We start from the raw sequence: 288,358 nt of genomic DNA, 5'->3' as shown, positions 1-288,358 counted from the left end.
TTCACAGAGTGTGAGACACCTTCATTGAAGAACCCAGACACCAAGTTTCCTTACATTGATTCTTGGCAGGATTTTCCCCTTTACCCCCTCTCCCACTTCAAGACTGACTTCATTTCCATGCCCCTCAGGAGTCCACTGCAGTCCTGATCTCTAAGTCTCAACTCAGAAAAGTCACCTACCCTTCAGGTGAAGGATTACAATTTTAAACTTCCACCGTATTCCCCTCCTACCTATGACCACCCTCAAAGTCAAAAACCCTAAACTCCAATGTCTGCTTTGTATCCTGCCTTGCTACCTAGGACTATTCAAGACAATAGGAAACTTCTCCAGCTTTAACCAGGTTTGTTATTCAGGAACTCCATTCTGAACTCCCTTGAGGATGACTTGCCTGTTCTGAGAAGAGCCTAGAGGCCTCCAGATATCTTGAGATTCAATTTGGATGCTCACCCACAGCACTGCCAGTCCTTTATTTAAGCTGCTCCTGTCTCAGAGTACTCTCACCCCACCCCCAATAAACAAGGCATAGCAAGGTTTTTAAAGTCAAGAAGACTACATCAAGTCACACCAGCTGTGGGCTTAAGGGTTTGGTTATCTATCTATCTATCTATCTATCTATCTATCTATCTATCTATCATCTATCTATTTCAAGGAATCCTTTCTCAGGAAGAAGGAGGAACTCTTTGATCTATAAGATATATTACAAGTGTTATTTCCCAGAAGAGAGAAACCATTTGTTTACACATAGGCTGTGGCTCCAAGGGGAGGAGGAGTGGGGTCAGGTTAGCCTGACCTCTCCTAGGCCATTTCATTCCCCACTTGTTTCAGTAACTTCCAAATCTTTGATTCCTATCAAGGGGTAATATTTGGGTCATGGGGCACTCATTCTTCAGTCCTTTTTCCTTGCTTTGTCACATTGGTCCCTGTCTAATGAACTTGCAGATCCTCCTCCTTTTGTGTTTCTGGGTGCCTGGATTTTTCTCAGACCTGTAGTACAAGATCCATACTTTTTCCTCTATTTCTAAATACTTTTTATTCTGTCTCTGCAGCCCCTTATCACCTAGCATGGGAGGGACATACAGGATGGTATTCATGGTTTCACACCTAGATATTCTCCTTGGATCAGAGGTAGCCAATACTTGGGACAAGAAAAAAAGAAACCCTTGGACCAGAGGTAGACCAATGCTTGAAACAAGTGAAAAAGAAATCCTATCTTATCCGGGCAGTGGTGGCGCACGCCTTTAATCCCAGCACTTGGGAGGCAGAGGCATGCGGATTTCTGAGTTCGAGGCCAGCCTGGACAGTCAGGGCTACACAGAAAAACCCTGTCTCGAAAAATCAAAGAAGAAGAAGAAGAAGAAGAAGAAGAAGAAGAAGAAGAAGAAGAAGAAGAAGAAGAAGAAGAAGAAGAAGAAGAAGAAGAAGAATCCTATCTATTCCCAAGATTATTGAGCATGACCCTCATTGATGCTTCTGCCACAGAGTCAACCATGTTTGTGATCTAACAGGTCCAACATAGCCAGATTTCCAACCAAAGTATAGGAGGGCCTCAACATTGTCTAACAGAGTATGGTCTCCCTGCACCATATAGACTCCCTGGTAGCCCAAGTAGAAGGCTAGACCTAATCATAGCTGGATAAGGTGACATACCTATCTTCCTAGGGATAGAAAGTTGTTTCTATACAAAAAAAAAATCATTGAAAGTAGTGAAATTGCTAGACAATTGTTAAAATAAATCAAGGCCTGAGACAAGACCAAGGGATCTTACTGGAGTAAGACCTGGACCTCCTGGAGCCCATGGCTAACTCCCCTCCAGTGGGGCCTTTGTTTATCATTCTCCCAACTCTATTATTTGGTCCATGCTTTATAAGTCTTCTATATCAGTTCATCCGAAACAGGATAGAAACAGTTAGACTCCAGGTCTTCCACAGTATCAAGGGATTATGACCAAAAAGAGAAGGTGTGGAGAGCATAGCCAGTGAGCTGTGGGGCGCTTGGCAATTAGGATGTCCACATGAGATTTGGTTTAGAATATGCTTACCTTATTTACACAAACATCTCTCACAATACCATGCTATAGATTATGGTTATCCCATGTAAACAGCTACCTCATCAAATAGAAGAGATGGATAGGAAGTGCTAGGGAATCCTTTCCCATGAGGACATTTGAGAAGCAGGTTCAACCCGAATCCACTGTGAGGTCCTTTAGCTATTGCAGGCTGGGAGGATGTCACTGTTGTAAATTCCAGAAGGTCCTTGAGAATCAGCAAGTGACAAGCACTGACAGGAGGGAACTTGACGTTGGTGCTGAACACTCAACCATCATCAGAGCCAGAGTCACACAGTAGCTAATGTCAAAGTCTTAGAAATCAGTACAGAGGCTTGAAATGCCCTGCAATCCTGGGGCCTGTCTCATTTCAGTTCTCAAGCTCTTTGGGTGTGTCAGCTCATGCTTATCATATAAATTGTCACATACTTTTCTTCTGTTTTATTCACAGTCAAATCATGTTATGTTCACACTGTCAAGTCTTGCCTTTTATGACAATAACATCCTTTAAGTCAAAACACATTTATATTCATTTTGTCAAAACAAATTCTTGATTCAAAAATGACACGACTTGTCTTCAACATCATTTCCAGATTAAAGAAAAAATGGTTTCACTTAATGTTCCTCACAGGAGGGAATGTGATGGAAAATCCCCAAACTGCCATGTGTTGAAACAAAGGAAATTCCCTGGTGCTGAAACAGTTCGGTTGAACTGCCCTGCTCCAGTTGCAGTATCTCCAGGAACTCAAGGCACTGAGAGGGCAGAGTTATGGAATTTTAACCCTACCTAGCCACAGCTCCTTTTGTACTTGCACTTCCTGTTTGCTCACTTCCGTGTGATAAAAGGCTATGGAATCCAAGAAAGGAGGCCCAGGCAATTACGGAGTGATCTGGGTGTGACCTAGCAACTTAACAAACTTTCCTCTCCCCACTTGAAAAAAACAAAAAACAAACAAACAAACAAAAAACAGCTCAATAACTCAGTTTCCCAGAAATTTCTGCAACACCACCAAAGCAAAATAACAAGTAAACTAAAGGGGTCAAGTAATTTCCCTACAATGTAAATATTTAGTGGGTAGCATGGCAGAAATCAGAGGACTTAAAGAGTGTCAGAGGGAGATACAGCAAAAGCCTCTTTCATACACCAGACTAGACTACAAGTTTACATTTTCTCCTCCATACATTTAAGGCTTGGGGCTTGAACACTACTTCAATCTAGTCTCCCCAGAGAACACTCCTGATGCTCAAGGGAAACATGGTCTTCTTGATTACAGAAGCCTAAGGAGAGCTAGCATGTGTACATACTCAGATGCAGGCTTGATTGCCCTCATCAAAAGTGTCAATCTATAGTTAGCATTATCCTCACAGAGCGAATGAGCATCTATATAGCATCAAAAGTTAAAATGCCAGATTCGTCTCATGGATGTGGAGAAATTCCACCTCTTTTCTCAACTGTGATGAGCTAATCTTGGAGCCACTGCATAGTTCATCTTAAAGCTCAGACACCAGACTGAAGCCAGGAGCAGAACAGTGAGTCCCTTATCTTTCTTCAAGTATTTTTTTCTCATTTCCCATACCCATTCATGACCAACATCTCAAGACTCCGTGCTGTTCTTCATCCAGTGTTTTATATTCATTTCTGTTGCTGTGATAAGACACCAAAACTTATAAAAGAAATAATTTCCTTGGCTTACACTTCCACAGGCAAAAGAGTCCATCACGGCCACGAAGCAGGGCAGCAAACATCAGGCACATGGGCAGGAGCAGCACCTGAGTGCTCACATCTCAAACCACAAACAGGAAGCAGAGAGAACAAACTCAAAATTGCATCAAGTCTTCAAACTCTCAACAACAGATAGACATAGTTTCTTCAGCATTGCCATACCTCCAAAGCATCCCCAAACAGGGCCACCAATTGGCAACCAAACATTCAAATGCCTGAGAATATAGGCAACCTCTCATTTAAACCACCACATAGTGGGAGGAGACAGTATAGACAAAACCAGTATGGCTCCATAGTCAGCCATAGAGATAAAGTCTGACAAATGACTCACCTTATCTCTAGACAAGCATTTTCATTCCTCTAAGCAGGTAGTTGCTCTTTTCATTGTATCCATGGGGCAGTTTATAGATTTAGTTATGTGTATACTAATCCAAAGGCTTCATAGAGCATGACTTCTAAGCAACACTCATGTCTTCCTTACACCCGAGCTTTACCATACCTGGGCACAGGAGAAAATGGTAAAAATGACTACATTTAACACATCTCATATTAAAAACCTGTAAGGAAGATGTGGTATTAAAAGGTATGACCCTGGTGTTGTGATTATAAAAAGATAAAGAGATATTAATATATGTTCTATGGGGGGTGTGCTGAGCTGTAGAGGAAGGGAATGTCTTGGCAGGCCCATGCCACACCATCCCTTCACCCTGTGGGACCAGCTACACAACCATATAGCATAGAATATAGGTTATTTAGGCCATGGGGAGGGGAGTTAAGAGGGTAGTAGAGGCAGAGAAAGGCAGAGAGAAGGCAAGAGTAGAGAAATAGAGGCTGGCCATGACCACATGGAGGGGGGAAGGGAATGAAGAGAAAGGGGGAGCAAGAGGCGGGGAGAGAGAGAGAGAGAGAGAGAGAGAGAGAGATAGATGATGGGGCAAGCAGCCACTTTTATAGTGGACCAGGCTTACTTGGCTGTTACCAGGTAACTGTGCGGAGGAACATATCTGCCCAATGCCAGGTAACTGTGAGGATGGAATCCAGACAGAATACCAGCATTACCTCATTTTGGTTTAATTTTTAAAAAAAGAAAAGAGAAAAAATTAGAAAGAGGTGATGGTAAAGCAGGAATAGGGTCGTCCTGATATCTGGCTGCTTCATGCTGACACTGGGGCGACGTGTATCTAGGGAACCTAGAGAAATGGGTATGCGACTGGAGAAGACTCTCCAGTCTTAGGAGAGTTGGCTGTTTCCTTGCTGTCCAGGGTCTCTGGAGCCATCTGAGGATAGGTCAGAAGGAAGAGGTCCAGAAGCGTCTGTGTCTGTGTGGAGACTGGAGCATCTGGAGGTTGCTTCTCTGGAGCTCTCCTGAGTATAGTAAGTTCCTGGACTTGACAAAATGTTGAAACGCATTATAGGTAGAGAATAAGATTGAGTACATTTTGGAAAAAGAAATTTTTTTCTTAAAATATACATTTAAAACCCTGAAAAATCCCACCCTCTGGAATAGGTTAGGCAGATGGACTTATCTGGATGGAGCCTATTTGGTCCATGAGAGGTAGATCTGAGTGGGTGTCCTATAGTTTATAAGTTTATAAAAGAGATAACGACATGAGTTAGCAACACGAGCAGTCTTTAAGATGAGCCTTTTGTGGAGCAGAAGGAAAAAGATTAAAAAGTTGAATCATATAATGGTATATTTTATTAGAGTTAGGCAAATTGATAGGAACTCAGATAATATTAGGACAGTAGCATAACAAGAAGAGGAAATATGAGGCATTTAATTAATGGAAACAGAGTTTAGGTAAGGAGATAACAGATTACATCTGTGAAAGTTTTTTTTTTTTCTAGCTGCTATCTTAGCTGTCAATGTAGGCAGAAGTCTGAGAAATAATAATTTAGCAGTTATATCATTTAAAAAGTGACAGAGTCCATTAGCCAACAGTTCCTGTGGTTTCTATGGCAACTTGGGCGATCAGTCTGACTTTCAAGAACAGAAGATGCAGGGCTTTTTCTCTGTGGAATGGATATGTGTGGCATGAGAAATGACTTACCCTCCCAAATCACAAGAGAGAACTTTAGTGTATGGCAGGCAGGGGAATATTTAATTCTAGCACTCAAGAGGCAGAGCCAAGCAGATCTCTGTGAGTTCAAGGCCAGCTTGGTTTACATAGCAAGTTCCAAGATTAGCAGGGTTATGTAGAGAGAAACCTTGTCTCAAAAAGATATTTTTTAAAAATGGAGAGTTATAAGGATATAATGGGGCACAGTACTAACACAGTGGGACCCAATGTTGTTACAATAGAGAACTGTAATGTTTTACAGAGAGTTGCATTGACACAGAGAGACTAATGTCACAGGCAAAAATTATGTTGTCATAACAGAGATTTGTGATGTCAAAGTATAGCACTGTCACATAATAAAAGGACATTTTGATGTTAAAATGGAGAATTATAACTTAATAATGGGCATTGCAATATCACAATAGGACAGTGTGTTATCACAATGCTAAAGTCTGATCTTAAGACAAGCATTGTGATAGTACAGTGGGTTTTATGTTCTCACAGTGGAAAGCTATAAATGTAAAGCTGAGCATTGTGGTGTAAAATGAAATATTATGGTGTCATAATATTATGATGTCACAATATGGAGATAACAGGGCTTTGTGATGTCACAATAGGGTATTGTATTGCCTAAATGGGATATGTAATGTTATAAGGAAAAATTATGATATGACAATGAAGCATTGTTATGTCATTATACTTCATTATATTGTCACAATGGCACAATATGAGAATCCTGCTGAAAATCTTAGTACTATGATGTTACAATGCAGCATTATGGCATCATAATGAAGTATTATAGTGCCTAAATGGGGTATTGTGATGTCACAATAGCAAATTGTAACATCACAAAGTAGAATCTCAATGCTACAGTGGGGAATTTTCATGACAATTGGACACTGTTTGGTCACAACAGAACATTTTAAAGGCATAATTGATCACTGTGTTGTTACAATTCAGCATTGTGGTAGAAGAATGGAGGAGAATTGTGATCCCTCAGTGGAGGCATTATGATGTCACAAAAAGAAAGCTATTTCATAATGAAAACATAAGGATGATGTAATGTTTCACTGTGCTGGTACTGTAGTGTCAAATTATTGTGATGTCAGAATGGAAAACTATTATTTACAGAGGACAGGTGTAAGAACTGTGTCACAATGAAGCATTATAGAGTAACATCAAGCAATGTGATCCTATGATTTAGCATTATAATGCTATTTATCATTCAAGAAAGTTCCAGGCCATCACGCTTATCAAGGCAATTAGGTGTGTAAGTAGTCTTTCATTTAAGATGCTCCTGCCACAGAGAACTCTCACCCCACCCCCAATAAGCAAAGCATGGTAAGGTTTTTAAAGTCAGGAAGACTACATCAAGTCACACCAGCTGCAGACTCAAGGTTTGGATTATCTATCTATCTATCTATCTATCTATCATCTATCTACTTCAAGGAATTCTTTCTCAGGAGGAAGGTGGAACCCTTTGATCTATGAGATATATTACAAGTGTCATTTCCCAGAAGAGAGAAACCATTTGTTTACACATAGGCTGTGGCTCCAAAGGGGAGGAGGAGTGGGGTCAGGTTAACCTGACCTCTCCTAGGCCATTTCATTCCCCACTTGTTTCAGTAACTTTCAAATCTTTGATTCTTATCAAGGGGTAAATATTGGGTTCTTTATTTTGCAGATTTTAAGACATTGTTGATTACGCAAGGTCCTGCTGTAAGCCTTGTGAGGAGGAGGGTCAGGTCCGTATTGAGAACTGTGAACCAGGGGTTCTAGTCAAACATTTCATAGCACTGGCAATTATTTGACTCATGCTTCTGCTGTCTTTAATCTAAATTGCCCTTAACTTTTGTAAAGTCTCCTAAATAAGTCCTGACTAATTCACTAAAAGACGTCCAAGGGCCTCCAGAATGATCCTGGAGTTCAGCAAGATACACCACCCTATTCTGTCTTGGAATGTGCCATGTCTTTTTCTTCCTGGACTAAAGTTAGTTGTGGAGGATGTTTTGGGTTAGGAAATGTTACAGCTAGTATGGCAAAGCAGCACCACAGCCTGCTAGGCCAGCTGATCTACCATCCAGTTTCCTTTGCCTCAAAGTGTTAGTCATTTGATTGGCTCTTACAGTTTATAACAGCCTCCATTTTGGAAAGCCAGGTGGCTTTAAGGAGAGCTAGAATATTTTCTGTCTTCTTTCCTTGTGAATCATGACCTGAACATGAAGCGTGATAAAAACATACCCACTGTCTATATAAATGTTCATTTGTTTGCCCCCCACCCACCCTCCCAGAGCTTGGGCAAGTGCAATCAGTTCTGCCTTTTGACATCTCACTAGGTCATCACTCCAATAAGTCAACATCTGCCTTGAGCCAGGAAGCATCTCTGAGATCCTAGCAGCTAGTCGGGGAAATTTTAGCAGATTTTTAGTCATGGAAAAGGGGTTCAGAGCTGTCATCAGGCATCGGTGTCACTGGGTTAAGACTCTGAGTGGCAGTGAAGGTGAGGCAGAGCTGGCACAATATCATTTTAATATTGAGTGACTCAGCCATTTGCCTCCTGCAGGAGAGTCTTGATAGTTGGGGTGGAAGTCAACAGGATTCAATCTTAGTCTAAGTTGGGCTTGTCAGCATCTTTTACCGTCATGGAGGTTGTAGCTATGGCCCCATGACAAGCAGGCCTCCCAAGTCCACTGGATCCATCCACAGGCTTGAATTAGTATGTCATGGGCCTCCACCAGGGTCTCATTGTCTAAGACAGATTACCTTTTGCAATGCCTTAAGTCTCATGGAGGAAAAGAGCAAACAGCTTAGTAACATGGGGTAAAGCTAAGGCAAGGACTCTAGTTAGGGCTTACTTTAAATCTTGTAAAACCTGTTACTGTATCTCTGTCTAACTGAACCGATATTCACCCACAGTTGATGACTAGAGAGGTGGAGTTCTTTTGGCAAACTCTGGAATCCAGAGTCTTGGGTAATCGCCCCCCCGGAGGGGTGGAGAATTACTATAACTATTTCTTGGTCTGGGGCATGGAGACCCAAAAGAGAGGCCTCCTTCTGAGTGGCACTAAGAATCTTCCTCCCTTGTGTGAGCTTGTATCCCAAGTAGGAAACTTCTATTTAGCAGTTAGGCCTTCTTTGTAGAGACTCAGTACTTCAGCATCTGGAACTAGAACAAGTTTTTGGTGTCTTTTAAGCAAGTGGCTGAGTTGGCCACTGCCAATAAAAGATCATCTACATTCTGGAGCTGAGCCGAGTCAAGGTGGAACACCCTGAGCTCTATCCAGTTCTTCTCCAACAGTTCCCAGAAGAGTGGGAGATAAATTTTAAGTCCTTAGAGTTATCATTTCTTGTTACCTGGCTTGTCTCATCAAACATTTAACTAGTCCACTCAAAGGCAAATATGGTCTGACATACCAGACCCAGGGGGGATAGAATTAAACAAGAAATTCTTCTTCCAAGTCCAGGACCAGTAAACCTGATGATCTGATGGAAAAGGCTAAGCAGATTCTGGAAGGAAGGGCCATCCAGAGACTGCCCCACCTGGGGATCCATCCCATATACAATCACCAAACCCAGACACTTTTGTGGATGCCAACAAGTGCTTGCTGACAGAAGCCTGTTATAGTTGTCTCCTGAGACGCTCCACCAGTGACTGACAAATACAGAGGTGGATGCCTGCAGCCTACCTTTTGAGTGAGCACAGGGTCCCGAATGAAGGAGCTAGAGAAAGAACCCAAGGAGCTGAAGGGGTTTGAAGTCCCATAGGAGGAACAACAATATCAACTAGCCAGTACCCCCAGAGCTCCCAGGGACTAAACCACCAATCAAAGAGTACATACGGTGGGACTCATGGCTCCAGCTGCATATGTAACAGAGGATGGCCTAGTCAGTCATCAATGAGAGGAGAAGCCCTTGGTCCTGTGAAGGCTCTACGCCCCAGTGTAGGAGAATGCCAGGGCCAGGAAGCAAGAGTGGGTGGGTTGGTGAGCAGAGGGAGAGGGGAGAGGATAGGGTGTTTTTGGAAGGGAAACCAGGAAAGGGGATAACATTTGAAATGTAAATAAAGAAAATATCTAATTTAAAAAAAAAAAAGATGGCTAAGCAGAGTGTGTGGTTTGGAATAATAGCATAAGTGATCTCTGTTCACTTATTAACCTTCTTGAGATACTGGATAAATGAATAATCTGAAGTTCCTGGTTTGTGGACTGGCTAGAAAGGTGCATTCCAGACAGACTGGCATGGGGTGAAGATCCTTGCTTCCAACAGTCTCTTGATAAGTGTGTGTTGTCAGAAGATGAATGGAGAATCCCTAGTCTAGCCTTTTGGCTCATTGGATATTGCCAGACTCATATTGGCGTGTCTGTAGCCAAGAGACTTATCATGACTCATGGGTAGTATAACAGCAAGCCTGGAGGGTTTGCCCCTATTCATTCCTTAGGAAGCCATCATTGAGCCATCACTGGACCTGGACATGATAATTATAAGGATTTAAAAGTTCCCTCCTACTCTTCTGGGAGAAGAACTTGATATAGCTCAGGGTATCCCACCCTGACTTGACTCTGCTCTAGCATGTAGACAAGTTTCAGAGCAAATCCCAAGATCAGGAGTTGCTTCCTCTGTGGAATCTAGAAGGCTAGGAGGTATTCTTCACACAGAGAGTGATTAGACTGTGTTGGTAAGTGACTGAAAAGGGAATTTTAGTCTCCTGGGGTGTAAAGCTGATAGTAGTTGTGTTAGTGTTCTACCACTATAAAGAGACACAATGACCATAGGAACTCTTTAAAATAAAAACATTTAATTGGGGCTGGCTTACAGTTTCAGAGTTTCAGAGTCCATTATCATCATGGTTCAAAGCATGGCAGTGTACAGTTAGACATGGTGCTAGAGAGATAGCTGAGAGTTCTATATCTGCATTGGCAGGCAGCAGAGAGAGACTGGTCCTTGCTTAAGCATTGAAACCCAATGCCCATCCCCAGTGATACACTTTCTCCAACAAGACCACACCTACTCCAACAAGGCCAAACCTCCTATTCCTTGTCAACCAGTGCCACTCCCTAATAACCAAGTGTTGAAATATATTGAGCCTATGGAGTGTTAGTGCCAGAACTTAACTAACTTACCCAGCCAGGGTGACCTGACGATAGTTGGAAAGAATGTCAATTGAGCTGGGTTAGAAGAGTCTCAGCAAGACTGAGGCTGTGACAAGATTATTTCAAGCAATCAGACTTTTTATACTTTTATCAGAAACAAAATACAATGGTGGTTGCCAGAAAGAATATAATTGTAGTTGGCAAGATATAATGACATTTGCAAGCTATACAAGATATTCGATATTAATGTATAAGATTTAGTGTCCTATCAAGCCTCTATATGTTTCACTGATTTTGAGAGAACACAGGCAGCCTGGATGCTTCACTGCCTGAGGGGGTGCCTCAGTTTCTCAGAAACTAAAAGGAACATGGTGCCCCAGGCACCATAGATTCTCACCTGAAAAACCTATGGCATATGCCTCTCAAGGCAGCTAGACCAAGCCAACTCCATGATTTCCTACAATAGGAGCCATTCCTATTCAAACTACCATAGTGGTACCTAATTTTTAAAAAAGATCTCTGCCCATAACAGGAAAAGAACAGTCTGGGACTACTATGAAGGAGTCATCTCCTTGTGGCTGGAGCTGGCTGTCTTTTCAGTGTGTGAGGCTCTAATAGTTCTTAAATGCACTGGTATCCCCCTGAACCAGCATTTGGTTATTTCTTTGTAACTAACCCAAGAACTTAACAAGGTGGACTCCAAATGATACTGTGATTAATCCTCCTGGGAGCGTAAGTGGTCATAGTCCTGGCCTCTTCATTCTGATTTGCTGTCCATTTCCCTCATAGCAGGGAGGATCAGTGGTTTCTTAGGTTTTGAGGCATTCCATCTGCTAGTGATCCTTTTCTTTACAGTAAGCTCAGTGATCTTTCTCTAATGTGGGCCTCTCCATCCTCCCTGTTTTTCTTTTGTTGTTGTTTGTATGTTTGTTTGGGGAGGGTTTTTTGTTTTGGGTTTTTTTTGTTTGTTTGGTTTTTGGTTTTTGGGTTTTTTTTTTTGTTTTGTTTTGTTTTTGTTTTTTGGTGTGGTCAGCTGAAGCTTCAAGATAAGCTTCATGGAATGTAGCCAGCATAATTTTGACCTGCCAGCACATGGTTCAATCAACAGCCAGAGCAGCCTGTTTATGTCTCTCAGTATCTTGATTACTAAAGACTGTCTAAGGGCTGACCCTAGGAGTTAGAACATATTCACACCTGTAAAACTCTCAACCTTTTCATCTTTTTGAGGACATAAGGAACTGACTGAGAGACAAAGGTCAAATTTGATGCCATAGTATTTTCTTGGACCAGAGGGTGGAAGCAGACATAGGTCCAAAGGTCTTCCCACAGATGCCTGAGGACTTCTGGGGCATCTGCTGAACCTTGCAGAACGCTGGGGATTTTAAATGTTAGTAGATTTTCAGGTTGTACCCCATATCCCATTTTTAATCAATATTTTTAAAGAAGATTTATTTATTTTATGCATGTGAATGCACTGTCACTCTCTTCAGACATCGGCTTCCATTACAGATGGTTGTGAACCACCATGTGGTTGCTGGAACTTGAACTCAGAACCTCTGGAAGAGCAGTTAGTGCTCTTAACCACTGAGCCATCTCTCCAGCCCACACCCCACATCCCATTCTTAAGGTATCAATGATAAGTGACATGCTTGAGAATTGGCAGATATATTGGAGTCCCAATTAGGAATTTGAATGGAAAGAATCCCTCAAAATTAAGTTTATGAGCATCCATCTTGGCTGTTGAGGCCAAGCAAACCTCTTTTGCCTCTCCCCAATACACCCTCATTCCTCTGAAGTAAACCAAGTTAGATCAATGCTAGCAGTCATCAAAAGTGGGGCAGTGGATGTGGAGGACAGATTGAGAAATGTGCTAAGGGTTTAGGGTGTATCAGAAAGGGGACTCGGGGGTTTTCAGGTATAGAGATCAGAAGTAGAAAAGAGAACATACACCAGGAAGGAGGTCTAACTTGGGAGGAGGAGGTACTTCCTATAATGGAAGTACAAATGGTGGTGTCTGACTCGGGTCTGGGACATGATGGGACGTTAAGCAGAAAGCTACTTAGGATTGAAGGGCAGTGGACAAAAGAAAGTGAGATATACCAACATTAGGATGGTTGTGAGGGTGGCAGAGAGGTTGTAGATTATAAGGTGAGAAAAGAGAATCAAGGGATCTTTGGCATCATAAAGGAGCCAAACTGGTAGAGGAGCAGCAAGAGAATACCAAGACAGTAAAGTAATTCCTGAGAGCCTAGAGTTTAAGCCAGGTAGGGAAGTTTAACCATTAATCAATGTAAGGGGTCAGTGTGTCCTGGGGTTCCCATGACCTTAAATCAGACTGCTTGGATGACAGCCAGTCAGAGGTATGCAGTTTTTCTTTTATGAGAGTAACACAGTAAATCATCCCTAAACTCCCAAGGAAAGTTTTCAGCATGAACTTAAGTGGAGAGAGCTTTGAATAAGTGATCCCTGTGTTAAAAAGATTTATATGACTTGGTGTGGGATAGGATTAAAAGGATGGAGGAAGCAACAATAGATAAGAGGTCCCAATATGTGTGGCCAGCATGGCCTATGGTGTTAGGTCAAGCAAATGAGTGAGCCAGAGAGAAAGAACCCTGAGTGAGCTTGTGTTGTTGGAGAATTCTCATTCTAGGAAGAGAAAAAAGAAGGGAGGTGATGGCACCGAAATCTGCAGACAGTGGACAGAGTGGACAACAGACAAATACAGATGGCACCATTCACTGCAACTGTTATTATAATCCCTGAAAGGGATCAACTCCTCTCAGGCAATAGAGGTGATGAGGGTAGTGGATCTCTCCATAAAAGCAACAAGAAGAAACAAAACCAATAACAAAAGGCATTCTCTGGGCAGAATCTGTTCAGAAGGCATCCAGTCATTCACATACCAATCTGGATGGCCATCCATTCAAAACCCAGCTCTTCCAATACTTATCAGAGGAAGAACTGAAACCAAATCTATCTCATATTCATAAAACACAAAGTTGATATGAGGTCTTCTGTACACTGGCAGTTTAATGTACAAATGACGTAGAAGGTCCCTCCCTCATCAGCAGCACCGTTTCCAACCCAGATTCAAATTGAATTTGTTGTATAGGCTTACCTTCTAGGAGAATCAGAAGGACTCCAAGTGTTTTGGTATCTGGGAACACAGGCATTTCAGACATTTCCAGAGCTAGCAAAGAAAATGAAGAAGGCCCTAGAACATCTTCAGGGTCAACTCCCTTGGAACCTCCATCCTCCTGAGGAAGGCGTGGAATAAGGCTGAGTCCTAAGTGGTGTGGAAAATCTCACTGGGGCTTCCAATTTTTTCATGGATCACACAAGAAAGTTACTGACTACCATGCTCATCAAGCCAATTAAATATATAGATGGGTTTTTTATATAACTAAATGATTTTATAATATTAAAAAGAGTAAAAGATGTCTGCTAACTTACAATGGCTTCTATACTATCAGAAAAACTACAATAAATAAAAGTATCAAAGTAGTTCTTTAAAAATTGAAACTCAAATAGTATTCTGCCCAGAGTTTACATAAAATAAAAATGAAGCAATTTAGTCTCTTCTTCAATACATTTTAGCTCTATTGTTTTCATATTGGTGCTGACTAACATATGCACATCCACCTTTATTATTTTTGTATAGACACACATTTAATTCAGTGGAAATGATGTTGTGTTGTACACAACTTTTTAGTGAGAAGCATGTATGTTTACTGACTTTAAAACACACACACACACCACATTACCAGTGAGATTGAGTAAATTATGGGACTATCTTTCTCATTAATGCTTATGCATTTTGGTTCTCATCCTGTATCATTATATGGAGACTACTGACCTTCATTTGAAATATCATCAAGAAAAAAGGTCAATTCTGAGATAATTTGATTTTACACAGGGATATTTTCTCTGTATATCCATTTGGGCACATTCTGCTAAAGACGTGTGTTTTAGGAAAATTGAATACACCAAATCATTAAAGTACCCTGGGTATCTGCATATAGAATGGATTACTTACATGAGCTAAAGCTTGATTAAATATAATAAATCAATTAAATTCCCATGTTCTTCTTTGGTTATGGGCTCATCTTTGATAAGGAAAATGATCATGGAACACGTGTGAGGCTAATCTTCTGATCTGTAACAGCCTAACCTTCCAAACAAGTCAGTATATAGTGAACAATATCAAGAGTTAAAAATGGGCTTTTGGAGGCACTCAGAGCTGAGTTCCTCTTAGCACTGTTTTCATTGTGTCCCATAAGTTTGGGTATGTTGTGCCTTCATTTTCATTAAATTCTAAAAAGTCTTTAATTTCTTTCTTTATCTCTTCCTTGACCAAGTTATCATTGAATTGTTAAGCTTCCATGTGTATGTGGGCTTTCTGTTGTTTTTGTTGCTATTGAAGACCAGCCTTAGTCCATGGTGATCAGATAGGATGCATGAAATTATTTCAATCTTCTTTTACCTGTTGAGGCCTGTTTTGTGACCGATTATATTATCAATTTTGGAGAAGGTACCATGAGGTGCTGAGGAAAAGGTATATTCTTTTGTTTTAGGATGTGAAATGTTCTATAGATATCTGATAAATTCATTTGGTCCATAACTTCTGTTATTTTCAATGTATCTCTGTTTATTTTGTGTTTCTATGGTCTGTCTATTGATGAGAGTGGCATGTTGAACTCTCCCACTTTTATTGTGTGAGGTGCAATGTGTGCTTTGAAACTTTATTAAAGTTTCTTTTATGAATTTGGGTGTCCTTGCATTTGAAGCATAGATATTCAGAATTGAGAGTTTTTCTTGGTAGATTTTTCCTTCGATGAATATAAAATGTTCTTCCTTATCCTTTTTGATAACTTTTGGTTGAAAGTTAATTTATTCAATGTTAGAATGACTACTCCAGCTGGTTTCTTTGGACCATTTGCTTGGAAAACTGTTTTGTAGTGCTTTACTCTGAGGTCGTGTCTGTCATTTCCTATATGCAGTTCTGATTATGTATCCAGTCTGTTAGTCTATGTCTTTTTATTGGGGAATTGATTCCATTGAAGTTAAGAGATATTAAGGAATAGTGATTTTTTGCTTCTTGTTATTTTTGGTGTTATTTTTATGTTTGTGTGAGTGCCTCTTTTGGGTTTATTGAAAGAAGATTACTTTCTTGCTTTTTCTAGGGTGCAGTTTCCCTCCTTGAGTTGGGGTTTTCCATCTATTATCCTTTGTAGGGCTAGATTTGTGGAAAGATATTGTGTAAATTTTTTTTGTCATAGAATATCTTGGTTTCTCCATTTATGGTAATTGAGAATAGACAGTTCTTTATTTAAGTTTTAGATTAAATAAAACAGGCTCTTCCCACAAGAAACCCTCTGAACCAAGGTGGGCAAGGGATTTTAAAATCAAAAGGCTGCAGTTACATCACATGAAGGCTGAGGGGTTTGTTTTGGTTTTAGTTTTTATTTTTCACAGCAGGGAACAAGGAACCCTTTGACCTGCAATACATCTTACAAACATTTCTCAGAATATCATATTGTCATAATGGAGTATTGAGGTATCCTAATGAGAGATTGTGATATCACAACAAGTAATTGTATGTCAAAATGGAGCATTGAATATCACAACAGGCTAGTATGGTTTGCAGTGGAACACTATATTATCAAAAGAGATTAATTTTCACATGGCAACTGGGTATTATGCTGTCACACCAGTGCATTTTGGAATCACACTTGAGCACTATGTTGACACAATTCAGCTTGTGATGCCACAGTGGAAAGTTGTGATGTCTCAGTGTACCATTACAACATCACAAGTGAGAGTTGTGATGTTTCGATGTGGCACCCAAGCCCTGTGGCCTAGAGCAGGTAGGCATCACTAAGATAAATATACAGTGGACAAAACTGGAAGATAGAAAAGCAAAAAGAGTGGGTGTAGTATGCAAAAAAGACAGAACTGGAGACATGATGGCTGTGACAGGTGAGAGAGAGGGCTGGTGGACATGCTATCATTGTCCAGTAGGCTCAGTGAGATGGTGTTCAACAGCCTGAACCTTAGGGAGCCATAGACTCAGCTCCTAAACCTACCATCATGCTGGGAATCCCCCTGTCTCTGGACAATGACTAAGGCCTCTCCTCAGTTAAGGGTTTCTGGTGTGAATACAGGCAGAAAAAGACTCATCCTCAAATGGACTTGCTTTTTCCCTTTTGGGGAGGTATCCTGGAGGAGGGGGCAAACATGGCAAAAGTAGGAAGTAAGCATGACGGGGGTTCATAATGTGAGATTCCCAAATAATTTTTAAAAAAATTATAATCACACACACACAAAGGAATTGTGATGTCTCAATGTAGAATTGTAATATCATGATGGAGCACTACAATGACACAGTGTAGAATTGTTTGGTGTCATAATTGGGCATTGTGAGACCACCATGGGGAATTGTAATGTCATAGCAGAGCATTGTAATAACACAATAAAGAACACGGATTTAATTTATGGTGTCACATTGTGATGTCAAAATGGCAAATTATAACACCTTAATGAGACATTATGATGTCACAATGGGACATTTTCATATCATAATCTGGAATTGTCACAGTAAAAAAAAAGTTGATGACAAAATTGAACATTGTGACATTACAATTGAGCATTACACTGTCACAATGGAGAATTGTAATATCATACTGTGACATCAATTGCATAATGGAGCATTGCAATGTTATAAGGGAGAATTGTAATACCACAATATAGAATTTTTATATCACAATGGGACATTTTAATGTCAAATGGAGAACTGTTATTTCCTAATGGCATTGCAGTGTCAGATTATTGCAAAGAATTGTGATTACAAAACTGAACTTGCATAGTCAAATCAATTATTATAGTGGAATAATGGGATTTAATTTATGGTGTCACAGTAAAGAACTGTGTATCACAGTAGAGCATTATGATGGCACATGGTACATTTTTACACAAAAGTGATTCATTATAATAAATAAAGGGGTATTGTGCCATGATTGGGCAGTAAAATGTCACAATAGAAAGCTGTGATGTCACAATGATCCTTTTTTTTTTAAGCTAGGACTTATTACATAGACCAAACTGATCTCAAACTCACAAGGATCTGCTTGCTTCTGCCTCTCAAGTACTGGGGTTAAAGGCATCAATGCAGCTTTTTGATATCACCTTTTTATGAGCAACATAAACAAAGGAACAACTGTGATAGCATATTGGAAGACAGTGACGTCATAATGGAGAACTGTAATATCACAATGGGTCATTTTTGTCAGGCTAGTCCGCATTCCTGGCCAAGATGGACTCACCTAAGACATCAAGATGGAGGAGGACCCAGTGGGAATCAGCCCCTTCAGGGAAATTGAAACTGAAAATTCTATGCTTCTCAGAGTCATATGACCCTTCCTTCAGCAGAGAAGCTTAACAACAGCATGCTGATATCTTAATGATCAGAAATCCCTTGGAATCATTTTGCTAACAACAGTTCCTTCTCCTACAATGCTCTCTCACTACTCTTCCACCAACTTAAGCTACACCATTAAAAACTCAAACTTACTTTAGGCAGGGCTGCTCCCCCTTCTCTTAGAGACAGCCTGGCAGTTTGTGCCTGAATAAAACTTTGCTCTTTGGCCTCAGTGTAGCTCTGATGATCTCACTCTCTTGATAAGCCTTAAATTTGCATTGTCTCAAAGATGCACTGAGGTATCAAAAGAATTATTTAATGTCACAAAGGAAAATTGTTACATCACAATCTAGTTTTTTTATGCTACAAGCAAGTGTTGTCATGTCACAATGGTGCTTTGTGCTGTCACTGTGGCATTTGCAGAAACTGTTCCATTTGTTATAAGAGGAATGTACGTTCACTGTCTGATGGGAAATTCTGAAGATACTTGTCAAATCCAGTTGGTTTGTGGGCATAATTTAGCTCTGACTTCTATTTTGGAAAGCCTATCTAAAGATAAGAGTGGAGAATTAAAATCTCTCAATATTAATTTGTCAGTACTGAGCTGATCTTTTATGAAGTTGGATGTTCAAACATTTTTGCATATGTATTTATAAATGGTACATCTTCATGATTAATTATTCTCTTAATTAATATAAAGTGGCCGTCTATATCTGTTCAGACTTTCAGTATATAAAAGCTGCTTAACCAGGTAGAAGAATCCTCCTCACACCTCTTCATATCTTCCATTTGACTGATAGGCTGAGTTTCATGCTTTATATATGTGTGTGTGTATATACATATATATGTATATTGTATATGTAGTGTGTTTGTGTGTGTGTGTGTGTGTGTGTGTGTGTGTGTGTGTGTGTGTGTATCAGGGAGGAGTGTTTTATGGAGACAACAGACAACTGGGTATTGTTTGGAGTGTTTGTTTGTTTTAAATACAATCTGTATCTTTTTAATTGAAGCCCTTTTTATATTAAAGGTTAATTATCAATAATTTTTCCGGTTTTGTGACTTCATTTATTAAAGGTCTTGTTTGTTGGGTCATTAGTCATTCTTTTCTCTGCTCATTACTAAAAAATAGGATATCTGGGGGACTGTTGGTTTGTTTTATTGGGCATGATGGAACTCTTGCTGGTCATCCTCTATTCATCTGTCCTTTCATGAAATGTATCTTCTTATGTTCTTGGATAAGTCTATCATCAGTATATAGTGTTCCTTAAATATTTTCTACTGTTCCAACTTGTTTGTCATATTGTCTTAATTTGTTCTTGTCTTCAAATGTTCTCATTTCTCCATCAAATTTTTTGCCATTTATTTATTTATTTGTTTGTTTGTTTATTTATTTATTTATTTATTTATTTATTTATTTATTTATTTGAAAGAGGGTCTCTCTATATAACCCTGGGTGTCCTGAAACTATGTAGAACAGGCTGGTCTTGAACTTAGAGAGAACTGCCTGTCTCTGCCTCCCAAGTGCTGGCATTAAATGTGTGTGCCACAGTCTTCTCCATCAATTTTTCAGAGGCAACTTTTCAAAGTATAATAATCTTGATTGACAGTTATTTCCTTCCAGGCCTTAAATACATTATTCCATGACTTCTTGGTTCTTGTTCTCATGTTTCCTTCAATGGTTTCTTTAATGTTTCATTCATTACTCAATAGCCTGTTGCTCAATATCCATGATTTTGTGTACATTTTATAATTTCTCTTGCTATTATTTTGTAGTTTTATTATATTCTGGTCAAACAGAATGCAAGAAATTATTTCAATTTCTCTATATTTGTTGGTACTTACTTTGTGTCCTTTTATATGCTCTATTACAGATAAAATTCCATAGATTTTGAGAAAATGTGTATTTTGTAATGTTCAGTTGGAAAGGTCTGTAGATTTCTGTTAGATTAATTTGATCACTGATACCACTTAACTCAGATGATGTTTTGCTTAATTTTTATTGAACTGGTATTTCTATGGTAAGAATGGGGTGTGTACGTCACTCACTCAGTATTATTGTATTGGTGTTAATCTATGTGTCTACATTAACAGTATTTGTTTATAAGATTGGGTGCAGCATGTTAGGTTTGTACATGCTTAAAACTGTAATGTCCTCTGATGGGTTGATCCCTTAGTCAGTATGTACGAAGTGACTTTTTCCCTCTTCTGACTGACTCAGAAGTTTATTTTGTCAGGTGTTAGAACACTTATGTCTGCTTATTATTTCCTAGTTCCATTTGTTAGGAATAACTTTTTCATATTGTACCTTTATGTTTGCATTTTTCTTTGATGGTAAGATTCATTGTAGGAAGTAACAAATAGATCCTGTTTTTTAAATCTAATTAATATGACTTTTGCTTAGAGAATTTATACCATTAATATTCAAAATAATTTTCAGAAGGTATATATTAATTCCTGTCATTTTGTTGTTTTGTTCCTTTTGGTGTTTTCCTATTTTTCATATGCTTGGCTACTATTCTAATATGCTTTATTCTTTCCAATATCCTAATAAATGTGCTTATGTTTCTCTTCAATCCAAAAGATACACTCAGCTATCTTCTGTCGAGTTGATATAGTACTTATGCCTTCTTTAGGGCTGATTTCTCATAGAAAAATTTTCTTTCTCCTTCAATTGTGACAGATTTGCTATGTATAGTCATCCAGACTGGCAATTGTTGTCTTTCAAAGCTTGAAATACATCATCCCAGGCCTTCTGAACTTTTAGCTTTTAAAGTTTCTGTACATAGTTAATTAAGGCTACCCAACACAGGGGAGATAAGTCCTCTTGGAAGCCATAAACTGGAAGACAAAATGCTCAGTGCCAGGTAGGGATATCTCTCTTAGAACTGTTAGTCAAGCAGGCCTAAGAGACCCACACATAACCCACTTCCATAATGTTGGAAGATGTTATTCAAGATGCTAGGAAAGAAAAGTTACTAACAGTCCTATGGAGATGTAAATCCTATGAACAACAATAATGACTAGTCTAACAAGATATGCCGAACAGTGCACTATCTTGGGAGTAGCCAAGTCTGATTTGACTTAAGGCCTGCTTGATAAGAGGGAACTCAGGCCTGATACTCTAAATCTCGCCAGGAACCCATGGCTGAGAAGCCATAGACTCAAGAAAAGAACCTACTAAACTACTATTTTGCTAAACTGGTATAGTATCCAATTGCCTTCTAAATGCTTATCTATATGCCTGTTGTTGAGTTCAGCTCTCACCTCCCCATCAAAGAAGCTTTTTGCAGCAGATGGAGGCAATTCCAGAAAACCACAACTGGTCAAAGTGCACAGAATAAGGGATTGTAGAGTTCCCATCACCATGTGGTATATCTGTAATATCTGCAACATAACCTCTTAGAGAAACATCATAGAAGCTTAGAAAACAGCATAGAAGAGGTAGCAAAAAGACTGTAGGGTTATAAGGACTATTGTAAAACACTGTATGGACATGACTGAGATGTTACACAGATGAACTCCCAACAACATGGTTAAATGTACAAGACCACCCCCATCAACTCTTCAGCACAGATGGAGTAAGGGCACATAAGGTCCCACCTCTACTTAAAGAGCTACAGATGACTTCTGAATGAAAGAGTGTCCGTTTTCTTCAGGAAAAAGCTGCCTGATAGGCTGCTATGGAGGCTAGTTTTTACTTGACACAATCTCGAGTCATTTGGGAAGAGGGAACATCACTTAAGAAAATTTCCCCCACATTATTGACCTGTTGGTGAGCCTGAAGGGCATTTTTTTTAATTAATGATTGATGTGTAAGGGCCCACATGCCACCACCAAGACTGTGTTCATAGTTGTATATAGAAGGAGGGCTGAGGAAGCCATGAAGAGCATGCCAGTAAGCAGCAATTGTCCATTGGCTCTGGATCAGTTCCTGTCCTTAAGTTCTTGTCCAGACTTCCCTTCATGGTGCATTATGATTGGGATATGTAAGCTTAAATAAACCCTTTTATCACCAAGTTGGTTTTGGTCATGGTGTTTTATCTCAGCAATAGAAATCCTAAATAAGATAGTTGCCGACACTCAAGTGGTCAACTATACACTCAAGTACATATGAAAAAGCACTAATTGGAATCTCTCTCTCTCTCTCTCTCTCTCTCTCTCTCTCTCTCTCTCTCTCTCTCTCTCTCTCTCTCTCTCTCAAACACACACACACACACACACACACAATTATAAAGGAAAATGATAGAAATTTGAGATAAGAAAGTGGCATGGGAGGAGGAGTAGAGAGGGTTGAGTGTGATGAAATTATGTGGTACTCATGTATGAAATTCTAAAACAAACTTCTACTGAACTTATACTGATATTCTGACACACCTACCTCTATCTGTGACTTTGTATTTTTGTCTGCTTGGGGTTCTAAGTACCTGCTATACCTTGATCTCTCCTATGGATTTTACAAAATTGTTTCCTACGCATTTACCATAAAATTCTCCTTCTCTGTTCATGATTCATGAATTTGGCCTTGTCATAGTGTCCCATGTATCTAGAATATTGATTCATACTTTTTTACTAAACAATTTTTGTTATGGCTAAATGCTCCAGTTCTTCTGCCTTGTGTTTAAGACTGATGCTCTGGCTTCTCCTTGCTATGCATTCTGTTGGTGAAGCTCTCCATGGAAATTTGTACTTGAATTATTGAATTTTTCACTTTCAGCATTTCAATTTGGCTTTTTATTTCTTCAGCACAACTTTTTACTGAATTCTACATTCATATCCTACATTGGCTTCTTAATTACAGTTACCATTACTATGATGAAACACTATAACCAAAATCAAGTTAGGGAGGAAAGGTCTTACACTTGCTTATCCTTCCACAGGCATAGTCCACCACTAAAGGAAGTCAGGAAAAGAATTCAAACAGGACAAAAATCTGGAGGCGGGAGCACCCACCCTCAATGGGCTGGACCCTCCCACATCAATCACTAATTAAGACAATGCCATATAGGTAACTCTAATAGAGACATTTTCTCAATTGGGTTTCTTTTCTCTCTCATGACTCTAGCTTCTATTAAGTTGACATAAAATTAGCCTTGCAACTTCCTTATTTCACTAAATGGTTTGTGTTGTCTTGTAATTCATTCAGCAGTTTATTTTGTGTCCTCTTATTTCTTTGAGCATACATTTTTTTCTTGTGTATTCTTTGGAATTTCATTTAAGTTGTTCTCATCGGAAGCCTTTATTATGGGATTAATAATTTTGTAGGGAGCTATGTTGCCATGTTTCCTTTTTTTTTTAAAGCTTCCTGGGCTTTTTATATTGAAACACATGCATTTGTCATAAGTCATTGACTGGATTTTTTTAAAATCACTCTTCCTTTCCGTGGAAGTTTTTTTAATAGTGTTCAAGGGGATTAGGTTGTTCTTTACAATGCTTAAGGGAAATGGGTTGAGATGTCTTTTGATACACTGATGTTTAGGACACCAGGCTTAATTTCTCGTAGCATACTATCTACAAAACAATTGTGGTGTAGACACCATATGAAAATATAGTAATAGTCAAATAACCACTACCCCTTAAATGTCAGTTACTTTAGAAAGTAAGGGAACATGGAGAGTGCTGGACATATTGATGGATACAGAAGGAAGGAAGCACAGGACAGCTAGGGATAGGAAAAATAAAAGAGGGATAAGTAATATGAGGGATGGGGTGAGAGGAGGGGTGTTTGGATAAAGATACTAAAAGAAAAGAAATAGAGAAATACAATCAGATAAGCTAAAATAGTCCAAGCTCTCAGGAGGCTGCAACTTGGAAAATACCACTAGGCACTCTGTGGAGTCAGTTTCTCCCTGCAGTTCCTCAGAGGTCAAGGTAACAATGGAAGTTCCAGAGAGAGAAAGTCTAGAGCTACTTGTGGTACAAACAGGCACACAGCACCCATACTCAGATGGAGATAGTCAGGTACCAGAGAAAGAGAAAGGAAGGAGGGGACACCGGTTGAGTAAACAGGCATATAAATAGATCACCAGATGGGAGCATTAGAATCCCAGATGGAAGGAAAGGATGACTACCTGTAGGGAAAGCAAGTGACTCGCTGCAAGTCCTCAGACAGTCGACATCGAGGTTTTAGAGAAGAAAAACTTGATTACAATGATAGCCAAATTTATTTCTGCAGTCAGACCTCCACCGTGAATCCCAGACACACACATTTAACTGCAGTCTGAAAGTCTCGACTGAGATGTTTAATTTAAAGTTCACATTTACACTTTCTGAGTCTGATCCTTTGTTTCCTTTCATGCAGGCCTACTCTATCCATACCCTTCCCATACAAAACATGGCAGCTCTGTGGTTTCATCACTGGCTCCTCTTCTCCTCTAACACCTACAACTGCTTTAGTAGCAAATCCTGTCAGTTCCAGGTCTGTGTCCTTTTCATGCCCCTCCCACTACCAACTTTAACCCAGGCGATCCCTCTCTTCTATACTGTGGCAATGTCTCTTAACTGGGTTCCTAACTTTTCTTCCCACCCTGCCTTGAGTGATCATACTACGCACTTTTCCTCAAACCTTCTAAACCCTCCAAACTTCATCTCTTGGCTCTCCCCCATGCTCTGCTTTGGCATAGTTCTTCCCCTAAACTTTTGGAATTCTATTACCTCTTCCTAAAATGTCTCTAGGAATCCTCATAGCTTTCTTGGTTGTTTTTCTTGGGGGGGGGGTCTTTACTAAGATGTAATTTTGCTTTATGTATGTGTACTTGCTAGTCTGTCTGTGCATTATGTATCACATGTGCATTGTGTGCAGAAAAGTTCTTTTTCACAGGGGCCAAAAGAGGAAGTCAGAACCCCTGGATCTGGCATTACAAGCAGTTCTTGAGCATCTTACTGTGGATTCAGGGAACCAAACAGGGGTCCTCTGTAAGGGCACATAAGTGTTCTTAACTGCTGAGCCATCTTTTCAGCACCCCAAATGTCATTTCAATGTGGCATTTTCTAACTCATTTAAAATTGAAACACACACACACTTACACACGTGAGTGCACACGCACACCTTTCCAATTATGCATTTTACTTTTTCCATGCTCTCAGCATTATCTGACATAGTATATATACACACTTCATCTGCACAAATGACCTCCTGTCAACCACTAGAATGAATCTGTATGAGGATACCCTTCACTGCTTCTAACATTACTTGTTACATAATACGCTCTCAATGAATATCTAGGACATGAATTGAGCTGCCCAGTCTTTCAGAATATTAGTGGAAGAAAATAATCCCAGCTGCTATGTGAGATTCATATAAGAAGCAAGGTGATGCTACTGGGAGCTATATAGCGGTAAAGGCTACTGAAGTAGCTCTTTGGCCAATGTCTTGCGTGTATGAGGCCCTGTTGGATCCTACACTGTGCAGGGGGAAAGCTGATGAAGTGTCCTGAGAGTATGTGTGAGGAACTGAGCTGCACCCTACACTGTGAGACCCTGCTTCCATTTGATCACATTTCACCTTTCTATTCAGCAATCTTTCAGATAGGCCTAAAATCTGAAAATTTGTTTTGCCGCCTGCACTACAAGTTAAAGATCAAAACACTTTTTCCTTCCTTCTGTGGTGAAAGCCCATTTTTCTCTCCATCATAATTTCCACAAGAGAAAAAGATGAAAAGCAATATTCCTTGATAAGTACAGTAGCAACATTTCAGAAAGCATTTGAAAGATGCTCAAGTATTTTAGAATTTTGCAAAGAAGAATCATCTGTCAACCTGAAAAAAAAAAATGGAGCCAGGAAGAGCTGTATGCAGAGGGGGTGGGGTGTCTGACTGAACTTTAGCCTGCAGCTAAAGCTCAGGAACTACTATAAATTTTATTTTCTTCCATACAAATAAGAGTAATATTCACACAGTTGTATATTCTGTGCCAAGTTCCAAAAAAAATAAGTGTTTGGTAGTATCCCACTTCAGAGGTTAGGGATTCTATTGTAGACGCCTGACTCGCCAGCAAGAAAGATGCCACAACAGGATCCTTTTGCAACACGTTTATTGGGAGAGCTTTTACTGCAAATGTGAAAGACCCCAAGCCCCAGAACTGGTGCTGCTTATATAGGCCCAGGAGAGGCATGTCTACACCTGATTGGTTATGTTTTTAGTACCTCATTAACATGCCTCGGGCCAGGCAGTGACTCGGCAAAAAACTCTTTTGCACATGCGCACATTGGTTGTTTACCCATATTCATGGGTGTCAGCTTACTGGAGCCTGCGCCAACTTGTAATGGCATTTATTGGCTTCCCACATCTCCCCCTTTTTTATTTAATAGAAAAGGCCTATTTTGATGATCTAGTCTCGTACTTTCTTAGCACAAAATGATCAAGAAAGATTTAGAAGGGCAAATCATGATCATCCTACCAAGTGCGATGAGGAAACCTCAGCAGTGTGTAAGGGCTGATCAATGATCATTGAATCTCTCTCATCTTAGTGCAATGGATCTATAAATTTGTGGAGTGCAAGAACAGAGAACTCAGATGCTGACTAATTTTTGAGCATAGATAACTAAACTTTAGGGGAGGCACTGTTTTCAATGGCTAAAAGTGTCTGAGTTATAATCACCTTGTCACGTTTTTGTTGGGTTTTGAATTTGTAAATAACCAAAGCATGAATACCAGTCCACAGCATATGACAGCACCAAACAAAATCACTTTTACCCATTCCTTAAAGTAAGAAAATGTAGAGGTAAGCCAAGAGGTAAAGTCTCTAAGGGTCACTGGTTCTACTCTGGTTTTATTAAGGTTCAGGATTTGTATCTGTAGCTTTGTCTGCAACCTTTTTAGCTTTTGAGACCAGTTTTCCTTTAGATAATTTGATAAATCTGTACTTTTAATGAAAGAATTGTTAATACACTTAATGGGAGTAATGCACACATGTGGGGTTGATGCCACACAACTCATTTGTATGACATCTATCATTTGTTTCATGTTATGTTGTAAAATATCCACTCTTTGATTCACTAACATTAACCCTGAGGCGATATAAGAATTTATCCTTTGTAGGGTAAGCAATGCCTCAGATGTTTTTGGTTTTTTTGTTTTTTTGTTTTTTGGGGTTTTTTGCTATCTGACTTATGGTGTCAGTAGTACTAACTTGATTGGCCATAACAATTTTTGTGGTAACCGCTGACGTTGTAGACACCACAATGGCAGTAACAATGGCAGCTGTGATTTTAAAATCTCTCATTGGTCGAACAAGACTCATAATTGGGAACTTTTTTGGATCTGCCTCAACAGGCACAGGGACAAAGGTTGGTAGATGTACCACTAAGGCTAAGAAAGTGGTTCCATTTTAGCATTGTGTCAAAAAACAAGTGACATTTGTACAATCTAACTATTTTGTATCATATTGAAATTTAGCCAATATAAAGAAAAATGGAGGATTAGCACAAACTTTTACTGGAGAAGTAGTTATATTTTTGATAACTTTATTAGATGTCACATTATCTAAATGAGCAGAGGTATTGGAAAGTGTGGCAGAAACATTTAATATCTTATGAAAGGTTTTAGTCAGCAATGTGAAGGCTGACAAACTGGTACTAGCACCTGCATCATTACTTAAACTCCATTGGTAATATGGCCAAATATTTTCTTTTCCTGTAGCATCTCCTTTATCATTCATTATGGCAAAATCTAATGGAGGTGAAAAAACAAAACCCTTTGCTATTTCTTTTTGAGGAAAAATTTTTGATTGACAAGGTGAAAAAACTATAGGAAACGTAAGGTTCGGATGACACCAAGGCATGCTGCGTTTAACTGTAGTATTACTAACAGGCCATCGTGATCTTTTGGGAATAGTCACATTTCCCTTTATCATAATAGTGGTGATGTTTATAGGTGAAGTTACATTATTTCTAACATCACTTGAGCCTGATTGTGCTCTTTGAGCAACTTTCGTTAAAGCATTAAGTAACACTTTAGAGCTCACTTTATTTTGGCTAATGGGATCTGCCCAATTAGAGATAATCTTTTTCTTTAAAAACATATAGGGTGTAAAAGGTTTATCTACATTATGCACAAAGCATAGTGTATAATTTAAATGAAAACTCGTACTATTATACACCTGTGGCTCTTGAGGAGTTTGTTGTGCACAAGGCGCATCTAAAAAACATTTAGTTGTAAAAACCAAAGGCAACGTAGAAGAATTGGAATGTAAGGGTAAGGGTACTGGCATGATCTTACTATGGCCCACAAAGGTATACTTATCCCTGTCTCAATCATCAGGAGTAAGAATAACAGGATCATCTTTGGATTCATCTTGATCCTTTATGGTCTTTGTCAGTCGTGTCGGAACCCAAAGTGGATTATCTTTACCCTGTGGGAAAATACAAATAGCTCCCCTGGAGCTGATTAATATGGATCTGGGTCATACTATTTATTATCAAGGACATTCTTCCACTTGACCATTTCATTGGGCGGTTGAGGCCATTGTCTGTGCCTTTTGGCTGGTGATCTTTTAGCATCATCCAATTTTTAAAAATTAAGAGTAAATATTGTTAGGAATAGAGCGATCTTTGGCATCATAGCCTTTATTCCCCCTTTTTGTTTTTGCAAATATTGTTTTAAAGTACAATGGGCTCTTTTAATGATGTTTTGGCCCTGTGGATTATAGGGCAACTCAGTAATATGTTTTACTTGCATTTACTTGCAAAATTGACTAAATTTAGAAGAGGTATATGTAGGACCATTATCTGTCTTTAGTACCAGGGGCTTGCCCCATGTAGCCCAAGCCTTTAAGTAGTGGGATATGACATGAACTGCCTTTTCCCCCGTCAAGGGAGAGGCATATAGGACACCAGAACTGGTATCAATGGACACATGTACATATTGTAATTTACCAAAAGTTGGGATATGTGTGACGTCCATCTGCCAAATATTTAGGGGTCACAATTTGTGAGGATTAACGCACATGGAAGGTGCATTAATAAATTTTACACATTTACCACACTGTAGGACAATGTTTTGAGCTTCTGTTCGTGTGAGTTTAAACTTTTGTAGCAGTGTAGAAGCACGGACATGATAAAGTTGATGAAAATGTTTAGCACCTTCTATAGAACTTTGTGATAGTAATACCATATCTCTGGTGGCTGAATCAGCAATTGCATTTTTCTTAACCATAGGTTTAGGTAATGATGTATGTGCTCAAATATGTTGAATATAAAAGGGATGCTCACACATCAAAATATAATCTTGTATTTTTATCAAAATTTTAGATATTGGACTAGACTGCTTAAAACTTTTAGCAGTCTCTAATGTTAATACAGCATTAACCACATAAACAGAATCAGAGATAATATTTATTATTATAGAGATAATATTATTATTTTGTATTATTTATTTATTTTTATTTTTATTTATTTATTTATCTTTATTATTAACTATTTTTGTTTTTATTTATTAAATATTTTATTATTAAATATTATATTATAAACAATATTAAATATTTATTATTTATTATTAATATTATAGAGATAATATTTATTTTTAAGCCTACTCTTTTTACCCTTTAAACACTGTTTTTGCATATGACCTGTTTTTTTGGGTTTGTTCATGTTGTTTAGAATGACTTTAACCCTGTGGTTTCAATTTTAAGCTAACTTTTTGTTACAAGCAAAAGGCTGCCTGTCCCTTTAAGAGCTTTATTTGCAATCGGCCCTCAGTAGGGCTTTTTTAGTTGTACTTGACTCTCAGCCACAGTGTAGCATTATTTATCAGTTATTGTTGTGCAAATTGAGACTGCTTTTTAAACAAGTTAAACTAAATCAAAGGATGGACAGTCAGCAGATAAAATTTTAACCATTTATATTTTTTAACATGAAACACAGAACAACAATCATTCAAACAACAAAACAAAAACAAACATGAATTGACAGACATATGGACAATTTGGTGCACCAAAAACAGACAATAGACAGACAGGGAATAGAATTTGGTGTCTCAAAGGGACTTAGATATCTTAACTAGAGCTAAGAATATCTCTATAGGAGCCAGAGAGGAAGCAGGACATCTCCCGTTTTTCTTCTGTCTTTAGGAGAGCTTTGAAATAGCTTATTTTCATTTTTTCTCTTTTTTGCTAAAAGATCTCAAACAGGGGATAACTGGTTTTTTGAAACTTATTTTCTCTCTCTCATGTTTAGACTTTAATTCTTTATCTCCTTCTTTTGGGAATTTTGTCAGAGAAGGGAGAGGAAGCACAGTGGCTGTTTTTGATAGTTACTCCTCTTTCCCTGAGAGCTATCTTTAAGCCTTTGATGAAGGCTGCCTCTTTAGTCAAAGTCTTTGAGGAGGGTAAATTGACTTAATTTTTTGATCTTTATTCTTATATTATCTTTCGTATCTTTATATTTGGTTTTTTTTTTTCTTTTCTCTTTTTATATCTCTTACTTTACTTATTTTTTTTTTTTTTTGTGAGCGCCTTCTTTTTCATTTCTCTCTGTTTCTGACATGCTTTTTTGGTGCTCTTGCAAAAGTCGCTGCCCTTCCTTAACAGCTGGCTCACATTTCTTGTCCTGGATATAAGCCTTAATCAGCTTCCAATAACGGCCTTGTTTTTGCTTTCACTTTCCCTTTTGCCTCCTCTCTCACTATATCTTTCCCTAACTTTTCCCAACTAGGTAGCGTCAGCGACCCAGTGGGTACAAACCAAGGAGTGAGTCTGTCTATCTCTTTTAAGAATCCCCTCACTGTACTTTCAGAAATCTTTAAACCTCGTTCTTTGAGCAAGGCTTGTACCGGCCCCACTAACAGTGTAGACTGGCCAGTACCCATACTCGTCCTGGACTGAAGCATCTTTGAGATACTCACTTATCTACATGAGGTTTTTAGCCTCAAGGTCGACTCATGAGTTTATCTACACTTGTTTTATGATCTTTTGTATCTGCCTAGCTATTCCCAGCAGATACATTCGTGTCTAGGGCGATGGCAATTAAGGCAATAGCATAATATTAAGGCAAGAAAGTAAGCAACACAACCCCAGCGACAATTACCGGATCTATTCTGTAGGAAAGCATACCTCTCAGAGACTTACATTAATTTCTTTTTACTTACTGGTACCACTGTTCCCCAGCTGAAGAGTTTTGAATCTATGCAGTTGAATCCTTCTCAACAGTCTGTTTTACAGGAACACTTTATTAACCGCTCAATCCCCGTGATGCAGTTTTGAATCCTCCCTGTAACAGGGGGTCTTCGCTCGTGCCTGAAGATGGTTTTTTCCCCGGGTTTCGGCACCACTTTGTAGACGCCTGACTCACCAGCAAGAAAGACGCCACAACAGGATCCTTTTGCAACACGTTTATTGGGAGAGCTTTTACTGCGAATGTGAAAGACCACGAGCCCCAGAACTGGTGCTGCTTATATAGGCCTAGGAGAGGCATGTCTACACCTGATTGGTTATGTTTTTAGTACCTCATTAACATGCCTCGGGCCAGGCAGTGACTCGGCAAAAAACTCTTTTGCACATGCGCACATTGGTTGTTTGTCAGCTTACTGGAGCCTGCGCCATCTTGTAATGGCGTTTATTGGCTTCCCACATTCTATCTTCATACAGATAACAAGTCCCATGGAAGAGGGAAGGCTACCAGAGTTCGGGGACTTGATGCAGTGTGTCAGGAAACAGCTTCTCCATCTTTTTCCTACTTGTCTTCACAGCTTATCTGGCTAGACAGAAGAACTCTGTCTTGCATTAATGCAGTTTGGAGAAAGGGTTATCAAAGAGGAGCATCTATTACGAGTTTGAGCCTCCAAGGAGATGAGAGGGAGTTGGCTACTTGGTGTGGCTCATGTGCTTCACTTATGAGATCATGCTGGATTGTTGCCTCTGACCAAGGCTGGCAGAGCTGATTCTTAGAGGAGGAAGAGTAGGTAGGGGTAAGGGTCATTGTTAAATAGGATAATAAGACAAACATGTATTACATTATTTCAGGATTTGGGAAAAAACATTAATAGGCACAGGTTATCAAATTACATACCCATAATGACCCCATGGGATTAATACAACGATCAACAGATAAAGATGGAGGCTCAAAAAGTTTGTTTGAGACGTCTGGTGCTTATCAGGTGCTAAAAGTGAGCATTTAGAATTAAGGAGTCTCTCTTGTTATCAAGCACACCAAATCAGATGGCACATGCACAGATGTACATGACCTTTCTTGGCAGAGGCCACAAACAGCCTTGCTCATAAGGCCACATTCACCAGTTCATGTCACTAGACAAATCCAACAATACCTGATGCATTTTTAGTGATTTTTGACTGGACTTAGGTTGTGAGCCCCGAGGAATCCACCCTCAACTATCTGAGGAGTAAAGGGACCACACCTGGGCTTTTGTTGCCATCTGAAGGACATTTGGGCAGGCTTTAAAGAAAAAAAAAAAGTCCATGGTGTGGGGAATAAAAGAGGAAAGGGCTATGAATTTTGTAATCTTGAGCTGTTCTCTTTCAGCCTCAGCTGTTTCAGTCTTAATTGTAGGACTCTAAGTTTTACTGTGCAATTAGGTGAGGCATCAAATCATATGATGGCTATCCATTGTTGGTCATCTGCCATACAAATGACACCTTTCCTTTGTTTTCATGATCTTATTAAAGTCACTTGCATCAGCTAAATGTCCAGGTCCAGACAAGAAACCAGAAGCCAAAACAATAAACCTGTCATATGATCCATCTATACCATTCCTGGGCATGCGCCCAAAGGACTGTCTCCTACTACAGTAATATTTGCACTTCGGTGTTCATTGATGCCTTATTTATAACAGCTAGGAGATGGAACCAGCCTAGATGTCATCAACTGATGGATAATGAAAATGTGGTATATACACAATGGAGTTTTATTTGAAATTTGGTGAAAAAAATGAATGAAACTGGAAAAAATATACTGAGTGAAGCAACTCAAGTTCAGAGAGACAAACACCACATGTTCTCTCTGAAAAGATCAGAATCCACACAAGAGACCCTGCATTAGTCAGGGTTCTCTAGAGTTAAAAACTTATGAAATGTCTATATATATTAAGGGAATTTATTGTAATGATTTACATACAGTCTGTAGTTCAACTAACCCAAGTTGGACTCCTCAGTCCCACAAGGCTAGTTGTCTCAGCTGGTCTTCTGTATAAGCTGGAATCATGAAGGAGTAGGTTCCAACAGATGTGCTGGCAAGTAAGTGCAAGCAGAGTGAATCTTCTTTCTTCCATCATCCTGTGTCCAGCAGAAGGTATGGCCCAGATTAAAGGTATGTACCACCATGCCTGGATTAGGAACTTGCTCTGTCTCAGGCTGGCCTTGAACTCAGAAATCTGCTTGCCTCAGTCTCCTGAGGTTAAAAGCATATATTACATTGCCCATGCCTAAGCTTTTCATGGCCACTATGCCTCAAGATCTGGATCAAAAAGTGTGCCCTCCATTTCTGAATTGTAGTTCATTCCAGATGTAGTCAAGTTGACAACCAGGAATAACCATCACACACACCAAGACCACATTCTCAATACAAAGGAGATTTGCCCCAGAAGGAGAAAGGGCAGGGAACATGAGACAGATACAAGTGTGGCCACTAAGGCTTTGGGGTATAATGTGTTTCTAGGTATTGGGAGTGGATACTTAGCAATGGGAATGGGGTGGAAGGGAGCACCGAGAGGATCTACAGGAGGGAATAAAGCAGGGTGTTCTACCAGGATCTGCTAAATCACCTGGAAACTGGGGCAGAGAGTGAGGAGGAGCCACAGCATGTAGTCTGCTACAGAGCTGGAGATGATGCATGGGAACTGGACTTGGAGCAGTGGAGGGAGAGATGAAGATCTGCTATTGGCCCACCTGCTTACCTGGCTAGAGTGGCCTGCAGATTCCAGCAAATGTCAGTTGGAGCTGGGTCCTCAGATGGGATGCGTAGAGGGAAAGAAGTTCAGAGGAGTAGTCTATGTGATCCCCTGGTGTCTGGGACAAGAGAAGGGAGGAAGGCTGCAGCAGGTGGTCTGATACAGAGCTGGGGATAAGAGTGCAGTGTGGGTTCAGGAGCTGATCTGACCAAGAGGAGCTGATCTGCAGCAAGCCTACTTACTTCCCTGGCCAGACTGCACATCAACTTTTCCAAAATCTTAGAAATAGTATCCAGGTGTGCTAGCTCAGACCTTTAATCCTAGCACTAGGGAGACAGATCTTTGTGAGTTTAAGGCTAGCCAGTTCTACATAGCAAGTCCCAGAACAGCCAGGGATATACAGTGAGACCTTGTTTTTAAAAAGAAACAAATAAATAAAATCTGAAAATGAACTAAAACAATCACAATTCTCTAACACTGTATAATTACAAGCAACTAAGCACTCCTGAATTAAAAGCATGCAGGGCAGTTCCTGAATTCCAAAAATGCACACCTGTTGATGGATTTACTCATCTCTCGTTTAAGACATGTACTCTTTCCTTCCTTAATTAATTAAACTGATGCTGAATTATAGTAATGAATCAGCATCATTGGAAACTGAAGACTGACTTGAGGTCATTATGATATTCCAAGTGAATGCCATGCAAAGTTACCATTCCTCCTGGCTATAGATGCTTCTTTCAGTCATGATAAAGGCTCTCTAGCTGTTTTGAATCCATGTACGAAGGTCCACATCTACTCAGTTCACACTGGTTTTGTTCATTGCTTCCTGCCTCAGTCATTGTCTTTCTCTAACCCTAAATCTTTCTTTTTGCTTGCTGGCTTGCTTGTTTTGAGATGGGGTTTCACTGGCTAGCTTTGAACTTACAAAGGTCTACCTGCTTCTGCCTACCAAATGCTGGGATTAGCAGTGTATGCTACCATGCCCAGCCTAACACAGATTCTTGTGTACCATTACCAAGTCTCTCGTCTTCACAGCTTAAGACAACATAAGACCAACCTTTACCCAGGAAGACTCTTACATCTTATTAATCCTTCAGTTTTACTGAATTTCATATCTCTGTTTCAAGCATTTCTGTGCAAGTGAGGTATAACCAAACGGCCACTGGAATATTTTACTGTGTCAACAGTTCTCCAAGAGAATGTTTCAAGCTGAAAAATGTGGAGAAAGGGAACCACTTATCCATTGCTAGTAGGAGTGCAAACTGGTATAGCCACTATGGAAATCAGTATGGCAGCTCCTCAAGAATCTAGGATCAGATCTATTCAAGATCCAGCTATACCACTCTAGGGCATATACCCAAAGGTCTCTATATCCTACTACAGAAACTCTTGCTCAACCACGTTCATTACAGCTCCACTCATATCAGCTAGAAATTGGAAACACTCTTGATTTCCATCAACTACTGAATAAATAATGAAAGTGTGGGATACGTTTACACAAGGGAGCATTGTTCAACTATAAAGAAAAAAGAAAAGTTCAGGTAAATGTATGAAGCTAGAAAAAAGTTGTCCTGAGTGAGGTTAAGTCAGACACAAAAATACAAATACTGTATTTTCTCTTATTTATTGATGCTCCCCCACAAAGAGAACAAGAATATATTGCAATGGAGAGGCAAATGGGAAAGTAATAGATTAGGACTAAATAGGGAGGAGGATGGGAGATAAGTGATGCCTGATTGCAAAGGAAAAATCAGCTTTTCCCAAAGGAATATTACTGGGCATATCAACTATACTCCAGTACAGGCTCCATGTCCATGATAACTTGCCAACACAAAATGAACTTCTTCTTCTTGTTTTGTTTTGTTTTGTTTTGTCTCTTTGTTCTTTTGTCTGTTTTGATTTTTGTTTTTTGTTTTGTTTTTTATTTATTTATTCTTTCTATAATTTTTGTTTCTTGTTTTTTGTTTTTGCTTTTTTTGAGAAAGAGAGGGAAGATAGGGGAAGGGAACAACATAATGTTTGGTGAGTACGGAGGTAGAGAGGATCTGAGGAAAGTTGGAGGGGGAAAGTATGATCAAAGTACATTGTATGGAAATTTTTTAGTGAAATAAAAAAACAAATACCAATGAGAACTATCCATTCTTAGTTTTTTAAAAACAGTGTTCTGTATTGTCTATATGTCCTTTGCTTTATTTACATGTTTATTTGATGTCTTGGTGAGTGTTCTGTTGCTGTGAAAAGACACCATGGCCATAGCAATTCTTATAAAGGAAAGCATTTAATTGAAGCTTGCTTGCAGTTTCGGAGGTTTCACTGATTATCATGGTGGAAAGCGTAGCAGCACTCAGGCAGAAATGGTGCTAGAGAAGTAGCTGAGGGCTACATCCTGATCTCCTAGCCAACAATGAGACTCTTGGCTTGTCATGGGCATTTACAACCTTAAAGCCATAACCAGTAACATACTTCCTCCAACAAAGTCAAACCTACTTCAGCTCTGCCACACCTCCCAATCCCTCCCAAGCAGTGCCACTCTCTGATGACTAAGCATTCTAATATACTAGCCCATGGGGATGATTCTTTTCTTTTTTGCTTTTATCTTTTTATAATCCAGTCATTACCTTCCTCCTGGCCCTCTTTCCCACAGTTCCTCATCCCATTCCTCCTGGACTCCAACCCTATTTCCAAGAGGATACCCCTCCCTATTCCACCAGGCACCACCCCCAACTCCCTGAGGCCTCAAGTCTCTGAGGGTTAGGTGGGTCTTCTCCCACTGAGGCCAGACCAGGCCTAATAAAGCTTAAACAAAAGTAACCCACAAGGAAAGAAAAAGAGATCTATGTGATACATTTTTGATAAAAGAAAGTTTTAAAAAGGTAAAAGGAGGCTGAAGGGATGGCTCAGTCATTAAGAACAGTGGATGTTCTTCCCAGGAGGCAGATTGATTCCCAGCACTCATATGGTATCTCACAACCATCTATAATTCCTGTCCTAGGAGAGTCAATGCTATCTGCTGGCCTATACAGGCATACATATAATAATTTTAATATCTTTAATGAATAAAAAGGAAGGTAAAGACTTTATATGGCAAGATAAAGATGGTTACAAAACAGAAATAGATGAAAAGAAAGTTAGAAGAGTGAACTATGTTGTAGAAGGAGTGTGAGAAATAGAACATGGTTATAACTAAGTCAGATGTGGCCATGTGAGGGCTAGACAGTGTCCACCCCTTCCTCATAAGCTTCCAGTGAAAACACCGAAGTTTAATTCCACTGAAGTTCAGTGGGTGAGATGTGAAGAACTATAGTTTTTTTTTTCAATTATGTATTTATCTATTGACTTTACATCACTAATGAAGCCCCCTTCCCTCCTCTCCTCTCATTTCCACCCTTACAAACCCCCTCTCACATAATCTTCTCCCCTTCTCCTCCTCTTGGGCATCACCCCACCCTAGGATATCTAGTTTCAGCAGAACTAAGCACATCTCCCACTGAGGCCCAACCAGACAGTCCAGTTAGGGGACTAGGTTTACTTACAGACAAGTGGGTGAGAGATTATAGACAGACATAGGGATGACCTTAAAGCAGCTGCTCTGGAATGCCTATTCCCAAGAATGATGACAATGTCTCATTGCTTTGAAGATAGAGATCCGTTCCCCTGCTACCTGCATACTCTAGCCCTTCCTGAGGCCATGTGTAATTAGGGCAGAAGAGCAAATTGGTCTAGAGAAGTGGCTATATACTGAGGTAAGACTCCTGTGGCTCTCCATATACCCTATTTCTATGAGGAATGTACACTATCAACAAGACCAGCAGTGACTTTTTTGAGAGCAGGCCCAGCCAAAACTCTGAAGATGGTGATAGGCTGACTCTGAAGATACTTCTGAACAAAAGTTACTAAGTTTTTATCAACATCCTGAGATAGAATTGATGCCTAATTCTCTGTCTAGAATAATAAGCTTTTCTTAAGTATCAAATTTTTTAGTACTTTTAAAAACTGATTTAGGAAAACAAGGACTTTGTTTTATCCTTTTACTAAATGAGTGGTCTAAACGTATGATAAGACTTTCTTAATAGGTTTTCTAGATAGGGTCTTTCTGTTTAGTGATGGCTATCCTGAATTCACTCTGTAGATCAGACTGGACTTGAACTCATAGAGATCCACCTATCTCTGCCTCTCAAGTGCTCAGATTTAAAGATGTACGCCACCTCCACCTGGCTAACACTTTATTTTTTATTTTTTTATTTTCTTATGTCTTTGGATTTCTTATTGGATAAAACCCTCCTTTACTGGGCAGCTTTTTCCTCAACAGTAGAGAAAATTCTTACTGAAGGAATTATTCCAACCCTAACTAGACATCTTTGCCACCAAGTGAAACTTCCTGTGCCAGGAATGCTTTACTTGTAATGGAGCCGTTGGCCAAAGGGGCTCATGAAAATACCCAAACAACTCATTCTATCACCAAGGCTATTGGTTTTTATCCACAAATGGATGGCACAGTTCTACTGCTGAAGATAACGCTTTCATATCTTATTGAAAAGAGAATTCGGGATGAAGCCGAACTAGAGCCTTTACCCCTACTGGATAGTGTTCAGGGTACTGAAAGGTACCCTGCACACTACCAGAGGGAAAATGTAATTCTCAACATTATCCAGTTACAAACGCTTTGAACTACAACAGTTAGGCAACGGTAATGACCTACAAGATACATGAGAGCAATAGTGGTACAAAAGTTATGGGAGTAACCAACTACTGTCTGATTGGACCTAAGGCACAATCCAGGAGACGGAACCCATACCTGTGTGACTAAGAACCCAAGACTGGATAAGCCACAGGCCTAGGAGAAAACCAAATAAGGAACACAAACATACAATGACTCCTAATGGCATACTGCTACATCATAGGCTATTGCCTCTCTCAGCTATCATCAGAGAAGCTTCCTCTTGCAGTCAACAAAAACTAACATGGAGACCCACAGCTGACAATGTGTAGAGTGGAAAGCTTTGGAGTACTTAGCCCTGAATGGAATATTTCTATCACACCCTTCTCCTCAGGGCTCAGTGAGATAAGAGGAAAAAGAGACTAAAAGATCATAAGAGCCAAAGGGGACAGATGACACTAAAGACTCTTCCAGACACAACAGGATACACATATGAACTCACAGAGACTCAGCAGAAACAGGACCTGCACAGATTCAAGACAGATGAGGTACCAGTGCTGAGAGAGGAAAGTAGACATGATCTCCCATCCCTAAACAAGAAACTATCTCTAATTGACAACCTCTTGCAAAGGAAAACCAGTTTTATCCCATGGAGTCTCTGTGGGTATATAAATAACAGTTAAGGATAGTCCCCATTCCCAGCAGTAAATGCCAATACAAAACAAACATAGGCTACTGTTGTAGATTTTTCTTTCCTTCTTTCTTTCTCTTTCTTTCTTTCTTTCTTTCTTTCTTTCTTTCTTTCTTTCTTTCTTTCTTTCTTTCTTTCTTTCTTCCTTCCTTCCTTCCTTCCTTCCTTCCTTCCTTTCTTTCTTTCTTTCTTTCTTTCTTTCTTTCTTCCTTTTCTTTACTTCCTTCCTTATTCCCCTCCCCCCTCTCTCCTTTTCTTTCTTTTTTTGCCAGTTTTGGAATTTTTATGGGTTTTGTTTGTTTGTGTCCATCTGTGTGTCTTTCTTGAGCTTTATAATTTTTGTTTGTTTGTTTGTTTTAAAATTCTGGTTTATTTTCTTTTTTATTTTCCTATTTATTTTCTGAAGAGAAAGAAGGCATGGAGTTGGATATGTAGGATATGGGGCGGATCTGAGAGGACACAAGGGAGGGAAAACCATGAATCCAAATATATTGTATAAATTTTCAATTAAAAAAAAAAGCAGAGTTATTCCAGGGGATCAGAGAGATGACCCAGATGTTAAAAGCACTTCTTTTAGAAACCCAGGTTCAGTTCTTAGCGCCCTCATGGTGGCTCATAACTCTCTGAACTCCAGTTCCAAAAGATTATACACAATCTTCCAACCACCTCAGATACCTCAATGTACATAGTACATATATACACATACAGACAAACACTCATATACATAAAATAAAAATAAGCAAATCGTAGCCAGGTGATATTTAATACTATCACCGGGGAACCATTGATGAGTCTCTGAATTTGCGGCCAGCCTAATGTATATATTAAGTTCTGCTCTAGTCAGAGCTACTTAATGAGAATTTGTCTATTTGAGGAATTCTGCTAAATCACACAGTAGTTATGGAACTCATTTTAATAGCCAAATATTTAAATCTATTCATAATCTTGGACTATTAGAGAGACAAATAGAGATAACAGGTTGTCAAAATTAACTGAAGCTTTGCCTTTTTTCTGAGATATGCCCTTTTAGAAAACATCCATTACCCTCTTATAAAGTACTTGGCAGCCTATAAAAATGAAAAAATATATGTGCCATCTCTACTAAAAGAGGAACAAAAAAGGAACTTTTAAATATTATAACTAAAAATTCAGAATTGGTTTCAAAGTCTTCCTCAAAAGATTATGAAAAACATGATTTTAACTGTAAAACCAACAACAACAAACACAAACAAAACAAAGTAGCTATCACATCAAAGACTCCATTCTGCCCGGAGGGAAAAGCCTCTGTCCAGGTTCCTGGAGGGCAAGATTTCATGCCATGAAATTTTATAAGTCTCACATCAAGGGTGTGCTAATGTCTACTTCCAACACATGTGCCTGGACCTCAAACATCTAGATGCCGCTCATCCTTAACGACATTGACAGCTGAGAACCCAAGTAACTGAACAGTTCTTGCATGGTTAGCTTTGTTAAATCATTTACAAGTAGATATTTTTAATTGTTTAAAGTACTTAGTATTTCAAAACACACCGTAGTTGCAAGTAATAGAATAATGCCAATCTTGTTTTAATAGAATTGCATGGGATGAGTTTAAGGTCAGACTGTTCTATATAGCAAGTTCCTGGGGAGCCAAGGCTACATAATGAGACCTGTCTCAAACAAATAGATACTAGATAGACAGATACTTGTTTAAATACTCCAAAGTAAAACTGTTTACAGTTTCATAAATAATTGTGAAATATACAAACATGCCTAAACATACATTTCTAGTTTTATACAAACATGCCTAAACATACAATCTAGTTTTTAGAAATGTATAAATTTTGGTTGTTTAAAATGCTCATTTCTATTATCTGTACCTTTTCCTTGTTAGGACAGCTTTCTTGATTATTTTAATTTTAAGTATATTAATCCTATTATAGATTATGTCAAATTACAAAAGGAAAACAAGAAAAAGGAAAGGAAAAAAAAAGGAAAAGACAGGGGTAGAGGAGATGGCTCAGAGGTAAAGACACTGATAAAATTCAATCCCAAGAACCCACATAGTGAAAGGAAAGAACTGACTTTCAAAAGTTGTTCTCTGGTCCCTATATATGGGCTGGGACACAAGGATATCCACACACATGCATACAAAATAAATAAAACATACATAATAGTTGGATTTGGATCACAATGGCCAGTAGATTTTGACAACGCGTTGCAGGAATGCTTTCTTAACGGATGGACCAGTTCTCTTTTCTCCTAAAGCCTTCTTTTTACCTTCTGCTCAGTCTCAGCTACTTCAGACACTAAGCATGAACTCACCCTATCAATGAGGGAAATTGAGTACCTGGCCCTTGCCAAATACTCAGGCCCTTCCTGACTAACAGGGAAAACTATGAGCAGAGTCTCCTGGAAAGAGCTACAGCTTCCCTTGAGCCTTCTCAAGTCTGAGTGACTTATCATGAAGGCAGTGATGTGGAGAGAATGGAATAATGCAAGTCCTGAGCCAAATTCACTTTGGGCATTCATTAATGGCCATGTTATTGCCTGCCTCTGGATGTGACCAAGAGGCAAATCTTTTGGGATATAAAAACAGGCTCTTCCCCCTGTCCCCAGTTCCCAACAACCAATAAAACTCTAAGGACGTCATGAGACAGCATCTGAAGCCTATGGCTGAGAAACCCCTGCTTTTCTATGACCTGTCCACCTACTTGATTTTCTTTTACATGTATGGGTGTTTTGCTTATATGCATGTGTGTGCAGTACATTAATGTCTATTGTCTGTAAAGTTCAGAAGAGGGTATTGGATGCCCTGGAAGTTGGGCTATAAATGATTGCAAGCTGCTGTATGGATGCTGGAAATCTAACCCCAGTCCTCTGAATGAGCAGCCAATGCTCTTAATTGCTTTCCAGGCCCACACCAGATCTTTCTACCAATGTATTTGAAAAATGTCTTGATTTACGATTTTCTTTGGTCCGTTACTACAAAGTTTCGTGGATATGGCACTTGGGATAATCCAAATCAGCTATCTCTTATTTCCTTTAAGGTGAATACTGTGAGAATTGTAGTTTTGCATTGACAGAATATAGAATCATCCATAAACAAGCTTCAAAATAATATCATGTTTATCATTACTAAATAGAAATGTTAAGAATGGAATCCACTCCCAACACACACACACACACACACACACGAAATGTTACTATGTTGCTATGTCACCCAAAGAAATGCTCCATCCAGCATCCAAGAAGTGTTCCTACCCTCCTTACCTAGGGTTTGGGTCAGTTGCTTCAAGGAGGAAGTCAGTAGGTGCTAATCCGAGTAGCCACTGAGTTCGTGCCTATTTACCACCTATATTGTCTTCTGCTTAATGTGTCTGTGCATCTGTGCACAGGTGGACCATCTTTCACACCTCTTCTCATGGGATCCATGCTCTGGACACAAACTGATTCAAGGTACTTTCTGAACATGCTGGCTCCTACCTGTATGTAATCCCAGCACTCTGGAGCATCAGACAGTAATATTGCTAGTTAGTCTGAGCTATATATGAGCAAACCCCATTCTAGCCTGGGGTATGAGTAAGCTTCAGTTTAAAAAAAAAAAGAATGAATGAGTGAATGAATGAATGAAAGAAAAAAAGAAACCCCCCTGGAAAGGATCATAGTCTTCTCCAGCTGGCTGCTCTGCCCAGCTGAGTACCCTGGCTGTTCTAGATAAAGCCAGTCTCTACTCCAGGAAGAGGGGTTTTCTGCTGGTTTATAGATCTAGTCTTCTAGGCCAGCTAAGGAGATAATCTGGTTCTCTTTATGTTCAACTTTGATCGTTAGACTTACAGCTCCCTGCTGAGGGAGCTTTTGTGGTACAAAGCCCCAAACCTCACTTCCCAAAGCAACCAGCTCTTTTTCTTTGCTAGTTCCTTGTCCAAGTAGTCAACCACAGATCAAACCATCCTTTAAAACCATTACATTTGTACTGAACGCTCACTATAGGAACACTGAGTATAGGGACAAAAAGTAGAGGAACATTTTATAACTTTATTCATTTTCTGTAAGACTTGTATCAAATATTTCACCTATGGAATGAAGATGGCTGAGGTTTCAATTTATGAAATAACATGTATAAAGTTCTTAGAACAATACCCTACTACTGTGTAGTAAGGTCTTACTAAATGTTAGCCAACAATATGCCTAGTATTTCCGTCTAATGGTTTAAACAATTTTAATATATGTTTAAACATATGTAATGAATAGTTTAATTTAAAATTTTATAAATATCAAAAAACATTAAAATTAATAGTAAAAGGAAAGAAAGTTGAGACATAAAGGTGTCTTAGTAATGTTTTTACTGCTGTGAACAGCCACCATGACCAATGCCAGTCTTGTAAAGGATGACATTTAAATGGGGCTGGCTTACCGGTTCAGAGGTTCAGTTTAGTATTATTAAGACAGGAGCATGGCAGCATCCAGGCAGGCATGGTGCAGTCTGAGCTGAGAGTTCCATATCTTCATCTGAAGGCTGCCAGCAGAATACTGGCTTCCAGGCAGCTAGGATGAGGGTCTTAAAGCCCATACCCACAGTGACACACCTACTCCAACACCTTCTAATTGTGCCAACCCCTGTGCTGAGCATATACAAATCATCACAAAAGGATAACAAAAAAAAGAAGAAGAAGAAGAAGAAGAAGAAGAAGAAGAAGAAGAAGAAGAAGAAGAAGAAGAAGAAGAAGAAGAAGAAGAAGAAGAAGAAGGGAAGGAAGGAAGGAAGGAAGGAAGGAAGGAAGGAAGAAAGAAAGAAAGAAAGAAAGAAAGAAAGAAAGAAAGAAAGAAAGAAAGAAAGAAAGAAAGAAAGAAAGAAAGAAAACAAGCTTTAAAGTGTAATGGTTTGAATAGGAGTGGTCTCCATAGGGCATTCCTATATTTGACTTGTTGGTCATTAGGGAGTGGCACTACTTGACAAAGATTAGGAAGTGTGGCCTTGTTGAAGTATGTGTGGATTTGTTGGAAGACATATGTCACTTAGGGTGGGCTTTGGGGCTTCAAGTGCTCAAGGCAAGCTTAGTAACTCTCACTTCCTGAAGCCTGCCAATACAGACATAGAACGCTAAGTGAACTTTCCAGCACCATGTCTGCCTATGTGCTGCCATGCTTCCCACTGTGACAGTAATGGACTAAAACTCTCTGAAACTCTAAGCAGGTTCCAAGTAAATGGTTTCCTTGATAAGAGTCGCTGTGGTCATGGTGTCTCTTCCCAGCAATAGAACACTGACTAAGACAAAGGGGGGGAGGGGAAAAAGAGGAAGAAGGGGAAAGAAGGAAGAAACTGGAGAGAGAAGAGATGTAAGAAAGGAAGGAACCATGACAATGAAGCCTGAAAACTCAATGCTCGTGCATGAGGGGGGCTGGGGGGCTGGTATAGGAAACACATGATGAGAGGTGACCCTTCCTGGAGGAACCACCTACACACACATCACAAGGGACAGTGAGTGAGAGGGAGGCGGAAATAGAGATTTAAAGCAGAGGCTTTAGAGGACAGAGAATTAGAAAGGAGGCGTTCTGTCTCCTACAATGGACATTTGAATTGTTTTCCATATCATTTGCTTTCCATTTTTTGGTTGATTCACGAGCTATGGGAAACTCGTGAACTCTTGAGCCAATATGTTTAACTTCTAGACAACAGTGTTGGGAACTTCCACTATGAAGGGTCTAGCTTGATAATGATGTAGAAACCTCATTAGTTACCAATGATGTAGTCTCACTTGAGGATGAAACTATATTAAACCGCCTTCTAATCTGTAGCCCTTATTTGGATCATAGTTCATTCTCATGGTCCCACCTGGGTTACAATAGATTGCCTAGGGATTCCCCGGACGGTGAATACTTCTCCCTTAGCTAACTTCTACATGGGAATATGTCAGCCTCTGACTGAGCAGAAAAAACAATTTGTGGAACACTAAACTACTTAAAAGGAGGTAGTTCTTCATAGTGTCTAGGGTAGGTTCAGACAGACGGTAGCCATGTAAAACAGGACAAGTCAAAAAAAAAAAAAAAAAAAACCAAAAAACCACAGAGAATGAAACTGCTGCCTATACAAGTTCTGAAGTCTGTGAAACCTCATCACACAAGGGCTCACTGGTTAGCCTCAGTTCCCCTACTTCTTCAGAATGCTTTCCTACTGATGCTTTAGTTATTGTGATATTGTTGAATACTGGATAAAAGCTCACAGAGTCGTGTCATGGAATAGTGAAAAAAATCACAGTAGGTTTACATGTAAGCTGCAATCAATTTTAAAGAGTAGCTGTCTTGAGCTATAAAATCATTTATCTTGCTGGCTTCAGGAAGGGTTATACAGGGGAGAACGCCACCTCTTTTGTAACATTGGGCTTTCATAGACATGGGACTTTAGAATCATCCTCTTACAACCCCTTTATATATACACTTATCCCTGAAACCTCACCCATGAGACTGCTCTCACCCTGATCCTCTACTTTTTCTTTTTTCTTTACAGCAACTGATTCTTTTATAAGCAACTGATTTATTTGCTTTATTTCTGACCCATGGGGAGAGTGGCATGTAAAAATTACAGAGAACAAATGAAGAAAAGAGAAAAAAATTAAAGGAAGCCTGGGAACAAACTAAAGAGGAAATTAAATAGACCCATGATACCAGATGAAGTACACCCAGCAATTGCCCCCGTGTGACATACAAATCTGCACTCAGGGGGCCTAGTGAGATGGCTCAGTGGGTAAGTTATCTGAGATTGGTACCACATAAAGGTGGAAAAAAAGAGATGTCTTCCTAAAAGCTGTCTGCTGACCTCTACACACTCACCAGAGCATGTGTGCCCCCACATAATCAACTAAAAGAAAACTAAGGTCACTCCCCATTGGGTTCAGCTACATGCTCTAATTATTCCCAACCATAAACAAGTAGAATCTGGGAGATTCCCATCTGCGAAACCTCTCCCAGGACCATGCTGTGGGTTGGTACAGATGTTCCCTGCTACAGAGCATATCCATCAACAGGCACTGCCCTAGCAATCTACTTTGTCAAAGTACTGCCTCTTTCTAGTAATGTAAAATACAGAGACACAGAGGTCAAACCTTGGCCCCGATTCAAAACAATCAACTAACCAACCAACCACTCCAGAAATCCAGAAAAGCCAAAAACAAAAACAAACAAATAGACAAACAAGGTCAACGGCATGGACTCTGAAGACCCACCCAGCTTCAGTCCTGGGCTAGGATGTGGGCTTAGCTAAGGCTTCAGCTGACTCTACACTGAGAGGGTCTTGTGCTTCCCACCAGTGCTACCAGTCTTACTTCCTTCCAGGCGTTTCTTTTAACTAATTAGAACTTCTTCAGGAAAGGCTTTTTCTAGACACCTCCTCTAAAGCACTACACAAATTCACACTCAGCACACTTTACTGTCAGTCCGAATCACGACTGAAACTCATTTTCTCACCTCATTAATCCAGACGGTTCTTGATGACTATAGCTCTTTCTGTGGCCAGAGCTCTATCTACGAGAACATAATTCTTCCTTCATGATAGGGGCTGCTGCTGGCTTCTCCAGACAGGTCTGGTACCTAGTTGGGCTTATTGTTACTTTAATAGCTGTTATTTTAGCTTGAGATTCTGTAGAAGCAGAGCCTGAGATGAAGGAAGACTTAAAGGAAAATGATGTGTCAGAATCTAGGAGAGCCTCACCAATGTGCCAAGGAGAGTCACACCCCTGTGCAGTACACAGAAACCTATGTTTGACTTACTGCTCAGCCATACCATTCTGAAATTCTTAAATAATTTTCGAGCAATTTTCATTCTGCATTGAGTCACACAAATCCTATTGCAGGTCTCCGTTGGAATATATTCCTAAAAAATTGACAGGGGAGTAGGAAGTAGAACTGGGAAGGCCAAGAAGGGAAGGGAAGATGTGTTAAGCAAAGATGTGTCTAAGCAAAGAGCTGGAGACAAGGGGAGACTCTTATCCAACCACTGCAGGGAGTGTTGCTGACATCTTAGATGCAGCCTCGAGTTATTGCAATTGGTGTCAAAACAGATGGAGTGTTTTTTGTTTTTTTTTTTACCTCCACTCTTGTCACTGCTTAAAGAAACAATGTAAGAAGTACAGTAGTTGCCAGGTTCTTCTAGCTGCCCTGTGCCCAGGGATAGAACACTCTGAAGCTGAATGTGGTAGTTTGGCCATAAGATGCAGGTGCTGGCAGGCAAGAAGTACACGTGGAATCAGTGTTCATAAAGCTGAGAGAAGGATTGGAAGAGATCAGACCAAATATTAAGAGAAACTGATGGAGTTGGGCATATACTTACTATGTACAAGTTTAAAAAAAAAAAAAAGAATGCTTGAGGAATAACCCACCATTTCATGAATGGAATAGCTAACTGAAAAGGCATATACTTATTTACACGAAACAAGAGCATATATATGTGTGTGTGTGTGTATATATATATATATATATATGTATATATATATCATGTAAATATAATACTACATACATGTATTTGTATGTATGTATGTTTGCATGTATATACGTATGCATGCAATAGGAAGCACAGCCATGTGGGGATGGAATGTGAGTCATCAAAGTTCAGGAAACGGGTCCAGAATCATGGTTAAAAGCATAATCTGTTTAAGCAACCTGCATTTAAAACCTATCTCTGCCACCTTCAGATTCATTGGGTTAACTTTGCTGTGCCTACATGCTAGGGTTGCTAGGAGAATGAAAAGATTTAATACATGTAAGACTCTTAAAGCAACATCTGCCACACAGGAAGTACTGGTTAAATGTTACCTCTTACCGTTTTGCCCTTTAGCTACTATGATCAGAACTTCCCAACCCTCTGGAGTACAGCTGTCCCTCAGTGCCCACAGGGGATTGGTTCCAGGGCTGTCCTTCATTCATATACTAAAATCCAAGGACAGAAAACTCTCATACAAAATGACATAGTATTTGCATATTACTTACCTACATTTTGCATATGATAATGTTTTAATTATTCCTAGATTGTTAATTATCTAGTCCTATACAATGTAAATATTAATTTTGTTATACTGCATTATAAATGAAATAAAGACGAAGAACATACTTGTTTACGACAGACTCAATTTTATTTTCAAATACTTTCAATCTGTAGTTGAATTTGAGGATGCAGACCCCTGTGGGTATAAATGATTAACTGTATTTTATTGTTAATTTGTTGCAGGCTGACATTTTAGTACAAAAAAGAAATAAGAAATGGATAGTGTGTGAGGGGAGACAAAATAAAAGATCGTATTTCAAACATCTTGATGTCAATAGACAATTTCTGCACAAGTTTGTACATGATTTTGGATTTCTGTTCTCTCCTTATGCAGGTAACTGTTTAAAGACTAATCGGTGGATACAATTTGAGAAGCCAGACATTCTTCAACGAGCCACTTTGTTTGTTTTTGTCACAGATTAGTTAGAGAAAAATTAAAAGTACATGAAGTACTTAACTGGGCTATATAATGATCCAGAGGTGAAAATCACAACCATAATAGTCCATTCTTGTGTCTGGCCATTCTGTTTAGGGTGCATCTTTGAACTGCCACAGTCTGAATCAGCCAAGTGTTTCCTAACACTGTAGAAAGTAGGAAATAAAAGGCAGGCTGTGGTTTGTACCTCAACAAGAACATCCTCTGGAGGCTGCTCAGACCACACTGGCCGAGCAAGGCATTCTTGAGTAAGAGTGCAAACAGGAGTGAATTTAAGGCCTTCAGTGGGATTCAGTGCCTAGATCCCAGCATCCCCAAGACCCACTCAACAATGCATCCTCATCCAATGCTAATACTTATTTATTTCTGTTTGATCTTTTAATGAATATATTTTATTTATTCTTTGACAATTTCATACAGGTATCCTGATCACACCCAACTTCCCCTCCCACTCTGCCACCCACAACCCCCCTTCCTTCCTTCCTTCCTTCCTTCCTTCCTTCCTTCCTTCCTTCCTTCCTTCCTTCTTTGGTACTGAGTCCAATTACTGACCCCTGCTCTCACCCAATAGTAACATCATTTCAAAAAGAGACCACGATGGTTATTAGTGACTCACCCCTTGGAGTACTCTAGCCAACTGCTGAGTGTTACCATTTCTGTACATCCCTCTCTACAGGACTTAAGCAAGCCCCCCTCAGGTTGGTGGTATCTCCTATCACGTTTAGCATAATGCTTGACCCCACACAACAGGTGCTTCATTTTGTTGAATGGCTGTAAGCAGCTTTTGTGGAAGCAAAACTAGCCCTTCAACCTGCCAAACTCTAAATGCTTACAAAACAAAACAAAAACCAACCTGTCCAATTAATTTATTATGCAGTACTCTGTCCGGTCTGGGACATTCAATAATCTGGCTTTACCTCCATTTCTGGGAAACAACCTCCCTGTTGCCCCAGAGTCCTTTAAATATGACGGTGGCCGTTTCCTCAGACCTTTCTGGATCAGAGCCCCACTTTTGTGTGGAGTTTGGCAGAGCTCTTCTTCGCAGCCTAGGGACTGCGGTGTGTGGTCTTGGTGGTGGTGCATAGTGGTGGCCTCGCGTGGTTTCCCGGACCCACCGCACCGCAGCGAGCTGCACCAACCCAGCCGCGAGCACGCGTGTCCTGACCCCCGACGGCCGCAGTTGGGCGCGGCGACCACGTCCCGGGCCCGTGGGCCGGGGCGGAGGGGGTGGCGGCCGCAGCCCCGCCCACCGGGCCGTGCGCCCCGCCCACGCGCGAGGGGAGGAGCCGGAGCGGAGTGGGGAGGAGAGGTCGGGCGGTCCCGGGAGCGCGGAGAGACCGGACTCCCAGGCGGCGGCAGCAGCGACAGCGGCGGCGACGACGGCGAAGAGTGAGTGCCAAGGTAGCGCCGGGACCGGACGGGGCGGGGCGGTCGCCGCTACTTCGGGGCCGCCTGTGGGTCCCGCGAGCTGGAGCGAGAGAGCCGAGGAAGGAAGCGCGTGCTGCGGGCGCTCTCGGCCGCGGAAGGGGAGTGGGAGCGAGGCCAACCGGGGCCCACAGACGCGAGAGCCCGGGGGGCGCGAGTGGCCCCTGAGGCTGAGTCTCCGTAGCTGCCTCGCCCGGCCTCGCCCCGCCGGAGGAAGGCCCGGGAAAAGCCGCCAGGTCGCGGTGGTGCGGGAGGAGCCGGTCGGAGCCGCCACGCACGCCCCTCCTCCGATCTCTAGACGCGCGTGGGTTGGCAGCCTCGGTACTGGGTCTTCACAGGGGGGTGGCGGCGGGGAAGGAGCAGATCGTGGAGAGAATTCGGGTGACACTTCACGAGGGACCCTGCGGCGGTGACTGGAACAGGAAGGTCGGAGTTCAAACTTGAGCCTTGTGTGCTTTTTTTTTTTTTAATTTTATTTTATTTTAAATGTAGCGCCTGAAGCTTAGCCCGTGGGTTTAAAAAAAAAAAAACTCCTCTATATTTTAGTTAGGGCCTGTCAATTAAACTTCATTTTAAGACGCCATTGCTAGTGTCTCCTGACACTCGTTTATCCTGTTAAGTCCGTGGATGTCTTGTAAACTTGACTTAAATCATCGTAACTTTCACAAAGGGAGCCGTGATTCTTGTTAAACTTTAAGCAACTGGAAATCAGCTGGAAGGATCTGCCGAGGCCTGTGGTCTCGTGGTCCTCCTGTGCGGGCGTGGCTGTGCACAAACAAGTGGGTAGGAAAGGACGCAGCCCCACGCTTGAGCTGGAGGGGAGATCTGTGCCCATGTGCCAGGGCACGTTTAAACGCAGCTCCAAGTGGAAACACTGGGGATGTCTTAGGCCTTGTTGGACGGACTTCACATGATTCGTCTCATTCCGGTCAGTTATTTCCTTTCCCCACTGCTCTTTAAACACTGTTTATATTTCCTGGGGCGATCGTAGCGTCTCCTGAATAGATTGTCTATAATGAATCTTTTGGATGTTGTCAGAGCCAGGCTCTGTGTCTGTGTGTTCTCAATGTTTAAAGCAATAGCTTGGCTGTGTTTTGAGAGTGCTGGTCACCCTGCTGCACCATTGCTTGGCACTTCAGACCATGGATGTAAATTACCACCGGATTCCAGCCCTTCCCCAGGGAAGCTGGGAAAGCAGTCACTGGAGAACAGTGAGGTTAAATTTACTATGATCAAGCAGTTACTTTCAAGAAAGGAGGACCACCCTCCCCTTTTAGAACAAAAATATATATGTCAGCAGGGTCATTTTCCAATAAATAAGCATATGGTCCTCACATATTTTTAATTTTTCTCTATATTTTGTCTGTTTTGTACATATGCACCCCCTTACCCTCTCTTTCAAGCCCCTCCACTGATCACCTCTTTCCTCCCCACCACATTTTAAAAAGCAATCAATTGTAGATTGCTAAGTGGACGTTTAGATAAAATATTCAGATCCTTTGCCTCTCTTAGCAGTCAGCCAGCACCATAAAGCCCTGGGTGAAGTCCAGTGAATGCTGAACAGTAACTACAATGCAGCTGGATTGAGCACAAGCACTTTACTGTGTGTAGAACCCAGCACAGTGTGCAGCTCTTAGATTTGTATAGAACCCTATAAGAATAAGGATCTGTGCTTCACAGGAGACAAGTGTGGTATAGAGAGGAGGTGCAGAAAGCTCTGAGCTTATTTGAAAGACAAATCTCTGACAGTTGGGTTGCTGTTGTCATAGGTTACAGAACACACATGGCGTTCAGGTGATGAGAGCAAAGGGCCCCACAGTGAAAAAAAAAAAAAAGAACTTCAGAAAAAAGTTAGCTAATGCCCAATATTTTTTATTCCAAACCTCTCTCTAGTAGGAAAAAAAAAATCAGACTTAGAACGATCTCACTGACTATGCTGTGTTTTACCTAGCTTTTGCTGTTGTTTGTTTCATTTTAGTGTAAGCCTTATAGGAAGGCAAAGTTCTAGAAGTCGTTTTCTGAGCTTGTCTGAGAGGGGAAGGTACTGAACAGTGGTTTGCTGTGGAGGCTTTCTTGTCAGACAGACCAGGATGAGAACATTATTTAGCCCTTTTCAATCCGATTTGTAAAGTAGGAGTAACAGTGGTCTTTACTTGTAGTGTTTTGATGAAAGTGTATCAATGAGTCTTTGAAAAGCACAGACTGAAACTAACCTACATAAAGTGCTTAGAATGGTCACTTTTCTTTTTAGTCTAGCTTACACAGCAGGTTACTTGGTGAATGATAATAGGTAGAACCTTCTGGAAATGCAAGATGCCACCATTTTAAGTTCCAAAGAGTGCTGGCAGGGTAACTCACACCTGTAATCTCAGCAGTTGGCAAAGCCGAGACAGGAGAATTGCTCTGAGTTCAAAGCCAGTTTGGACAACATAATGAGTTCTGAACTAGCCTATATTAGAGTGAGATCTTGCTTTAAAAAATAAAACAAAAAACTAAAGGTTGAGCAGATTGTGTGTGTGTATGTATGTGTGAATGTATGTATGTGAATAAGTGTGTGTAAACTTGTATGTCCTGTTTCACCCATAGCAGTATGAAAATGATTGATGGGCCAATAATTTTAATAATGCTTTTGATGTTGTTAAATACATAGTATTTAATGCTAGGCAATTAGGAACATAAGTTGCTTTTTAAGTTTAAAAAGAATTTTTATTTTAAATAGTTACATTTATTAACCTTGGATAGGAAATTAAGTAAATAAATAAATAAATAAATAAGCCCAGAAGTAACATTTGTCTTTAATCAAGAAGACTGTTAAAGTTTGAAAAGATGTGATCCAAGAGTGTGAAGTGGTTGGCTCTTGTGTGCCTGGCTGTCCAAGGCCAGCAGATAAGCCATAAGAAGTGGGGACTAATTGTGTTTATTTTGAAAATTTTCTGAGAGTAGATGGTTAATTCAGGAAATGAACTCACAGAGTCACTGAATTATTTGCTAAAATTTGCGAAATTGAAAAAAAAAACTTTTTACTCTAAAAAACAAACCCCTTTGAGCATCTGCTTCTTCGTTAATGCATATCAGATGCATCTGATGAACCAAGTCGGTGACACAGGAGTGCTAGCTTACGACAATTTCAAGTATAAAGGGTACAGTGTTCATTATGAATTGTTTTGAGCCTGTGACATTGTGTTCTACTGTACTGAAAGACTTGATTGACTAAATCATTGCCTGCTTTTACTCCTGGCATGTCACAGCATAATGTTGGCTTACTGGCTTGTGTCCCTAGGTGTGTGAATCAGATGACTTAGTTAGTAGTTCTCTGTGCTTTATTGAGGTTGTGAGGAATAAATGAATTTGCTAGGTAGACCATGTTGGACATTGCCTACCATGTATTCAGTATTCAGTAAGTATTAACATTAAGATAGTTTTGTACAGATAATGAGTATGCATTACTTTTAAAACAGGAAAATGGCCACACAAAATTTTCATATTTCTCTCAAGTCAAAAAGGCTATTATTATTTTAAAAATTCTGCCAAATTGTACTTACAAAGTAAGAAACTATGCAGTGATTAGGCAATAATATTTTGTCTTTTAAATATGAAACAGGTTTTGGTTATCAACTTACTCAACGAATTAATTCTAGATCTTAATTTCATCTTCCTTTCTAATCGGTTACTCTGACAAGAGGTTTATTTTAGGTTACACAGTTGAAAGACAGATTCAGATATAGTGCATTATTACAATTACAGCTAGCTATGTAGTTTTTTTTTTTTTTTTAAGGCTTGAAGGAAGATACAGATGGGTGCCTCCATTTTCTCCCAGTTTCCCTAGTAAGCGTGTACATATAACAGATCATTCATAATAGTTACTCAAAATAAGTTCTGATTTATAACTGCATATAGCAAGGAAAGAAAAAAACACCAACTTTTGTGACACATGAATGCCATCAAATTAAGGGCTCATGCCTTCCTAGTAAATGGGAAGCCCTTCAGAAGTTTTTAGGTTTATCTTTGTAAGAGATATTTAGTGTGCATTTGGTGTGTGGGTGGCTGTGTGTGTGTGTTTTACTGGCAGTTGAATCTAGGACCTTGTACTTGCTACATGGTTCTATACACTGCTACCCAATCAGGCCTTGAATGTATGGGCCTTGCATTGCCACTTCAGGTGCTGGGGATGATGGACTCTGCTACCACAGAGATACTAGAAGTAACGTAGTAAATAATAAAGAGCTACATATAAGCCAGTCCAGGTCTAATGCCTTGACAAGATGCATTTATAGAAGAGCACCTGCGGTCTGTCCTGGATGACAGAATTGAGGAACAAATGAGTGCAGTGAAGCTCACAGCAATGACCCAATGACCGATAAGATGTGATTGCAGTACAATTGACTGGTTCTAATCACCAGACTGCCATCCAACCTGAGCCTTCCTAAGCCTTTTTTTAGTTTAGGTCTTGCCCAGTTCTCTACAAGGCCCCCATGAAACTAATGTTTCTTAAGCATTCAAACCTCAAGGGATAGAAAAAATTTACCCCAGAGTATCTGTAATTCTGTAGTTGATTTAGCACTCTACCAAGAATCACAGGAGGGGCCCATACAGTCAGAGGAGAGAAAATAGAGGGCTTAATGGGAGCATATGCTTTGAAAAACTGTAAACCAAGTCAAGAGACACATAGATAGGGCTTCTTACATAAGTGAGATAAGTAACCAGAAGAGAATTATGGGGTCTCTCCTTCGGAGCTCACCACATCCTCAGCCATTGCAGTTGGTGCCCATATCACATCTGAGACCCAAGAGGCGCGAGATACATTCACAGACCAGTCTTTCAGAGACCTGTGAAGCTGTCTTTCCATAGGAAGCCTCAGTTGGGCAGAAGAGAAAATTGGCTTGCAAAGTTCTGTTCCAGCATAGCTCCTACCAGTAGGTGCAGGGTGCCCAACATTTTCTCTCAAGGGCAGGGGTAAGCAGCCTGGAGCTGGGAAGAAGGTAGAAATGATTGAGCTGAAGATGGCTTCCAGCTGAGTTACTCCATTTGCTGCCAAATCTCTCTTGAAAAATCATTTCTAGTGTCACTTAAATGTTTCGTTTGTCATGGCAGGTTTTATTGGGTATCATAAAAATGCTTAGCTGTGAGTGTCTGGTTCATATCCTGGCACAGGGAGGGTTTTTGTCTTCTTTTTAATAGGCCTGCACTTCAGAAGGTTACAGAACAATGAATGAGAGTGTTGCAGACCTTTCAGATTTGATACTTTGAGCTGCTCCCAAAGATTGTAGCTAAAAGAAGTTTTTTTCTGGGTCTGTCTGAATGACAGTTGTTGTTGTTAAGAACTTGTACTTTTTCCATTTGTTGATTTTAAGTTTGTGATTTTGAGACCAGGGATTCAGAAATCTGTGTATTCTGTGTCCTTTCTTGCAGAATAGGCTGTAGTCATTCCTCTTGCAGGGAAGGTCGTACAGTAGTTGACATGTGGTGGTTGACTTGCGAAGAGAAGCTAGCTTGAGCCCAGGTTCGATTTGGTGGATGTGGTCACCAGTGTTCACTGGCAGGCAGGCCTCATTGCCATCGTCCACACTTGAAGTCTCTCTGGAAAACCTTCATGCAGCATGACTATGTGCAGGCCCCATAAGACAGTCAGAAGGACACAAAACTGGCTGAGAACCCTCAGATTTCTGTTGAATTTCTGTTAGCTGCTGATAAGCTGATATTGCTGGCCAAGATACCCCTGACCACTTGACGCTAAACCATTAGTTCTCACTGGGGTGCATTGACTAAGATCTCAAGCTCATCATGGGAACTTCAAATTTTGTTCACCAGAATCTCTAGCAAATTTAAAAAAAAAAAGAAGTAGGCCAAACTGGGTATGGCAGTGTATACCTATAATCCCAGCACTTAAGGGGCAGAGGCAAGAAGGTTGCTAGGAAACTGAGACCAGCCTGGTCTACTACATACTGATTGTCAGGACAGCCAGGGCTACACAATGGAACTCTGTCTCAAAAACAAGCTTCCTCACACCATTAAAAAACAACAACAAACGAACAAAAAACAAGCAAAATAACCAAAACAACAGCAAAAACCAACAGAACAAAACCATATACTGGAGTACGACTATTCTGGGATGTAGATGTGTTTCTTTCCAGTCCACTTGGGTGTTTTGGTGGTGGTGGTAGTGGTGGGCTTTGTTTTCTCAACCCACAGAAGTGCTGTGTCTGACAATAGCTGTGCCTCTTGACGCTCCTTCAGCTACAATAGCCTTCTAAATGCTCTGAACTGTAGAGTGTGACCCATACTAAGAACTTGACAAATGCCAGGGGACTGAAGAAATAAGGCCATGCTCCCTGAATGTGTGCCACAAGATGCGTAAGCCACTGTCTTTTTGATCAAAAAAGGAAATTAAATTGTGTTTTCTGGGAATCATACCTTCTTCAGTAGTACACAGATTATTTAATGACTTTTTTCTCTTGGATTCATTTTCCCTTAAGGGGCAGCTAAAGACCTGGTTGTCCTTGACATTGTTTGGTGTTGATTGCTCTGCAGCAGTCTTGGGATCACCTAATACTTGTTGAGCTGGGAACAGCTCGTGCATTCCTTTGCAATAATTTCTGTCCACTAAAGCACCCTCATGTCTGTGACACCAGAAGGGAGGCCTAGGAACTGCCGGGAATGTGGAGATTCCTGTTAGGTATTAGACAGATGTGGTCCTCTTGCTGTAGATAAATAGAGGTGAGTCTAGCTATAGGAGCCTTTGGAACTGCACCTTTGGGAAACAGACTTCTAATTTAGGAGAGAAGTAGGAAAGGCTGGTGCCAGAGCCACCAGAAGCTATGAGTTTCTCTGGATCTCCCTTACTGCCAGCTGGCTGTTAGGCGGCTTCTTCAAGTTTGCTGTCAGAATTAGCTTCCTCTTCCTGCAGGGTTTTGGGAGGATTGGGATAGCAGGTGGGAACAGAGCCCTGTTTGGTGGGTGTAGCTGTCAGGTGCTGTGCAAAGGTGACGGGGTTGGTCTGCACTGTGCCTTCTGCTATTATATGGGCAGACCACGTTGTGAGAAGATGCCCGCATGTCTAGAAAAGCAAATGCCTCCCACTTTTCATTTGGTTAGATGGAGCAGATCATCTTCAGTCTTGGATCTCCAAAGCAGAGATAGCAGGCAACCATTCCTTACAAAACTTCCCGGTAGCCTTCTTTAAACAGCAGACTCATCTGCCACATTAAAGTGTGATTTCAAAGACCCTGTGCCATGCATCTGCATGGGCTTTGCTTTTTGTCTAAGCTACATAGGTGATAAGCATCACTGGAAAGAGAGTCCCATTGGACTTGCAAACTTTATATGCCCCAGTACAGGGGAACGCCAGGGCCAAAAAGTGGGAGTGGGGGGAGGGTATGGGGGACTTTTGGGATAGCATTGGAAATGTAAATGAAGAAAATACCTAATAAAAAAAGAAAAAAGAAAAAAAAAAGCAGAATGCTTCAGCTACTGCGTAGTCCAAAGAGCAAATAAACACTCGTGGCGTGCTGCCTGGGAGGTCGTGCTGGCTTCCTGCCTTTGCCTTCCATTTACCTGTTCTTCCCTAACTTCCTCTGGCTATAATACATAACAGGGACTCCAGGCCACCCACACTCACAAGGGCAGAAGTCCCCCTGTCCACACTCACTATGCTCACTTCCTGAACTCTGCACGGAGTTCCTCTGACCTACAACCTTTGGCCTGAGAACTTGTTGTCTACACCTCATACTCATAGGGACAATCTCTTCATAAGAGGAAATATTAATATGTGCGCCCCAGTGTAACAATCATGGTAGAAAGGACAATACTAAAACTTTGTCGGACAGGCCTTTCTCACGCCACCTACAGGTGTTAACTTGTACATTTAAGGAGGTGTGAATGTGTATGTTGTTGTTCCCATTCTTTTGTATAGATGGTTTCAATACTGTTACCTGCCTTGCTGTGTTAAATTAGCAGTGTGTCAGAAATAGCTTCTCTTTCAGTCGCATCAGCTTCCCATTGTGCAGATGCAACTGGAGCTGTGGATTGTATCTGATACTTGGGCCTTATGTCCTGTGAAGACAGTTTAAGCATGCCATTTTGCATACGTGCAGGTGTGTCCCCACAAGTGGTCTGCAGAGCCACTGAGCTCTGTGAGCACCTTCGGGAAGTACTGGATCAACATGCTGCTCATAGACCACCAGTAAGAGGACTGTCGGGTCTTCTTTATTCTCCTGATCTGGTTCGTGAGAAGTGACAGTTTGGAGTAGTGATTTTTTTTTTTTTTTTCACAATTAGAAGTGAAGTGGAGGTTTGAGTTAAGTATGGGCCTTTGCGACATTGTTGAGGCTGATAAGTTCTCTTGTGGGACATTGTAACTGTTCTTGTGTATGACCTGTCAGAATTTCTTAAATACAGACCTAAAAGTGTGAGCCTGGGTGGAGTGGGCTGCCAGATCATTAGTACAGAATCAAGACAAGTACAAAGTATGGTTTCGCTGCATTTGCTAATGTCTGAATTACAGGCTTCAGCTAATGCTGTTATTAACCTGTGGCTTCTCCAAGGCCACAAAAAAAAAAATATCTTCTAGCCTAGAATTTCTCCTCTCCTTCCTTCCCTCCCCTCCAGTACACATACAGACAGACACACAACACGTACAAGTATGTACATACACATGGGTGTGTAGGGGGATTGAAAAGGAGATTAAAACATGTAGACTCCAATTATATTTTCTGTAGAAATCTTTTCAGAAGTCTAGACTTTTTCACATGTGTGTATCTCTAGGAAGGTCATACAAGTCAAATTTGTTTGGTCTTGTATTTGGTTGTTCTGTATGATTTTTACAACCAGGGAGATATTCGGTCCTTCCAAGGTAAAGGAGATGAAAGCAAAAATGGCTTAAGAGGATCAGAGCTCCGCATGCTAGGAACGTGAACGGGATGGAGCTGCAGTTTGCTTTCGAAGTGCCTTTTTTAAAAAGAAGATTCTGACTGTGTCCTTGTGTTCCAGTGTCTGTGTGAGTGCATGCCGTGTGTGTGCTGTGGATCCTGTATAGCTGAGTACAATGATGAGCCTTCTGGTGTGGGTTCTAGGAACTCAGCTCAGGTCCTTTGGAAAAACAGAATTCATCTTAACCCCTGAGAGGACTTTCCAGCCCCTCCATATGCTCTTTAGTCAGTAGACATTTGGGATGCTGTTAATCTAAAATTAATTTTCAGTTTTTAAAAGACTGAATTCTGTCAAAAAGGGGGAATCTGATTTGGTGAAGAGAAAGCTGTGGTCCTTTTTTAAATTTGTTTTTTTAGAAATTCATAAAAGGCAGTCCTATATAAAGCTGGTTTACCTGTTCATAAAAAATAAACCAGCTGGGCATGGTGACACATGCCTGTAATCATACCCTTCAGAATCTTAAGGCAGAATGGTCATAAGTTCATGGTTAGCCTGGGCTGAAAGATTGAAACCAGTGTGGGCTGTCCAGCAAAACCTTTCTCAAAAGCAAACAGAAATCTCTAACAACAAACTCACAGTTCATTAGCCGTAGTAAGGAGTGACTAAGGGGAAAGATCACCTCTCGCTCTCTCGCTCTCTCGCATGCAATGGAGTGCTGTGGATGGTAACTTTTCTTCTCGTGCTCATTGTAGTATGTCACTGTTGATGCTCTTTGCTGTAGTGTCCATTCCACAAGGAAAAGGTTAGAGCCTATTACTTTATCCCAGGACCTAGAAGGATACCCAGCACCTTTGAGTGCCCTCTGGGTCTTCGTATTCAGCTGTGTCAAGGATCCTGTGTTAGATGCTGGCCTGGGCACCTATGTCATCTTTGACCTTTATGGGATACTCTAACGCTTGGGAGCTGTGTGGCAGCATACTTCATGCTTCAGAATTTAAGCCTGCAATCTGAATTACCTGATGGCTTAATATAATGTCTACTTGCAAAACAGCTGACAGGTGTGTTTCAGGTAATCTAAGATGCTGTCAGTTATGGAATAGGCCATTTCTCTCAGCTCTCAGGGAAAAGAAATGCTGTCAGTTAAACTATATCAGGCATCAGCATAAGAGGGTTAGTTTTGATAACTGCTATAACAGATTATCAAAAACAGCTGAGACAACCAGATGTTTTATCTCATAGTTCTGTAGATCAGAAGTCAGGGTATGTGTGTGACTGGTATGTCTCCTTGAAGTGTTGGCCAGCTTGGTTTTTGTTAGAGGCTCTGGGAAGAATTTCCCATTTACCTCAGGCTCTTTCAGGTCATTGGTCGACTTCTGTTCTTTGAGGTTTGTTCCTTATTGTCTCTCAGTGGGGGCCACCTGCACTTCTCAGAGACTTTTTTGGTACTTGCCATGGGCTTTATACCTTAGACTGGGCATTAGCACAGTAGACCCTTCTTGTATCTGGACTTTAATGGGCCCTTCTACTCTCTGTTCTCTAGCTAGGGAAATTACCTGCTTCTGAGGGCTGTTTGGGTAGATTTGGTCCAGCATTCATAGCTTCCTGGAGTTAGAGGACCTGAACAGCTTAGGAGGAGAGTTCCTAAAGAGTCATCCCAATACCAGCAGTGGCAAAATGACTGTCTCTGTCTTAGCATAGAGGAGTGACTGATGCTTATACAGCATTGGGAATGTTAGAAAGCATGCTTGAGTGTTAGCTGTTTCCATACAAATGCCATGATCACAGTGGTGGCACAACGCCTGTCACCTTGAACCTTGGTGCATTTGTCAAACCCTAATTGAAAGAATGCATTTTGCTGACAGCAAACTTGATAACAAAGGTAGAGATTAGTACTTAAGTGCCAAAGGTAGGCATGTGCTAGGACACTTCCTTACTCCTTGTAGGAACGTGAGGTAGGGTACACCAGCTCCATTTACAGGGGAGAAAGTTGGTTTGGAAGGGGGCAAAAATCAGTGCTACTGGCATTCCTCCTATGAATCCCAGGATTCTAAAATTGGTATACTTTTTATGTATTCTCCTGGCTCACTGTCCCGGAGAATAGCATATGAAAAGTGTCACAGGAGAGGCTTCCACGCACTGGAGCAGGTGGTCTGCTAGCTAGGAAGGAGATAAAGGGGAAGGCACATTTTCCTCTGATATCTCCCTTGTTTGTTCTTGCTATTTAATGTTTAATTCATTGAGACAAAAGCCCCAAGCCTTCATCCTTTTAAATACCCTAATGATCTTCTTAAGTCAACAAAGCAGTTGCCTGATCTGTGGAGATATGGCTTTAAAGGAGATATGAGCAGTTCTTTAGTAGAACCACACCAACAGTATCCATACAGGACAGGGTAAGTACTGTGGAGGTCATAGAACTAGGAGTCAGGAGACTAGGAGGACTGCCTTAATGGAGAACCTCAGGGAAGGCCTCTGTGTAAAATAATACTTCTGCCAAGACCAGGGTGTGCAAAAGGTAGCCTGAGCTTACCTGTAATCTTAATGTAGATGAGCACAAAGAAAGAAGGCCTTTTTGGTAGGCATGAGTGAGAAGTTCAGAGAGCCAGATGATGGGGCTGGAATGCAATTCATTGAGTGTGCCTGCATAGTATGCATAAGGCCCTGAGTAAAGTTATAAGCAACACACACACAATGTGTACACGATGTGGTATCGTGAATGAAAATGTCTCCCATAGGCTTACATGTTTGAATGCTTGGTATTCCCAGTTAGTGGAACTATTTGGAATGGATTAGGACGGTGTGCCCTTATTGGAGACAGGTTGTCACTGGGGGTGGGCTCTGACATTTCAAAAGCCTGTGCCAGGCCGTCTTTCTCTCTGCCTGCTGCCTGTGAATCAGGATGTAACTCTCTTAGCTGCTGCTCTAGTACAGTGTGGTCTGCTTCCTACCACGCTAATCGTGGACTAACCCTGACACTGTAAGCAAGCCCCCAACTAAATGTCTTCTTCTATAATTGCCTTGGTCATGGGGTCTCTTCACAGCAATAGAACCGTAACTAAGACACTGGGTTTAATGAAAGTGCCAACGAGATTTCATAGAGAAATCTCTGTTCACAGATCCGCTATAGTGAGCTGGAAGCCTATGCCCCAGACATGAGCTTTGTATGACTTCAAAGGGGTGGAAGTTTTGGAACTATTTTTAATTCTTGCTTTTAAACCCATTTTAAGTGTACCAAAGCATAGGGGATGAGTAGGAGGGTGGGTTGGCAGAAGCAGATAAAAAGAGAGGATGCTTGAGCTCCGAGTGCTCAGGGATCCGGCACACGTTGTGCCAAGAGAATTAATTCAGGTAAACGTTTCTGAAAGCTGAGCTCATCATCCCTTTGAGTCTAGTTGTTAGACTCTGAACCCCTGAGTTATCTGATCTCCTCTCTCCCTGACACTTCCTTCTATCCCAAGCAGCCCTGTCCCTGGCCACTTCCTAGCCAGCCTCTCTCTGCCCCTGACTTTTGCACTCTGCTGTCACCAGGTGATTTCTCTGAAATGAAGTTCAGAGTGGTTACTTCCTGCATGACAATGGGCTCCCCAAAATTACCCAGTCCTGTCTGGAAGGAGCTTCCTGTCCATTTCAGTCCAGCTATGATTCTTACCAGCCCTGAAGACTTGAAGTCACTACCCATAAAGTGGAGGTGACAATGCACCTACCCAAAGGCAACCTATAGATTTAAAAGGGGTTAATAGTGAGATTCAGTCAGCAGTGTTTGGTATGCGCACCCTCCATGAACAGTATTCACTAACTACTCTCTGTGTGGCAAGCCCAGCTGGTCTAGCCTGCTGCTTTCAGGTCAGCCTCGCCCCACTCTTCCAGCAGGCAGCACGATAAGTATAGAAATTGAGAAGATACAATTAGTAATCTCTGTAGCAGCTTCACTGTCAGTGAATTCACATATTGTCCAGTTTTTAGGAATTCTTTTTTATTGCATTTTACAAAAGTGTTCTTCCAAAGTGAGTTGGGAATAACCAGTCAGTTCCTTACCCTCTGTCTGCTGAGGTCTAGTGCACACTCACTAAGCACCTATCATAAGGTTTGAGAACAAAAGGAGGGTAGTCCACTATGAGAAGGTTTTTCTTTAACCAGTGAGCTTCTGCCTATCTCTTTGACCCAGCCTAATCTTGTGTATTGTTGACCCATTAAGAAGATGTGTATGAGGTGATGTATGTATGTATGATGTGTATGAGGTGATGTATGTATGTATGATGTGTATGAGGTGATGTATGTAGTGATGTATGTAGTCCTCACTGTTCTAAGGTCCATGAGGCAAAGAGTGTAAGGACAGTGTCGGGGAGACTGAGTCTGTCTGAAAAGGGTTAGGAGGAGTCAGGAATGGTTTCACAGGTAAAACAGAGGCAGTGTGACAGAAGACGGAGGTGCATGTCTTATGTCAAGACAGTGGCTGAAGCCTCCCTGTAATACTCCAGCCATGTGGTTGAACAACTTCCTCCCAAAGTCTGAGACCTTTCCTTTGTGACCCAAGGCTAATAGCATCTGCCTCTCTCAAGATTGCCCAGAAGCGCTCGAGTGTGTGCATGTAGAAAAGTGCCTGACTTCAGAGTTTATAAATTGCTACAGAGTGAGTTCCAGGACCGCCAGGGCTATACAGAGAAACCCTGTCTCGAAAAACCAAAATAATAATAATAATAATAATAATAATAATAATAATAATAAATAAATTGCTTGGTGTGACTTTGCTCTCTCTACTTTAATCTGGGCACATTAATATATTTTCTTGTCTGTGTTTACTGTGACAAGCTAGTCGACCAGTATACTAATGATTACATTGGACTGGATAGTTTTGCCTGTATGTTTTGTCTTCTCAATATGTTGGATCTCAGTAACATATTTTCATTCATAGTATGACAGTCATGTTAATATATGTAAGTCTATGTTTTAAGATGTATTGAATTAAGGAACTGATAATTTGATAGTTTTCAGAAGCTTCAAGAAAAATCAGGTCAAAACATTAATTTCTACCTTACAGGTAGGGAAACTTAGGCAGTTCTAGAGAGCTTCTGATATTTGCCCAGAGTCATTTAAGATGGCAGATGAATGGCAAAGATAGGATTAGAAGCCTGTGCCTCTTGTTTTCCTGGCTTTATATTTTCTTGTGAACTCAACCCCAAGGCCCGAGAGCTTGGCCATGATCAGCCCCTTGTTGTCTGTCACCTGGCTTCAACCAGGCATGGGAAGGTTGAGTGAGCCAGAGCCTAGCCTAAGGGAGAGCCCTAGGGAACACCCCACCCAGCACCCTCTCGGCTGCCCTGAAGGTATTTATGAGTGTGAAGGTCCACCTGGAAACCGAGGGAGAGGCTGGGAAGAGCAACCAGCTGTAGCTGCCAGAGAGTGGAGGAAGGGAGAAGAGGCCTGGTCCCTGAGAGTAAATGACTTGTAACTAACTAGGATCAAGGAGGAGGAGCCAGGTGGAGCTCAGGGGATGGAAAGCCGTGTGGAGAAGTCCAAAGGGCAGTGGAGGCTGCCACAGACTGCTTCTTGGTACACAAGCCTTCTGTCCTCTCAGAGCATTCATTCCCTTTTACCTTCTGCTGGGAAGCATGCGCTCTGCTTACTCACTCGTTTGGTGTTGTAATCTTTATTGTGTAGGCAGGCAGAGGGGAGGGCTGAGCACACAGGAAGGCTCTGACTTTAACCCTCCTGACTTGAAACAGTTGAAGAGTGTTTGACGTTGTGTTCCTTTAAGTGTGTCATTTAGTTAGAGAGAAAGCGGTGCTCAGGGAGTTGGATCCAACAGCTTTCCTGAAGCAGAAGTTCCCAGGGTGTGGGTCACACGCTTGTCAGAGTGGCGGCATCAACTGGGAGTGACTGAAAAATCACGACACTCAACCGCACCCAGACCTGTGGAGTCAGCCCTTCTGGGTGTGATCCAAAGGCAGTGCCCCTGTGGAGCTCAAGCGAGGCTCAGTGTAAGAACCTTGTAGGGTAGCCAGATGGAGTCTTTGTGTCAGGGTAGAAACAGTCCCTGGCTGCTCAAGAGTCAGGAATTCCATTTGGTTTTCTCATCTACATACGAGGTCTCCTAGGAGCCTTTGAGCACAGATCCATGCAAGCCCCTTCCTTGAAATTTGTCAGGCCTTGTGTAATCTACCCATTAAAGGTGGGGTCAAACCAGAAGCTTCCACATTTAAATTGTTACTGCATCCTCTTGTGGAGGAACAAAACCGAATGCCCTCAGAGGAATACTGTCTCTGTTCCCATTTCCACACACCACAGCTCAGCACAGGTGAGGCCCACAGTTCAGAGTGCCATCGGCTGAGGCTCTGAGGCAGGTCAGCCAGTGTTTTTCCAAAGAGAAGACAGGGTGTTAATATTCTGAGACATTGAGGGTTAACTCTTGACCACCTTGCTATAACATGGCATATAGGAGCAAACTGTTTTTTGAAGGCCATGTGGACTTCCAGTTTTTATGAGAAATTGTTTTCATGCTTAACATGAACTTTGTGTCCAGCACATTTAATTTATCTGTGACGTTCAGGAAAGGCATGTGGACTATTTGAATTCACATGAAATCTGCAGTTTTAGTTTCAAGGCCAAACAGGGTCACTATTCCTTTCTTTTCTTTTCTTTTCTTTTCTTTTTTCTTTTCTCTTCTTTCTTTTCTTTTCTTTTTCTTTTTTCTTTTCTTTTTTTTTTTTTTGGTTTGTTTTTAACAAATGTTTTGCTTGCCTTGAATTTCTTTTTTTTTTTTTTGATTTTTAATATTTTTATTACATATTTTCCTCAATTACATTTCCAATGCTATCCCAAAAGTCCCCCATAGCGCCCCCCACTTCCCTACCCACCCATTCCCATTCTTTTGGCCCTGGCATTCCCCTATATTGGGGCATATAAAGTTTGCAAGTCCAATGGGCCTCTCTTTCCATTGATGGCCGACTGGGCCATCTTTCGATACATATGCAGCTAGAGACAAGAGCTCCGGGGTTCTGGTTAGTACATCATGTTGTTCCAACAATAGGGTTGCAGATCCCTTTAGCTCCTTGGGTACTTTCTCTAGCTTCTCCATTGGGAGCCCTGTGATACATCCAATAGCTGACTGTGAACATCCACTCCTGTGTTTGCTAGGCCCCGGCATCGTCTCACAAGAGACAGCTATATTTGGGTCCTTTCAGCAAAATCTTGCTAGTGTATGGAATGGTGTCAGCGTTTAGAAGCTGATTATGGGACGGATCCCTGGATACAGCAGTCTCTAAATGGTCCATCCTTTCATCACAGCTACGAACTTTGTCTCTGTAACTCCTTCCCTGGGTGTTTTGTTCCCAATTCTAAGAAGGTGCACAGTGTCCACACTTTGGTCTTCATTCTTCTTGAGTTTCATGCGTTTAGCAAATTGTATCTTATATCTTGGGTATCCTAAGTTTTGGGCTAATATCCACTTATCAATGAATACATATTGTGTGAGTTCTTTTGTGATTGTGTTACCTCACTCAAGATGATGCCCTCCAGGTCCATCCATTTGGCTAGGAATTTCATAAATTCATTCTTTTTAATAGCTGAGTAGTACTCCATTGTGTAAATGTACCATAATTTCTGTATCCATTCCTCTGTTGAGGGACATCTGGGTTCTTTCCAGCTTCTGGCTATTATAAATAGGGCTGCTATGAACATAGTGGAGCATGTGTCCTCCTTACCAGTTGGAACATCTTCTGGATATATGCCCAGGAGAGGTATTGCTGGATCCTCCGGTAGTACTATGTCCAATTTTCTGAGGAACCGCCAGACTGATTTCCAGAGTGGTTGTACAAGCTTGCAATCCCACCAACAATGGAGGAGTGTTCCTCTTTCTCCACATCCTCGCCAGCATCTGCTGTCACCTGAATTTTTGATCTTAGCCATTCTGACTGGTGTGAGGTGGAATCTCAGGGTTGTTTTGATTTGCATTTCCCTGATGATTAAGGATGTTGAACATTTTTTCAGGTGTTTCTCTGCCATTCGGTATTCCTCAGGTGAGAATTCTTTGTTCAGTTCTGAGCCCCATTTTTTAATGGGGTTATTTGACTTTCTGGAGTCCACCTTCTTGAGTTCTTTATATATATTGGATATTAGTCCCTTATCTGATTTAGGATAGGTGAAGATCCTTTCCCAATCTGTTGGTGGTTTTTTTGTCTTATTGATGGTGTCTTTAGCCTTGCAGAAGCTTTGTAGTTTCATGAGGTCCCACTTGTCAATTCTCGATCTTACAGCACAACCCATTACTGTTCGATTCAGGAATTTTTCCCCTGTGCCCATATCTTCAAGGCTTTTCCCCACTTTCTCCTCTATAAGTTTCAGTGTCTCTGGTTTTATGTGAAGTTCCTTGATCCACTTAGACTTGACCTTAGTACAAGGAGATAGGAATGGATCGATCGCATTCTTCTACATGTTAACAAACAGTTGTGCCAGCACCATTTGTTGAAAATGCTGTCTTTCTTCCACTGGATGATTTTAGCTCCCTTGTTGAAGATCAAGTGACCATAGGTGTGTGGGTTCATATCTGGGTCTTCAATTCTATTCCATTGGTCTATTTGTCTGTCACTATACCAGTACCATGCAGTTTGTATCACAATTGCTCTGTAGTAGAGCTTTAGGTCCGGCATGGTGATTCCACCAGAGGTTCTTTTATCCTTGAGGAGAGTTTTTGCTATCCTAGGTTTTTTGTTATTCCAGATGAATTTGCAGATTGCACTTTCTAATTCATTGAAGAATTGATTTGGAATTTTGATGGGGATTGCATTGAATCTGTAGATTGCTTTTGGCAAGATAGCCATTTTTACAATGTTGATCCTGCCAATCCATGAGCATGGGAGATCTTTCCATCTTCTGAGATCTTCTATAATTTCTTTCTTCAGAGACTTGAAATTTTTATTATACAGATCTTTCACTTCCTTAGTTAGAGTCACGCCAAGATATTTTATATTATTTGTGACTATTGAAAAGGGTGTTGTTTCCCTAATTTCTTTCTCAGCCTGTTTATTCTTTGTGTAGAGAAAGGCCATTGATTTGTTTGAGTTAATTTTATATCCAGCTACTTCACCGAAGCTGTTTATCAGGCTTAGGAGTTCTCTGGTGGAATTTTTAGGGTCACTTATATATACTATCATATCATCTGCAAAAAGTGATATTTTGACTTCATCTTTTCCAATTTGTATCCCTTTGATCTCCTTTTGTTGTCGAATTGCTCAGGCTAGGACTTCAAGTACAATGTTGAATAGGTATGGAGAAAGTGGACAGCCTTGTCTAGTCCCTGATTTTAGAGGGATTGCTTCAAGCTTCTCACCATTTACTTTGATGTTGGCTACTGGTTTGCTGTAGATTGCTTTTATCATGTTTAGGTATGGGCCTTGAATTCCTGATCTTTCCAAGACTTTTATCATGAATGGGTGTTGGATCTTGTCAAATGCTTTTTCCGCATCTAACGAGATGACCATGTGGTTTTTGTCTTTGAGTTTGTTTATATACTGGATTACGTTGATGGATTTCCGTATCCCTGCAGGATTTCCTGCATCCCTGGGATGAAACCTACTTGGTCAGGATGGATGATTGTTTTGATGTGTTCTTGGATTCGGTTAGCAAGAACTTTATTGAGGATTTTTGCATCAATGTTCATAAGGGATATTGGTCTGAAGTTTTCTATCTTTGTTGGGTCTTTTTGTGGTTTAGGTATCAGAGTAATTGGGGCTTCATAGAATGAGTTGGGTAGAGTACCTTCTGTTTCTATTTTGTGGAATAGTTTGTGAAGAACTGGGATTAGATCTTCTTTGAAGGTCTGATAGAACTCTGCACTAAACCCATCTGGTCCTGAGCTTTTTTTAGTTGGGAGACTATTAATGACTGCTTCTATTTCTTTGGGGGATATAGGGCTGTTTAGATCATTAACCTGATCTTGATTCAACTTTGGTACCTGGTATCTGTCTAGGAACTTCTCCATTTCATCCAGGTTCTCCAGTTTTGTTGAGTATAGCCTTTGGTAGAAGGATCTGATGGTGTTTTGGATGTCTTCAGGATCTGTTGTTATGTCTCCTTTTTCATTTCTGATTTTGTTAATTAGGATGCTTTCCCTGTGCCCTCTAGTGAGTCTGGCTAAGGGTTTATCTATCTTGTTGATTTTCTCAAAGAACCAGCTCCTTGATTGGTTGATTCTTTGAATAGTTCTTCTTGTTTCCACTTGGTTGATTTTGCCCCTGAGTTTGATTATTTCCTGCCGTCTACTCCTCTTGGGTGAGTTTGCTTCCTTTTGTTCTAGTGCTTTTAGGTATGTTGTCAAGCTGCTAATGTGTGCTCTCTCTAGTTTCCTTTTGGAGGCACTCAGAGCTATGAGTTTTCCTCTTAGAAATGCTTTCATTGCGTCCCATAAGTTTGGGTATGTTGTGGCTTCATTTTCATTGAACTCTAAAAAGTCCTTAATTTCTTAATTTATTCCTTCCTTGACCAAGGTATCATTGAGAAGAGTGTTGTTCAGTTTCCACGTGAAGGTTGGCTTTCTATTATTTATTTTGTTATGGAAGATCAGCCTTAGTCCATGGTGATCTGATAGGATGCATGGGACAATTTCAATATTTTTGTATCTGTTGAGGCCTGTTTTGTGACCAATTATGTGGTCAATTTTGGAGAAGGTACCATGAGGTGCTGAGAAGAAGGTATATCCTTTTGTTTTAGGATAGAATGTTCTGTAGATATCTGCAAGATCCATTTGATTCATAATTTGTCTTAGTTTCTCTGTGTCCCTGTTTAGTTTCTGTTTCCATGATCTGTCCATTGGTGAAAGTGGTGTGTTGAAGTCTCCCACTATTATTGTATGAGGTGCAATGTGTGCTTTGAGATTTACCAAAGTTTCTTTAATGAATGTGGCTGCCTTTGTATTTGGAGCATAGATATTCAGGATTGATAGTTCCTCTTGGAGGATTTTACCTTTGATGAGTATGAAGTGTCCCTCCCTGTCTTTTTTAATGACTTTGGGTTGGAAGTCAATCTTATCAGATATTAGAATGGCTACTCCAGCTTGTTTCTTCATGCCATTTGCTTGGAAAATTGTTTTCCAGCCTTTCATTCTGAGGTAGTGTCTATCCTTTTCTCTGAGATGAGTTTCCTGTAAGCAGCAAAATGTTGGGTCTTGTTTGTGTAGCCAGTTTGTTAGTCTATGTCTTTTTATCGGGGAGTTGAGTCCATTGATATTAAGAGATATTAAGGAAAAGTAATTGTTGTTTCCTGTTATTTTTGTTGTTAAAGTTGGCATTTTGTTCTTGTGGCTGTCTTCTTTTAGGTTTGTTGAGGGATTACCTTCTTGTTGTTTCTAGGGCGTGGTTCCTGTCCTTGTATTGGTTTTTTTCTGTTATTATCCTTTGAAGGGCTGGATTCGTGGAGAGATAATGTGTGAATTTGGTTTTGTCGTGGAATACTTTGGTTTCTCCATCTATGTTAATTGAGAGTTTGGCTGGGTATAGTAGCCTGGGCTGGAGTTTGTGTTCTTTTAGTGTCTGTATAACATCCGTCCAGGATCTTCTGGCTTTCATAGTCTCTGGTGAAAAATCTGGTGTAATTCTGATAGGCTTGCCTTTATATGTTACTTGGCCTTTTTCTCTTACAGCTTTTAGTATTCTGTCTTTATTTAGAGCATTTGTTGTTCTGATTATTATGTGTCGGGAGGTATTTCTTTTCTGGTCCAGTCTATTTGGAGTTCTGTAGGCTTCTTGTATGTTCATGGGCATCTCTTTCTTTAGATTTGGGAAGTTTTCTTCTATAATTTTGTTGAAGATGTTTGCTGGTCCTTTGAGTTGAAAATCTTCATTCTCATCCACTCCTATTATCCGTAGTTTTGGTCTTCTCATTGTGTCCTGTATTTCTTGGATGTTTTGAGTTAGGATCTTTTTGCATTTTACATTTTCCTTGATTGTTGTGCCGATGTTCTCTATGGAATCTTCTGCACCTGAGATTCTCTCTTCCATCTCTTGTATTCTGTTGCTGATGCTCGTATCTATGGTTCCAGATTTCTTTCCTAGGGTTTCTATCTCCAGTGTTGCCTCATTTTGGGTTTTCTTTATTGTGTCTACTTCCCTTTTTAGGTCTAGTACAGTTTTGTTCATTTCCATCATCTGTTTGGATGTGTTTTCCTGTTTTTCTGTAAGGACTTCTACCTGTTTGATTATGTTATCCTGTTTTTCTTTAAGGATTTGTAACTCTTTAGCAGTGTTCTCCTGCAATTCTTTAAGGGATTTTTGTGCTTCCTCTTTAGTGTCTTCTGGCTGTTTAGCAGTGTTCTCCTGTATTTCTTTAAGTGTGTTATTAAAGTCCTTCTGGAAGTCCTCTACCATCATCAGGAGATATGCTTTTAGATCCGTGTCTAGCTTTTCCGGTGTGTTGGGGTGCCCTGGACTGGGCGAAGTGTGGGTGCTGGGTTCTGATGATGGTGAGTGGTCTTGGTTTCTGTTAGTAAGATTATTACGTTTACCTTTAGCCATCTGGTAATCTCTGGGGTTAGTTGTTATCGTTGTCACTGTTTAAAGATTGGAGCAGAAGCTGTGTTCCACTCACCAGCAGTCTCAAAATCCTGCGGCGGAGGTAGCTGACGGTACCCAGGTGCTGGTCCAGCCGGAAGAGGCCTGTGGTCCTACTCATGCCGGTTTTCTGCTTCCCTAACTAATGCAGTCTCTGGTCCCGCGTGCAATTGGATTGGAGCAGAAGCTGTGTTCCACTCACCAGAAGTCTTAAGATCTTGTGGTGGGTGTTGTGGGTAGCTGGCGAGTGTCAGCCGACCCTGCGCCCCAGCTGCCCCGGTGCTTTTCTGACCGGAAGAGGCTTGTGGCCCTATGTAGGCCGGATTTCTCTCTCCCCAACCAGAGCAGTCTCAGGTCCCGCGTGATTGGACTGGAGCAGAAGCTGTGTTCCACTCACCAGCAGTCCCAAAATCCTGCGGCGGGGGTCGTGGGTAGCTGGCGGGTGTCAGCCGACCCTGCGCTCTAGCTACCCTGTGCTGATCCGGCCGGATGAGGCCTGTGGCCCTACTCAGGCCGGTTTCTGCTTCCCTAACTAATGCAGTCTCAGGTCCCGCGCGCAATTGGATTGGAGCAGAAGCTGTGTTCCACTCTCCAGAAGTCTTAAGATCCTGTGGCGGGTGTTGTGGGTAGCTGGCGAGTGTCAGCCGACCCTGCGCCCCAGCTGCCCCGGTGCTTTTCTGACCGGAAGAGGCTTGTGGCCCTATGTAGGCCGGATTTCTCTCTCCCAACCAGAGCAGTCTCAGGTCCCACGTGATTGGACTGGAGCAGAAGCTGTGTTCCACTCACCAGCAGTCCCAAAATCCTGCGGCAGGGGTCGTGGGTAGCTGGCGGGTGTCAGGCAACCCTGCGCTCCAGCTACCCCGGTGCTGATCCGTTGCCTTGAATTTCTAATCCATATGTGTTTCTTTCTCTCTCTCTCTCTCTCTCTCTCTCTCTCTCTCTCTCTCTCTCTCTCTCACTCTCTCTGGAGAGCAAGAATGTTCCCAAAAAACCTGAAAGTAGGCATCCCTTGAGAAATTTATGCTCACAAACCTGTTAACTATTAAAAATGAAATCTAAAGGATACAACTTAGTCTTGAAATGTTTATGGCATTTGATTAAGAGAAACTGTGTTGTTTATTGTATTTGCCCTCCCAATCTCCCTCTCTTCCTTGTTTTAATTCCTTTGTTTGTCTGTCTATTTTTGTTTGGGGGTTGTTTTGTTTTTGTTGTTTTGTTTTGTTTTTGGCAACTCTGCCTCTGTAGCTCAGGCTGATCTGGAACTGACTTTGTAGTCCAGGCTGTTATTAAGCTATTGATTTTCTTGCCTTGGCCTTTCCAATCCAAGAACTCCAAGAATAAGCTCCTATACCCATCCATGCACCTACACTTGATCAGGTATTGAAACCTTCTAAAGAAAGTGTAATTAATTTTACAAGGAGAAAACTACAGCTATGAGAGGCACACTGGCTTGTCCAAGGATGCACATGTGGACAGCAGACTAGCTCAGGCTTTTTGTGTTGGTATTTTATTGTTGTTAATGATTATCAGTTATTTTTCTTTCTTTGTACCTTTGAAAGACTCTGTCTTTTATTGGTCACAAGATTGTTCTCTGAAGTATATAAAACACAAAAAGTATTTCCAGCTTTCTAAAGCTTGAGGCTCAGCAGAGTCAGCATCCTCAGTATAAAGTCTGAGGAAGAGATGGCAGGTTGAGCATCCGAAGAGCCTACCATCGTAACAACTTCATGGAGTGGAGTTGCCAGGGCCCATTCAGTCTCTGTTCCCTGTAAGGTATCATTGCTAAGAATCCACTTGTAGTTGAAGTTTCTTTGGTGGATAATGTTTTTAATTGACTGTTACATTGAAGTCAAAGGCTTATTCTATCTTGTTTTTTGTTTGTTTGGGTTTTTTTGTTGTTAATTTATCAAAAACCACTGCCAAGGGGGTTTAAGAGTAAATGTTGGGAAAGAATTAAGAGTTTGGTGTTCTCCAGAACTTAAAAGAAAAGATTAAAAAATGGCAGTATGGAAGGGTATTGGGACAAGCCTGGAAGCTGTTTGCTACGCAGGCACAATCCTTTTTCTCTCTTTGGTTGTATGTCACCGAAATGTTTTGTAATGATTTTTAAAATATCTATTGTCAGTATTGAAAAGGGGTTTTGCATGTTGGCAATGCAGAAGCCCGATAGGTTATAAATCTCAGCCCTGCCACCTTCAATTTGTGTGACCTTGAAGAAGTTACTTAAGCTTTCCATGTCTAGGTGTCCTTTATGGCAAAATAGAAATGACGTCCTGTGAGGTGTGAATTAATTATCAATGTGTTTATGACTGTATTTGACACTTCCTATTGCCATTTTAATTAACTGAAGCTTAATTAATGTAATTGCTGGAGCCAGGAGAGACAGTGGGGGGAACGGAGGATGCTAAAATTGCCGCAGTCCAGCCTTCTGTGAATTCTCCCAGGATAAATAATTCCCTTTGGTGCAGTGATTTGAGGTTTTTGTTTTCATTGGCATGGAACATTGCTTTTGAATTTCCCCAGTAGAGTATAGTGAGATCACCAAACCACTTTAACCCATGCTGGCTTAGAACTCACTGTGTTGGCCAGGCTAACCTCAAAATCATGGTAGTCTTCCTGCTTCGACTTCCCAAGTCCTGCTATTAGAGGCGTAAGCCACTATTTACCTCTTAAAACACACTCTGTCTTATTTACTGTTCTATTGCTGTGAGGAGACATCATGACCAAGGTAACTTACAGAAGAAAGTACTTAGTTGGGAGCTTTCTACATTTTAGAGGGTTGATCCATGATCATCAGGGTGGGAAGGAGACAGCATGTTGCAGGAGCAGTAGCCAAGGGTTTTGCATCCTGATCCACAGACAGCAGGCAGAGGGGGGCAGGCAACTTTAGCCTCCTCCATCCTCCTTCCCCTCCATTATCTCTCCTGGCTCCTGAAATTACATGGCTTTTGTAATCGTAATGACCTGTCTATGCCTTGGTTTCCTCATTTATTAGCTGAAGTTAACACCTGAGGTGTGGGATTTGTAAGCCTCAAAGGCCACTCTCGACAATACTTCTCTAACAAAGACTGTGTCTCCTAATCCGACCCAAACAGTTCCATTACTTGGGGACCAAGCATTCAAACATAAGAGCCTGTGGGGGCCATTCTCAGTCAAACCACCATACTCTCGCATTCATCTTCCAAGAGGTGGGAAATTTGCATGAGATGTTTTCCATGGGTGGAGATAAAGGCTGGAAGCAAAGCTGTCAGAGCTCTACGCTAGAAAGAAATAATGCAATGTCTGTTGAAAAGGGCCTTCAATGTTTAGGCATTAATTCATACTTATATCTCATAACCATGCCATTTCTATTCTGTAGCAGAAAGAAACAAGACTCATTATGGAAAAACAAGAATTTCATTCCTAAATTGCAAACTTTTCCTTCTGTAGGTTCATATGGGAAGGACTTAGGGGTGAGCATCTTCTCAGTTTCCAGCTGGCTTTTCTGGTGAGTAAAGTCTTTTTATGACCGTTTCATATGTTAACTTGGATATACTTAAAGCATGCTATTGAACTTGGACTTAGTGACTGATCCTGCAGGAAGGACTAAGTATCCAACGATGTTCTTCTCTTGGTCTGATTTGATAAGGGGTCAACATGGGCAGGATAGGTAGATTGAATAGTCTCCCATTTCTGAGCAGAATTCTAGGATGTTACTGCAGAAAGACATTTTTATGAGGAAGAGTGAAGGGAGGCTCAGTTTTGCCCACATTCATAGGCCTGCTTGGAAGCAGCTCCAGGACTCCCAGTCCAGCGGGAGAAGCCAGCAACTACAGCCTTGTCTCACACAGTGCAGGCTGCGGCATCGTAGGGCACCCTGCAACCCTGAACTGTCTGCTCTGCCTCGTGTGGGAGCCACCCATCATACATGGCTCTTGAGTGTTACTAAGATGTTGACTGTGTTGCTTTCTCTTGCTCAATTGAGAATTTAAATGTATATAATTATGTCCATTTTGGGCGTCCTCATTGTGGCCCAGTGGGAGGCTGAACCTTCTCCCCTTTCAAAGGGTATCTCTTGCCCAGTGAGGGTATCTCTGGGGCCCTCTCGTTGGATGCTTTTTGATTAGACCTGCTTTCTACTTATAATGACATGTCTGTGCCTCTGTGTCCTCATCTCCCATCTGACGTTAACACCTGTCTGTCCCTCCCAGATGTGTTGGAAGAAGCTTGCGCTTTTAAAGTCATGGGAGGAGCTTTCTTCACAAGCTTTTTTATTTTCTTTTCAAGAATACGCTGTTGTGTCTGGAAGCATTTTGGTTTGCATACTCGTTATGGATAGGTTCTCTGTTCTCTAAGACATGTAGTTGGGTGAACTCGGTGTTTCCAGGTGATTGTCACTGTGAGACCAGAGACTCAAAGCTCTCCACTCCTGTGAGGCATGGGCTGGGAAGGCAGTGAGGTCAGGCTAACACGGCTGAGGTAGGCCTTCTCTAACCTGGCTGTCACCCCAGTAAGGTGCTTCATCTCAGAAACCAAAGCAGATACCCTTCCCTTGGACTTTGATAGGGCTTCTAGTGCTGTGATCAAACACCATGAGCAAAAGCAGGTTAAGGAAGAAAGGGTTTATTTCAGATTATAGCTTTTATAGCCCATCATCCAGGGAAGTCAGGGCAGGAACTCAAAGCAGGACCCTGGAGACAGGAACAGATGCAGAGGCCATGAGGAGTGCTACTTACTGGTGTGTTCCTCATATGGCTCGTTCAACCTGCTTTCTTACACCATCCCAAACCACAGTGAGCCATTCTGGTAGGGGCATTTTCTCAATTAAGGTTCTCTCTTCCCTTTTTCACTCTTTGGCTTTCTGATCTTTAGCAGTGCTAAGTCTCAATTTCAATCTTTGGTGCCTTGTTTTCTTCAACAAGTAAAACTCTCTCAGGTGTCAATGTCGATATGGCCGGAGGAGCTCTCAGACTTATATTCTAAGACAGGAATTTTAGCTGGTAGGGCAGAGCATCAGTCGGTAGATTCCATTTGCTTCAGGAATGTACCATTCCGTTTTGACAAGACAGCTTCCTCTGCTGCAGCAGCAAGCTGGGTCCAGGGAAGTAACTACACTAGTACTTTTTGAAAGGTTTGCTCTAAGCAGAAGGTAACATCACTGAAACAGCCTCTGTGGGAACCCGAGACATTGGTCAGTGTGAAGGGGTATAGCTATTGATGCTCCTGGATACCCCAGGAATATTACTTTATTATACCAGACTCTGCTTTATATTACAGTTTATGGGTATGGTGAGCTTTTTAATTTTTTTCAGCGGCACCACCAAAAGTGTAGTGTGTGTCTCAGTGACAGAGATGTTAGGGTTCAGTCTTTGGGTCCCATTTACTATAGGTTTTGAAAACTTTGTAACCTATATTCACTACTGTAGTGTTCTACACAACAGTTGTGTAGCCCTGGAAGCATTCTGTTCTCTGTGTCCATCCATCCTCCCTCAGCACCGACCCCAGCAACAACTAATGTTTCTACTGTCTCAGTAGTTTACCTTTTCCAGAGTGTCCACCAGTTGAGATTGCCATAATGTATAACCTTTCAAAGTGGTTTATTCTGTTAAGTAATATGCACTGAATATTTATCACCTGCTAAAGGTTTGGCAATTGTGGACAAACTACACAGACATTCATATGCACATTTTTGTCTGAACCGAAGTTCTCAGTTCATTTGAGTAAACGCCAGAGGACACACTTAACTGGACTGTGTGGTAGGGCTGCATTTACTTTGGTGAGAAGTTAGCAAAGTGTCTGGGCTTCTTTGCATGTCCGTTGTTAGCTTCTGTGGCCTTGTATCCTCATCAGCATTTGGTATTGGTGTTGTGGATTTGGGCTGTTCTAGAAGGTGTGCAGTATATCTGACTGGTTGTTTTCTTATTGTTGAAAGTATTTAAGTGCTTGAGGACCATGGCATTGGACCACCAGGTACGTGTTGTACTGCTTGCTGTGGATTTTGGGGGGATTTTTCCCCTCTTTTTGATAATAGGTCTTTATCAGAAGTTTCTTTTTCAAATATTTTCATTCTGCCTGTGATTTCTCTTTCCATTCTCATGAAATGGTCTTTAGCAGAGCAGAAGGGTTTTGTTTTCCTTTTCATTTTAATGAAGGGAAGCGCATTGGTGCTCTTTGACTGGATCACCTTTCAGTTATTTCTGAGAAGCCATGCTGCCCTGGCACACGCGCGCGCGCACACACACACACACACACACCCGTCATCATTTATTTTCCTGCTGCTGTGGTGGAGAGGTCTCGATGGCAGGAAATAGAAGCTGCTGATCACATCACTCCCAGAATTTGGAACCCAGAGCAATGAATGCATGTGGAGAGCATGAACTATCCAGTTCCCACCCCAGGAAATGGTGCCTTCTGCAGGGAGCAAGACTTCCCACTAAAATGAACTGAATCAGGACAGCCGAGATAATTCCCCACAGATATGCCCAGAGCTCCCTCTCCCAGGCGATCTCAGATTCTGTCAGGTTCTCAGGTGCTGTTAACCCTTAATACCCAAGCCTTCCCACATGCTCCTAGGGTAGTAGCTTCTGGTTTTTAGCTTTTACTTTTACCATTAGACCATCAGTCCTGAGTCCTGTGAAGGCTGTTAGGTGTCTCCTCTGGTTTGGTTTTTAATGCCTTTGATGAGAAGGTTCTTTATACCATTGCCCTTTTTACTTTCCTGTCAAAGCTTAGCAGACGGCATTTATGAGAGTCTGTTTCTGACCCTCTTTCCATTGTTCTAACTACACTTTTGTCAGGACCATGCTATCTGATTACTATAGCATTCTGAGTCTTGCAGTCAGACTCAGTCCTCCAAAGTGGTCCTTTAATATTGATTTTCCAGGTCTTTTGCTTCTCTGTGTATGCTTTAGAGTGAGTTTATTTATAAAGTAATTCTATAGATTTAGGGGATGGTAAAGATCAAGTTGAGAAGATTTGCAATCATAAGGTCACTGCAGTTTTCTCTCTATGAGCATGGACTGTTCATTTATTCAGTTCTTTGATTCATTTCATCAGAATTTTATAGTTTTTCTTACGTAGTGTTTATAGCTCAACATTTCATTTGGGGAGGTGCTAATATAATTTTAATTCGAAATTCAACATGATCATTGCGCATAGATAGATAGATAGATAGATAGATAGATAGATAGATAGATAGATAGAATAAAAGAAGTTGGCTTATATCCGGCAACTTTCCTTTGATCACTTACTTGACTGGAGACAAGTTTTGTTATTTTTTTCAGATTTATACATGATCATGTCACCTGTGAACAAAGTTTTTTTTTCATCATTTATGTATGTGTGTGTGTTTGTGTGTGTATATGTGTATGATATGAATGCATGTGCACATGGGTACACACACAGGTTTACACTTCAAGGTCAGAGGACAATTCTGGGGAGTCAGTTTGTTCTCTCTACCGTATTTGTTCTGGGGATCAAACTTAGCCTGCCAGCCTTGGTGGTAAGCATCTCTATATCTCATAGATTCCTGTTTATTTTTTATTTGTCTTTCTGGTTACATTAGCCCTTTGAATACAATGTTGAAAGTAGTGGCAGTTTGTCATCAGATGAATGGATTTAAAAAGTATTTTATATGTATGTATGTATGTATGTATGTATGTCTGGTAGAATTTGATCTTGCTCTAAAGAATTGAAAGAAGTGAGATTCAGAAAGACAGATTTTTGCATGTGTTCTCATATGTAGACTCTAGATTTAAGTTTATATATAAACATATATACTCATACCTATGTAGGATGTGGAAATAGAAAGGGGACTATGAGAAGAAAACAGTAGATGTAAATGAAAGAGAAGAGACAAGAAAAATAAAAAGAGAGGGGATGAGCTAGAGAGACAGCTCACGAGTTAAGAACTCTCTTAGAGAACCTGAGCTCCGTGCCCAGCACCAGCTTTCTGTGAGTCTAGCTCTGGGCAATCTGACATCCTCCTCTGCATCCATGGACCCTGCATACACACACACACACACACACACACACACACACACACACACAGACAGACAGACACAACTACAAATGAGATCTTTACGGAAGAAAGAGAAGAAAAGCCATGGGGAGAGGGCATAGTGACCTTTTCTCTTTTTTTTTAATTTTTAATATTTTTATTACATATTTTCCTCAATTACATTTCCAATGCTATCCCAAAAGCCCCCCACTTCCCTACCCACCCATTCCCATTCTTTTGGCCCTGGCATTCCCCTATATTGGGGCATATAAAGTTTGCAAGACCAATGGGCCTCTCTTTCCAGTGATGGCCGACTAGGCCATCTTTCGATACATATGCAGCTAGAGACAAGAGCTCCGGGGTTCTGGTTAGTACATCATGTTGTTCCAACAATAGGGTTGCAGATCCCTTTAGCTCCTTGGGTACTTTCTCTAGCTTCTCCATTGGGAGCCCTGTGATACATCCAATAGCTGACTGTGAGCATCCACTCCTGTGTTTGCTAGGCCCCGGCATCATCTCACAAGAGACAGCTATATTTGGGTCCTTTCAGCAAAATCTTGCTAGTGTATGCAATGGTGTCAGCGTTTAGAAGCTGATTATGGGATGGATCCCTGGATACGGCAGTCTCTAAATGGTCCATCCTTTCATCACAGCTATGAACTTTGTCTCTGTAACTCTTTCCCTGGGTGTTTTGTTCCCAATTCTAAGAAGGGGCACAGTGTCCACACTTTGGTCTTCATTCTTCTTGAGTTTCATGCGTTTAGCAAATTGTATCTTATATCTTGGGTATCCTAAGTTTTGGGCTAATATCCACTTATCAGTGAATACATATTGTGTGAGTTCTTTTGTGATTGTGTTACCTCACTCAAGATGATGCCCTCCAGGTCCATCCATTTGGCTAGGAATTTCATAAATTCATTCTTTTTAATAGCTGAGTAGTACTCCATTGTGTAAATGTACCATAATTTCTGTATCCATTCCTCTGTTGAGGGACATCTGGGTTCTTTCCAGCTTCTGGCTATTATAAATAGGGCTGCTATGAACATAGTGGAGCATGTGTCCTTTTTACCGGTTGGGACATCTTCTGGATATATGCCCAGGAGAGGTATTGCTGGATCCTCCGGTAGTACTATGTCCAATTTTCTGAGGAACCGCCAGACTGATTTCCAGAGTGGTTGTACAAGCTTGCAATCCCACCAACAATGGAGGAGTGTTCCTCTTTCTCCACATCCTCGCCAGCATCTGCTGTCACCTGAATTTTTGATCTTAGCCATTCTGACTGGTGTGAGGTGGAATCTCAGGGTTATTTTGATTTGCATTTCCCTGATGATTAAGGATGTTGAACATTTTTTCAGGTGCTTCTCTGCCATTAGATATTCCTCAGGTGAGAATTCTTTGTTCAGTTCTGAGCCCCATTTTTTAATGGGGTTATTTGACTTTCTGGAGTCCACCTTCTTGAGTTCTTTATATATATATTGGATATTAGTCCCTTATCTGATTTAGGATAGGTGAAGATCCTTTCCCAATCTGTTGGTGGTATTTTTGTCTTATTGATGGTGTCTTTAGCCTTGCAGAAGCTTTGCAGTTTCATGAGGTCCCACTTGTCAATTCTCGATCTTACAGCACAAGCCATTGCTGTTCTATTCAAGAATTTTTCCCCTGTGCCCATATCTTCAAGGCTTTTCCCCACTTTCTCCTCTATAAGTTTCAGTGTCTCTGGTTTTATGTGAAGTTCCTTGATCCACTTAGACTTGACCTTAGTACAAGGAGATAGGAATGGATCGATTCGCATTCTTCTACATGTTAACAAACAGTTGTGCCAGCACCATTTGTTGAAAATGCTGTCTTTCTTCCACTGGATGTTTTTAGCTCCCTTGTCGAAGATCAAGTGACCGTAGGTGTGTGGGTTCATTTCTGGGTCTTCAATTCTATTCCATTGGTCTAATAGTGACCTTTTCTAATTTTAGGAAAGCTTTCTGTTTAAAACGTTGTGTTTGACACCACTAAGCATTCTGTTAACTGCAGTTTTTGCAGTATCCTTGCTTTTGTTTTTGGAGATTTTTAGGGGGAGGTATTTTGTTTTTGTCTTTGTGAGATGGGGTCTCACAGTCCTGGCCCATTTTGGCTTGGAGCTCTCTGTAGTTTAGGGTTGCCTTGAAGTGTGCCAGCCCTTCTACTAGAGTTTCCCAACTGCTGGAATTAGGGCATTCACTCCACAGTGCTTGCTGTGGGGACTTTATAGACATTCTTGGTCAATCAGAGGATGTTTATTTCCAGTTGACAGAGTTTTTATGCATATTGGGTTTTTCTAAGTGCCTTTACTGCTGAAAACCAAACATGTTATTGTGTTTTATCTGTCAGAAGCCTGTTATATATTACATAATTATATCACAAGAATATTCCCTGACACAAACATCAGCCTTTTTGTGAATAATACTGCTTTTATCTTGATAACTTTGTTTTCTAATTTTACAACATTATTTGTAACAAATCTTTTTCTCTATTATAATCATTGAATTAGTGCTGATTGGCTACTGCATATGTCTTCCCAGTAACAAAACCAGAGCTCTCAACACTGAACAAATATATTTTATACAAATATATGTTAAACATTTAAACATTTTTTTGAGAAATAATTAAAGCATATTTTAGTAATTTAATCATCCTTTAAATGTACTGTGTTAGTCATCTCTCTTCTGAACCTGCAATAATGTTTGTCTTTTTAGCCTCAGTTTCCATAATTAACATTTAAAAATACCAGATCCAAACCATTCCACTAGGAGTTCAAAGAGCTGAGAGTCAGCATCTCAGTATCTATAGTCTCTTAGGCCTGATGTAAGGAAAGTCTTTGAATATCATTGGCTTTTAACTGCCGTCCCAAATTTAACAGTTAATTCCTGATTTGGCTTGGCCTGACTGAGGACCTGGAATAGCAGATTTTTGGAAAGAAGCAGTGGGCAGGGGCAGGACACAGTACAAAGAGAGAGAACTGTAACAAAGCCGTAGCTTCCACACATGAAAGACATAGTCACAAGTCCACGACTAATCCTGAGGTGTTTATATTCACAGGCATACATGTCCACAGCTTAATTTCCTGTCAGTAATAGTAATTTTAGCACACATTAAGTTAAAAATACTAAAATGAGGTTGTCAAGGATTTTGTTAATAAGGTTTAGAAATTTCAGTGGCAGATTTAATTTTCCTGCATATTGTTTTAGATACAAATGACATTATATCATCATCATCACAGCTAGAGAGATGTTCACTGGCTACGGCCATTTTACTGGTCTTGCAGAGGACCTGTGTTTAGTTCACAGCGAGCGCATGCTCAGTTCCTTCCGGCCATGCTCCAGTTCCTTCCGGATGCTCTCCCACCTTCCCCATGTCACCTTCCCTAGATCAGTACTTTCAACCTATTTTCATTATTATATGAGGAGAAAAATTAAAGAAATCTGAGTTCAGTGACTTAAATGGAAATGCCTGTCCTACAGGTGAATTTAATACTAAAAGAGTAAGTTGTAATTGAGTTGGGCAGTGCCTAGGAAGGCTATAGACTACAATGATGCCTATGATCCCTTGTGTCTTTTCCTGCCCAGAACCAGTTCACTCCACGATAATACATCCCATGTCTCTAAGACTTGTCCATGGCACTTTGTCATTCTGAAGTTCATCTCATATTGTCTCTGAATTCTTCCAGTTTCTCGGGCCAGGGCAGGGCTGCTTCCTGCCTGGTATGCCTCTGGTGGCTCTTCTGTCTGCCTCCAGGGCTCACTCACCCATTCAGAACTAGCTGGTTGAGCATCTGATATGTAGTGCACTATAGAATAGGGCCACACCTAAGGGACACACATAGTGGAAGCTATGGGAAATGTGTTAACACTATCTAGACTGGGGCAGAGGGGAGGATGTGGTTGGGCGGGAGGGCTGCCTGGAGTAGAGCTATCCTACAGCCTGGGAGGGACCTGGACCTTCAAAGGTACAATGTAGCACTGCTCATTTCAGTTTGATTAATCTATGTGTGTGTGTGTGTGTGTGTGTGTGTGTGTGTGTGTAGGCCAATGGTTGATATTAGATGTCTTCCTCAGTTATTCACTATCCTACTTAGGGTCACAATTACTGTCATTAAAACGTAAAACCAAAGCAACATGGGAGAAAAGTTTATTTGGCTTACATTTCCATAGCAATGTTTATTATCAAAGGAAGTCAGGGCAGGAACTCAAACAGGGCAACAATCTGGAGGCAGGAGCTGATGCAGAGGCCATGGAAGAGTGCTGCTTACCAACTTGTTCTCCATGGCTCCTCAGCCTGCTTTCTTAAGACCAAAGCCCAGGAAAGGCACCACCTATACTGAGCTGGGCCTTCCCGAATCAGCCACTAATTAAGAATCTTATAGAGGTATTTTCTCAATTGAGTTGCCTTCCTCTCCGATGACTCTAGCTTGTATCATGTTGACATAAAACCAGCCAGCACACTCTATCTTTTGAGACAAAGTCTCACTCTGCTATTTGGCAAGACTCACTGTCCAGCAGGCTCCAAAGAACCTCCTGTCCCTGCCTTCAGCACTAAGTTTTCAGGCACCCCACCACAGCTGCTTGTTCTAAGGCTGCTGGGGATCTGAGTTCTGTACTCACTGATTAGCCATCTCCTCAGCCCATTTTACCGTGCTTATAATATGGTCTTAATAAGCCACTTTGGAAGAAACATTGGTTCCAGAGAAGAAGTGCAAGAGCATATTGTGCTCAAGTCCAGTGACAAAAGCATTGGCTTTCCTGTTTGGTAAAGAATGGAGTGGCTGGCTAGAAAGCAGGGTGGGGACTAAACACACCTAGCCAGCCAGAGTATGGGAGCTAAGTGGTTTTACAGGTATGTCTTGAGAATCTTGCCTCTCATGTCTCCATCCGGCTTCATTCTCAGTGTCCTGTGTCCCACACGTGTCTGTCCTTGTATTCTGTATCCTTCTGTGACTTAGCCATTCCTTTTCCACTGTGTGCATGGCCTCAGCACTAGCTTCCTTGGTACCTTGGACTGGATGCCCTGTGGCCACCTTCATCTCAGCTCATTTTTCTGACCACCCAGACTTGGAATCGTGGGATGAGTTGAAGCTTCTTATTCTGTTAGGAAATCATAACAGGGTAGGCAGAACTCTCTCTGACACTGTCTGGGTCACTCCAGTAGTCTGCAACTATTCCTCCTCCTCTTCCTCCTCTTCTTCCTCCTCCTCCTCCTCCTCCTTCTCCTCCTCCTTCTTCTTCGTCTTCCTCTTCTTCTCTCTCTCTCTCTCTATCTCCTTTCCCACACCTGTTTTCCTGTTTTTCCCTTCCTTCCTTTTTCCTCTCTTTCCTTTTTAAAAAGCAATATTTATTAAGCCAAGATCTGTACTCCTTTCCCCACATGGATTATTTCATTAAATGCTCACAAAATCTGTGAGAAATTAGTACCACTATCACTCCAAACTCTGTAGTGCAGGCAAGTACAGACCAAATCAGACATGCAGCTTGTCTAAACTCATGTAGTTTGGGATTAGAGTTAAGGACAATCTATGAGTTTTGTCCAACACCCTGCCTCATGAGCAGCTTGCACACTCAACTGAGATACACATTGATCTCCTCCCGTCCTTCCTCTGTATGGGTCACAAATGTGACCCTGTCACTTCACAGAGTCCGGTGTTAACATCCCCCACTCCTGGCTGTGTTTTCTGCCATTCCCTGAATTAACATCTATCCCAGCCATGTTCTTTTGCCATTTTGAAGACACTGATTTATGGAAAACAACATGGCTTTGAAAGCCTGGGTTCAGCCCTAGTCTTTCTTCTTGTCTTTGCTACCATAAGAGGTAGTCATTTCTCTGAGTTGTTCACCTGTTCATTTAGTGGGTATTTACTGCATGTTTTCTCTGCTGGTCTTGCGTGAGCAATGTGAACGTTCAGAGCTCCCCGACAGGTCATTTGCTCACCTTTGATTTCTTGCTGGACTGTGTCGGTGGTCCTTGTGGAGTACACTTTGCCTGGTGCATGGTGCTAGTTCCTTAGAGCTGTTTTCTTCTGCTTTGCCAAAGAAGCTCCTTCCATCTTGCTAATCATTTGTTTCAGCTTCTTCTAGCCTTCTGTTCCTTACAAAATACAGTATAGTTTGTTTTTTTTTTCTTCTTGTATGTGTGGACATGTGTCACAGCCCTAGTATAGATGCTGGAAGTTCTCTGTGGACTCACTTCTCCCCTCCCACCTTTATGTGGGTTCTGGAGATCAAATGCAGGTTGTCAAGCTTGCACTGTTGTGCAACAGAGGCATCTTCCCAGCTCCATCTCATGTCCTCTGGATGGCTAAACTGGAAAGCTCTGTTATTCATTACAGCTTTCTGGACACTTCTCATTGAATAGAATTGTGTCATTTATGTGGCAGTTCAGCCATTCTCATTAAACCCTTTAAAAAGCAGGGGTTTTACCAAGTGTGATCCACAAACACTAAGTCATCTCAGACCCTTTCAGAGAGCAACAAGGTGAAATGTGTTTCTATAATAATATGAAGATATTTCTTGGTTTTTTCACTTTGTTGACATTTGGAATATGCTGCAAAAGACATGGAACAAACTTCTATTGCTTAATTATTAATCAAGGCAGGAGTCACATGCCTTACAACTTTATGCTCAGAGTGAGAATAAAAATTTTACTTAAGGATGTCCTTGATGCAGTGGAAGTTACTTAACTAAGCCTCATTTCAAAACATATCTTTTTAATCTACCATGTAACACCATGTAACACAGTAAAGAATAAAGATCTTTTCCTGACCATCAAGCCTGGTGTCTCCGGGAAACCCTCTGATCTAGTTGCATGCTGAACTAGCTACATTGGTTTTTTTATTGATTTCTCTAGTGAGTTCTCTATTTTGCATCTCTGGTGCACCGCAGGCTTGACTATGGACAGCAAAGCACTAAGTAGGATCCTATAATGTTTTCTGCCTATCTGCCTTTGGACCTAGGTGTTAGTACCACTGTCCCAGCCACAGTGATGTTCATAGTTGAACAGCATTAGAGAGTCAGGGATTACAACTTTTTGATTTGTTTTTGTGACTGGATAATAATAATAATACAGTAAGTAGGTTCTTTTTTTTAATTTTTAATATTTTTATTACATATTTTCCTCAGTTATATTTCCAATGCTATCCCAAAAGTCCCCCATAGCGCCCCCCACTTCCCTACCCACCCATTCCCATTCTTTTGGCCCTGGCATTCCCCTATATTGGGGCATATAAAGTTTGCAAGTCCAATGGGCCTCTCTTTCCATTGATGGCCGACTAGGCCATCTTTCAATACATATGCAGCTAGAGACAAGAGCTCCGGGGTACTGGTTAGTACATCATGTTGTTCCAACAATAGGGTTGCAGATTCCTTTAGCTCCTTGGGTACTTTCTCTAGCTTCTCCATTGGGAGCCCTGTGATACATCCAATAGCTGACTGTGAACATCCACTCCTGTGTTTGCTAGGCCCCGGCATCGTCTCACAAGAGATAGCTATATTTGGGTCCTTTCAGCAAAATCTTGCTAGTGTATGCAATGGTGTCAGCGTTTAGAAGCTGATTATGGGATGGACCCTGGATACGGCAGTCTCTAAATGGTCCATCCTTTCATCACAGCTATGAACTTTGTCTCTGTAACTCCTTCCCTGGGTGTTTTGTTCCCAATTCTAAGAAGGGGCACAGTGTCCACACTTTGGTCTTCATTCTTCTTGAGTTTCATGCGTTTAGCAAATTGTATCTTATATCTTGGGTATCCTAAGTTTTGGGCTAATATCCACTTATCAGTGAATACATGTTGTGTGAGTTCTTTTGTGATTGTGTTACCTCACTCAAGATGATGCCCTTCAGGTCCATCCATTTGGCTAGGAATTTCATAAATTCATTCTTTTTAATAGCTGAGTAGTACTCCATTGTGTAAATGTACCATAATTTCTGTATCCATTCCTCTGTTGAGGGACATCTGGGTTCTTTCCAGCTTCTGGCTATTATAAATAGGGCTGCTATGAACATAGTGGAGCATGTGTCCTTTTTACCGGTTGGGACATCTTCTGGATATATGCCCAGGAGAGGTATTGCTGGATCCTCCGGTAGTACTATGTCCAATTTTCTGAGGAACCGCCAGACTGATTTCCAGAGTGGTTGTACAAGCTTGCAATCCCACCAACAATGGAGGAGTGTTCCTCTTTCTCCACATCCTTGCCAGCATCTACTGTCACCTGAATTTTTGATCTTAGCCATTCTGACTGGTGTGAGGTGGAATCTCAGGGTTGTTTTGATTTGCATTTCCCTGATGATTAAGGATGTTGAACATTTTTTCAGGTGCTTCTCTGCCATTCGGTATTCCTCAGGTGAGAATTCTTTGTTCAGTTCTGAGCCCCATTTTTTAATGGGGTTATTTGACTTTCTGGAGTCCACCTTCTTGAGTTCTTTATATATATTGGATATTAGTCCCTTATCTGATTTAGGATAGGTGAAGATCCTTTCCCAATCTGTTGGTGGTATTTTTGTCTTATTGATGGTGTCTTTAGCCTTGCAGAAGCTTTGCAGTTTCATGAGGTCCCACTTGTCAATTCTCGATCTTACAGCACAAGCCATTACTGTTCTATTCAGGAATTTTTCCCCTGTGCCCATATCTTCAAGGCTTTTCCCCACTTTCTCCTCTATAAGTTTCAGTGTCTCTGGTTTTATGTGAAGTTCCTTGATCCACTTAGACTTGACCTTAGTACAAGGAGATAGGAATGGATCGATTCGCATTCTTCTACATGTTAACAACCAGTTGTGCCAGCACCATTTGTTGAAAATGCTGTCTTTCTTCCACTGGATGTTTTTAGCTCCCTTGTCGAAGATCAAGTGATCATAGGTGTGTGGGTTCATTTCTGGGTCTTCAATTCTATTCCATTGGTCTATTTGTCACTATACCAGTACCATGCAGTTTGTATCACAATTGCTCTGTAGTAAAGCTTTAGGTCCGGCATGGTGATTCCACCAGAGGTTCTTTTATCCTTGAGAAGAGTTTTTGCTATCCTAGGTTTTTTGTTATTCCAGATGAATTTGCAGATTGCACTTTCTAATTCGTTGAAGAATTGATTTGGAATTTTGATGGGGATTGCATTGAATCTGTAGATTGCTTTTGGCAAGATAGCCATTTTTACAATGTTGATCCTGCCAATCCATGAGCATGGGAGATCTTTCCATCTTCTGAGATCTTCTATAATTTCTTTCTTCAGAGACTTGAAGTTTTTATTATACAGATCTTTCACTTCCTTAGTTAGAGTCACGCCAAGATATTTTATATTATTTGTGACTATTGAAAAGGGTGTTGTTTCCCTAATTTCTTTCTCAGCCTGTTTATTCTTTGTGTAGAGAAAGGCCATTGATTTGTTTGAGTTAATTTTATATCCAGCTACTTCACCGAAGCTGTTTATCAGGCTTAGGAGTTCTCTGGTGGAATTTTTAGGGTCACTTATATATACTATCATATCATCTGCAAAAAGTGATATTTTGACTTCATCTTTTCCAATTTGTATCCCTTTGATCTCCTTTTGTTGTCGAATTGCTCTGGCTAGGACTTCAATGTTGAATAGGTATGGAGAAAGTGGACAGCCTTGTCTAGTCCCTGATTTTAGAGGGATTGCTTCAAGCTTCTCACCATTTACTTTGATGTTGGCTACTGGTTTGCTGTAGATTGCTTTTATCATGTTTAGGTATGGGCCTTGAATTCCTGATCTTTCCAAGACTTTTATCATGAATGGGTGTTGGATCTTGTCAAATGCTTTTTCCGCATCTAACGAGATGACCATGTGGTTTTTGTCTTTGAGTTTGTTTATATACTGGATTACGTTGATGGATTTCCGTATCCCTGCAGGATTTCCTGCATCCCTGGGATGAAACCTACTTGGTCAGGATGGATGATTATTTTGATGTGTTCTTGGATTCGGTTAGCAAGAACTTTATTGAGGATTTTTGCATCAATGTTCATAAGGGATATTGGTCTGAAGTTTTCTATCTTTGTTGGGTCTTTTTGTGGTTTAGGTATCAGAGTAATTGGGGCTTCATAGAATGAGTTGGGTAGAGTACCTTCTGTTTCTATTTTGTGGAATAGTTTGTGAAGAACTGGGATTAGATCTTCTTTGAAGGTCTGATAGAACTCTGCACTAAACCCATCTGGTCCTGAGCTTTTTTTAGTTGGGAGACTATTAATGACTGCTTCTATTTCTTTGGGGGATATAGGGCTGTTTAGATCATTAACCTGATCTTGATTCAACTTTGGTACCTGGTATCTGTCTAGGAACTTCTCCATTTCATCCAGGTTCTCCAGTTTTGTTGAGTATAGCCTTTGGTAGAAGGATCTGATGGTGTTTTGGATGTCTTCAGGATCTGTTGTTATGTCTCCTTTTTCATTTCTGATTTTGTTAATTAGGATGCTTTCCCTGTGCCCTCTAGTGAGTCTGGCTAAGGGTTTATCTATCTTGTTGATTTTCTCAAAGAACCAGCTCCTTGATTGGTTGATTCTTTGAATAGTTCTTCTTGTTTCCACTTGGTTGATTTTGCCCCTGAGTTTGATTATTTCCTGCCGTCTACTCCTCTTGGGTGAGTTTGCTTCCTTTTGTTCTAGTGCTTTTAGGTATGTTGTCAAGCTGCTAATGTGTGCTCTCTCTAGTTTCCTTTTGGAGGCACTCAGAGCTATGAGTTTTCCTCTTAGAAATGCTTTCATTGCGTCCCATAAGTTTGGGTATGTTGTGGCTTCATTTTCATTGAACTCTAAAAAGTCCTTAATTTCTTAATTTATTCCTTCCTTGACCAAGGTATCATTGAGAAGAGTGTTGTTCAGTTTCCACGTGAAGGTTGGCTTTCTATTATTTATTTTGTTATGGAAGATCAACCTTAGTCCATGGTGATCTGATAGGATGCATGGGACAATTTCAATATTTTTGTATCTGTTGAGGCCTGTTTTGTGACCAATTATGTGGTCAATTTTGGAGAAGGTACCATGAGGTGCTGAGAAGAAGGTATATCCTTTTGTTTTAGGATAGAATGTTCTGTAGATATCTGCCAGATCCATTTGTTTCATAATTTGTCTTAGTTTCTCTGTGTCCCTGTTTAGTTTCTGTTTCCATGATCTGTCCATTGGTGAAAGTGGTGTGTTGAAGTCTCCCACTATTATTGTATGAGGTGCAATGTGTGCTTTGAGATTTACCAAAGTTTCTTTAATGAATGTGGCTGCCTTTGTATTTGGAGCATAGATATTCAAGATTGATAGTTCCTCTTGGAGGATTTTACCTTTGATGAGTATGAAGTGTCCCTCCCTGTCTTTTTTAATGACTTTGGGTTGGAAGTCAATCTTATCAGATATTAGAATGGCTACTCCAGCTTGTTTCTTCCTACCATTTGCTTGGAAAATTGTTTTCCAGCCTTTCATTCTGAGGTAGTGTCTATCTTTTTCTCTGAGATGAGTTTCCTGTAAGCAGCAAAATGTTGGGTCTTGTTTGTGTAGCCAGTTTGTTAGTCTATGTCTTTTTATCGGGGAGTTGAGTCCATTGATATTAAGAGATATTAAGGAAAAGTAATTGTTGTTTCCTGTTATTTTTGTTGTTAAAGTTGGCATTCTGTTCTTGTGGCTGTCTTCTTTTAGGTTTTGAGGGATTACCTTCTTGTTGTTTCTAGGGCGTGGTTCCTGTCCTTGTATTGGTTTTTTTCTGTTATTATCCTTTGAAGGGCTGGATTCGTGGAGAGATAATGTGTGAATTTGGTTTTGTCGTGGAATACTTTGGTTTCTCCATCTACGTTAATTGAGAGTTTGGCTGGGTATAGTAGCCTGGGCTGGAGTTTGTGTTCTTTTAGTGTCTGTATAACATCCGTCCAGGATCTTCTGGCTTTCATAGTCTCTGGTGAGAAATCTGGTGTAATTCTGATAGGCTTGCCTTTATATGTTACTTGGCCTTTTTCTCTTACTGCTTTTAGTATTCTATCTTTATTTAGAGCATTTGTTGTTCTGATTATTATGTGTCGGGAGGTATTTCTTTTCTGGTCCAGTCTATTTGGAGTTCTGTAGGCTTCTTGTATGTTCATGGGCATCTCTTTCTTTAGATTTGGGAAGTTTTCTTCTATAATTTTGTTGAAGATGTTTGCTGGTCCTTTGAGTTGAAAATCTTCATTCTCATCCACTCCTATTATCCGTAGTTTTGGTCTTCTCATTGTGTCCTGTATTTCTTGGATGTTTTGAGTTAGGATCTTTTTGCATTTTACATTTTCCTTGATTGTTGTGCCGATGTTCTCTATGGAATCTTCTGCACCTGAGATTCTCTCTTCCATCTCTTGTATTCTGTTGCTGATGCTCGTATCTATGGTTCCAGATTTCTTTCCTAGGGTTTCTATCTCCAGTGTTGCCTCATTTTGGGTTTTCTTTATTGTGTCTACTTCCCTTTTTAGGTCTAGTATGGTTTTGTTCATTTCCATCATCTGTTTGGATGTGTTTTCCTGTTTTTCTGTAAGGACTTCTGCCTGTTTGATTATGTTATCCTGTTTTTCTTTAAGGATTTGTAACTCTTTAGCAGTGTTCTCCTGCAATTCTTTAAGGGATTTTTGTGCTTCCTCTTTACTCTCTTCTACCTGTTTACCAGTGTTCCTTTGTATTTCTTTAAGTGTGTTATTAAAGTCCTTCTTGAAGTCCTCTACCATCATCATGAGATATGCTTTTAGATCCGTGTCTAGCTTTTCCGGTGTGTTGGGGTGCCCTGGACTGGGTGAAGTGGGAGTGCTGGGTTCTGATGATGGTGAGTGGTCTTGGTTTCTGTTAGTAAGATTATTACGTTTACCTTTCGCCATCTGGTAATCTCTGGGGTTAGTTGTTTTCGTTGTCACTGTTTAAAGATTGGAGCAGAAGCTGTGTTCCACTCACCAGCAGTCTCAAAATCCTGTGGCGGGGGTCGTGGGTAGCTGGCGGGTGTCAGCTGACCCTGCGCCCTAGCTACCCCGGCGCTTTTCTGACCGGAGAGGCTTGTGGCCCTACTCAGACCGGATTTCTGCCTCCCCAATCAAAGCAGTCTCAGTCCCCAGTAAGTAGGTTCTTTAACGTTTTGGTCTCTCAAACCTTCTGACACTTTTAAAAATTGAGAATCCTGTGGGGTTTTTATTTAGCTTTATCTGTTAACATATAATGATTGGCATATAAGAAACTGAATTTGGGAAGTTTAAAAATGTTTCACAAAATTCTTATAATGATTCTCCCAGGGTCCCACTCACAGACAAGTACTATAGGCAAATGAGAACTCCTGAGAGTGAGAGAAATAGTCCCTCTCAGGAATGAGTCCCAGGTCCTTATCCAGTAACAAGTCGTCATCACTGAATTAGAAGTGTGCTTAGTATGGCAATGAGATAATTTATGGTAGGCAGCCCGTAGGTAGCTTCAGGATGAGGGTTAACTAATAAAACAAAACCGAACACTATAGCAAGAGTAGAGGTCTGTGGTAAAAGTCCCAACGCACCAAACCTTTGGGAGAGAAAAGGTTATGGCAACTGGTGATTTTAATGGGCCAGCCATGCTTGTGTAATTAAGCCTCCATAAAAACTGGGAAGAGTAGTATTTGGAGAGCATCCTGGTAGTTCCTGGAAGTTGATGCACGATAGTTCTTATCTCTTTCCACATGCTCTGTTGTAGCTATCCGTCCCTTCCTCTGGTCTTCATCCATGTCCTCTTTAATATCCTCTTAAATAGACCTGGAGTGTTCTCTGAGTTCTAACTTCTCTAACAGGGGGAGGGCGGGTCTGAAAACCCTGTTTCTGGCCATTCAGTCAGAAGCATGGATAAAAAGTACCAGGGCTTTTTGCCTGGAGCCTGAACTCTTAGGGAATGTGTCTTAAGTATGGGAGAAAATGCTTTATCCAGATAGACCATATCAGAGTTAAGTCAAATTGAAGGACATCCAGCTGGGATCCAGCTTGCTTGCTGGTGCATACAAGAAGACCCAAACACATTTGGTTGCAGACATCTGGGTTGACTATTGAGAAAACCAGGAATGGTTTCCTTCCCTGTATTAAGCCCACTATCCAAACCTTGTTTTTATCCCTAGTATCACAAAAGAAAGAAGGAGAAGGCACTCCTTTTGTGCCTTGGTTGTTCAGGAAGAACAGTGACTTTTGTCCTAACTAGTGCGTATATCCTTCTCCTACCTGTGCCTGCAAGCCACAGCTGATGGAAGTTAATGACAAGAGCCCTTAAGTCCAAGTCAGTTCACCCCACTGGAAGCACCAGCACCATGTACTCAGCTGCTTTATATGAAGGTGAAACCTGAGACTGGAATGTAAAGATGAAAGACACTGAGGTCAGGGGACACCTAGGGGGAGTCAGCTGGTGGCCATAACCCTGAGGTTAATGCTTTCTAGTTAGTGGTGTGAGCACACACATGGTATATGACCCCCATAGGTAGCCCTGGAGCTGGACTGATTTTTTTTTCATTGCCCCACCTATTTTCAAGGTTCAGACCTCTTCTGATAAAGTGTGGAAAGTTTAACTGGGAATTATTTGAGTAAAATCAATCTGGAGGAATTTTCCAAAATTCAGAACTAAAAAGGGGACTTTTCTGCACAGGCCACCAACCCCTACTTGGGCTCCCTTAGATCATGGTGTGCAGTTTTATTTGTGTGCTGTTTTTACTTGAGTTGGCGCCTGGATTTCACATTTATCTAAGTCACTGGTTATGCTCAATCAGCAACAGTGTGGCCTTCTGCAATGACTGTCTAGAAAATAGAGACCTTAGAGACCTTAAAGAAGAGAGTCTTGGAGACTTGGAGAGAGTCCCCAGTCTTGGTCTTCATGGCAGGACAGGCTCAGTATTCTTAGAAAAATAATCTGGGGCTGGAGAGATGGCTCAGCAGTTAAGAGCAGTGACTGTTCTTCTAGAGATCCTGAGTTTGACTCCCAGCAACCACATGGTGGCTCACAACCATCTGTAATGGGATCCGTTGCCCTCTTCTGGTGTGTCTGAAGACAGCTACATATTTATTCTTATAAGTAAATCTTGAATGAATGAATGAATGAATGAGCTACATATTTATTCTTATAAGTAAATCTTGAATGAATGAATGAATGAATGAAAGGAAGGAAGAGAAAGGAAGGAAGAAAACTAATCTGAGAATTTACCTTTGTGTGCATGATTTTTATTTTTATTTTGTATGTCATTTTTATTAGGTATTTTCCTCATTTACATTTACAATGCTATCTCAAAAGTCCCCCATACCCTCCCCCCCCCACACCCCTACCCCCCCACTCCCACCCCTTGGCCCTGGCATTCCCCTGTACTGGGGCATATAAAGTTGGCAAGTCCAATGGGCCTCTCTTTCTAGTGATGGCCTACTAGGCCATCTTTTGATACAAATGCAGCTAGAGACAAGAGCTCTGGGGTACTGGTTAGTTCATAATAATGATCCACCTATGGAGTTGCAGTTCCCTTTAGCTCCTTGGGTACTTTCTCTAGCTCCTCCATTGGGGGCCCTGTGATCCATCCCAATAACTGACTGTGAGCATCCACTTCTGTGTTTGCTAGGCCCCGGCATAGTCTCACAAGAGACAGCTATATCTGGGTCCTTTCAGCAAAATCTTGCTAGTGTATGCAATGGTGTCATCGTTTGGAGGCTGATTATGGGATGGATCATTGGATATGGCAGTCTCTAGATGGTCCATCCTTTTGTCTCAGCTCCAAACTTTGTCTCTGTAACTCCTTCCATGGGTGTTTTGTTCCCAATTCTGATTTTTTTTTTCCTATGGCACTTTTTAACTAATAAAATATTCCAAATGAGAACAAACCAGAGCTTCAAGAACAGAGAGCTGAGGCGGGGCTAAGTAGCCTGCTTCTGTCAGCCTTGGCTTAAATTAACTAGCTTTTCCTCTATAAAAAGTCTGATAATTCTGTTACTTCGAACTGTGGACATGAAAGGTACCCAAGTTAAATTATACAGCCAGCATACATGTTCGATGCCTGCCTTCTGGTCCATATACTTTGGGATTACACTGTAAGACCAGGTTGAAATGGAATTCACAGGAAAGTACTTACCAGTGTGACTGCATTGTGGTAGAATACTCAGGACATAGCATGGTTTCTGTTGTTACTGTTGCATCTAAGTTTAGAACTTCTTGAATTAGCCAGAATTAACCAAGAGAAGGATGAAGAAATACTTGGCATGCCAGCCCAGCAAGGCGAGGCACATGACTCTGTGGAATGGAGCCTAATACCTGCATCTGTAGTACAGTAATGTATGGTTCCACACAGCGTTTGTTCTTGGGAGGCCTTCAGACATTAGGAACAGTGTACATGTTTAGTCTGTAAATAAATGGATATATTTTGTCAAGAAGGCACCGTGATCAAAAAGTAATAATAATAATAAGGAAAAAAGGAGAGCATTCATGTTTTCATAGACACAAAGACATGCCTTTTAAAAACTGGTCAAATGTTAATTGTGAGCATATAGTTCATAAAAATTTTCAACATTGATAATATAATGACTCTAAAGAGAAGCAGTAGAAAGAAGGGCCAGTTTCCATTATTTTATTGAGTTGCAAACGTGAATTCTGGTGTTCTTATGAATGCAGATTGATATTTTCATGTAGGTGGGAGCCTGTGTTGGAGCTGTGGGTCTGTCTTTACATCTACCCTCATTGTGTATTGCCCTTTTCCTGTGTCCTCAACGCTCCCAGTTCTTCTTGTAATGGCAGTAAAAGAAACCCTGCCCTGCTAAGTGCCTGTTGGCTTAGCTTTTCACCCCAATTGTAGAATATCAAAAGACAGTGTACTTTCTTGTTACATGTAAATTAGGCAACTGAAGCAATGCCTAACATTTGAAGCACAGTGAAACACATGTGGCATATATTGCACAGTGAAAAGCATAAAACAAAACATTCAGATAGTTAAATCCCAAAGAGGTTAAACAGAGTTTTAATATAGGAAAACATTTAGACCCCCCAAGAACCTCAGTGTCTTTGTCTCTAAAATGGGTATAGTTGTTTTGTGTCCCCGAGGTGTTTGTATCCTCTATGCCTGATGGAGTCCATTGTAAAGTACTGGTTCAGCACTGAGTTGTTGGCAGGAGGAAATGAAAGACGGCAACTCTGATTGATTGCTGGATGGAGCAGCTGCTCTAGAGGGAGAAAGCCCAGAGGCTCCTGAATTAGATGGCACAAATACATCCTGAGTACGTCACATTTGTCCTGTCAGTTGCAAGTTCGATAAAGTGAATGTTCCTAAATCTGCAAGCCCTGTCATTTTATGAATATTAAGGCTAAACATATCAGAAAAGCAAACTGACCAGTCATGACCTTAAAATGTTAAGGGCTATATCATGAAGGAGGCAGCTGTTCTCTTTACAGTCATTAAAGGTCCATGCTTGTCTCGGCTCATTAACTTACCCCCTTGGTTGCATTGCTTTTTAATTTTAAATTTCTCATGGTCACCAAATGGCTGTCACAGTCTTTCAGCCAGCTTTAAAACACCAGTAATACACTCCTATTTTTGCTGAGGACACAGAATCCTTTCCTGTGTCCTTCCCAGGTATCCCTTCAGGTCTCATTGAATTGACCTCAGCTTGGCCACCCATCCAGAGCTCCCAGCATCCCTACACAGAAACCCAGACTTTGTCAGCAGGGACATTTTGAGAGCTGTCTGCCCAGTGACCAGTAGTGGTACTGCACATAAAACAGTGGAGGGAAAAAGAAAAACAAAAGATGGACAGGATTTTTCTATGAGATTCTGATAACCATATTAAGGGATTCAGGAGTTACAAATCCTGAACTGAGGATTCTATTGGTTTTGAATCTAGGAGGAACACTGGGAAATAATCTCTGTTGTATATGTAAGAGTTTTCATCCCTACCCCTGCCTTTAAAAAAAAAAAAAAAAAAGCTAAAAAAAATGTATGAATGTAGTCATGTCTGTGGGTGCCCACAAAGGCCAGAAGAGAGCATTGGCTTTTCCTGAGCTGAAGTTACAAGTGATTCTGATTCATTTAACCATATACTGACACTCTCTGCCAGAACGGTACCTGTGAGCCTGCTTTCCAGTCCTTGCCTTACTTTAATCTTCATTTACTTATTCTTTCACATTGTTAAACATGTATGTATTTGACCACACTCACCTCCTTACCCTCTCTTACCCCATCCTGTGCCCTCTTCTTTCTGCTGCTCATCCCTTTCATGTCTTAGAATCTGCTCGTGACTCAGTGCCTCGCGGAGTTTAATTAGGGTTGCTTAAGTAACCACGCTTGGGGGTTATTTACCAGAGCACGGGCAAGTTACTAGTGGTGTAGCACTCAAGAAAATGACTTCCTCTTTCCTGGCAACCATTGACCACATTAGCTCCTCAGGGCACAGTGAGGCTTCATGAACATTGATGGATCCAGTGCTGTGCAGGTCATGAGCAGATAACCACGGTTGCTGTGAGCTCGTGAGTCTCAGCTCTCCTCCACCCTCCGGCTCTCGGTGTTCTTCCCACCCTCTCCCAAGTCTGCAAGGGCTCGCGCACCACCTTCCTTTCTGGGTAGAGGAACGAAAGAATTTACATAGGGAGACGTATGGAGGTTCGTGTTAGTCGACTGAAATGTTTTAACCTTGAATATTGCCAGAAATACATCAAAACTGGCCAAAGAACTATTAACAGATTAATTACTCACCCAAGCCCTGTGAGGAGGAGAAGAAAATGTACAGCAGTATTAGGGCAGACAGGCGTTTGAGAGTGTTTGCACTGAAGCTTTGCAGAAGAGTACAGGAGTGTGAGGGTCGCTCAAAAAGTCGCCCGTCCTCGGTTTATGTTGGCTTGCCTGGGCTAGTCCAGGTAGCAGAGACCCTGGAATTCATTCCGAGTTAAATTGTGCTCATATCCCAGGAGTCCAGATTTCTGATCATAAAAAAAAAAAAAAAAAGAGGGAGGGAGGGAGAGAAAGAAAAGAAAAGGAAAGGAAAGAAAGGAAAAAAGAAAAGAAAAGAGAGAAAGAGGCTTTGTGGGGTCATATTAACTTGAATAACAATGTGCTTCTTTTGTAATTCATATTTACTATTTTCTTTTGGACATACTACCCAAAAGCTTTCATTCCTGTATGGTTAGAGGATCCACATCACAGACAGAACCACTGCTGAGAGAAGGGTACCTTATCACAGAGAGGACCAACAGTGAGAGAGGATACCGCATCACATACAAGACCATTTAAACATTAAAGACAATTCATAAATAAAAGTCCATGCATAATTTGTTACATTGTACTTATGGGGGAGGTCACTGGGCAGGAAATCTGTGTGTTTTATTTATGTTATATGTAATGTTAGCATGTGATCACATCTTTGAACTGTGCTGTGAATTCTCAAGTGATTCAAAATTAAGAATATTGTAGTCTGTAATTTAATCACAAAATCCTTATCTATTCCTGTTAGCTCCCAAATGAATGAAACAAAGATTAAGTTTATTAACAATCTGTAAGCCTAGGCTAGGCAGGTTCTGAGCTGTTCTAATCCTCTATGGCTATTTTTCAGCCACATGGTTCTTTACCTTCAATCCAAGTCTGCCCTGGTTTGCTCTGCTCCATGTGTGTCCTCATGATGAATCCCTTGGCAACCTGCTTTGTTAAGACTCCTCTTAGACCCTCTGCCTTATGGCCACCTCTTGGTCTCTCCACTGGGTCTCTCTCTTTTCTTCACGATCCTTCCTCTCCTTCTCCCTGGGACCCCTGGCTGGGATCACAAGTCCAGCCTTCCTATCTCCTCTGCCCAGCCATAGGCTGACCAGCTCCTTATCAACCAGTCGGATACTTACGGAGCATTCTTTACACAACAGTGGTATAGCAGATGGTTCCATAATCATGACGGTGCTAGCTAGTGTCATTAGATCTCTGGACACAGGAATCAGCATCTGAATATACAGTGCACAAGACTCACTCGCAACACAGTATCTTGTTTGAGGGGCCAGCAAAATGGCTAAATGGGCAGAGGCACTTTCTGCCGTATCTGGTGTGAGTTTGATTCTCAGAACCTATGTGGTCCCTCAAGTTGTTCCTGACCTCCACGTGCATGCTAGGGCATGAGTGTACCTCTTCACCACAATAAGTAAATACAATAAACATTTTTTTAAAAGAATGCCTTGTTTTTAAGAAAGAATCCCAAAGTCTCACCTTTAAAAGCTCCAGGAAGATTATGCTTTAAGAAGTAGAGAGGTGAGGGGCTAGAGAAATGGTTCCGTGGTTAAGACTACTGGCTGCTCTGGCAGAGGACTCGGGTTCACTTCCCAGCATGCACATGGCAGCTCACAACTGCCTACAACTCACGTTCTAGGGGATCCAACACCTTCACACAGACGTACATCCAGGCAAAACACCAATGCACATAAGAATAAAAAGAAAGAGGAAGAGATGAACCAGGTGGTTGTCATAGACCTGTGTTCTGTTATAGTGTTTGTTACAGACCTAGCACTCAGGACACTGGCTCAGGTAGACTTCAAGTACTAGGCAAGCCTGAGCTGTAAAGACCCTGTCTTACAACAAACATAAAGGATAGGGAAGAGCAGCTGGTGAACTCCCTGACTTCCCCAGCCCCCACCTCCCAACAAAAATAAATAAAATGTAAAACGAAAACCAATTGGAAAAAGAAAAGCCAGTTGGCACTTGCTCTAACTTGTTGGAGCTGACTGAGCCTTCTTAGGGAGGCAAACAAAGGGAGGTGAAAGTGTGATGGGAAATAGTGGTCTCTGTGGGGTTCCCTTCTCTACTACCCCGACAGATGCCAGGGTAGAGTGGCGGTCCCTCGAGCTAACACTGCCTACTTAGTGTGTTCTCATCAATGGAACTCATTCATGAAGAAGAAACACTGCCCCTCTGAAAGGCACCGATATCAGCCAAGCTGCCTGAACCCAAAAGGACCCACTTGGGAAGGGTTTGTGCTTGTTTCTAAAACTCCCTCTCTCAGGAGTTTTCTTAATGTTCTACAGTGTTTTCTTAATGTTCTACAGTGTTTTCAGTGGCTGTTGGCCCCAAACTTCATTGAACCAAGCAACAAAAGTAGTGGAGCAACCCACTTGGCACTGAGATCAGAGCCAGCAGTATTTAGAAGTAACTGGAAGAAACTGTGCTACTAACCACAGATGGGGCAAATAGGAGTCTGATGTTAAAGCAGCAAAACCGTAAGGCCTTAAGAGACAGAAGACTGAAGAACAGCAGTTGCCTACCAAACGTTTCCAGTATAACCATGATATTTTCTATTGAACTCATATAACTTCTTTGCAAGTCAACATGGCATTATTTATGTGGTTTGTTTGTTTGTCATTTTGGAAATAAAAAACATTTTTCTAGTACTAACTAAAACTCAGTTCAACAGAAAATATTTCTGGCCAATTTATAGTACCTGTGGGAGATGGAAGATGCTTCAGTGGGCATCAAGCTTGCTGTGCAAGCCTGATGACCTGAGTTTCCAAACTCCAGCACCCATGTAAAAGCCAGACAAAGCAGTACTGGTGGTGTCGGCAGGTGGACCCCAGAGCTTGGTGGCTGGCCAGTTTAGCCAAATCAGTAAACTTGAGGTTTAGGCTGGAAATTGATTGAAAAAGACACCTGTTCTCAGCATCTCAGGCCACATGCATGTTCCCATATATGAGCATGTGCTCTCTCTCTCTCTCTCTCTCTCTCTCTCTCTCTCTCTCCCTCCCTCCCTCCCTCCCTCCCTCCCTCCCTCCCTTCCTCCCTTCCTCCCTCCCTCCTCCCCACGTGCATATAAACTAAATACAGTTTTTATTAGATGCTTATTCCTGTCAGGCTTCATTTCAGGCCCTGGGGTACATCATTAAACATACAGCCTGTTTGCTCATGGAGTTTTCATTCCAGTGAGAGAGATGCATGTAAGTCAATAGCTAGAAAGGAGAGCATCAGAAGTTACATTGACATAGCAAAGCAATGTAGGGGAGGAGGGCTCTTCTGAAGAAACCTGGAGGACCAGAACAAAACAGATAGGCAGGAGTAGGTGTCTGCTTATGGTCCCAGTAGAAAAGTGAATATACTTGAAGGCCTCAAGACTGGAGCTTGCTAGTGATATTTGAAGAGAAGCCAAGTCTATGTAACTGGATAGAGGGCTAGGCCAAGGAGGCCTGGTGGCCAAGGGGATGATCTTCAATGAGTATGCTAAGGCTGCTGTGACTTCTGAGTAGGAAAATAAAGTGAACAGCCCTTTGCTCACTGGATGGAGACCAGACTGAGGTCCAGAATCTGGAGAGGGTTATGATAGTCACCTATGCAAGAGATGCTGGCTGCCTTACATAGCTGAGTATAGAAGCTGGAGAGACTCAAGAGGTATTGAAGCAGGGGTCACAGGAGTTGCTTATGAAATAAAGTAGAGTTTAACTTATATCTCTAAATGTGAGATGATAAGAAAGAAGCCAGAAATGGCCATGTGTGGAGTCGCATGCTTATGATCTAGTCCCCTGAAAGGATGAGACAGGAGGATTACAGTAAGCTTTGAGGTTAGCCTAGGCTGCATAGCAAGACACTGTATGGACAAACATCCAAAGAAGAGAACTAAGACATGTGAACAGAATGATTCTTTTCAACATAAAATCTAACAGCCTAGAGTATTCCAATAAAACTGGAAGTTTTAGAAGGCAAAGTAATATTAACATATATGATCAGTGACAAATGCTACTAAGTTCTACACCTTTTCTTTCCTGGGGGGGAAGGAAGGGAGGGGGCTTGGCTTCTCTCTTAAATATCTTTAGGTTTTTCTTAAATAGTCCTATCTATGCATGTTGGACTTTGAGCATTTTTTCATTAAGCTCTAACAGTGTGTTACACAGCATTGCTTTTTTGTCAAGTTACTAAAGCTCACATCCCCAACCATTCTTCTGACACTCTTCTTACCAGGAAATTGGAACTGGATAGCATTTGCTAAGCTTCCTGGGCAGATGCACTTGAACTAGGATTTACTAGCAGGCCTTTGGCACTCAATGGCTTAGAAGCTTTCTGCATCTCGTGTTGGAAAGCCATTTAGCCTGCTTTACATTTTCCTCACTACCTGTTGTGTGGAAAGGAATATTTTTGAATAGTCTGCTGCTTTAGTATACAGCCCTGTACCTACAGCCCAAGTATATTCGACATCTTACACAGAGTCCAGGTCAGCCTAAGCTGTTAAGTTGAGTACCTGACTCTTAGTGGTTTCCTTGATAGTCATTGTCTGTAAGATTTCAAAGTTAGAATGCTAGAGATTGTACCTTTTTCTATTGCTGCATAGTTTGCACTGTAGTTCCCTCAATTTAGGTTCTGAATGCCTGGTAGTTTTTTGGCAATAAGGTACCTCTCCCATCTTAAACTCCTCATAGTAAGCTCTTTGCAACCACTGGAGTACCTAAGAATTCCTTCCCTCTTCTCGTTAGCCCTGATCACTCACCACATCACCCTTCTGGAAGCTTCCCATGAGCATTCTGGGCTAGTTCAGGCATTCTCTTTGCTCAGTAGGAAGTCCTGTGTCCTTACTACAGTTAGATTTAAGCCATCACTGCTGTCATGCAACAGTTGCCTGACTGGGTATCTATGATTTACTGTAAGCTTCTCAAGGAGCTCTTCCCATCCTCTTTCTGCCAGGCACATATAGATACCAGATATGCTTAGACGGAGTAAGATGGTGGGAGAACCAACATGCTACAAACCTTCTGCCTTTACAGTGTATCTGCTGTTTCCCCTCCCTTCTCCTTGGGAGATGATGACACTAGTTATCTCAGAAGGGCTTATCCACTCCACAGGGAGTACTGTTCAGTTCAGTTGGGTTGTAGTTCGTACTGTAGGGCACAAGATTTTATGAAAATATACACAAGCCAGCCAAGCCTGCCAAAGTGAAATAACTATCAGTGAGGATGGGTGTAGAAACAGAGAACCTGTTATGTAAGGTGGGTCCAATGTCAATCTGTATATAAATAAACTAAATACATTATGTTATAACAAAGATTTAATAAGATGTGTCATCATAGAAAGTTCTGAAGATGAAATGACACACAGGCTCTACTCTTTTCAGTTGTGAATTGTCAATATTTTCCTTTCATATGTTGATCCAAATTATTTTGTTTCCTTGCCAATTAATGTCAGTTGCCTCCCATGAATTTTACTGAGTTAGGAAACAGATATTCCATATTTCTGTGAGATACTAATCCTATCTTTATGGGATATTCAGGTATGCGCACACACTCACACACACATACACATACATACAGGACTCTTCAAGAATGGGTTAGATGTGAATTGCAGATAAAAGCACAACAGATATATTTATAGAAAGGCACAGATTGGGGCCAGGTGTTAAATATCTTGGAACACTCCATTTAATATAGCTTAGCATTGTTTAGCTAATAGACTTTGTCTCGTGATAGGAATGTGTTTGTGATGTAACAGAACATATAGTTAATGGAACCTACACTGCACTGCTCTTCCCATTAAGACTTGCCACTTAACTGTATACCATTCTTTTATCACTTTATGAAACACTGAATCAGAATTATTCTGCACAGTGCTAGACAGTGGGGTAACAGGACCACAAAACAACAGACTCTCGAAGCCTTCCCCTGCAGTTTAAGTGCAGTGTATTATGAATTACATTGATAGAGGGATAAGTTGTAGAGCTTCAGGGAGTGGAATGATCGCACTGAATAAAGAATGAGGAAACCCTTATGAGAAAATGTATGTTTATCCCAAGTTAAAAAAAGACAACACCAATAAACAAACAAAAGCAGAGCCACCTGTGGTGGTAGACACCTGTAATCCCAGCACTTAGATCAGAACAATTAAGTTCACTGCCAGCTCTAGGGCAGTCTCAGAACAAACAAAATTGAGCAAAGCCTAAATTGCATTTTAGGTATTTAAATTATTAACTTCATGAAAGAAGGTTAAGGATAATTATCACTTTGGTAGACTCACTGAATTTACTAGCATCTCTTGGGAGCCTCCAGGATGGTTCCCTGATGCTGTCTGGGAAGGTTTCCATAGAAATGGTACAGAATTGGTGCTGTGAGACTGTATGAAAATACACTAAAAAAGCCAACCAGACATGACAGTGATATGAATATGTGTGAGTGTCTGTGTGTGTCTGTGGTTGGGTGGGTGGGGTGGGGGATGAGTGTTTGCATGGTACAGAAATTGAGAGGACACACAATTCATTTTATTTTACTTCACAACATTTCTTTCCTGAGAGACCCAGAGTCTGCTCTACAGCTGCCTAAAGGACTCAGGGACCCTACCATGTCACCTATAGTCTGCACCTCTACTGTTTTCAGTTGTGAATTGTCAATGTTTTCCACGATACTCTGTGGGAAGGAATCGTTATACCTGGAAGCTTTTCCATAGACTAACTGTGGAATTCAAAGTAGATGCAAATGGACTTTGAAAAGCAGCCAAAAACATTTCACTAAAAATTTCACTAAGAAGCATCATTGTTTATGAGGCTTAGACAAATATGGTTGCTGCATATTTTCTAAGTGTCTTATAACTGAGAAAAGCTACCTCAGAATTTAAAAAACTGCTGGTGTGGTGGTGACACCTTTAATCCTAGCAGTTGGGGATGAAGAGGCAAATAGATATCTGAGTTCAAGACCAGTTTGGCTTACATAGTGAGTTCTAGGTCCACAGCACCTATATAGCAAAACTCTGTCTCAAAAAAGAAACACACAAACAAGAACAACAACAAAATTACAAAAGTTTTGGGAATATGTTTGTAGCAGTGTATATGTGTGTGTATACATATACATATATTATACACACATATATATTATTGGTGATAAACTATAAAGAAGACAGTTAAAAGAAAAAAGGGTAAACTAATACACAAATGAACAAAAGAATGAGTATTTTCATTGTAACAATTCATTGATAAATAGGAAATCTTCATTTTTATTAAATTAGAAAAAGCAACACATTAACAGTACCATCTTATTTATAAAATATTAAGAGTTAAGAAGTGCTGGAGAGATGGCTCACTGGTTAATAGAGCTTACTGCTCTTGCAAAGGATAGGGCTTTAGTTTTTAGCACCCTTGTGGTGGCCCACAATAGCCTGTAACTCCAGTTTCAGTGAATTGAACATGCTTTAGTGACCTCCATGGGCTCCTGGGTGCATGTGGTATGCAAGCACACATGCACTCACACAAATCCTAAAAACTGCTTAGTAAAATAGATCTTAGGAACTGTTCGTTCATTATTTTGTTGGTAGCGTGCTAATAAAAGTTTCTTTAGTGGAGAGGGGTTCACAAGTCCCATCCCTGACTGATGAAATCTAATAAAAATTGATAGCTTCTAGGAGACAGGGAGGCCATTTCTTTCATGGTATGTCAACCCCTGGTAGGTAAACTACACTTCAGTGAATGGTCCTATACCATGAGTCTATAGACAGAACAAAACTGATTCAGTAGCAATTAAAAGAATAAAAAGGAAGGGGAAAGTGGATCTTAAAAGAGTTGAGAGAAGAATGGGAAGTGATTGCCATCAGGATGCATTTTGTGAAATTCTCTAAAATTAATAAAATATTATACTTTTAAATAAATCCCCTTTAAGAAAAGAAAAATAAAAGCAAACCAGCTAGCAATTCTATTCTTTGAATTCAAGGAAACTAGAGAAGTGAGATGGAAGAATTACAAAGCTAAATCATAAAGACATCCAAAGTTAGTTGTACTTATAAAGGTATAAGCCATTAATCACTTTAAAACTTCCAGCATGATAGGAATGATTTAGTAAATTAAGGCTTTCAAGATGAACAACTTTAAATGCATACAGAAAACATGCACAATAGTTAAGGCTTAAAATAATACCTATCACTTAGCGAATTTTTCCTTTTAAAATTTTTATTGTATATGTATGAGTGTTTGGCACGTATATATGTGTGTGCACCATGTGTGCATGGTATCTGCAGAAGTCAGAAGAGGGCATCAGATATCCTGGGACTGGAGATGTAGATGGTCATAAGCCACCATAGGGTACTGGGAATCTAACCCTGGTCCTCCAGAATGCTCTTAACCACTTAGCCTTCCCTCTGACCCCCTACTGAATGTTTCTGCGTGGCACTGTGCTAATAGTTTTCATCCTTTTAACAACTACATGCAAATAGTATTGTTAGTTCCCATTTTATACTAGAGAAAACTGAGGCTCAGAGATAATTATCCAGGAACTTACTCCTCACTAATTAAGGATCCAGCTCTCCCTTTCCTCTGTCCTTACCCAGTTGTGTTGTTGATGACATAAACTGAAGTCAACATCATATAAAAATACATACGTCCATCAAAAATTCCAGCACTGGGACAGTGGAATACACTAATATTTTTAAAAAGATTTTCTAATCTAATGAGTATGAGCCAATATGAATTTACAAGCACCACGTTGCACGTGGAGTTTGGAATAGGGCATTAGGTCTCCTCGCACTAAAAGTTAAAGGCAGTTATAAGCCTTTGGGTGCAGGAAACCAAACTTGAATCTTCTCCAAGAGCGATAGGTGCTCTTAACTGCTGAGTATCTTTCCGTCCCTTATTCTGTAATATTATGTATGTTCATAGTATAACAAAACAGAAGAACCAATGTAGGCCCATGATATGATTCAGCCCATAAGGCCCTTGTTGCCAGACCAAATGACCTGATTTTGAACCCAGGAACCCATGATGAAAAAGAATGCTGGTTCTAGCAATGTGTCCTCTGATTTCCACACATGGAAGAACAGGTATATTACTTTTTTTCTGTGTTGGTGATATTGTTAAACTACTCAACTTATCCATGCATTGGTTGAAAACTACTACAAGGAACTGGAGAGGTAGTTCAGTGGTTACGAGTACTGGCTACTCTTGCAGAGGACCTGGATTATATTCCTGGCATCTGCACAGTGGCTCACAACCATCTGTAACTTCAATTCTAGGACCCTTCCTAACTTCTGCAGGCACCATGCATTGACTTCTTAGTGTTTCTGCACATTATTACCCTGAACAGGCCAGAAACACCATTCACCTTATTCACTGCTACATTCCCAGTGCTTTGTAAAACTCTCAGTAAACACTTGAGATACAAAAATCAAAATACAGACACATAATTTGGTTGTGAATGATAGATGCCACTGATACTCATGTTCATGAGAAGATGGTAGGTGATGTCTCTGTGCTTCAATGGACACTACAGCTAACAGCATTTATATGTGAGTGCGCGCTGGGCCACAGTCCTGGTGCAGTCTTTGGGATAAGTTAGAAAGAGCTATTTCTCGATGGAGGTCTTTGCATGTCTCTGATCCTAAAGCTGCCTTTTCTATCGCTAAAGGGCCATGTCCTTATATAAAGTTCCTTTCTGTGGTCATCCAGGAGGAGTTTAGAGAGATGCCTTAGAACTCTAGGCCATTTCCTGGCAAGCACCGACAATTCTCATCATGGGTCTCTTTTCTCCAGCCAAAGTCATTGTATGCTACTACTTAGGCAAGCTTTCCATGTAAGAGGCCATGTGTAGAGGTGAGGAAGGAAGCTCAGTCAGCAAACTACTTGCTTTGCAAGTATGAGGACTGCATCCAGCCCCAAGCATCTATATACAAAAGGTTGCTGGAGTAGCACACAGTAATCCAAGTGCTAGGCAGAGAGTAACAGGCAAGTCCCTGGTCCTCGCTGGCTCTCAGCCTGGCCTTCATGGAGAATTCTAGGTCAGAAAGAGACTCTGTCTCAAAAACAGGTAGATGGTTCCTTAGAACAACCCCCCAAGTTGTGCTTCAGCCTACACACACAAGAATCAAAGTGATGAATCTCTTGGAGATGTGATTAAGTCCCTCCAGTAGCGAATAGGCCTAGGAAGTAATGGTACTTGGTAATGGCTGAATTTAAAAGACTAAGATAAAATGTGCTTTGTTGACGAAAATATGCCCTGAGACTCTTTCCTCTGTGTTTTTATGAGGCCCTGTGCCCCATCCATGCAGTGCCACTTTCCCATGTGTGTCTTTATTGAGCACCAACTGTATACTGAACATTTTAGGTCTCAGAGACTCAAAGATGGGATATAGAGGTGGTTTTCACCCTTCCAGGTTTCTGTAAAAGTCTGCAGAGAGACCAGCACATCACAAACTAAGCGCAACTGATGCAGCGATGTAAGGATGGTGAGGAGAGCAGTGGGACCAAGTGGATAGAGGGTCAGTGTAGCTGTTAGAGCACAGGCTCTGGAATCAGGTCGCTGCAGGTTCAGTGTAGCTGTTAGAGCACAGACTTCAGAAGCAGATTGTCTGGCTTCACCATCTGCTGCAGCTACCTGCAAGCCTTGTAACCTTAGGCTACTGACTTCTGTGCCTGTGTACCTACCTGCTAAATGGGGCAATAAAGGGTGACTCACAGAATTACTGACAACATTAAGGGAGCTTGTGGTGCTTTCGTACCTGGCTCCATAAAGACCAGCTCTTACTGTACCCGCTGCCTGCTATGTGTTTGTCAGCTGAGAAAAAAAAAATGCTCCTACAGTGCGAGCATAGTTTTGGCTCACTGGGCTGGCTGGCAGGGAGGTCTGGATAACTGAAGAACAGCATGTCCATGGGGAATGACGGGAATGGTGGGAATGAGACAACTGGGAGCATGTGTGAGTCTTCTTACAGGTTGGGTGTGACTCTGAGCAACACAGTGCTGCTGCCGCAGCCCACAGGCTATGAGGTGTCATGGATGAGCTGGCCAGGTCACCCTGTGGGTCTAACTTTCCCTTAACTTCTGCCCATGCATTAATAAAGTAAAAGGATGTGATTTTTTTTCTATTTTTTCTGATTTATTCTTTCGGCCTTAACTCCCTACTGCTGCTAAAACAGATGCATAGATGCAGACTTGTGACTTTCTGGAGAATGATAAAGAGATTGGCCTTTTGCTGAGACAGATGACAGACACAAGGTGCTCTGTCGATTACACATGATCCTCCCCTCCTTCCCTTCCTCCTGATGCAGGCAGATGCCAGACTCGGCTTGACTCCAGGCCTGCTTTGGTTTGCATGTTCCCAAGTCAAATTGTTTTCAGTTTTTAAGTATGAAGTAACTTCCCATCTGGCATTACTGTCACTGTCTAACCATGGTATCATGAAAGGTGATTTTGATAATTAATGCTTATAATTAAAATGAAAGGAATATCTTACTTGGAAATGTTCCAGTTTACTTGAGCATAGTTTTGCTACAACCCTCTGAAGGCTGCAGGCAAGGCTTGTAATCTCGCTGTGTTTCAGGTGCCTCATTGCACACTTCCCACAAAAAAGCTGCCTTGAGAATTAGTGGAGGTAAAAAGAACAAGGGCAGGTCCTGCAGGCACCCGGACAGTACTGAAACCGATTTCTGCTAAGACAGCTAGTGACGGTTTATTTAGAGAAGGAAATGGTGACTGATATCTCCATTTTGGCAGCTGGGGAAATGTCTTAGTGGATAAAAGTCTGTTGCCCCAGCTTGAGGATCTGAGTTCAGCTTACCAGCACCATGCAGCAGTATACATTTGTTACCCTAGCGCTGTAGGGCAAAGACGGGCAGAACCAGGGGCTCACAGGCTAGTCAGTTTAGCTGAAAGGGTAACGTTAAGATTTTGTGAGAATGAGAGGGGAACCCCTTGGTCCTGTGGAGGCTTGATGACCCAGGATAGGGGAACAGTAGGCCACTGAGTCAGGAGTGGGTGGGCGGGTGGATGGGGGAGCATCCTCATAGAGACAGGGGAGAAGGAGGGGATGGGGGCTTGTAGAGGGGAAATTTGGAAGGGGGGTAACATTTGAAATGTAAATAAATAAGATAACCAATTAAAATAAATAAATTAAAAGATTTGATGAGAAACCTTATCTCAAAAAAGTATAGAGAGAGAGCTGGTGAGCTGGGCCAGAAGTTAAAAAGTATCTGTTCTCCTGAAGGGATGCTGTGGTGCATACAGATGCAGCCCAGACACTCATATACAGAAGATAAAAAATAAATAAAACAAGGTAGGGTTGAGAGCAACAGAGGAAAACATGTCACATCACCTCTGATCTCAGCACACCTATGTATGGGTGTGCCTTATACCTCCATACATGCATGTGCATACATATACACCATACATTGATAAGCATATATCTGTACTATGAGCGCTCGCGCTCTCTCTCTCTCTCTCTCTCTCTCTCTCTCTCTCTCTCTCTCTCTCTCTCTCTCTCTCCCCGACCCCCCATTACAGTTGATTTGCTTTGTAGTTTGGTTTTCACTGAATGCTGAAATACTCACTGAGAATATTTTTACATTTTTCTCAATCTGTTCTGTTCTGTGTGTAGCCAGCGGCTATTGTGGACTATATTGTGGCTCGCCTGAGCTGAGAGGTACAGGATCTTGACAGTTTAGTTTTTAAAAACCAATCAGGGGAAGAGTTGGACAGCTGCAGGTCAAAGGTTGCAAAGAAGCAGATGTAAGGTGAGGAAGTAGACGCTACAAACAGGGACTAAGATGAGTAATGTGTAGGAAGGATTTGAGCTTTTCTTCTTACAGTGGGATCTGGGGCTAAGCAGTGCTGCTCTGGAGACCATTTCTCTATGTATGTAATTTTCTCATAACATCGTGCTCTCAACCTCAATGTATACAGCCAGGTTTATTTAAATGAAGAAATGTAAGATGACTTCAGGTTTTATGTGGACTTCATGTTCCGATAGTATTTTTAATCATTCAAATCTCTTGTCAAGACTTTCATCTGCTTTTTTAAAAATTTTTTGACGTAGCTTGTATTATATTTCTCTTGGGGCTCACCATTAATGTTAGGGCAAAATTTTGTTATTTCCATGCTGCATTAGAAAGCCTGGCACATCCCTTCATGTGTCCTTCAAGTTAGGCTTAATCCTAGCAGAAGTGGGTTGTGGGACCAGAGCAAGAGTGACAGCCTAGGAGGCTTTTGCTCACTTGGAGAGCTTGGATGAAAACACTACCATTTATAGTTATGCTGGCCTCAGCCCTCCAGCCACTCTCCGAGGCAGAAGCAAGAATGCCTTCTATTCAGGAAGTTGAAGTATGTAGGCAAAAATTCACTCTCTACTCTAGTAGGAGCAAGACCAAGCTTCTTTAACCTGTAACTAAGAGAATAAATACTCGCATTACACAGTCGCTTGGGATGAAAGCAGACCTTTCCCACATGTGATTCACCCCTGGGATGCCTGTTTAATTCTCTTTCAGATTCACCCCACCATTTAAAACCTGGAGGCACTGGGCCACACAAAGCCTTGCTGGTAAGGTCCATCTTCATTCATTATTCAAACAAAGTAGCCATGTGGAGTTGCTTTTAAAATGCTAGTCACATGTTTAGTCAAATACATCCCTAAAAAAATCGCTGAATATTTATTTGCACATTTTTTTCTCTGAATGATTTATGAATTTTCCATGCCTTAAAAAATGTTTTTTGTTTTATTGACTTTTTTACTGTTTTTTTGTTTTTTTTCAAAGAATTGAGGAAGGAGTGGCTCTGTGATTCATGCCAGAGCTATTAAACTAAAACCTTCTGTGAAATGAATCCCTTCCCAGGTCCATGCTAATGTCTTTCTTGTTTCATACAGTATTCAAAACACCAGAGCGGTCCGTTCCTTGGCTGTGGAATTCAGGCTTCGCCTTGAAGTATGTTGTAGTGAAAATGGGTGCACAGCTAGCACACATTAGGCTGTGCTCACTTTCATTGTGTTGTCTTACAATTCTTGTGACATTGTGAATTATGTGAATGCACGTGTGGAGGTGTGTGCACAGAAATGCAGCGGCAGGAAGAGATGGTTGTGAGTCACCATCTAAGTGTTGGTGACTGAGCTGGATCCTCAGTTCTTCCGCAAGAGCAGCCAATGCTCTCTCCACAATGCTCTTGAGCCTCAGGCCATAATTAGTGCTTTGTATTCCTTCTCCTCTAACCTTAGTGTGTCTGACTGGAGTACTGGCAGTACCTCAGAGGTAGGAAGCACTTGCCTTTTTTTTTTCAAGTGAAAAGCATGTGCGGTTGATACGGTATCACTTCCTGGTCTTGCAGCTGTAGACTGACAGTGGTGTTAGCATTTGCTCTATAATAAGCCACCCCAAATTAACTCCTCAAATAGCAGTTGTTTATTTTCAAATTCGGGGAGGGGTGGCCACTCAGCTCAGTTATATGATTCTTCGGATTTGAGTTGAGACTATTCAGGAATAACGCCCAGGTAACTGAGGCTTTGTTTTGTTGGTCACGTGGCTATTAGCTGAACATTTATAACGCCTGCCCCATGGATAGAGTCTCCTCTTGGTGCCACATTAGCTGTCCTTCAGGGTGTCCCCTGCTCTGCTCAGAAACCATCTGTACCACCTGCACTCCCCATCACACCAGCCCACTCTTTGGCTTCTCTACCCTTACTACCTACGTGCATCATCCTCTTGCTCACTTCTTCCTTTTCTCTTTCACTCTTTGTGTGTGGTATTTGTGTCCAAGCCAGAGGTAAACCGTGGGTGTCATAGCCCAGAGGTCTGCCTGTCTGCATCACCAGGATTGGGATTGCAAGCACATGCCACTACGCTGGTGTTTTACATGGGGACTGACGATTGACTATGCATCATCAAGCTTGCACAGCTAGCGTTTACTTCCTGAGCCATTTCCCTCACCTCTAGGCTTTTTGGGGTGGAGGGAGGGAGTCAGGTTAATCTGTTTGCCCTCACATAAGGCATCTTATTTCATTCTGTTTACCCCTTCTCTTGTTTTTGTTTTTGATTTTAAGGCTCAGTTGTTTTAGCTATCTGTGATTTCATCTGCTCCAGCCTCCTTACAAGCCAAGCATGGCCAATTTTTTCACCTTGCCTACTCTACCCCTTTTTTTTGGGGGGGGGCTTTGTTTGCTCTTTAAAAGCAGAAATTTCCATATGCCTTCCTTGTGGCCCAACAACACAGGCAGAAAGCATAACAGATACTTGGTTAAGCAGAAAGCAGTCCAGCCCAGCCCAGCCCTCATTCACAGCACCCAGCTCATCAGAGTCACAGGAGGTCAGGCCAGGCCCTGTTGCTTTCATTCATCAGGCTTGGGCAAGACCTCAGGAATCAAGTGATGCTTCACAGCTTGGCCATCCAGAAGCAAGGACTTAGGTAAAGCTTGGGTTTAAGCACAACTCTAGGAGTTCCCTTTAAAAAGCTACCTTTCTGAGCTACAGTTTTCTTGTCTGGAAAGAGGGGCATGATACTTAACTCAAAGCTTTCCAGAAACGAAGGGGGAAAAAAGGTTGTGTGTGAAAATGCTGTGTAGACTGTAAGGTAGAACTGAAAGACCTTAGTTAATGTGGATCTCTGACTACTCAGTAGTTTGAAGAGGGAAGCTGCCAATATAGTAGTGGGAGAGCAACAGAGAGTGGGAAGTTGAGTGGAAATGGTAGAAGCGGGAGATTCAATAAAACAGCATCAGTGGTAATAATTAGGGGATGCTGTCTGCCAGGCACCGTGCTGTCTGCTTATGTACAGATTTCCTGGAACTTTCCCCATCCATTTACAGAGCAATCTTTTTCTTGAGATAGTGTCAGTCTTACTGTTTATTCCTGACTGTCCTGAAATTAACAATCCTGCTTCAGCCACGCAAGTGCCAGGATTACAGGTGTCACGTCATACACTGCTCTCATATGTACTATATTTTATTAGATATATTTCCCCCATTGGTGATTTGTGTGTGTGTGTGTACGTGTGTGTGTGCGCATGTGTGCATATGTATGTATGTATGTATGTGTGTGTGTGTGTGTGTTTTCTTTTATATTCTTCAAAATACCTAGATCTACCTATTCCTGGCAATGGTCTGGTGTTAAAGTTATCAGCCATTGACAGTTAGACTTAATATGAGAATTTCATTCAGAGAATTGATTTTAATTCAGTCAAGATTGTTACTAAAAGGCTCCCAGAATTCTATGGGGACTGGACTGTTCATGGAAGGAAATTTCCCTTGGGACTATGTTTTCCCTTAAAATAAGGTTTATTAGTTACACTTATGCAGCTTGTAATCAACAGAACTCCAACTTAGACTAGGCATGTTTGTCCTTCACAGCTGTGTTGAGGGCTCGGAGGCCTTCATCCAGCCATTTATATTCTCTGTCCTGTTCTTCTCCCACCTTACGTCCATCAGTGTCCTCCCCATCTATGCACCACACTCCATAATCACACCACGGTGGCACCTGTAACCATTAGTGTCAGGCACCATTCTTGCAGCTTGTATCTTAACAAGAGTAACTCTTCAGCCATGATTCTAAGAGTAGTACCAAGGAAGTGTTTTCACTGGCCTGGTTTGGATAGCCTGTTGGAGTCAGCATGATTACAAGTGGGCAGTAGACAGCAAGCAGTTTTTCTTTGACCATGTTGTTCACATGTCCCATGACAAAAGGCAAGTCCACCAATATCAAATGTGGTGGGTTCCCTATGTGGGGTGGTGGAGGGAAGAGTTTTCACAACAGGAAGGAGGGGGGAAAAGATGCCAAGCAGATAAAATCTCTAAGTACCACAGTGGTCTGATTTAGAAATTTTGTAATTTGGAGTCAGTTAAACTTGAAAGGTTGAAAATTAGTTGTAGCCTTGGTATGTTACGATCCAGGCTATGAACAGTGAACAGATGCTTGGAATGAGAGTGAGTGGCCTTACTTTGGGTTTGGTGGGAATTCCTGGGTTGAGGACTTCATGTTGCCTCCCGAGGAGCCATAGAGTAGTTAGTACCTGGGGACAGTGGAGCTTCAGTGGATCTGCAGACTCCGTAATGATTTACAAAACTGTGTGCAGGAGAGATCTTGTGTTCCATAACTCTCTCACTGGACCCCACTGACAAACCATTGTTTGACTTAACTGTAGCTGTTTTCAGTTTGGCTAGTTTAGTCTCTGGCATTAGCCTCTGCTCTTGGCTCACCTATCGAAGTTTAGTGTCCATTATAAACATGGCTGCTTGTGGAACAGACAGTGATGTCAGTGGCTGAGCATTCTGCCTTAAATTATATATTGAGTTTTCCAGCTTTATGTATAAGGTTTTCACAGTCATAGCTGCCATTTACCTAATGCCAGGTTCTACTAAATACTTCATGTGCATTATCTGAACTGCATATTTCTACATGACTAACTCCAAGAACCTCAAATCTGTCCAGTACCATTCTGGAAGCACAGGACAAGTCTCTCTTGTTCTTCTTACATCTGTGTGTTCACCTTTCCATACACAGGTAGTAGGATCAAAGCCCCAACATTGGAAGACACTGCTAAAATCATGTGGTTCATTGGTTTCACAGTCTATTCCAGACCCTTACTGTCTTAGTTATGGTTTTATTGCTATTAGGAAATACCATGACTCTAAATACCATGTTCTCTAATAAAAAGAGAACATTTAATTGGGTCTGGCTTACAGTTCAGTCCATTACTGTTATGGTTGAAAGCATGGTGGCATACAGGCAGATGTGGTGCTGGAGAAAGGAGCTGACACTTCTACATCACAATCCACAGGCAGTAGGAAGTAACTGAGATACACTTCCTACAACAAAGCCACACCTACTCCAACAAGATTGGGTAGATAACTGTGTGATCCTGGGCACACTGCTTGTCTCTGAGCCAGTTTCCTTATCTGTCAGATTGGATAGACACCAATCTTATGGAATTAAGGGACTAAATGAGCTTCATACTCCACCCCAACACACACACACACACACACATGCACGCATACACGCGTGCGCACATGCATACTCAGTTAATTTGCAGTACTCTCTAGGGAAGGCGGCCTCCTCTTCCAACTGCTTACCTTGTGTCTCTCTGTGTGCCACAGTTAGGAGAATGCAAAGGACTGTGCTGTGTTGGCTTTTCCAGGGAAGTTCACCCAGACAGGACAGCAACGTAAACCAATTCCACCAAAATTTACCTCAGCAAATTAGTAGTTTTTTAAGCTTATTTACAGAGCATAGGGGCAGTGCTGCCTTCAGGATCATGATTAGGCTGAATGTCCTGTGTCAGAAACAGACAACTAACTCATTTGTGTCTTTCTACAATGTCACAATTTCTTGAATACCAATAAATTTATAGGGTATGGTAGTTTTCAATGAGGCAAACTCTGATTCTTTTATTCAAGTTTTAATTACTAATACTAGTTTTCAGATCACATACAATGTATCAAATAGTAAATATCTCTTTGTTCATGCATATGTGTAGGTTATAGAGTGACTTCATAAGATTAAAGAAACAGGAAGTTTAAGGGGCTTCAGAAACCAAAGCTGGGAAACTGACAGGGTTACACAAGTCTCTGTTGATAAAGATAACCAAACCAAGCCAAGCTGCAAAGAAACTGAAGCCGCAGCAGTTATGAATGTCACCATTATAGTTGTCGAGGATCAAGGCCAGACAACCTCATAGGATGATGAGCAGGTGTCAGTAGAAGAAAGTTGTTGGCAAAAGTGGGACCCAAGTCAAACTGAAAGGACAGTGTGAAGTCCTCTGCCTGTTGGTCCTTGCTGCATACATCAGGAGGTCAGATGACAGGACACTGGGGCTATTGCTATTAACACTGCTAGGTAGTGTCCAGGTTAGGGAGTTCTAGTCTTCCTTTGCTCTGGTATGTCTGGTAAGTATTTGCACCTATGTTTGTTTGTTTGTTTGTTTGTTTGTTTGGGGGGATAGGATTTTAGTATGCCCATGTCTCCCTATAGTCTCCATTTACTCTGATAAGTTTATAGGGTGGCACCCCCTCTACTCCCAGGAATAAGTAAGTTATCAGTGGGTGCTGCTGGCTACATGGTACTTCTCTTGTGACCACTCAAGTACAGAGTCATCTTCCATCCTCAAAGTAGTGTCAAAACTGTTTAAAAGAACACAGTCTCCGGGGCAAGGCCCATCCAGAAACCTTTTACATAATGTAGGTAACAGAGCAGAACAGACTCTCAACAGCAGGTGAGCCCAAACAGCTGCATCACTGAAAATTCCCACCTCACTATGGATAACCATCTCACGGAGGCCCTCTTTCAGATATCTTTCCACTTCCTATATATTCAAGCATCTCTCACAAGCCTTGAAGCTGGGAATGTGGGGAATAGGGAAGATGACTGGCCCTTTCTCTCTCCACTAGGGCACAGTCAGTAACTGCATTGCTATTACTGTAGACCTAGCTACTGCTGATTTGTTTTGCTGAATAATGGTTCTTGTTACTTGACCAAGAATGGTCTACTTCAAGATGGCATACATGAGCTGAACATATTATGTCTGGAGGGGAAACAGTCATCCTACAACAGGCTGATGGAGAAATTTGATCTGGTGATTGGATTCTTGTGCAGCTTTGTCCCGAACTCCCCCCCCACCCCTTCCATGATCCTGCAGTACTGGGTTCTAGACACAGCTTCCGGTTGCCAGTCTTCTCGTCTATTATAAAGGACACTAAGACTACCTTCTAGAGCTCAAGATAAATGTGTTCCCTTACTCATGTTGTGGAGGGGACAGCCATTTACTCTGACATTGAACAATCCCTCTCACATTTGGTTCCCTTGGGTAGATGTTACGCATTGTCCAGGGATTTCGGCAGAAGCTGCCTTTAAAAGTAGCCTCTCTGAACTTGTCGCAAAAGACTAACCCTATTGTGCCCACCACCTTGGGGTTGTAGAAATCAGAACATTTTCAAGAAATCCTCCTCCAGTTGTGTTGTCTATTTCCACTTACTTGTTCTGTTTACACCCTTGTTATGGCTCCTAGAACGGTTGGGTTGACTTCTTTTAAATGCCCATGTTATGGTCTATCTAATCCTTCCTTTAGAATTTCTTATCTGCCACATCTTCATGTTCTGCTATAATATCATGTTATATTAAGTCAGCTCTGATCCAGGACAGAAAACTCCTCTCCAGAAACTTAAAACGGAGCTCGGTGAGCACATGGAAGCTTTTGACTGACAACCTGGATTGCTTTCATTGCCCTCATACAAGTACACTTGATGAAATCTAGTGCCTCTGTGGAAACTGCTCAGTCGCCATTTCTCATGCTCAGCACCCTGACGATCAGAGAAATGATTTGCTGTATAACATGAGGGTGTTTTGATGAGGGCTCTGCACAGAGCTTATCGGTTCCACAGAATCAAGCCTTGTGGGATGTTCCACCTCTTCACTGAAGAAAAGAGACCTTTTATGCTGCAGAAATAGTCCTTACTACCTGTTTTAGTGGATTTTATTATTTTATTTGATATGTTTCATATATTTATTATGCTTTGTTCTTAGGCACCCCATCCCCATCTCTTAGTCTCCTTTCTCTTCCCATTGGTCTGCTTCATCACTCCAAATATTGTTCTTAGGAGCCAGTCATTGTTTCTCGTTCTCTAGGTGAAACACTTAGAATTCAGCCTTGAATTTGTGGCTCTGCTGCCTTAGCTTCCTCAGTACTTGGAACACAGTTTTGTACCCCCACCCCACTACAATGAACGGAGCAGTTCAGTCCAGGAAGTGACATGTTACTAAGGTTTTCAGGTCAGCTAAAGTTAGAGTCACTCATAGCACAATGGTCTAACACTATATCAAGGTTTCCACATGACCATTTGAAGAACCTGGGTACAGACACAAAATACTTCACACACTTCTACTAAAACATGCTGCTTATATGTGTCTTCGTTACTTTTCTATTGCTGTGTTAAAACACTGTGACCTGTGCAACTTAAAGAGTCAGTTTCAGGTCTAGAGTTTAATAGTGATGATAGTTCATGCCGGCAGGGCAGAGAAAGCAGGTGACAGGTGACTGGAGCCGCAGCTGAGACCTTACATTTCCAACCCCAACAGGAAACAGTGAGGGCCAACTTAATGCTTTCAAAACCCCAAAGCCCACCCCCAGTCAAACACTTCCTCCAATGGGACTGCACTTCCCAATTTTTCCCAAACTGCCACCAAATGGAGACAGAGTGTTCAAATAGATGAGTCTTTGGGGGCCATTCTGTTTCAAACAGTAATGAAGGAGGGAAGAGGATGTTGGAGTAAGAGGCCAGAGGTTTGTGCCTTCTTCAGTTACAGAACCACTTGAACAGTGACTTATGCTCAGTCTCGGTTGCTTCATCTGCCCGTGAGATAATTCCCTTCCGTAACATGATCACTCCACTGCAGGAAGCACTGCATGTGACGAGCTTGCAACAGCCTCCTCCTCTGTAGTCAGTACTCAGCCTTCTGCAGCTTCAAGTATTATCTGTACATGGCTACGATGAGTTATATGTGGCTAGGATCACATTTTGAAAACTTTTAAAGTCATTTTTAAAGTAGACCACTTCATCAGATTGTTTAAATCAAACAAGAATTTGAGAGTAACCTAAAATATGTATATGCTTTGAAAAAAAAATAAGTGTCTTGGGCTGGGTTGATGGCTCAGTAGATTAAGGCACTGGCTACCAAAACTGGTAACCTAACTTCTATTACCAGAACCCACATAGAAGGTGAGAACTGATTCCTGAACATGTCCTTTGACCTCCACAAATGTGCCCACATATGCTGCACACAGTCACACAGAAAAATAGTGTTATTTTTAAAAAACGCCGGTGTTGTGAAGTTCATTAGTCATGTAGTGTGAGAACTCAGAGCTTAGTAGTAAGGATTAACTTCCTCCGTGTAACCTAGATCGGGTCATTTTCATGAGGATAACAGCATCTAGTGTCATGGTAAGAAAAGGAAAGCTTGCAGTGTGCTTGGAGTGGAAACAGCACACTGGGCACTGAGTTTATGATGGCCGTTGTTTCCTGTCGTGGTATCAGCTCCATTGCATGGACATGCATTTGAAGAATGCTTTGTTCCTTGTGACAAACGATGAACAGCACCCCCAAGGCACTTTTATGTGTAAAGTTGCTGTCTGTTTTGTTTGAGGAAGAACATTTGGCAATTGAGAAGCTTGTAGTTACCAAACTAGTACATATAAAAAAACAGCCACAGTGGCCTAATTAAACAGCTTTCCCCGTTTTTTAGATCTTATTTCATTGTTAAAATGAGATAGTGATTTTGCTACCAGATTTTATATATTTTTTTTGCAAGGATTAGGAAAATACATATTTACAGCCATATTTAGATAACTGCTCTAAGTGCAGATGTTTATTTTGCTTTCTTTCCATAAAAGAACAGGTGCCAACGGGAAGCTGAGCAGAGTGTGTGACTTCCCTTGGGAAGAACGGGGAAAGCAGGACTTGGAACCATGTACTGATAGCCCAGGGCAGACAGGAACAGACAGGCTAAGCGGGAAGGTGCCTTTTCATGTGGCAGGCACTCACTCCAACAGTCCCCCACCCCACCCCGGGCAGTCCAAAGTAGATGGAGCTCCAGTCCCGCCGTCCTGTAGTACGTACAGGGAGTGTATGCACTGGTTTGGGCTGAGCTAGTTTCGTAGTCTGTTTTGTAACACATGCCTGTGTTCTTCTGGTGAATGAATAACCAGATGAGCAAGAAACCCATGCCTGTGCTGGTCCTGACAACACCTTTTGAGCAACAATCTTCCTTTATTTGGAAGATAAAATATGACTAGGCAGTTGCAAAAAGGGAAGCGGTAGATGGGTCTGTGGCATTCAGCAGACCACTTCAAACGGTTGGTTACCAAATGTTTAGTGAGTATCTACCCTCCACTTGAGGTCATAAGACTTTTTTTTTCTTTTTACAAACCTGTGGTCTACTCTGAATGGCCTTAGAGGAACAAAAAATTTATAGGCATACCTTGTCTGCCTTTTCAACCTTGTCCACAAGCAGGGCCCACGACAGTGATTTACCTCCTAAGTCTCAGTTCTTGTGGCAGCAGTCAACCATTCCCATTCCTGTAGCTCAAGAGACCTGACAAATTTTGCATTGTTTGGTTATTTTTTTGTTTTTGACACAGGGTCTGCTCGGTAGACCATACTATCCTCAAACTTGTAATGACCCCTAACTTTCAGATCATCTGACTTCAGTATATATAAACAGGCCTGGCTTTAATTTTGTAGTCTTTGTTTAAAGGAGACTCTCAAGGTAATGTAAAACTTAGAACCTACAAAAGTTGGATCTGAGTATAAGTGTAGCAGGACTGACTGCCCCGCCTCCAGGCCTTCCCTTTGCCCTGTTGTGTGGTCATCAGCATACAACCACTCAACCCCCAGCCTACGACAGGCTCTTGGCAGGAGGTAGGGGCTAAGCCTGGTTGTTCAGTGAGGACTCCAGACTCTTCCAAAGAAGGGAAGACAGTCCAGGTTGCAGAGAACTGCTACCAGAGTCACTCGTGGCCACCAAGCACTTGTATGATATGATGAAGTCCCACCACTACCCCATGAAGGGAGGCCTTTACTCTCAGGCCTCTAGTGCAGCTGTGGTTGACCAAAAGCTCTACAGAGGAGGCCTTAGAAAGGAGCCTTGGAAGCCGCCACTGGCTAAAACAAACACTGGAAAATTCTCCTTTAAAAAGAAATCTGTGGCAAAACCATGGCCATGACCCAAGCCTTAGGAGAACCATCCAGCCTGCAAGACTGTACAGATAAGTGTTGATGTGCACTCGATCTCCCTCAGCCCTTAAATGTCTCTTGCCTCTCTCTGCATAAAAGAGCTAAAGCACTTTGCTCATCAGTCTGAGTGAGATGTACTAAGCAGAAAAGGGAGGAGGGAAAAACCCCTTTGGGAAAATCAGTGTGAGGGTGACTTTTCCAGTACAACACTGGCTATTCTCGCCCCCTGGAGGAGGACTAGAGAATGACTGTCACAGACCATCCCAAGCAAAGAGTGTTCCTTCTGCATGCCTTGAGAGTATTATTAGAAGCTATTATAAATAAGGCTGCTATGAACATAGTGGAGCATGTGTCCTCCTTACCAGTTGGAACATCTTCTGGATATATGCCCAGGAGAGGTATTGCAGGATCCTCTGGTAGTACTATGTCCAATTTTCTGAGGAACCGCCAGAATGATTTCCAGAGTGGTTGTACAAGCTAGCAATCCCACCAACAATGGAGGAGTGTTCCTCTTTCTCCACATCCTCACCAGCATCTGCTGTCACCTGAATTTTTGATCTTAGCCATTCTGACTGGTGTGAGGTGGAATCTCAGGGTTGTTTTGATTTGCATTTCCCTGATGATTAAGGATGTTGAACATTTTTTCAGGTGCTTCTCAGCCATTCAGTATTCCTCAGGTGAGAATTCTTTGTTTAGCTCTGAGCCCCATTTTTTAATGGGGTTATTTTATTTTCTGAAGTCTACCTTCTTGAGTTCTTTATATATATTGGATATTAGTCCCCTATCTGATTTAGGATAGGTAAAGATCCTTTCCCAATCTCTTGGTGGCCTTTTTGTTTTATTGACGGTGTCTTTTGCCTTGCAGAAGCTTTGCAATTTTATGAGGTCCCATTTATCGATTCTCGATCTTACAGCACAAGCCATTGCTGTTCTATTCAGGGATTTTTCTCCTGACCCATATCTTTGAGGCTTTTCCCTACTTTCTCCTCTATAAGTTTCAGTGTCTCTGGGTTTATGTGGAGTTCCTTAGTCCACTTAGATAGAATTGGACACCCATTTATAGTGGTAAAGAGTGAAATGGTTACAATGCCATTAAATTGACATTTCATATTAAGTACACAGTTAGTCTTAGGGTTTCTATCCCTGCACAAACATGACCAAGAAGCAGTTGGGGGGAAAGGGTTTATTCAGCTTACACTTTCCACATTGCTGTTGATCACCAAAGGATGTCAGGACTGGAAGCAGGTAAGAAAGCAGGAGCTGATGCAGAGGCCATGGAGGGATATTACTTACTGGCTTACTTCCCCTGGCTTGCTCAGCCTGCTTTCTTATAGAACCAAGACTACCAGCCTAGAGATGGCACCACCCACAAGGGGCCCTCCCCACTTGATCACTAATTGAGAAAATGCCTCACAGCTGGATCTCATGGAGCATTTCCCCAGCTGAAGCTTTGATAACTCCAGTTTGTGTCAAGTTGACACACAAAACCAGCCAGTACAATAGTGAACAGTTAGGAAAACCTACCACTGCTGTGGTTCACATCAAATTATCACTAGTGTTGTGCCTCGTCTCCCTCTTTAAGACTTTACCAAGGAGGCTGTAAAGATGGCTCGGTGATTAGGAGCATACACTGCTCTTCATGGGGCCTTAGTTCAGTCCCTGCTGTTCAGACCTGACAGGAACTATAGCTCCAAGGGATCCAACCTTGGGCCTTAGCAGGTATCTGCACTCGCAAACAATTTAAAAAATAAAACAAACATTAAAAAGAATTTGTCAAGGATAAAAAGGTGATCAATCAGAAAACAGGAACTTTCAGCTGTGAACTGAATACATATATCTAGAGTCTTGAAAACAAAGTCGGTTTACTTTAAGTTGTTGGTATCACTACTAGCAAATGCGGGTGGGGGGCAGATTCTAGTTACAATTAAATTAAGGAGTAGCCTTACCACAACTCTACTTTTTGTGTATTCAAAGAAGAATTCAAAACAAGCCAGTGTTGCAGAGGCCTGTGATCTCATCATTTAAAGAAGTGGGACAGGGCCATGGCCCAGTTGCTCGGCGTGGGTTGTGTGCTTTATAAATGGAGAGCATCTGTAGGAAAAGTCTCACCCATCATCCCTTGTTCGACTGTAGTACTTCCATCCCCCAAGTGTCAGGCACAGTGGTGCTGTTTAGTGATGGGTTTAGTGTTTGCTTTTTCCATAACCTCCTCTCTCCAGAACCTTGGGTGCACATCAGCACCTGAGGACTTACATGGCACTGCTGAGATCATGTAGTATTCATATGTCGGGGCAGGTGCTTCTCTGTGACTGTTTTTCCTTAAAGGAAAATGTACACATCGTAAGTTATTGGACACTTGGCAGAGGCATTAATAATTATTGAGAAAGTTCTTAAATATTTTGTCTTTAGTATTTCGCTTCTTCTAACTTCTAATATAGGCAAAAGATGAGAGTATCATCAACATATATATATTTTTTTTTTGGCCTCGGGCTTCTAGAGACCAGTTGCTCTGAACACCCAGCAGGCTTCATCCAGAACAAGTTGATGGGATGTGTTTCACCCAAGACAAATTCTTAGGGGACCCCTCTCTTTTCTTGCATCTTCTTCCTCTGAGGACATCTAGAGGTGACAGTGGGTCCTGGGAAGCTAGAATTTCTGGTGAACTAGATGGGTCCCTAGAACTGGCTGATCTCCTTTTTCAACACTCATCTTCACCCTGACCTTCCTTGCCAATCCTGTCACGGAAGGAGCACGCACATGTCCACACCAGCCATCAGTATCTTTCTCTCTTTTTAGATGTCTGCCCCCACTAGTAAAGCCACCATTAGGAATCTCCCATTAATACTGTAGTGCTTTGTATAAAATGGTATGTGCCTTCATAATAATGTACATATATGTACATTATTGACATTTGAGACAAGTCTTGATATATATCTCAAACTGGCTTGAGCTCAAAATGCTCATGCTTTGACTTCCCAAATACTAGGGTTATAGATGTGTGTCAACACACCTGGCCCCCTCCTGTGTAGATTGCTTTTGCTGTCAGATACAATGCAAGTCCTATACAAATGCTGTTATGCTGTGTTGTTGAGGGAATAGTGACCCCCCAAATCCTGTACATGTGCAATACAAACATGACTTCCTACCCTCTCCCTCGGAATATTTTTGCTATACAGTTAATTAAATCCACAGGTGTAGATGCCTAGCTACAAAGGCCTGTCTGTTGTGATGTAAGATGAAACTGGCCATGCCTCAGAGGCCCCACCCTCTTGCCTCTGGGCTCCCAGCTCCAGCCTTACCTGCTTATTTGCCTTTCTTGAAGAACCAGGCTTTTCCTTGCTGGTTTAGAGTACTCCTCCCATACATTCAGAAATCCTCACCTGTGTATTTCATACTCTTCACCCTGTTCTGTATTAGTTCTTTTGTGTCCTTATTGAAGCACTTTATCCCATTCCTAGAACACTTGTTCAGAGTAGACACTCAGTAAATATGAACTGAGTAACTGAACAAGAGAACAAACAGATGTGTTCGGGGTCATGAGAGGACAGGACTTTTTAATAGTCATACTTTAAATTAAAAGGCCATTAAAACAACAGTGCTCCAGGCATGGTAGCACACACCTGTAGTTCCAGCGCTTGGGAGGCAGAGGCAGGCATATGTCTGCGAGTTTGAGGCCAGTCTGGTCTACATAGGGAGTTAAGGACAGAATATCATGTCAATATTCAGGGCTAGGAAGGCTAAGACAGAATTCCTTGCTGCGTGCAGATAGAGAATATTTTTAAATTTTAGTAAGATAAAATAACCTAATAAGTTCAAGGCCAGTCTGAGCTAAAAGTCTTAAAATAAGTACTAACAATAACAAAATATTCAACCACCTTTAATTTGTTAAGGAAAGATATTGTTAGAGAAAAGCCAGTAGATAAGTAATTAACAGGGATTCAATTTAGAATTATAGAAAAATTATAACACGCTTCCAGAATTTTACAAGGAAATGTTTATCCAAATATAGTTTCATGTGTCCTTTAAAGTGATGCATAATTGTGTCTGTCGTACCACTGCCAAAGTTACATACTTGTGCCTTATAAGAAAGAAGAAGCTAGCAGTTTCAAATTGTGGAACATTCTACTCTTAACAAATACCCAAATTGTCAAATACAAAGAAAGACTCAGGAGATACCCTTTTTGTGACAGCGTGAATGAGAAGGGCTCCTATAGTCTTCTATATTTGAATATTTGGTTCCCAGTTGGTAGACTATTCAGGAAGGATTAGATCAGGAGATAAGACCGTGTTGGAGATGTATCACTAGAGCTGGGCTGTGAGGTTCAAAAGCCTCCCTTTCTTCTCCTCCGCCTGATCCTCCCTCCCTCCCTCCCTGCCTGACTTCTCTCTCTCTCTCTCTCTCTCTCTCTCTGCCTGCAACATGCAGATCAGATGTGAACTCTGAGCCACTGCTCTAGCACTTTGCCTGTCTGCTGTTGCCACACTTCCCATCTTAATAATGAAGTAACTCTCTGAAACTATAAGTAGCCCCCAGTTAAATGCTTTACTTTGTATGTTGCCTTGGTCATGGTATCTCTTCTCAGCAATAAAATATCAACTAAGATATTTGTGTTAAGCCGGAGTTGACTAACTATAGTATAGTTATATAAGAGAAGCCCTTATTAATAGGAAATACATGTCTATGTATTTGTGTGTCTGCCTGCTTGGGTATCTGTCTTTCTCCCATCCTTTAGAAGGAGATTGGGATTAAAGTCAGTACAGTAAGATGCTGAAGTTGGAAGGATTTGACTAAGTAAAAGGCACTTGTGCTAGTGTCCATGGTGAATGTGTGGTCCTGCTCCTCAAGAGTCAAGGAGAAAGGACCACTTTAATTGAGCAGCATAAGGAGACTTGTACCTCAAAAAAGCACCACAGTGGGTTGTTCATAAAAGTTGTATTACAAAGAACCCCACATAGAGATGCTTTTGCTGAAGTGACACAGCACAGGAAAGATTAGAAGGAATTGTAATTTTTGAGACAGGGTTTTGCTAAGATAAAAGCAAAGAGTTGGAGACAGAGCTTTGTAAAATGCTTGCCTGGTATGCATAAGGCCCTAGGTTTGGCCTGCAGCAAGGCAAGGAAAAGGCTGTGTGTCACACACACACACATACACACATCAGAGTGATCTGTGGTCTTTGCTTCTCTATCACTATATTCTACTAAATAGAGAGGTGTATAAACTAAATATATACATATATAGGTGTATACAAAAAAATCCTGTACACATGTGTTAGAACAGAGCTATGGAACCCAGGCTAACCACAAAGGGTGGCCTTAACTTCTGATCCCTCTGTTCCTGCTTCTGAGATGTTAGGATTGCAGGACCTGGAGCTTTGTACATACTGGAGAAGCACTCTTAACAAATGAGATGTATACCTCTGGCCCTTTAAAATAATAGTTCTAGGGAAATCCTATATTGGATAGGAATGAGCCAAGATGACTTTATAAGCATCTCTGGCTCTGGAATTCCTCACTTTTTTTTTTCAATTCTTTGGGCCTCTGTGAGCCAGATAACATAGCAATGTCCTTTCTAAAGATGTTTGTAGTATATAGGTCAAGTTAGATAAGTCAGAGACTGGCTTCCCAGCTAGCCAGGAATGTAGGAATCCTGTGAATGCAGCAGTTCCTAAATCAGGGACTTGGGTTTGGGTAGGAATGGCAGGCAGCACGTAAGAGTTACTTATGGAGATGCTTTCATCTCTTAGAACTGGATGTTAAGTGTGAGCTTCCACACAGAGCAGACTGACAAAGCACAGCTTTGTTTACCAGGGTCTTCTCTTGTGCCATTGTGGAGGCCCTGGTTGGAGGGGTCAATCTTACAAGAGTTACAGGTCTTATTGAACTTAGATTGTGCAAAACCTACTTTAATAAAGGTTCTTAAACATTTCAATTTCTCTTCTAGCCCACAAACCAGAAAGAGGTAGGGAAAAAGAAAGGCTAATGGGAAACAGCATTTGTGGACCTGTTTAGAAGTAATTCCTTGGGGCAATTCTAATCTTCGTTGTCAGGATATCATCAGTCCAGTTCAAAACACTAAACACAAATCAGTAACAACAGTCCAGTACAATCAACAGACACTAAACCCACTAGCAGTGGCTCAATCCAGAAGAAACGTAGAGGCTCTGACAATAGGCATGAGTCCATGGAAGCGGCAAGAACCAGCTGGAATACCATGAGACGTTCTGTGGTATATTTCTCTCTACAAAGTCATAACACGCAAAGATCAGCACAGACCAGCAAAGTGCAAGGCATACTAATACAAGAGCTTCATCAGCAAAGACCAGTGAAGCATTGCAGAGAGAGCCAGTGCAAGAGCATCCTCTCTCAGTAGGGTTTTATTTACATTCTTTCTAAGCAGCATGCACCCTCTCAAGCATCTGCTCCATCAGAACATCACATGCCCTTTCACAAGACAGCTTCCAGAAAAACACCACATGTGTGTTCTCAACAAAACAGCCTCTCCTGTGTCTGCTTCAGCAAAACATCCTCTTACAAGACAGCTTCCAGAAAAGCAGCAGGTGACACAACTTAGCCTCCAAAGAAACCAGAAATTTCCACTTCGGTCTTGTCCACTCTCCTGTCCAGATAAAGGAAGAGGCAGTAGCTGCTGGTCCTGATACAAAGCTCTAACTGGACCCTGTGCTTTTTTATTTATGGCATTACTGTAGAGTTTGCCTGGTTGTCCTACCAAGGAAAGTGCATGCTGTGTATGTAGATGAGGAAGATGGTGTGAAGGTAGCATAGTGGAGAGTTGCCTAATCTCTGATGTAGTCAGGTGAGTTCATTGTTTTACTCATTTGAAATCATTAATAAAACCAAGAGGCCATGTTGTCTGGCTTTTCAGGGTCCAGAGTTTCTCCAAAGAAGTATTCTTAAGCAGTGAGCGTTGCATTCCCTTGGACAGCACCTTATCTTTGAACCACTTGGAGGTTCATTTTTCCATTTCCTATCATGAGAGTCTTAGGACCCTAGTACATTTTTCCCCTCTGCTATGAAGCTAAATCAAATATACACAAATCCTGGGTTAGATTAGAATATTAAATTTTAAAGCTGTCTTATGGCTCCTAGGATTGTATGAGCTAATGTAATGTGAAGGCCTCACACAGAATGAACAATCAGTAGTAAACACACACTTTGGAAAAATAGGGGGAAAATCATTAAAAGTATGTTAGTATCTAGCCCAGTAACCTAAAAAGGCACAAGTTTTATTACCTCAAACCACATTCTGTCAATTTTAAAGCAAGACTAATAATAGCCACTCTCCAATGTAGGCCTTTTCCATGGTAAGCTCATATACAGCAGGCTTCTGGTAGTGTCTGGCAGCAGAGTCGTCTCTATGTATGGGTAAATGTGCAAGTGGGTTTGGGTGTGGAGGCCACAGTACAGTGATAATTCTCAGATGACTGGCCTGGAACTTGCCAACTAAGCTAACCTGGCTGTCCAGTGAGCCTCGGGTGTCAGCCTGTCTGTCTCCATCTCCCAGCTTCAGGATTACAACTGTGTATCACAGAACACAGTTATTTATGTGTGGTTGCTGGGGGCATCTCAGGTTCTCAAGCTTATCAGGCAAGCCATTTAATGACCAAGTCCTTACACACAAGCTAGCATGTTATTTTATAACACTGAGAATGCATGCGCTTGCTTACTGCCAAGAGGTCTAAGTTTTCTACATTTCCTACAGTTGGCTTTCACTTTAGGCATGTTGTTACATTTCTCTGTGTCTTGAATGAGATCAGGTCCTGTCCAGGGCCCTGCATACCATAGCTTAAAAGGAACCACATGCTGGCCTCTTGGCTAGCCACTAGGTGTCATCAATGGTCAACTAATAGAGAAAGTTTTTTTTAAAAAAACCGCACAGTGTGCAAGCCTGTGTAATTCTGTGTAATTCTCTTTAGAAGCTGGTTGTCTCTGGATGAGGTGGCTGGCTTGCCTTGAAGAGAGGCAGGGAGTTTCTTCAAGCCTGTGTAATTCTGTGTAATTCTCTTTAGAAGCTGGTTGTCTCTGGATGAGGTGGCTGGCTTGCCTTGAAGAGAGGCAGGGAGTTTCTTCAAGCCTGTGTAACTCTGTGTAATTCTTTAGAAGCTGGTTGTCTCTGGATGAGGTGGCTGGCTTGCCTTGAAGAGAGGCAGGGAGTTTCTTCAAGCATTTGCATATGTGGACTTTGCAGACAAATGTGATTTAGAGTCCAAGATTCTACTTGTGCTAATACAGGGCAACCTCACAGGTCTCTTGGCAGCAAATGTAAATCCTGTGGTCAGGTCTTTGCCAGGTAATAAAAGGAACTGTTCGGCAGTAATATGGGTTTCTCCTGGAGTCACATGTGGTAAAACAGAGCTGTTCTATTACCTGCCAAGTGCCAGGATCCACAGGCTTCTTCGTGCCTTGTTCTTGTTTCACAAAGCCAGCCTTTCAAATAGCCCCTCAGATAGTAGTGTGGTGCCATCCCAACAGAGGACAAAGGGCAATCTAAAGTGTCAGAATAGATATCACAGATACTTGGGGGGGGTTCACTCTGGAGCATAATTAGCACCCAGCAGTATTTTGTAGATAATTGGGGTAAAGGAAGGTTAATGTCTTTGGTAAAACCATTCAAGGACAGGTTTGTTTGTTTGGGGTTTTTTTTTTTTTTTTTTTGGTTTTTTTGTTGTTGTTGTTGTTGTTGTTGTTGTTTTTGGGGTTTTTTTTGTTTTTTGTAGTTTTTTTGGTTTGTTTTTTTTTTTTTTTTTTTTGCATGAGCTATTGTTTGTGTCTGGGTGTCTGATTTCTTTTAAAATCTATGAATAAAACCTACTAGTGCTTATTTTAAACTTAATATTTAGAAGGTAATATGCTGATTGCTGCACATGAATTTTTTTCTACCTAGTGCTCACAAAACATCCCTTTGATGTGGATATAATTATCATGTTCATTTTACAGATAATGAAACGGAGGCATAGAAAGATTGTAATAGGTCCTATACTTCCTGCAAGTCAACTGTGATTCTAAGACTTAAACTTCAATGCTCCTAACAACTCAAGTATATGTTCTATCACTATCATCATTTTAAGATTAGGAAACCCAGGCACAGGGTGGCCTTGGCAGGGTCAGGAAGGAATCGCTCAGAACAGAAATCCACAGTTAGTTCCAAAGTACTTTTTTAAAAGTTTGCTACATTGTATTTTATATGCAGTAAGTACTTGGTAAATGTTTATGACCAGCATAGTTAAGGACCTATAATTCATCAATGCAGACAAGAAGAAACCATACAGGCCTACTACCCCTTCCACCCAAAATTGTACTTCTACCTGCTGCCTTTAGAATTCTGGGCCACAAATGCCATTCCCTGTGGTAGACTCCACTCTTCAGTTTTTGCTAGAAGTTGCATGTCTTTCAAGTAGGACATCAGGGAACAGCGTCCTTGGGAGAATCTTAGCTCATTTTATCTTATTTAATTTCTGACATAGATATTTCCTGGACTTGTTTGTTCTTGCATAGTAGTGTCCTGCATAGTCTGTGTAGCCTCAGAAAGTCATGGCTGGAGGTTGCCGTAGTAACAGTCTAGCCCTCAATATTGCACCATCTGTGTCTACTGTCACATGCACAAAGCACTTTCCAGCCGGGTGTGAGCATGCTCCACACTCCTGATACCGGCCCAGTGCCTGGGGAGGGTTCATTAAGTCAGATCACCCAGATCACCAGGCCATGGCCTGAGGAGGGAGCAGGGCTCAGCTTATCATTCTCCAGACTCACTGGTTTTCTTTCTACTGTGCTGCCATATTAGGTAGTCTACGGGAAGTTGGAGTAAAAACCTCATCAGACTCTTGGATCAGAGCACGGGGCTTGTTTCTGTAGCCACTTGCTCCCGGTAGCATGCTTGCTTTCAGCAAACAGCTCTCAAATTTCTCTCAGATCTCAGCATTCCTTCAGTGTCTTGGGACCCCTGACGCTACCCTCTCAAGAAAAGCACAACCTTTCTTTTGGAACTTTTCTCTCTAAATACAAGGACACTTTCCACTGACCAGAATCACATCTGTCAGAGGAAGAAGTGGGAAGGTGTTGAGCTGTCAGGAAGTAGAGGAATGTCTTCATGGAAACAGCCGAGGTGGACAGCTTTCCCTTTCTCATTGACTCATCAGCCATACTGATCATTGCCCTCTAGCTACACTGGCCATTATTTATCTAACCAGTACACAGGTAGAATCAGGCTCTTTTTCCTGTGGTTAGAGAGCTAGGAGACATGGGAACTGAAGGAAGAGATTGGGAGGCCAGATGAGAGTTGGACTTCTCTGGATGTTTTCCTTTCTATCTGCACCAAGATTGCCTGTCTCTCAAAAGGACACACTTAGAAAGATCATAATGTTTTATGAAGGAAAGAGCCTATTTCCTGTCTAAACTGGGCTGCCCAGGCCCTGTCCAGCTATCTGTGTCTGAGGCAGAGCAAAACCCATATGAGATACACCACCTAAAAAACTCTGATCCCAAGAATTGTTAAAAAGGGCAGACTACTCCTACAGTCTGTTTGGTTTCAGAGATTACAGGTCTGACCACTTAATGAGGCCTGTGAGCAGAGTAAAAGAGGCATGGCCATTTGAGCTGCATCATACAGGAGTCAGTGGCTGTGCTGGGACCAGATCCATCCCCATGCTCACAGAGCCATGGGAAAGGGTGGCTGAAGAGGAAGGAAGGCCTCAAGTCACACATGTATACATACGAAGTTCAGCAGGAGCCTCTTTAAAAGTATCGGCCTTCCATCCTTCATTCCAACAAGAGTTTTTTTAAGACAAAAAGGAAAATTTAAAACTACTGCATTCTACCATGTTGCCCCTAACTCACTTGCCCCTGCTTTTCCATCGGAAAACTGGGGCTGTCCAAAGCCATCACTTTTATGCAGCAGCCAGGCATTGAGGCCTTGCATCTTTTGTTCTTGAGCTGTTCCAGCTTAAGAAGCCCCTGCTGTTCTCTAGTGAGTGGCTGTGGCAACGCCTATCTGCCCCACAGCAGACCTGCATCTCTCCACAGTTCAGGCATGTCACTTACGTTCCCCACGCAGCCAGGGTGGGCTTCTTGTCAAGTACAAACGCTTTACTATTACTTTGCTTGCCTCTCTTTGGGTGAACTGTCCTTTTATGTTCTGGTGCAATGCAGATGATCCTGTGGCAAGCTTTCTCAGTACACATCTGACCTTATGACCCATACTATGTCCTCCAGCTTCTTAGAAAGCATTTGCCACACTGGTGTGTGTGTGTGTGTGTGTGTGTGTGTGTGTGTGTGTGTGTATGCACAAGCACATGTGTAAAGGTATCCACTAGGGTCAGAAGAGAGCCTCAGATCTCCTGGAGCTGGAGTTCAGGCATTTGTGAGCTGTCTGGTATGGATACTGAGACCAGAACTCCAGTCTCCTAGAAGAGCAGCAAACAGTCTTATCTCTGAACCATCCCTGCAGCCCTATCGCCACACTGTTTTGAAGTTGCTTTTCCTTGTTCTCAGCCCTCAGCCTTTAAGCCCATTGAGGTCAGTGGGTTTGTCATAGTACCAGACCATGGCGCAAACAGGCGGTACACATCCAACTTCTGCTTCATTGTACAGTCCTCAGCTCTTCTTGTTCTATTTAAAGCTTCATCATCGCCGTATAGAGCCTCTCCTGTAAACAAACAGAAACTTTTTTCTAGTGAGGGCCTAAGACCAGGATATATTTAGCACAGCTAGTTGAAGACTGCTATTCATTGTTAAAGTCCTAGAACATTATAAAACGCCCTTAGAACATCCTAAGCGCCCTTGACTCATCAGAGGCAAATTAGGTTATTCATTTAGCAAACATTCTGAGTGTACCCTTTGCACAACAGTGTGCTCAGTGTTGTGGACAATGTCAGGGTAGGCTGACAGGGTTTGCTCCTAGGATGGACCATGGGGCTTTTATATGTTCTTCCTATATTGAACATTAGCAGATAGAGTCAGCCTAAAGAAGGCTGACCTTCAGAGTAAAGTCACATTTCATATAAGACTGAGCAGTGGAGGTGGGCTCTTCACTCAGATTCGGGGTACGATAGACCACCAACCTTAGGGAGGAATGCAAACCTTAAATGCAAAGCTGCCCTTGTGTGCCCACAGTCTAAAGGAAGCAGGAAGGGTTTTACTCAGATACCTCAAGACAAAAAAGATTTGAAAAATAACTGAGCAGAGCAGTGAGTCCCAGGCCAGCGGGAGAGAGGAAGCAAGTCTATGTGTAACCTGGCTCCAGGATACTGACACTGCAGAGCAAGACAAGAGCAAGACCTTTTTTCTGTTACTCCATCCCGGGAGCACTGGACATCTCTTCTTATGCTTCACAGAAAGGCTGCAACCTTTCAGACCAGTGCCAACACAGAAAAGAACTGCTTGTTGACATACCTCTCCTTTAAGATGAGGTTACCTCTTGAAGCCCACTAGACAATTTCCCCTCATGTTTCCCTGGAGAGAAGTAGGACACATGTCCTTCCTAAACTTACCTCTGACACCTACGTGATCTACCCCAGTCTAGACTTATTGTGGTCACATGAAGAGAGAACTCACAAGGACAGCAGACCGGCAAGGGGGAGTAACAATCAAGATTACTCAAGAGGCCATACCACCGTAGAAATCCAGAGAATTGGGGCATTTGCCCTGTTTCCCTGCAGGAAGTACAGATAGAGTGGTCAGCAAGGCTTTCTGGAAAAAGTGATGTCTAAACTGTGGAAACATGGGGAGAGACATTTTCTTTTCAGAAAGATCACTCTAGTAGCAAGAAGTAAATGAGAAGACTGCAGGGAAGATGTAGAGAGAGGAGCCTGGAGGTAGCAGAGGGATGCAGGAAAGATGGGGTGGCGTCTGGGCATCTGCCCACACATCAGTGCTATTCCCTGAACTGGAGATCGTAGCAATAGGTTGATTCTGCAATGGGCTAAAATGGTGAGCGAAGGTGCGACTAGTCCTCTCTCTGTGGGAGGCTGGAGGATGGGTGGTCAGGAGAAGCCCGGGTAATCAGGGACAGACACATAGGGCCCTGAGTTGTGCCAAGAGGTCACACACAGTCCTCTTAAGAATGTGAACAGAGACAATGGTGAAGAGATGGGGGGAGGAGATACTGAGAGCAGGCAAACAGATCATACCTCTCCAGGTCCAGGCAGGGACAGCAAGGTCTCTGTGATAGTAAAGTGAACTGCACAAAGGAGACCTGAGTCCAAGGATTCCCGCCAGAGTGACAGCACTTGTCCTGGGTTTAGCAGACTTAAATCTTGGCAGTGTGCTTACATACACTGTCACTTAGTGCTGGCCACTATGAGTACAGGCATTCTTGCATTAACAAGTTTTGCAACAGACCAGGTAGGAACTGTTCAAGGGAGTCAGGGCATTTCTGAATGTCCCTTGTCTCAGGCCAATGCTTTGTTTACTAAAGACCTCTGCAGAGAGCCTTCATCCATCACTGACTAAGCATTTCCTGAAATATAGTCTAGTACAGAAGACAGGGACAGGCAGAAATACAGCTGCAGAGCACGAAGTCACAAATCCGGGGGGTTGGGGGGAGGGCTGCTGTGGCTCTGGCCTCTGATCTAGCTGGCCTGCCTAGTACTTTCTGTTGATGTAATAACTCTAGTGGCCACTAGATCATGTGCTCACTGTAGAGCATGAATCAGAACTACTAAACAACAAGAGCTTCCCTTATGGCCACTGTGTCTCCAGGACCATTTCGAGTACTGATGGTGACAAATGAAGGTGTGGTTCTTGCTTTCCTGGAGCTAAGTAGGGAAGAAGGTCACAGGAACAGAGTTCTGTAGGACAGTGAAGCCAGTGCAGTCCTTGGACTACAGGAAGCAGAGAGGCTCTGGGCTCCATCCCCCACTTTCTCAGGGAATGCTGTTGGAAGCTGTGCTGGACATCTAATTCCAGCTGCCTTTGTCTCTCTGGGATCCTTCTAAGGTCATGGGGATGAATGATGTCATTTGGTGTCTAACAGCTTCTAGCACATAATGAGTTTCTGGAAATGATGGCAGATAGCTCCCATTATAGCCTAGACAAGTGGAGGGGTTTTGTGTGGTGGACTAAGATTATTACTGGGAAAATGGTGCCTCAGTCGCTTGTCAACTGTGAAATTATATGAGATATGCTACAACAGGACTAGCTCCTGCTTCTCAATGCAAATTCTGTCCACACTTGATGAGGTTGTGTTTATCATGCATCACTAATTGACCTGGCATCTCTCTGAATGCTGAGGGAAGATGTACTTCTCGCAGTACATGGGCTCTGAGCCACTGAAAGCTTTTTGTCCAGTGAGAAAGTATGTAGACTTCCTCGAACTGTGTGAGTGGATGAGTTCATTCATGTGTATGAATGTGAGTGTACACTTACATAGCACACATGTGCGGGTGAGTTGGTCCTCACCTTCTACCTTGCCTGAGATGGCCTTTGCCGCTCACTTCTTGGTACACAAGACTAGCTGACCCAGGAGGTCCCAGGGGTTCTCTTCCCAGCTCAGCATAGGAACACTGGGATCACAGGCTATACTACTTCACCTTACTTTTACTTGGGTTCTAGGGCTTTGAGCTTGGCTCTTCCTGCATGCATACACACTAAGAAAATAGAACCACTAAGATGAGAATTCTGCAGAAGTTAATGTTGCTGTTAACAAATGATTATTAAGGTAGATTTAAAGACATAAATATATTCTGTAGTCTGGAGAATAAAATAAGCCCTTTGCTCTGTATTGTACAACAGCCTTCTAAGAAGTGGTTCCCAGGGACTAGGATCACAGGTGATTACATCTGTACTCCTCTTGATATCATGATTTCGTTATTTGAGTACTGCCGGTTTGATGGGAGACCTGAGATAGATGATGGTGCTCAGTAAGTGAGCAGATGAATATGTAAGGGCACTCTGAGAGCTGAGTGGCCCTGGAAACCTAAACCCCAGCTGTTTCCATGGAGAAATATGCCCCATAAGGACCTTCTTTGAAATCAACTTTTGAACTCCTGCAGATTTATTAGTTGGGGGCTAATGATATAAAGCCATCACCTACTGATGTGTAAAATTCTCAGCATTAACCCATCATCAAGAGTTTATTGAGTGACTGCTGGGTGGATTACTCTGATAAGCGTAGCAGAGAGGAACAAAAGACAGAAAGAAGCGTGTCTGCCCTCCAGGAGTCTACACCTAGTTGAAGAGGGAAGAACTGACTATAAAGCAACTTCTATGGTGCCTGAGCCAAAACACAGGAGTCTGCAAGCAGCAGCAGGGAAGGGGATGTGAAGCCAGTGTGGTTAATCGGGAAAATGCAGGGTTCCACCCTGGAGCATGTTCTCTGTTCACTTATAATCCCCAGAGACACCAAAGGCTTTCTCATTCTTCCTGGAGAGCCTTGTGGGTGAACCCCTGGCTGTAGTGTTCCTGGCATGGGCAACTTGAAACCACACAGGAGAGGTTCAAACCTTCTCGGTCTTTTTCCCTGTGTTTCCTTCAGCTGTTTTTGCCTCCATCTTGGCCATCTTTTTCTCCCTTTTTTTTCCTTCCTTCCTAATTATCTATCTATCTATCATCTATCTATCTATCTATCTATCTATCTATCTATCTATCTATCTATCTGCATTTAGTAGTGGTTTCTATTGTCGTGTTTGGTGTGGGGTTATTTTGGAGCAGGCTAGGTTGCAGGCACATCCTACCCCAAGTTCCACCTGGTAAACCAGAGTGTTTGGAGCCTGATATTTGAAGCAGATTGTATATTTTTGTCTAATTTTCAGTGAGTCTGCAAAGGAGGCAGGTGTTGGCCAATGACTCACCTGAGAGGTAGGGGTGAGGGTGGAAATGGGGACAGGGGCCCTGGCCAAGACTATAGTTGTAGAGAGAACTTGGTGCTTTTCATTTCCATCAACTTTGAAGTCATAGGAAGGGAAGAGGGAAATTGAGAGGGACAGACAAGTTGGGAGTAAAATTCTCAAATGTGGGCTATGGTCCAGCCCACCAGGAATGCTAGTGGCAAAAAAAAAAGTTTCAAAGCTGCTAGGTGAAAGCATCCAAATCAACCAGTCTGACCTGACTCAAAGCTCCTGAAATAATCCCTTCACTCTGTTGTTCACCTGGCTCCCTGAGAAGTGCTTTCCAAGGACTGCTGTTAGCAGGGAACCACATGCAGACCCTTTCTTCTGATACTGTAGTGTGGTTTAGAAGCAGTGGAGTTTGCCTGTGTGCATTAGCAGAAAGCATGACATTCCGCTCAGAGGACTGACCTCAATGTCATTATCCCTGTAGGTGGCTTACTTTTCCTGCTGCAAGAGGCAGGAGAGATGGCTTAGTGGTGGAGAGCCTGGTGCAGGAGTTCAGTTCCCAGCACCTACACATAGGCAGTTCCTACCTGCTAGTAACTCCACCTTCAGGGCTCTCTGATGCCTACCACCATCTAGGGCATTGGCATGCACACGCACATAAACACACACACAATAAAATGAAGGCAGTCTCTTAGGAAGCATTCTCCCCACTTTTCTGGATTATTCAAAAAAAAAAGCATGCCTTTTCCTTTTCTCTCTCTCTCTCTCACTTTTCTAAGCAAGGTGTTTTTCATAACACTCTTTCTAGAAATCCTTTTTAAAGGCATTTCTCCTCCCCACCATGTGACTCACCTTTATGCCAACAGCTGAACTCAAAGTACATGGTCCCCCTCCTGCTTCTTTTTTATTCTCCATCTCTGGACAGCTTGTGAGATTCACAGCTTGGCTGCCTTGGGACTTTTCTTTTTGACTCGAATAAATTTGTCTTTGATAAATAAACTTTGGCTTTGCTTGACTTTTAATATATGGCAATAGAATAAAAATCTCTGGGGAAAAAAAAAGAAAAGTAATCTAAAAGATGGAGTTTTTATATTGGCCCACAGTCCATTGTGGCGTGAATTCTTGACAGTGGACCGTGAGGAATGTGGTCACGGTGCACCTGCAATCAGGAAACAGAGCAATGGATGTTGGTGCTCTGATGGTGCTGTTCCTGCCTGGTATTCAGTCTACAGCTCAGCCGTGGGAAGGTACTACCCAGCCATAGGTAATGGGGGTTGTCTTACTTACAAGTACAAAGTCACAGGCACACCAGGGGCATGTCTCCTAGGTGATTCTATATGCTGTGAAGTTGGCAATATTAATCACAGTAGTCACAAGTATCGTAGAACATATACTGCTATTTACTATGGTTTCAGCACCAAAGTACTCTGTACAAGTTTGCCTCGGTTGATAAGGCATTTTATATTACTAAAACTCCAAATGATGTTATCCTGAAATCGCAGTTGCCCTGTTCAGTTTCAGTTGAAGATAAGTGAAATGCAGGGAGGTTCAGTAACCTGCCCAGTGCTTCACTCGTATAGCAAATATGGCCTGAACCCCCCAAATACAGTATTCTTCTTAGATTCTTTCTTATTCACTGCCTTACTGGCCTGAGCTAGGAGAGGGAAAACAGATGGGAAATAAGAAGAGGGGTGAGACACCTTGGAAAAGAGATGAAGTTCTTTTCCAAAAGAAGGGCTCGTAAGGAAACTGCTGAGGTGGCTGGTAGCTGCTAAGAAAGGGGTACTTCTGAATGTCTCTGTGCCGGGGTACTGTGTGTAGAAACAGAAAATAAACCAGGACACAGTGAGATCTCACACACACACACACACAGAGAAAGACTGCTGAGAAGGTCAGCAAGAGACTGCCTTTCTCCAGCCCCCATTGCACCTGCTCTCTGCAGCTCTCTTGTTTGGGGGACGAGTTTCACTTCCAGACAACAAAAACAGGGTGCGGAATTCTGAGTTTCTGTAGAGGCCTGTGGTAGGTTGGGTTACTCTGACTTCTATCTGACAGTTGGTTTTGGTGGCTGCCACCAAACCCTTGGGCTTCTCTGCCACTACCCTTGGAAAGCCAGAAACCTTTATTGATCAGTCACTCAATGTCAAGAAATATTTTACAAGCAGAAGAATCCCTTGAATGTATACTTCAGCCTATGTTTCAGGCTCTCTCTTTTATTTTTCCCCCAAAAGGAAGATTTTATTTTACCTGTCCCTCCTCCTGTTCCCGTCCTCCTTGTAGACAATAGTCTCTTGTTCAAATGTAGCATGTTCTGTAATTATTTGTGCTTTGCAGACGAAGAGAATGAAACATTTCAGTCACTATCTGTGAGTCACTATCTCTGCCCTCACAGCCAGCACCGTGGAGGCCCGGTGTGTCCCAGCTTTGGCATGGAGAGCAAACATTCCTGCGCAGCAAAAATAGCCAGTTCAACTTCCATTAAGTTCCCACCAGGTTGTGGGTGTTCTGGTGAGAGGAGGAAGGAATGGAGGCTTTTGTGGTCTACATATAGTGCTACCCACCCACCACACACACATACCCACTCCTTCAAAGGCTAGCTAACATAGAACATTTCCAGTGCAAAACCAAATATTCAGGTACTACTGTCATCTTCTTCAAAGGCAGCAACTATGAATGCTCGCCTCTTAAACCTTCACCTATGTATCCTAACCTACATATATGAAAATAGTGCGAGCTCCTGTCAAGTTAATTTTTGTTAATGAAGATGTTACACCACACTTTCTGGAACTTATGTTAGGAATGGCGTTGACTGAGGGAGAGTGACACTCTTATCCCAAAGGCATGATCTTGCGACACCCAATACTTAGAAGATTTCTTGTGCTAAAGCTGCTTCGATTGTATGGGAGTATATCCAGAAATGACGTCAGGAAGAATGGAAGTAACTCAGTTGAAGCTCATCCGTCTTCCCCACTTGCTTCTGTGAAGCGGTTTCTAGCATCCTCCCTAGGAAAGCATTGCCAAGCCCGCTGTGCTTTGGGATGTCGAGCTGCCACTCCTTTCAGACTGGAACTCAGGGTATCCATGTCCTCTAACCCACATACATTGCTCTCTTTGCCTTTAGCCTTCCTCAGATTCTTAAAGGTCTTACAACCCTGTAGTCCGAATAGTATTGCCAACCCTGAACTAACCGCTCTCCAGCTTTACAGCGTAGTTACTTGTATGTGATTTATAAGTCAAAACACCAAATGGTGAGTGTAAATCAAGCTGTTATTTTTAGATCACTAAAAATTTACATATTTTTATTTTGAGCCACATGGGTGCGCAATAATAAGAGACTCCTGGGTACTTCTCCATCCATCAGTGGCAAACTGCTTTGACACTTCCTCTTCTGGACTGCACTGCCCCTCCCCCTCCCCCTTACCGCTGCAGCACCAGCTACTTCTGAGGCTTTGATGGTCTACTACTGAGAAGGAGTCCTTTGCAACATTCCTTTTAGTTCTGGTAGATTTAATTGTCTGTCTCGAGCTTGAAGGGGGGAAGTTAAGAATGGAGGGGAAAGTGTCCTGCATTTTTACAGGAATCAGTGTAATTATGCTGTGTCAGCAGGTAGTTTATAGGGGCGTCAGTTTCTTAAGGGAGTGACTCTGGCCTTTAATTATCCCAGTTGGTGTTCAGCTTTGGAAAGCCTGTGTACTTGGAGAGCATGTTAATTTAACCACTTTATAGTTGGTCATTCTAGAACCCAAACCCCCTTCCTAGAGGAAAGAATTTGAGGATCAAGAGATACAAAGAGTTTTAACTCTTTCTATCTCTGTTCCTCAGAGTCTAGCTCTCCTTGAGCCTTTAGGGCAGCATAGATCAGTATATTAATTAGAGCCTTCACAAACAGTTCATGAATACAGGTTAAGTGATGACTCCCCAATAGTTGTAGGGCTAAGGGACACCAATAGTAGACAAATTCAGGAGATTATTTCAGTGAATGCTAGGCACCACAAATGTGTGGCTGTACACCTCCTACCAGGTGTAGGCCATTTTGGAGAGCCTGTTTTCCTCCATATCTATCAAATTCAGCTTACCCAACCCCAACTCTGAAAAATGGGAAGGGAGCACTATTTTGTCCATCCATTACAAGTAAATTTGCAATTTAAAGAAATGGAACAATTTCTCTAAAGCCATAAAATTTGTTGACCCAAAGAAAATCTAGCTCAGTTCAACCCAAAAGTGTCCTATGTCCAATGAGTTTAATCCTATGTGGAAAGAGAGAGTTAGTTCCTCCAAGTTGTCCTCTGACTCTACACACCTGTGGCATGTGCACACACAGATGTTTCCCTGCATTCTCTCTCCCACACAGACACACAGATATGCTGCAAATGTAAAAGAAAAGTGCCTTGGTAGGTGCTGGTTCCAGGGGACCTTGTCCTGTGTTCTTTCCCTGGGCCTTACTGCAGTGTCACACAGGCTACCTGCTTTTCCCACTGGAGGAAACTAGGCCCACAGGAGTCAGTTACCTTCCAAGCCCCACAGCCCAGGCACCACCAAATCTGCTATTCTTTAGTTCAGCAGCTGGAATGCCTGAGGCCCCAGCCGTGTAGGTGGTGGTCATGTATACAGACCCCTGAGGTAACCAGTTGACTCAGACACGTGTTATTGACAGGCCACTCTTTGTTCTTTCATCGGCCACCTATATATAAGTTCCCACCTAAGATAGGGTTTGTTTTCTTCTTTCGAGATAGTATCGAATGGTTAGTAACCTTTATTCAAGCTGAAATTTTTAATGTGATTTTTATCTTCATGTATTAACTGTACAACATAACGGGCTTTATTACGGTATTTTCCATGCATGTGTGCCCTCTGTTTTGACGACATTCACTCCACTTTCTATTCTCCCCTCCCCCTCCTGCTGATCCTTTCCCCAAACAGTCCTGCTTCTACTTAGGTGTCGCATATATTTTTCCCATATATGAGGGAAAATACTATTTATCTGACGCTGGCTTACTTCACTTAACAGGATTCTGAAATTCCATCCATTTTTCCTGCGCATGACATGATGTGCTCTTCTTTTATGGATGAGTAACATTCCATTGTGTGTATCCCATTTTCTTTATCCTCATCCTTGATGGATACTTGGGCTGGTTCTCTAACTGGCTGTTGTGAATAGCACTCTGACAAAGGAGAGAATGTAATTGTCTGTCTTGTGCGCAGGCCGTGACTCTTTGGGGATATATACCCAGAAGCAGGATGATTAAATCATGTGGTAGTTAACAGTAGAATGTATATTTTATTTGCTTCACACAGGCAAACATTTACTATGTGTCCAGCACGTTCTAAACACCTCACAAGCCTTGAAACACTCATTGTCAAGTAAGTGTAGCAAGTGTACAAGAACAGAAGCACTTTCGTCTCCATCACAGAGGCAGCAGGTTTCACAGCTGCTCTAATCCAAACAAACTGGATTTGCACTTTGACCTATGAACTTGATTCTGGATGTTGTTTTCAGTAGTTCCAATAGGGTCCCGTGCTCTCTTAGGTGGGATGCTAAGACACAGAGGATCTTGAGTGAGAGAAGCCTAGATTCAGAACCCAGATTTTCACATTACTATGTTTGTGACTTGGAGTATATGAGCATGGCACATGAACAAGGACTATGCCTCCCTCTGGGCCGTGGAGCCTCATTCATCTTGGTAGGCCATGAGGAGGCTAAGATGAGGTCTCTCTCTCTCTCTCTCTCTCTCTCTCTCTCTCTCTCTCTCACACACACACACACACACCCCTTGCCTCACAGCACCCGAGTCCACTACCACTGCCTGATAAGTGCAACTGCACATTTGTGATTCTGGGGAAGCGCCTTTGTGCTGCCTCACATAGCACTGGACTGGATACATGAGTTCTAGACTCCATTGCACCCTTCTCAGAACTTCTTTGAATATCTGAAATTTGATTCTTAAAAGAAGTGCCAGAACACAGTGCAGGCCACTGCAGAGAAAAAAGCAGTTCTTGGGACACCTAAGAATTACAATACAAGCCGGCCATGGTTAAGTGTGCATTTAATCTGAGCATTCTCAGAGGCAGGCGGATCTATGCAATGAGTTCTAGGACAGCTAGGACTATGTAGAGAGGCCTCTGCTCTAGAATTCCCTGCAGCTTGAATACAAGGCCTGCTGTTTAACTCTGGCCCATCCTGCTTCAGAAGCTGCTGCTGAAGGATGGATCTCTTCCTTTATTTAGCTGCAGTTTGCCAGCTCTGGTGACTTCGCTTCTTCCTGCCTTTGGTTATATTTATACCAAAGTAGGAACAACAGTAAATCTCAGACAGGGTGAGCATGAAGGGAACCGAGGTGATCTTGTATAAAGTTGTGCCTGGGATAGAAGTGCCCAGCAAACACTGACCCTACTGTCCTTACAATCAATGCCCTTTGGGGATCCGTTGGTCCCTCCCTTTATCTCTCCCTCCTCCCATTTTCTGTGTGTCTTTCCCTTTCAATAAAAGTGGCTTATTACATGATTTCTACCAACATTTTTAGTACTCTGATGGCAGATAAACAGCACTCTCTCTCCCTTTTGGTGCTTCCTAGAAAACTGTTTGCTCTCCAGCTGGTGTTCCCAAAGCTCTTGGGACCACTATCCAGTTTTTGAAAAATGTGTTGACTGGCTTGCCTGGTAATTTACCTCCTGTTCCTCATATATATACAATTTAGTTGTTTAATTATATATATATATATCTGGAATGCCCTAAGTATAACAAACGTGCTATTAATTGCTGTTTGAGTTTTTGAAGTTCTAAAAATAAATCATACATTTCGGTAGACTTTTAATTTAATTTGGGGGAAGGGGAATCAAAATCAAGCAGGGCCGCTAAATGTACATAACCTGTTTCATTTCCCCAGGAGGAAGCCCTGTATAGAGAGGCGGCCTCTTTCTGTAGCCTCTAGCTTTGCTGCCAGCAGCTAGAGAATCTGTCTGTACTGTACGAACCCCATGCCAGGGATTAGGAGAGGTTTCTGTTATCTGTTAACAAAATGTTTACATTTTGTTTTGTCCAAATTAAAAAGTGAGTTAATTTAGATTGAAAGAAAAACAGCAATATCTGACACTAGATGGTTGCAAGATATGGTGACTAGTGCCAGCGTTACCAGAAAGGTAGAGATGTAGTCTGTCTAGTTAGTGATCAGAAAAACAGGCTTCTAGATGCTGAATTCAACACCAGTCTGTCATTGGGTAGTCAAGTCCCCGAAGCTACCTTCTTGATCTCCAGCCTCACAGAAAAGAGGCAAAATGACAATGATATTTTGATGATGTTTAGGAAAACCTTGCTGTTGCTTCAGGTACACTAAATATAAATGTCACGCTCAGATTCTTAAAGAGCCCTACTTCCCCACAAGATTATATATATATATAATGTTTATTATTTATTAGTAAGTAGTTACAAACACTGGGTAATTTTAATGCTAATCAGGGGAAATGCACAGAGTCTGGGGTCATGAAATAAAGCCTCTCTTGCTGTTGGTGGATTAGTGAGTGCTGCGGTCGCTGAGTCTTGTCTTATGGCTTATGAAGATTTACTCATGCCCAGTCTACCTGTTATAGGATATATGTTATATCCAAACTGCAATCCTCATGGTTGCCCACGAAGATCTCTTAACATCTGAGCCATCTCTCTAGCTTCATAAATTATATAGAACATTTTTAACTAACTTATTCTGTGTCATGCAACTTACACAATCATTAGAGTATCTAATAGTGTTGGAATTCAAGGGTAATGGATACCTTTGGTAATCAGTTTCTGTTTGGGACAAGCCAATACACCCCCAGCCCATGCTTGTGACCATGTACTACTGACACCCAGGGAACTTAGGCAGCAGATGCCAGGCACACAGCAGTACAGGTAACTCCTTATGGACTCCAGTGGAATGTGATAAACGTTCTCCCAGGGTTGATGTATTTGTTTGTAGTGCGGTAAGAACAGTTTGGAAGAAAAGTTCTTATCATCAGGTGTCTGTGCCCTTACACAAGAAGATGTTACTATAAAGCCCAGGGGAACAGTCAGTTGAAACAACTTAAGATCCAGCATGTGTCTGTAACCCTGGCACTTTAGGACATAAAGCCTGAAAGGTCAGAAGTTCAAGGTCGTTGTTGGCTACTTGTGGAATTTGAGATCAGCCTGGGCTACAACAGACCTTATCTCAAAAAAGAAAAAACCCAGAAGCTCAACTCTTCATCCTAAAAGGTTGAGTTTTCAAAAATAAATACACAGAACCCCTAATTGTAAGAAATGCTTTTCAGTTCTCAGTTTTAATCTTCTAACATAAGAAACATTTCTGGGGGCTAGAGAAGTGGCCCAGTGGTTAAGAGTACCTGCTTCTTTTCCAAAGGTATCAAGTTTGGTTCCCAGCAATAGGGTCAGTGGTTCATGACCACCCATAACCCTTGTTTCATGTGATCTGACACCCTCTTCAGCCTCAGCTCTCACATACACACAGATGACATACATTCACTCAGACATACACATAGAAATGAAAATAAAATTTAAGAAAGTAAGAGTTATGGGGCAGTGGACCACACCAGGAAACTTGGTAACCAGGCCCCTGTCATGTGACCACACTCCCTACATAGGAATATGACCTATGGTCATGTAGATCAGAACAGAGTTCTCCATGCTGATGAGGTATCTAGAGGCCCTGAGGGTTTAACCAATAAGAATCCCTTCCCAGACATTCCTTCCTGCAAAAGGTATTTAACCCATGGCCCACCTTGAGGAGGTGGTTTGCACCCATTTTCCACGACTAATAAACAATTGCCACTGAGCTAAGGACAGCCTCACATGACACCCCCACCCCCACACCTTCTCCTCAGCCCATGGACACAACTCCATCCCCAGCTCCCCTGACCCAGCAGCTTTAGATGTCCAGGAGTTTAGGAGCCCTGTGCTCCGGGCTCCTCATTGCAAGCTCCTGGACCCCCAACATTCCATCCAGACTCCTCTGTTCAGTTTCCAGCTGAGACTGGATACCTGGTAGTCCCCAGCTTTGGCCTCCCACATCCATAGGCTGTGTTTTCTCGCCTCCTGAGCTGTATATTGGTGTTTCCGGTGAGCCCATCACCTGAAAGTGGACATAAGGTCAATGTAATCTATCACTCTGCGTTTTGTCTGCCTGGCTGAGTTTCCACACCACTGCGGCAAGATGGAAGGTGGAGTGCCTCCTGTGTTGCCTGCCCAAGCAGTGTTCCCACACACCCCAGTGGCTGGTCAAACTCAAAAGTTAAAATGAGTCTCAACTTAGGTAGTGAGTTTGTGTTCCTATGCAATCTTAGATGGTACCTTCTGACTTTGCTCTGAATATGGAGGTAGCCTTGAGTACCTCTGAAGATTATCACCTAGGGGCTAAGTTCACAGAAGAACTTGGAGAGATGCAGGCCACAGGGTTGCATATGTGGTAGGCTTCTGCAATGGGGTGTGATCTTCCCTTACTCTGGAATTGGGTTTGACAAGCCTATCCCATGACAGAACAAATAGTTAATATGCCAGGTTTGTGAACCACATGGTCTCTGTCATAACTGCTCAGTCCTGTTGGAAACAACTTCAGAAGACAGATAAGCAAGCACATGACCTGTGTTCTTAGAAAACTTTCTTCGAAAGAGGAAACTGACAGTAGACTAGAATCAGCCCAGTGGTTATCATTTATATTGCTCCTTATGAATGAGGGAAAAATACAGACGTCCTGTTTTCCATTCTTTCACTGCTCAAGCAACAATGGTAAAAGAACATGCACTGTCCTCTCTAGCAAATGAAGCTCATTTGTTCCACTCATTCAGTGTCATATGTAGTGCTTACAAGCTATGTGGATTGCAGAAATCTCATTCGTGTGTGTGTGTGTGTGTGTGTGTGTACCTAAATTCTTTTATACATCAATAAATTCTTCAAAGTTTGTACCCTCCCTGGTACAGAATTCAATGTCCAGTTGGCGTGCCACCACATACCATTCTATATTTGAGAATTTCTTTTAAACCTTATATTTTATTTTCAGTAAATATTTTTTTAGTGTTTGGCTCAATGCACATGTCTGCGATTATTCCTGCAGGTTAGGATTACTGTGTACAAAGATATAAATGTTAATGTGTGGGCTGTGACATGTGCTATGGCCTGAACATAGAGCCCTGAGGTGTCTAGCAAGCATGCTACCACTGAGCTAGAGTCCTAGACCCCATTTTTTATGCTATTGGGAAAGAATTGAAACAGTGGCTTTATCACAGCTGTAAGTACCCCTGGGCCATTGTGAAGGTCCAATTCCATGGTGGTTTTCATGAGTAGGCTCTGAAAATCTGGAGTCATGTGTCTGTTTCCCAGCCAGGGCTGACTTGCTCTTGTTTGCAGAAATGGAAGCCTAACACTTTTCAACTCTGTAGTTCATCTGATATTTGGACCCACAGGGCATCATATGAGGTTAATCCCCAACCATTGGGGGGCTGGGGGGGGAGTCCCTTTGCTCTGTCACTTCTCTACACAACACCCTGCCCCACTGGTGTGATGTCAGCTTGCTGCCTGTGCTGTTGTCTACTCCTGTAGGTCTCTTAAGGATAGGAGCTGCTCAGTAAACACACTTAGGGTGAATTAAGATCTCAAGGCCCCTGTGGTGAATTGTCTGTTCTTGTTACCTTCATCAGGAAGATGTCAGGTTCCATCAGGTTTGAGCATTTGGGCAGATGATTTTACAGTTCAGAAAAGAATGTGCCACAAGAGAGAGTAGAGTGTTTTGGCAATCATGACAGAAAAGTATCCCAAGATTTGCTTTACCCAGGGAGGTTTGAAGTCTTAAACAGATAGGAGGAGCTGAGTGACCAGAGCTCCATAGGGAGGGTTTAGGATCTTGGTTAAGATTTTGTGTGTGTGTGTGTGTATGTGTGTGTGTGTGAGTTAATCTGTACAATTGCACAATGAATTTAGTGCAAAATAAAATTACTAACTGAAATTTTTGTTTCATTGTTATAAACAAAATACAAAAACTACTGGTTTATGATGAAATCAGACATTGACCTTTCAAGGTCTTTTAAATGATGGCTGGTTCCTGCCAAGAGCAGAGGGTGTTTGTGGAATCCACACAAGCTGAGTATCATCGCAGACTTACAGCTGGGACTCAAGTGAAGATGTTACTACAGCTGTCTGTCCTCACACATGATTATCAGGAGGCTTCAAGGACAGTTGTCATGGGGAAAGACAATTAGTGTTTTACGAATTTTATATTAAAATATATGAGAGCACTGATGTCTGGAGCCTCCGTTTACTAACAGAAAGGAAAGAAGAGGTGGTGAGTGGCCTGAGTAAGCCATCCAGCAGCTGGACAGCTGGGCCTGGAGTGGCCCTGGTTTACTAACAGAGAAAGGAAAGAAGAGGTGGTAAGTGGCCTGAGTAAGCCATCCAGCAGCTGGACAGCTGGGCCTGGAGTGGCCCTGGTTTTTTGTTGTTGGTTTGTTTGGTTTGGGGGGGAGGTCATTTGTTTGTTTGTTTGTTTGTTGTTTCTGAGACCGGGTTTCACTGTGTAGCCCTAGCTGTCCTAGAACTCACTCTTGTAGACGAGAGATCCTCCTGCCCCTGCCTCCTGAGTGCTGGGATTAAAAGTGTGTGCTGCCACCACCCAGCTGAGCTTGGGTTTCTTGAAGGCTCTGTGTGCTATCAGTGTGCCAGTTGCATTTTGACTCTCTCTTTAGGCCATAAAATTATGTTGCTGTAGAACAAAAATCATTTATAGTGGGTCTTGAGATTGTTTCAGAGATTTATTTTGCCAAATGTTTTTATGAGCCGTTTAATGAGACCTTGCTTTAGCAGATTGCAAAACCTACTTGCAGTTTGCCAAACACCTTCCATTAGTGACGTAGAAGTGTAAGTAGCACAGGAAAGGTTGCTAAAGTAGGATTTTCAGTAATCAGTAGTAGTGTAGTACTTGTGTTGAAAATTAAGATTTGATTTTAGGTACAAGCATCATTAAAAAAATAACAACAAGCCTGTGAGCCTGTATAGAGGAGGGGACACAGTAGTCGGTTCTTAGTTTAAAATCTGGCCCCACAATTTTAGTAACTAAACTGATGTTAGCCACGTTCATTCCTGCAAGCCAGTTTACACATTTGCAAAACAGAGATGAGGCCCTTCCTTGTAGCATTGGTGTGGACACTGGATGCCTGCAGGAATGACCCTGGGAGAGACAGGCCCGCCATCTTACATAAGAAGAAACAGAACCAATTGGAAGTGACCCAAGGATCCAACCCCAATCCCCTAGGTTTTAATCTTCCACCAACCTATGCCCTGACTGAGGTTGCTGGCTGTCTTCCCCAAGCTGTTCTTGCCAGCAAATTGTCTGTTCTTGCCACATGGATGGGTTCCCTGGCAGAGAAAGTGACCCATGAGCCACTATTCCTGGGGTTGGCATCATGAGTCTAAGCCTGCAGAGCTCAGCAAGTTCCACTGAGAAGCCACCCTGACAGTTCCATTGTCCCACAGCCCCCAGGCCCCAGCTCACCATCCTGTGTACTTAAAGTAAAACACCAGAAGTAGGGTGGGTGGGGACCTGAGGCACTCTAGCCCACTGAGGGCACAGTATTTCTCATGCCCTTGGAGCCTGTGCTCACGTTAGCTTTGGGGAAAGTGGCCTTCTGCTCCAGCATTACCTGCTTATGGCTTGACGAGATTTCTTGTTACTTTTCTCTTAGCTCTCACATGTTTACCAGGTATGAGACCAAAAGAAGTAGGGACAGAGTAGGTAGGAGTGTGGCATGTCTGGGAGTCAGCTTCCTAAACAAGGCCACAGATCCACCTTTCCAAGGCAGTGGCAGTAGATGAGTGCACCCCATAGATGCCATGCCATGTTCTGCTCAGCAATGAGAACTTATCCTCCAAAATTGACACACATCTTTCCCTGTGCACAGTAGTCCATGAGCTTAGCTTGTTCCCCCTGAAGGACATCTCTCTCCATTTCCACACAGGACATTAGTCCATGTCCTTGTCTGCATCTGTCATAATGTTAGAGGACTGCCTTTGTCAAAAAAAAAATGAGCTCTTTTAAAAATGTTGCTTTTGTTATTTTATAATTTGTGTGTTTGTGTGTGTGTGTGTGTGTGTGTGTGTGTGTAAGTGTGGGTACCCTCAGAGGCCAGAGTTGCCAGATCCCTCATGCTGGAGCCGTGAGCTGCCTGAGACGGATGCTAGGAATGAACTTGGATCCTATGGAAGCATACTTCATACTCTAAACTGCTAAGCCATCCAGTCCTATCTATAGTCTTGATTGTGTGGCTTTCCCTGTCATCATAAGAGATTGTCTGCCTGTTTAAAGTATTGTAATTTCTTTGTTCTCAATCGCAAGGTATTCTTGATCATCAGGAGAGCTCCCATGTTGAGATCTTGGAGCCAGGCACCTTGAGACCTTTAAAGAAGGATGTATTTTAGATTATGTGAATGAGTGTGTGTAGGCAGGGGTAGGGGATATGTTACAACATGCTAGTGTAAGATGGTGCCAGTCACATAGACTTTGGAGGCAGAAGTCCCTGGTTTCCAGTCCTGTATGTGCTACTCCATAGGTAATACATGTTAGCCTCCCATGCCTCACAGGCTTCATCCATGTAACAGAAAGAATTTGGAGGAACAGCGTGTATTTGGAGAACGTTTGTGAGGATCGAGTCAGTCAAGGTGCCTAAAGAAACTCATCACCATTGTGCATATAGAGAAGTTGTTGCTCATATGAGGCAAAGAGAATCAAAACGTGTACCTCTTGTGGATGTTCACCAAGAGGCTACTTCACAGATCTTGAGAAAGCATTGGAGGGAATCACACCCCCACTTCCTCTCTAGCTGTCTGGTCCCTTCTCTGCCCCTTCCCCATTTCATTGCTCCAGAGTGTTCTTTCAAGCTGAGCTCTGATCTAGACAGTAGGTCTTTGCCCTTCAGTCAGGCTTAGCATTCTCTTCTCTAGGGACAGAGGGTAGCTGTTACGGTTAGCCAAATGATATTGGTCACCCAGCAGAGGCTACAAAGAACACACTGGTGAGTCAGGAAGGAAAGCTCTGTTTGAACAGTATAACTGCGTTTACAAAACCACTGGCTCCTGGGCTTCCAGAACTGGAAACATCCGGAATATTGTTCCTGCTCTGGAACAGCTCCTCCAAGGAGAGTGAACACTGACCGAGGAGCCTTAGAATTCTTCAGGCATCACTTCTGGATGCTGGTCTCTGGTTCCTGGCCTGCCTGGCCCACCAGTGGAAGTCATTCTCCAGGCAGATTAACCTGTGGTTGGGTTATGCTCATCTTCCCCCTTGTGTTTTGTGAAACCAGTCCTGTGTTCCTCAGGATAAGCTGAGAAGAAAAATAATCAGCTACAGGAATTTTCTAATTTCTAAAATGACCCTCAGTATTTTGTTGCATTGCCTGCCCCCTCCCCACGTTTCCCCTTTTCTTGTAAAGACTTTAAATGTCTCAAAATTAAAATCAGGAAAATAGGTTAGCCACCTGTGTAACAAGGCTGATTGCACATGGTGTGTGTATTGCTGTGTGAAACAGCAATTTGCAGTACTGTATACAAATAGACCTCATTTGTTTAAAAACTCATATCTATGCATATGGTATGTTTGTAAAAGGCAGCTGAGGGTGTGCTGGGGGAAAGATTCTAGACAGTGGCTGCCCTTTGGAGTGAGCTTAGAAGAAAGGAATTGTAGCTTTTTGTTTGGTTCACATGAGTTTAGTGGGGTTTTGCAGCATATTTCTTGTTCACTGCTTTTTAAAAATGAAGAAAAGGCAAATACTTGAGCTGGCTTCAAACAACCGGGGCTAACTACTGTAGTGTCTAGAAGCTGGGTCTAGCCTGGCTGCTGTAAGGTTCTCCCTGAAGGAGTTCAGACAGAACATGAATTCATTTCGGGCACTTAGGCCCTGCCTAGCACACTGCTGGAGCCGCAGACTGCCTCTGGAGCATTCAAGTGGGCAGTGTGCCTTGCCTGCTCCTCTCCCTTGGTGGGGGGGTGGGGGCAGCTGCAGGAGCTGCCGGTGCTCATGAAGGAGCACCATAACCACCCAGTCTCAACCAGGTCACTCCATGCTCCAGTACAGTGAGGACATTACTCATCCCCAGTCACCTCTGAGCGCACTAGCTGTGCAGGGCGAATGTCTTGCCCACAGAATTTGAGACAATGAAGAATAACTTCCTCATTGGTAGTCAGCACCTTCTGTTCTGAGGGACCTTGGGCAAGTCCTCAGGTCTCTGCTTGCCTGTTTTCTCCTGTGCTGATGTCCAGAGGGTTGCAATTGCAGGGTACTTCCAAGGTATGCTAATGAGAGGGAAGAGCATCAGAACTAGAAGGTGACACATAGGGAGGGACAGCACAGTGAATGTTCCTAGCAGCTGGGTTCATCTGCAGATGGTGGCCGGGACACATTCCTCACTTCTACCTTGTGTGCAGCTGTCTGTCCAGTAACCAGACTTCCCCTTTGCCATTGCAGTCATTCCTCTCATTGGCCATCATAGTGAACATTTGGACAGAAAACAGCTTCTGAATATGGAACCCACCTCATTTTTATTGCACACCAGGTCGAGCGAGAGGTTCTGTGTTGTTGTTTTTTGTTTGCGTTTTGGTGTGGGTTTTTGTTTGTTTTTAGCATTCCAGTTTTCCTTCCTCGTTCATTTAGATGCATTTTAAATGGATGCTGCATATGCATTTGTTCATACAAGCAAGATAGCACACTGCCACGAGAACCCTCTGTCCTTAAAGTGAGAGGACAGTACACGACAGGAAGCGACAGATAACCACAGGCTAAAGCAAAGGATGAAAAAGAGCCTCATAGGTAGAAAGACGTGTTCTGTATCCTCCAGAGAGGACGAGATCCCTTTAGGTTTCTTTGTAAACCCTCAGTGCCTGTCAAGGTATCATACAGTCCCTGTTGGAGAGCTGTGAAAGGGAAGGGACAGTGGGTGTTGTAGCTGAAGGATGAACAGAGACTTGGTGGAGAGGCAGTGTGGCGTGAGCTAGAAGCAGCTATGGATTTCCCAGAGAGGGAATTGGAAGACAAAGGGGTGTCTAAAGAAAACAAACAGAACAAAAAGCAGGAACAAGTTATGGGGTTAAAGTTTGGGGACCACCTAAGGAGCTGGAAGTAGAGTACATGTTCTCTCCCTTCCTTGGGCAATGACCCTTGTGAACATCAAGAATGCTGTGTGTGCCTGCTGTGTACTGCTGTGAGCCTCTTCCCCAGAAAGGGCCCACATCACATTTCACTGGGCTTTTGGGGTATTTAATATTGGAGAATCCACCAAAAAAGCAAGTAGCCCAGGGGCAGCTTGTTGCACCTAATTCAGCAGGCAGAGATCCTGATCCTGACTGCAGGGGCCTTCAGGTGGTAAGCACTGTCCCAATCCTTGAATCATCATTTATGTCTGCCCAGTGTCCTGACTTCTTACAGCATAGAGCAGTTTGACCTGTTTCTGTTCTGCATTGGCTGGAACCATATGGGGCACAATCCATTTTCATGCTCTGTGGCTGGCTTCTCTCATTCATCCTTGTTTATAACCCAACCCTGTCACTACAGGTGTCTGAGCTTGTTCTTTGCCATATTCTTTGTGCACATGAAATTCATTCAGTGCTCAGCTTGACAGTTTCATTTATAACCTACTTTAACAAGTGCTGCTGTGAACTTCCGGATTTTTGTCCCTGTCAGTGAGGCGCACATTCTTTGGGACTATACCTGATCTGAAATAACAATATACAAATGTTTTGACTGCAAGTAAAATTCACATCTCCATCAACTGGTTGGCATAACCCATCAAAATGGAGTTCATATTCCCACCAACCTGCTGACATAACCCATCAGCGCTGAGTTTCAGGAAGATGGGCCTGCCTATGTGGTTTCAGTGTCCCCTCAGACAGGCTATGGGGAGAAAAGGGAACTGGTGATGCTCCAGACTCTAATCCCACTCCTGGAAGAGCACCACACTCAGATCTCCTGGTTTAGCTTTGCCATTGTCAAGATCTCTGGGTCAAGCCCAGTTGGCTCGTAGTTCAGAAAACTTGGAATAGGGTATCAGAGAACAAAGAAAGCCAAAGTTGATGCCACCTTCTCCCCCCCTCCCCCCACCAAAAAAAAATGTTAAGCAAAATTTGAATGTACAGTTGCTGGCTGGCACATAGAGACAGAAGCACTGAAGGAAAATGGTACCAGTACAGGCCAGCTGATCTGTGGATGTGAGGAGACAAGAAGCTGGTCTCAGAAACACAGCTACTGAAATGGTAGCTGTAGTAAAAGAAAGATGGTGCTGAATCGTCCGAGTAATGGCCTGAGCTTGTAGACAGCTGTGAGCCCAAAGACAGATGGGGCCCCTCAGCATCCCCTGGGAGTGGTGGGCTGAGTCAGGATGAGAAAGCAGCACAGGAGCAGGTCTTCACGAACAGCTGTGCTTAGACACAGGAAGCAGGGCAAGCTCTGTCTGAAACATGAAGACATACTGTCCTAGATTGCTTTCTGTTGCTGTGATAAACACTTAACCCAGTGGTTCTCAACTTGTGGGTCACAAGCCTGTGGAGATCAAATGACCATTTCACAGAGGTGACCTAAGACCATCAAAAACATAGATATTTACAACCCAACTGCTAACAGTAGCAAAATTACAGTTATGGAGTAGCAACAAAAACAACCATAAAGCAATAATTTTATGGCTGAGAGTCACCACAGCATGAGCAACATTGCAGCATTAGGAAAGATGAGAACTACTGTTCTAGGCATATGGCTTTCAAAGGAGTGCACATCAGAATTACATACAGCTTTCCCAGAATGCACCTGAGCCAGGTCCTATCCCAGGCACTCAGTTTAGTGGTATAGGGTGAGATTGGAACTTGAGTAAATTGTAGCATTTACTCAAGTGACTCTAAAATGCAGGCCTAGAATGAATACATTCCTAGAGGCGTGGTTGTGGATTCTCTTTCATGTTACAATATCCTGTACTACTTTATAAAAAAAAAGCTAATTTAGGTCACAGTTGTGAAGCCTGGAAGCCTGATATTTTATGTCTGCATGTGTGGCAGCAGGTGAGAACATCATGACATATGGTATCACAGCAGCAGTGATACATGCAAAGCGATCACAGGAAGAGATGGGAAGCCAGGTTTGCTGATTGATAACAACCTGCTTTCAAGGGAAGTAGCCAGGGGCTGTGGGAACTACATTATTCCCTTCCAAGGGAGGCATACTCCCAATTACTAAAGGGTCTTTCACCAGATTCTACCTCATAGCGGTGCCATATGAAGACCACACATCATGCAGACGATCCTCGTAGGGAACACGTGGAACAATATCCAAGCCAAGCAAAGGGGGAGGACAGAGACTCCTCTAATAACTATCCCTGGGAAATTACTGAAAGCACTGCGAACATACCTTACATTTAAGAAGGAAGCCCTTGATAGGCTAGGAAATGGTCTCTAGGCAAAAATAAACAATTTTTAAAGAATCTGGAATTTTTAAAAATTATCTTTAATAAAAGTTGTCTAGCATTAATTGCATGTTAAATTCAAAATGTTCCCACAAGCCTCCAAAAAAAGAATTTAAATAAATTTTAGTTATTAATTGACCCTGTCCAGTATAGACAATATTTAAGAAAGCACTTTGTTTTGTAAAGTCTCTTGATGGCATTCTATCCAGCTTCCCAGAGTAAGTATCACCTCTGGCTCACTGGTGCAGAAGTCAAGAACATGAACACTGTGGGTGCACTTTAGAGATAAATGGAATTTCTTTCAATGGACATAAGAAGTTATGCAAAAGTGCTGTGTTTTAACGTTGTACTTGTGGTTTCTAACGAGATCTGATTAGAACCAGAGCTAAATGTCTCTATTACCCTCTTTGTCCAGTAGATGATCTGTATGTGAAAGTATTCACTGGAGGAGAGCCTTGGCCATGAGACACCCTCCTGGTTTGAGAAGTCTCCTTTTTATACTCTGAGTGCAAGCCTTCTTGGTGCTTACCTATAGTGCATACTTCTGAAGTGTTTCATGAGTGTGTTTATGGGGGCCTCGTTCTGTGATCGGTTCATTAAACTGTGTTGGGTCTTGCTCTGTACCTGATTCCAAGATAACATTGTTCCTCTTTGGCTTAGTTAGGGTTTCATTGCTGGGAAGAGACATCATGGCCATGGTTAAACTCTTATAAAGGAAAACATTAAATTGTGGCTGGCTTACAGTTTCAGAGGTTAAAGTTCATTATTATCACGGCAGGAAGCGTGGCAGCATGCAGGCAGACATGGTGCTGGAGGAGCTAAGAGAGCTACATCTTGATCCTTGGGCAGCAGAAGGAAACTGAGACTGGATATAACTTGAGCACAGTAGACCTCAAAGCCTGCCCCCACAGTAACACACTTCCTTCCAGGCCACACCTACTTCAACAGGGTCACACCTCCTAATAGTGCTACTCTCTGTGGGACAAACATTCAAACATATGAGTCTATGGGGACCATAGCCTATTCAAACCACCACACTCTTTACTTCCTGAATTATGAAGAAGACTTACAGAACAATCTCTTCTTGGTACCCACGTGTCATAATAAATCAAACCAACCTGAACTTTTGTTTGTTGTGCATAGAAGACATAAGCAACTATGTGCGTATGGCACCATCCTTCCAGGAGACCATCAGATAGATGCATGATTAGGCTGGAGGAAAGATACATGAAGCAGATATCAGCATTTGTTAAAAAAAAAAATTCCATGATGCCATTTCATGCTACTATGCCAAGTAATTTCCAGTGCTTCAAATAGGTCAGGCCTGGAAAGTCCAGGGCTGACAATAGCCATAGAAATTCTTTTCCAGAGTTTACAAAGAAGAATCTTCCACTCCGTTCTATTTGAAAATTTTCTTTTGCAATTTTTTTAAATTTGAGTGAATAAAATTTACCAGGCAAATTGTGTATAGTAGCCTACTAAGCTACTATAAAAGTAATGTCTTTTATCCAATACGTGCACGTGTGTATGCACATATTCATGTGTGTTTACAGGAGTCCTGGGCCATCTCCCCAGCTCCTCTTCTGGTGTCTGAAGTGATTGTTTGCAATAATTTGTCTGAACAATCTTATTTTTAAGTTCTGTACTTTATTTGAAGATAATCTATATACCTTTGAATTAATGAGTATTCTTTAGCAATCTTTGAAATGAATTGAAGACATGCTAAAATGTTTATGAAATTTGGTGAACTAAACAGCTCAGAAGGTGTTGATATTACTGTTGGATGGACCAGTCAAGCCTGCAGTCCTGGTTCTGTTTCCCCTCAACTTTTTTATAAAGAAGTTGTTGGCCAAGTTGATGACTTTGCCTCGAGACTTAGAGGTTTTTGTTTTTTTTTGAAAAGAAAATTAGTATTTTTATTTGTGAAAATCATGGAAAAGTGCCCTAAAATTATAGTAAACATTTTAGTCAAAGGCTAACAATGCAACTCCTGAGTGTCATTTTGGTTGAATAAGGAGACTCTTAATTGTAAAGAGTCTAGACTCTCTCACACTTTAACACATATGTAAGATGTTCATCAAAAACAAGCTAAAGAATCCTTTTGTTCTTCCAAACTATAAAACCATTTTTCCTCCACATATATATTTTTCTTCAAGTTCTTTACAGAAGCCCTGGAAGAAATCCAGTATTTTTCCCAAAGATCCTCATGCAAGAGTCTCCTTCTAAATTCCCAGCTCCAGGACATTCTACTTAACAGTTATGCTACAGTTCAACAGTAGTAGTGAAAGCCATTCAGACTTCTTATAGCAGAAATTATTGCTTCATCAATTTTAATAATGCCCTTTTTTGACAAATATATCAAAAAAGCCCTAGCTACTCATAGCACAGTGGCGGGAAAACTTGGAGTCCAACCATCTTTATACAGCTGAATGATGTACCTATCAGGGCAGGACCTTGATGTTATTGGGCAATTGCATCTTTAACGTCAAACTAGTGATTCTAGTAGCATTACTTCAACTGCTACTAGGAAATAGGATGGAGAATTGTTGTGTGACAGACTTTTCCTGGTAAGGCACAACATATGTTTACTCACCCCAGAACTAGAACTCATGGCAAACCAAAAAAACTGTTGCACCAACATCCAACTTGGTGAATCAGTGAGTTTTTTTAGGAGGTTACTAACAGGAGTACTGGTGAGGGGTAGCTTAGTAGGAGTAGAGATGACTCAAAAGCAGCTACATCATTGAAAACTCACCTTCCCAACATGGGTAAAGACTAACAAAAGCTACTAACAAAAGGGTTTTGTTTGTTTGTTTGTTTGTTTGTTTTGCAAAGATCCTGAGCTCAATAAATATTTATTGACTGAATGGTGAATGAAGGAACCTTAGATTCTTATTTTCTCATAGGATTATTTTCATTACACCATAAAACTGCTCTGAATTCTGAAGTTTAAGAAACATCTTGTTTTTCTTCATGATATTTTAACTGATGCTAAGTATAAAAATATAATGCCAAATTCTAATTTTCTAACTAAATCTTACTCATAACAGATATTTCTACCAGTTCTGGACTTATGTCATATGGATTTTTTTTTTTTTCTGTAGAGTTCTAATCATAGAAACACCAAGTCTGAACTAGAAGAAGTGAGCTTGGGAACTCCTTGCATTTTCAGCCTCCTACCCTTTGACCACTTAGGTTCTGTGAAGCTCAGAACAGGTACCTGACCCACAGGGGCAAATGTAGGAACTTTATCTTACTGGTCACTGCAGGAGTTCCAGACGGTTCTGTTCCTCGAGTCTAGCGTGTCTGAAAGCAAAATGAATGCATGCTGCTTGCTTGTAGGTTCCTCGGGAGAAGGCGAAATGGAGGCTACATAAAAATAAAACATCCTCTTCTCCCAGTTTTAGCGTGTTCTAGACTTCTAAACCATGGCATTGGGCATTTCACTTTTTATGGCAGTTACTACAAACTGATGTACCTGTGTGTGTGTGACCCAGAACTGAGCACTGTGCGAAGTGGGCAGAGCACTGAGATCATAGATTGTCATTTCACCTGTGCTTCCTTAGAGGACAGTTCTTTGCATCGTGGACACTTGGGTGTACCCTGGGTCGTGATCTGGAAAAGAAAATGAGATCATCATGATGTGCATCTGCCATTCTTGACACATCTCACCTGATAATAAATAGTTAACATGTAATGTTTTATGAGTGCTTAGAATCATAGTTTTAACTTTCTATCCTTTAAATTTTTCAGCATACACAAAAGTACAATGAGCCCATGCAACTTAATTGTTAACAGCCAGCAGATAACACAGGGCCAATGCTAACTTAATGGACTTCTACTCTCGTTATAGCAGACCTTGAACTGTAGCTATAAACCCAACAAGACAGCCTGCTCTCATTGGCCCCTGGTGGGCTTTGCTCGTTATAGTTAAGATATTTGTGTGTATTACATGTACTGATGCTCCTTAACTGGGACTGGAGAGGTGGCTTAGTGGTTAAGAACATTCTGTTCTTCCACAGGACCTGATTGAGTTCCTAAAACCCACATTAGGCAGTTCACCACTGTCCATAACTCCAGCTTCAAGGGGATCCAATGCATATTCCAGGAGAACCTCAATGACTGTGGCCTCCAAGGGCACCTACACTCACATGCATGTCCCTATATGCAGACATACACATACCTAAATATAACCAAAACCAATAAAAATAAATCTTTAAAAAACAACAAATTAAAAAAAAAAATCTTTATCTGTGGCTGGAAGGTGGCCAGTGGTTAAAGCACTTTCCAGACAAAGGAAAAGATGTGGTTTTAGAATGTAATGCTGGGTGCAAATGGTCGCCTGCCTGTAGCTCTAGCCTCATGGAAGGAAGAGAAGGGATCCCAGAGTAAGCTGCCCTTTGAGACTAGCCATACCAAGCAGCTGTGTACACCCTGAGGACAATAGTTAGCCAGCATCGGTACTATCACAGCATATTCCATTGTCCGAAACAAAACTTCACAACTGCATCCGTGCATGAGTAACACTAAAGCCTCCTAGAATTCCTGTCACTGGCAGGAGGAACATTTTGGAATGTCTTTCTCTTCTATGCTTTCTGGGTATGTTTTTTAACTACAGATCCTTCCATGGCTTTAGCTGTCTTCTGGAAGCATGCCCTCTTCCCCCTGGCTTTGGTGACACTGTTGCCCTTGTCAACTCCTCTGAAGATGTCCTGCTTTGACCCTGGGCTAAAGACTTAGGGGCCCAGGTGAACTCTAGTATTTTCCTCTAAAGTGCCTGGAAGTCAGATCTGGCTCTGGCTCTTGTCAGAGCCTCCTGGCTCAATGACAAGAATGGAATCTTACTCAATTTTTAATCCTCTGCATCCAACCCTTTGCACAGTCGCATTTGTTTGTTTGAAGCACTGACTGCTGACGGTGACGTTGATCACAATGACGGTGGAGATGTAGATAACGCTGTGTGATTTTTCTCGTGCGCGCTATTTTCTGTGTGGTTTTGGTTGATCATTATGTCCTGTGAGGTAGCAATCTTCTCATCTTGTTTTACAGAAAATCCGGGAGTTCATGAAGATTAAATTTCCTTACACTGTTCTGCACTGGATGATAGGGCTGAGATATGAACCTAGTCTCATTTGACTGCCAAACCTTATCACATCGGCTGCGCCTAAACTTTCCTTGAAAACAATCTGCCTGGACTTCTCTGGCTCTCACTTGTCTCCCTGTCGGAGCTTGCCTGACCCTTTCCCCATCAGCTCCCTGAGGCCTGTCACTTGTGCCAGAAACCTTTGGTGGCCCCATTTCTCTGAGAATTTCACTCTAAGCTGTGCTCTACTCCTCTTGCCAGTAACCATTTTGAAATCCATACCCCTCTTCATCAATACCTTGAGTGCCGGGTCCTTCGAGGATTGATTCATTTCAGTCACCTATACGTTGAGCCTGCCTGAGCCCTCACTGGCCTCTCATTTCTCCAAGTTCCTAACTGCTGCCTTCCGACGTTCATTGCCCCACTTACATTCCTCCCCGGGTCCACCCTGGTGGAAGCATAAGCCACCATATGACTATATGACTGCTAGCCATGCTCAGTGCCAGCTGGTAGTTGTGTCAGTGTCACTGAGCTACATAGTCTTCTCTGGCCCTCCCTGGAAGGCTGTTCCTTATTAACCATTTATCCTGTTCCTTCAAAGCAAAGCAGTGGCTTCATGTCCCCTGTAATCCAAAATGGATACAGCAGAGTCTTATTGCTACATTTCCACTCTTTTGGGTGGGGGGAGGGGGGTTTGGATGCTCTTTTGAAAGCCAAGCTCCTGCATGGTTAGCCATGAGAGAAGGCATGCCCTTTGCTTCATGTGAACCAGATGTTAGGTCTTAAGACTAGATTCCTAATTTTATTTCTTTTGCATTGTCATGGCAAAAAATATGAGTAAAGTAACGAGCTGCATTTTAGACAATATCTAGAGTAGATAGGATACCTGCTTAGAAACAACCTTGGCTTCGCTGAGCCAGGGAGGTAACGGAAGGACAAGCTCCTAGGTCTCTAGGGAAGGCTGATAGGAAGAGCACTCAATTTGTCAGGTGGATACAAAGAAAAGTTTCTGAATTCAGGTATAGAAATAGTAACAGATCTCTAGCACAGGTCTTTAAATCAAATCCCCAGCCTGAGCAAATGTGAGATTCTGCACCCTTCCTGAATCAGACTTCTCTCAAGTCCTTGCCACCTTTCCAGCTTTGTGTAGGCTGTGCACAGCTGTGCATCTGAAGCTAGGCTTTGTTCTAGAATAACATCAGGAATATGATCAAGTTTGTTTAAATAAAACAGCTGTTTGTTTATTCCATAGCCAGATCTTCCTGCTGTTTGAGAGCTCTGGTTTGCACCTGCCCAGGGCAGTGAGCACTTCCTTAACTTGAGAGGCATACGAATGAGCTAGGGACTTAACTTCCTTTATATTTATCCTTATTTGTAATTGTGTATATATGTATGTACGTGGCTGTGTGCACATATGAGTACAGGTGCCTGCAAAGTTCAGAAGGTGTCAGTTGCCCTGGAGCTAGGGTTATAAGGGTTTGTGAGCCTTTCTCTCTCTTCCTCCCAGGTTGGTGATAAGAACTGAACCAAGAGACCAGTCTGAGCTCTTAACCACCGAGCTCTCTCTCCAGACCCTCACCTCGAGTACTTAGGGCAAGGGTGCTTCTAGGACACTCATTGACAGGGTCCATCCCAGTTCTGATTCAGTATGTCTGGGTTGGAATCTGAGAATTAATGTTCTAAGAAATTCACAGATGTTCCTGAGGTTGCTGCTGCAGGTATGCAGAGCACAGGCTGAGAGCCACTGTACCAGTCTGTTACCCTTTGTGGACCCTTCCTCTCACCAATGTATAAGAGCACCACCACATGGAGCAGGGAGACCTTCTCGTTATGCCATTTGGAATTCACGCCATTATTAGTAGCATGTGTCTACTGTAGTAGTCTAAGGGGATGTGTGCATTCTTTTGTGTACACAGTGGAAGCCACTCTTTGCTTTAATATCTTGAGATCTCTTACTGAACCAGAAGTTTACAAGTTCAGCCAGGATGGCTGATCAAAAAGCTCTTGAGATCCACCTGACAAATGGTTAAAGTGCACACATTCAATATGCAGATTTTTTTTTAAACCTAGGTTATAGGGACTTGAACTTAAGTCCTTGTCTTAGCTATTTCTCTATTGCTGTAACAAAATACTGTGGCCAAGGCAACTTATAAAAGAAAATGTTTAATTTGGCTTATCATTTCAGACAGCTAGAGTGGAGCACATGATGGTGGAGCACGGTTGTGGTACAAGAGCAGCCAAGAGTTTACTTACATCTTGATCCTAGAGCAAAAGGCAGAGAGAGCTAACAGAGAATAGGGTGGGTGCCTGAAACCTCACAGCCAACCACTCCTAAGAGACTCACCTCCTCTACTGAGGCCACATTTCCTAACCTTTCCCCAACTGTTCCACCAAAAGCCAAGTATTCCAAGGAGCCAATGGAAGCCATTCTGATTCAAACCGCTGCATTCCTCATGCTGTAGAGCAAGCACTGTTACCCACTGAGCTGGCTCCCAGGGCCCAGGATAGCTGTGTTTTATTGTAGACCACTCGGGTGTCATTGGTGCTTACTGCTTATACTCCTAGCAAAGACGCTAATTAATGAAATAAAATAAATTTCTTTTTTAGGGGTATTGTAGAGTAAATAAAAACATGACATAAAGCCCTCAACATGGTCCCTAGCATAGAAAAATCTAGCTTCAGAGATTGACCTGACTGGGGTGACACGAGAATGAAGAAAGGACAGAAAGACACAGTACAGAAAAGCTATGACCTGGTGGGCTGTGCTCATTCTAAAGGAAGACATGGCCTGCACAGGCCTGAACCTGTTTTATGCATCAGAATCTAGGAGGTGGGTTGATTGCATACGGCTGAACAAAGGAGGTGGATTTAGCAGTCTCAGGCTTCAGTCATCCTGAGAAGGAAGCTGTGATTGATAGTTTCTACATACACCACTCCCATTGGGACCAGAGGAAGCCTTTGCCACTCCCACTGATCTGAGGCATTGGGGTCCGTGACATAGCTCATGTCAACATACATTAACTGAAGCCTTCCTCTCTCCCCACATTACCACTTTTCAACATTCATTCATTCATTCTTGAATAAGCACATGAACCATTTAGTTATCTTAAACCAGCCATGCAGATATAAACAAGTATTTTCTGAACCAATACTTTCTTGCTGAACTAGGTTTCAGGTAAAACTTGATCATAAGCATTGTTCCCAGTGTTAACTATAAAAATTTGTCTGGACCGATGGATGGAGCATGGCCCAGAATTAAAGCAGGGGCCAAGAACTGCACTGCTATAGGTCATAGGACACCTTCTCTTGGACCTCCCTCAAACTGAAAACTTGTTTAGATACCTCACATGGGTACCCAGTAGCATGGTTCTTGGAAACTCTCCTGCTGGAGGTGAGAGTTCACAGAGTGAACATATTTGTCCTAATCAAATACGTGGGAAAGCCAGGAATTCCACCTACCTAAAATCTGTGCAGGGAAGCATACCAGTAGATATTCATTGGCTTAGAATAGACAGTTTCAATGAATACCTGTGGGAAAGACCAGCAAAGTGTATCCTGTTTCTAACAAGCATCAGGTATACAAGCATCCCCCAGTGGTAGTTTCACACTACCTAATATGTAGTTGCTTTGCTGTATGTCTTACTCTAACCCAGGTATTTATGGAAGTCTTTTCCTCTGCATTAGTCACTATGAGAGGGAAGGTAGAACAAGATGATCAGGACATGGATTTGATGTTGAAGAAATAAATATGAACTAAAATCTCTAGCTTTGTGATCTTGAGAATTCGGTAACCTTCCTGAGTTCTATGCATGATAAATCCAACCACTAGAGATACTAAATAAACATGTATTTGAACAGAGCGCTGAGTACTAGTTACAGTGATTGGCACATGGTAATGAAGACGTGTAATCACTATATTACAATGCTTGTGTAAAACCAGTTAGGTAACAATATGCACTGGGTAGCAAATATGCATGCACAGCTTGCCCTGCCTACCCTTTCCATGCATGGTCAGGCCCTTCAGGAATCCTTTAGCCCCTGAGCTATAGGCATAGAGCAGGAATTAAGTAATAAAGGGGATTAGTCACTTCAAGCAAAAGTAGTCACTGAAGCTTTTCCTGAAGAGGATAGCAATGTAAACAGGGACCTAAAGCTAGAGAAAATTTAAATAGAGCCAAGAAGCTGACAGAGAGCTTGAGTGAAGGCCCAAGACTTAAAAACACAATACAAAGTCAAGGACATGAATGTTGCACCCTGACACTGTGTCTGTGTACCAATAAAAATTCCAGGCCTGAACCCTAGAATCAGTTTATCTGAACTCAAACTTTATCCTAGCAGCTTTTTGGATGTCTGGTGCTTGACACATGGCTGATGTCATGTATGAAACTAGAAATAAAATGGAGCCTCCCTCAGGTTATTTTGAGGACTTAGGACTGTGCACCAAGTGCCGTGTCTCACCTGGTACCTGGCATTTGGTGCACACTACATAGAAACAAGCTTCTTTTGTGGTTGAGTTTTATTATGATGCAGAACTGTGAGAGGGCCTTGAATGCAAACCCTTTGGACTTTGCCAGGGGCACCCTGGGAAACCCCTGCATCTTGTTCAAGTCAAACTTTCAGAGCTATAAGCTAGGGCTGGACTGGACTGGTCAGGCCAGATGAGACTGGACGGTTGGGGACAAGGGTGTTGCTTCAGGGATGATACGGTAGCTCTGGCTTGAGGTGCTGGGGAAAATGAAAATGGAGTTTGTCAGAGTAGTACTTGAGAGGCTTGAGAGCACCCTCGTCTGAGATCCCTCTGTGCACTGAAACAGCCACTGCTGAAGCTGCTATGGTGCTGTCACTGTCACTGTTGAGCACTCAAATGTCGCCGGTCCAATTAAGAGCCAGTGTGTTTCAGTGATGCAGTGCCCCAAATGTGAACCATCTCAATAGCCTTATATGGGTTACATTAAGCTAAATGCATTGATCGTCATATCTTTCTTCTATCTTTCTTTTCATGTGGCCCTTTAAAAAAAAATAATAAGACAGCAAGTAGCTCACATCTCTGTCAGACAGATCTTGATCTGAGGAGATAAAAGTCAGACTGAGGAAAAAGTCTACAGTGTTCAGGACAGTGGAGGCGTTCCTTCTTGAGCAGGACATCAGGCAAATGGGCAGGCTGTGTGGCTTCATTGGGTTTTACCTGTAAAATCCCTTGTTGGCTCTGCTACACCAGTACCCCAAGGTGGTCCTGAGACTACCTGCACTGAAGCCAAGGAGCACCCGGTAGAAGCATGCCTGTGCATGGCAAGCACAGACTGTCTAGCATTGTAGCACTTTCCAGAAGGAAGTGTCTGTCGTGGAAACCAACTTGAACTCTTGTAACAAAGAAAAATGTCCACTAATAGACCGTTCTCATGCTAAAGGAAGTCAACCGTGTAGGCTACTGTCATCAAAAAGAGAATCATTCAGGGCTTAGTCAGAGCTTTGAAAAGTCATGTGTGGACAGAAAGTAGCATTCTTCTAAATAGGCCCATTTTAATTAAAGGCAGAAATAAAGATGGGCAGGAGCCAGAGGCAGAGGCTGGCCATACTACTGGTATTTCAGGAAAGTCTTCCACAGAAGCGTTTAAACTGTTTATCTGGGCCTAGCTACAGACCTCTGGAACCAGCTTTCTGAAGCAAGTGCCTCGGGTGTTCTTAGATACCCAGTAAGTAAGGGCTTCTCTGGCTGCCAGGGCCAACAGCTCCTGCCCATTGGATTTATTATGGAGATTGGCTAATTCTCCTGGCTCCTTCCCAGCATCTCAGGGCACATGGAATGTTGCAATCATCTGTGTCCTTACAGTAGCCCCACCTAGGGTCTGGGGCAGTTGTCCTGTTCTCCTTAACCCCTTCCCCCACTTCTTGCAAATTCCCTCCTCTCTACACTTCTGCTCATACTGCTTGAGGGGGCCAACAGTGAATATGAGTCCCGAATGGGATCACCTTTTATTCAGTGAGGCTAGTGGGTGCATGTCATTCTTTTCTGCCAGCTCAATCCTGGATGCTGCTATTCAGGGCAAACTTCACAGGGTGATGTATGTAATAACATCTTAAGAGTCACATAGCCTGAGCTGTAGTCCCACTATGTGCGACCTCAGGCATTTATTGATTTACTTACTTACTTACTTATGTATTTAAAAAATCTGTGTACCATTTGCAAAAGAAGTAATAAAGGGTCAGGGCTCCTGACATTGCTAAGAAAATTAAATGCAATGATGTGTGCATCTAGTAGAAGCAGTACTCAGCAAATGCTGGCAGTTGTCAGAATTAACCATTTTAACTTACTGTCTTTATCTTTATTATTTGGAAATGTACCTTGGTGGCACACACCTTTAATCCACTTGGAGACAGAGGCAAGCAGATCTCTTCAGATTGAGGCCAGACTAGACTGGTCTACAGAGTGAGTTCTAGGACAGCCAGGGCTACACAGAGAAACGCTATCTCAACAAAAAACAAGTCAAGATAAGCCAAAGAGGCAGGCAGTGGTGGCGCACGCCTTTAATCCCAGCACTTGGGAGGCAGAGGCAGGCGGATTTCTGAGTTCGAAGCCAGCCTGGTCTACAGAGTGAGTTCCAGGACAGCCAGAGCTACACAGAGAAACCCTGTCTTGAAAAAACAGACAAACAAAAAAAAAGTTAAGCCAAAGAAAAATGTCAGATAAGTCTGTGGAGTCTTTGAGAGAGATGTTATCTTTTCTGTTTGATTGATTCTAAACTATGTAAATGTCTCTTAGAGATCTCTAGGTGGTACATCTTCTCCATACAAAATGAGTGTTCCTATTCCTCTACAGACCTTCCTTATTGCTTCTCCTTTTCCTCTCTACAAACTGCCCACAGGAGCTGGGTACCACGTGCAGCTGGGCCACAGGATTGGATTCCCTTAGTCTCACAACCCATAACCTCACTAGGAAAAAGAGTGTTAAGAGTTGGTTCTTCCTCCACTGAAGTCCAGGAGTCTGAGGTGGTCAGCAGTGATAGCAGGGCAGTAATAGAAATCAGAGCTAATCTGTAAACTATTAACAGCAGGTTAATAATTCTGAGTGACTCATGCTTCATTTACAGCCAACAGAAAGCACCCTGCAGTTTTAGCTGAAGTGGTCCTAAGATAGACTGAGGTACCTGTGCAATCACTGAAAAGCAGAACAGGCTCTCACTAGAGTGCCTAGAAAGGACTCCAAACCAATACAAACTTGAGCCAGGGTTCAGTGTCCAGTGCGGAACCAGAAGACCCCCATGACCTGTGGCCTCTCTGTGATCGATGACTAGACTCTGGAATACCACACCCCCAGCTCCTCAAACAGCAGCCTGCCTTCCACCCTTCTTGTCTGCAAAAATTCCTGTCACTCCCATGTGCCAGATAATTTCTAAATACTTTGGGGACTGTTTTGGTTGCAAGAGAACATAGGTGTTGCCATTTGCTATGTACTCATTTGCTATGTACTGTCCAGTTACCACAAGCCAGGGGCTTAAGCAACAACAGTTTTAGCGTTTTCGGGATTTTCCCCCCTCATTTCTGGAGATGAGAAATATGAGATCTAAGTGTTGGCCTACTTGTCTCCCTTTGTGAACCTCTAGGCCCAAATCTCCCTTTCTTATAAGCCCACTGTCTTATGTCAGTAAGAGCCTACTCACATGACCTCATTTTAACTCAGTTACCTCTTCAGATACAGTCCTACTCTGGCATGTATGAAGTTGGGGTGGGGAACACAATCCCTCCCATGAATGTTGGGACATATCGTTTATTGCTCCCTAGTCCTACAGTTCAGTGACATTTGCCAGGAAGAGGGCAGACCGCTGCCAAGCACCTGGAACTGTAGTAGGAACTAAAGAGTATGGTGCACACCACGCAGATAAGAGTACAGATGCTAAGCACTCTCAAAAGAATTACTTATATTTATTAATCTACATGCTTTTCCCAGTGGCAGTGATTGAATCCAGGGCCTCGATTACAGTAAGCATGTATCCCAGCACTAAATTATACCTACACACATGCTAATTTTATCTGATACTTTCAACAGTCCTTTAAATAGGGAAGTAGTGTTATCTCCATTTCTTACCATAAGAAAGTTGAGGCTTAAACAGCAAATCCTACACAAGACCTTTGCTGGGAAGAGCAAGAACGAGTCTGTGCTACCCTGCAACTGCATGCCCAGGGCCCACAGAGCAGGGTCAGAGCTAGCAGATGTCAAAGAAGCAGCTACCTGTCGGACCTAGCAAAAGGTTTTCCAGTTTTTCTAGACGTCATCCTTCTACAGTGAAATCTCTTTTTTTCTATTTATTGTTATTCATTTGTTCATTCATAAGTTTGTTTTTTGTTTTTTGAGACAGTCTCACTGTGTATCCTTGACTGGCTTTGAGTGTCTACCTACCTCTGTTTCCTGAGAGCTGGGATTAAAGGCATGCACATTATCCAGCTGAAATCTCTCTTTTTCCAAAGGGTGATGGTCAATTTGATACTAAAACACACTGTCCAGTGCTCGTGGGACCCAGTCTAACCATTAGCCTTCAGGCTCTGATATGAACCATAAGTGCTTTCAGCCATGAGGCTGAAAGGCTGTAATAGCCTGCTCTGCACTTCACCCCTCTTAAGCTGTATTAAAAAGTTATTGCTACCTGATCACATGACCTCATAATTCTCCAGCAGTGCATTAATCTTGGCTCGCACTAAGAACATGGGGCTGAGCCCAGCACTTAGCGTCTCTGTGTTTGCTGCTTTGAGCACAGTGTGTGTATGTGTCCCATCTCTCACAGCCCTAGGAGGCAGGTCTTCTTGTGCCTCCTTTATAGAAGATGCAGAGAGCTGGAGTAAATGGAGGCTTGCTCTTTTGTTACAGCCACAGAGGGATGTTTGTTCTTGGAAGTTGCTTCGCCCCAGTGATTAGCTCTGGGCCAGGCCACTGTGACTTGTCATTCAGACTGTAGGCTCCTCTGTTCCTTCCACTGAAGAGTGTGCTCTGTGACACATTTAATGCTCACTCTCCTCTCTGGCTCGGGTCCTCTTGACACAGATTTAAGTGCCTGTATTCCCTTAATGGAACACCCTTTTCCTAGGATTTTCTAAGAATCTCAGAATTTAGGCAAGCCATAGTGTCAAAACCAGTGCAAACCATTTGATTAGCTAAATACCTCATATCTGTTCCATTATTTTGCCCATGTATGAAGCTGAAAAGAAGCAACAGCTGGGTTTCATCAGATGGCCATTGGCTCAAGTTCTTACATTTTGGCTCTACCGGGAAGAATAGAGTGCTGGGGTTCAAGATACACACTGACACCATCAGAGTGTCAGAGGTGCTCCCAGTGATGACCCACATTGTGGAACATTCTGTGACGCCCCACCCCCACCCCTCAGTGGGTTGTTTGTTTGTTTGTTTGTTCTTTTTGATTTTTCGAGACAGGGTTTCTCTGTGTAGCCCTTGCTGTCCTGGAACTCACTCTGTAGACCAGGCTGGCCTCAAACTCAGAGATCCTCCTGCCTCTGCCTCCCAAGTGCTAGGGCTAAAGGCATGTGCCACCACTGCCCAGCCAGTGTTTAAATATAATTAAAATTAACCACTTTATATTTGTACCCTTTTTGTGGTACAGGTGGAAAGGGGGACATCTGGAGAGAAAAGTCTCACAAGCTGCATGGAATACGGAAACTGGGTTGCCTGGGAGCCATCATTTCTAGTTCCAGATGCCTCACCTTTAAAGCAACAGTAATAACTTCATGCAGGGTTGTAAGAAGGCTTCCTGAAAGACTGTATGAAAGCAACAAGCAAGCTCCTGGTTTCCATGAGCCTGCCACGTGGTATTTACCCTGGAAGCTCAGCTTGGATAAAGCAAGCTGATGCATATACCGACAGCCTGGCACTCCTGCCCAGGAGAGAATAGAAACATTTGGGGGTGTTTTCTACCACTGTGGTCCTGCTCTGCCCCAGGACACTAGGTGAGGCTATATGAAGTATCTGCAAGGACAAGGTCCTCTCTAGCCAGTCCCAGCCCCAGAAAGGCCTCCCTCTCTCCAAACACTGAAAGAGACACAGCCTCTATCTAGATTTGAGGCAGTTCAGTAGAATTCCATGTCTCTGAAAGATGTTCTTCTAGTTAAAATTATAAAATTTCAACCTGATTCCTCTCTAAGAACAGAAACACTAATCAGAGATTCCCTTTCCTTTCCTTCCCCATGGCCTAGTGGTTGTTTTCTAGGGCTGCCCACAAGTAACCCATTGAATTGACTTCCCAAAGCTGTTGCTACAGAAATGTAATAGAAGCACATTGTATTTAAGAATGAAGATAACCCTGGCGGTGGTGGCGCAGGCCTTTAATCCCAGCACTTGGGAGGCAGAGGCAGGTGGATTTCTGAGTTCAAGTCCAGCCTGGTCTACAGAGTAAGTTCCAGGACAGCCAGGGCTACACAGAGAAACCCTGTCTCGATGCCACCAAAGGGGAAAACTGGTTCTGGAAAAGGAGGGAAAGGAGATGTAGCCTCTGGGAGTGACAGTGCTGACAAGAAGTCTCAGGGTCCCAAAGGTGGTGGCAGTGCAGTAAAGGTCAGACACATTGTATGTGAAAAACATGGGAAAATCATGGAAGCCATGGAAAAGTTAAAGTCTGGGATAAGATTCAGTGAAGTGGCCACACAATATAGTGAAGATAAAGTCAGACAAGGGGGTGACTTGGGTTGGATGACCAGAGGATCCATGGTGGGGCCATTTCAAGAAGCAGCATTTGCTTTGCCTGTAAGTGGGATGGATAAGCCTGTGTTTACAGAACGACCAGTTAAGACAAAATTTCAATGTCATATTATTATGGTTGAAGGGAGAAAATAAAATCACATGAAAGACTGAAAAAAAAAAAAGAAAGAAAAAACAAACCTAGGAAGAGCCTTCTCTCAGTGGTGAGAAAAAATACCTACCTTATGAGACCCTGCTTCAAAAGTGGGACAGGAAATTGCTAGGCCCAGCTTGGTAGCTTGTGCCTCTAGTTCCAGCTGTTTGGGAGGTTTCAGCAGGAGAATGGCCTACACCTAGGAGAGTGGAGCCAGCCTAGGCAACATAGTGAGGACATGCTCCCCCACCATACACCTCACCCCCATCTAGTAAGAAGGAAAGAGGAGGTGTAGAGGAAAGGAAGAGCAGGAAAAATATCCAAGTGATGTATGGACCTCTTAGAGCCTGGGAACCTGCAAGATCTCCCCGTAGCAGGGAGTGAGGGGCTAGGAGTCTGACCAAGTCCAGCTAAGGAGCACTAGAGGCCTGAACTGACAGGAATGAATTGTGGATTGCTGTTTTTATCGCATTCACTTTCTTTTGTCTTGGCTTACAAGCTAACTGGTTTAAATATTAATTATAAGACAGTCGGGGAAGGGAAAAAGTGGTTGTCCCGTCCCCACCCCACCCCACCCCCACCCTGCTGTGTAGTTCTGTGTAGCTTTCTTCACTGGAAGAGGGAACTTCACTTCCCAAGCTTTTATAAATAGACCTGGACTGTGGATTGTTTGCTGATGGCACACAGGTAAGAGCAATGAATGATGTCCGTGTGTGACCTCTACTGCAGTTACATGAAAATTTGCCCTGGCCTTAGAAACTGAACCTGAAGGTTGAGAAAAAGAGAATGCTTGGCATGATTCCCATGCGAAGGGAACACAGTGAAACCGTGAGGGTGCAGCCTACAAACCACGGCCATGCAGAAAAAGAGTCAGGGTCACACTCAACCAACCTCCAACTGGAAGGAGAGTCCAGGTTCCCAGGCTGCAGGGACAGATGCCAGCGCCCGCACTCTGTGCAAGGTGAGGCTGCTCATGCCTTGCCGGCACTTCAGACCATGATTAATAGACCCTGGCCTGGATGCATATTAAGGGATGTGGGCCAAGTCTGTGATGGGAGGCACCTTCCCGCTCTCCCCTGGAGACCCTAAACCTCTCTTTTAGGTGGGGCTGCATGACTGGAAGCTGAGGAAGCGTCTGTTAGTCTGTGTGTTGAATCAAGGTCACTTGAGGCCTCAAGACCAGGCAAGGCCACCCTGCCCTGCCATACACTTCCTTGTTTGTACCTCTGTCCTACTGGGGCCTCCCTATTCCCCTAATCTCCTATTGACTGTCACCACCCCTATGGCTCTGTCCTGATACTGATGTGGCCAAATTGCCTAATGACTTGTAAAGGGCCCTGCCTCGACCAAATTAATCAGAACCCCTGAGGTTCACTGAGCATGTAGGGGAAGAGGGAGGAGATTCCAGTACTGCCCACAGCTGCAGTTTGTAGGCCACCATTGTTCTGGACCCCATACTAGATATGCTTAAGCTGTGGAGGTGGCTAATGGCACCCTTCTCTTACAAATGAGAAGATAAACAGTCAAAGTGAAACAACCTGCCCACTCTCAACCTCCTGATTAGTAGCAGGGAAGCAGCCAAGCCTGGTACCTGGAAGCCTGACTCGACGCCAAGGCCTAGTCCAAAGTCCTGCACACAGATCGAAGGGATATCATTGGCTCTGTTTTTTGAATGTGTTTTGGTTTCGTATAAATGTGTAAAAATGAACACCAAAGGGTTCAGCCCTTTGAGATCATTGACTCAGCCCTTGGAGACATCTGTGTCTCGGGTCACTCACTCGGTCTATATTACTGGTGTTTTCTACCTTGTCTGGTCTAAGTCTTGTGCAGCAGCAAGCCCTCCCAAAGAATGAGTCAGCCTGGGTTTGCTCCTGGCGCCATGGTGCCCTAGACTGCTGAGTCCTCACATAGTGCCAGGGAGGCACACCTACTGCCCACCTGCTCCCATGAGTCATGAAACTGCCACCTTCCTGCCAGCTCAGCCTTTTTCTCCAGTTGCCACCACTCTAGGCATGAATGTAACCATATATGGAAGGGGCACCAGGCAGCACTTGCCCTGGACCTGCCCTCCTCTTGAAATGGTGCCCTTGGCTAAGCAGACAGGTCAAAGCTCAAGGGCCAGGCTCTTTCCACTGCTTTGCATCATCTGGTTGTACAGACAAGGCAACAGGGTAGAGTAGAATCCAAGGGCTCAGGCCAGAGAAGAGGGTCAACCCTCTAACATTCGAGGGCAGGTTGAGCAAGGATCTTGGCCATTGGGATAAAGCAGGAAGGAATAATAACATTTTACTATTTTAGGCTATTATACATTTGGCATTTACTGTAGATCTGTCCTTCAGCTGGAAGTTCCCCCTAACTCCCTTTTAAATAAGGACTTTACCGACCAATAGTCTTAAACTTATTGCGCATCTGATGTCCCCTAACAGTTGCCCTGCGTGTAGAGTGCTTTAGGAGAGGACTTTCTCATCATTTCCTGCGACTTGAAGTTTTCATCAGACCGATAGAAGTGAAGCCTTCTGTTATGGGTTGTGGTGATGGTGGCATGCTCTGCTGCCAGACGCTTATGTTTGCTGTTTAACTACTTCATTGTTTCTTAGGAAGTTCTTTAAAGGACACTTCTGTAGTATGTCAGCGCACATAGAGTAAACTGATTCGTGCTAAATTTCTGCAGAAAGGTTTTATAGATACTCTGGCACATCTAGATCATCACCAGAATTACTGCGGGGCATTTCTGGCTGGGATATTTGGGGATATGCAGCCAGTCTCCTTCAAGTAACCCATTTTAATAAAGGTTCAAATAACCCAAAGGAAATGCTGTTCACCTTCTTAAAACTTCTCTTCAGATTTTCAGAAAGAAGAATCATCAAAGATGTCCAGCAAGACGGCAAGCACCAACAGCATAGCCCAAGCTAGGAGAACTGTGCAGCAGCTGAGATTGGAAGCCTCCATCGAAAGAATAAAGGCAAGTGTGAGCGACCACCTGGTGGCATGTTCTGGGTCATTCCCCCACCCTTCCTGGGCGGGAGCATGGGTCGGAGAAGAAACAGCTGTGTGCGGCTTGCTTCCAGGCCTTTCCTGGAGCAGGCTGACAAAAATTTAGTTTTCATTTCCTAGCCACCACAGGTGTTATTCCAAAACAGCTGAGGGAGCCAATCTCTAAGCTGGTCCCTCTGTCAAGCCCGGGACAAGCTGGAAGTGCCTGCTTTCCTGACTGAGTGATCAAGCCTTGTCTTCTGAGTGGGGACAGGATTCCCAGGGGAGGTGACAAACATCCTTGTCATCCTTCCAGAATTTATCAAGGGTTACAGAGTTATCAAAGTGTTGCAGGTAACTGCCAGTTTGACTCTTCCTGCAGAAAACAAAACAAAAAGGCTGCCTTTTGGTGTGCCACTGAGTGACTGCCCTGTGCCCCAGGGTTAATAGAGACCCCATCTTGAGGCAGATACATTTTCTTAGGTACCTTGACCTTGAAGTGTTTCCTTCAACCCTGAGAAGACTGGCCCTTGAGAGCGCTGGAATGTTATGACTCATGCTGTTTCCTGAAATGGAAGCAATTACCTGACTGGAGATAGTCACCTGTCTGCAAAGCTTGAGGTTCCTGTGGTAGCCCTCATAGCTCTGATCTTGTCACTCCTGGAGTCTACCTCCAGACTCCCTTCACAAGACAAAGTTGCACATGCCACTCCAGAGAAAGGCATGGTGACTTCCCGTGCTCCTGTGTGCCTTTCACTTCTCCCACACTAGTATCACGGAGAGCAACTCTCAAAGCCTACTCAAGTATGAACTCCACTATTCAATCCTTAAATTGTGCTCTGTGGATAAACTTCCTCTTGACTCTCATGCCTTTCCTTCTTTGTCCCTAACTTTTATTTTGAAACATTTCATGCTGCAGAGGAATGGCAAATGTCCAAACACTCAGTTTTTACTATTAATTTTTTTTGGTGTGTGTGTGTGTGTGTGTGTGTGTGTGTGTGTGTGCTGCGTCAGTAATAAGCACACATGTAGAAGCCAGAATACAGTACAGGAGACTGTTCTCTCCTACTCTGTGGGGCCTCGGGGAAGAACACAGGTCATCAGGCTTGGCAGCAGGAGCCTTACCCACTCACCAAGATTTCACAGGACTTTATTTACAACTTCTTACCATTGAGTATTGTTAAATGTCATTTGCTTTCATTTTCTCTCAGTGTGTCTCTTTTGCTCCACGTTCATATAGAAAACACTAGGACTTTTTCTTTAAACCACTTGAAAATCATTGCTCTTCAGGGTTCTGTAACAACATGTTTTATGGGGAATCCAGGCAGCTTGTTTCACAGAGTTGCCATCACTTAGAATGGAGATTGATTGTTGCCTGTTTCTAGTTAAATAACTAGTTTTTGCTTGCAGGAGAGATGTCCTCCTCCGATCACTTGGTTAAGGCAGGTCTTACTGGCCAGGAACCATTTTCCCTGCACTTGACGAGCGTTGTGAAGGTCATGCTATGTCACTGATTATTGGGTTGAGATACACTACTGACATTTGTCAATAAAGTCTTCTCTTATTTTTGTCCATGACAGGTCTCAAAAGCATCTGCAGACCTGATGTCATACTGTGAGGAGCATGCCCGGAGTGACCCTCTGCTGATGGGCATACCAACCTCAGAAAACCCGTTCAAGGACAAGAAGACCTGCATCATCTTATAGTGGACCAGGAAGCACCCCTTGCCTCTTAACGCAAACCACAGCAGCAACCTGAAGGGATTCCTTCAGCTTACCTGGTAACCACAGCTAGTAACTAAAACACCCTTCTCTCGGAATAATAGACCCCGAAGTCTCTCTTTTTCAAGTTGTCCTTTCTTCACCCTTTACTGATTTAATACAGAATAACAATCTTATTTTCTATTTGATAACTATGGTATCATATTGGGTTACTGTATAAGGAAAGTGGCAGGGGAGTTGTGGGAAGCTTGTCTTTACAATATATAATTGATTAAGATATGTCAAGACCTACATTGTCTAAGCACCGGCAAATTAAAATGTCGAGAATCACTTCAGTCAAAAACCTTTATATTCTGTTCTTAATAATGTTTGTGCCAACCTATATCCCATGTAAGGGGTCTGGGGAGGAGGCATGTGTCTTCAACCATACCTTTTTGCACTATGGGCACTAACCACCCTGAAACTTCCTGCGGTAGCTCCCTCCCTTCAGAGTTACACCATTATCCTGACTCTGTGTAGGTAAATTTCCGTGAAATTCTTGTACAAAAAAAAAGGTAATGAAAGAATGTTGCAAAGATCATCTGCATTATAATGAGCTGATGCTGTTCTCACTCCTCTCTTGGAATTGTGCTGGCCCCTTAGTCTACAATAAACTGTGCCAGTTAAAAACCTAAGGCTAAAACTGAAAGCCCTTTGATGGGATCTTAACTCATATCAGTCATTTGGGCTTCTGTGATCCTGAGGCTAAGAAAGGGGAAGAGACCCTCAGGAGGACCCTGGGCAGCTTCCACTCCAGGGCTCTTGAACTCTGCTGGATTGGGGGTGGCCACCTCAGAAACTTCCACCCTCATGACTGGAATGGAAGAGGGAACTGAGAGCCTCACAATCTCGGAGAGGGAGGAGAAATCCTTGAAAACAGCTGCTCTCCTGCAACCAGCTTTACAGGCAGCCCTGCCCCTTTCTCCTCACCAGCATGGTACCTGCCCTTACTGCTAGAGCAACTGCTTTTAGAGGGACATTACCTCCTTCTCAGTTTTAACTGGTGGACCACAGTGGGGGGAAAAACATTCAAGCAATATAAAGACACTTGGGCCCTTTGCAGATGCCTGCACTTCCAACAGGGTATCCACAAACCACCCTGGGGGAAGGGCCCTTCCAAAGGGAGGCTTGCATTCTGTAGGACAGTTTCAGCGTCTAGCAGCTGGGTCCTCACTTTTACTTCGATCGTGAAAATAGCCCACATACCCTCACAATGTCCAGTAGGGATCCCAGAGGCACATAACCTGTCATGACCAAGAAAGGATTTTGACGTTGTCACAGTGACTATTTAAAATAATCTATTAGAAGTCCAAACCAAACACAAAGCCTGTGATATTTTAGTTTATTAAGGTGACTACTAATGAAGGATTTTAAAAAGTGTTCTCAAAAAGGACTTAGCCCCAGGAGTTGTTTATAAAATTTCCCCCACTTGTATACAGTGTGCACTAAAAGAAAATGTATTTTACTATCTAATGCCTGGGCTTTGAGCGTCATGCTTCTTGATGGTAAACATGCAGTCCTATTCCTAAGTGACTCAGAGGCATCAGAATTTCTCCACGTTACCCATCTGCTTGGCACTCGGAACTGAGTGTGTGAAATCCATAGCACTGCCCACAACCTGTTCTCACTGCTTAGCTCCCAGCTGGATTAAAGACACCTGCTCAGGCGGGAGAGAGAGAGAGGGAGAGCTTTTACCTTGGAAAAGGTAAAGATGGAAATGTACACCAAAAAAGACAATTTTTACATTTAATGGAACATTCTTTTTTTACAAGTATATTTTTCTACTGATAGTTTCAGAACACTAATCTTATATTCACTCTAATCTTAAACATGTTTCTTTAAATATTTATAAGGCAGTTTATTACAGAATATTTTTATGCAATCATGTGCACATTATTGGTAGCAAGCATAGTATATCCTTTAGTACTTAAACATATTTTTGTTAAAATACTTTTAATGGTAAGAAATGAACTTGAGGTCCCAGGAGGTTGTGTTGCCTTTTCATTGATTAGAGACAATAAATATCTTGTAACTTCCTAACCAGATCTGAGCTGTGCTCACAATAATAATGAAATCAGATTCTTTGATGCTGGACCCAGGAGGGAAATCATTAGCCAACTGTTGACTTACTTATAGCTAGATGTGTATGTGAGAAAGTATAATATATATATATGACATGTAGGAGTCACTTTTATTTATCTGTCTTTGTTCACTTATGAAGCCGGGTAACTACAGCAGTATGTTGGTGATGTCATGATGCACAGAAGTCCCATGTGGAATGTTTTTCCCACACTGACAACTTGGCTTCCTTTCTGTATGTTCAGTCAGTAGTCTGAACTAACACTCCTGCGAGTACTATACTCTTTATACTCTGATCCCCCTAGTTCATCTTAAATTTGTCCGTGGCCCTGGCAAGATAGAGTACACAAGATTCCATGACTCCAGAGCATCTTGAAGAAACACACATATTTTTAAAGAGGGAAAATGTAGCAGATAGTTCATAAGCTGCGGGTTATAGCTAAATATTTCGTTTCTTTGAAATCATGTTTTTAAATTCTTTACCATCAGAAAGAAAAAGAGTGTCATACACTTTCAAGGTGTATGGTCTACGTTTTCTGTGTTTGGATTATTTTTATACTTTGCTGATATTTAAGCCATCCATGGGGGAAATTTTATACCAACGAGTTAATAAATCTCATTCATCATTTACACAATGTAAGATGTGTCAAACTGGGGCCAGCGAGATGGCTCAGTAGGTAAAGGTGCTTGATGCTAAGCCCGGCAGCCTGTGTTTGATCTACAGGATGCACAACGTAAAAGAAAGGATCTGATTCCCGCAGGTTGTCTTCTGACCTACACACACACACACACACACACACACACACACACACACACTAAAATAACATTTAAAAATATGTGCCAAATTATATTTGTTCGGGTGCCACCTTCCACCAGCTTACCACTACGGTAAAACTGTCAGATTCATCACCCTGAATTTGTCTTAAAGGGGTGTCCATGCACAGGCCCAAGAGTCACCTCCAATGAAATAAATGTAATACTGAAGTATGCCATGATGTTTGTTGTTTTCTTTCATCGTAAGCCTGTAAGCAGGAAAAATATGTCAAATCAGATAGAATAGAGTACTTACCAGTGGCCGATGGCCTGGTCAGTCCTGTGCTGGGTGACTTAGGACCAGGCACGTCAGCTCTCTGAGCCTCCCCTTCCCTTGTTGTCACAAGGGAATAGAAGCAGAAGATGGCTGAGAGCCTCCCTATTCCCAGATGCCCTGGTGGAATGACCTGCCTCTCTGCCGGTTCTGCCAACGTGTTGGTGCTATAAGCTGCTTCAAATACCAGTTTGTCTGTAGTGTGTGCTCACCTAATCACTTGTTATCCAGTGCCTGTTCTAGGTTTATGGACTTAACTATTTCTGTGATGTTTCATTTTTAGCCATGTTAACTCCTAACACATATTCTCTTATGTCTCAGTAAAGTTTCATTTGATAAGTTGTTGAGATTCTGTTATTTGATAATATTCTTTGGCTATCCATCCAGCATCTTAATCACTTTAAAACTGTGATTGTTATTTGCAACTCTGTTCTTTGGAAAGAATAAAAGCATTTTTTTTTCACTTGCTAACATGCTCACAAATGTGAGAGAAGAGTCATTAAAAGCTTTACTTACTGGGTCAGTGCGTCATTGACTCCTTCCTGTGTTTTGCCCAATAAATTAATAAAAGACTATTTCTTCCCTTCCTCTTCATTCACTTGACATTGTCTAAGAACCTTCTGAGAGCCAGGAGCTGTGGTGTGCAGGTAAATGAGGCTCACCCAGGCCTCCACAGCCTTAGGATGGCGTGAGGAAGGTGGGGTGCTGGCACTTATCGCTATCCTTGCAGCATCGTATGGAGAGCATGAGTCATGAAAGGGCCTTCTGGGAGCCAGAAGGAGGGACAAATGTCACAAGATCTATTAGGAAGGCTACTAAGGTGTTATGGGTGCCGAGGCTTGATAAGCAGAAAAAAAGCACTGCATTGTCTTGAATTTTTTTAAGAAGAGAAAGTAGACTTCAAGCTCAGATGTAGGTCTCCCATACACTGCATCTATCCTGGAAAAACAAGAGACTTATGAGGTGGCTAGGGAGTGACACCACCCTTAGTCCCATCGGTGACCATGACAAGTTAACATTGCAGTTGCTGAAGATACTCTGCTTTCCTGTAATCCCCCTACAATGATGAAGGTCAGACAAAGGAGCAGCCCATGGGCCCCAGGTAATAAAACCCCCACCCCTACAGAGGCCCATCCCCACAGCACACGTGCATGCTTATGCACGCACGCACACACACACATATGCAGGCACACATGATAGAACAGGAGGTTCTCAACCTGTCCAGAAAGGATTACAGAAGCACTTGCTAGGCAAGTTACTAGGAGACCGTGTCTCAGCCTTGCCAGGTACCAGTCTCCCACACGTTGCAGAAAGCAGCTGTGATATGATAGAATTAACTCCTCCTGTGCCCCAGAACCTACTTAGGAAACTACTAAAGTACCTCTGGGATCAAATAGAATTTCATAAGGACATAATGGATGTGAAGACCCTGATGCTATGTATGCAAAATTATTATCTTCTGATGGTCATAAATTTATTGTAAAAAGAGAACATGCGTTAACATCAGGAACAATAAATGCCATGTTGAGTGGTCCAGGTCAGTTTGCCGAGAATGAAACCAACGAGGTCAATTTTAGATCCCTTCACATGTGCTATCAAAAGTGTGCATGTATTTTACCTACAAGATCTGCTATACTAACAGCTCCACTGAAATCCCTGAATTCCCAATTGCACCTATAATTGCACTGGAACTGCTGATGGCCACAAACTTCCTAGATTGTTAAATAAAATAAATTATAATAAACTGTTAAAAAAAAAAAAAGAGGGAGGGAGGATTACAGAAAGTAGCTACACTGGCAATGAGAGTCAGGCTACAGTTGTTCTTCCTGTTGTTACTGAATTCCCTAAAGCTGTTTTTTAGTCACCTTTTCTCATCCTTGCTACAACCCCTCTTATACTTTTTGTGACTCTGAAGATGACTGTGTTGGGAATGATAGATAGTGGGATTTAGTAAAAGTAAATTTTTAAAGAGAAAGATGACCAAACTGAAAGGGGTGACAGAACGTCAGGTGAGTGTACACTACCCTACAGTATGGACAGGAGGCCCCTGCCAAGAATGCCAGGTAAGTATACACTGCCCAAAGTTGCAGGCAGGAAATATCTGCCAAGAATGGCAATAGCAGCCCGGAGATGCATGTCACTCTGTGTTTCAACTTTTCTCCACTTGTACCATCCTCAGCTTCTCCCTGTCAAGCGGATTACACAGAGACACAAGGGTAGTCACTCCAGCCTTTTCACTGAAGGATAGGCAGTCTTACACCCCTATCCGTGTGTCTGTCTCAGTCTTGTCTTCCAGCTCTGAGCCTATTTGTAGAATCTGACCCATCACCAGCTCTGTCTTTGTGGAGCCTTGGTATGGTCGTCATCTTTAATTGATTTGCCTTTGCTCTCTGTTCCCAGCCTGTGACTGTTGTGAGCAGCAAATGGCCTGTGCCTTCAGATAGGCCCTTTATGTGCCATGTCCTCCTATGAGTCATTCCAATGCACGTCGGAATTCAAATCTGCATTTGAATGTCCAGGTCATCCCTGGACAACTGCACTGTGAGTTTTAAGAACATTCATCTCAACAATCTATTTGTTCAGAATTCAATATTGACTTTGCCCTGCAAGAAACTACTGTCCAGGGGCTGGAGAGCTGGTTAAGAGCATGAACTGCACCTGAAGGCCTGAGCTTAGTTCCCAGCACTCTACAGCAGACAACCTAAATGTGCCTCCAGCTCCAGGGAATCTGATGACTCTGAATTCCCAAGGCAAACGTGAGCACATAGCCCCACACAGATACATACTCATACACATGACTAGAAATAAAATACTTTTAAAAAATTGCAGTCCAAGTAAATTCATCGTAAGGTATTAATGGCATAATGTGAGCTTGTTGGCACCATAAAATAAAACTATGGAGGAAGCGATGCTTGTTGGCACAAAGGAAAGCAAGATAATCATTAATGTTTAGGTATCATTGGAAATTATTACAAATGCAGTATCCCAGGTAATGCCTTCCACTCCTCACAGGCAATCCTTACTGCTATGAAAGTAATAAAATCAGTTAAATTACAAACTGGATGATGCCAGACTTGAGGAGGAATAACTAGACATCCGTATGCAGATTGTGCCTCCGCAGACCCAGCACCTCCAGACAGTTTGCTTAATGGCATTGACTAAAAGCTAGAGGACATAAACCATGTGACACAGGCACCTGGGGATCCGTTAGATTCTGAGCTAGAGAGATTTAAAGCAGTCAAATGGGAGAGAGAACCTGCTGACCCAGGTACTGGTAGACAGGGTTATTAAGGTCCCCTTACAATGGGGGAGGATGGTAGTACAGTTTTTTTCCTTTGGTGATGGGTATTGAAACCAGCACCTCAAACTTCGTAAGTGCACACACTATGAAGGGGACACTCTCAACTACAAATTAATCCTTCAGGTCCCCCGTTATATAATTTTACATGTCCAAGATGTCCAAGGAAGCTAAAACTAGTTTAGCAGGTTAGATAAAGTCGCCTTCTGAAGTGTGTTTTTTTAAACCAGTTTACACTTTTTAAATATAACTAGCACAACCTGTCTTTAGTTCAAAACTACACAAAGGCCTTGTGACACTGTAAGCACAGGATTACATCCTGCTTCTAACCTTGGCATATTCTTTCTTCCATGGCCAATGTATTACAAGTAACCACTCAGACTGGAGAGTTAGCTCAATGGTTAAGAGCACTGGTTGCTCCTCAAGAGGTTCTGAGTTCAATGTCCAACTATCTATAGTAGGATCTGATGCCCTCTTCTGTCTGATTCACTCTTCTGTCATGCAGGCATACATGCAAATAGAATGTTCAGATATAAATAAATACATACCATTTTTGTAGTTCTGAATAAGTCTCAGATATGATTATCAGTGAGACATATTTTAACATAGGGTATGGAACATCTCTCACCAGTTCTAGGCATTTGTGCAAGGCATAGGAGAGGGAGAGCAGCACTAGTTCAGGCATTGTGCATGTTCTGCTTAAGCCCTGTAGTCACTGTTTAAAGAAGAGTTAGTGTAATTGAACCTCATCTTACAGGTTAAGAAACAGGCTCAGAAAGATTACATCATACCCTATCACTCAGAAATGCAGAAGAGATGGCTCAGCAGTTAGGAGCATTTGCTACCCTTCCAGAAGCCCCAGGTTTGGTTCCCACCACCCATCTTGAGTCCTCACATCTATAACACCAGTTCAGGGGGTCTAATGCTCTCTTGTGGTCTCCACAGACACTGGTAACTCAAATGAGAAGGTACCTATAGTCGAATACTTGCTTGGGAAGCCCAACACTTGGGAAATAGAAGCAAAAGAGAACCAGAAGTTCAGGGTCATCCTCAGATTCATTGTGAGGCCAGCCTGGGTTACAGAAAAGCTGGTTTGTTGGCAGAACTGTTGGGGAAGGCTTAGGTGTGGCCTGGTTGCAGGAACTGTGTCACACGGGCAAGGTTAGGTTTCCAAATCCATTCCATTGACAGCTCTATCTCTGTGCCATGCTTGATCAAGATCTAAGCTCTCAACTACTGCTTAGCACCATGCCTACCTGCCTGCTGCCATACTCTGTGCCATGATGGTCATGAAATTTAACCCTCTGACACTAACCCTCCAATAAACTCTCCTACAGGTTGCTTTGGTCATGGTGACTTATCACAACAAAAGAAAAATAACCAATACAGACTCCTGCATCCATGTGTACACGTGCATACACAAGTGAAATATAAAACAAAACCTGGCATGGTGTTTAATTCCAGCACTCAGGAGACCAGGTAGATATCTGAGTTCCAGGCCAACCTGGTCTACATAGTGAGACCCTGTCTCAAAATGAGTGTGTGTGTGTGTGTGTGTGTGTGTGTGTGTGTGTGTGTCTGTGTGTGTGAAGATCCTAAGTTTATGTCATCCAAATTCTATCCAGGTTGCTCTCCCTGTTTTTAGTTTTGAACGGGCATGTTTTATTTTTGTTTTGTTTGTTGTTGTTTTGATAATGAAAATACTTCAAACCTTAAAATCAAGAAATAAGGAAAGAAAGAACTTCATCAGTAATCAAGAGGACCAGGAAGTATGATGGCTTCTATGGAGAATTCCCAACACTTGGGAAATAGAGGCAAAAGAGAATCAGAAGTTCAGGATCACCCTCAGATATATAGTGAGACCAGCCTGGGCTACATGAAAGTCTCTCTGAAAGGAACAAAATATAATATCTGGCTAAAGAGTAAAGGACTCCAAGTAAGTACTGGGATCAGGTACTATTTGTAGTAGTTTGCATCTATTGATTAACTTAAAGCTCACAGCAAATCCAGGCATTAGCTACTATTTTTATCTGAAGTTACACACAAAGATAGAAGCTTAGCTCAAGAACATTTAATTTGCTTTTTGAATTAAAATTCTTATGGTTTGATTTACATAGAAAAAAGCACATGGTTGCTCCTGACTCTCCTTTCCAGTCCACAGGGGAAACATTCTAAATGCTGCCTGTGGGCACTCAAAACCACAGACAGCACCAAGTGCTATGCAGCCAGCTGCTTCTTGTATGTACGTATTCATGATAAAGTTTAATTTTAAATTGGGCACAGTAAGAGTTGAATAACAGTAACATAGTAAAATGATTATAAATATGCTATAATAAAATTTGTGAACTGTTCAGTTTTCCTTGTAATATCTTCCAGCCTTGTTTGACCACAGAGGAGGGCCTACTGAACCATTCAACCTGGTTGCCAGACTCAGCACAGGAGAGCTAGGATCTCCGGTTTTGTTTTCTTGTCCAGTAAAAAGAATTCAGGCTAGGCGATGCCTAACATTTTCCTCTAGCTTTCAGTTTCATCATGAAAATTGAATTTTGCTATGATCACTGTCTTAGGTTTCCATTGCTGTGATAAACACCACTACCAAAAGCAATATGAGAGGAAAAGGTTTATTTCAGCTTGTTCTACATCACGGCCATCACTAACTGAAGTCAGGGAAGAAACTCAAACCCGGCAAGAACCTGAAGGCAGGAACTGACCCAGAGGCCATAGAGGGGCACTAGTTACTGGTTTGCTCAGCCTGCCTTCTTCTATAACCCAGAAACTCATCCCTACCACTAAGGGGTGGGGTGGAGTCACCACCCACATTGAGCTGGGCCCTCCCCCATCAGTCATCAATTAAGAAAATGAACTACCAGCTTGTACACAGGCCAATCTGGTAGGGACATTTTCTCAATTACTGTTCCCTCTTCCAAAATGATCCCAGTGTATGTCAAGTTGTCATAAAAGCTAGTCTGTACAATCACCAAGGCGATTTCCCCAGGACAAGGCTTATCCCTGGCACTCTGGATATGTGGACCCTTGCTATTTCCCCAAATGTGGGAAAGTTGACTGCATAATTTGTGGTGATGGGGGAGGTCTGCATGCTCTGCACTGGGGGAAGGAAGAAAATTGGAGGGAAGCAGAGCCCAGAACCGGGAGCCTGAGAAGAGTGGGTTCACGGTGTACAATTGGAGGTCATGGCTTAGCGTTGCAGCTGTGGGCTTGTCACCAGGACTGAATTAAGGAAAAACTAATTGCAGAAGGCAATTTCAATTTTAATTGTCTACAGTAAATAGAGTTAAGAGAAGTTCTTCAAAAATCTTTCTTATGCTAAGTCACATGTGAATGACAAGGCCGTTGGCTTTCATTGACTCATTTACCAGGAAGATAGCACAATGGAAGACACACTCTTGGATAAACTCCAAAAAGACAAAAGGGAGTTTTGGGGAAGCAGGTGAAGTAAGCGTGGCCGGGCTAAGGACTTCAGTGCTTCAAACCGAAGGAAATGATAAGGCCTTCCCTTGATTCCAGGATGGATGTTGATAGGATGTGCTGAAAGTATCAACCACAGCTTCCTCCTCCAAATGACTGCGGCCTGAGAATGTGCCTCTTCATAGACCTCTTATCCAGATTAGCAAACCAGCAAATTTGAATACTCACACATATATGCATATATGTGTGTATATGTATATATATGCATATATGTATATATATATATATATATATATATATATATATATATGAGAAACACCCTGAGTTTTCCAGACTACTGGTGCATCTCCATCTGAGAGCATGGCCCACCCAGCCCCAGCATTTCGGTACGAGTGTCTATGGTTTCTTCATTCCCCGTTGCCCCAGGCAGGTCAGTTTCGTCAGAGTTTGTTTGGAAATAATGGTGAATGGGCAGTAGGATGGAAAAGATAAATTACTACCCAGCTTGGCAAAAGCTGTATTGCTGTTGCTGTGCCTGGAGGAATTGCCAACAGTTTGGGGGAGAAGGCAAAGTATCTGTTGGACTTTGAAAGATGAGTAAAGTCTTCTTTGTGAAGAATAGGGGAAGGATTGTAGACGCATTGCTTCTTGTCAGTGACAGAGCAGTTTTAATGGAGAAAGAATTTATTTTGATGCATGGTTTAAAAGCTCTTGGTGGGGAAGTTACCTGTGGCTGCACAAGTTCGTAGCACTAGTTAAATCTTAGCAGACTAGTACGAAAAGAGGCCCCAGCCAAAGCCACATTCCTGAGCCACACTCTTTCTCCCTTGATCAAAGCTTTCCAGTGAGTGTCTTCTGGCTCCTTGTGTCCCACCCCCCCACCCCCCCACCCCCCCCACCCCCACCCACCCCCACCCCGTCCCAGGGGACTACAACCTGGTTTTTGCTACTCCCACTGGTAGACCGAAGCTGATCACACTGATCACACGCTACAGTTTGCAGGTTCAGGAAAGCATTCCATCACTGCCTCTGAGACCTTCCTAACAGTGTGACCACTCTCCTACACCACTGTCCTCTGTGACCTCAGACTTCCCCCTGTTCTTCCACCTCCTCTTCCTGTCTCTTATTTTCCTCCACAGCCACAGGTTTCTGTTTTGTGACTGCCCCCAGAGTCTTCTCTGACTTTGGCAGTTTTCCTCGGGAGATCACACCAACTCTTCATGCTGAAGGCTAGATGGCTTGGGGCTTCGCTCTCGCTCTGCCCCTTAAGAGTTCTTTTGTCTTTGTGCAGGGAGTCAGTCTTTGTTTGCTTGCTTTTGAGAAGGGGTCTTGCCAGCCTAGAACTTAGTTGTATGGCTCAGGTTGGCCTAGACCCTCTGCCTTTGTGCCCCTGTGTCCCCGGAGTAGGCAGCCATGATCCATGTGGCTATCCATCATGTAGCACCAGAAGAAATTCTCCCCTGGAATAAAGGTGTTATGAAGATCTCTGGCTAAAAAGCTACATTCAATATTCCCAAACCATGGTCAAGAGGACAAGACATGTACATGACATGTCTACCCTGAGGCTGGGGTGAAGAATATCACAGGACAGTAAAGTGCAGGGCAGGGAATAAGGCAGGCAGGGACACTAACTAGTCCTCTGCCAGGCAAGCCTGTGAGATCCAACTTGCTAGGGCCTAGGCACCTGAATCTACTTGAGAAGAAAGAACCAGAAATTTGAACCTTTTTTTTCTGGGTGTTGCGTGTATGTGTGTGTGTGTGTGTGTGTGTGTGTGTGTGTGTGTGTGTGTAAAAATCCTCAAGCCAGATGTGATAGCACTTACCTGTAATCCCAACACTTGGAAAGTGAGATAGAAGGGTTAGGAGTTCAAGGCTAGCCTTGGCTACAATACTGAGTTCAAGGTTTACGGGAAATCCTACCAATAAATAAACAAACAAATAAATAATCCTGAGTCACTTCACTGTCTACAGAGCAAAGTCCATGCTGTTGTTCCAGGCATGCAAAGTCCTCAGTGTGTCTCTGCCTTTTCGTTTGCCTGTCTTTACTTCCTTAATACCTAAACCTGGGTAAACAGTATTGAGCAAGATCCACCCTTCGTCCTAACAGAATCCCAGTTAAGACTTGTGACTCAGATCAGGCATCCCCCCTTTCCATGGAAGGCTTTCTGACCATCACACTGCACAGGCAAAGGGGTGTGATGGGGGGTGGGGGGGGGAGGGCTATTTGTCAAGCCGATCTGAATGTTGTCTTTAGGCGGAAACCACAGGGGATCAATCTTGTGAAGCGAGCTCTAGCACAGCATTCGGTACAGGGCTTGGACTCAGCCCTGGATGTTTGTCTGACTATGTAGCAATCCTCCTGCCTCAGTCACTAGAAAAGTGTTCTGTTAGCCCAAATGAGAGGGCAAGAGCTAACATGAGCACTTGGTATACAGATAGATTAGGGATAAAGTGAGCACTTCCAGAAACTCACCCCCACCCCACCCCCCATCCCCTTACCCCCTAAAGAGGAAGCCAGATAGCCTCTAGAAACTGAATGTCCAGGACTTTATTTTACTAATTTACCTAATTTGTAGTCATCGGAAGTAAACTTTCAAGAGACCCTAGAAGTTTGCCCATGTTTAAGCGTTTTACTACTGATTTCTTTTACATTGTTAAACATTTGTGTGAACAAAATTTCAATTGACTGAACTTTCTAACCTCTCAGGCTTTTGCATCATCTTTCCCAGATTCCCTCATAGTGTGATAATATCCCATTTCTTCTTTTTCGGTTGTGCGACACAAATATATGTATAATTTATATATGCAGAAGTGTTATTTTGTTTCCCCATTGCACTGTTCCTGGAGCTGCTCTGGTTCCAACAAGCTGGACTCAGCCATGTAGCCTCGATAGGAAATTGGAGACAATAGTGAGATGCAGCAAAAGAGATTCTTGGGGAGGTGGGGGGGGGACAAGTAAGAGGTTTAATGACCACCTCCTCCTAATTCCTGGCATGAGGCTTATATTTAAATTGAAGACAAGAAATGTGCAGTCCTGGTGTCCTGGTCAAGGGGTGGCCCTCCCTATCAAGGGACACATCACTCATTGTCTCTGCTCCTGCCTCCAGGTCTGTCCTGCAAGTGTTCAGCGCTGTGTGACAAAGCTTCCCCGCTGGCTGGCAGCACCAGCCCTTTTCTTCTCAGCATGAGACTCCTGGGGGAATTCCAGTTCCTGGGGGTCCATTGTCTCAATAGAAAGATAGCCAAAGGGAAGGGCAGTCTTACATTAGAATGTCTTCATTCCTCCCAACATAGTTACACAACCCCAACTCTCCCGGTTATTTAAAAATAACTTTAAAAAGAGCTTTCCATCTCGGAGTGGGGGTGGGGGTCAAAGCTTGCCTTTCAACAGAATCGTGGTTTGGTGCCTTCTGTCTCTCCTGCCTCATCACCTTCTATCAGTAGACATGATGTGTTGTGCCACTCATTAACAATTTGCCCCTGCAAATCTTGGTATGTCCTGGGAGTTAGCTCCAAGTATGCCAGGAGCTCCTTCATTAAGAAGAATGTCAACCCCATCACCTGAGCCCCTTCTGCAACAAAGCACTTCACCTTCCCTGGCAAATGGTTCAACTTTAGGGACCTGTCTCCAGCCTCAGAAATCCTTAGGTGTTGGGCACCTCCCTATTCACCCAGTGTCAAGATAGGGACACACACACACATACACACACACACCAAACTAGGCGCATCCTTGAAGGTAAATTACTGCTGCTTTTATAGCCCTGGGACACCGTACTCTGTACATGACCGACATCCGGTAAATCTCTGATAGGAACTTATTTGACTTTCCTACAAATTATAAACTTCTCAGTGCCAAGAGGTCCTATAGGCTACATGTCTAGTCTCCGCAGCATCTAGCAGAATTGGATACAATCCATCAGCCAAGCATTTTTATGGTGTTTGCAAAATGAAACGCTAACTCTGATCAAAGAACTTACAACCTTTTCCTCCATCCTGTCCTATATGCCCTCAGGAAACTTCGACCCTTCAAACTTCCACAATAGTCCTTTAAGCCTTTTGTTGCTGGACTCTACTTTAGGCCCTGTCAATGTGCTTTCTGTTTCACTAGACTGCGAGCTCCCTGAGGCCAAAGGATCTTTTTCAGACAATTCTAATGACCATAGCAAACATTCACTAAAGAGCTCTTGGTAGTTTCGTAAGTACAACTTCTACCAAGTTCTTCTGTTTTATGAACGAATTGTTTAAAGGAAAAGAAAAATTCAGCTTCTAGTGTGAGGGATCCTGGCTTTGTGTTGCATCAGTGCTATCAAGTTTTGTTCTTGAAGAAAACAAACCTTTTCCTATATGGCAAGAATACAATTTTTTTAAGGATGGAGGTTACAGTAAGGTCATAAAACAACTCTACAAGTTTCTAGTTTCCTACAAATAGCACCTTTTATTTTAGCTTGCAAAATAGTTTATTATAAAAGGTTACTCTCATGGACTCTTTTCATTACGGAGCTTTAACTTACTAAAGACCCAGACTAGCCAGACAAAGCAGAAGCAATATTGAATCTCTGAAGTCACCTGTGGAAAAATCGGTATTTTCCACTTTTCAGCAAACAACACATCTCAGTAGGTGGGTAAAGTCTTTGTTCTTGTTGCATGTAAGGAAGTCAGTTGCTTGCTTTTGTGCTTTTAACAGGATACCAGGGTGGGTTGGTACTAGGTAACCTAGTGGCCTTAAACTCAAAGTAATCCTCCTGCCCCAACCTTGTTTAATAATTTCTAAAGCAATTAACTAAATATTGGCACAAGTTAGAGGCATACTTTATTTATACTTAACTGTTTCATAGATTTAGCTTTTTATGAATTTTATTACTGTGGTGTGGTGTGGTGGTGGTGATGGTGTGTATGTGTATGTGTGTGTAAGTGTGTTTGTCTGTATGTGTGTGTCTGTATGTGTGTGTGTATGTGTATAGGTGCATGTGCACATGTCATGCACTTCTGTGGTCAGAAGACAAGTTCGAGAGGTCAAGTCTCTTCTCCCTTGGGTTTCCAAGATCAAACTCAGGGTGTCAGGCTTGGGTGGCAACTACCTACTGAGTCAACGGCTCATAATTTTTTTAGCTCATGTTTGAGTTATCTTATGAAAGAACAACAAAACAAAAATCAAAAGAACACCTAACTGTGCTTATTGTTGAGCTTTTCAAGAAATGGAGTAATCTGAAGGTTATATCCCACTCCTTCCTATCACTAAGCACTGGGGTTTAAATGACTCAAACTCCTTTTTAATAATATGTATGATAAGTAGCAACTCTCTGTAAGGCCTTCAATATTCTCCTGTTGCTATGATCCGAGCAAATACCATGTACCAGGTAGTAATTATTTTTCCCAGAGCCAGAGATATTGCAGGATCTCATACATGCTCTATCACTGAAGCTACAGCCTCGGGCTTATAATGATTTCTAATCATTCATTTATTAAACAAATATTACCTCATCATCTAATGTATGGATACATCAGTGGACCAGATATTAGTTCATCCTTCCAAGAGATGACAAAGCTATAAAAGGCAACTCTGTAGGCTGGGTAATGTGCTCTTCATTTTACACATGAATGAATGGTGAGGGTGCTGGTGGAGACTTGACTGCCACTCATGCACTTTCCAGCAAACAGCTGCTTTTCTCCACCCGTCCTACTTGGTTTAACTTAGTTCATGAAATACAACAGTTGTGGAAACAAACTGAACAGAGCCGCTAGTGGGAAGGCTAAAGGGCTTGCTCCAAAGGAATTGCTCTCAAATCTCCTGCTAATATAAAAGTAAAATGTTGTTATTCCAGTTGTTTGGGATTACACATTGGCTTCAAGCAAAGACTACATAAGGCCTAGAAAGCCACATTCCTAAGAGTAGAAAAGCAGAAGGCTCATAGGCCTATACAAGATGGGCAGAAGCTTAAGGGTTTTGTGGTTTCTTCTGCTCTCCCTGATGGTCACAAGAAGGCTGGCAAACAGTAGGGGCCCAAGGAGTTCCAGAGAGGAAGGGAGAGAGGGAGGGAGGGAAGGGAGAAAGGGAGGGAGGGGAATAAAGAAAGCGAGAGCTCCAGAGAGAGAGAAAAGAGAGAGAGGGAGGGAGGGGGAGGAGGAGGGGAGGGAGAGGGGCAAACAGTGGAGACTATAGCTCTGCCAGGTTTTTTCTCCAGCACACACCTTTGCTTTCCTTGCCTCTGCCTCCATGAGCCTGCTACAGTTAATTACCAGGTGCTTTCTGACCAGACAGTAGAAAGGCTTCTTCTACTGAAGTCTTTTTTTTCTTCTTCTTCTTTTTCCTCTGACACTTCTTCCCTGACATTACCAGACCTCTCACAGCAGTAGTGGAAATGCTCTGGGAAGAGGCTACAACTTGACAAAACCTGCCCTTTGCCATGGTTCTCCCTTACGCTGGTACTGTATAGCCAGCCATTCACCCTATTTACTACCCCATACCTCCCCGTATTATCTACCTACAACACTGACCAGGTCACTTCCTTCTGCAGGCTGTGGCAAGTTCACAGAAAGAAGCTCAAATACATAATGGTGATGCAAGAACTCCTGTCAGCATCTGAGCTGAACCCCCACCTTTCCAACCCTCTCTCACTTATCTGCCTACACCAGAGGCAGGCAGAGACACCCTTGTAGGTCTCTCTGCAGGCTTTGATCTTTCAAGCCTCCACCTTAGCACTAACATTTGTAGATGCCTCCAATGAAATGTTTTTTCCTCAGTAAAAGCTTCACTCATCTTCAAGCAGCTTTGGTAAACCTCCTCTCTGCTTCCACTTTTTGCATGCAATTAATTATAGCATTTAAGTAATTCATTGTAATTTAGACTTTGCAAGGTGAATCTTTCCATATTCCCTTTTTCCTTACCCCGACCCTCTACAATCCCCCCACCATCTTTCTGCCTAGTGTAAAATACAGCAAAGCTTCAATAGAATGTCCAATAATCAATATTGTAAAACACAAACCACACATTGAGAAATGACACAATTATTCCATACCAGTTTATTTTAGATAATGTGCTTCAAAAACTTTATCATAAATAACCTTTCACATCATAAAATAACTTAGTAAGATTTATAATAAAACGTCTGAGAATTCAACATCTCATCAAAATACATTTAAACTGTGGCTTGAAAATATGATTAATCCTTTTTTACTTTCCTTTTATTCGAGGGCATAAAGACCAAAAAGAAAAAGAAAAAAAAAATTCCCAAACTATTGCTACACGTTTAAAGTTTCAACAAAGCAATATTTGGCTTATTTGAATGTAACCTGGCCATCCTAAATTAGCAGTTTTCTTTCTTGCACAGTTCTTTGTAGTTTTTGTCCCTTTTGCCTTGGATTTCTCTTTTCTCACAGCTTCCTTCTTTAGGCTCACCTCTCTCTCCCTCTGCAAAGTCATCTCTGAGCCCTCGTGCAGTTGAACTCGGCCCCTTGACATCAGTTTCTGTAATCCTTGCATCAGCGTGGGGAGTGACTGCTTGAGTAACTACAAAGGTATTTCAAAACTTCAGTGCAATTTGGTTCAGTTATTTCCATTCGGATGCCATCACCGTTCGGGGAGATTAATCACGGGCACCCACTGATCCATGTAGCGACTTTCCCGGCAAAAACAAATAAGTTGACTTAAGGCAGGATCCTTCCATTGTGATGAATGTGGGTTCTGTGAACAGATTTTGAAAAATTACTTCCCCGGAAAATAATCAGCTTCTGCTACTAATTGTACTACTTTGAAAGGGCCAAACCCCAAACATTCTGTTAAAAACAGCATTTAGCAAAGTCTAAACACCTGCAATGGGCACCGAACTACACAGAGTTTTGCATATTAACTACCCCATTCTGCATGAGGTTACCATTCCTAAGACCGCCCTTCCAAGCATGTACCCTGGTGGGTCATAAGTAAAAGACTCCTGAAAAGCATTCTCAGGCTGTGTGCACGGTGAGGGCTGCAGGGCAGGGAGCTGCTGAACTCTTTCTTATCTTCCCTGACGATGAATAGCACTTTTTACTGGCTGGCAGCAACAAGTAACCAGGCTGCCACTTCCCTACACAAGTCAGAAGAGAAAAAGTACAAAAACAAAAAACCAGAAGACCTAGACAGCACGGTTATTTCTGAAAACACTATCCACCCACCACACATTTTTAAGCGGTGGGGAGGAGGGAGGAGAGGGCTCGTTTAAACAAACTCAAGAGCAGCAAAGAAAAGAATTCCACTCGGTACACTTCAGAGTATCTATATCCAGGGAATTAATAAGGTCTGTCTCCTACACCACTTCTATCTGTAGCTTTGACAGCAAATGAAGAATGAAGCTAACTTCTTAACGAAGGGTAAACCGGGAATTTATTTGGCTTTATCTAATCTGTTCTGCTCAAAGAATTAGTCACGCGAGGTTGTGCAGAGGTAGGCAGAGGTAGCAGCTGGGCAGCCTGCTGACTCACAGAGATATCTTCCGCCACTGGAGGCCACCCACGAGCTTAAACACGCTCCGTACCCTATCAGAACCCCCGCGAGATCAGCGTCCAGCTCGGACAAGGTCCACCCCAGCAGATTCTGGGCTGCAACCCCGGGTCTCTTACCGTCACCAGCACACAGTGCAGGTCCGGGGTCTGCGCGGCGCCCCCGCTCTCCGCCGGGCCCGCGTCGTTCTCCAGTAGCAACAGCTCAGCCAGCCGACCCGGGTTGCTGACTCGCAGGATGTTGATGTCGTTCTCGCAGCAGAACGCACGGATGAGGGTGAAATGGATCTGCAGAGCCACATCCCGGTCGTCGTCTTCGTCCGCAGCCAGCAGGCACAGTACCACGTTATCGGGGTCTCTGCGGGCAGCGGGGCAGCGGTGAGTGCATACGCTCCAGGGGGCGCGGGGTAGAAGCGGGTGGGTAGGTGGGCGAGCGGGGAATGCGGGCCACTTACACGTTGAGCAGCTTGGCAGCCTCGTACACGCCGACCGTAATGGTGCGCTGACTCCGAGCCTTGCTGAGCACTTCCTCCAGGGCATCGCCCACCGTGTCCATCCTGCGGGCGGCAGGGTGAGAGCGGGTCAGCCGGGTCTCCGGCCGCGAGGCGGGAGGGGCGGCGGCCACCGAGTCCGCAGGCACACTTACCTTTCGGTCTTCTGCTCTGCAGCCGAGAATTCCTCCAAAGTCATATTGCAAGTGCGAGTCCCTCCCTCGGCGCGCGGGCTGCTCCTGGCCCCCACAGTGCGCGGCGCCGGCTCTGCGCTCGCTCCCACCCTCCCTTCTCCGCTCCGGCCAGCCGGCTGCTCGCCTAGCCTCGCTGGGGAACTCTGCACTGCTGCCTCGGGGCCACTGGAGGACAAAGGGCCCGATTCCGGAGATATGGGGCTAACCCTCAGCCAACCAGGTCCAGCCTCATTTGCATTCAGTCAGGCCATTGGGTTATGCAAATTAGCAGACGTTGACACTCAGACCCTCGCTCCACCAAAGCAAGGCAGAGTTGAGCGGAAAGGGGCGGAGCTACGCGGGAGGGAGCCCACGGGACGAAGGTGGTGCTGAAACCGGGTTGGTGGGGTCCTGAGCCAGCTCTAGGTAGTTTGTGGAGCCATCTGGTGCGGAGGGCTTTGCAGTGGTTCAAGTGTCCTCAGCTCTGACTGAAACAGCCTGCCAATTGTTTTTCTGGTTGTGGACATCTTTTGATTGTCGTTTCGTGCCCTTTGTGTTAAGGGGCTGCTTTTTAAATTTTACGTCCAGGGATTAATGCACTCCAGTCTAGCTGTTGTTAGTAAGCATATTTTTAAGTGTCCAGACTTGTCGGGCAAAGCTTGCTTCAGTGTTTATATGCAAGTTTCAGGTAAACCTGCTTATTCCCAGTAGTAGTCTTTTGGTGCCCTGATGGCTGGTTTGATTTGGTTTTGGTTGGTTGTGAGAATTTGAAACTCCAGGGAGGAAAAAAAAAAATAAAGAAAAAAAGAAACCTCATCGCATTTGTGTGTAGTGGTGGCACAGTACCAAGTTGGAATCTTTTCCACAAAGAGCTGGTGAAATTTCTGCCTACTCCATCTAAGGTGGGGAGCTGGTGATCGCATGTTTAACAAGCCAAATTCACGGTTCTTAGAATCCTTCCTGAAGAAGGCTCCTTCTGATCAAGTAAGAGCTAAGAGACAAATTCTGTGATTCTCAGTGGTGCCATCGTGGAAATTCGAGGTGCTCACGATGTTCCCTGAGCTTCCCATCACAGGCAGAAGAGTATGACACTACCTTTACCGTCTATGAGCTCACTCTGAATTACTGCTGCTGAATCATGAAGCTGTAACTGTAGTACATTTTAGCCATGTGCTCAAATTTCACCTCTGAGATAATAGCAACTTGTAGGTAGAAGGCAAACCCTCGTAACTGCAAGCAGGAGTTACAAAGTAAAAACAATTTTTAATGCAAACTTTTACTGGATAGCTCAAAACTCCCTTTGTTTTATGAGCTTATTCAGTAAATACAAAGGCATTGCCTGAACCTACTAGTCACAGAGAGAGGTGAAATTGCAGCCCATATGCTTGCATTCCTAACAGTGCTAATATTGAGGTCACTGGGTAGCTTACAGTTACAGAAGTAAATTTTGCAGAGGTACATGTGAGTTATCCTTAAGGTTTTTTTTTTGGGGGGGGGGGCTTGGTTTTTCGAGACAAGGTTTCTCTGTATAGCCCTGGCTGTCCTGGAACTCACTTTGTAGACCAGGCTGGCCTCGAACTCAGAAATCCACCTGCCTCTGCCTCCCAAGTGCTGGGATTAAAGGCGTGTGCCACCATACCCGGCAAGTTTTTATTCTTGTAGACAAAATATTTTCAACTTCTCTTAATCTTAACTTAATGGATAATTTATAGGTTGGTTTTCTAGTTCACTTATTGGAGATGTCCCCTAGAGACAAAAGTTGAGTAAAGGAGCAAGTGTCAGTGTATGACTTACCCTGGGTGCTTGTGTACCTCATACTTATGCCTTAAAGCTTTAAATGGCTATGCTTTGTTAAAGAATTCCTTGGGACTGGGGAGATGGCTCAGTGGTTAAGCACACTGGCTATCCTTCCAGAGGTTCAGAGTTCAATTCCCAGCAACTAAATGTGGTCCACAATCATCTATAATGGGATCTGATGCCCTCTTCTGGCATGAGGTGTACATCATGCAGTTAGAGCACTCAAAAGTAAATAAAGCAGAGAGGAAAGAGAGAGGACAGAGAGAGAGAAAGAGAGAGAGAGAGAGAATTTCTCTACCACTGGGGGCCTGGGATTCTAGCTCAGTGGTAGAGTAGTTGCCTAGCTTCTTCCAGGCCCAGGCTCAGAATTTGATCTCTAGCCCTGCAAAACAGCATCAGGGGCAAAATCTCAATATTGAAGTTTAGGCTTCAATTGCGATGGTTAACAGTGACCGTTAGCTTAATGGTGATCAAGAGCCATTACTAAAACAAGCCTCTGGGTGTGACTGTGATGGGTCATCTAGATTAGGATGGATAAAACTATTCCATGGGCTCGGAGTCTTCACTGCATGTAAAAAGGAAAACAGCTACACTGAGCATGGTCATTCTTGGTTCATTCCTGACTGAGGATGCCATGTGACCAACCACCTCTAGCTCTGGCTGTCAAGCCTTCCCCATGATGGACTAACTGTACCCAGGAATAAACCCTTCCTTTCTTAATTTTGTTCCAGGAACAATACAGGTAACTGGCACTAAAGCATTTTCAGCTTTAAAATACCATAATGACACAAGCCGCTCTGAGTCACCATTTGGAGACTAATGAACTGTGTTCCCTAGAACTCCAGGGCTCTACCCATTAGACATTTCTTAGAAGTTCTCTGGAAGGATGCACCTGACAAAGAGTTAGAAGATGATGTGACAGCAGAGACTATGACTTCATCAACTTGGTGTCCTCAACACCCTACATTCAGTAGTACAGTGGATGTCATGAATTAAAAAGAATCTGAGAATTAATCAACACCTCATGACCCTACAGTCCTGTGCATGAATTCTCAGAAAAGTCACCTTTAACATCACTTCAAAAATATAAGCCCTAAACAATTTCTGGTTCTTTCTCTACAAAGACCTCATGATCTACTTGGTATGTCCACTGTATTGATCAGGGTTCTTTAGAGTAGTGGAACATATAAAATCAATATATATGTATGCATATGTATATACACACATACATATATACAAAGGGGATTTATTAGGTTGACTTACAGGCAGTCTGTAGTCCAACTAATCCAACAATGGCTGGCTATGAACAAAAAGTCCAAGAATCAAGAAGTTGTCCAATCCTCGAGGCTAGCTGTCTCAGTTGGTCTTCTGAATGTGCTGGGATCCCATTAAAGTAGGCTCTAATGGCAGTGAAGGAATAGACATGCTAGCAAGGCTAGAGCAAGCAGGCGATGAGCAAAAGCTTCCTTTTTCCATGTCTAAGCTTCCCACACAAGGTATGGCCCAGATTCAAGGTGTGTCTTTCCCACCTCATGGGAAGGTATGATTAAAGAAGTGTGCCTTGTCACCTCAAGGTCCATATTAAAGGAGTGTGTTTTCCTGCCTCGGGATCTGGATTAGAAGTGGATCTTTCTATTTCAAGTTAAGCAAAAATTTCTTCACTGGGGTGCCCTCTGTTTTTGAATTTTAGATAATTCCAGATGTACTGAATGAAGTTGACAACCAAGAGTCGCCATCATACCTGTGTTTCAACTGGATTTTCGGACAAAATGGTATTCACTGTCATCAGCTAGCTATGCTGAACGTCCCATAATTGCTCATCTGAATGGAAGCTGAGCAGAACCATGCACTGTTTATGCAATTCAGATGAAACATAGTACTAAAGTGCCCCATTAAAGGCAGCTATTTGAAGTTTTAAATGGGTATAACATAGCAAAAGTATAGTATTTATCCCTCAAAAACTATACTTAATGCTATGTTTAGCCTTATTTTTAAAAAATGGCATTTTATCCAAATCTGGTATTCAAAAACTGTTCATGTCACACACTCTGACTCAGCCAAGCTTGTGTTACCTCATTGCTGAATTTACCTAGAATGTTTCACCAGTGATTGTCTTCTGTGGGTATTATGATTGGAAGGAGGAATTGCATTCAGCCTGCCTGCTTGATTGCAGCTTTATATTAGAGTCCTGGATTATAGTGATAGATGTTTATATTCCACATAACAAGTCCAGTATGTATTGTTTTAGATAGGGTTTCTTTTGCTGTGATAAAAACACCATGGCAACTTGGGAAGGAAAGGGTTTATTTGGTTTATGTCTCCTGAATCACAGTCCACTGGGGGGAAGCCAAGGCAGGAACTCAAATCAGGAAGGAGCCTGGAGGCAGGAGCTGCTGCAGAGCCCACGGGTGAGTGCTGCTTACTGCCTTGCTTCCCATGGCTTGTTTAGACAGCTCTCTTACAGAATCTGTGGTCAGCTCAGGGATGACACCTCTTACAATGGGCTGGACCCTCCCACATAAGCCACTAATTAAGAAAATATGCTACAGACTTACCTGTAGCTCAATTTTATGGAAGCAATTTCTCAATTGAGGTTCTGTCCTCTCAGATGGCTCTAGTTTGTGGCAAATTAACATAAAACTAAGCAGCACAGTTACTGTTTGTTTCTGACAGAGTCTCAAGCTCTCAATCCTTCTGCCTCAGCCTCCTGAGTGCTGGAATTACAGGTATGCGCATCATACCTTCCTAATGCTATTTTTAAAACTACTTCTGGTAGTCCCAGGTGTTGAAGTGTGGAGGACTAGAATGACATTTTAATCATATTTGTAAAATCTCTAAATGGTTATATCTGGTAGTCATGGGGAAGTAGGTACTAGACAATTATTAAATTATTTTGCTGTTTTGCATATTAAAGTTTTGTGACATCATCTCCATCCTTATCGCACATACATTCCTACTACTGGTTCTACAATACATAATTGTAGTGTTTCCTTCTTTCAAGCTGTAGCCAGTTGCTACTGAAGGAAAGGAGCTTGTTATTTCGGTGTGAGTCAACTCATAGTCTACTGCCTAGAACAGAAATCCCAAGTTATGAAATCATAAGGCTTCAACTTCTTGTTGCTATTGTTTATCTGCATAGGCTTGATAAGTCTTTTTTTTTTTTTTTTTTTTTTGTTCGTTTGTTTTAAAGCAAACCTGTGAGTTTACCTCCATTTTTGTTTCAGAACGTTATTTGGACAAGATTTACCATCACCTAAAAATGTGTCTTTCCTTAGGATCAGTATTTCCTTTGAATTTGTAGCTTAGGTATGAAAAGTTGACCCTCCCTTCTGTTCCCTCCCCCTACTCCTCCCTCTTCTTCACCCTTCTAAAGCTTGGGCATCAAAGGCTTGATCAGCAGTTAGTGGTGCTACTTCAGAAGGCAGCAGAAATGTTAGTAGCTGGTGCCTAGCTGGAAGAAGTAGGTAACTGGGGATGCACTTCTAAAGGATGTACCTAGTTCCTCATCCCTTTCTTTCTCTTGTCTCCTTCCTGCCAGGGTTTAAGCATCCTCTGCCCCGTGTTCCCATATGATGGCCTCACAGCTGGCCACAGTCAACAGAGCCTTTGAAACTCTGAGCCACAACAACTCTTTCTTTTCTTCTTTATGTCAGGTATATATATTTTTCTTCTTTACAGCCATAAGAAGTGTGTCTAAGGCAGAATGGAACAAAGTTTAGTTTCTTGGCCCATCACAGTAATGGGAAAAAGTCCAATGTGGTCATGATGGTCTCTACCTGCTCCTGAGTGTGAGCAAAACTCGTGACTTGCCTCAACTAATAAAATATGACAATTGGGTTTTACATTCCATTGCAAAGAAGAAAGGACTTTGTAAGTGTAATTAAGGTCCTAAACAGTTGACTCTGAATGAAAGAAAGGGAGATTCTCCCGTATAGCCCGGGCTCAGACAGATAAAGGCATGTCCGTGCATGCTTAGGTAGGTGTCCATGTGTATGTCTGCCATGTGCTGTGTTCTTGGGAGTCAGATTAAATAGGTGTATCCTTGGCCCAGAGCAGACCATGTAGGGGAGAGTGGCTGGACTGTTAGCCGCAGTTGAGGTCTTTAAATGAGAACTGGATCTTCTCTAAAGAGAGATTGAATATGTTTTTCCATTGCTGGCTGGAAAGAAGCAAACAAGGAAAGCAATTGTTCTAACAGCCTAAGGAAGCTTAGAAAGAGATCCTTCCTCATCAAGCTTCTAGATGGGAGTGTGGCCTGACCAATACTGGTTTAAGCATGCTGTGACTTAGACAGGGAGCCCAGTGGTCTGTGTCTAGACTACCAGTACTACTACATAGTGTTATTATTTAAATGTCGTAGACAGTTTCACACATACACAAAACACACCTTGCCCACTCGCATCCCCCACTTCCCAATCACCTCACCAACACTCTCCCCACAAATCTCTCTTACACGCATAGCATTTACTTTGTTTTGTGACCCACTGAGATTACCCAAGGCTGTCTGTGCGACCATGAATTTGGAGGCCAGTGGTCTCAGCAGTGGGTACTCAACTAAAGACAGTAGTTCCTCATCTTGCAGGGTCAATCACTACCAATAGTTTAGAGGTAAAAGGTAGAGCCCAGGGAGCCCTCCCCACCCCCTCTTCTTTGACTTATTGTTGATAGAAATGATTTTTTTAAGATTTATTTATTTTATATATATGAGTACACTGTCATTGTCTTCAGACATCAGAAGAGGATATTGGATCCCATTACAGATGGTTGAAGGCCACCATGTCATTGCTGGGAATTGAACTCAAGACCTCTGGAAGAGCAGTCAGTGCTCTTAACCGCTGAGCCATCTCTCCAGCCCAGAACTGATCTTACATGGGTGGGTCTGATACAGGTAACTATAGTAGTTGAGGGTTAATAATTGCAATACTTGTATTGAGTCTAGAGAATGGTGTTTCATAGCCTTTACTCTATAGTCTGGCTCTTACTTCCCACATTTTCCTCTGCAATATTCCTGAGCCTTAGAGGAGATGGTGTTCCTGTCTTGCTTCAGGCTGGACCCATAACCATTGCTTATTTTCTGTATCTTGACTGAATTCACCACTGTCCTTTGTTTGGAGGGACTTCCCTTACTGAATGGGAGTCACTCTTGTCTGTGGATATAAGCATAGATATTTCAACGGCAATTCACTGCTTTGTCAATTTAGCTAAACATCAGGTACACATTCCCTGCCTACCTGAGCCTATGAACTCCCCAGGCCTGAGTTGTTAGCCAGACTTATAGATCTAAGAATAGGTCAGCCTCTCACCTCTCCAACTTCTTTCCCCTGGAGCAGCTGTGCTCAGACTTCAGATAGTCAGAAGCTCTGAAATAGTAAATAGATGTTGTTTAACTTAAAAATGGGGGTGGGGATGGAGAGATGATACTGTGGTTAAGAGAGTATAATGCTCTTTCAGAGGACCTGAGTTTGGTCTCAGCATCCATGTCTGATGGCTCACAACTGCCTGTAATTCCAGACCCACAGGGATCTGATGCCTCTGGCCTCCTGGGGATACCTGCACTCACATACTCATATGCACCCCCACATCCACATAATTAAAAATAAAATATATCTTTTTAAAAATTCTTAAACTTTTTAACATTTGTTTTACTTTATGTGTATGTTATGATGTGTGTGATCTGTATGTATTATGTGTGATATATGTGTATATGATTTGTATATGTGATATTTGTGTGTGTGTGTGATGTATGTGTGCATATGTAGTGTGTGTGAGAGAGAGAGAGAGAGACAGAGAGAGACAGAGAGAGAGACAGAGAGATATGTTTGTGCACATATAGGCACACATGTGGAAATGTCAGAAGATAAGTTTCAGGAGTTCTGACCTTCTACCACATACATGGATTCTAGGGATCCAACTCAGATTTCAGGTTTGATGGCAAATGCTCTTTTCTAAGCCACTACATGTGGATAATTTGTTACCTCTTGTGTAAAACTGTACAGTATTCCCAGTTCCTCTGATTTGGGGTTTAAGAATAACTTATCCTATGGCAACTCTTTTCTGCTATAAAGAGTAGTTTGACCTGTTGGCATATGCCTATAATCTCAGGAGGCAGAAATAGGAGGATCACCATTGAGTCAATAGAGGGTACATGGAGGGGTGTGGGGTGGGGAGAGAGAGTAATGGAGTCATGGTGTGGTGGACAGTTTGGGCCAGTTGCCCTGTGTTGCTTCTAGATGCTCAAATCTCACCAGCCAGTCAGCATGTCAAAATAAGAGGACCAGAGCCTTCAGGACACCCCTCGCCCCGAGTTTGCCTCAGAAGGCTTCCATCCCAGGAGGGTTTTGAGAGGTTTTGTTCAACAGGCTGGTTCCTGGGGAAGAAGGTGGGTGCCTTGGTAGCTGACTGCTATAGGTCTGCCCCTGCTCCTACAGGCTCGGAGCTTCCTCTCTGAAAGAAAGGCTCCTCCTCCCACATCAGCTTCATTGCAAAGTTTGTTTCTTCCTCTCAAAAGCTCTGTCCTTGAACCTCTTCTCTGTCTGTCCTCATAATCTTAATGACCTCATGTAGTCTCGTGGCCTTAATACTGATGCCTCGGTGACTGTCAAATGTGCATGCTGTTGGCTGAACCTTGCTGCTTACTCATCTTTATCAGTAAGCATTTTGAACTTCAGATGACAAAAGTTGTCCAGCCTCTTGTTCTTCTAAATCTGTCCCTGCTGTGGTTGGTGGCATCACCTTTCCTCCCTCTGACTCCTTTCTCTGCCCTCTTCCACTCTATCAGTAAATACTATTGACTCTACTTCAAACTGTAACATCAGGCAACCGTTTCTTACAATTGGGGCTAAGTGCCACTAAGATGAATGTGTGCACTGGTCTCTGCCCTGTTCACCTCCAGAAGTGTAAAAGTTTTAACACCTCTATACCCTCCAATACTACTGATCTGCAAGGGGTGTTCTCCTGATTTTAAAGTACATCAGCGCTCATCCTCTGACACATCTATCTTTCTTAAAAACTTTGGCTACCTGACTGTCCTCTGCTGGCCATCCCAGGCATCAAGTATAAGTTCAGTGGTTAGATTAGCAATCTTCCTAATGCTGTGTGACTTTTTAATACAGTTCCTCATATTGTGATGACCCCACCACCACCAAAAAATTAATTTTGTTGTTACTTCACAACTATGGCTCTGCTACTATTTTAAATCACAATATATTTAGCTAATATGCAGGATATCTTAAATACAACCCCTAAAAAAGGGGTTGTTCAGCTCCCTAAAGGGGTTACAAATTTAGTTCGGTGCACTGATCAATCTCCGAGTGACCAGAATAGTGCTTTACAAACAGTAGACCCTTAAACATTTTTTAACTCAGATCTCGTGCTGAAAAGATGTATGTATGGGTTTAAGGTTGTGGCAAATGAATTAGAGTTAGGGCTGTATCCTGGTCTTTCTGTACATACCAAAGTAGAAGCTGTCTTGATGCAATACTGCTTTGCTTGTGGCCTTGTTAAAGCACAGAAGGTTGTACATACTATTGCACACTATTCTCCATGCTCCCTCCATGCTGCCCTAGTGTTTTGTTAAATGGATTGTTTGGTTTTTTTTTAAGAGCCATCACCTGGTATGTTTTATTCACTAATAATCAGTGACCTCTACTAACTTATGCTGAACTCTAAAACTTAGTACGTTAAAAAGGTGCTTAATTGCCAAGTTCAAGGTTTATTCTTTCAATGTAGCATAAACAGAATATAATGGTGATGGGTCTTTGTTTGTTTTTATGCTGGGGTCTGGATCTTTGTTATGTTCTACCACTGAAATCCCCCAATTCTGAGAAGGTTTTATGGAGGTCCTTCTTTTAAATGGGAGAGTTTAAAGATGCAGTGCAAATAAGGAGAGCAAATAATTTTCAGGAGATTGAAAACAAAAGAAATGAAGAATAAAGGAAAGTTAGAGCAGTCTTTGTTATAGTTTCAACGTTTACCCCTCTAACTTCAATGCTTTTAAGAAAGCAGTAAACCTTACGCTGTAAGATAGCATTATCACACTGTAACTGTCCTGTTTGCACAATTCTGTGCTTCACAGACCATATCAGTGTGTGGCACAGTGATGGACGGTGTTTAACAACATTCTCATGATGACATATGATTCTCCCCATATGTTTTGGTTCAGCTCCTTATAAGACCCAGGCATGAGCCCAGGAGTGAGAAGTAGTCCTGTTAATCCTTCTGACCACTAAACACAAACGAGCCATGGAGTTTCTATGCACTTTTAGCTGGAGCCTCAAAAGGGGGAACAAGCTGTCCTCTCTATTGTAGGCAGCCTCACTACAAACACACGAGAAGCTGCTTGTAGATTTATTTCATGCTTACATTTTATACCTGGTCTGTATTTAAGGAAGTTTTGAAGTGATGTTGTACAATTAGTATTCGTGTAGGTACTGTGTATGTATAGCCAACTATGATAAATCTAGTTTGATGTCCTTCCAAGGATGTGCATTAGGTAATATGTCCTGTAAGGCAGGTTATTTACTGGCTTCATTCCTCAGTTTCTTTCATTTGCCAAATAGTTATTAAACCTAAAAAAAAAAAAAGAAAACCACAAAACAGAATTTTCTCCAAAGACAAAATGAGCACACAGACAGAGCAGAGATGTGGCTAGAGTGGCCTAAAGGGAGTGGGACCCGGGGAGGGGGTGGGGGGAAGGCGAGGCATAGGCTTCTTCTACTCAGCATCCACTCACACACATGCATTCAGTGCAGCCGCAGCCCCTGAGATGCACAGTTAGCCCAGCTGGAAATAAGAAGGCTGCTCTCTAAGTTCACTCCAGCTCTAACATTTTGTACTTATTAATTTGTTATTCTATTATTTTCTGCAGTCACTGAAACATACCATCCCTTATCACCACTGACAGAGAGAGACAGACAGACAGAGACAGAGACAAAAAGACACACATACTCAGAGAGACAGACACACAGACTAAGAAACAGACACAGTAACAGTGTTTTGGTCTTACAATTTAAATCTCCAAAGAATGGGTCTAAGAATTCAAAACACATTTTTCACAGCTTTGATATTGATTTTTCAAAATTTCCATTTCACCTCCAGAGTTCAGTTGAAGCTCTTACAGTTTGCTGAATTAACCTCAACACGTTGACTGCTTCCCAAATGCTATGGTATACAGTTTGGCACTGTGTCTTAATAAACAGGCCACACCTGGGAGCTGGTGGGAACTCAAACATTGGAGAACATCCACAACAGATGGCGAAACAACTGAGGCCAGGTGGGCTTCTTGTTTAATGACCATCTGAATTAAGTTCAGTTAATTTGACATGTCTCTAATTATCCCTAGCAACTGGGCCCACTACTCTGTTTTAGAAGTTTAGGTTTATATATTACATATAAACTTATCATAACAAGCCCATCTGTGACCCAAAGCTCACATGTGGCCTTGAATACAGCCAGTTCTCATTTTTTTGATTGAGCTCTTAGGAACCTTCAAGGCAGTCCTCTCCAGTGCTCTGCCACCTACTTTTCTCAGATTTGATGACATTTCCCCCTTTACTTTCTGCTAGGTTTTTTAATTAATAAAGAAAGCTTCTAGACTAATATAATATGCTTATTTGCACAGTATTCAAAACTCAAGAATGTCTAGACCCATGTAGTGGCAGATGCCTGTAATTCCAGCACTACGTAAAAATAACATTCTTTTTCTAGGGATAGAAATCATACAAATGATATTTAAGAAACAGCATTAACTAATATGTCTGTTTAGTACTTTTATAGAACATGGTAAAAAGTCATACATTGTTCATGATATGGTCCCATCTTTATAGTTTCTATTTTAACTATATTTGTTCTGATTTCTTTCATCTAAATAAAACACCGTATCTGTTTTCACTTTCTCTAACCTTTACAGTGTCATTGATGGTAACAAAAATACTAGACCTCCCAGTCCATCCACTGTGATGAAAGCTTCCTCTGGATTTGTGCAATATGCACAATCCTTCTTGGATGAAGTCAGCCCTCATGAAAAGAGATTGGACAATGGGAAATGATGTATTTCTGTGCGCTAAAGAGTTGGCCTTGATGTTATGCAAATATTTCTCATCTGTGCCTCTTTATATACCAAACAATGACTTCCCCGGAATCCACTTTAGAATGGCTGTATGTTTTCTCTCATCCTCTGAAGGCTTCCTGTGTTTGTGAACTTTCAAACCAGCAACTGCAGCCTCAACATCTGGACCCTCCCACCTTAGGGGACATTAATTAGCTGATAGTATCCAGTAACTAATAGAGGCCAGAGTAGAAAGGAAGAAAGGGTTGAAATGGTTCAGGAATGTAGCAGTTGGCTGGCAGGCAGCACCTCACAACTGGCCATGGCTGACATGGATAATACTGTTGCTCCCAGAATTGAGCTGTAGTACCAGGAACATACTCCCCCCCACCCGGCCTCACCCCTTCACCCCCACCCATCTGACACCCCTTGCCACTACCCTGTGCTTGTCTGCCGGAGGGCTGGGGGCCATTATCAACTCCCAGCTGTCATTTGATCTCCATCTGGCTGCTGTCATTAGAGATGCCTTTTATCGTTTGCCAGAAGTGTAAAGCTGAAGACGGTTCTGTTTCTCACAGATCTTTGCTTCTGGCCCTTGCTTTTCTACTTTTCAAATGATTCTGTCTGAATGTTTCCCATCATTGGCAAAAGAGGACTCACTGGAATATTTAACCACAAGTTATCACGCTTCTTGCTAAGTGAACCACACTTAATGTGTTAATGATCATGTGTGTGAGCACAGATGCATGTGGGTCACGGAGAGCATATTGACGTCAGTCTCCGGTCATCCTGTTTGAGACAGGATCTCTTGTTTGCAGCTGCATATGCCAGGTTAGCTGGTTATGTGGATTCTTTGCCTACTTTCAGGGGTTAGAGATTCTCTCTACCACATCTGGCTTTACATGGGTTCTGAAGATGTGAACGCAGAAACTTACACTTGAGCACTTTGTCCCCTGAGCCATTTTCCCAGTCTTGGCAATGGGACTTTTAAAATAGAAGTTCTAATGTCTGTCACTTTGTTGACTTCAAATACAGTTTTCAATTTAGTGTGATTTTTAAATTTCATATATAAATGTGAGCTTTGCTAGTATGAGCTCATGCTGTGTCATGTTTCTGAGGTTGTAGATCATGACAACCTAGTCATGCAATGATGCAGTTTTCCCCAAGTTAAAAAAATAAGTCCAATGAACCACAGACTGGGTTTTTTAATAGTTTAACTATCTGAGGATGACAGAAGAGCAAATTCTGAGATGATACTTTATGTACTGCATCAACTAACTATTCTACTCCCAGCCTAATGATTTAGTGCTGTGATCTTCTGGTAGCTAGGATTCAGGTCTCAATCAAGGAAGCTCTTTAGGGAGTGATTTCACATTACACATATGCTGCTGCAGAGAATGCTGGGTATCATAGGCTCCAGACATCACCAAACAAATGTAGAACCCTTGTTCTATGTAGCAAACTAATCCTTTAGGAGATAATTATAAAGAATCTTTAAGTATGTTGTTAGTACACAGTTTATTTACAAAATTAAAACATAAAACTTTCTGTCCAACTCAATGCTATGTATGTATGTAGAAGTAATTAGGAAGACCACATGTTAAAATGTAAGCAGTGCTCCTCTGAGTGTAGAATCACAAGTTATGCTGGGGTTTTTTTTCTTCACATTTTTTATTGATGTTTTCCCTAATAAACATATTTTACTTAAGACATTTTAAAGTGAGGCTAGAGAGATGTTCAGCAATTAAGAGCACTTGTTGATCTGGTAGAAGACTTGAGTTCAATTTGCAGCACCCACAAAGTGTCTCACAACTGTCTGTAACACCAGTTTCAGGGACCTGACACCCTCTTCTGGTCTCTGTGAACACTGCACACACATGATACACAGACAAATCACACATACATATAAAATAACAAACTAATTATTTTTTGATTAAAATGTTTTTGAGGCAAAATTTATCTTCAATGAAGCACAAGATGCTTGTATAACCCAATAAAGATATAAGGCCAACACCAACAGATTGGGAAAGGATTTTTACCAATCCTAAGTCTGATAGGGGACTAATATCCAATATGTACAAAGAGCTCAAGAAGCTGGACTCCAGAAATTCAAATAACCCCATTAAAAATGGGGTACAGAGCTAAACAAAGAATTCTCAACTGAGGAATACCAAATGACTGAGAAGCACCTGAAAAAATGTTCAACATCCTTAATCATCATGGAAATGCAAATCAAAACAACCTTGAGATTCCACCTCACACCAGTCAGAAAGGCTAAGATCAAAAATTCAGGTGACAGCAGATGCTGGCGAAGATGTGGAGAAAGAGGAACACTCTCCATTGCTTCTGGGATTGCAAGCTTGTATAATCACTCTGGAAGTCAGTCTGGAGGTTCCTCAGAAAATTGGACATAGTACTACCAGAAGATCCAGCAATACCTCTCCTGGGCATATACCCAGAAGAAGTTCCAACTGGCAATAAGAACACATGCTCCAGTATGTTCATAGCAGCCTTATTTATAATAGCCAGAAGCTGGAAAGAACCCAGATGTCCCTCAACAGAGGAATGGATACAGATAATGTGGTACATTGACACAATGGAGTACTACTCAGCTATTAACAACAATGAATTCATGAAATTCTTGGACAAATGGATGTATCTGAAGGATATCATCCCTAGCGAGGTAACCCAATCATAAAAGAAGTCATTAGATATGCACTCACTGATAAGTGGATATTAGCCCAGAAACACAGAACACCCAAGATACAATTTGCAAAACACAAGAAAATCAAGAAGAGGGAAGACCAGTAGGTGGATACTTTGATCCTCCTTAGAATAGGGAACAAAATACCCTGAAAGGAGTTACAGAGACAAAGTCTTGAGCTAAGACGAAAGGATGGACTATCCAGAGACTACCCACCCGGGGATCCATCCCATAATCAACCACCAAACCCAGACACTATTGCATATGCCAGCAAGATTTTGGTAAAGGGACTCTGGTATAGCTGTCTCGTATGAGGCTATGCCAGTGCCTGGCAAATGCAGAAGTGGATGCTCACAGTCATCTATAAGACGAAACACAGGGCCCCCAAAGGAGAAGCTAGAGAAAACACCCAAGGAGCTGAAGGGGTCTGCAACCCTATAGGTGTAACAACAATATGAACTAACCAGTACCCGCAGAGCTCATGTCTCTTGCTGCATATGTAGCAGAAGATGGCCTAGTTGGCCATCACTAGGAAGAGAGGCCCCTAGGTCTTGCAAACTTTATATGCCCCAGTACAGGGGAATGCCAGGGCCAAGAAGTGGGAGTGGGTGGGTAGGGGAGCAGGGCAAGGGGAGAGTATAGGGAACTTTTGGGATAGCATTTGAAAATTGAAATGTATATAAAGAAAATATCTAATAAAAAATGTGCAAAAAAACCCAAAAACCAAAAACCAAACAAACCAAAAGGATATAAGGCCAAATTGCACTCTGACCCTAACATGCCAATAAGACAGATGCTTGGACCACGTCAGAAGACTTCCTGCCTTTCATTTCACACAACCTCTACATCCCATAAGCAATTTCTGTTCTTATCAGAACAGTTACTTCGGTCATTTTTGTCAAGTCACATATGACACTTTGTTGTTTGATTGACTATTTATTTTTGAGATAGAGTCTTACTACAAAATCTAGGACCCATAGCTAGCTTAAATTCTCAATCCTTGTAACCCAGTTTACTGAGTCTCTGTCTAGTTCATAACAGTTTGTGTGTATGTGTATACACATGAGTGAATGACATAGTATCAATACGAAGGTTAGATGTCAGCTCTGTGGAATCAGTTCATTCTCGCCATATTTATTTTCTGGGGATGAACTCTAGTCACCAGGCTTGAGTGTCAAATACCTTTAGCTGCAGAGTCATTTTAGTGGCTTTCAAAACAGTTTGTTACAAGAAGTTTCTATACAGACTTAGATAACACACACATGCACACATACATGTCCATATACAAATACCCCAATATACAAACACCTCCACCCACAAACACCCCAACACAAAATTACATACATAGCCACACACATATACACACAGACACTCACATACATGCCCATATACAAATACTCCCATATATAAACACCTCCACACACAAACACCACAGCACAAGCACACATACATAGACATACACTTACACTCATATACATGCACCTATATACAAACACCTACACACACACACACACGCACAAACACCCAACACAAACACACATACACACATACACAAACACCCAATACAAACACACATACACAAACACCCAACACAAACACACATACACAAATACCCAACACAAACACACATATACAAACACCCAACACAAACACACATACACACATATACAAACACCCAATACAAACACACATACACAAACACCCAACACAAACACACATACACAAATACCCAACACAAACACACATATACAAACACCCAACACAAACACACATACACACATATACAAACACCCAATACAAACACACATACACAAACACCCAACACAAACACACATACACAAACACCCAACACAAATACACATACACAAACACCCAACACAAGCACACATACACATACACCCAATACAAGCACACACTCACATACACCCAACACAAGCACACATACACACTTTGCCAGTGAGGAAATAACAATAACAATAGAGAGAAGACTTAAAATAGGACATTTAAAAACTAAGACATACCACTCAAAAAGACTTCAGAGAAGACAGAAATAATCATAAGCTGCTATGGAATCCATTACCTTACTTCAGTAGAGAAATGGAAGACTGTAGAGAAATGGAATCTTTTTCAATGTGTCCTTGATGACATTGTGTGCATTGTGACTCAGTACATAATTGTGAACACTATTCAATAATCAACAAACATTTATTTGTTCTTTTTAAAGATTTATTTATTTATTTTATGTATATGAGTACACTGTCACTGTATCACACACACACCAGAAGAGGGCATCGGATTCCCATTACAGGTGGTTGTGAGCCACCATGTGGTTGCTGGAAATTGAACTCAGGACCTCTAGAAGAGCAGTTAGTGCTCTTAACCACTGAGCCATTTCTCCAGCCTCATTTATTTGTTTTTGGACAATTATTTCTTATTGTGTCATTAATTTACTCAACTCTGGATCTATATAATGGCATAAAGGTAGGCATGATCCCTACCTCCATAGAGGGATCTGGTGGGGACTAGCATGTGGAGGGATCACAGAGGAAGGATATGGGCGAACCTGAAGAAACAGAGCAAGAATTGTGCTTTGGCTAATGAATAAAGGGTGGGTATCAACAGTGACTGCAGATTGTATGAGCAACTTGGTTAATGGCAGAACCACTTAACTTTGTTTTAATCATAGAGAATTCGAGGAAGTCCTTGGCTCCAGGATGAACTGGAATGGGGATCATACCTCACTGGTGTACTGGAGAGGCAAAGGTGACTTGACAGATGAGACACAGTAGTACAAAGAGCTGGAAGGAGTGTCCTTAGTGCCCAGTAGCTCTTTGCTTCTCTGTTCTCCCTCTGGTGTATTATCTTCAGCTACCCCTCATATCCTTTTTGTGTGTCTAACTCCTCATCCTGCTGAGGTGATGGCTGCTCCTTGTGCTTCTGAGATGCATTTTTTTTTTCATTTCTCAAAGTGCCACGTGCATGTAGTCTTTATATTTTTGTGGAACGGATGTTAGGAGGACAGGATGGATCAAAGACCAAGGTCTTAGAATTCTAATTTCTTGGCAGAAGGAGCTTCTCAGGCTGTGTGTGTGAGGCCCACTGTACCAATCTCTCTTACTCCTGCATACTCTCCCTTGCCATTCCCAATATTTTCTTTGTGACATTTGTGTTGATTGGTTGTCTTTGTTTGCGATCCTAGTTCTGTGACTTGGGAAAATTTCTTCGACATAACCAATCTCAGCTTAAGGACCTTTGGTGCACTGCATCAGTGTGGACTCAGCTTAAGTACCTTGGGTGCATGGTATCAGTGTTGGCGGACTTGGTGTCTTACACATTGATAGTTCCCCAGTGTTACCATCACACATGGTTTTGGATCTACTGCTGAGATCTCATACTCAGAAACTCACTCTAGGACATAGTTAGCCTCCATAGGTAGACTGCACATACTCTCACATGGGTCTCTTTCCCAATCTGGAGGGACATGACATCTATTTCTTTAGGGATTATGGGACTGTTTAGATGGATTATCTGATGGTATTTGGTATCTGTCTAGAAAATTGTCTATTTCATCCAGATTTTCCAGTTTTGTTGAATATTGGCTTTTGTAGTAGGATCTGATGATTTTTTTGAATTTCCTCATTTTCTGTTGTTATATCTCCATTTTCATTTCTGATTTTATTAATTTGGATATTGTTTTCTGTGCCCTCTGGTTGGTCTGGCTAAGGGTTTATCTATCTTGTTGATTTTCTCAAAGAACTAGCTCCTGGTTTTCTTGATTCTTTGTATTGTTCTTTTTGCATCTACTTGGTTGATTTTAGCCCTGACTTTGATTATTTCCTACCATATATTCCTCTTGGGTGTGGGACATGACATCTATGAGAGATGGTCATTAGTTCCACTGAGGTTTAAGTATACATCCTCACATACAGTAATTATTAAGGGAAATAGTGTGTCTGAATCTGCACAGATCATCCCCACAATGATAAAATCACTTCAATACATAGATTATGCATGTGTTGTTTGATACTTTCAAGATGATGAGATTCATATATCTATGAATAAAATAAATAATCTACTCTAATAATTTATACCCATGAGTAATATACGTTTATACAAATCACTTAATATTGGTCCAACATTCATCCCTGTACTCACACACTGCTATTAAATACCTACAGTAAACAGGCCAGTGTACCAGGTGCTATGCCTAGAGTGAGGAACAAGACAGAGTTTCAAAGGAGTTGATGTTGGAGAAAAAACTCAGGATTAATTGTTTAATTTTTTTTTTTATTATTGGTTTTTCGAGACAGGGTTTCTCTGTGTAGCCCTGGCTGTCCTGGAACTCACTTTGTAGACCAGGCTGGCCTCGAACTCAGAAATCCACCTGCCTCTGCCTCCCGAGTGCTGGGATTAAAGGCGTGCGCCACCACGTCTGGCTAATTGTTTAATTTTTAATTGTGGAAAGACATAATACATAACACTGGAAGTTGTTATGAGAGTCAGAGCCAGGGTTCAGTCAGGTAGTTTGGTCAAGGTTGAGGGAGACTCCTGAGGAAATTACTGAAGCACTAAGAAACCAAACACAGTTTGTAGAAAGGGAAAGAGGAGAGTGCTTTGCTACTCATAGGATGGAAATGGTGTGTCTCTAGACCTGACCTAGGGGAGTCAGATTCAGGCTTTAGAAACTTAATGAGGTCCTAAAGTAGGGACCACTTAGAAAAGCACCCATACTTTAGAAGCTAACCAACCAATTGACATTGGTGACAACATAATAAAGATATTAAACATTTCCCTTACAAAGTATACACAGGCTATCTATCCAGGTGTCCAGCTTTATGGGTGGTCTCACTGAACACAGCTGCTTTACACATCTGTGAGTTCATTTGTTCTTCTAACATTACAACACAGCTCTACACTCCATATTAGACCAAGTAAAGTGCAAGTTAAATAACTCATCTGACACTGTACCTGTGACCTCGCCCATCTGAGGTGAAAGGTCAAGATCATTCTGCCATATTCAGCAGCCCAGTTATTAGCCCATATCTAAAGAATTCTGCCCTATTGAAGGACAGGTAAAATATTAAATGTGTGATTGGGTTGTAGCTCAGTGATAGGATTTCTGCACAGCACACTCAAGATCCCAGGCACTAACACTAACAAAATGGGAAACATTAAATTTACAGTGTGATGATTATCTCTGGAAACAGGAAGTGAGCTGTAGAGTTACCCGCCCCTCTTGCCTTGAAAGATTACTTCATACAGACAGTTATGAATTCTGTGCAGATACCTTGACGGTTTCAATGTGTGAGTTGATGTCCTAGGTCCTAAAGTTTCTCAGCAAAGAAGTAAAAGGGAAGTCAGAACGGGCAGTTCACACGAATGAACTGAAGCATGAAAAACCAAACAGAAGAGCACAAATAGTGGGTTAAATAGAAGGACTTTAGCTGTGGGAACGACTCTGAGCCTTCTGGAGGTTTGGCGTTTGTGCTCCGTGTCAGTGGGTCGATATGCCAAAGCTCTGATGCGTACCTGTAACTCTTACTTTGTAGATCAGATGAAACGGGGTTCGTACACTGGAAAGAATGCAGGAAGCTTCCAGAGAATAGTTTGGTAGCTGAGAAATCTCATCGGAAGGGTGTAAGGATCAGTTCTATCTCATGGGGAACTCCAGTGACACCCAGAGGCTATTTGGAAGGAAACCAAAGATAAATAAATAGGTTCTTCAGCCACTTGTGCAAGTTACAGAAATGGAGATCTGCACAACAGCTTCATTTCTTGCATTTGTGCCTTCTCTACGATGGGCTTCCCTAATAAAAATTATAAGATGGTGTTAAATAATTAGAACAGGCAGCATTTTGAATCAGTCTAACAGACCAAAGCAAAAATGGTGTTCTTTTATCTTGAACTTTATAACCACTGCTGGCCCTCACCCATGTTTCTTTCCTGTGAGTGCTTTGTGCACCTTAAGGTTTAACTCTGCAAGTCATCTTCCTAGTCTTTCTCAGCACTACCTTTCTTGGATATCCCTGGTACAAAGGCCAAGTTCAAGGCTGGAGCCTCTCTGGCTCATACAATCTCAACTACTGCTGAGTTAGCCAGGGCTTCCTCCCTTATCCTCCCATGTGCCTCTGACAGGACTACCAGAAGAGTCTTTTTACAAACTAGTCCAATCAACTTACATCATTGCTAAGAAGCCTTCTGTGGCTTCTTGTTAGTTATGGGATAGATTCCAGCCTCCTTACATGATCTCTCCTCCACTGACCTTGCCAGTATCATTTCCTGCCTCATAAAGTACTGCTTAGGTACTTCTTGTTCCAGCAATTCTGAAGCATTTATGGTATCTATCAAGTCTGCCTTTATCCGTGTGACACCTGTTCAGTTGCACAAAGCTTGGAAGCACTTCCTGTTTGATTTAGCAGCCTGCTATAACTGTTATGAAATTGTTAATAATGTGTGTCCACAGCTTCATTTGTGTTGGGCTCAACAATGTAGATTGCTGGCACCAGAACACAAAACATGTTGTTTCATTCCTCTGTGCTGCTTGCCTAGCAAGTCTCTCCCTCCACTCCAATCAGAATGCTCTTTCTCTAAAGCCCAGTTAGAACTGTGCCTCTTAGAGAAGGCAGGTCTGAAAGTGTGCACTTCCACCTCTTGCATCCATGGCTCCCCTGTTCTGTTTTGCCCCTTTATGTTGCCCATACACCTAACATAACCCTGTGTGGTGATTAGGCTGCCACCTGCCTGTCTCCTTTAATGAGACTTTGAACTCCTTAGGGACAGGGTTCATGCAAGACCTAGGCAGTAGAGTACCATGGTTAAGAACTGTAGAAAATGACTGCCTGACTGGCCATGACCCTGGAGAAGCCACTCAACCTCTCTGTTTCTTTAGTGGTAGGAACATAATCAAAGAATCTACCTTGAATGGGTAATTGCTTCCAAATTAAAAATAATAAAAAAAAAAGGAAAAAGAAAAAGGTTCAGCATTTAGTGGGTGGCATATAACTACTACCTATTCCGGGACATTGTTCTCTTTATGTTCCTTTAACTGACTACAATCTACAGCCAACAGACATTTATTCCTCATGAGTTAAATATGTACTGTGTGCCAGGTTCTGTGTTGGCTTCCTAGGCTGCAAAGTAAAGAAAGTCACAGCCTCTGTCCTTGAAGGGTTGACTTTATCAGGGAGAAGAACACGCAGTTGAGAAACATGGTCCAGTGTGATAAAGTGCTAAGTGCTGAATATTTTAGAACGCAGGTCAGGGCATTCAAATCACCCCAGGGAGAGGAAACTCAACTGGAGTTGTATAGCATGAGTAAGAGTTGGCTAACCATGGAAAGGGAGATTACTGTAGGAACAGAGATCATATGCAAAAGCACAGATGCATGTTTTTAGGTCTGCATTTCTTTCTGTGTGACTGGAGCAAGGGGTGTTTGACATGCTCTGCAGAGGCTAGAGAAGGTGAGTCAGGCAGGAGTGGCAGACAGGTTCCTATGCGGGCCTGTAGGTGGGGGTTTCCAGAAATGCCTTGCAAAGGATTAGAAGGCTATACTGAGTCTCCATAAAAGCCACTCTCACTTCTCCAGTGGATGTGAAGAATTCACTGCAAGTTACTATGCTAGACATTAAGAATACCAAGGTGCAAGGACATGGTTTCTATACACAAGAAATCTACAATAACTCATTAAAGTTTTATTCCACTTTCTAAAAGTTTTATTTAATTACTTAATATGTGTGTCTGATATATATGTATGGGTGCCCGTAGAGGCTAGAGGAAGGTGTTAGATCACCTGAGTGACAGGTACCCAATGTGGTGTTGGAAACCAATCTCTTGTCTTCTGCAAGAGCAGCCATCTGTTCTGCAGTTAGAGGTAGGGCTAGGGAGTCCTTCATCACAATTTCCTTAAAGGACAAGTAAAGTTGACCTTAAGTCTGGGGAAATCTTCCAAAATTAAAGGTGAAACATGTTCATTATTCCATTTCCTGTATAGAAATCCTTCTATAAGAATGTTTTTAACACGCTAGACTAAAGATACTCCTTACCTCAGAGATGGATGAGTTGGTTTCTGCTTAGAAAGCTTCCCCAAGTTGTGCAACACTGGCTACTAAAGAAATCCAAAAACTCCCAAGGCTACCTTCATAACTATTAAAAAGTTATATTATCTGAACTGTGCTTTTTTAAACCTAAAAAACATATACTAGATTCAAAGCTCAGCTTCTTTAGCTGCTATCTTGTACAGCTCCTTCTAAACCTCAAATTCTTTTTTTTTTCTTTTTTTTTTTTTTTTTTTTTTTGGTTTTTTGAGACAGGGTTTCTCTGTGTAGCCCTGGCTGTCCTGGAACTCACTCTGTAGACCAGGCTGGCCTCGAACTCAGAAATCAGACTGCCTCTGCTGCCTAAGTGCTGGGATATGCACCACCACCGCCGGCAAACCTCAAATTCTTATTTGTAAAATCAATACTATAATATATTTTGATAGTTCATCTATTCAGTCATCCAAAGACCATCTTATAAATGTTTAGTGCATACCAGTAATTGATCTAGGCACTAAATAAATAACATTCAATGGGAAGCACACTCTAGTAAGCTTATAGCTAGGGAAGGGAGGAACAATAATGGATCTTGGTGCTATGATGAGAAATAAAGGGGGAAATATAAATCTAGTATTCATTGTTACAGGAAAATGCTAGAAGCTGGCTCCACACCCTGGAGGTACAAGGTCTAAGGACAATTGTATTGAGTTCCTGTAAAGACCCCTAGGCTGTGACATACAGAAGTACATGTGTATCTCTGTCTGTGTGGTCTCTCATCTTATAGAGACACCAGGACTCAATCATATGGCTTCACCTGAAGGACCTAACCTCATCACTCCCCAGTGGACATAACCCTAAATGCTATAGTTGGATAAGTGATTAGACTCTTATGTGAGTTTAATCAACCACATCCAATTAAAGCAACAGCCAATTCATGTGGGAAGTCAAAGGAGGTTTCTGTGCAAAGGTCATACGTGGTAAAGGGCAAACTTTGTAAATGAAAATGGGGGATGGGTTGTAGGAAAGGAAAGTGGTTTGAGTAAAGGCTCTGAGCTGGTTGAGGAGAGTCTTGGGAGGAAAAAACAGAAAATAGCATAGTAGGTTGAAAACTGAAAGCAGGGCATTGTCTTAGAAAGAGGATGCTTCTCACCCTAAACCTCAGTGAGGGTACTTCTGGGCAATCCTATAGGAAATGCCTGCATGTGCCCACTAGTGGACATATGTGAGAATGTGTTCACCGTTGTTCCCATCAGCATAAAGCTAAAGAAAAACAGACACCGAAGGAGAAAAAAAGCTTTATATGCTCATATAATAAAAGATGTTTTGAGCCCAATGGTGGTGGCACATGCATTTAATTCCAGCACTTGAGAGGCAGATGCAGGCAGATCTGTGTAAGTTCAAGGCCAGCCTGATCTACAGAGCTAGTTCCAGGACAGCCAAGGCTTCATAAAGAAACCCTGTTTCAAAAAAACTAAACAAAACAAAACAAAAAAAAAAAAAACCCACAAAAACACACACACACAAAAAAACGAAAAACAAAAGATCAAAACCCCCAAACCAAAAAGGTTATTCAAAAGTTAGATGGGAGAGAGGCTCATCAAGTCTTGCTAGCTGAGGAGGAGAGGGAGTCAGTTGTCTTCAGGAAATGAAGCCCCTGATAGGCTGTCAATGTTCTGTTGGATGGCCCTTCACCCATGTACATACTGGCAGCACTAAGTGTACTCAATGGGTTTAAAAAAGAGCACATGTCCTGGCGTGGTGGCGCATGCCTTTAATCCCAGCACTTTGGAGGCAGAGGCAGGCTGATTTCTGAGTTCGAGGCCAACCTGGTCTACAAAGTGAGTTCCAAGACAACCAGGGCTATACAGAGAAATCCTGTCTCGAAAAAAAAAAAGAGCACACGATGTTGGGGAGTGGAAAAGTGGTAATACAGGAATAAGAAAGAGTTGGAGGTGAGGGAGTGGGGTGTGGGCTTGATCAAAACATACTATATTCATGCATGACTTTCTCAAACAAAAAACAGAGGAAAGGAGTAGGCAAACATGAATATGAATCAAATATAGTTTATTTAGACCAACAGATTGAAATTTTATAAATACATTACGTTGAGTAAATATACTGTTAAAAATAAGAGCAACCAGTGGTATCACTAACTATACTTTTAAAATGATCTTACTATATCCAACTTTTTTTAAAGATTTATTTATTTATTATATATAAGTACATCGTAGTTGTCTTCAGACACACCAGAAGAGGGCATCAGATCCCATTACAGATGGCTGTGAGCCACCATGTGGTTGCTGGGATTTGAACTCAGGACCTCTGGAAGAGCAATCAATGCTTTTAACCGCTGAGCCATCTCTCCAACCTATATCCAACTTTTTTAAAAGTTGTGGAACCTATATTTGAAGTATTTTTAAAAGATAAAGAATAGAAAACTTCTGGCAGGATCTTGGAACAGATAGTAAATCTACTCTTTCAAAAACAACTAGAAAATACGTCAAACAATGACTTGAGAATGTGAGCAAACAGTAACAGGTCACTAGTAAGACGGCACTTCAGTGACTCTTCCAGGACTCTGCCTGGGCAAAAAAAAAAAGGGGGTTTTCTGGACAGAGTCCAGTGGTCTCTTCTGATTGGAGGGAACAGAAAGTGGAGTTGGAGAATAAGGTGACCACAACTCACACAGCAGAGTAACCCAGGGTGGACAGCCAGACAGTACAGCTCTAAGAATTTACAGGAAGATTCGCTTCATGTCTTTGGCTATATACTAACCCTTGCTAGACTGATGGGGATCACCGGAGGCCAGGAAAAGGCTTTCCAGAAAGAAGAGGGCAGAATCATTCCCAAACCTCACAAAAACCAAGAGATGGTTTTGTTCCCATAGTTCAGAGCAGAAAGGTCTTGTAATGGTTGACCTATCCTAAGGAATCTTAAATATAAAATACCTTGGTAGTGGGCTTCAAAGGGGTGCAAAACCCACTCCCAAATAATAAGGCTTAACAGAAAGCTGGAAGAGACCCAACTGTAATTCAAAAAGCCTGACTCTATGCCAGAAGGAAACACAGTAATTTTCAAAGAGCACAAGAAAATCTGGAAACCAGCAGCAAAAATTCACAATGCCCAGCATAGGATTTAAAAAAAAAAAAAAGGAATCAGAAAGCATAACTATAAATAAGAAATGAGCAAAATTATGACCTAGAATATGGGTAAAAGTACAAGTAATAGAAACAGAAATGATATCAGCGATGAAGCAGTAGACAGGAATGTTCGAACTGCCATCATAAATATGTTTTATGTGTCCAGAAGGCAGAAAAAATATCAACATAATGAAGAAATAACTTGAAATGTTATTGTCAAGAACACCTACATGGAACTTATAGAGATGGAACCCACCAGACTGAAAGTGAAAATTGTGTTGGATGCGGTTTGGCTTTGGTTATGGGAGATGTATAGTCTTTCTCCCTTTCCTATCCAGTCTCATGGTCATTGGCTTTCAATTCATGTGTTTGGTCCAATCACATTGGGTGTCAATATGAACTTGTTGGATAAGTCAGCCTGTTTGCTCCTTTCCCCTGGTTTGGCTTCTGTTTTATTTTGTTTTGTTTTGTCTTTCTCTCCTTCATCTTTTTGTGTGGGTTTTTGTTGTTGTTGTTGTTGTTGTTGTTCCACTCTAGTTCTTTTTTTTATTTTTATTTTTTTTGACTTGGTAACTGTACTTTTAGCTTCATTTTGAGGAGTTCTCTAAAACCAGAGTGCTTCTTTAACTTATCTCACTATAAATCAAGTAAATGCTAATGATTGTTGCCAATACATAGGAGCCTCTGGCCACTTTAGTACACACACACACACATACACACAGACACACACAATGCTGTGATGCAGTGTTGCAAGATTCTTTTCAGAGAGTCAGATATCCAGGGTTGGGGAGTTGAGTGTGTGCTGCACAATCAAGACCTGGGCTTGGATCCTTGTCACCAGATGAAGTCTGGATGGAGCAGCACTTGCCCTGTAATCCTGTGCTGGTGATGCTGTGGGGCAGTCTGGAGGATCACAGGGAGCTTATTAGTCAGCCGGTGTCGCTGAAACCTACAGCTTAAGGTGAAGTGAACCAGCATTTCTCAGAAGATAAGGTAGAAAGCAATAGAGGAAGTTACCAGAAGTTGACTTTGGACCTCCGTATACCTCCAGGTGAATATGTCCATCCACAGTAAGTGTGCCACCACACAAGCACAACGCATACATAAAAACACATGCCAAAATATGAGTAACTTCAAAGAGATGAAGGGAAAATATATAACTATGTACACTATTTTGTATTTATATCCATATTAGTGTGGTATACATGCATACTTTTTATGCATAGTCACATGTGTGGATATGTGGGCATGTGGGCACAAGGACACGAGAGAGAGTGTGTGTGTGTGTGTGTGTGTGTGTGTGTGTGTGTGTGTGTATGTTTTCCAGGCTACCCAGTGCTACCCAGTGAGACTTACCTTGCTTGATTAATTAAAAATGAATTTCCTTATACATACCTATAAAAGACACCTATAATATTTCTTTAATATCTAGAGCCTTTTGGACTCAATATTTATTGATTAGTTTTTATCTCTCAAGTATGATCTTCTTCTGATTATTTTTTGTTGTTTAAAGAGCAAACATTGAGATAATATGCTTAGTTATTTTGTATTTTGTTTATCCTACTTATAATTATTGCTTTTTGTCTCATTAGGTAACTGACTTGTCTGCACTCAAAACTCAGAACCTGTCTTTCCCAGAGTATGACGTCACTCATCTCTACCCACCTGCTTCCCTCCAGGAATAGGTGTGCTTGGCTTAGTGCTTGGCTTATTGATGACCAATGATGTGGTCAGAGGCTACGCTCAGTGGTTTAAGCCACAGAGCTTTGTTCTCTGCTGAGTATGTGGGTTGGGGTACATTAAAAGGCACAGAATTTTTCAAGCATAGCAACTGTAATGACTGAAGTTAAATAAACTTCACCAAGTGTCAAAAAGGGTTTGCAGTAACTGGAAGTTTCATGTATTAGTGAGGGAGATAAACAAACAAAACAATAACAATAAAAACAGTTCAGCCACTTTGGAGAGTGTTGACAGTGTCTTGAAAGCTAAGCATATACTTTACACACACAATTCAGCAATCTCATACCTGGGTGTGCACCCAAGAAAACTGAAAAGATATTCTTATAAACAGACTTGTCCATGAGCTCTCACAGAAGTATTAGTCATAATGTTCTAAAATGATTAATAACTCACATGTTTATCAACTGATTCGTTGGACAATGCTGCATAAGCCGGGAAATGAATCTCAAAAGTATTGTACTCACTGGAAGAGGTAACATGGAAAAGATCGCATACTGTATATAAAACTCTAGGAAAAGCAAGACTATACTTTCAGGAAGCAGTGGTTTCGAGCAGCTGAGAGTAGGGGAAGAGACAGACTACGGGTCAATGAAATCTAAGCTGTAATTGTGTTGGTTGTTACTGATGATACTTAGCAAAATTCACTGCATTGTATATCTTCATCACGTGAGTTATTACATATAAGTTATGATAAGTCTGGTTTTCTTAAAGTAGGGCATAGCTTTTATAGTATGGATAGGTGCTGTGAAGGCTGATGGGGGAAACTGTTCTCAAGAGTCTTTCTTAACTCTAGACTCTCTGTGCTATACTTGCTAAGCAAGATGTGCCCACTGGTGTAACTGTAGCTTGACTGTTATGGGGGTAACAGGTTATGATTGAACTTAAAAACTTTTGCACAAGAAGGAGTTTACAAATGGTACCCAGGCAAAAGCTTATCTGGGAAAGGTCATAGATCCTAGAGGGTGACTGCACACTTTGCTAAATGAACAGGATGTACCTGTCAAAATGCCTGCTAAATATTTATGCTGCTGCTGTCATCTTTGGTCAGAAAAGCTTCTTTTTCATTTAGGTATCAGTTACTGCAGAGACTCAAGAGTTTTAAGTGCAGAGAAGAAGGGACTCTTGAGTGCTCAGTCCTAAGTTGAACAATGATATCATCCCCTCCAAAGCTCAAAGTATGTCAAAGAAAAGAGAGCAAAAGAAATGTGAAAGGTGAAGGAAGAGTGTTGTAGAACACTGTTGTCTGGGCAAGATGTGGGCATTCGGCTCCTGAACTCTAAGCAGCTATGACTACTTACAGAAGAGCAGAACAAGTAGCGGTCTATTGACCCTCCAGCATAGATGAGGACAGACTAATGAGGCCCACTGTGTCTTGATGATCTAAAACAGCTGATGGTGGCTGTGGGGGAAGAGAGATTTCCTCTGGTGATGTCGTCACTGGTAAGTTACATGCAACTAGCTCATTCATACCCTAGACAGAAGACGGAGGACAGAGTTGGGAAGAAGATCAATTGGAGTGGGAGGGAGAAAAATAGGGAAATGGAGGTAAATGTGATCAGAACATACACCTACAGGAAAGTGTCACAATGAAATCCATTATTATGTTGATAAAAATATTTAAAAAGAGAAAAAATCAAGGGAATAATTAAAAACAACCTTCAAAACAATGATTATCTTTGGAAGGTTATAGGGAGATGAAATCTGATAGATACATATAAGAACTTTGAATGTTGGTTATGTCTTCTATACTTTTTCTATGTTTTTTTTTTAATTAAAATGTAGAAAAGGGGAGACTGAGTGAGGAAATGAGAAGAAATGTGAACCTATGTGGGAAAATCTTAGAAACAAAGATAGCAGCTGGAGCAGAATGTGATGGCAACATATTTTTAAATTAAATGTATATCTTTGATTGAAAATGAAATTATTTCATACACCATATTCTGATCATGATTTCCTCTTCTTCTCCCAGATCCTTCCCACCTCCATCCAACTCCATGCTATCTTTCTCTCTTTCAAGAAAACACGCAAGCAAATAAAAAGACAAATAAACAAAGATAAAGAAAGTGAACTAAGAAACAGAAAAAAGAAAATTAAAGAGCACAAATAAAAAGATACACAGGCAGACTCACATGCACACCCCCCCCCACACACACACATAAGCACACACCTCAAATAAATCAGTGTAAGACCAAAAAATTTCTCCCCAAATACCTTTGAGTTTGCTTTGTGCTGGACACTCCTGTTATTTGTGCTGGGCATGGGGCCTGCCCTTTAGTGTGGTTTATACACTCAGTAAGACTCCCTTGGAAAAACTCATTTTTATTTGTAAGTGGTTGCTAATTGGAGCCAGCGTCTGAGTTAGGAATGGGGGCTTGTGTCCACTTCCCCATCCTAGCACTGGGACCCTGTCTGGTTTGGATCTGTGCAGGCCCTGTGCATGCTGCCACAGCCTTTGTCACTATATATGTACATCGGTCCTGCTATATCTAGAAGGCCTAGCTTTCTTGGTATCTTCCATTCCCCTGCCTCTTCCAATATTTCTGCTTCCTCTTCTACAAAGTTCCCTGAGCCCTGAGTGGAGGGATTAGATGAAGGCATCCCATTTAGGACTGAGTATTTTAAGGTCTCTCACTTCTGCGCGTTGTCCAATTGTAGGTCTCTGTATTCGTTTCCATCAACTGGAGGCAGGAGCATCTCTAATGCTGGCTGAGCTAGACAGTGATCTATGGGTATAGCAGAATGTCATTAAAAGTCATTTTCTTCCTGTTCCTTTATCAGAACAATAGCATTGAGTTTTCCCCGGGCCCATGACCTTGGTAATTCCAGGTTCTTGGCCACTGGAACAGTGTCAGGGATGCATTCCAACTCATGGAGTAGACCTGAAATCTAAGCAGGCAATGGTTGATTTCTCATCACTTGGGCCACTATTGTACCAGCATGTCATGCAGCCAGGTCACCATTGTAAACAAAGGGTTTGTAGCAAGGTTGGTGTTTTCTTTCCTCTGGTAGTGTGCAGACTCTACTCAAAAATGGTGAAGTCTTTACTTAGGCACCAGATTGACTCCACAAGTTTCTTTTTTCTTTCTTTGTTTCTTTCTTTCTTTTCTTTCTTTCTTTTGTTTTGTTTTATATATGTAAGTACACTGTAGCTGTCTTCAGACACGCCAGAAGAGGGTATCTGATCTCATTACAGATGGTTGTGAGTCACCCTGTGATTGCTGGGATTTGAACTCAAGACCTCCGGAAGAGCAGTTAGTGCTCTTAACCACTGAGCAATCTCTCCAGCCCGACTCTGCAAGTTTCAGTGAGATATGTAAGTGTCGTCTTCAGCAAAAAGGCCTTCCCATCAATTTGTGGAGAGTAACCAATCGCCTTGGTAATAGCCTAAGTTGTTTGGGGGCTTCTCTGGGGCCCCTTTGGCCAATATCTCAATTAGATGTAACCCATTCCTGGTACTGGAGGCTTCATTTGGTGTCAAGAGATATCTAGTTTGGACTTTCTCTCCCTGTTATTTGGTAATTCTTTTTAGATTTCTTTCATACATGCATATATTTTAAGAAGCTTCTACTCTTGTAGATTTTGTATGACTCTTCAAATGGTCCTTAGTATTAGCTGTCCACCCCATATTCCCTCGCTTACTCCCCTCTTACTTCCTCCTCTTCACCTAAACCTCCTGTTGCTATTTCTCTATACTATTTCTCCTTCCTTGGGAGATCGCGCTGTCTCCTCTGATTCCTTAATTTATACCTAACATCTGTAATAATTAGGATCGTAACACATCTATCAAAGGTTTAAAAGTTAACAGCCACATAGAAGAGAACACACACAATATTTGGGGTTTTTTTAGGGTTTGGTTAGCTCGTTTTTTTTTCTAGTTCCATCCATTTATCTGTGGATTTCACATTTTCATTTTTTAATAGAGGAGTGATCTTCTGTTGTGTAAATGTACTACATTTCCATCATCAACTCATCAGTTGGTTGTCTGTCTCTGCCTCCCAAGTGCTGAGATTAAAGGTGTGTGCCACCACTACCTGGAAAGTTCTTTATGTATTTTAGATACTAACCTTCTATGAGATGTGCAATTGGTGGGCTGGAGCGATGATTCAGCCATTAATGACTGGTTGTATGTTGGTGTATGTCTAGGCACTTTCTACTTTGGGGGTATTATGCATATAGCAGCAATGAGCAAGCATCTCTGTTATAGAATGAAATGTCCTTAGGGTAGATGCCCAAGAGCAGTATAGCTGGATCGTGGGGAAGACTGATTTGCATCTTCCTGAGGAACCATCACACTGATTTCCATAGTGGCTATGCAAGTTTGCACTCCCACCAGCAACGGATGAGTGTTCTCCTTACCCACAACTTTGTCAGCATGAGCTGTCATTTGTTTTATTCATCTTGGCCATTCTGGCTAGTGTAAGATGAAATATCAAACTAGGTTTGATTTGCATTTCTCTGATAGCTAAGGTTGTTAAACATGTCTTTCAGTACTTCTTAGCTAGTTGTGCTTCATCTTTTTGAGGTCTGTCTGTTTAGCTATATGCTCCATTTTTACATGGATTCTTCATTTTCTTGATGTTCAGTGTTTTAGTTCTTCTGTTTGTTTGGTTTGGTTTAATTTTGGTTTTTTGTTTGTTTGCTTTTGGGGGTTTGTTCTTTGTTGTTTGGTTGGTTGTTTGGTTGGTTGGGCTTTTTGTGGTTTTTGTTTGTTTGTTTGTTTTGCATTTTTTAAGACAGCATTTCTCTGAAGCCTTGGGTGTCCAGGAACTCATTCTGCAGAGACCCGGCTGGCCTGAACTCAGAGATCTGCCTGTCTCTGCCTCCCAAGTGCTGAGATTAAAGGTGTGTGCCACCACTACCTGGAAAGTTCTTTATGTATTTTAGATACTAACCTTCTATGAGATGTGCAATTGGTGGGCTGGAGCGATGATTCAGCCATTAATGACTAGGCTCACAACCAAAAATCAGACAGGTAATTGGTAAAAATCTTTCCCCATCCTGTAGCCTGCTGCATTACCCAACTGATAGTGTCCTTGGCCATGCAGAAAATGTTCAGATTCGTGGCATCTCATTTATGTATTGTTGGTATTAGTGCCTGTAATGTTGGTGTCCTGTTCAGAAAGTCTTTTCCTGTAACAGTGAGTTCAAGCCTATTTCCCACTTTCTCTTTTTTTCAAATTCAGGGTATCTAAGCTTATGTTGATATCCTTTCCTTTATCCATTTGGAATTGAGTTTTGTGCAGGGTGATAAATATGAATCTATTTGCCTTCTTCTGCATGTATGCATCATTTTGATCAGCAACAGAACCACTCATTGAAGATGCTGTTGTTGGTAATATCCAGCTTTGATCCATGGCGATAGTAGAGTACTGAAGTCTCCCACTACCACTGTGTGAAGGTAGTGTTTTTTGTGTAGTAGTGGTTTTTTTTTTCTATGAACTTGGATGCCCTTTTGTTTGCTCCATAGTTATTTAGAGTGGCAAGACCCTCTTGGTGGAGTTTTTTTTTTTTTCTTTGAAAGGTAAGAATATAGTGTCCATCCCTATTTCTTCTTAGTTTTGGTTTGAAGTCTATTTAGTCAGATACTAAAATGACTACTGTTAGGTTTCAAACCTAATCAAATCACTAAGGTACCTACTTAACATATCAAAGTGCACCTGATCACCAGATTCTCTCTGAATTTCTCAGTCTCACTCTATTGCAGAGCCACCCTGACTTAGATACACTCTCCCTACCCTGAACTCTCCTGCCCAGGGGGATCTTCTCATCATTATTACTATAATAATTATTCATGTTACATCCTGATCAGAGCCCTCCTCCAATTCCACCTTCACAAATCCCTCCCTGTGTTTCCCCCTTCCCTTCTCCTCAGAGAAGGGGAAGCCCCTCTTGCATAACATCCTGTCTTGGGACATCAAGTCGCAGCAAGACTAAGTGGAAATTGTGCCTCCACTACTTCCTGAGTGTGTGCCACAAACTCCTGTCATAGAAAGGGAACAGCAGCAGGCACAGGGACAGGGACAGGAACAGGGTCTCTTGTCTTTTTATTAGGGAATTAAAAACATTAATGCGAGCCAGTGGCTTGTGGTATTGTGTGGAGGGAATCAGCTTATGATTTCGGATTATCCCCTCTCTACTGTAAGAAGGGGGCACAAAAAGATGAGCACATATTTAGTTAAGCTTAGAAACTTAGCTGGAGGGAGATGAAGAAGTTCTCTCTGGAAACTTTTCTCAGCCACGTACTTTTTAGGCAAGCAGCAGAAGTGGGAAGGGTAGGTTTGAGAATACTGTTGGAAATGGCATTGTGAGTTTAGTGAGGAGCAAGAGTATGCTCACTGCCTGGTAGACTGGGCAGCACTCCTTCCTCCTATCTCATGTGTTTACTTTAGTCATTTCGGGGCGTGGGGTGTCTTGTGGAAAGCTAGCTATGCTGTGTCTATAGCCCAGAGGGGTAAAGCTCTGTTCATGGGCCAGAGGAAGAGTCCTCAGAGAAGGCAGCTACCTTCCAGTACTCCCCTTGCCCTAGATCTGCTGATATAAACACAGTCGGGGAGCTGTTTTAAGCATTGTACAATCCCCAAGGGCAGAGGGACTCCTCTCCTCTAAGGTTTGCGTGCCAGCCAAGCATTCTCGGCGCCGGAGCTTTCTTGGAAAGTTTTTGTTTGGGGTATTTGCATGTGGTTGATTCACTGTGCACTGAACTGACCCATCTGTTGTTCCCTTGGCTGAGCTTCCACTCTCTGGGTTGTATATAGATCATCCTATGTCAGGGTAGACGTGTGCAGTGTAGCATATGCCAGACTGCAATAGAATGGTCTACTTACAGTGGAACTCCTGCTTTACTTCTTATGTATCTGGCACTGCAAAAGCTCAACAAATGTGGAGAAACCAATCAACCAAGTGAAAATATACTAGTGAGTATTTACTGCAGTGCTTAAGAGACAGGCTTTAGCCAGAAATTTCATATAAACTCTGTCCTCAGTCACCCAAAAGCAGACTGGTAAGACATACAAGGTATTAAGGAGATGGCAGGGGTAATATCAATGTATAGGATTAGGAGTTAAATTTGAATTCTGCAGAAATGAAAGATTTGTGAGTTAAGGTGTGTTGTCTTGCTTTCTCAGCCTATCTCTTTGTTTTTTATACAAATTAGATGTTTATAATCACTGTGAGAAATAACTGAAACAATATAGATAAGGTGACTAACAGTGTCTGGACATGGCACTCACTAAAGTTAGCCATGCATGAAAACACCTTTTACATTCTGTAAAAGCAGAATTATGATCTCCTCTGCTAATGAGGGTTGTATAACACATGCTTTCAGTTTGTATAGCAAGATCCTCACAGTAGCTCCTGGCTATGGAAGGACTTGTACTAATTTGCAGAAGAGGAATACAGAAAGATCTATTTTCTGTCTCTTCCTTCCTTCCTTTCTTTTTTTGTTGTTATTGTTGTTGCTGTGGTTGCTGCTGTTTTTTATTGTTTTGTTTTCTAAGACAGGGTCTCCTACTGTCCACATCATTTGTATCTGTCTACAGGAATGCAAAGACGAGGATGTATACAGTGCCCACCAATCACTGGAGAAACTGCACTTTCATATCTTTAAAAAACTAAAACAACCCAGAGCAGAGTGTGGCTAGGCCAAAAGCGCTAGTGAGGGTTCCAGCTGTATGGGATGGGAGGAGGAGGCTAGCGGTCTCACGGGGAAGGCAGTTTGAACATATTCAAAAATCACATTCTCACAGGCAGCCCGGGGCTCACCCTTAACACTCCCAGGCTATCAAGTGTTAGTGGACACACTGGAACTAATGAGGCTTATAAGGGGACAAGCAGTACTAATGAGCGCAAGCCGGTACAGGTGTACCAGCGTGGGAGCACTAGACAGCTTCACCGAACAGCTGGAAGAAGTACAGTAGCCGACAGCCAACAGCTGCTGCCCCTCTGCAGCCCACCGCTGTTGTCTGTCACACAGAGGTGACACTCCCTGTGAGTTCCAGACCAGAGTCAGAGCATGACAGTGGCAGCAGAGGTGGGTCATTACTGACCTGACATAGGAGTGTCAGGTACTCATCAACTTGCCCACACCTTCTCAAAGGTGCCCCGCCTCCTGGAGCTTCCTGTTCAGTCTCTCTTCAGTTTTCTTCCACATTGCTGTACCCTGTGTGAGGCTCTCCCTGCCTGCTCTTGCCTTCTCTCTTTTGGGAATGGGAATGAGGGAGAGGAAGGGCAGGGAGAGAAGGGGGTGCAGCAAGAGCAGAGGTTTGGGGCAATACCTTAGGTGAAGAGTGAGGGACAGAGAGCGTGGTGGGGTTGAAATGCCAGAAAGCCCTGCAACCGGTATACAGGGAGAGTAAATTCCAGGAGGACAATCCCGGGATTCTAAAGAAAAATGAAAAGTGGTGAGGCTATTCAGCCACATATTTGGTTTTGGAGAAAAAAACAAAAACATTTTTAAAAAGTGAATGTATAAACAGAGAACCATTCATGCAAATAAAGCCCCCAGTGCTCAGGCATTTTCTCCCTGCAAAATTAAGTTTCTATATTTGTCTAGTTATTTGCTTGCTTTTTCCTCTATCATGGCTCAAACTGGCCAAAAATTTTCTAGATGCTCAGACTGGCCCCAGCTTCCCAAAAGCTGAACCAGCAAGCATGTGCCGCCATGCCTGGTAAAATCTGAGATTTGCACGCACTGCAAAACCAGTCCTGCAGGTAGTTTCCTTGGCTTGCCCATCTAGAGCAAGTGTTTCCCTGGGTGTCAAGGAAGGGGGGGTTGGGGGGGGGCGGGAGTGGAGCGAAGTGGAGAAGGAAGGGAAGAAATCATTTCATCTTGATTTTTTTAGGTTAGCACAGTGTAATGGGTTTAATTTTCATACGAGTGTGTCCTCATCTAGCTTATTCCCCTCCCACGTGGTCCTCAGAAGCCTTTCAAGGTCTGACCTATAAGTGGACTTTCCATCACCTCTCACTCCTCACTTCGGAATGGGCATTTGGGCAGTGTGGGACGGGAAGTAAGACTCTGTTTCTGAGGATGTGGAAGAGGAAAGCAGCACGAGACGAGACTGAGTAAAACCAAAAACTTCCTCACCACAAGGCAATTAGGGACCCAGGATACATCTTCAAAGGGAGGGGCAGGACCTCTACGCCAGTCAAGTGTTTTAAGTTGGTGACAAACCGCAATGAGTGAAGGGAAGCAGGGTGGACTGGTTGGAGACTGAACTTCGGAACTGCTTTGGGGATCGTGCCACGATGTCTGGGGGCGGGGGGGGGGGTCAATGTCACCCACTCCCTTCAATCTTTTGCATTTACCAGCCTTGCCCAGCACTTGTGAAGTTCTTGCTGCTGTCTTACCTGGGCTACAAGCCCTTTAAGGGGGACTCTGCCTTTAAGGGGGAATGGTAAATCCGAAAGAATCCCTGACTCCAGCATGGTGTCTGGCACAACACCACTCTCTGTTAAAAGAAAAAAAAATTATTCAACACTCTGGAAATTTTGATCTAAGAACCTGCGTGAGGAAAAAGAACCTATTATATTTTTTAAATAAAACCTTTATTTCTATGGTCCTGCATGCATATAAAAGTTAAAATTTCAACCCTTTTATTAAAGTATATAGTTCATATTGAGCATGCTCAATACCCACTCTCCCACAGAACATGTCCTACCAGGGAAATCTTCACACCCTTTAAATTGTAGCTCTCCATTCTCCCTCCCCCGACCCCCAGTGGTCACTGCTATCTGGTCTTGTCTTTATGACTTAGCTACTCAAGGCGCCCTCATGACTGGGCCATTTCTTGAAGTTTTACTGTAGTCCTCACGATCATCCACGTTGTAGCTTAAATCACAACTTCTTTTCTATTTCTTGTTTATTCATTTAACTATGGTGTGTGTGTGTGTGTGTTGTATGTGTGTGTTCAAAGAGGCCAGAGGAGGATGTCGGATGTTCTGTTTTATTCCCTTGAGAGAGAAACTCTCACTGAGCATGGAACTAGGCTGGTGGCCAGCAAGCCCTAATTATTCTTCTGTGTCCACCACCCCCACATTGGTGAGGCTACAGGCATGTGACCACTCAGGTTTTGGTTTTGTTGTTTTCTTTTGTTTTGTTTCATTTTGTTTTGAATGTAGGGATTGGGAATTTGAACTCAGGTCCTTATGATTGGACAAGCAAGCTCTCAGCCTTGAGTCATCTCCCCAGACCCATTTCTTTCCTCTTTAGTAACATCGCCAAATAGACCTATACTATATTTTGATTATCTCTCGGAGTGGAATTGGGGATGTGTCTATATGTTGGCTGAAAATGATGTTGCTACACATAAAGGCTCCAAGCACTTCTTTAAGATCCTGGTTTAAGTTCTTTTATGAATATCTAGACTTTTTGTTTTCTAGCTCTTGGAGTAAAAACACAGCTAGATCTGAAGCCCTCTGGTCTGCAGAGGAGACAGTAAACTAAATAGGCTGGAGGACAAGTTTCAGGCGGTAGTGAAGGTGTAAGATGATCTGACTCCTTCATCTGCTGACCAGAGCAGAGGCAGCGGAGGACTGAATCAGAGGCTTGAAGAAGGAGAAGAGCCACTGCAGCTGCTGAGGGGAATGTCACTGCAAGATGGCAACATTTTGGCAAAGGACCTGTATGTGCTGTATGTCTGTATCACTGGAGGAGATGGGGTGAGAGCAGAGGAACCCCTCCTTTCTTGGGAGACAGTATGTCTCATGTAATTTAGCTGCCTTCAAACTTGTGGTACTGTCTAAAGTAACTTTGGTCTTCTGGTCATCCTACCTCCTCCACCCAAGTGCTGGCATGACAGGCCTGCACCACCCTGCCTTGTTTATGTGGTACTAAGGATAGAACCCAGGGTCTTGTGCATAGTAGGCAAGTACTCTTCCAACTGCACTATGTCCGAAGTTAACTTAAAATCTAGCTCATTTGTGTAGGGAGTAAAGAAAGTGTGCGGTAGGCGTCCTTGGAAATGAGCCTTGCAGACATCTGCCAGGACCCAGGCACAGTTTACAGGGTCACATAGTAGGGTCAAGGGCTACAGAGGAAAAGGGGAGAGGGGAGAATGGATACTGAAAATGATCTAGCTCTGTAAATGGGTCAGAGGATGTGGCAGGAGGCCAAGGGAGGAAAGGACAGCTAAATGCCAAAGAAGTGCTGAGTGTGGCATACCTAAAGGAGCCGAGGTTCCTACAGGAGCTCCCTGAGAAACAAAGAGGGGCACAGCCATGGCATAGCACAATTATCTGTTTTATCAAGTCACTCCCGATGCCTCCTGTCAGCCCGTCCTTGACATGATCCCTTTCTATGCTCAGACTGCTCATCTTTCCTAGACACTGGTAACTTTCTTCACCATCAAGATCTCCATGCTGCATCCAGGAAACAAACGTCTCACTTTTTGTTGACCTTGTTGCTTCATCCCTACAGTGACTGCCTGGCCCAAGGCTGGCCAGTAACAGAAAGCTGAGACCTCAGGGAGTCTCTTTGGTGACTCTATGGGCTGACTGCACTTCCAGTTCTCCTCTGTCTTAACTCATTACACAGCTGTGGGCTGAAGTGAAACTGCCCAGGGATCTCATTTGAGCTCATCTTTGGTCTGTTGTTATGAAGGAGGTGAGAAAAGGGAGGAAGAAGAAGGATAGGGCAGAAAGAAGAAGGGGAGAGGAAAAGGGAGGAGAAGGAAGATGAGGAGAAAGAGAATGGAGAGAAGGGGGAAGAGAAGGAGGAGGAGTAAGAAAAATGGTTTTAAAAGCAACTGTCCTGAAACACCCATTCTCTCCATCCTCCTAGATAACCAGCTTGTCTTCTAACCTGGAACTTCTTTTATATAATGGGAAAACTTTATTCTTTTCTCCCTAGGATGCCCCATTTTGCCCTGGTCCCTTTTGACCACCTCTTCCTCCTGCTCCTCCTCTTCTTCTTCTTCCCCTTCCTCCCCTCCCCCCCTCCTCCTTGTGCCTCTGCTTTACTGGAGTAATTGCTCTGAGTGCCCCCTGACCACTTGGGGGAAATCTATCAATTGTAACTGTTCGCTTGCTTCTCTGGGCTTCTGGCAGCCCCCACCCACTGCACCCACTGCACCCACTGCACCCACTGCACCCACTGCACCCACTGCACCCACTGCACCCCCTGCACATTGCTGCTGTTCTGGAACTGTACAAGACCTGTTTGTTTTTCTAAGCAGCCTCTTAAATTAGTATTTTGCTTAGCACTTTTTACTGTCTTTCTCTCCTTGCAGACATGTTAGAAGCCTTCCCACAGGCTGTTTACCTAAAGAAACCACTGTTTTCCTGAGGCACTGACTATCCAGATGACAGTGTCCCACTGTGTGTCCCACAAATATGCTGGGCAATCAGGTAAATAGGGTTTTTAGGGGAAGGGGCAGTACTCAGAGTTGGGAGGGAAATGATTTTGTATAGTAAGTCGAATAGTTAGCTAACTGTAAAAGATGGACCAAGGGGAAAAATTAGGAAAGGATGTGTCCTCTCAGTTTTCCTTCTGACTGGAATGAAGCAACCCTGTCAAAGGCTGTGCTCAGGACACTCCTTGCTCAGTCTCCAGTCTTCTACTGTAGTCCATTTCTGCCAAGTTCATGCCTCCTGTTTGTCTCTGTACACTAGTGAGTTTCCCTGGCTTCCTGTGTTTGCACTGTCAGAGCTCCCTGGAGACCTAGACTGTTTTGATTCTTGCCTGCCCAGATAGAACACCCTTTACTAGCTTTGGTCCTGTTTGAGATTAACCAACCAGAGGGAGGCATGGCAGTCAGGCCTTCTCTCTCTCCCCAGGCCTTCTTAGGTGGTCCTCTTGGACAGGGCAAAGGGAAAGCAGAACAGAGTTCCCAGGAAACATTTGAAGGATGCTTGTCCTTCTGAGGCAAAAATGAGAGGGTGGAGAATTTCCAAGAAAGGAGTGGAAAGATTTAGAGTAAGTTCTTTGCAGTGTGAGCAGAAGAAATAGGAGCGTTTAAAAGAACACCAGTAAAATAGTTAAGCATCTTGTGGCTTCCAAACTGACCCACATGTTAAGAAACAAAGATAAAACTTGGAGTCAAATACAAGAGTAGAACATAGGAGTGTGAGATGACTTGGTGGCCATCTAGACCCTCAGCTCACCACTGGTTTAAATGTCAATCCATAAACAGGGATGCCTGTCTCACACTGGCATTTTATTGCTGACCTGCTGTACAGATTCTTTTGACCACAACTTCATGCCTGTTTAGTGCTAGACACCACAGGAGTTGCAAAGCACCACAACCCAAGGACACGCTTCCCAAAGCTGAAGTCATCACAAAAGTCAGGACAGAGCTCCAGAAGGCACTGTACAAGAACTCATGGTTAAGGCTGGCCAGCTCCCACACGTCTGCTACCACAGCTACTCTGCAGCCCAGACTGCAGGATCCAGAAGTTCAAGGTTTGTATGAGCTACAGGGTGAGTTCAAGGCCAGCCTGGGTAACTTTATGATGTCCTGTTTCAAAATAAAAAGCAAAATAGTTCTCAGCAGCAGAGCAGTTGTCTACAATTTACAAGGCCCCATATCCAATACCCAGCAGTACAGAATAAAGTAAGTGCGTGGTTGAGAATGAATGAAGTTGGTACCATGGGCTTCCACTGGGCAGGGGGAGCTCCCGGCAGGTGGGGGATTGCAGAGAGATGTGTGGATGAGCCTCAAGAGGAGCTTGGTGCTAAGGCAAAGGAAGAGGCAATCCCTGGTTCATGGTTTACTGCATTCTAATTACAGCAACAAACTCTACAATAGTTGTCTCCCATTAAAACCAAAGAGCAGCATTTTTGCTCTTCTCTGTGACCACCAGAGACTGAAGGAGAAGATTCAACAGCAAACACCTGGCTTCTGGTTGCTGGGGCAGGGTCAGGTGTGGTGGCTTGCAGGTGTACAGATTTGGGAGGTGCATTCTGTGCATTGGAGAATTATGTATGAATTCATGAAGCCCCAGGAATGGGGGTACAGTGCCCCAGGAATGGGGGTACAGTGCCTAATAGTAACTTCATTAATAAACATATTTAAGTATTCCTCATAACAGATGTGGTACTATATGCCTATAATCCTAGCACTTCAGGGTGACAGGAGGATTAGGAGTTCAGGATGAGCCTTGTCTGTGTAGAGAGGCTAGAACCAGGCTGGGCTATATATCTCAACTGGAGGGAAAAGTCTATAGTCTGTGCCTGCCCACACATATCCATCTTCGGTGGGGTACTTTTGCTTGCCGTGGGCTAATCTCATTACATTCATAACATGATGGCTACAGTTGGCCATGGAACTGCATTTCAAACATGAAGAAAGGGACAGGACCAAAGATGTTTTCCTCATCTGCTCTGTCTTTCCATTCACAGAGAAACATTACAGAACAGTTATCCTGAAACCCCATTGGTCAGAACCCAGTTATACACCTTGCCCTAGCAAAAGTTAAGCTAATCTTAATTTCCCATGGTCCTAGTGGACCCTGACCAGATCCCATAAGGTCTCCGGTTGCTACCTCAGTAAAGCCAGAGATGGGTGTGAGGATGGCAGATGGGTAAGTGATGACCTGTATCTGCCTCCTGCGCCCCTTCCTGTGGGCTCCATCTCAGTGGTAGCCTGTGAGTAGAATCCTAAAATTACCCTCCCAACACATAATGTATATATCTGACTTGTGCAACAATGGCAAACCAAAATTCTATGCAGCACGCTTTCAATCTGAAAAAGTGCATAGGACTGCAGATGTGTTCCTAGCATCCACATTTGGTGGCTCACAGCTACCTGTAACTCTAGCAACAGGACATCTGACAATCATCTGCTGGCCTCCAAAAGGACTCGCATGTATGTGCACATAAATACACACAGAAATAAATAATGCACATATGTAATGTAGCAATAGCAAAATGAATCTTTCTTTTTTTTTGACAGAATCTCACTATATAGCTCTGGCTTCCTGACTGGACTGGAACTCTCTATGTAGTCTAGGCTAGCCTTGATCTCACAGAAATCTGAACACCTGCTAGGACTGGCCATGCACACCATCACACAGGACAAAATAAATATTAAGGAAAAAAAGGATTGGTGAATGAATGTACACTTATGTATAAAAATCATCTATATTATATACCTTTTTTGTGTGTCTCCTGAATTAAACTAAACTTAACCTACAAATATCTGGTCCTAGCTGATTTTGACAAGAATACTTCTTATAATTGTTGGTGTCTTTGCTGGAACTCCCTGTTCAGTTGGTTCAAGGGTGGGTTTAGGGTGCCATCTTAAGCTCTAGGACTGTGGATTCTATAGTAGCTGTTAGCTGTACAAACTCACTGGGCTCCGGAAGTGTATGTGATGTGGCCAGTGGGATGAAGGAGCTAAACTTTTAACTTTGTTAAGTTTTAATTTATTTAAATTTAAATTTTCACTCAGTCCCTATCTATGCTTGTAATAATTTGAATACGTGAATCTCTTCAGCCATCTGTGTTATGAAACCTTAAATATAATTCAACTCTACATGGTGAAGGTATGTTGACTGAGATTATTGTAAGTATAAAACTACTAAATCCTGAAGACCTGTACAGAGTTTAAAAACTCAATTTGTATACAGATTATTTATTGAAATGCTGACATTTTAAATATACTTAGTCTCTAAGGCATATTAAAATTAATTTTACTTGTCTATATTGTTTTGTTTTTATATTGTTTTGTTTTTGTTTTTGAGACAGGATTTCTCTATATAGCCCTGCCTGGTCTGAAACTTGCTATATAGACTAAGCTGGCATCAAACTCACAGAAATGTGCCTGCCTCTGCCTCCCAAATGTCACATTTAAAGGCATGTAAGCCACCATCCCTAGTTTCTTCACTGCTTTGTAGAAGTGGCTAATAAAAAGTGATAAATCACACACGTGGCTTATGTTCTATGGCTCTTGGAAAGCACCGTTCTAGCACGGGGTTACTATAAATGTTAGTTGAATGAATGCATGAGTCTTCCACATAAACTTCAGACTGGATCATAGGACTCCTAGTTTTCATACCCATTGCTTCACATCATTCCTTGCAGCCTCTGATGTCACAGGCTAGCTTCCTGGTCATGCAGGCCTATTCACTTGTAAAACAGCAACGTTGCTTGTAGGAGTTAGTTTTGAGAACTGTCCGGGAAGGAAGAAGTGCCTGTGTTGGTGGCGAACAAAAGGCATGGTTTGTAGGAAACAGAGCCTTTATAATGGAGCAAAGTAAGGTGACCTTTTTGTTTCAGAGTTTGCCATTTCTGGGTGTCCGCTTTGAAATGTCCAGTCAGCTCATTCTGGTGTGCTCATTCTGATAAGTGTATGTCTCATAGAAGGGTTGGAACTGTACTTCTGGGCAGAGTCCTGCGGTTGCTCGTTGTTATTTCCAATGCAGACAAGCCACCTTGACTGTGTGACTACATCTGGAGAACAGAGAAATGCCACCATCCAGACTGGGCACCAGAAGGGGATTCCTAGAAAGATCTGCTCTGTCTGAGCCTGCAGAGGCTACACCCAGCTTGCAGTGGCCTAGCAAGGAGCTAGCCACTGCTCTCCAGATACATAGAAAAATAGGTTATATATTGAAAGGCTAACACTGAGTCACTGTGGGTGAAATTAGGTGTGGCTTTATTTTCTTCTTTATAATGTAGTTTTAGACTGTAATTGTTTACTATTTCTAAAACAAAACTTTAGAAGATCTAAGTGAAATGCATCATTTCCCTTCATGGAGCTAATTTTGAGATATTCTTAACCCAGTTCTCCATTCAACCTTTCTAGACTTCCTTAAATATTCACTTTGGCTTTGTCATACTTGACTCTAAAATTCTGAGTCAGTTTGTTGCTGGTTAGTACCTACTGTGTGGGCACTTGCTTCCTGGTGTTACATGGATAGAAGATGGCCTTTCGCTCTCAAGCTATAGGGGAAATATATGAGACAGAGGGTATGGGGAGCCTGGCCTTGTGCTGGACCATGCACCAGTGGGGCTGTCACTCTGGGCTTTATCCCCTATCCAATTCTCTGCTTTATGTAATGTTGTTGTTTAATATAATTAAGTCACTTCTTTTAAATTTTTATTTTATTTACTATTAGTGCATATGTGTATGTATTTGTGCCTAAGTACAGTTGTATGCATTCTACATTGTACCTATGGTGGTCAGAGAACAACTTTTGGGAGTCAGCTCTGCCCTGCCATTGTGGGTTCTAGTCTTGAACTCCAGCTCTCAAGTATATAAAGCCTTGTGCAGCCAAGAGTCTTTACTTACTGGGCTATCTTGCCAACCATATGAATTTCCTTGTGTATGTTCATTGTACATGGCTCTGTTACATGAGATTCTCTCACACAAGTATACATGCTACACTTGAGTGTACTTCCCCCTCCCTACTTCTGGTCCATCCCTTTCATTTGTCTCCTTTGTACCTCTGAATAGTTGTAACTCTATTTTTGTGTCATCTATACCTATATGAACATTTCTTTTCTAATTGTGATAAAAGATGCAGACCATTAAATTCTCGTAATCTCCTCACTCCAGAGGTGATAGGCAGAAGGGTGATATGTTAATGTATCTCATCTATGAGCTACATGATACATGATGAGTTTCAATCATCATCATCATCATCTTACCACTTTTATGAAGTTTAAATGCACATGGAGTACATGCCATTAAGCATACATACATTGGTGTGCAACATCACCACTAACCCATTTCAGAACCTACACAGCATCTCTTCTCTGCCTATTGAACTATAGTTCTCTATGCCTCTGTCTGTACCCCAGCTCCTGGTAACTACCATTATTTCTGCCTCCGGCAGTCATCTACTCTAGGGCTCTCATTTCACCAGTGGACGTCCTGTGGCTCACTGATTGCACTTAGGACGTCCAGGTCCAACCATGTGTAGTATATGCCAGAACTGCCCTTCTTCCAGGCACTGAGTATTGGTGCACATTTCCCTGTCTGCCCATGGGCACAGGAGTACCTGGACTGCGTCTAGCTTCTTAGCTTCTGTGAATAGTAATGTTCTGAACACAAACATCTATGTTAAGGTTCTCAAAGCAGACTTTCTAGATCATATGATGATTCACTTTCTCAATTTGTGGAGATTTTCATAGAAGCTGCATCTTTTCCCCCATATGGTGCTATTTTAAAGAAAGATGGCTTATTTAGGTAGCCATCTTCCTGAGATCAAGCACCCTGTTAGATTCATTGTGAAATCTCTCAAGTACTGTAGACGTTCACATGTATGTGAATGAAAGTCATACACCCGAGCTCCCAGGAGCTCCTCTGCAGGCTGCGGGAATGATTCCCTGTGCTCAGCACTCAGCTCCTATGATTTACACCCCTGTTAATGATGGTTATAGCTTCAAAAACTCGCAATCTGGTCACTTAGCTCCTCAGAGGAAGGACAACATACTTAGAAAGTCTTGGCTTCAGGTCCTGGCTTAGAAGTTGGCCTATCTTCTGACCTCTTGTTTCAGATATCTGTCATGTCTTGTGAAGGCTATTCTTGGTTGTCAACTTTACTACATCTGGAATTAATTAAACCCCAGGAGGTTAAACTCACCTGTAAGGGGTTTTTCCTGATTAAGTGGGAAGACACACCCTTTTTTTTTTTTTTTTTAAATCTTATCGGTCTTTTGCTGGTTTAGTTTGGTTTCTGTTTCTGTGTGTTTTCACCAGGTTTGTGCCTGTGGTTTTGCTTTTTGTTTTTCTTTTTTTTAAAGAGAGAGAATTGGGTGGGTAGCGAGGTGAGGAGGACCTAGGAAGAGTTTAGGGAGGAGAAACGTGTCATCAGAATGCATTGTATAAATTTTTTTAATTAAAATTTTTTAAAAATTTATTTTTAAAAAATTAAAAATAGATAAAAAAACCAAAAATAATAAAACAGAAAAAATCCTACTTTCAAATGCAATCATTTGGGGGAATTTAGGCTTCAACATAAAAATCTGAGGGCAAGTATGCTTTGATAGTTTCTATTGCCCATTATATATTGTCATATGTATATGGGTATATGTGTGTTTATATAAACATAAATAAATATATATGCAAATGCAAATATTTTCTAACATGATCTGGCATTTTGTTACTAATATCTTCTGCCACATATAATAGTTCAGTTTTTCTTATTTATAGCCTTTTTTAAATGGCTCGTTTAAGTCTACATAAGATTATAAACCTATTGGTTTTATTCTCATTATTGTTGTATTATTGTTAAAGGAATAATAAGTAGGCATAATCAATGATTGGAAATAGAACAGATAATAAGATCCAGTGTCTCATGAGATACTGACAGGAGTTTTAGGTTTAGGTTTAAGTAGAAGGAAGACTGGAGCAAGAGATAAGAGCATGCCAAGCTGTCATCTTAGGTCTGGCTCTTAAAGTGGCCCAAGAAGCTATTGTTATAAGCCAAGCATGGCCGTGCACAACTTTAATCCCAGCACTTGGAAGGCAGAGGCAAGTAGATCTCAATGACTTTGAAGGCTAGCCTGGTCTATATAGTGAGACCATGCTTTAAAAAATAAAATTTAAAACGTGTAGTTATAATTGTCATTGTCTAGGACCAGCCTGGCTCCTAAATAATGATGTGCTCTGGGTACAGCCTCACCATCCTAGATAATTGTCTTTCAAGATGAAGAGGTCTGTTCTTAAGGCTTTGCTGTTCCTGGCGTCCCCAGTGACTTCAGGTTTAGGACTTATCTCTGTGCCTTCAGCCTTGAACTCAACAGTCTCTCCTGAGTGATTATCATGTCTGTGCAGAGCAAGCAGGAGTTTGATCCAAAGTAAAGGAAACACATAGAAAACAAATTGAGAAAACTGAGAAATGAGAAAGAGACAGCAGATGCATGCAAGTGAAGAAAAAGATGTCAAGGCTGAGAGAAGCATTATAAAGCACAATACATAAAGTAGAACATGGAGCCAAAGCCAGCGAGCATCCAGCAAGGTTGCAGGAGGGTCCTCTCTTCTACAAAGCTCCATGAGTCCAGACTCATGAAGAAAATGCTTAGATTCTTGCCTCCACTTTGCTAGAGGAGTTTATCAATGGTATAGGTTGTCGTGGAAGCAATTTAGTTCTGGTCAACATATGCAAGAACCGCTCCCGTTGGGAGGACTGGCACAGGTGACTCCATTTTTATTTTGGTTTTGAAAAGGGTTCTTGCCACTAGCAAAGACTAGCCCCAACTCAAAGTCCTCCTGTTTCAGCCTCCCATCTGCTAGGACTACTTTCAGGAAGCCAACACACCCAAGCGTAACTTCATTTTGATTTGGACAACTTCTTCCTCTTGTCTCTTTCCCTGAAGACTTTACTGACCAGCCTCTTTTTGTTTGGGGGTTTTGGTGACAACCTCTCAGAATGGCTGAACTCTCTGTCTTCACTGCTCAGGTCTAGACCCAGGTTGGGTGTGTGGAGCAGGTTACAAGGAATCAGTGTCAAATTTACCAATCAAGAGAAAAGCCCATTGCTGACTGATATTTTTACCTAATGTTCTTTACACGGGCTAGACAGAAATACATTTACACTAACACTTTAGTTTCTTTAATGGTCACTACTTAATCAGTATTTCCTACTTCTTGGACAAATGTTGGTTAGCTGTATTTTCTTAGAAAAGCATTCTCTTTTTTTCTTTCTGAGTTTCAAATTTAGTGTTAAAAAAGTTATGTTGAGGGGGCTGGAGAGATGGCTCAGTGGTTAAGAGCACTGACTGCTCTTCCGAAGGTTCTGAGTTCAAATCCCAGCAACCACATGGTGCCTCACAACCATCTGTAATGAAATCTGACATCCTCTTCTGGTGTGTCAGCTACAATGAACTTACATTTAATAACCAATAAGTCTTTTTTAAAAAGTTAAGTTGTTAGAATTTAAAGTTAGGCTTTACATTAATTAGGCTTAATTTTTCATGCCTCATAATGCATATTGAACACTTTATCTCCCCTTAAAATTGACTTTCCAGCCAAATATTTTTACAGGTTTATTTTATTTTATGTATATGTGTTTTGCCTACGTGTCTTCTGGAACTGAGGCATGAATGACTTTGAGTGTCGTGAGGGTGCTGAGGACTGAACTCAGGTCCTCCATAAAAGTAGCTGGTACTCCTAACTGCTGAGTCATCTTTCCAGCACCCACCCTGCCCCCAAATCATTTTTAACTTGAAAAAAATCTGTGCTGATGATTTTTTTTGTTGTTTTAGTTTTCATGTTTTGCTCATTGGTTTGTGTTCGGTTTGTTTTTTCCACCCGTGGTTTTATGTGTTTGTGTGTCAAGTTAGTATTCAAAGCCAGGAGCTTGTGCAAGCTAGGCAGGCACTCAACCACTGAGCTACAGTCCTGGCCCAAGACTGTGGTTCTCTTGTTGGTTTTACTGAGTCCTCTGCCCCAAACCCAATCTCATTAATTTCTCCGTCTATTGTAATTAATTCACTTCCTCCCACTTGGCCTTATTTTGTTCCCCCCCCCCCCCATCATTTTTATGTTTTTAAAAAGTGAAGTAAGGACAGAGCTTTTTCTTGGAAGCTGCTCTGGCCCTGTGTGGTCCACTACCAAGTGGTTTCATTCCTCCATAAACTAAGAGAGTTCTAGAAGTATGTTTTCATGTTTTAGGAGTATAGATTTTTCTTTGCTTTATCTGTTAATTTGCATTCAGGTCAGTGAATGTGGCCTATACAGTAATATTTTTTATTTGCTTTGGCACTTATATATATACATGTGTGTATGTTTGAATGTATTCTAATGTATGTAGCTTTTTTTTAACTACCATTGTTAGCACCTTGAGATAGGCTGTAATTTAGAAGCATACAGCAATAAAACTATTACTGGTTCATTTATTCAACATACTTTTTTTTAAATCCATGTATTCTAAGAATTTTGGAGATTCTGGTATTTAGGGGCAAGAAGCTGAGCAACAGACATGGCACAGCCCATGGGACTGTACCTCCTGGTCACTGAGAGGGTCAGGAATGACAGTCCTATTAGTGGGTCAGTGATCGACAGCACAAACATGTTGTGTGAGAGTATACACAGAAGCTTGGTCCTACGGAGGTCCTCCCGATGTCCAACAGAGAGCTAAAAAAGTGGCAGTTTAACAAGAGCTGGACGAGCTAGAGAGATGGCTCAGTGGTTAAGTGTATCGACTGCTCTTCTAGAGGATCTGGGTTCAATTCCCAGCATCCACACAGTGGCTCACAAGGTGTAATTCCAAGATCTGACAACCTCACACAAATATACTTACAAATAAAACCCGAATACACGTTAAAAAGAGCTGGACAAAGAGTGGCTGTGGCCGAACAGCATGCTGTGGTCACCGGCAGAATGCAAACAAGGTTCTCTGGGATCCTTGAGGCAGGCCAGTCCCTGCAGCACCCAGAGCTGAGAGGCAGACCATAGAGGCCTTTCCAAGAGTTTCTCTTTTAATTTTAAAAGGACAGGAAGCCAACGCATTGACTCAGCTGGTAAAGGAACTTGCCATCAAACTTGACAACCTGAATTTGATCCCTGGGACTCACACAGTAGAAGGAGATAATTCCTGCAAGGAGTCCTGACTTTCTACACACACACACACACACACACACACACACACACAGAATGAATAAATGAAGAAGGACTGAATTAGGTAATGCCCATGAGTTATGTATGAGTCAGGGCTTGACCTGTGGGTCATTTCCCCACTATCTACCATACACAGAACTCTTTCCCACGGCAGAGGGTAGCTTACTCCAGAGTCTCCATTTCTCTCCCCTGTGACAGTTTCTCATCTCTTGGTATGACAGGAGATATAAAGTTAATTGTTTTTCTAGTTTTGCCATGGGCTTGGGTGTGTCTGTAGTGGATAAGTGCATTAAAATGTATAGTGAAGATATAAAATTCAATGTGAAGTTCCACTTCTTCAGAATTTCTATTCTAACTGTATAGACGTGCATTAAAATGTCTGGTTAATTTTGGGGTGATTTTTTTTATTTGCCTTTTTAAAAAGTAATAAAGTTTTTTTTTTTTTCTTTAAAAGAAAAAGGCCTATAGCAGTACAAACAGACAAAGGCTTATTGTCCCAGTGGCAAGCACTGGCAGGAAGCCACTTAATGTCCCTACATGGCTAGTAAGGAGACCCAGAGCAGACAGGCATTTCCTCAGAGCAGGGAGTAGGTACATAGAAAATTAGAAAGAACGTAAATGTCTGTGAGCACAAGTTGCCCTGAGAACAAAGGGAAGAGAGGACAGAGGGAGATGAGATAAGATGAATAGTTATCTAAAAAAGTACCACGTGACCACGTGTATCTCCAAATGAATGTATGTATCTGTGTGGATGTGTATACACACACACACACACACACACACACACAAGAAATTAGTTTATTGTAGAAACTGAAGTTGAAAAACGAGAAGCTGGAGAGATCTTGCAAGGCCAGAGAATATTGAGGACAAAATTTCACTGTGTGACACAGAAAAGATACATGGTGTGTGAGATGAGAAACTGTCACAGGGGAGAGAAATACGGACTCGGGAGTAAGCTACCCTCTGTCCTGGGATATGGTAGATACTGGGGAAATGGTCCACAGCTCTAGCTTTGAGACCCCGTGGAGCCTCTGAAGGCTCCCCTCAGAATGCTCCCCACTATCACCTCAAGCAGGATGTGTCTCTGTGTCTCACGTCTTTCATCTGAGTGTGTCTACTAGAATGTCTATTTTATGGAACCTGGGGGGCTCGGCACCCTGTGTGCAGATGAAGAAGAGACCAGAAAAGATACTGAGCTGAAATTCGAACTCAGGCTCACATAACAGCAAAACCTCATTCTCAAGGATAGGGACGTTTTCAGTACTCTCAAAGATAGTGAGTACTGAGAAACTCACAGAGTGTCCCCTGAGTGGGAGGCCTGGAGCCCACAGAGGGTACAAAGGTCAGTGTCCAGGTACACGGGCGTGGAGAAGAAAGCTTTACTGTGGCAAGGCAGAGCTAACCTCACAAACCTTCCCTCTCCCACCCCCTCTCAAGTTCTGTGCGTACTTGCACGAGCAATCTCCTCTGCTGACTATCCAGCTGCCAGCGCAGAGGACAGAGGGGTCCTCAGCATCACTGGCTCCGCAGAGAGCTCGTATGGCTCCTAATCGTAATGACACTGAAGACTCTTCTTTCCCTGACATTTACCCAGTCACCTTTTACACTATTCCTGCTGTTGGTCCTGTCAGACCCCACCATGGCCCAGAGACCAGACAGAGGTAAGACAGGAAGAACCCGGATCACCATCCCAGGTATCGCCAGGAAGCACAGTAACAGAGTCCAATGGTCAAAATCAAAGCCAACCCCGAGACTTCTGCAGGACTCAGAGGCAGCCTCTGTGATTGTCTTCCCTCTTCCTAAGTGAACATCCACTGCAACGTTAGGCACTGGGTATTTTTATTTTAAATATACACTGCTTTGCCTGGTACTAGTTCGTGTCTGTAATCTTACCACTTAGGAGACTGAGCCAGGAGAACCACCAGTTGTAGGGCACCCTGGGCAACATAATGAAACTTCACAAAAGAAAATTGCACTTTAACTTAAATAAAAGTAGGTCATTCTAGGAGATGAAAAACTGAGGCTCACATGTCCAATAGAAGGAAGCCTTAAACATACATTTAATTATTTCAGTGCTAATCTTTTGTCCATGTTTCAGCTGTGAAACCTTGGCCCAGTTTAGCCTGACTTGTGTCCCCTGCCTATTGATCCCATTTCCATAGCTGTGGTTGGGAGCTTACAGTCAAATGGACATGTGACTTCACCAGATGGTTGGGCCTCATTCCCTTCCCCGGTTACCAGGGGTAATCACAGCACCTGCCTCCTAGGGATGTTGCAAAGATGGGAGGAAACCCACAATGAGAAGGTGCTTAGCAGAAGGCCCGGCACACAGCACACCTGTCTTAAATCCTGCCTGTTTCCCAAACTCCTTCCTGAAGGCAGGGTTGTGACTGCCAGACACCCACTGTGACAGTAGCTTGGGGAACATGCTTTTTATCATAAGCAGATCAAAGCTCATCGTGAAATGGAAGGCACCTAAGAGAGTGAGGAAGGTACAGAATTAGTGCGATTGCTGTAACAAATAAGAAGTCAGGCTCTGGAGTGACAGCTTACAAGGTGAGTGGGCCAAAATCAAAGGCATTTTTCAGGCCGAGGCTCTAGGGATGCCTCAGAATAAGGTGTATATTAAGTCCTTCTTGGCATAGTCCTCACCCCAGCAGTATGTCAGGGACACTTGGGCTAGAACACCAACTCTGGACTCTTGGCCTCATAGGCAAGAGGCAGCTCATTTTGAGCCCAGACTACAGTTCTTAGCCACAGGCCTCACTTCCCAGGTACCCTGGGATCTTGCCAGAGATGTGGCTCACCTCTCAAGAGAGTCACGATGACTCAGCCTGGGTCAGAAGACACCTGAGCGCTGCACAACCAAAACCAGACCTTTTCTCCCGGACGTTTGCAAGATGGAGAGCAAGGCCTCCAGCACAGCTCAGTACTGGAGGTCTTGAGATTCCCTTGTTTTTAACCATTTCCCCTCTTTCTCCATGCTCTGTCTGGCTTGGCTTTACATGCTCTGTCTTATTCACAATGCCACTTCACCCTTCCTCTGGGAGACGAACTATTTTCCCCTCTCCTCCTCCTTGGCCTTTCTTGTGCCCCCTTTTCCTCTCTTCTCCATTTAAGTCCCCTTTCCCTGTTCATCTCTCCTTTTCTTCACAAGCATGTCCTGAGTCATTCCTCATGGACTGGCTATTGGTTCCAGGAGATACAATGGGAACAGTCATTATCTGCGACTTTAGTCTGAAGGGGAAGACAGATTTTAAAAATAATTGTCAACAATTGTTTAAATATGCCGGCAATTATGCTATTAATAAGGCATCCAATTCTCCAGAACTCATTTGGCATTTTCTACATCTGGTTGACTTGGCACAGAACTAGCATTAGGACCATCCTGGAGAGCAAAGCCTCCGGTGTCTAGTTCATGTGAAGCCTGGAATGTATCTAACCTGCACTCAGTAATTGTGGAATAAATAGAGAAAAGACTTCAGAGTAGAATCTGTGAATGAACACTTGATACAACCATCATGAAACAGAGAGTACATCTCTTTCCCTGTGCCATCCCTCTCCTACTCTACCAAGAGACAAAAAGATGCCAGGAGCATAAGGTGTCAAAGAATAGATGGATGCCATGTAGCTGAGACTCTTGTTCATCAGCTCTGCCCTCAGAAAAAATTGCCTGGACCTTTCCTTCCGTGAATTAACTTTTCAGTGCCTTAGTTTGTTTTATGTTATTACGACAGAACACCATAGACTTGCAAGGTTTATTTTGTAATCCTCTTAGTTCTGGAGGCTAACAAATGAAATATAAAAGTGTCAGCATCTCCTGAAGGCCTAATAACACATCATTCCATGGTGGAAAGCAGGAGTCCATCATGCTATAATCAATGTCACCACCATGGTAAGGACCTCCATCTACCTACAAAGGCAGAGGCCTGACCTAGTCACCTTGTATATACCCAGCCTCCCAACGCTACTGCACTGGGGATTAAGCTGACACATGAACTAAAGGGGATATATGAAGCCAGAGACAGAAAGAATAAAAGGGCAATCACTGTAACCCAGTTTTAGGGCTTTGGAGCATGACAATGTTTGTCTTTTGTAACTATGGCCATATAAGTGCCTTTCCATTCACACCCTCTTTACGAGAACCTTATTCTGACTACTCCAAATAAATGGGAAGCAGATGGCTACTAAAAGCAATTACTCAAGGAATGGAGGAAAGACTCAGTGGTTAAGAGCACTTACTACTCTTGCGGAGGGAGGACATGATTTCTGTTCCCAGCTTCCACATGATGGTTCACAACTGTTTGTGACTCCAGTTCCAGGGAATCTGGTGCCCTCTTCTGTCCTCTGTGGTGTCCTCTTCTGTCCTCTGAAAGCACTAGGCACACATATGGTGCACATGTGCACATGCAGGCAAAGCATTCATACCCATAAAATCACATAAAACTTTAAGGTTATCATTTAATTAAGAGCTGGAGACATGACTCCATGGGTAAGAACCCTGGCTGCTCTTCTAGAGAACCAGGGTTTGGTTCCCACACCCATGATGGCTCCAGTTCCAAGGATCTAACACTTTCTTCTGACCTTCATGGGAATATGCACTCAGGGAGTATACATATTTACACACACACACACACACGCACAAATTAATTAATTAAAATTAATTAATTAATCTTTAAAAAGTAAAGAGATTTAAAGAGCCATGAAAAATAAAACCTAATGAAAAGGACAGTATGACTTTATTTCCTCTCTCACATTTGTACTTCACACTGCACAATGAAATAATAAGGAAACATCAGAATAGGAGTAAAGTCAGCTGAACTACTGTTCCAAAGGTGGGCAGAGAGGGAACAGTATTCATCATCAGGGCTGACCCCAGAAGTTGTAAGAAATGATCAGACCTCATGTAAGGAGGCAGTGGGACCTTTGGATGGACCTGGATTTGACCTGGATCTTACAAGAATGTATCATTCGCAGTCTTATGACTCTAAATTCCATGCATTTCGACAGGGAACTCCTGCACACACACACACCAAAAATAAATCTAGATTGCTCGTTTGGACAGAATTACCCTCATTGTTATAGTGTAAGAAACATGACATCTCTGACCTTCTGGCTCAGGGCACAGTCAGCCTGTTTCCCCTCAGTATACGTGAGAGGGAAGCTGATGTACGGGCCAGTGACGTCATCTTCGGTGATGTGTGCACAGGTGAGCACATTAGACAAAAAAAGAAATGGATGCTCTGACTACTTCAGAGCAAACCATAGCTCATAAACCCTATTCCTGACAGGATCCTAATGACAATGGGTCTAAAGACTCTGAACTAGCTCTAAGTCATTGCTTCCACAGAGAACTGGAGGTCAGGACAGGGAAATAACTTTCTCAGAGAGCATTTCTAGGTGAGTAGCTGAGCCCTGACTGCTGACAAAGTACCTTTGTCTGCTTCTGCCAAATCTCCATGGTAAGTGATTTTGCATCTTGCCTTTGGTCCACCCTGGAGCATTTTGGTGGCATCTTTCTACTTTCAAATGCAGACACCAGGGAGATTACCCAGAACCGCACAGCTGACCAGCATCAGAGCAGGAAGGCCGTCTGACTCTAGTGTCATAACCTTTCCAGGAAGCCTGCTGTCCTCCCAGCATTCTGTGTATTGTAAGGCCAAGAATCAGAAGGTCCCTGTCCATCAGACTACACAACCAGTGCTCTGCCAGTTCTGTCCACAGAACAGCCGTGGTGTTGTGATGCTCACCAGAGGGACAAAACAAAGACCTCAAGATAAGCATTTCCTTCCATTGTGAGTACACCCGTGGGAATGGGTACAAATCATGAGCAGTTGGACATAAAGGTGGACAAGGAGCAGGACCCTGAGGTCCTGAGTCATAGACAAGTGTCTAGACTTGATCTTACCCATGGAACTTGGTGGGTGTAAATAAAGAACTCTGGGGGTCATAGGAGTTTCATGCCTATGAATGGATAAAGGCTGGATAAAGGATGTTCTTGAGAGAGATGGGGGAGATGCTAAACAGGGAGGAGGAAAGAGCTACTGTGAAGTGGTTAATGATAGAGGCTTAAACATCAGTTACAGAGAAGGTGTGAAGGGGCAGAGGCAGGACAGATGAAGTGAGGCTAAGAGGAAGAGTCAGAGGCAGTTCTCCAGTTTCCAACTTTAATGGCTGTGGTGCTGGTGAGCTCCCCAAGGACAAAGAAAGGACAACTGGAAATGGCCTGAGTCTTTGAACTCTCAAGGCTCACATCTGGTGATTTACTTTTTCCAGTCTCCTCAAAGAGCACTACCAACCTGAGACTAAGCGTTCAAAAGTATGAACCTGTGGGGGACATTTTCATTCAAACCACCACGAGGACCTTATGCTTTAGTGCAAGAGTTCAAGTTATGCCATGAGTAACTGCAAGTATCAGTGACTTGCAACTTACCAAAGAGTTATTTGCACAGTCGTGTTTGTGGCTGACCTAGACACAATAGAAGGAAAACAGGAGCAGCCTACATGGCCATCAACACATGAAAGGATAATGAAATGTGGTATTTGTGTAGCCATATAAAATGCAATTATAAAATTTGCAGGAAAATGGATTGGATTGGACTGGATTGGAAATCATTGTGTTCGGAAAATAAAGCCATACTCAAATGATATATTTGAGTATTATTATATGCAGAAATATTTAAATATGTAAAACTGTATTGTTTAGTATTCTTTCAGATATTATGGGTATTGTGAGAAAAAGCTTTATTGTCAAGAAAGCAAATCCTGGTACCTAACCCAGTGGTTTTCAAGGAACTACACCACTGGAAGTTGATAGGGAACTATGAAAGAGGAGGAAAGGACCTTAAAGGAGCCGAGAGAGGCACACAGTGTGAAAGCAAAGGAGAAACTACTTGGAGAGAGGAGGACAAGCAATAGTGAGGACATAGGGAAAAGAGATGGATAAGAACAATTATATTGATCCATGTGTATGAAAATGACATAATAAAATTTTTCTTTATACAACTTAATTTAAAGATGGTTCAGTGGTTAGTTAAGAGCCCCAGCTGTGATACCAGGTAACCCAAGCCTGGTTCCCAGTAGCAAAATCAGGTGGCTCACAACTTCCTGTACCTCTGGCCTGAGGGGTTCTGAGACTTTCTTGTGGGTTCTGTGCAATGGCATACACGCGAACAGACACACACTTGTAACTACCTTCTTAATTAGTTTAAAAAAAAAAAAAACAGTGACTTAGCAAAAATGTTCTTCATTTATTTCTCCTTTGCCCAAAGTTTGTCATATTTCTCCAGGGCAATGATCCTCCCACATGTCCTCCCCATGTCTCATGAGTCCAGGAGCATCACCATCTCTCTGTAAGGCAGCTTTAATATTAAAGGAGGAAGAGACAATGAAGAGCTTCCTATAGGTTTGTCAATAGTGCGGCTTGGAAGTGACCCACAACACTGTCTCTCAGGACACATCACGGCCTCATCCAATGACATAGAGACTAGGAAATCTGAAGTAGCCTGCAGATGATTTGGACATTGTTGTATTATTGAGCTACCGCTGTAGTCCATGGCTATCTTTCCAGAAAGATTCTGTTGTGTTAACTCGTGCCTTCCATCCCATTGCTCTGTGCCAGGGCTTGGTGGGAATCGCTGCATTGTGAACCACACATAATGACCATACTCTTTTCATTTTTCTCCCTCCCTCCTCCATCTCTTCCTTCTCCTTCTCACTGTCTTTTTCTTCTGCTCCTCCTCCTCCTCCTTCTCTTCCACCTCCTCATTCATCATCACCAGAATCATCACCATCATCTTAGCTCATCTATAACTACAACTATCTCTAGCTCACAGCTTTAGATCTTATTAGTTGGGGAGCTAATTAAAATTTATTAAACAAACCTCTAATGTAGTGTTTCCTAGGAACTATTCCAAGAAAATTCATTCTTTCAGATATTAATAGGTATTCTGAGAAAAGCTTTATTGTCAAGTAAATAAGTTCTGGTACCTAACATGGATTTTTACCACAGTATGTTTTAAACTAATATGTTGTTGGAAGGACTTCCAAAAGGTATACCTGGAAGAAGGGGCTAAAAAGTCAAGCTAATATTCTCTAGTTTCATGTGTACTCTTGGCAAATAATAACATGTCTGATTGATCCAACTGATGGTCCTCTTGTCCTGTCTCCATCCTTACCAAACACACACACGCACACACACACACACACCCTCTGTCTACTCTGGTGTTGGTACACTGCTCATCATATATAAGTCTCTGTCTAACAAAGGCACCATAGTAAACATCATCACAGAAATGGATTCTAGGGACCGGGGACTAAAGTCTCAGCAAGTCAGGCACTTTCAAACTCTTGAATTTTAATGGAACTGAAGGACAGGCTAATGGAGTTGTTAAGGGATAGACCATTAAAATATTCTCATGATAAATTACTGCATGTTCTTTTTTTACATCTCTAAAATAAACTTGCTTGATAAATCCATCCCCTTCTACTTACTTATATGACCAATTTCTCCATGCCTGTCTCTGCAAAAAAAAAAGAAAGAAAAAAGAAAGAAATTAGAAGGGTTGCTGCACTCTGCCTCATTCAGCACAATAGAGAAGCGAAACACTTGAGCAAAACCCACTTGACTTATTACTTACTGTAACTCCAATAAAAATGTGCTTTCTGTGTTTAAGTATTAATATCTTCTGCTATTTTAACTAATTCTACCTTAATAGTAATTAAACCCAGAAAAATATAAGCACTTGTAGACTTGAACTTACAGAGTGTATTAGCTGGCAATGACAAACACCATGACCAAAAACAACTTGTGTGGGGTGGGGAGGGAGGGTTTATTTAGCTTATACTTCCAGGTCACAATACATCATTGAGGGAGTTTAGGCAGGAACTATGGAGGAAGACTACTTAGCAGTTCCCTCACTGGCTCGGGCTCTACTAGCTTTGTTATATAGGTCAAGGTCACCTGTCTAAGGATGGTACTGCCTACAGTGGGTTGAGCCCTCCTACTTCAATTAGCAACCGAGAAAACGCCCCACAGACATGCCCACAGGCCATTCTATTGGAGGCAGTTCTTCAACTCAGGTCCCTCTTCCCAGACAACTGTAGGGTGAGTTAAGTTGACAATAAAAACTACCCAGGACACGTGTGAATTTTTTTTTCTTTTGATATGGGTGGGGGGGGTGGGGGCGGAATGTGACACCTTGACTAATAAAAGACTTTCAAGCATTAAAATAATATTTACTTCAGGATAAAATTCTGTTGTTGAAAAGGAAATGGTGAAAGATTTACTAAAAGAGAGAGAGAGAGAGAGAGAGAGAGAGCTTGTTTGTGGCTGGGTTTGCAGCCCAGTGGTAAAGCACTTGCCAAGCATGTGCAAAGCCCAGACTTCAGGCTCTGTCACTGGAAAAGGGAGAAGAGCCTGCTTATGTGATCTGCACTAGCTGGTGGTGGGCTGTGCGCAACCCTTCAGTAGCAAACCCCAGTAGGGTTCCTCAGGAAGCACAAAGTAAGAATTTTGCTTTTTAATGGCATCGGACACTGTCATTCACTGTGCTAACTCAGCAAGAAACTTTTCAGATACTTAAAACTAGAGACTAGGAGAATAAAGTTTCCAAACAGTTTGGAATATGCAGGCAAAAAAGAAAGAAAGAGGGAGAGAGAGAGAGAAATGACTGCCTTAACATGATATGTTTCATGACCAGAAGATATGAAAATTGTAGAAGTGTCCCTTCTGCCAATACAACCTGTTCTTTTTAATCATGTATTTGCATGTATGACATACATACATGTATGTATGAGTGTTTGCATATGTGTGGGCACATGTGCATGCATGCATATGAACATGTATTCAAAGGCCAGAAATTTTCAGATGGCTTCCAGTTTAGCTGTGGGATTGCAGATGGGATACCAGCACACTCAGCTTTTAAAGTGGTCCTGAGAATCTGAAGTCTGGTCTCTGGTTGCAAGGCCACAACCTTTTCCATTGAGTCACTTCCCAAGCTCCCGTACGTATGTATGTATGTATGTTTGTATGTATGTATGTTTGTATGTAGGATTGTTTGGTTTTTTTGTTTGTTTGTTTCTTTGTTTTAAAGCTAGTGATAGCATTTGGGTGGCTAAGGCCAGAGGCTATTTGAGGCTCACCAGGCTATATTGTGAAACCATCTCTTAGCAGGCTGATTATATCAATCCAGTGTTGTACATGCACTACAAACACATACCTAGAGAAATTTTTTATATAGATAAATGAAAGGTTAACTTCCCTCCTGCCTCTCTTTCACTTACTCCAAGACACGGCATCAATCCATGAGCAAGATCTCATCTAAATAGCAAGTAAGAGGACTCTATGGTCCACAAACAGCCTGAAGTAGAGATACACCTGAGGGTAGAAGTCAGGGAGATGGAAGAGGACAGGCTCATAAGGAAGCCATTGGGAATACCAGGTACATGAATATTATACCATGGCTACTTAGAGACTAAACGTTTTCCTTGGAGATTTGTTGGGTCCCAGCAGCTCTAAAAAGAAACACAATGAGGAAAGACTAGCAGCCAATAACTATGAAGAGCAGACTATCTTAAAAGACCTGTATACAGTACATCTGTCTAAAACCATGCATCTTGAATGCATGAATGAAACTGGAAGTTAAATGGAAACCGAAGGATGCTTTTGAGAGAGCCAGATCTTGAGAAAGGGATTATTTATGGTATATTAATGATACATTAAAATTGTAAGGGATTAGTAGTTTTAATAAAGAACTTTGACAATCAAAATTTCAGTTTCGTTTATCCCCCACTTTAAAAATTGTAATAAAAGTAGGGTTAAACTGTCACCTCCAACCATATTAGGACCTTAAGAAATCCTAATATTTAAAAGCAACTCTTGGTTGTTAATAATTGCTCTCACAATAGCACTGTCAGTAGTCCCAATTGCTGAATAGTAACAGAGTTAACACCCAAATGCCGTATTGAGTCGTGTACCTAGTAGTCAAGCTCCCTTTGTAATCCTGTCTGGTGAGAAGTCAAAATGGTCCAGACATGGAAAGGATGAATGATTTACAGCAGAGACTTCTGCTGTCTAAAGACAGTGAGCCAGAGGAACATGCAGGAAAGTGGACCTCTCGGCTCAGCCACAATAGAATAGAAACCCCTCTTTGAAGAAAACGGAGCTACCTCACTCAGGAGTGTATTTTCTAGCTCCATTCATGTACTGGCTTGTTTTGTGTGTCAACTTGACAAACACTGGAGTTATCACAGAGAAAGGAGCCTCCCTTAAGGAAATGCCTCCATGAAATGCAGCTGTAAGTCATTTTCTCAATTAATGATCAAGGAGGGGTGGGCCCATTGTGGGTGGTGCCATCCCTGGGATAGTAGTCTTGGGTTCTATAAGAGAGAAAGTTGAGCAAGCCAGGGGAAGCAAACCTGTAAGTAACATCCCTCCATGGCCTCTGCATCAGCTCCTGCTTCCTGGCCTGCTTGAGTTCCAGTCCTGACTTCCTTTGGTGATGAACAGCAGTTTGGAAGTATAAACTGAATAAACCCTTCCCTCCCCAACTTGCTTCTTGGGCATGATGTTTTGTGCAGGAATAGAAACCCTGACTAAGACAATCCATTTTCCTGCAAATTTCATGATGTCCTTGTTTTTAACAGCTGAGTAGTATCCATTGTATAAATGAATCACATTTTCTTTATCCATTCTTTAACATCTGGGTTGTGTCCAGTTTCTGTCTATTATGAATAAATCTGCTATGAACATAGTGGAGCACATGTCCTTCTGGTATGGTAGAGCATCTTTTAGGTACATGGCCAGAGTAGTATGGATAGGTCTTGCAGTAGAACTATTTCCAATTTTCTGAGGAACCTCCAGGTTGATTTCCAGAGTGGTTGAACAAGTTTTCACTTCCACCAGTAATGGAGAAGTGTTCCCCTTGCTCCACATCCTCACCAGCATGTGCTCCCACTTGAGTTTTTGATTTAGCCATTCTGATGGGTGTAAGGTGGAATCTCAGCATTATTTTGATTTGCCTTACCCTCATGACTGAGGATGTTGAACATTTTTTCTATAAATGTTTCTTGTACATTAGAGATTCCTTTGTTGAAAATTGTCTGTTTAGCTCTATACCCTGTTTTTTTATTTGTGTCATCCTGAGTGAGATAATGAAGACACAAAGACATGCATGTCATGTACTCAGTTAAAAGTGGACATTAGCCATAAAGTACAGAATACCCAGGCTAAAATCCACAGACCCAAGAAGCTAAATAATAATATGACCCAAAGGAGGATGCTTGAATCTCACTCAGAAAGAGAAACAGGAGGTGGATGGAGGGAGCGAACTTGGTAGGAGAGGGGAACTATGGAAATTGGTGGCTGTAGAGGTAAGGGGGCAGGGGGGATGGCATTTCTAGGACATGCCAGAGACTTGGGATAGGGGAGGCTCCAGAGAGTCTATGAGGGTGACTCTAGCTGAGACTCCTAGCAGTGAGGGATATGGAGCCTGATGTGGCCACCTCCTGTAACCAAGCAGGACTCCCAGTGGAGGGAAAAGAGCACAAACCCACCCACAAAACCTTTGACTCAAATTTGTCCTGCCTACAAGAAGTGCAGGGACAAAGATAGAGCAGAGGCTGAGGGAATGGCCGACCAATGACTGACCCAACTTGAGATTCATCTTATGAACAAGAACCCAATCCCTGACACTATTAATGATATTCTGTTGTGTTTGCAGACAGGAGACTACAATAACTGTTTTCTGAGAGATTCCACTCAGCAGCTGACTGAAACAGATGCAGAGACCCATAGAGAGCTCCAAAAATTAGATGGAGCTTGGGAAGTCTTGTGAAAGAGTTGGGGGAAGGATTAAGGGACCTGGAGGGGGTAGGGACTCCACAAGAAGACCAACAGAGTCAAATAACCTGGACCCTTGGGGGCTCACAGAGACTGAGCTAGCAACTGAAAAAGCATACTTGGGCTGCACTTAAGCCCCACACACATATGAAGCAGATACGCAGTTTGGTCTTCATGCAGGTCCCCCAACAACTGAAGTGGAAACTACTCCTGAATCTACTGCCTGCTTGTAGGTCCTGTTCCCCTAACTGGGCTGCCTTGTCTGGCCTCAGGGGGAGACGATGTGCCTAGTCTGCAGTGACTTAATGTGCCAGGGTGGGTTGGTACCCAGGGGAGCCTCCACCTTCTCAGAGAAGGGGGTGAGGGGAGGAACTGGGGGGGGGGAACTAGGAGAAGAGGTGGGGCTGCAATCAGGGTGAAAAAGAAAGAAAGAGAGGAAGAAGGAAGGAAGGAAGGAAGGAAGGAAGGAAGGAAGGAAGGAAGGAAGGAAGGAAGGAAGAGAGGGAGGGAGGGAGGGAGGGAGGGAGGGAGGGAGGGAGGGAGGGAGGGAGGGAGGGAAGCAGCAACCCATTCTCTAGTCTCTTGTGATGTTCCACATGGTGCTGGCACCTGCTGATACCCTCTCTCCTGTGGTGAGCTTGCAGCCCAACACCTGCACTTGACAGCTCCCATCCACTAACTGCCTGTTTCCTAAACTGGGAATGTATCCTTGAGTTCCTCTGCTGTGTTCTCCACCTCCCAATCCCCCTTCTCAGCGACTGCTTCCCACTTTCCAAACTACATCAAAATAACAGTGTTTGTCTCCTTGCAAAGGACTCAAAAAAACTTGAAGCATATATGTCCTGATTTGATACAATCTATAACTAACCTCATTCCTCAAGGAGTGTTCTGCCAAGAAACACAAACAGTATATAAGAAAATACCTATCCTTTGGGCTGTTTGGGTACCACCTCCTCCAGGAAGTTTTCCAGATCATCTACCAACCAGACTGGAGTATATGGCCTTCTTTAATTCTTAAACCACTAGTACTTACCATTATCAAAAAGTGGAACTCTGCCCCGTAAAAAGCTTATGTACTCTTTTGAGTGCCACCTCCCCTTTGTAGAGAGACATAATCACATGGATCCCCAGGAATTACCATATTATCTGGTACAAAGAGAAAAGCTAGTGGATATTGTTCAATGAATGAATGGATGGATAATGCAATAAATAAGAACCAGTGGAGACACACCAAAGCCATGGTGTGAAGACTCAGGCGAAGGTACTGCTGATTCTGCTGCTGAGGTGAGGGACAGTATGAGAGACTCTGGGATCTATCTTGAAAGATTGAGTTAGAAGACTATAGCTGTAACTTGGTGTTAGAGGACATGGCCAGTCTGTGTAACTTCCTGGGTTTCACTCAGCAAACCACCAAAATAAAATAAGCAAAAGACAAGTTGGCATTTCCCTCAAGACTACTGCATAGAAGACTATTCCAAGGTGAAGGGACAGCATGAGCCAAACCACAGAGGTGTGAAAGCACGTGGGTCACTGCCAGAGACAGCACTGCAGATAACAGCACTGCAAACACTGGAGACAACAGCATTGAAGACAGCAACTCTGCACAGCAGACAACAGCACTGTAGATGACAGCGCTATAGAGGACAATACTACAGACACTGCAGACACTGCAAATGGCAGCACTGTAGATTACAGCACTGTAGATGACAGCACTGCAGATGACTACACTTCAAACACTGCAGACACAACAGAAGACAGCACTGAAGATGACAGCACAGCAGATGACAACACTGCAGACACTGCAGAAGACATCACTGCAGATACTGCAGAAACTGCAGAAGACAGTAGTACTGCAGACACTGCAGATGACAGCACTGTAGAGGACAGCACTACAGAAGACACACTGCAGACACTGCAGAGGACAGCCTGGCAAGACTCCAGAGCAGTTCTTAGTGGGAGGAAGTGGGACAGGTGTGGCTGGAAAGATCTCAAACAAGTTTCAAAAGACTTGGAACTGACACCAAGGAGTCTGAAGTAAGTCACTGAAGTCTGTAAGCTAAGTAATAACATAAGTAGATGGCTAAACAGGAGAAGAGTATGTTTCCTTTTCAGTAACTAAAAAGCCTAATTTCCTCTATTTTTATATCTCTTGTCCCTTCGTGAAAATGGACAAACAAAATCCAGCTGTAGTGCTCCTCCTTGCAAAACAAATTCGGGTTTCTCCTCTTGCTTTCTGGCAGCCGGCTCAGAAGTGAAGGCATCCGCCGCTGTGCAGCTGGGAAAACAGGAGCTTGTTTGGCTCTGAGCAATGTGGGGAGTGCTGGTCTGGGCAATGAGTCAGCTCCTTCCTGAAAGTCTAGGTCAAGGGAGTCCATACCACAATCTTGTTTACTGGCTTTTGCTTCCACTGTCCAGAGCATTGATTCTGATTACTGCAAAGGTGTATTCAGTCACTGTTGGCTTAAAAGCCTGTAATTCCGTTGACAAGAAGATGTGATCAGGACAAGAGTGACCCCATTTTAATCCTCCAGTTCATTGGAGAGAGCTGGATGAAGAGTGGAGCCTTGTTTTCTGGTGGCTTTTGTTCCTGCCTGACCACAGTCATGTGTGGGAATGACTCTGCAGAGCTGTTTGCTGGCCTGGCAGATTTGGAGGGGAGACGATGAGTGACCTGTCTGAAGCAACTCCTCCAGCCCAGACACGTGGGGCTACTGCTAATCAATCAAGTCTGCTGAGGGCCGCTCCCTGCCAACCTCTGAGGACAACAGGATGCCAGGGTGAATAAGACAGTCTCTACCAGAGTCTAGGAACTGGGATAAAAACTCAGGCAAAGGAGACTTCAGCTCTTAACTATTATTGTTGTTATTATTACTATTATTATTATAAAGGAATACAATTTTTTTTTTTTTTTGGTTTTTCAAGACAGGGTTTCTCTGTGTAGTCCTGGCTGTCCTGGAACTCACTCTGTAGACCAGGCTGGCCTTTTATTTATTTACACTTCAAATGTTATCCCCCTTCCCAGTTTCCCCTCTGCAAACCCTTTATCCTATCTCCCCCCTCACCCCCCCTTCTATGAGGGTGCTCCCCCACCTACCCACCCACTCCTGCCTCACCACCCTAGCATTCCCCTATGATGGGGGCACCAAGCCTTCACAGCACCAAAGGGCCTCCCCTCCCATCAATGCTAGTTAAGGCCATTCTCTGCTACATATGCAGCTGGAGGCATGGGTCCCTCCATGTGTATTCTTTGGTTGGTGGTTTAGTACCTGGGAGCTTTGTGGGGTCTGGTTGGTTGATAATGTTGTTCTTCCTATGGGGTTGCAAACCCCTTCAGCTCCTTCAGTCCTTTACATCTCACAAATTGACTAGCATGGCGTACATACCAAATGCCTTAAATGAATAGGTATAATTCAAGTTTGCACAGGTACTTCCAAGCACCTGTTATTAGCCAGTGTATACTAGGTACTTGAGCAGGATGCCACCCATACTCTCAAACTGTTTGCAGCCTTGAGGAGAGCCACTGTTCTGCCTATGCTGATGGGAATATCCAGGGAGCCCTGGGGGTCTCCACTGAATTCCTTAACATCTGGATCCTCCTCTGGAACCCTCAGGTCTCAATACTAAATGCCAAAACAGCTGGCATCAGAAAAGGAGGGGAGGCAGAGGGAGGGGGAGGGGAAGAGGGAGAGGGAAGGAGGGGGAGGGGGAGAGGGGAGGAGGGGGGGAGGAAGGGGGAGGGGGAGAGGGAGAGGGAGGGGGAGGGGGAGGGGGAGAGGGAGAGGGAGGGGGAGAAGGAGAGGGAGAGGGAGGGGGAGGGGGACAGGGAGAGGGAGAGAGATTCTGAACTGTCCTCTATCTTTACACCCATTCTGGCTGTTGAATTCTGCTTTTTCACTGATATCTGGATTATCATTGCTACAGGCAATAGTGGAGGTACAAGCTGTTCTTCATGAGGTCAGAGATGGGTGATCTGAGGAAGGTGACTGTTAGATACTAAAGGAGAGTTTGTAGCCTCCCGCAGAACCTAAGGAGCAGAAGTATACCATTCCGCCCACCTCAAGCTCCTCCTGACTAACTAGTACAAGCGTTGTTTACAGTCCAGACTCAAGAAAGCCTGTGAGCCAAGAGGCTCCAGCATCATCTGCTGCAATAATTAGAATCTAGAAACAGAAAAGGAATTTGAAATGGCATGATGAAGCATTTCCATTTTAAGAGTTGATTTAATTTTTTGCGAGATGATCTGATTGGAATCAGCTCTGTTGCCTCTGAATCCTTCCATTGTTTTGGAACAATGCTGTCAGATGCAAGTGCCCTGGCCTCAGAGTCACCTGTGGCCAGTCCTGCCTGATCCAAGCCTACTTTCAAAGGATTTAGGGTACACCACGTGGACAGCACGTGGAGGAGAGAGGAGCGCTTCTGTTTCTCCTCTTCTCCCTTCTGCTCCCAGCCTGCCTGTGCTCTGGTGGGGTCTCTGACTCATTCTGGAAGTGAAAAAGGGCGGGCCTACCTGGGTACTAATTTCATGTGTGTACAGTTAAAGGTCTCCAACCAAATCTACTCTATCAAAATCTACCAAATGCAAAAGAAAAAAAAAAAGTTTCTCTGCTCCTGCTGCTCCAGACTGATGATGGAACCTTGATTAAAAAGCACCAAGAGGAACTAAGCAGAAATAAGGGTTTCTTGATGATTGAAAGCCCTGTTGTTAGAATAGCTATACGCCAAGAACAGGGTTATTTGAAGCTGTATCCTGTTTTATGGTAAAGCAAATCTGAGAAACCAAGGGAAGGAGAATGCAGGATCAGCTGTCTTGGAGGGAGGTTTTGAAAAGTTTACTCCTTTTAGGCCACTCTAGAACATCTGAGGTACTATGGAGGATGGCCGTATCTGTTGGCAGAAAGGATCCCCAGTAGGTGAACCTGCTCTCTCTTAATGCTGCTGTCTTGGAAAAGGAAGACCAGAAACATCCTGGAACTTTCCAAGTGAACAGAGGATAGCATTTCAGATTAGATGCAAGAGCTGTGACACAGAGGTCTGAGGACAGTGCACGATGATGCAGTCCCCAGAGACCTGGGGTGGGGATGGGGATGGGGAACACAGAGGCTTGACGTGGCTTCACATCAAAGTGTGGAGAGGACCTTGTGAAGGAGATGGGAGTCAGTGAAGGGACGTGACCAGAGCAGAGAGTGGTTTAGTTTCTAGATCCTAGCAGCATGTTGTTCAACAGAAGTGCTGTGTGACTGACTGGGTAGCTTAAGTCACAGGGTGTTGAGTCAGACACTGTTTAGTGTCTTAAGGGGTCATAACAAAGTACCACAAACTGGGCAACTCAAACGTCAGAAATGTATTGTCTCACAGTTCCGGGGGCTGGACCTAAGATCAAAGTACTGGCTGGGTGGCTCCATGCAGGGTTTCTGAAAGAGACTGTTCTCACTTCTGTGCCTGTTGGCTTGCTGGCAATCTCCACATTTCTCGATTTATAAGGAGGGGCTTTACAAATCTCTGCCTTCATTTCCACACAGTGTTATCCCTGTCTGCATGTCTGTCTCAGTAGTCATCACACCTTAATCGTGAGGTCTTCAAATATCCTTTTTGCAGATAAGATCAAATTTGCATAGGTTGTTCACTTTCACATCTCTAGGTAGAGGTAGGGGATACAGCTACACCCACTGCAGGTTTTCAGTTCAATTCTGCTACTTAGTGTCTTTGTCTTCCTGGAAGTATCACTGACTCAGGTGTCTTGAAAAACTGTTTTCTTTCTTTTCAGCCCAGTTATCTATTTGTAATGGGACAAAGTGTTTGTTTTGTTTTGAGACACTGTCTTACTATATAGCCCATGCTGGTCTTGTGCACCAAGACCACCCCACCTCTGCACCCTACCCCTACCTCCCGTCCTAGGACTACAGGCCTGGCACCAAAGAATTCTTCTAGATACAAGAATTAGCATGAAGTATCTAGTGTCCATCCAGTTGTGTACACAGAGCTCTTAGGGAAGCCGAGGACTGGCAGGCACCACTTCTGAGATGGAGACAGAGGTGCCCCTGACATACTCATTCTCTTGGTTTCTTTTCTCCTTCCAACCTGAAGCCTAGCCTGACTCCTGATATCTTTTCAATCTTCCTTCCTTCCTTCCTTCCTTCCTTCCTTCCTTCCTTCCTTCCTTCCTTCCTTCCTTCCTTCCTTCCTCTCTCTCTCTCTCTCTCTCTCTCTCTCTCTCTCTCTCTCTCTCTCTCTCTCTCTTATATCTTTAGACTTAATCTTTATTCACATAATTTTGGGGTGCTAGAAAGTAAAAGCTGTCAACTTAGGTTTTCTTCACCTCTTGCCAGGATTGTGGTAAATCTCACTACCCTGTGCCATGACTCAGAGCACTGGCATTGACTGTTGCCCATTCACCTGTCTCCTGGGCTTCTTGCCAGGCACCCAGTGTCTGGGTTTCTTGTGAGACATTAAGTGACCAAGTAGAACTATGGCGCCAGTCCCCATGGGCTTCAAAGTCCTGTCCCATTGACCACTGAGATCTAACAGGGACTCTACCACCTCCATGCCTCCCCAGGTCAAGTGGGATCTTCAGTTTCTGTGCGCCAGGATGGAACATGGGAGGTTTCTCTTTCCGAGTTTCTCTGATGGTTAGATGCTGTGAACATTTACTTCTGGGGACTTCCTCTAATGCTCAGTGTGGGGAAGGGCACAGCACCCCTACCCCTGGGCTTCCCAGAGTTTCTGGACAGTTCTAGCCCCCAGGAATCCTTGTTCTGAAACCATCTCACCCATAGGATTTGGTTTCTTTGGTTTGATTTGGTTTTTGCTTTTTTGAGACAGTGTCTTTCTACATACACCTGACTGTCCTGTAACTCACCATGAAGACCAGTCTGGCCTCCAAATCACAGAGATCTACTTGCCCGTGCCTCGTGAGTGCTGGGATTAAAATGTGCCCCATCATGCCGGGCCTCTCAGCCCTGTTCTTACTAGCCTCTCCTATCATTGGGGATGCCTACCTATTGTCTCTATTTCTGACCAGGCTTGGGCTTGAAAACATCAAAACCAGAAAGGGGTTTCAGGCCCCATGCCTTTCTCCTTAATAACGCTGTCCCTGAGGCCTGAGCATTCTGCCCCAGTGGGAAATATCATGAAAGTGACAAAATCAATTTTTTGTAAAAGTATATCATCCTAACTTGTTTCAGTGAACATACAAACCAGTAAGTGAATCGTGCCCAGGTTCCTTGGGAGATCCTAGCTAGCTTCCTGGAACCCACACCTACATGCTCAGTAGGGGATCAGAACCCCTATACTTATTCTTCATGGACAGCATAGTGACTATGGTCACTATGGACTCCTGGTCCCCAAGCCCAACTCGAGTCACTGTTCTCTCTGTGCTCTCAAGCATGGCTATGGTTCTAAAGAGAACTCATTGATGCCTGCAACAGTTGTAGTTAATATTCTACATAGCTGGCCTCCTTCCACCTCGAACTGGTGCTTACACATGCAGTGAAACCTTTGTCACTCACTACTTGGGTGACCTTGGCTGACTTTGCCATTCCCCGCTTCCTTTTCCTAGTAGGTAAAATGGAATGGTTTTTAAAGATATGTAACACCCATAGCTGGGTTGCTCTGAAGACTTAACTAACAAACTTGTAAGCCTCTAGTGGACCTGACAGTGGTGCTGTGGTGGATTAGCTATGGCTGCTGTTGGATTGAGCAGGTCCCTTTTGTCTCACCTTCCTAGAGAAGAGACTGGATGTTTGCTAACAAACCTCACTGCAGCAGAGTGGACTCCCCTGATAGGAGTCACCCAACTGAAGGCCTCCCTTGAGGTCCATCACAGATTCATAGTGTACTAACCACTCATCAATAACATGTAGGATATCAAGCTCGACAGCCTATACCCCAGACATCTGATTGAGAGAGGCAGACGGGAACAGGATACAAAAGAATGGTGATGGCAACAGCTAACACACTGGGTTCAAGGAGGCACAGAATCAGGGAGGGTATTATTTCCTTACTTGGGTCATTTGTGTGTTACTGTTGTCTTCTCAGCCTTCACCTTTTCGAAAAAGGGGTTTAAAGGAATCAGGTAGAAATTCTGCCCAAGAGGGCATCTGTGACCTTGACTCAGTCCTCAAGCGGTTGACATTAGGTGACAGAAGATCAGAGATTGTTGGGGCTCAGGGGACAGCATGTGCCAGGGCAGCACTGTGTGGATACCCAGGTATGTATGTTTCTTCCCCAAGAGAAGACATGGCTGCTCAGTCATAGCTGTCTTTCCACCCCCTCCAACTCCCCCAACCCAGTCACCTTCAGGTTTCTATTTGAACTTGCTATCTTAACAAGCTAAAGCTTGTTTCCTAACTACTAGTGAGTCTCAGATCAAAAGGACAGACTGCTACATTCCAGGAACCATAAGAGATGAAGAGGAATAACAGGGTCATGCCCTCTTAATAAAAGTTAAAATATGCATGCTGTATATCAGAAACCAATATTTTAAAATACTCTAAATTCTGGGCTAGAGATTGCTCAATGTGTAAAAGACTAGCAGCTCTTCAAGAGTGTTGCAGCAGGCCGGGCGTGGTGGCACATGCCTTTAATCCCAGCACTCTGGAGGCAGAGGCAGGCGGATTTCTGAGTTCGAGGCCAGCCTGGGCTACAGAGTGAGTTCCAGGACAGCCACGACTACACAGAGAAACCCTGTCTCGAAAAGCCAAAAAAAAAAAAAAAGAGTGTTGCAGCCCGTCCAGCAGTCTGCAACGCGAACGGTTCAACTGAGGATGGCAGTTCAAGCTGAAAAGAGAGGAGGCTAGACGGGGCGGGAGAAAGAACGAGGCCAAGACGATTTCATGTTCAAGGCCCCCCTTTACTAATTCCAACATTCAGTTATAAAGGAAGGGGGAGGGAACCCGATTTCCCACCAAGTAACTCGGGGTCCAGTAGCAGGACGAACACGTGTGTGCCTCCAAGCAGCAAAGCGACAGGGTCCAGCAGTGAGCGTGGCAGAAAGAATGAGCAGGAAACTCCACCCTTGAGCAAGCAGGTTCCAGGGTGGGGGAAGGGAAACCACACAAGAGGACCTGTGTTCTGTTCTCAGCACCCATATTCTGCCTTACAACCATCTATAACTCCAGTTCCAGGTGATCTAGTGCCCTCTCTGGCCTTTTTGGCACTCCATGCATATGGTATATACCTATGCATTCGGACAAAACACTAATGTACCTAAAATTTTAAACAAAAATCTTTAAAATACTCAAAATTTACCATTTTCCTATTCTTTACTATTATGTACCAAATGGCTGTTTATATCTAACATGCCTGGTAGAAACTGTTGTGATTATAAAAAGATAAAGCAGTCTAAGAATATGTTCTAAGAGGGTTCTGTAAGGTATGGGGGAAAAGGGTACCTCAGAGGGCCCATGCCAAGGCATCCCTCTCCCCTGAGGAACCAGCCACACAACGGTATAGTATAGAATAGAGTTTATTCAGGGCATGGGGAGGGTAGTTAAGAGGGTAATAGAGGCAGAGAAAGGCAGTGAGGGGAGATAGTAGAGGCCAGCTATGACCCCGTGGAGAGAGGGGGGAAAGGAAAGGGACAAGAGAGAGGCAAGCTGGAAGCAGGAGTAAGAGAGAGAGGGGAGGGGGCAAGCAGCCCCTTTCATAGTGGGCCAAGCCTACCTGGCTGTTGCCAGTAAACTGTGGAGTGTGGAGATTAGACAGAATGCTAACAGAAACACTGCAGAATGCTACTCCATGGTACACTTCTTTACAATTCTCCCTTGAGGCCAGCTTCATCATGGCATTGCCATGGTAGGCATATTTACATCATTGAAACTGGTCATTGCCAAATAGACCAATGGAATAGAATTGAAGACCCAGAAATGAACCCACACACCTATGGTCACTTGATCTTCGACAAGGGAGCTAAAAACATCCAGTGGAAGAAAGACAGCATTTTCAACAAATGGTGCTGGCACAACTGGTTGTTAACATGTAGAAGAATGCGAATCGATCCATTCCTATCTCCTTGTACTAAGGTCAAGTCTAAGTGGATCAAGGAACTTCACATAAAACCAGAGACACTGAAACTTATAGAGGAGAAAGTGGGGAAAAGCCTTGAAGATATGGGCACAGGGGAAAAATTCCTGAATAGAACAGTAATGGCTTGTGCTGTAAGATCGAGAATTGACAAGTGGGACCTCATGAAACTACAAAGCTTCTGCAAGGCTAAAGACACCATCAATAAGACAAAAAAACCACCAACAGATTGGGAAAGGATCTTCACCTATCCTAAATCAGATAAGGGACTAATATCCAATATATATAAAGAACTCAAGAAGGTGGACTCCAGAAAGTCAAATAACCCCATTAAAAAATGGGGCTCAGAACTGAACAAAGAATTCTCACCTGAGGAATACCGAATGGCAGAGAAACACCTGAAAAAATGTTCAACATCCTTAATCATCAGGGAAATGCAAATCAAAACAACCCTGAGATTCCACCTCACACCAGTCAGAATGGCTAAGATCAAAAATTCAGGTGACAGCAGATGCTGGCGAGGATGTGGAGAAAGAGGAACACTCCTCCATTGTTGGTGGGATTGCAAGCTTGTACAACCACTCTGGAAATCAGTCTGGCGGTTCCTCAGAAAATTGGACATAGTACTACTGGAGGATCCAGCAATACCTCTCCTGGGCATATATCCAGAAGATGTCCCAACCGGTAAAAAGGACACTATGTTCATAGCAGCCCTATTTATAATAGCCAGAAGCTGGAAAGAACCCAGATGTCCCTCAACAGAGGAATGGATACAGAAATTATGGTACATTTACACAATGGAGTACTACTCAGCTATTAAAAAGAATGAATTTATAAAATTCCTAGGCAAATGGATGGATCTGGAGGGCATCATCTTGAGTGAAGTAACACAATCACAAAAGAACTCACACAATATGTATTCACTGATAAGTGGATATTAGCCCAAAACTTAGGATACCCAAGATATAAGATACAATTTGCTAAACGCATGAAACTCAAGAAGAATGAAGACCAAAGTGTGGACACTGTGCACCTTCTTAGAATTGGGAACAAAACACCCAGGGAAGGAGTTACAGAGACAAAGTTCATAGCTGTGATGAAAGGATGGACCATTTAGAGACTGCCGTATCCAGGGATCCATCCCATAATCAGCTTCTAAACGCTGACACCATTGCATACACTAGCAAGATTTTGCTGAAAGGACCCAAATATAGCTGTCTCTTGTGAGACGATGCCGGGGCCTAGCAAACACAGGAGTGGATGTTCACAGTCAGCTATTGGATGTATCACAGGGCTCCCAATGGAGAAGCTAGAGAAAGTACCCAAGGAGCTAAAGGGATCTGCAACCCTATTGTTGGAACAACATGATGTACTAACCAGAACCCCGGAGCTCTTGTCTCTAGCTGCATATGTATCGAAAGATGGCCTAGTCGGCCATCAATGGAAAGAGAGGCCCATTGGACTTGCAAACTTTATATGCCCCAATATAGGGGAATGCCAGGGCCAAAAGAATGGGAATGGGTGGGTAGGGAAGTGGGGGGCGCTATGGGGGACTTTTGGGATAGCATTGGAAATGTAATTGAGGAAAATATGTAATAAAAATATTAAAAATCAAAAAAAAAAAAAAGAAACTGGTCATTGCTACAAATCGGACCTTTGCCAGTTATTTCCTTGTACCAGCACACCACTGAAAAATCATGTCACTTAAAGCTGTTACCACGTACTCCCTCCATTCCCATGTACTCTGATTTGTTCTCTTATGAACATACTACTTTTAAAATGTGTTTCCTTGCTTAGTGTCTTTATTCCTTGTAAGCTCGATGAGGCCAAAATTTGGTTTTTTAATTTTTTTATTTAACTTTTGCTTTGGTTGTTTTTTTCTACTGTGAGGCTTTTCTTGTGACCCCAGTGACTAAAATAGAGATAAATTTGAATCCCATGAATGTTGGCAAGTGCTGATCCTCTGTGTGTAAAACTGCTGTGGTCAGTATTCTTCCACAGTCTTCCCGAGCCCCGTGGACTCTTTCCTGACTCGTATGTAGGCTGACCTCATTTGCAGTCACTCTCTCCCCATCCCTCCACCATGGGTCACAGTCAGGGAGTTAGTTCTTTGTGAGTGTGCTCCTAAAGAGACCAGTACTTGGAGGGCAGAGGGTGACAGATGTCTGTGAGTTCAGGATCAGCCTGGTCTACATAGAAATTTCCAGGATAGCTAGAACCACACAGTGAGACCCTGGCTCAAAACAAAAACAAAAACAAAACAAAACAAAGCCATGTCCCTAGGATTTCTTGTCACTTAGCAGCTTTTGTCTCAGCCCTGAAAGGGCTCAGCGCATGGACATGAATGTTACTGAGATGGCAGCTCCCAAATGGTCCTGGAGCAATAGCACCTACAACACCTGAAATGAATTAGATGTGAAGTCATTGACTCCGAGGCAGGCACACTGGATCAGACCCTCTGGGTTTTTTGAGATTCTTTTTGGTAGTTCCAGGCACAACAGTTTAGGACCCACTGACCTAAGCTCTAGCGTCATGCTAAGGGAATGGCTCTTGGCTGGGGCTACTGCGTACTCCAAGTGACATTTGGCAGTGTCTGAAAACATTTTTAGTGGTTGTAACTGAGCAGGACCCACTGGCATCTGTAATACAGAAGCCAAGAAGGCTGCCGAGAGAAGAACAGGAACCCTGCTGCCCTTAAGAGTAACTAAATGTCAATCATGTGGGGTTGGAGGGTCGTACGGTGTCTATTGCTGCTTCTGTGCATCAAGCTAGCCCTCCCTTCTTCCCTAGAACACGTTTATGATATAAAGAGTTAAATATCACTAGGGACAAAATGCTCAGGTGAACCACAATCAAAACCATGGGGAGAATGGGTGAGTTGGGATCCAACAGGGTGGATGACAGGGACACCTCTCATAGTAGTATATGCTACATTTCTTCTAGTGTGTTAGCAATACCATCTCATGTGATCCCCGGGGCACCTTCCAGTGGACACTGTTTTCGACATTTTACATATGCAGTACTGAAGTTCAGAGATTTCCAACAACTTGTCTGAGTTTGCACAGGTAGAGAATGCCGAAAGAGGAATTTGGACCCAGAGCGCTATACTCCAAAACCTTCAAGGAAATAGTCACTATTTACAGACAGCAAAGAGGGTAAATCTGAGGTGTTAAAAAAATAACGGCTAACCGTTGTGGCAAGAGCTGAGTCATACTCTGCTCCTAAATTCATGGGTTGAATTTCCCCACCTCTAGTACCTTAGAATGTGATCGTGCTTTTGGAGGTAAGGTCTTCAGTCACCAAAGAGGTGATTAACGGAGATGAGGCCTTCAAGGGAAACTCTCCTTCAGTATGTGCACAGGTACATGGGGGTGTGCAGGGGCCATAGTTGGGAAGAACACCGTAGGAGAGATCAAACACGTCCACAGCATCCCTGACCTTCCACCCTCCAGAATGGTGAGGAAATAAAGTCTCTGGCTTAAGCTTCCTGTTCCGTGGTGCTTAATTATGGCGGCCTAGGCAGAATAATACATCCTGAGTTGTCTCAGAACATCTCTTTTCTGGCATGCAAGTTTACAGGATGTTACCTGGAGTTGCTTTCTCTGCTCTTGAACAAAAAGGAAACGGGAGGTACAGGCTTTGTCCAGTTTGTACTGATATACATCTCAAGAGGACCCTGGTAATTGATATTCAGCTCAAAGAACCCAGATACTGATATGCATCTCAAGAGAATCTCTTGTTTCCCTTGCCTTAAGGGAGACGTGGTCTGTGGCTTTGTTAAGAGCCAGAAATCAACAGAGAAACTGAAAAGCCAGGAGAGAGCCCTGGAGGGGGTCATAAAAGGTGGCAGATAACTTGGAGTGCCACCATTAGACTGAGACTTGCTGCTACACAGAATAGCCATTGGGCTTAGTGTGGTGTTGCATACAAAGGTATTCACAACTCCAGAAGCAGAAGCAGAAGCAGGCATTGAACAGAACTCTGTGAGTTCAAGGTCAGCCAGGTTTACAAGAGAGTTAGCTCCAGGACAGCTAGGACTACAGAAGACTGTCTCCAAAGGTTGGGAGGGGAGGTGTTGTACACCTGGTCAGGCTAATAACTGAATTTCCATTTCATAGAGCACTGGACCTGAAGGCACAGCTGACTGGCATCTCAGTGCCTCACACCATAGACCACTGGGAAGCTAGGAGGATCCTGACAGGATAGTCAGCCATGCTCAATCAAAGCTGAGAGAGGCTCTGCCATAAACCAAGAGAGAAGGAAGACTCCTGTTTGACAAAGATGAGCTTAAAGCTGAAAAATAAACGATGTGACATATTTTTGCACCCCAAATTTGTACATTGAGAGGCAAAGCAACCACAAATTATTTTCAGAACTGGGCTGCCAAAAGGTAGTGTGGTAGTAAAAGGCAAAGCTAAAACCACTTCTTCCAGGAAAAGATGCACAGGGCCGACCAAGGTCCAGTGTTTTTCCTTTGGTTGTTCGGCTCCCCCTAGGACTAATTATGCTTGAGGGCCAGGGCTAAGATTAGCAGACCAACTGGGGGAAAGTGCTTGGCGCTCAGAGAATGAAAGAGGATCTAATTAGCGTCTGCAAATCACACCCAAGCCTCCTCTGGCACTGACAGAAGAGCTCCCCACATCTTCCTCCAGCCATGGAATTCTTTTTTTGTTTGGTTTGGTTTTTGTCGAGACAGGGTTTCTCTGTGTAGCCCTGGCTGTCCTGGAACTCACTCTGTAGGCCAGGCTGGCCTCGAACTCAGAAATCCACCTGCCTCTGCCTCCCGAGTGCTGGGATTAAACGCGTGCGCCACCACTCCCTGGCTAGCCCTGGAATTCTTTGAGTGGAGGAGAAACTAACACAAGCTCCTCTCTGGGTCACCACCAGGAGGATAAGGTGGGGGGCTCATCTCCTCTTCTCCCACACTGGTTGATCTCTGTGTGCAGAGAGTTAAGGACACAGGAGCAAAGCCTGGCAGTTAAATGGATAGGTGGTGGCACAAGAGGACCAAGGTTCAAATCCTGGCTCCTCCATTTCCAGGTGAGGACAATTTAGCTGGAACTGTGCATATGAGGTCCCACCTCTTTATTTGCCCAAATGGGGGCGACACCTGTAATGCTTAAATTGACTTGGGTGAGTATACACAGCCCAAGTATGAGTACGCATTTGATGGATACTGCCCTTAGTTCTGCCTGGCCCATAATGGGTGCTTAAAATACTGGGTTGGCTTGAATGTCTTTCTTCAATGCGTGCTTGCTTACCACTTGGTTTGTTATGGGCCAGGGAATGTGGGTGCTGCACATCCAGGATGTGTGTAAGGATACTGTCCTTACAGAGCTTACAGATGCTGCAATTCCCTAGAAGCCTGGCTTTCTCTTAGAAGGTGTCAGTCGAGTTGTTTTTTAAAATGCATGCTTTGTGGAGCAGCTCAGCATGTAATCCCAGAGCTTGGGAGGTGGGAGTAGGCGGATCTGGAGTTCAAGGTCATCTTCTGCTTATAGCCAGTTCCAAGGCTAGCAAGGGCTACATTGAAATTCCCACCCCTAACTCACCCCTCAAAGAAAGGGAGGAAGGGAGGCGGGGAGGAAGAAGGAAGAAACAAAGTAAGAAGCCAGGTAAAATCTTGAGCACTGTTTCTACCTTGAGAACCAACGATTATTAGTACCCTAACCCAACCAAGAGGTAGTTGAGAGCACCTTATGGCGGCGTAAAGGGTGGAGCTAGTCTGGGCCTCCTGCTCTGCAGTTTAACCTGTTATGTAAATGGAAGCCTGGCTGCATGGTGACTAGTTCCAGGGGAGGAAAGACCGGTTCCCACCAGTCCATCTCAGCACTCATCCGAGCTGGTAACTGACTGGAGCTGGTGGAAACATTTAGTCAACTTTTTTGTAGTGGGTTAGTTTATGCGGTGCCACTGCGGGTGGGCAGCCTGCATGCCAGGGTCGGTGGGGAGCAAAGGACTTCTTCCTGTGTGTTTCCTGAAATGTCCCTAGCCACCCTCAGAGGCGCGCGTGCACCTCTTCAACCCGGTTTTCAGTTGAGGAGTAAGAGAAGGCTAGCGAGCGTGGCGACACGACTTCCATCGGACTGTACAGTTAGCGAGTGGTAAATCGGCAAGTCAGCTCCCTCCGGAGACCTGCTCCAGGGTCCTCACGAGCGATTTCCGCCACACTGCCTAAGACGCGCTTGCAGAACGCCACAGATGGAGGAGGGGCTTGCTGCAGGCTGAGGGAGAGGTGGGTTGTGTAGAGAGAGTAAGACCCACACTCAAGGCCTGTGGCACGAGAGCCTTAGCAGATCTACCTCAGGAGGAATCCAGAGCAGGCTAGCCTCACTACTGATTAGCTTGAGCAAATTACCTTCTATTTCGACATCATAGTTTTGTTCGGAAAATTGTGATTGCAAATGAATGGGACAAACCCTGACAAAGAGGTAACAACACATATTTCCAGAACTCAGGAGGTGGAGGCAGAGGCATGATGATCAAAAATTAAAGGCCAGCATGGGCTACATCCATGAGGCTCTCATCAAACAATAATGCACAGGGCGAGATATGAAGTCTGTGACAAAGCCTCTGCCAGGCATTCGTGGTTCAAACACCAGTTCTTTAAGAGAGAAAGGAAAAAGAGAAAGAGAAAAAAAGGAGAAAAGGAGAAAAGCATTGATAAGGATGCAGAGAAATTAGAATATGTACACTGTCAAAAGGAATGTATAATGTGATAACCACTGTGGAAAACAGTACAGCTGTCCTCTGAAAGTTAAAAACAGCTGCCGTACAATTCAGCAATTTCACTTCTGAGCATATTCTCAAAAGAGGTGAAAGAACCAGACAGAGGTATTTGTGCTCATTTTCATAGATGCATCATTTCAATTCGGTCCACCAGAAGAACAGATGGCTCAGTGATAGATAGTCACAACAGAACAGTATTTAGCCTTAAAAGGGAAGGGAGCTATGGCACTTGCTACAGTGTGGTTAAGGATCTTAAGCTACGTGAAATGTACCAGATTCTAGGAGATAGAAAGGATGGTAGGTAGGGCTAGTTTTCCAGAATATATCTCTATCATATCTATAATCTGTTTTCCATATATAATATAATAAATACATACATATATACACACACACACACACTCTCTCTCTACAATTTGACAGCTGTGACAGCAGATGAAGATACCTGCATGTCAGTTCCGTTCATAACGAGCTGTGCAGTTTTAAATGGCTGAGGTGGTAAACCTTATGTGTGTATTTCACCACAATTTAAAACTGGTCTGTGTCAGTTGAGGAGTGTTGTGCCAAACAAAATTGTCACAAATGCCCCCCAAAACCAAAGGACCCCATGCTTTAGGAGAGTTTTCACTGTCCAGACGATAAAGGGGTAGAGAACACCCAGACTTTATTCAAGTGGAGGCCACACACACAGCTTGGCATTAGGGTTAGATTTGGGGTTGTGTTCAAATCTAGGAAGAACTCTGGGTGCAATTGTTGGCTTCAAAGCAGACATTTCTCACCACCCACAGTTTCTGAAACTGGCCTCCGGGCAGGGCTTGATGAGTGAGGCCCCACTTGGGTGCCTCTACCACACACAGGTGCCTAGTTGCTACCAGCTGTCTGATCTTCCAGTGGGGAGGAAAAATCAGAACTGCTTGCTCAGTCTGAAAAGGCAGGCTTCTGTGTCCTTGCCAGTCTCTGTGCTGACAGGAGCAAGGAAGGGCCTCTGTCCAGGGACACCGTGCTGTGCTGCAGACACTGTCTCATTTAACCCTCATGGAAGCCCAAGGGATGAGTGGCATCTATTTTTCAGATAGGAAAACCGAAGTTGAAAGAGCTGAAGTGGCTTGCTAAAGCTGGCAAGTAGGGGAGCCTGTGTCTGAAGCTGGGCATGGTGCAGAGGTTCAACAGGGTTCATCCGCTGCATTGAAAATGAGGAGAAGAAAGCCAGGGCGTGGTGACACACGCCTTTAATCCCAGCACTCGGGAGGAAGAAGCAGGCAGATTTCTGAGTTCAAGGCCAGCCTGGTCTACAAAGTGAGTTCCAGAACAGCCAGGGCTACACAGAAAAACCCTGTCTCGAAAAAACCAACCAAACAAACAAACAAAAACAAAAAAAGAAAATGAGGAGAAGAAAATCCTAGGCTGTTATTTTCCAGTGTGTTTCATCTGAGAATTACAAAGCATTTTTTTCTCAAGAATTGTACAGTCACAGATTGATTATTGACTCTGCAGACACTGTAAAGGGCTAGGATTCTATCAGCAGGCCACAGCTGTCCCTGTCCTTGGGGCTTGCAGACAACTGGATAGACGAGTGTGTGATAAGTGCTAAGAAAGAATGTTTACTGATGTGGCTGAGCCTGTGTTATTTAATCTATGTGAAGAAGGAAACGAGGAGGGAGAAGAAGAGGAGGAAGAAGAGGAGAGGAGGAGGAAGAAGAGGAGAGGAGGAGGAAGAGGAGAGGAGGAGGAAGAAGAGGAGAGGAGGAGGGAGAGGAAGAGGAGGAACAAGCACATCTAGAAGAAGAAAAAGAAAGAAAATTTTAAAAAGAGTTAACTTGTGAAGTTCTAATGCTATTTTCCAGCCAGAATTCCCTGGCTTAGATAGGCTGCACAGTGACCTGTGGTCCATTCAACTCTGCTACTCCTGGGTCACCCTTGGATACAACGTCTTCTCATAGGCTGCTTCAAAACAAACACAGAATTGAAGCAGAGCTGGGCTATAGCACTTTGGTGGAAGAACAACTGGGTAAAATTATTCTTAAATTGATCTTGCAGAGTCCACGAGATAGCTTGGAAAGTAAAGGTGTTTGCTGCCAAGCCTGATGACCCAGAATTCACATTATATGGAAAGAGAACCAATCTGCAGGAGCCCGTGTCTGCATGCAGGACTCTGAAAATATGAAGCTTTACCTGAGGAGGTAAGCTAGGTAACCCTGCATGTTTTTTTGTTTGTTTGTTTGTTTGCTTGCTTGCAGAGTGTTCACAGGATTTCCTCTTTGTCTCTCCATACCCAAAATAATAGTAGGGGGAGGGTTCAATGCCTCACTTAATAAATGCAGGTTGGGCAGACTTTATACAGGACCTGCTTTTCCTAACAGCGGCCACCAGGTGAGCATGAGTGTTGCACTAGGAATAAAATGTATTTGGTTGTATGACTAAACTTTGTGTCTCTACGTGAATTAGTGGATCCTACAGGAGCAAAGGCTACCTGAGGTCCTCCTCCTCCGGGTGTTGGTCCTGGGGCCTGGGTGCTGTTGGACCTGGGGACTGGGTGCTGCTGGACTTGGGGACTGAGTGCTGCTGGACCTAAGGATGCTAGACCTGGGAGCCTGGGGGATGCTGGACCTAATGGCCTGGGGGATGCTAGACCTGGGAGCCTGGGGGATGCTAGACCTGGGAGCCTGGGGGATATTGGACCTGGGAGTCTGGGGGATATTGGACCTGGGAGTCTGGGGGATGCTGGACCTAATACTGCAGCCTTTTGAGTAGGAAGAGCTCAGCAGGCACTACAGTGGCAGTTGTGAAAATGTCTGGGGGAGAGTGTATGTGCTCTAAACAAAAATCCAGTTTGGGAGTTCTGGAGATGGCACAGTGGTTAAGAGTGCTTAGTGTTCTTGCAGAGGACCTGGGTTTGGTTCCCAATATTCATGTCAGATGACTCATAACTACCTGTAATCCAGTTCTAGGGGATCCGATGGCCTTCTCTGGCATCTGAGGGCATGTGCATGAATTCAGTAGATACAAACTCAGATACATATACATAACTTTTTACAAATGAATAAATAAATCTTGAAAGGAAGGGAGGGAGGGAGAGAGGGAGGAAGAGAGAGAGAGAGAAAGAAAAAAAGAAAGGAAGAAAGAAAAGAGAGAGAGAGAGAGAGAGAGAGATCTCAGCTCTCTGGGGCCAGAAGACAGATCTCTGTAAATTCAGGGCCAGCCTTGTCTGCAAACCAAGTTTCAGAACAGCCAGGGCTGTTACACGGAAGAAACCCTGTCTCGAAAAACAAACAAACAAAACAACAGCAAAAGGAAACAGGCATTGTCCTATTTAAGAAATTTCTGCAACTAGGTCGAGGACTGACCTACTTCAGCCCAAGGCAGATGTGGTCTAATATGTCACAGCATTTATGCCTTAGAATGTCTACCAAGCCCTTCATATCGTTGAACAGAGACCCAGCACCCTTCCCACTGGAGGATTCCTGTTCATAATATGTGTGAGGACTCACTGTGTGCTGGGAGGAATGCCCAGCCCTGACCAACAAAGGTCATTACCAAGGTTTGTCAGGCAGCCACAGGAGGGGAGTTCTCTCATGAGGGCAGGGGATGCTTCTGTAGAAAGGAGAGTTTCTACTGAGCCTCAAAAGGGAGGCAAGCAGATATGAGTGTGGGGATACAAAGAGCAAAGATAGCTCAGGAGTCAGAATCGTTACAACTCACCTATAAGGCATCCACTGAGCATTGTTTTCTTTTCTGCAGTCAGTGAGGAATAAGTGTGGTCTAACAGTTGGCTTATATACTCAGTTATTTCTGCCCTCCACAGCAGCTCTCCTCCCCTCCTCCCTTCCTCCCCTCCTCCTCCTCCTCCTCCTTTTTGTTCTCCTCCTCTCCTCCCCGTCTTTCTTCTCTTTCTTGTCAGAAGAGTTCTGATATTCAAAACATATCTGTTGAATGAATTTATTGTAAAATATGTATTCTACATCCCAAAATCTAGACTCTAACCTCATATCTACAGCAACTGTGAAAGGAGTCATTATCAGAGGAAATATAAAAAATGTCTTTAAAGCAATTAGAACTCTGAGCAGACCTGATTTGTTAAGAAATGGAACAAGTTTCTAGGAACACGTTTCCTGGCAGGGTAGCTTGGTGTGATGTTCATTAAAACTGAAATGGGTTTGAATCCTGTCTCACACTGTCTGCGGTTACTAAGGGCATACTCTTTATCTTCTGAAGCCTCCATTAAAGTAAAATCTATTAACAGGGTAAGGCACAATTATGAATTAGAAGGATTAAAACATAAGGCACCTGTCTCCATAGCCGTGGGACATGAAACTCACCAGTCAACTCCTCTGAGTGGCAGCTCCCTCCAGTGAGCACCTAGGTCAACTGTATATAGTATGTAGGGGTCCTGGACAAGTAAGGCACTTGCTTCTTCCTTTGATCTATTGGGTTTATAATCAGCTGATTAGAGTTTGCTCCAGTGTATACAAGCCAAGACATTCACAGCATCTGTCCCTGTGCAGAACACACAAGAAAGCAAACAAGAAATGTGTTCTTGTTTTTGAGTCTTAGGAAAAGGCCAGGGGCTATTTTTAGCTGTGGTCGGTTTGGGTTCTGGGAGGGCATGGAAGCTGTGTTTGTGTGTTTGTTACATTAAGTTTTAACATAATCTAGAGTCACCTGACTGAAGAGATCTGTGTCAGGCTGTTTTTGTTAACCAAAGAGTGGTTTGCTTGTTTTTTTCCAAGTGGAGATGTTCAGACTTAATGACTAGCAAGCAGCAGGGTCCAACCTAGCAGATTTCACCTAGTAAAAATAATTTTTTTGTTGTATCAAATTTCCATGAGTTATCCTAAAAAACGGGGTGAGGTTTTTAGGTTAGAGGCAACACACTGTTGCCTTTGCTTGAGTAAGACATTCTTTTAGAAAAAAGATGTCTCGTGATTATACTTCTGTGTGTCTCACAGCCGTAAGTGTTGGAAGAACAAGCTGAGACTTAGGAATCAAGGCAGGGCCTCTCTAAGGAAGAGACTTGAGCTCTTTCAGGTACAAACATTTGTATTCTAAGGTGACAGAAAGCATAGAGCAGCAGAGGAGAAAAATAGTGACGGCAGCTACAGTTGATTTGGATTTGAGAGGCTGAAGAGAGGATGGGAATGGAAAGGAATATACCACGTCCTTCAGGGTTGGACTCAACACGGTTATTCCAGAAACATTCACTGAGGGACTCGTGGGTAAGACGACAGATTAGAAGCCTCTACAATATGACCAGCTGCCGCAAGCCCCTGATGTAGTAACTCCACTATCATGATGGATTACAACCTCAAACCATGAGCCAAAACAAAGCTTGCCTCCGTTAGATTGCTTTTGAGAGGTATTTTATCCCAGCAATGACTGGACTAACTCATACACTAGCCTTGTTCATTTATGACCCAACAGTTAATAAGTCAAAGTACCATTGTTGTTGATTGGCTAGTAGGAAATTTGTGTAGATGGTATTTCCAACAGCTATGGTTACCTCATAGTTAATATTCTACTCTAAGGGTTATGCAGAGGGCACAACATGTACCCCAAGCAGCTGGACTAAGGATCTATATTCTGAACTTTGCACTTCTACTCTTCCACAACCGAGCCTCATGTGAATATTGCGAGTGCTTGGGCTGGCACGATGGTTCTTTAAACCAAAAGCATACAGAGGATCAAAAATCTACTCAATGAACTACCACCAGGTGTATAAATATTAGCACAATAACATAAGAACATAAAACCCCAAGGTAACACAATCCTCCAAAAAAGTATGAACCTGCAGCGATGGCCCCCTCTGAAGGTGAGTTATACAAAATTCAACATAAAGGATCCAGTAGAATTATTATAAGTGTGTTCAAATAATCTAAAAAAGATAAAGAAAAAAAAAACTTTTGAATGAATCCCAGGAGAAGACAAAAACAAACAAATAACAAAAACAGTAGAATTAAATAAGGAAGACAATTCAAGATAAGTAACAAGGGGGTATTGAGAGATGACTCAGTGGTTAAGAACCCTCGTTGCTCTGGCAGGGGAGTGGGGTTCAATTCCCAGCACCCACGTGGCAGTTCACAACCATGAATAACTCCAGTTCCCAGGGATCTAACAAAGCCTTCTTCTGATTTCTGTGGGCTCCAGGCATGCATATGTTGTATATGGTGCAGGCAAAACACTCATATACATAATAAAATAAAGAATAAATGTTTTAAAAAAGAGAAAATTGAAGAAAAGTCAGTAAAGACATTCAAAAATAAAACAAAACGGCCTGGCAGTGGCAGCGCATGCCTTTAATCCCAGCACTTGGGAGGCAGAGGCAGGCTGATTTCTGAGTTCGAGGCCAGCCTGGTCTACAGAGTGAGTTCCAGGACAGCCAGGGCTATACAGAGAAACCCTGTCTCGAAAAACCAAAACCAAACCAAAACAAACAAACAAACAAAAAACAAACAAAAATAATAAAACAAAACAAAGAAAAGTCTAAACTGGAACATTGGAAATGAAAAATACAATAAATCAAATAAAAGGCTCCATAAAAAACAGGACGTCAGAATCCCTGAGTGTGAAGTCAAGGTGGGAGAACTGAGACTTTCCAACAAAGACAAAGGTAAATTAATAAGGTATAAGTGGGCTTGTCAATACGTGGAACACAACAAAAGACAGCATTTAAGACTAACAGGCATAGCAGAGGAGAATAATTCTTTAAAAAAATAATTTGAAAAATATCATAACAGAACATTTTAAAAATTAGGGAAAATGAATGCCAATTCAAATAGTAGTGTTTAAAATACTAAATATACAACACTAGAAAAGAATGTCCTTAAGTCATACTGTAATTAAACCACTGAATATACAGAATAGACAGAACAAAGAATGAATATTGAAAGTAGCCAGCAAAGGATATAAAGAAAACCCATCAAAACAAGAGCAGATTTCCTAATAGATTTGAAAGTCCAGGAGAGTGTGGAATTATGTATTTCAAGTCTAGAAAGACAACTGCCAACCGAGATTACTATATCTGAATAGCTATCTGTCATATTAGAAAAACAAAGAAAGATGTTCCAGGACCAGAATCATTAATTAACAATAATGATAACAATAAAGGTAAAGGAATTCATGACCAATAAAATAGCTCTACAGAACTCTTCAGCATGAAGAAAGACAAACATATATGTGAGGCCACAGAAAACAGTAAGCTGTACCTGAATGATTTAAACAAGAGAGGTTGGAAAAACACCGAACTCTACAAAATCAATAGAAACGGCAGGAATTACTACTTTCAAGAATAACTCTAAACATGAATTCTCCCAATTCACTAATCAAAAGGCACAGACCATCAGAATGTACTAAAAACAGGATCTCTTCTTTAGTGCCATCTAGAAATGCACTTCCCTATAAGAGAAAGTCACTACGTCAGGGTAAAGTATAGAAAAGGTATTCTAAGCAAAAGGAGGTAGAGAAAAAGCTGGCAACCATGTTCTAGTATTGAGAGAGAGAGAGAGAGAGAGAGAGAGAGAGAGAGAGAGAGCAGACTGCAGACAAAAACTAGTTCTAAAGGATAAAGATAGCCTACTGCTTAAGGGAAAAACAGTTCATGAAGAGAACATTACCATTCTAAATGTATGCACATTGGAATGGCTATTCTTGGTTGTCAACTTGACTATATCTGGAATGAACTACAATCCACAATTGGAAGGCTTACCTGTGATCCAGATCTTAAGCCATAGTGGCTATGAATCCCAGAAGACTAAGATCTTTGAATTCAAGGACAGCCTGGGACAAAACAAGTCCCAGACTCAGTCATGGTGATTAAAGGTATACACCTTTAATCTGGGGCACACCTTCTGCTGGAGACCTACATAAGGACATTGGAAGAAGGAAGATTCTCTCTTCTTCCTCTTCTTGCCTTGTGGGACTGAACAATTACTAGATCTTTGGGCTTCCATTCACAGCCAGCCATTGTTGGGGAATTGGACTACAGACTGTAAGTCATCATAACAAATTCCCTTACTATATAGAGACTACCCATAAGTTCTGTGACTCTACAAAACACTGACCAATACGTACACCAAACCTGGTGCGTCATGCCTGTGAGATGCACTGAAAGCAGTCCTAGGTCAGAAGTGTATAGCTGTAAGTCCCTGTATTAAAGCCAACATCGAGATCTCAGATAATAGCCTAATGACACGCTAGAGTCTTGGAAGAACAAGAAGAGCCAAAAACCCAAATTAGTAAATGAAAAGAGTTGAGATCAGGGAAAATTTGATCAAATGGAAATAGAAAAACAAATAAACAAACAAACAAGAAGCAATGACACCTTCTGGGACAGGGGTAAAGAGCCATTACCTACTGCATCAGCTTGGAAATTTCCAGTGTCTTAATAATCTGGAATTTAAGGTGCTTTATTCATGACACAAAGCAAAGTGTTCCTGGTAAAAGACAAAACAGTAGGTTAAAGAAAGTTAAACGTGATAATGTTAAGAGAAAGCTTCCTATGTCTCCTTTTCTACTTCCCAAAATGGAAGGATAATCTAAAAAGGAGGCAGACAGGGTGTGACTCACAAAGAAGGTGTCTCTAGGAGAGAGGACAGTGAGGGGATTCTGGGAGACAGCAGCACATTTGGCCCAGAGGCTGAAAGGCCCACAGTTGCCCAATCAGAAGGCCCGTAGGGAGAGAGGGGGTGGGTGGGGGTGAGGGTGGGGTGAGAGGGAGCAAAGTGAAACCGACAAAATTTTAATTCTACCTGAAAATATTTAGGAAGTATTTATGCTTCTGCAGACATGTTTGTGGTTGAGAAGTGTACAGAAAATAAAGGCGACTTTCAAAATAAGAGAATAGTTCCAGAGGCGGCAACCACAGCCAAACTGTGCAGGGGAGGTTTTCTGTTTGTTTACTTGTTTGTTTGTCTGTTTTGTTTTGTTTTTTCCAAGACAGGGTTTCTCTGTGTAGCCCTGGCTGTCCTAGAACTCACTTTGTAGACCAGGCTGGCCTCGAACTCAGAAATCCACCTGCCTCTGCCTCCCAAGTGCTGGGATTAAAGGTGTGCGCCACCACCGCTGTCTGTTTGTTTTAATTGAATGTGTTTGATGACATTGCTGAGAAAGTACTGTCCAGCTAAAACTGAGTTATTCTAGAAAGACAGAAGTGAGGGAGCAAGGAGGTGTGTGGGAGTGTACCAGGGCATATGACTTGGCAAGGCACAAAAACCAATACACCACCCAGTACACTGAGCCGATTCAAGGTCCACCTGGTCTACTGAATGTGTTCAGGCTGAATAATTCAGCAAAGCCCATCTCCAAGAACAGGTGGAGGAGGTAGCTACAGCTCAGTGGTTGAAGTATTTGTCTAGCATGTACAGGGCCATGGGTTCAATACCTAACAAACACAGCACACACCACACAGAATGAACAAACAAACAAACAAAACTCTGAGAAATCATGATTTGACATTGCATGGGTTTCAGGAATAAGTGAGGGGCAGCAATGAAGGTGGGTTTTGTTTTGTTTTGTTTTGTTTTGTTTTGTTTTGTTTTGTTGTACTAATGTAGAGCTTTCTGACTCTTAAACACACACATAAAAGTAACATCTATACAAGCACAAAGAGTGCTGAATTCCCTGCTGTGTTTGTCAGCAAACACAAAAGCCATAGGCACATCATATGAAAACCTGAGAAAGAGCTTGTGTCACATGGCATGCCGTGCTACTTGCCCCTTCACGTGATTACCAGGTTTGCAAAGCTGCCCTGTTGATAAAACATCATCTGCTTGAAAGCAGAAGGGGAAAGGAGGAAATACAATAGTCCCTGTACTGCATGGCTGAGAGGCGTAAATAAGGAAGGGCATATAGTAGCCAGTGCTCTATGAGCTCTGGCAGGTTTCCCTCGCTGTTGCTCTCCTCTGTCATAAACTTAGATTACATAAGAGTTCTGCCTATGAAGTGAGCAATGTTAAAGTCTCTGAAGCCATGCTAAGGAGCTTTGACTCCAATTGTATAAAATGATGTGACCCACCAGAGAAGTGAGGCATGGAGTCTAATAAGAAAACTCTTATGGATCTTGAGAACTAGCAAAAGGGAGTAGGAAAATGGTGGGTGTGGGGGAAATGGACAAAGGAGAACTGTTTTGGACAGAGCCAGCTGGCAGGGAACATCAGCTGACCCTACATGCATGTAAAGGGGAAAATACCAAGGAGGCTTGCTATTTGTCTATGAGGATGGCTAGGTAGATCAGAGAGGCAGACAGGAGTACTTAGGAAGAAGTACAGAAAGCTCTGAACTCAGTGACAGACTTGGGAAATATCCCTGTGCTAAGGTTTAGGGAGTGGCCTGACACCCAAGAGAGAGTCTGGGACTCACCAGAGAATTAAAAATAATTTTAAAATGTAAAAAAATGTATTTTTAAGGAGTGAATTAGTTGTACTTCTGAATAGTCACATCCAACTGGCAAGAAACAGAGTAACCATTTTACACTAGAGGACCTTGGAGGAACCCAAAGATCTACAGCCTGCATCGGGGAAGACAGAAAGCTAATTCCTTAGTCTGATCAAAAAATAAAAACTCTACATCAAACAGTAAAACACGTCATGCAACCTCTGCTAACTGCTACTCTAAGCACCAGTTAATTCCCTCAGTATAGCAGCCATTATTAAACGATAACTAAGGACCTTCCTGGGCACTCTGAAGGTGTAGGGGTTGAAAACATAAGGCAAACTGACAAAGCACCATTCTTTTGCCTTTTAAGAAAAGAAGACTGTTGTCACAAATAAATAAACCATCCCTCCTCCGCCCAGAGAATCTCAGGTAGTGAGCATTGGGGACCATTAAGGAAATAAAGCCAGTTGGTTACCACCAAGAGGAGAGGATGATGTAACTGCGATTGGATGACAAGGAAATATGAAGATGTGTCCTGAATATCAAGGACCAAGGAACTATCTTTAAAAAAAGAAAGAAAGGAAGGAAGGAAGGAAGAAAGGAAGGAAGGAAGGAAGGAAGGAAGGAAGGAAGGAAGGAAGGAAGGAAGGAAGAAAGAAAGAAAGAAAGAAAGAAAGAAAGAAAGAAAGAAAGAAAGAAAGAAAGAAAGAAAGAAAGAAAGAAAGAAAGAAGTCTGAGAGAAGAACATTGCGTTAGGGAGCACTTGTTAGAACAGAGCCCTTGAGGTAAGGGGACTTGGGGTAGAGAGCAGTCAGAGGGCACATGGCTGGGCTGAGGCAAGCAGGAGATGGAAACAAGGGCTGGATGGGATAGAACAGGGGCTCTTTCAGATCAGAGCTTGGATATGACTCACTCTACAATGGGAGGTTTTAGTTATGAACCTGCCCAGTGCCTCTAGCTGTGGTGTGATGAGTAGATCAGGCTAAGGGAGTGGGCTGTGCTGGAAACCAGGAGGGAGCCCACAGAGTCCTCCTGCTTTGGGCCTGGCCCTCTCTGCACAGTCTCTAAGTCCTCACAATAGCCATGAGGAATTGGAATCATCCCTCTTGCCTGGGATTAGCATCCTATTTTGAGCCCTCCACAAACCCAAGCAGAGTCTGGGGCATGCAACTGTCCCTTTAATAACTCTGATGTCTGATTAATAAGTTAAACAACTCATCGATTCCATTTATTCCAAGAATCATGCAACCCAATTAAAAGGCCTGAAAACAAAGACTGGACACGCCAGCTGTTGGCTGGCACTGGTCAGTTGCTGGAGCGGGAAGCCTTGTCAAGCTCAATCAACAGGGCAGAGCCAGCAGCCCACGATGACATAGTCCCCAGGTCTGCCATTGTTCTCGGCCAGTACAATGCTGCATCTGGGTGCCTCCAGGAGCAGGGATGAAAACAAAACATTCTTATTTAACCCACGGGGTTTTGTTTTGTTTTGTTTCTGGTGGCAGTTTTCTTCAGTCACCCAGCTATGACAGGAGCACCCCAGTTCAAGTGACCATGAGTGGGGCACCCTTGCAGACTAGATCTGCTGTCTCTCAGCTTGTTTACCTAACACAGAACCTTGAGGCTTTCTTGAAGCTCTAATCGTTAGCGCTGAAGTTTCTGGCCAGTTAAACTACGGAGGATAACCACTGGGACTCTGCCATGCTGAGGCTAAGGGACCGAGGAGTGACATTGTACCTCAAACAGCCTCTTGAGGGATCCCCCACCAAGTTCTGTTTGTAGAATGTGAAGCCCCATCAGCCTGTGGTCTAGCAATAAACCCCTGATCTAAGAGCTCATACAAAGAGTGGCCTTTCATTTACAGCCTGGCATGAAAACACCCGAGTGAAGTAAAAAAAGTCGCTCTCTAGGATTCAGAAGCAAATCCCCAGCATAGGTACTCAGCAGCAGGCCACTGAGAGGGAGTGACGCTGTGGAAGGAAGACCGTGCTCGTGATCTGCCATGGAATATGCACGGGAGCTCAGCACTAGCAGAGAGGGAGAAAGGAAAGACCTGGAACCATGCTGTACAAAACAACAGCTTCAGGCTGGACAGATGACTCCAGGGTCGAGAACACTGGGTGTTCTTACAGAGGACCTACATGGTAGACACAGGCATGCATCACTCCAGTCCCAAAGGATCTGGTGCTCTCTTCTGACTTCCGGGAACAGTAGGTTTGTACGTGGTACACATATATCCTTGCAGGCAAAATATTCATACGCTTCAAAATTCAACTTAATTTTTAAAAATGCAGTCACATGTTGCCTGTTTAAGGTTCATGGGAATTATAATTTCAACTGATTGGGTTCATGCATTTGTTTAGATTTAAAATTTAAAAGTTATATTAGGGCTGGTGAAATGAC

General features: G+C 42.5%; 2 protein-coding genes, 2 long non-coding RNA genes and 2 pseudogenes across 15 annotated transcripts; 5 read left to right on the top strand and 1 right to left on the bottom strand.

Moving 5' to 3' along the window:
- The first annotated feature begins 50,250 nt into the window (after positions 1-50,250).
- Gng12 (G protein subunit gamma 12) lies at positions 50,251-180,699 on the top strand. 9 transcript variants are annotated; one of them, XM_021165252.3, is made up of 5 exons: positions 50,252-50,371; positions 75,226-75,283; positions 111,913-111,965; positions 175,124-175,242; positions 176,834-180,699. In XM_021165252.3, exons 4-5 carry the CDS (start codon positions 175,150-175,152, stop codon positions 176,957-176,959), a joined length of 219 nt encoding a protein of 72 aa, XP_021020911.1. In that variant the 5' UTR covers positions 50,252-50,371; positions 75,226-75,283; positions 111,913-111,965; positions 175,124-175,149; the 3' UTR covers positions 176,960-180,699. The 9 variants fall into 9 exon arrangements, with proteins under 9 accessions (XP_085696675.1, XP_021020911.1, XP_021020912.1 ...); XM_021165254.3 differs by having other exon boundaries at positions 50,257-50,359; XM_029478914.2 differs by lacking the exon at positions 50,252-50,371 and adding an exon at positions 50,397-50,716.
- On the top strand, positions 171,887-172,282 carry LOC115031339 (peptidyl-prolyl cis-trans isomerase NIMA-interacting 4 pseudogene; annotated as a pseudogene).
- An 861-nt stretch (positions 180,700-181,560) lies between the features above and the next one.
- Positions 181,561-181,903, top strand: LOC110296869 (elongin-C pseudogene; annotated as a pseudogene).
- Positions 181,904-193,908: 12,005 nt separating this feature from the next.
- Positions 193,909-196,232, bottom strand: Gadd45a (growth arrest and DNA damage inducible alpha). The gene is made up of 4 exons (XM_021165008.2): positions 196,025-196,232; positions 195,834-195,935; positions 195,499-195,736; positions 193,909-194,584 (listed from the first exon to the last, which is right to left on the bottom strand). Exons 1-4 carry the CDS (start codon positions 196,066-196,068, stop codon positions 194,471-194,473), a joined length of 498 nt encoding a protein of 165 aa, XP_021020667.1. The 5' UTR covers positions 196,069-196,232; the 3' UTR covers positions 193,909-194,470.
- On the top strand, positions 195,668-223,691 carry LOC115031338 (uncharacterized). Of its 3 annotated transcripts, XR_015047619.1 has the most exons (6): positions 195,668-195,756; positions 199,530-199,611; positions 201,378-201,492; positions 202,568-202,712; positions 206,936-207,110; positions 207,747-209,282. It is a non-coding gene; the product is annotated as an uncharacterized LOC115031338 (long non-coding RNA). The 3 variants fall into 3 exon arrangements; XR_003836973.2 differs by lacking the exons at positions 206,936-207,110; positions 207,747-209,282 and having other exon boundaries at positions 202,568-203,411; XR_015047620.1 differs by lacking the exons at positions 195,668-195,756; positions 206,936-207,110; positions 207,747-209,282 and adding an exon at positions 223,354-223,691 and having other exon boundaries at positions 199,458-199,611; positions 202,568-202,727.
- Positions 223,692-226,696: 3,005 nt separating this feature from the next.
- Positions 226,697-239,307, top strand: LOC110296345 (uncharacterized). 2 transcript variants are annotated; one of them, XR_003836975.2, is made up of 4 exons: positions 226,697-226,814; positions 235,729-235,846; positions 236,710-236,900; positions 238,393-239,307. It is a non-coding gene; the product is annotated as an uncharacterized LOC110296345 (long non-coding RNA). The 2 variants fall into 2 exon arrangements; XR_003836976.2 differs by having other exon boundaries at positions 236,632-236,900.
- The last annotated feature ends 49,051 nt before the right edge of the window (positions 239,308-288,358 follow it).

This window comes from Mus caroli, unplaced genomic scaffold (genome assembly GCF_978045245.1).
Source record: "Mus caroli unplaced genomic scaffold, Mus_caroli_1 scaffold_7, whole genome shotgun sequence".
Classification (NCBI taxonomy): domain Eukaryota; kingdom Metazoa; phylum Chordata; class Mammalia; order Rodentia; family Muridae; genus Mus; species Mus caroli.
This window is presented reverse-complemented; position numbering and strand designations above follow the sequence as displayed.

Bases quoted from the DNA above. Each gene is read 5' to 3' on its own strand.
- Gng12 (XM_085840549.1), top strand. From the start codon at position 175,150: ATGTCCAGCAAGACGGCAAGCACCAACAGCATAGCCCAAGCTAGGAGA. The intron at 175,243-176,833 runs GCAAGTGTGAGC...TGTCCATGACAG, and splicing joins CCTCCATCGAAAGAATAAAG to GTCTCAAAAGCATCTGCAGA.
- Gadd45a (XM_021165008.2), bottom strand. From the start codon at position 196,068: ATGACTTTGGAGGAATTCTCGGCTGCAGAGCAGAAGACCGAAAG. The intron at 195,936-196,024 runs GTAAGTGTGCCT...TGCCGCCCGCAG, and splicing joins GCAGAGCAGAAGACCGAAAG to GATGGACACGGTGGGCGATG. The intron at 195,737-195,833 runs GTAAGTGGCCCG...CGCTGCCCGCAG, and splicing joins GCTGCCAAGCTGCTCAACGT to AGACCCCGATAACGTGGTAC.